General features: G+C 42.8%; 1 protein-coding gene and 1 long non-coding RNA gene across 2 annotated transcripts; both read right to left on the minus strand.

Annotated features, from left to right (window-relative positions):
• Positions 1–8,614: 8,614 nt before the first annotated feature.
• Positions 8,615–157,189, minus strand: LOC126175860 (proton channel OtopLc-like). Its single transcript, XM_049922871.1, has 10 exons — positions 157,111–157,189; positions 146,961–147,092; positions 131,848–131,962; positions 106,738–106,936; positions 90,257–90,417; positions 87,101–87,239; positions 59,588–59,711; positions 35,322–35,547; positions 31,458–31,711; positions 8,615–13,658 (listed from the first exon to the last, which is right to left on the minus strand). The coding sequence occupies exons 2-10, from the start codon at positions 147,041–147,043 to the stop codon at positions 13,172–13,174; spliced, it is 1,788 nt and encodes a 595-aa protein (XP_049778828.1). The 5' UTR covers positions 147,044–147,092; positions 157,111–157,189; the 3' UTR covers positions 8,615–13,171.
• Positions 157,190–181,779: 24,590 nt separating this feature from the next.
• Positions 181,780–182,485, minus strand: LOC126177066 (uncharacterized). Its single transcript, XR_007535741.1, has 3 exons — positions 182,354–182,485; positions 182,090–182,200; positions 181,780–181,930 (listed from the first exon to the last, which is right to left on the minus strand). It is a non-coding gene; the product is annotated as an uncharacterized LOC126177066 (long non-coding RNA).
• Between the last annotated feature and the right edge of the window lie 105,873 nt (positions 182,486–288,358).

Consider the following 288,358-nt stretch of genomic DNA (forward strand, 5'->3'; position numbering starts at 1 on the left):
CTACGTCACAGCACGCGGCGCTGCTCTAGCCAGACTGTGCAGCCCAGAGCTGGTGTCATCGCTACGAGTCAGCGAGGACTCGGGGAGGGTCGTTGATATCACCAAGCCACATTGTACTCGGCAGGAATAAAGGTGTTATGAATTAATAATGTTTCTTTGGCGTTTCTGACGCGTCCACAGTCGTTTCCCAGCATCCTGACAACTGGACAGGTCACCGCTCGGCCATCCAGTCCACCGTAGGTGACCGGGACCACCAGAGCGCCTATAGAACACACAGGGAATCGAACCCGGGACCCCGTGCGCGGGAAGCGAGAACGCTACCGCAAGACCACGAGCTACGGACACTGGAAATTTCCTCAGAATAAATCAGAGCATTAGCCCCCACGGGCATGGTTATGATTTAGAAAAATACTGTACATCGTGAATCTTTCTGTTCATCTTGTAATCTGGACGATTTTGATTCATTTAGTTAATGTTGACTGTGCATCCTGTAATTTCATTCCTAAGTTTAGCATTTCAAGCATGTAGCAGTGTAGTGTGGATGACTGTGGTGTATGTCTATGGTTGGAAACGAAAAGTGATAGGTGTGGGAAGATCCAGTTTTAGTTGAATGGCACCACAGAGGTTATCGAAAAGAAGGATAACAATCAACAGTCTTGCACGCTAACATCTAAGAGTACGGCGCATACGTTACATTAGCTTTTATACAGTTCTTGGGGGAAGGTACTTCGCAATAATTATGCTCGCATACTACTGTATACCAACGTACAGAAAAAAGAGAAAATGGTTATGTGTATGCTTCCGTGAGTGCCCTAGTCTCCATTGCGTACAGCCGCCTTAGGGTGGGTGGTGCCACTATCATTTTACTCATTTCCTGCTCCATTTGCAAAAGATCCGCGTGAAGAATGGCTGTTCCTAGTCCTCGTCGTGTCTTCTTCTTTTGGTCCCTATGCGATATTAATAATGGAAACAGTAGAATTATTGCACAGTCGACATGGAAGGCTGGTGTAGTAAATTTACTCTACTTCGTTCCGCCAGAAATAGGTCGCTTTTAATCCTAAAAGTCTCATTCAAATTTCATGAATATCTCTGTTCACTTTTACAACGGTTATGACGATTTCATTCGATTTTAGCAGCGTTCTTCTTTTGTTATGCAGGCGATACTTCGTGATTTCAAATATTCAAGCAGAACTATAGAGTAGATGGTAGTAGCATAATGTATGTGGTTTCTTTTGCAAATCAATTGTAGTTTTCCAGAATGCTTCCGATAAATGTACACTCCTGGAAATGGAAAAAAGAACACATTGACACCGGTGTGTCAGACCCACCATACTTGCTCCGGACACTGCGAGAGGGCTGTACAAGCAATGATCACACGCACGGCACAGCGGACACACCAGGAACCGCGGTGTTGGCCGTCGAATGGCGCTAGCTGCGCAGCATTTGTGCACCGCCGCCGTCAGTGTCAGCCAGTTTGCCGTGGCATACGGAGCTCCATCGCAGTCTTTAACACTGGTAGCATGCCGTGACAGCGTGGACGTGAACCGTATGTGCAGTTGACGGACTTTGAGCGAGGGCGTACAGTGGGCATGCGGGAGGCCGGGTGGACGTACCGCCGAATTGCTCAACACGTGGGGCGTGAGGTCTCCACAGTACATCGGTGTTGTCGCCAGTGGTCGGCGGAAGGTGCACGTGCCCGTCGACCTGGGACCGGACCGCAGCGACGCACGGATGCACGCCAAGACCGTAGGATCCTACGCAGTGCCGTAGGGGACCGCACCGCCACTTCCCAGAAAATTAGGGACACTGTTGCTCCTGGGGTATCGGCGAGGACCATTCGCAACCGTCTCGATGAAGTTGGGCTACGGTCCCGCACACCGTTAGGCCGTCTTCCGCTCACGCCCCAACATCGTGCAGCCCGCCTCCGGTGGTGTCGCGACAGGCGTGAATGGAGGGGCGAATGGAGACGTGTCGTCTTCAGCGATGAGAGTCGCTTCTGCCTTGGTGCCAATGATGGTCGTATGCGTGTTTGGCGCCGTGCAGGTGAGCGCCACAATCAGGACTGCATACGACCGAGGCACACAGGGCCAACACCCGGCATCGTGGTGCGGGGAGCGATCTCCTACACTGGCCGTACACCACTGGTGATCGTCGAGGGGACACTGAATAGTGCACGGTACATCCAAACCGTCATCGAACCCATCGCTCTACCATTCCTAGACCGCAAGGGAACTTGCTGTTCCAACAGGACAATGCACGTCCGCATGTATCCCGTGCCACCCAACGTGCTCTGGAAGGTGTAAGTCAACTACCCTGGCCAGCAAGATCTCCGGATCTGTCCCCCATTGAGCATGTTTGGGACTGGATGAAGCGTCGTCTCACGCGGTCTGCACGTCCAGCACGAACGCTGGTCCAACTGAGGCGCCAGGTGGAAATGGCATGGCAAGCCGTTCCACAGGACTACATCCAGCATCTCTACGATCGTCTCCATGGGAGAATAGCAGCCTGCATTGCTGGAAAGGTGGATATACACTGTACTAGTTCCGACATTGTGCATGCTCTGTTGCCTGTGTCTATGTGCCTGTGGTTCTGTCAGTGTGATCATGTGATGTATCTGACCCCAGGAATGTGTCAATAAAGTTTCCCCTTCCTGGGACAATGAATTCACGGTGTTCTTATTTCAATTTCCAGGAGTGTATGTCGTCGCTGCACTCTTCAGTCCAATGACTGGTTTGATGCAGTTGCAGTGACTACTGTCCCTCTGGTAAATCGTTACACATTTATTCTCTTTTAAATACGAACGTGTGTATTTACAGTGTCATAAACTGATCTGACTATAAAGGGTGAATTTAAAAACTTGTTTACTGATGCTTCTGTTAGGCGCAGTGCTCAATTGTCACGTCACATAGTAATCTGAATATCATTCAATTACAGTCGAACTACACTAAACATCACAATTAAAGGCTCACTTTTTCAGAACCCCGTAATTGAATTCCATTTCGCCATTTACGTTTGAAATTCGGCTCAAAGGTGACCGCAACTATCCTCCGCAATGGCGAGAAACGTGGCGCCCTGCAGCAACCTCGGGCTCGGCAACACTTTAAACAAAAAACTAGAGACACATGCGAAGAAAGGGCAGAGGCCAGAAGATAATCTCATGCCTTCGTCTACATCTCCATCCACATATATACTCCGCTAGCAACCAAGCGGTGTGTGGCGGAGGGCACAATTCGCCCCAAAGTCGTATTTCCCCCCCTCTGTTCCACTCGCGGATCGCGAGAGGCAAAAACGACTGTTTGAACGCCTCAGTACGAGCTCTAATTTCCTTTATAATTGAATGGTGATCATTGTGCGATTTGAAAGTTGGTGTTAATAATATATGTTCTACATCCTCGATGAAGATCGGATTTAGGAATTTAGTGAGCAGCCTCTTCCGTATAGCACGCCGCCTATCTGCAAGTGCGTCCCACTTCAAACTTTCAATTAGATCTGTAACGCTCTCGCGACGGCTAAATGTACCAGTCATGAATCTTGCCGCTCTTCTTTGGACCTTCTCAATCTCTTGAATCAGACCCAACTGGTGAGTGTCTCATACAGACGAACAATACTCTTAAGACTGGACGATCTAACGTATTGTAAGCTATTTCCTTTATTGAAGGACTGCATCGCTTCAGGATTCTACCAATGAACCGCAACAGTGTTCAAATGTGTGTGAAATCTTATGGGACTTCTACATCTACATCTACATACATATTCCGCAATCCACTATACGGTGCGTGGCGGAGGGTACCTCGTACCACAACTAGCATCTTCTTTCCCTGTTCCACTCCCAAACAGAACGAGGGAAAAATGACTGCCTATATGCCTCTGTACGACCCCTAATCTCTCTTATCTTTGTGGTTTTTCCGCGAAATATAAGTTGGCGGCAGTAAAACTGTACTGCAATCAGCCTCAAATGCTGGTTCTCTAAATTTCCTCAGTAGCGATTCACGAAAAGAACGCCTCCTTTCCTCCAGAGACTCCCACCCAAGTTCCTGAAGCATTTCCGTAACACTCGCGTGATGATCAAACCTACCAGTAACAAAGCTAGCAGCCCGCCTCTGAGCTGCTTCTATGTCCTCCCTCAATATGACCTGATAGGGATCATAATATTGTCATAATATTGTCTTTTTATATTGATGAGTCATCTGGTTAGTCGTCATGTTCAAGTGCCATCTACAACGCAAATTTAATATTACGATCCTAGGAACTAACCTGCAATATGTTTTGTATTTCATAGTCAGAACTATCTACATTAACCACCATCAGAGCAATGTCAGGGAACAGAACGCAGCAGTGCCTTGGTAACTACTTGGGGACCTGCTTGAGTCGTGTTCTAAGAAAAGGGTAGTTGCTGGTTCACATTATATTACACTAGCGAGAAGTACCGATTTTTCCTTTTTCTCTGCAAACATCCAGAACTAAATTCAGTAACAAAATGCTAAGAAGATATTTGCATTGTGCCAGCTCAACGATCAGCCTATTTTTATAGATTTTTATTTTCACAGCTATTCTCGTTCTCCATTGCAATAAACTTCATTCATTACCTGCTTGTTCTTGTTACGATAATTATTGTCATTCTCTCACTCCCAAGAGTTTTCACATCCCTATTTGGTATCGATGCACATGAAGAGTGGCTATGGAAGAAGGGAATAATGAATGTTACATCATGCAGAATACATTCATTTACTTCGGCACCTCGTGATCAACGCTTCAGGAGGAGTGAGGTACATGAAGATGTCAATAGAAGGACAGATACGCTGGCACAACTCTGCAACTACTCCTGTTGATTTAACAGTGTTACCAGATAAACTGCTGCTGCGGAATGATAAATGTAGTACAGATTATGCCACAGTAGCAGAGAGCTGCTAATTTCGAACCATGACCGTGAATTACTCTTGGGTCAGCTGCTGGTTAGAGTGTTGCATCTGTAAATGGAAGGCTTTGTTTGATGTCTTGTGCAACTCAAAACGGGTTCGAACTACTACTTTCATGTAGAGACATGCATTTGGAATCTGTTCATCGTTTAGGGGCCAAACAAGAGGATAACATCATGGAAACAATGATCAGGCTACTTAGTATATAATAGAGCATACACATTTCCAGGAGGAAACATGTGAAGACACAGACTTCCTCGTTATCCATATGTGCGGCATATCTTTAGTATTAACGAAAGTAATATACCGCTTTACCTCTTCTTAAATCTCAAATGAAATGAATGCCATGTGGAACAGAATATTTGTTGACTGCGTCTCTTCTTGCTTCCATCCCTACTAACATATCTCTTCATTCTCGTGGTAATCATGACATTCTATATGTATGCTGCAAAAGATTGCACGTGGGCACATTCGACATCGAGGTGCAAACTGTTTGATATTTTACATTATATTCAATTACAATAAGCTTTCGATGAATTTTTACTTCGTCTGTATTTTGAGATGATTATGAACGTCACGGAAAATTATCTCACATGCTTTATGCTGAATGAGAAACACTGAATCATCCGTTTTGCTTTCCCTGCCTTGTAATGATATAATGTCGGCGTCAACAGCCTTCTTCCACGCCGGAAGCTGAAACTTAATTCATTCTGGATTAATGATAATTGAATGCCTCAAATGTATACATAGCCCACAAGGCGACGTCAGGGAAAAACGCCGCATAAAAACCAAACGTGCGCGCGCGTCTGTTCTCTGAAGAACCGTATCGGACAATCACGACAAGCATTTCGTTAAAGAGCTGTCTCATAAGAGAGCTGAGAATTGGCGGCGTCGTAGCAAGTATTTGTCAACACTGTGAGAGTGCATTTACTTCCGCGTGTAGCCCGGAACTACGTCGCTAAAAAATGGTTCAAATGGCTCTGAGCACTATGCGACTTAGCTTCTGAAGGTCATCAGACGCCTAGAACTTAGAGCTAATTAAACCTAATTAACCTAAGGACTCCATACACATCCATGCCCGAGGCAGGATTCGAACCTGCGACCGTAGCGGTCGCTCGGCTCCAGACTCTAGCGCCTAGAACCGCACGGCCACTCCGGCCGGCTTACGTCGCTAAACTCACTTGGAATTCGTTTTTCACATCGAAGACTCATACGATATAATCCACTGTAAGATGAGACACTTAGAAAGAATATTTAATTTCTGGACTTCAAGAACGGCATTCTTCACATACGTAACACCTGTTTGTGTGTTTAATGTTGCGTTTTGAGGCTCAGGCAATATCGCAATGACTATAGTCCGCCTATTGCCGCCAGTGTGTCGTTAGCTCAGCGATTCGCTTATGCGTTGCGATGCTGGTGCTATATGAAATGGCAGCTCCAATCTCGGTGGAGGCTGCTGAACACAACGTTTTATTTTCGAATTTAACTAATGGATTTGCAAACTGCTAAATCTGAAGAATGCCTTTACACATAAATCTTCTTGCAATTTCGACTTAGTAAATTATGTTAATATCATGAATGTCTGTTTTGCAAATGCCAAGGTGCTTTACTGTAAAATAGTTTCTGAAAAGATTCAAACCTACTGTCGACGATTCGAATTTGAGCTTTGTTTGTCATATAGGTCTAACATGTCAGGAGGTTGTTTATGAAGTGAACATGTAGATAAATATAGTTCCTCTCTTCTAAATTTTGCAATAGCATTTAACTGTAGACGATTGCTGACACCGGCGTTAGCAATTTCTTTCCATTCTATGAAACCTCAAAATCGATAACTTTTTCTGGTTTGAATCTGATGACCTTAACTATCACTTCCGATCAATGTTAAATACTTCATGAATCCATACATGGAACTCCAAATATGCAGTGTTCTTGATCTGCTACATAGCATGCATTGCAAGGTATTCACACAGTTTATCTCATAGACTTACCATAAGGAATGAAACAAAAACTATAATACACTTTACACCACAGTCGCTCACTCTGGCGTGACGAAAACATCCGAATATTGGCCAAAAGTTGCACAAATAATGGACTTCGGAAGGAAAAGAAAGAGGTATGAAGCATTTATAAATTCATCGAATGTAGTGAGGTGATTTAATTTCGTCTAAGGCTGTCAAATTAATTTCGGACCATACGCAGCTCTTGCCGATTAATGTAATACAGTCATGGGCTGTGCGGCTGGTCCCGGCGGAGGTTCGAGTCCTTCCTCGGGCATGGGTGTGTGTGTTTGTCCTTAGGATAATTTAGATTACGTAGTGTGTAAGCTTAGGGACTGATGACCTAAGCAGCTAAGTCCTATAAGATTTCACACACGTATGAACATTTTTGAACGTAATACAGTACCAATCTACTAATCAGGGCGTCAGTCAACGTTGCTTTCGAGCGTGAATGGAAATTGTAGAAATCTTCTATGGAGCAACATTTAATAACAATAAAGCGTTTTAAATTATCAAAAGCGATGAGCGGTAGCAGGCGCTTTCGATAAAGAACAGGGGAGTGCTGCGGCGCTGCTGTCGCCACGGCCGCTGCCAGTAGCCAGCAAATGGATCCAGGAGCTTTGCCACATGCGACGTCCAGAGGAGAAATCTGCCGCAAAATGGTTACCGGATAAAAGTTTGTTATCGGTGTGATATAAAGTGAAATAGACTGAATCTGCATTACTATTACATCCATGTATTCAGCATTAAGTTGGAAGAGGCTATAAATTTTTTTTGCGCCAGCTAGTTTCGATCCACAGACATTGTAGACAGCAACAACGCACGGTACCGCTATACCACGGGCGTAAACAGCGTATGCTTTCTCTTATATGGGACGAGACTTCCTCCAGGAATGCCGCAGTCTACAGTGTTCCCAGATTGTGCAGATTGCTGGACTTAGAGAATTAGCGAGTTGGCCAGTTTATTTGTTCCATGTCGCGATCGGCGCGGACTTAGTCTCTGCAGTGGCCGGCCGCCGGTCGAGTTTTATGTCAAAGAGGGTACATTATCTCTCCACGTAGTGACCTTACATAGATTGCCTGAATTTCACAGATGAACAATTTCAAACGACGTGAACAGTAAAACTATATGTAATCAATAAGAGCGAAGATTGGGCTTGATCGACATGTACGGATCTTACGTGATAGTCGGATTTGTGGCAGATAGGTTCACTTGATATAACAAACTTTGCTAGCTGTGGTACGTACATTAACATCCATTCTTCAATAGTTAAATATAGTTAATTTATGAGACTCTGTGAGGACATTCTCTGCAGAGGATACGCCAAAAACATGGAAACTTGTGCTAGGTGTCACATTAAAATTTACCAACTCCATACTGTTTAAAAGCTGCACATCCATGGTTTAACATCCTTAAATACAGCAGATGAATTATCTCTTACCTCTTTCCAGTTTTCTTAGCTTCAGGAGGTAACTGGTTGGATTTATATTTCCGTTTCAGGTGTGTGATATGCATACATTGGAAATTTGAAAACAAACAACACGGACTTTACGGTATCCATATATAAATGCCCCATTTGTTGTACTTACGTCAATGCTAAGTAGTAATAAACTGTGGAGAATGACAGGTACGTAGTATAACAAATCAGGCTTACATCCATTTACAAAAACATCTGTATACACACGGAATGTTTCTGTACACAATAATTTATTCACTGAGTTAAATAAGAAATATTTACAAATTAGACATTTTATACATATTCATGATTGATGATTGTAGAAGCAACGGCTACCACTTTGACACGACAGTGTAGAAAAGATCTGGAACAACGTCGGGTAGTTAAATACACACAACAGTTCCATCGACACTAAAACAACCAATACCATGAACTCGTTTGCTGTTATGGAAATATACTCTCGAAATAAAACAGAAACCTGATTGCTTCAAGTGTTCAGGAATTTGTGTCTGCATTACTAGCCGAGTGAAAACGAGTACAAAAAATAAATTGCTGCGATGTCTCCAACAGGTACAGTAAAATGAGAGTTCATAGACTCAGCACATCATGTGCATTGTAATGCAATGGTTGGTGTAATACTGTGCGCTGCTCGCGACGTAATAGCATACTACTTTCCTTTCCTATCGAAATATCAAGAGTTAAAGATATAATTTAACCACTGAGTCAATGAACTGCTCTGCAAGTCAGCGATAATGAGAGCGGCGTAGCATTATCATCTGTATTTTGTTCTATATAAGTATGCGCACTCGTCTTTTCTTTCTCTTCTTTAGTCGCGTGCCTTTCCGACAGCATCTTACTCTGTCAGACTCTTATTTCCTTCCATTTTGTTCAAATGAACTGAAATTATATTCCTGTTAGGAATTCGTTTAATTGTGCCATTATTATCGTCAATTGCGCTTTCTGATATGACTTTGCTATGAAAATTTTTTTCTTTCGCTCCAGAGTCGAGCTAAGATTATTATGATTTTTACGTATTTCGCCGAAATACGCAAAAATTCTTTGTTATGTGCAAAACTGAGAGATTAATCAACGAGATGCCAGATGTCTGTATAAAAAGCTTCTTTCGTTAAATAATAATTGTTTAGTTTGGCATTTCTGATTTCAATTCATAGTAACAATCATCACTCCCCAATTTATAAATGTTACAGATTTTGCTCTACTACATTTTTTCTCACGATGCCAACGCGATACCCACAAAATTAAATTAAGCTATTCTGAATTTTCTCGCGAGCGAGACGACAGTAATTTCCCTGAGATTATATAAACCCAAACTAAACGTTTTTCAGCATGCCACGTGTCTACCGACCCACACTTCAAACAATAAAAAAGGTAAAAAAGATTAGAATTAACTAAGGAGTGAATTTTTTTTACGTAGTCGATAATATCGTGCGCATTTTCGGACAAAAAATAATTTTTATTATTGAGACTAAGAAATGGCGTGTGCGCGCGTGTGAAATGTTTAGGATCATTTTACTTTTCATTTAGTAGATTTCCTTTTAATCAATTATTTATTTTATTATTAACAATTATTATTATTATACTAATCTTCTACAATTATTGCATTTTGAAGTTATCTGCCGAAATAGACTCACTATCCCACACATTTAACAAAATATGCTGTATCCTTAACAGTTCATTGAATTAACTGTGCTCATCATATATTACATTTAGCGTCGCCATTAGTGTGATAACAGTGGTCCTGCAAATGACCTTTCATCCTCGATCAGCTGGTCTGATTTGATTTCCTCGTAGATGTCTTGAACTAATTCTCATGAATAGTGTAATAGATACCTCACGGCCGATTCATTATCCCAATCCTTTACAATTGACTTACTACTCCGTCTCTAATAACAGAGACGTTAAAATCAAACAATCCTGTTGTCCTTTCCAACATTGTCACGGCACAACAGAGAGCAACAGTAGGAAATTCATTCTTCTTACTGTTATCACTCGAAACTTGGACACGTGCCACAAAGTTGGTGCGTTCATTTTGGAATTATGATGGACTTTATTTTCTGTTAATCTGTACAACAAAAGAAAGGTCGAAAACTAACGGTAATCGCCGCTGGACGTTAAGAAATGTAGTAAAACTTACTCCTTTGACAGTATCGCATTATAGGCTATAGGTTTATTTGTGTACAAAAGGAGGAGAGATTATCAACTACATAATGGAATTAGTTTGCAGTTACGTGGGTGGGAATGTTGCACTTTTTCTTCTGCAAGCAGTTGTATTTGTTATAGTCAACAGCAAAATATCCGCCCGCACAGATTTGAAACAAATGTAATGTAAATTAGTGTCACATTTGAAACATAAGAGAATTAAGGATGATGTCTGATATGACAAGTAGATACGTACAATGTCATATGTACTGAGAAAGTGTCAAAACCTATAGTAGTATAGAATCTGTGATAATACAGAGCCACAATGACAGTTTCATTTTGCACTTACGATTGATCTATGTCTTTAGCTTCCATTGACGATTAATACTTACAACTAAATGAATCCAAAGTAACAAAATTGTTTTTACGTTTTTCTGAAAGGAAGTATTCCATTTCACAAGGAGGTATCATCCTTAGAACTATCAGGAAAATCCCTTAAAACTATTTGTATGATATGACAGTATGAGAAAATTTCGCCTAACAACTAATAAGTGTGCTGATAATTTTGTTATAATGAATTAATATGTATATGAGTTGTAGGCATGGATGTCATGCAAACATTTGTCTTGCTAACGTAAAATTCAGCATCTATAAACACTATATCGTACCGCACTCCATAAGAACTGTAGCTAAACTATGAAACATTCGTACTGAAACTAAAGTAGAAATGTGCCGATTAAAAAATAATTTTACGTAACTATTCTTTCAGTGAAATTAGAATACACTCCTCTCTTAGAACATTCTTTTCGTTGTACGTCGCGTCTTTGTATTATCTCTCATGGAATACCACACAGCCATCTTTTACAAACAAGTGGATGCTTTTTGAATATTCTGCTTCATCATACAAATACATTCGAAGCATGGGACCAAAATTTTAACTCAACTTTGCATCTTGTTTAATAACGACACCACGCTGGATTGATAATTCAAATTCCACCATTGCGAAAGAGTAGCAATATGTACCATTAGAATACTTCGTAAACATTATTTCGAAGAAGTTACAACGATTTTTGCATGGCAAACGTCGGCTTGTAGCAAGCGGAAGGCGAGACAGTTCATATGTGCGAATCCTCATTTCTATCACGCGAATTTTGTTTAGTGTACAATGGAAGCTAACTCGTACACGTGTGAATCCATCCATGGACGTCGCACGACTACGAATCTGTTTTTAACTCAAGCAGATATTTACGATTTCTTAATTAAAGGCGATGTCTTCCTTGTACAATAGTGTGTAAGAGTTAGTAAGATGATACAATCATCCACCAATAAAAATGTACGGAGTTTTCAAATTAGCCGTTAACGTTACAAAACGTTTCTTATAGCACCTGGCATAAGGCGACTGAAATCTGTTGTGTATCTGGTTACGTTTCGTCCGCGCCAACTTCCTTCATTGTCCATGTCTTCCATAAAAGATTTCACTAGTCTAAGTTAGTTTATACGATGATACCAAACATCAAATCCGTATACGAAGCTGGACTGGGTGCTCCTTTATAAATGACCTGACCGTTCTGATAATCCTTTCAGTGTTCTAGAGACTAATGTGTTCCCAAATTCACATAGTAGTTCCTTTTCTGCTTAGCTGTGTAGGCGCTTGCTAGGTAGCTGAATGACGTATTTTCCTTTCACCATTGAAGGATAGTGTATGAATGTGGTACATCTCATTTTCATATATGTTTGTTTAGAGATTACACTGAGTTTTCCTAGTTTTCAAAAATTTTTTTTCGAGGTGGCGTATCTGAAGAAGAGCATTTTTGTCCCGAACCGTATCAGATATATACTGATATTGTATGCGGAGTCAGATATGATCATTATTAACAGAATCAGCCGCATCAAGAAGGGATTAGTTTTCTTAAGTAATGTTAGTGATTTGACAAGTTTGTTCGTCGTGGTCTTCTACTCCTGACGTCAGGTTTTATTGGACATTTTGTGGATCTCATACTGTGAATTTGAGATTATGTTCGAACTAATATTTCATCGTTAATGTATTATCGTAAATGGATACTTAACGACTATAAATTTAGACTGAACGCCTACAATATGAGCAACCTACACTGCACATCAAATTTAGAATTTTTTTATCGTTCAGAACCATTAATGCTGAATTCGGAATACTTCTCACTCGTAAACTGAGGCGATATGTCTGATCAGGCACAGAACTGAGATGTGCTGCAAGAAAATTTAGGGTGTAAGAAGTTTATTAAAAGAAGGCACAGTCTGAGATATTAAGGACATGATAATTTGGCACTGGAAGAAAGTGTGGACGGTAAAAATTATAGAGTTAGACCAAGAGTTGAATGCAGTAAGCAGGTGAAAATCGATGTAGGTTATAATAGTTATGTAGAGATGAAGAGGTTATCACAGGGTAGACTAGCGTGGAAACTGCACCCCAGCAGTCTTCAGACTCAGGATCACAAAACAATAATGGCAGATATGAACATTCAAAAACGTAATTCAAGGCTTCGTTCGTTTAGGACCATTAGATCCGGTTTCCTCTTCGTTGCACCATGGTGTACCACCTGCAGGACCAAATACCCGAGGCGGATCAAACGATGACGAGGACCGAGCCGAGCCCGGCGCTGCCATTACTTTCTGACCGGCAGCCTCATCTTGTAGGCGCTCTTCCAGATCTCGCAGAGGCAGACGGTAGAATGGAAGCGGTAGAAGACGGCCAGTGGCATGGCGACGTGCGTGATGATGGTCCACACCCAGAAGCCGTAGAAGCGCAGCTCGACGGGGTGGAAGTCCGCTCGCGAGTTCTGGAGGCGCGACACTGCCCAGAGCGCCATGTTGGTCACCAGCAGGAAGGTGACGAGCTGGCGGCCGGGCTTGGCGCGCGCCTGCGCGGGGTTGCCGCACCGCCGCCACCACGCGTCCAGGATGAACACCGTCTGCAGCGTGGTCTGCAGCAGCGCGCTCACCGACATCACCACCACGCCGGGCGCCGCGTCAGCGCCCGTGCCGGCCGAGAAGTAGCCCGCGATGATGGAGAAGAGCGTGTACACGTACAGGCCCGTCTGCGCCGTCACCAGCAGCATGTTGTCCAGCTCGAAGCGCCGGCACGTGTCGTATCTGGTGACAAGCAAACAGTCCCGTCACATCCTAATGGGAGACTCATTTATTCACAAATGCTGTTGCAAACTGCATGTACAGCATGTATGCAGACTGAAGTGGCGAATGAAAATGTGTAGCATATATATATATATATATATATATATATATATACTGGGTGATCAATGAGTCAGTATAAATTTGAAAACTTAATAAACCATGGAAAAATGTAGATAGAGAGGTAAAAATTGACACACATGCTTGGAATGACACGGGGTTTTATTAGAACCACCCCATATTGCTAGACACATGAAAGATCTCTTGTGCGCATCATTTGGTGATGATCATGTGCTCAACTGCCCCTTTCGTCATGCTTGGCCTCCCAGGTCCCCAGACCTCAGTCCATGCGATTATTGGCTTTTGGGTTACCTGAAGTCGCAAGTGTATCATGATCGACTGACATCTCTAGGGATGCTGAAAGACAACAAAATGGCTCAAATGGCTCTGAGCACTATGGGATTTAACATGTATGGTCATCAGTCCCCCAGAACTTAGAACTACTTAAATCTAACTAACCTAAGGACAGCACACAACACCCAGCCATCACGAGGCAGAGAAAATCCCTGACCCCGCCGGGAATCGAACCCGGGAACCCGGGCGTGGGAAGCGAGAACGCTACCGCACGACCACGAGATGCGAGCGCTGAAAGACAACATCCGACACCAATGCCTCACCATAACTCTGGACACGTTTTGCAGTGCTGTTCACAACATTCTTCCTCAAAATGACTCTGAGCACTATGGGACTTAACTTCTGAGGTCATCAGTCCCCGAGAACTTAGAACTACTTAAACCTAACTAACCCAAGGACATCACACATATCCATGCCCGAGGCAGGAATCGAACCTGCGACTGTAGCGCCTAGGACCGCTCGGCCACCCCAGCCGGCCATTATTCCTCGACTACAGCTATTGTTGAGGAATGATGGTGGACATATTGAGCATTTCCTGTAAAGAACGTCATCTTTACTTTGTCTTACTTTGTTATGCTAATTATTGCTCTTCTGATCAGATGAAGCTCCATTTGCCGCACATTTATTGAACTTTTGTGTTTTTTTTTTGGTTCTAATAAAACCCCTTGTCATTCCAAGCATGTGTGTCAATTTGTACCTCTCTGTCTACATTATTCCGTGATTTATTCAGTTTTCAAATTTATACTGACTTTTTGATCACCCAATATATATATATATATATATATATATATATATATATATATATATATATATATATATATATATAGAGAGAGAGAGAGAGAGAGAGAGAGAGAGAGAGAGAGAGAGAGCAGAGATGTTTGAGAGTCGAAAAGGTCTCTCGAACCACATAGTTTTGTTTGATAAATGTGCAGTGTGTTGATCTATCCAGGTTATACACTGCGTGACCAAAACTCATGAAAAGGCACTGGATATGACATTAGCCAGTAGCTGCTCAAAGCTGTGCAGTAATTTTGTCTTCATACAGCCATGGTGGATGTGAGGTCCTGATGACACTTGTTAATGTTGGCAGTGATCTGACTCAAACAAGACTGTCAATAGCTATGTATTGATTTGTGGAGACAACTTGATGTATCTTTGTCCAATACTGCTGATCGTTCTCTGCAGCTGTTTACACGTTTGGAAATGTGTCGTGATTGGCTTCTTACCATTTAATTTGTGCTGTGATAAGCAGGGCACTATTTGGTTTGAATTTTATGGCGGCGCTGCCTGGCAAGCCAAGTGGGTGATATAGAGGGCACTGTTGTCCTCGTCTCGACCCAGGTGGATGGCGATGAATCTTCTACACGACAACAGCCAGCAGGCTGGCAGACTCCATCAACTGTGACTGCGTTGTGTGCAGGGCACTGACTGACTTCATGATGCAGACTTCCATGTGTCAGTGATGCAAGCATAGAAAACTGTTGGGTTGCTTCTGTGGCAGTTATGTGTATTTAATATCCTATTGGTAGAATCTTGTTCATGCCTTCTCTGGCATTTCCTTTGTAACGTATGTAATTAAGGTATTCCCCTAGCTGTCCTAGTGCTTGGGGGTTATTTTGTCTTAATTTATGGCTCAACTTGACTAACAGAAAGGATAAATTGGTAGAGCACAACATGAGGTGCGGAAGAAGATGAGATGTATTCAGCAACAAAACTCTTCGTCTTCTTCGATTCCTCGACTACTCTTCAACATATACAACGATTGTACCCAGATTAAGAAAATCTAGGATGTACGTCTATGCCTTCAATGGCTGGGGCACTCTGCTGGATGCTAGAATACATGGGAATTCAGAGAATCTAATTAGCAGATGTAGCAGCTAAGTAGGCATGTACTGATAACCTAGTCGTTCAATTTATGGTCCCCTCATATGCTATCACCTCTTTGGCGAGGTACTGAGTCATGTGTAGAAGCAAACAAGAGTTGCTGTAAGTAATTGATGTTGAAATGTAGATAATAAAATCAGCAAATCATCTGTGGCGTACCCTCTTCTGGTCTCACAGGCGAGATGCAGTCATCTTCACTCGACTACATACACTGTCAGAGTACATGTATTTAGATAGCTATTAGTGAATATTAACAGGAGATATGTCGACTCTTCGCCTTATTACGGCGCGAACTCTGCTGTGAACACTTTCAATGATGCATCTAAATATCTGTGGAGGAATGGCAGCCCATTCTTCCTCAAGAGCAGGAACGATAGAAGGTAAGGTCATTCGACGTTGGGAAAAGTTCGGAATCGACGTCCTCACACATCCCAGAGGTACTCCATTGGGTTCACGTCCGGAGACTGGGTAGGCAAGTCCATTTCAGGAGTGTTATTGTCCACAAAACCATCGCCTCGCAGATGATGCTTTATGACAAGTTGCACTGATAGGCTGATACAAAGAATTGTAACCTTTGAGCTGCTCCTCTACTGTACACAGTACACAGTTCTGCAAAATGTGTTCAGACTTTTCCATATTTAGCTATCTGTTAAGCGCAGTTGGCAGACCGAGTCCTAACAACGAAGAACATTCCAATACGATAACACAATTTCTTCCATACACTACTGTTTGCACTACACCTAATGGCAAATAACTTTCTCCATGCCCTCAGATCCTTCCATCGAATTATCACAGGCTATATAGTGACTCATCTCTGGAATCCACTCGTTGCCAGTCAATCCACTGTTCTGTGGCGCTGATCTGTACACCACTCCAAGTGTCACTTATCACTGGCTACAAAGATCCGTGGCTTATGAGGAGCTGTTTGGTCATTGTTCCCTATCCTCTTTAACTCTCCATGCACAGTCATTGTTCTAACTTGTCCGCCAATACATGAGGTCTGAGTGGTCTTAGTGTAGCTATGGTTGTTTGTCCGCGTTTCCAATTCACCATGTCATCACCAACGGCTGACTTGGGCAGCTTTACAAAGGTTGAAATCTCCATGTTGTGTCTGTTACTCAGGTAACATTCAATGACTAGCCCAGTGTAGGAAGTCACTAAGCTCTTCTGGTCCACCTAGTCTCCTGTTATTACTTCTCTATTGACAACACAGTACTCACCGCCTCCTTGTATAGAGGGGAATGCGCCTCTCGTGACATCTAGTGGTCAATTCCGTATTACATTAAGGTCTTTTGGTCACTTTTGATCAGACACTGTGTAGAACACAGTCTGATGATTGACGTTATGTTATATTTAGACAAGAGAGAAAAGGCTAAAACACCTGCTGAACTTTCCTCTATTTCATCAGATATCAAGGGATTCAGGGTTCTGTGAAATGTTCGACTTGGTATATCTAATATTGGAAAGGAGTTTATAATGTGTTGACAGGGTAGCTGACTCATCCAGCTTTTCTTCTAGTGATCAGTCAGCCACATGTCACTACGTCCTTATTTTAAGTTTCTTATCTTCTCGTTTTCCAACAGTTTTAAATCGTATCATAATAAAACTACCGACTTTCACAGTTTGAGTAATAGTGTGAATTTGAGCGAGAATGGAAGTGAGGGCATGGGATTTAATTTTTTCCAGCAGTAGGAGTTTTAACCACTTTCGTCTGTATTTTAGAAAGAGAGCTAATAATTCAACAGTTGAGCACACTCGCCCATCCACGTACACATACACATATTCTAGTCTGCGAGACGACTAGATACAACCAGGTACCATTCTGCATCCAAATTCTATGGTTTGGATTCTTCATGAGACGACAGTGGTGAGTAACTGCGTAATAACTGTTCTTCGAGAACGGATAAAGGATGTTATTCCGTATATGTACACAGTGACATAACTGAGGGAAATGAGAGGGTGAAATAATGTATCAAAACGTAGTTTCACTTTCAGAATCACTACAATGGTTCCCTGACTTGAAATTACAATCGAATAAGCGACATAATGTTTAATTTTTCATTCATTTATCTATTGCTGACGTATATAGTGTTGCCTGTTGCCCAACTGTCACTTCTCGAAGCGCCAGACGGGGATATGATTCCCAGGTACGGACGATGCTTGTGGGATGAATACCCAGGATGGATAAAAACAAGCGGCACTGCTTTTCAGTTTTAGTACTGAAATACGAAAGGCTAAAGGAACATAATCTTAAGTAAACATTACTATAGACGCATGCTCAAAATAAAATGTATCGACTAGGTCACAAACGAAGTGGTTCTGGAAAGAGCAGAGAAGCTTCTGGAGTTTCATTGTTAAAAGAAGAGTGCAATTTATAGGCCATCTATTAAGACATAAAGGACTCCTGAACACAATCATAGAGGGATATGTCGAGGGAAAAAGACCAAGAGGAAGACCACGACTGAGGTACATTGATCAAATCGTGAAAGACGTGGGATGTAACACCTATAAAGAAATGAAGAGAAAAGCTGAAAGACGCACAGAATGGAGACAAGCTGCCATTGTAGCTGTTGCAAACCAATCCTTGGATTGACCACTACAGAAGAAGAAGCAGCTCCTTGTTTCTCTCGGTTAAAGCTTGATAGCATTGCAAGTAGACGATTACAATTTGTTATTGTGGCTGGGGGCTAAATTGTATCAGCTTTATGAAACAGAAACATATGAAATCGTGTCACAGACAGCACAGACTTACATGGTGTAGAGCCAGAGACCACAGGGAAGTTGGGTGGTATTCTGTGCTCTTCAGCGGTGAGTTTCTTTCATGTTTGTGGCCGTCAGGTCGCCACCAAAGTGACTGTAGACAACCTTGTAAAAGGTCACAAGAAGCAGCGATTCTCGAGACGCATACCACTACAATTTCTTGAGTCACGATGCGGAGAGCACGGATATACAAGAGAGAATGTTTCCTGCAGAGTAACACGCGATCGTAAGCCCATGGAAACCGATGAGGTGTATTCCAGCAGAAAAACTCTTCGTGTGATCCGACTCACTGAGAGCCCTCCAATCTATGCTGCTACTCTTGTAACCAGCAATGAAGTAATCCAGAACCCTGGGCGCCCTTCTGTGTCTACAGTGGCTGGGGAAAGATTGCTTATTTGTTACTTGTTGAAGGGATGCTGAATGCACTCCAGTATATGGCAAGAATGGTAAACCCTGTTTCCACACCTTTCATCGCAAGAGAGTGTATTCCAGCAGGGTAATGCGTGATCCCACAGTACCGTTCACACAAAAAACGCCTTGAGGAAGGTACGGATCGTTGACAGGCCCGCCCAGTCCCCTGATTTGTCAGTACGTTCAAAAATGGTTCAAATGGCTCTGAGCACTATGGGACTTAACTTCTAAGGTAATCAGTCCCCTAGAACTTAGAATTACTTAAACCTAACTAACCTAAGGACATCACACAGATCCATGCGCAAGGCAGGATTCGGTCACGCGGTTCCAGACTGTAGCGCCTAGAACCGCTCGGCCACCCCGGCCGGCCTGTCAGAATGTCTAGGATGCGATGAGAAGATGTATATCTTCATACCAGATTCCAGCCATCAATCTGTGAACTGACACAGTATGTTTCCAGAATGAGATTTTCACTCTGCAGCGGAGTGTGCGCTGATATGAAACTTCCTGGCAGATTAAAACTGCCCACCGGGCGTGAGTCGTGCTTCGGTAGCTCAGATGGTAGAGCACTTGCCCGCGAAAGGCAAAGGTCCCGAGTTCGAGTCTCGGTCGGGCACACAGTTTTAATCTGCCAGGAAGTGACACAGTATGTGTTTCAGACACTGTAAGGAAATCCTCAGGAGGGCATTTGCTTTCCTGTCACAAAGCAAACAAGATTTTACTCTCTTTAATCACTGAATACCCGTTATGGGAGGAACATCTTCTCGAAATCTACAAACATCGGACTGGTGCTTCATGCTGTAACACGTACCATTTCCGTCAGTGTGTTTTACCATGAGCATGAAAACAATGATGCCGAGTGCTCTCAATAGTATCATCATCACTATCATCTTCCCTTTTCGAATTCATACCATAGTAGAGGCACTACGAGGTGTACGAGGTAAGTAACGAGACTGACAACGCAGCGAGCAATCTGGCATCGCTGCATGGCTCTACTTATATAGACCATCCCCTCTAGATGCTCAGTACGAGTTTCAGCTTCGTACAGCCATCACGTGATTTTTGAGAGCGCCATCAGTGAAGTTGTGTTTTTGTTATGTGTTAAGAAAATATAACAGTGGAATTTAGAGCAACGTTATGCCACCAATTTTTGTGTGAAACATGGCGAGTCCAGGAGTGTGAGCAAGATCAAACAGACCTGTCGGGAACATTTCTCATCAAGGGCACAGGCTTTTCGCTGGCACAAATAATTTTGGGAAGGTCGAGAATACTTTGGAGGTGAACCTCGCTGAGGGAGTCCTTCAACTTGAAAAACCGTCGAAATAGTCGAACGCGTGAGTACTTTTGTGAGATCAGGCACACATTTAAAAATAAGGAAATGGGCGACCTATGTGGATGCTGCATCATGACAACGCTCGATGTTACACGGCCACTTCCATCACTGAATTTTTGACCTCTAAAGGCATTCCTCTTGTTTCACAGCCCCTCTATTCACCTTATCTGAGTCCTTGAGACTGTTTTCGTTTCCCTAAATTGAAAAATGTCTTAAAAAGATGTCATTTTGGGACTCTACAGAACGTTCAAAAGTATGTGAGCGACATGTTAAAGGTCCTATCAGATGACACCTTTCAGCGCTGCTACCAAGACAGGGACTGACGAGTCCACCGGTGCATAACTGCCGAAGGGAACTACTTTGAAGAAGACAATATTGTTGTCCGAAAAAAATAAAAACTTTCGTGGATAAAAAATCAATCTCGTTACTTCTTTAACACACCTCGCATTTGGCCTAACATGCCAATAAAGAAATTTTTTGTTGCTCAAGAATTTTTTTTAATTTGGCTATTTGATGGTCTCGACCGTAAACGGCCAATCGGAAAAAATTGTTTTCTTCACTTTAACTTCGTTTCACTTAACTAGTAATATCGTAGACGAATTACGGAAAACATAATGGACCGCCGTTAAACAGCTTCATAGTGCTATTTTCACATAAAGTATTAAATATGGGAACAATCAATTTACAGAACGGAAAGGTGTGAAAATGAATTTGTTTTGCCACTGTACAGTAGTTGTGAATTGTAGTTCAGTTCGGAGAATCGGCGTCGATTGTAATTACTGCATTGCGGGAACGCGAACACTTGGCGGGAAAGCGTGTGAGTAAATTCCATACGTGAACGGAATTCTGTAGCGACGCCAAGTGGGAATGGCTGCCGAGTTATTGCCGAGGTGTTTGTAGTGGCGGTGTTTGCTTCATTTCCAATCTTGCTGCCGTTGGCGTTAATTACGATCGGACAATATTGGGATTTGGCAAAACTACGCGTTGCTATGAACTCGAAGTATGCGGTTAACAACATTACAGCCTGTTAGTGCTATCTCGAGTCACGTACTCGGAGCACTCAATGTTTCTGTGCTATATTCAGACACAATAGTAGACATTACGCAAATGTGTCACCGTGATAAAAGCATTCGGTTTCTAGCAAGTTTTTATCGCAAAGTTTCTGTATTATTTGCGATCCGAGACTGCTAAATAAAAAACTTGTTACTGACACAGATACATAGTACAGTAGTTTACTAAGTCCAAGATGTTACTACTGTTGATAGGAGAGGAAAAATTAGTTTGAAGTTGTCTCACTCTTATTGCATTGACAGTTTTTTGGCTGCACAGTCAAACCATTTCCTTCTACTCCTATATCTTTATTTATTCAGGGCAGGAATATTTAAATCTGGTCAAATATTTAACTAGCTCTTTCACCATGCAGTAAATACCAAAGTTTCCTTTCTTACTTGCTTGTTCAGTATTTGATGAAGCACGTAAAGCAAGTGATCAGTTTTATTGATATCATACATGTGAACTGTGGTCTGCCTGAGAAATACAACAAAAGATTGTTTCACTTAGAAAGAAATATTTCTCAAGTTCGCCGCACGGGGGGGGGGGACGTAATCACTAACGCATAATTCGTTAGGAGCGGAGTTATAGTCCCCATCCTTCCAAATTATTTATGCCTCTTGTAGTTATCGTAAAGACGAAGTTTCTCTATACTTTTCCGACTAATCTGACATTGCGTGTTTAATGATCTCGACGTAGGCGGTACGTTAAAGCAGACCTGTATTCCCATCTGCTCGTGCGAACTGGTTTGCGGTCATGACTCTGCTGTGAGGAATCGGCAAGCTCACGGCGAGGAATCGAAGGGGACGAGAAGGGGAGGTGAGGACGAGTAGGAACAAAGCTCGACACGAGAGATTTTTGTCCACGAATGTATTTTGCAGAGGCTAATACACTAAGTGATCAAAAGTATCCGGACACCTGGCTGAAAATGACTTACAAATTCATGTCGCCTTCCATCGGTAATGCTGGAATTCAGTATGGTGTTGATCCACCCTTAGCCTTGATGACAGCTTCCACTCTCGCGCGCATACCTTCAATGACGTGCTGGAAGGTTTCTTGGGGAATGGCAGCCAATTCTTCACGGAGTGCTGCATTCAAGAGAGGCATCGATGTCGGTCGGTGAGGCCTGGCACGAAGTCTGCGTTCCAAAACATCCCACAGGTGTTCTATAAGATCCAGGTTAGGACTCTGTATAGGCCAGTCCATCACAGTGATGTTATTGTGAACCACTCCGCCACAGGCTGTGCATTATGAACAGGTGCTCGATTGTGTTGAACGAAGCAATCGTCGTCGCCGAATTGCTCTTCAGCAGTGTGAAGCAGGAATGCGCTTAAAACATGAATGTACGTCTGTGCTGCGATAGTGCCACGCAAAACAACGAGGGTCCGAACCCCGTCAATGAAAAACATGACCACACCATAACGCCACCGCCTCCGAATTTTGCTATTGGCACCAGACACGCCGGCAGATGACATTCACCGGGCATTCGCCATAACCACACCCTTCCACCGGATCGCCACATTATGTACTGTGATTCGTTACTCCACACAACGTTTTTCCACTCTTGAATCGCCCAATGTTTACGCTGTGTACAACAAGCGAGGCGTCGTTTGGCATTTACCGGCGTGATGTGTGGCTTATGAGCAGCCGCTCGACCATGAAATCCAAGTTTTCTCACCTCCCGCCTAACGGTCATAGTACTTGCAGTAGATCCTGATGTAGTTTGGAATTCCTGTGTGATTGTCTGGATAGATGTCTGCCTATTACACATTTCGATCCTCTTCAGCGGTCGTCAGTTTCTGTCAGTCAACAGACGAGATCGGGCTGTACGCTTTTGTGCTGTACGTGCCCTGCACGCTTCCACTTCACTATCACATCGGAAACAATGGACCTAGGGATGTTTAGGAGTGTGAAAACTTCCGAAAGATAGCGTAGCTGCAGGATCGTTTCAAAGTGGCGTTTGTGGGTGATGTACGGTACAAGCAAAGTGCAGTCATTGAACTTCACTGCAGAGAAAGAAACTGTGGGGAATATTGACCAACGCTTGTGCAAAGTCTATGGAGCATCTGCTGTCGACAGAAGTACAGTTAGTCGCTGGGTACGGAGGGTGAGGTCATCAGAAGGTGGTTCGGCGGAGCTCCGCGATTTATAGCGGTCGGGAGGCCATCCACAGCTGTCACACCTGACATGCTGCAGCGAGTTGATGTCATTTGCGAGGACAGACGCATAACGACTCGGCAGTTAGCACTGCGTCTGTCAATCACAAGCCGGCCGTTGTGGCCGAGCGGTTCTGGGCGCTTCAGTCTGGAACCGCAGGACCGCTACGGTCGCAGGTTCGTATCATGCCTCGGGCGTGGATGTGTGTGATGTCCTTAGGTTAGTTAGGTTTAAGTAGTTCTAAGTTCTAGGGGACTGATGACCTCAGATGTTAAGTCCCATAGTGCTCAGAGCCATTTTTTTTGTCAATCACACAAGCTCCCAAACAGGGCTTGAAATGTTGTGTGATGTTGTTGGTGTCTATGAGGGTACTTGTTTTCGTATAGCTGTGCTGCCTCTTGTGTGTTTCCATCTGCTTGGCCGTATACAAACATCATCTCGACATGAATACCGGACCATTCTGCTGCTTATAGTAGCTGCGTCAATGACACAGCCTGCAACACGCTGGGAAAATACGGCACGTGATCGGAGTAACTTTCATTCATCAGCGCCATCTACTGTGGAAACGATGCATTTCCGGACACAGTTCAGAGGACCTTTTCTCCTCCAATCCCAGTCAGCATGCGTCCCAGCAGTTTGTAGATGTTCACCCAGCATATTGCTTCCTACTGCGTACGTACACGACCTGACAAAAACCGTGAAGCAAACAGAAGGGGAGGTCGAAACCAAATGACTCTTCAGGGGTTGAGGGGGTATGCGAAGTTACTTCGTGGTTAAAAACTTGAGTAAAATGGACAAAGGACTTGGCAGTAAGAGCCCACTAATGATTGTGACGGCGCACGTCCTCTAGTCTGTGTACATGCACTGATTCTGTTGGGTTGTGCCAACACCTGAGGTAAGCTGGCCAACAACTATTGTAACTGATCCTTGATATCTGGATAGTGGCATTAGGACGGAGGTGACATCGCAACTCGTATCACAGATGCTGTATCAGAGAAAAAAAAAAAAAAATGGTTCAAATGGCTCTGAGCACTATGGAACTTAACATCTGAGATCATCAGTACCCTAGAACTTGGAACTACTTTAACCTAACTAAGGACATCACACACATCCATGCCCGAGGCAGGATTCAAACCTTCGACCGTAGCGGTCGCGCGGTTCCAGACTGTAGCGTCTAGAACCGCTCGGACACACCGGACGGCCAATCAGAGACAGATCTGGGGATCTTTCTGGCCACGGGAATACTTCAACATCATGCAGACAGTGCATGAAGTAGCATGTTTCGACAAATACTAACCTGAAACTTCCTGGCAGATTAGAACTGTGTGCCGGACCGAGACTCGATCGGGACCTTTGCCTTTCGCGGGCAAGTGCTCTGCCAACTGAGCTACCCAAGCACACGCCCCGTCCTCACAGCTTCACTTCTGCCAGTATCTCGTCTCCTACCTTCCAAATTTACAGAAGCTCTCCTGCGAACCCTGCAGAACTAGCACTCCTGAAAGAAAGGATACTGCGGAGACATGGCTTAGCCATAGCCTGGGGGATGTTTCCAGAATGAGATTTCTCTGCTGCGGAGTGTGCGCTGATATGAAACTTCCTTGCAGATTAAAACTGGTAGGTAGGAGACGAGATACTGGCAGAAGTGAAGCTGTGAGGAAGAGGCATGAGTCGTGCTTGGGTAGCTCAGTTGGTAGAGCACTTGCCCGCGAAAGGCAAAGGTCCCAAGTTCGAGTCTCGGTCCGGCACACAGTTTTAATCTGCCAGGAAGTTTCATATCAGCGCACACTCCGCTGCAGAGTGAAAATCTCATTCTGGAAACATACTGTGTCAGTTCACAGATTGATGGCTGGAATCTGGTATGAAGATATACATCTTCCCATCGCATCCTAGACATTCTGACACGCCGGCCGGGGTGGCCGAGCGGTTCTAGGTGCTACAGTCTGGAATCTCATTCTTCTAAATACTATCCTGTTGGAAAATGACACCGAAATTGTGTCGCATGAGAGATAACACATAGTGATGCATGATGTCTGGGACATACCGTTGTGCCGTCAGAGTTTCCTAAGTCAGTATACCAGTCTCAAGTGATATCCTACGGTCCCCTGCAGCATGGCTCCAGAGGAAACACAGCTGTGCTTATCCAAAACAGTGGAATAATGGGACCTCTCTCGAGATCACTGGCATACTCACTGACTATTGTTATTAGGGTAGAGCAGAAATGCAATTCACTGCTGAACACAACGGAACGCCATCGATCATCGTGTCTCCCGGTCACGGTATCACGATAAACGCAGTCGATTTTGTTGTGGTGTTAAGGACAGTCTATGTAGCGACGGTTAACTGTCTATTCCAGCTACTCCTAGTTTCCAACCAATGGTGTGTGATGGCTTAGAATCTAATGGGGAGTCCATTACCTGTTCTCGGACGTCGGCTGCAGGTTGGAAGGGATTATAATGGGCGCGCTGTACAACATGCGATCCTTTTCTCGTGGTGATGAAACAGAGTCTACTGGAACCTTAACGTGTATGCCTGCCCTCACATCCCCGTGCAGACCAAAATCGGACAAATATGGATATCGCACTATTCGACCAGCCGGCCAAAACGAGGCCGCGATAAGGCCCCTCTTTTCATTGTTTCAGGTGCTGATAACATGGTCTCGCACGAAGATACTGCATAATCGTGTCCTACACAATGTCACTCAACATCTGACGTCATTCAAATCTCTTACATACCCCACCAGGACCGACAACTAGACTAAATAAGAAAAACATAACATAGTATGGTATGTAAGTTTAACAGTTGACATATCCACCGACAGTGTGCACATGTACGAAGCTACGAGGGGCTTTCAATAAGTAATGCAATATTTTTTTCTGAAAGCAGGTTTGTTTCATTCCGGATTCTAATATTCCATATTACGAGGCGTGTGTTTTAAGTAAGGTCCGTTTTGTTGTAGACACTAGTAGTTCGCGCATACAGCAACGAGGGCGTGCGTCGTGTACCGGCATGCCTCGGGAAAATTGTGCTCAGTTTCAGCTCTGTAGGTAACCGGTACGGTTCTGGTCCGTGTTTTCAAAATGTTTGAGACTATAAACTCGCCCGACGCGTGTGAGGTTCGCTAGTGATACGGTTTTCGTCAGCAAGGAACCTGACTGCTGCAGAAATTCATCGGCAGATTTGCGAAGTGTACGGTGGTACTGTTATGGGTGAAAGCAAAGTGCATAAGTGGGTACGAAAATTCAAAGATGGCAGTGACAACGTCCATGATGTCCGCTCTGGTCGTCCTTCTTTGATTACAGACGATTTGGTGGCTTCTGTTGGAGCGAGGATTCGTGAGAACAGGAGCTTCACAATAACAGGTCTCTCAAACGAATTTCCTGACGTGTTGAGATCAGTGCTTTACAACATTGTTTCTGAACACCTAAAGTTTAGGAAACTGTGCTCCCGTTGGGTCCCGAAACTCCTAACAGAGGACCGAGCAAGGTGGCGCAGTGGTTAGCACACTGGACTCGCATTCGGAAGGACGACGGTTCAATCCCGTCTCCGGCCATCCTGATTTAGGTTTTCCGTGATTTCCCTAATTCGCTTCAGGCAAATGCCGGGATGGTTCCTTTGAAAGGGCACGGCCGATTTCTTTCCCCATCCTTCCCCCACCCGAGCTTGCGCTCCGTCTCTAATGACCTCGTTGTCGACGGGACGTTAAACACTAATCTCCTCCTCCTCCTAACAGAGGACCAAAAAAACCAAAGATTTGAAGTTCCTGACTCGTTATCACGAAGAAGGTGACGGCTTCTTGGGTCATGGACTGTGCGGCTGGTCCCGGCGGAGGTTCGAGTCCTCCCTCGGGCATGGGTGTGTGTGTTTGTCCTTAGGATAATTTAGGTTAAGTAGTGTGTAAGCTTAAGGACTGATGACCTTAGCAGTTAAGTCCCATAGGATTTCACACACATTTGAACATTTGAACTTCTTGAGTCAGATCGTAACTAGAGACGAAACATGGGTTTCGCATATCACTCCCGAATCGAAGCAACAGAGCATGGAATGGAGAGACACACACACACTCGCCTGTAAAGGTGAAGGCCAAACAGACTCTGACCCAGCTCAAAGTAATGGCATCGGTGTTTTGGGATAGGCATGCAACGAGGAACCACTATCAATGCAGAAGCATACTGCCAAACCCTGAGACAGCTACGCAGAGCGATTCAAAAAAGAGAATTGTCCTTCTCCATGACAATGCAAGCCCTCACACTGCAGGTAAGACCCGCGATTTATTGGACACGTTTGGCTGGGAAGTTTTAGACCACCCACCCTACAGTCCTGATCTTGCGCCGAGCGATTACCATCTGTTTCTTCACCTCGAATAACACCTCAGTGACAACCGTTACAATGACGATGACGACGTGAAAACGGCAGTGAACTCTTGGTTATCGGAGCAGGCGAAAGATCTTTATGAAGAGGGTATTTTAAAATTGGTTCAGAGGTATATAAGTCTTTCAACACACTTGGCAACTATGTCGAAAAACAGCATGAAGTATGTACTTTCTGAAAATAAATGTACTTGTTTGAAATATCCTTTCCTTGTGTACTTATGTTCAGACGAACCTTATTTAAAAACAGAGCTGGTATTTCCCACTCTTTTGGCTACAAAACCCTATTTTGTATATTATTACCGTTCAATGCTGCAGCCTTACGCCACCTTTTTGAGAGGGCCTGTATGCCCACATGGTACCACTCGACTAGCCGCTGTTCGGAGCCAGCTTCTTGCTGTGTCAATAACTTCCTCATCATCCACGTACTATATCTTTCATTGGGCCAAACAGATGGAAGTAAGAAGGTGCAAATGCGGACTGTAGGGTGGATGAGGGAGAAGAGTCCAATGAAGTTTTAATAGGTCCTCTCGGCTGAGTAGGCTCGTGTGAGGCCTTGCGTTGTCATGAAGAAGAAGTTCATTTCCATTTTCATGGCGACAAACATGCTGAAGTCGAATCTTCAATTTCTTGATGGTAGTACAATACACTTCAGAGTTGGTCGTTGCACTGTGATGGACGACATCAAACAGAAGGACCCCTCCAGAGTTCCAGAAGACCGTCGCCATGACTTTACCGGCTAAGGGTGCGCCTTTGAACCTACTTTCGGAGGAGAGTTTGTGTGGCACCACTCCATGGATTGTCGTTTTGTTTCCAGTTGTAAGTTATGAAGTGTTTCATCGCTTGAGACGATGTTCCATAAAAATTTGTCACTTTCATCCTTGTAACGTGCAGGTAATTCAGCACAGATGGCACTTCATTTTTCTTTATGGTCTTCTGTTAGGCGGTGAGGAACTCAACAAGCTCACAGCTTTGAGTACCCAAGCTGGTGTACGAGTGTGTCAGCTTTACCAACACAGACGTTCAGTTGCGCAGTGAAGTTTTGATTGTGATCCGAAGGAGAGTGTCCGCACGTTCCAACACTCCAGGGATCACAGCTATGTGCGGCCAGCCGTCACGCGGGGGTTCTGCCCAATCTTGTTGCAATGCTGACAGACGCCTCGAACAACAAGTCATCGTGCTTTTGTTCACAGCCAGGTGCCTGTAAACATTCTGCAAGCTCATATAAATGTCAGCGATGCTCTGGTTTTCCGCCAGGAGAAACTCAATGACAGTCCTCTGGTTTGAACGCACCCGCGTTGCGGACTCCACTTTGAAGGTTACGTACAGCGCCGCCAAGTATCGAAACACCATAAAATAAGGCTGAAGCGAGAATGTTCCACGATATCCCACGACAAAAGAATTTTTTCAAACAAAATTGTCCGAGAAAAAGTGTTGTATTACTTATTGAACGTCCCTTGTTCATTAACATCTGATCATGTCTCCTGGGTGCTTAACTTTTTTGTCAGGCACTGTATCTCACGATATGAGCATGGAGCCAATATTAGTGATTCGAGATTTTACTTTAGGGTTACCAGTAATTAGTGTTCTCGTGCGAAATTCGTGACGGGATAGAAAAGCGGGAAACTGAGAGTGGTACACAAAGTGCTCTGGGGCACGTACTATAGTGTGGCTTGTGGAATATACACTCATTCTCATAAACTGAGGATAATTGCAGAATGTGGTGGCACACAACGTGGCACTACACAAAACTGGCGCTAATAGCATAGGCATATAGGGAACACACACGACACAGATCTGTAAGTCCACGGTATTGGTGATAAGTTGAGAAAACCGTCCCCAAACACATGTGCTGCAAAACGCCACTGTTTCCTGCGCATGTACCCCGACATCAATATGGGATATGAATATCATGCACACGTACACAGGCCGCACAACGGGTTGGCATACTCTGGATCAGGTGGTCGAGCAGCTGCTGAGGTGTAGCCTCCCATTCTTGCACCAGTGCCTGTCGGAGCTCCTGAAGTGTCGAAGGGGTTTGAAGACGTGCAGCAATACATCGACCGAGGGCATCCCGGACTTGCTCGATGGGGTTTAGGTCTGGAGAACAGGCAGGCCACTCCATTCGCCTGATATCCTTTGTCTCAAGGTACTCCTGCACGATGACAGCTGGGTGGAGCCGTGCGTTATCATCCATCAGGATGAACGTGGGACCCACTGCACCCCTGCCGGCCGCGGTGGTCTAGCGGTTCTGGCGCTGCAGTCCGGAACCGCGGGACTGCTACGGTCGCAGGTTCGAATCCTGCCTCGGGCATGGGTGTGTGTGATGTCCTTAGGTTAGTTAGGTTTAAGTAGTTCTAAGTTCTAGGGGACTTATGACCTAAGATGTTGAGTCCCATAGTGCTCAGAGCCATTTGAACCATTTTTTTGCACCCCTGAAAATGCGGACATACTGGTGCAAAATAACGTCCCGATAGACCTGACCTGTTACAGTTCCTCTGTCAGACATGCAAGGGTGTACGTGCACCAATCATAATCTCACCCCACCCCACACCATCAAACCACGACCTCCATATAAGGACATTAAGCGGTTGGTATCTGGTTCCTGGTTCACACCAGATGAAAACCCGGCGAGACTCACTATTCAGACTATACCTAAACTCGTCTGTGAATATGACCTGGGGCCACTGTTCCAATGACCACGTACTTCATTCTAACACAGGTTTTACGGGCTCTTCTATGACCAGGGGTCAGTGGAATGCACTTTGCACGTCTCCAGGCGAATAAACCATGTCTGTTCAGTCGTCTGTAGACTGTGTGTCTGGAGACAGGTGTTCCGGTGGCTGCGGTAACGTCCCGAGCAAGGCTAGCGGCAGTACTCCGTGGCCATCTACAGGCACTGATGGTGAGATATCGGTCTTCTTGTGGTGTTGTGCACTGTGGACGTCCCGTACTGTAGCTCCTAGACACGTTTCCTGTCTGCTGGAAACGTTGCCATAATCTTGAGATCACACTTCGTGGCACACGGAGGGCCCATGCTACGACCTGCTGTGTTTGACCAGCCTCCAGTCGCCCTAGTATTCTACCCCTCATCACGTCATCAATATGTGTTCTTTGAGCCATTATCAACACACAGTCACCATTAGCACGCCTGTAAACGTCTGCACACTTATTTGCTGCACCGTACTCTGACATGCACCAACACACCTCTGCGTATGTGGACTACTGCCAGCGCCACCGTGCGACGACCGCAGGTCAAAAGCACCGCATGGTCATACCCCTGGGCGATTTAAACCCGCAAACCGCCCACCAGAACGTTGTTTTACCATGTACCAGCACTGTCCTTATGAGCGTGAGTGTAGATTAGGTGTAACAAGTGCTACTAACTCTAGGTGGCGCATGCGCCACATGCTGAGCAGCGTGGCGATGACGGCGGCCGAGTAGAGCGTGAGCTCGCAGGCGTTGATCTGGAGCAGCGCGCGGTCGCGGCTGAGCACGCAGAACAGGATGAGCGACAGGATGGTGAGCACGAGCACCAGCACGCCGGCGAACAGGCCCTTGTGCGCGCTCGCGCAGTCCACCGAGATCTGCTGGCCCGACTGCCCGCCGGGGTACAGCGCCGGCTGCAGCGCCGACGGCGCCTGCCGCACAAACACACAGATTCACTTGTTGTGCCGACTACACAGGAAGGTGCAGAGATACACTGAAATAATGTTGCAACAGGAGAACATACAGATAAACAGATGAGAACACTAGAGAACTTGGTTCTAGGTCCCAGTGTTATTGCGCCTCTTGGTTCATACATAGCGTATATTACCCGTCTTTCCCTATACTTCACCTTTTATTATTTATAGGATTTCGAACATCTTTCGCCACTTTACACTATCGAACGCTTTATCGAGATCAGAAAATCCTATGAACATGCACTGATATGAAACTTCCTGGCAGATTAAAACTGTGTGCCCGACCGAGACTCGAACTCGGGACCTTTGCATTTCGCGGGCAAGTGCTCTACCATCTGAGGAAGATTTGCCAGGAAGTTTCATATCAGTGCACACTCCGCTGCAGAGTGAAAATTTCATTCTGGAAACATCCCTCAGGCTGTGGCTAAGCCATGTCTCCGCAGTATCCTTTCTTTGAGGAGTGCTGGTTCTGCAAGGTTCGCAGGAGAGCTTCTGTAAAGTTGGGAAGGTAGGAGACGAGATACTGGCAGAAGTAAAGCTGTGAGTATACCGGGCGTGAGTTGTGCTTCGGTAGCTCAGATGGTAGAGCACTTGCCCGCGAAAGGCAAAGGTCCCGAGTTCGAGTCTCGGTCGGGCACACAGTTTTAATCTGCCAGGAAGTTTCATATCAGCGCACACTCCGCTGCAGAGTGAAAATTTCATTCTGGAAACATGCACTGATATTTCGACATTCTTGCCTCCATTATCAGTCGCAACGTCGGAACTGCCTCTCAGGTGCCCCTACCTTTCCTTAAACCAATCTGATTGTTGTCTAACACATTCTCAATGTTCTTTTTCGATTCTTCTGCGTATTATTCTTGTCAGCAACGTGGATGGATCAGCTGCATGGCAATGCAAGAAAACATTTTAGAAAGGTCCACACTAATATTAAAGTACTTTACACATTGGCATGCGCTCTGGTCATCTTTGTAATGCGAAATGGCTGTCTTCTTGTGGTGTATTCAGTTACCTCTATAGCAGTAGCTCCTTAGAGCTTGTTAACGGCTGTACTTGCAGAGGACAGTTAAAACACGACACAACGACCAACTCTAGTGAGCAGCTGAAAGGAAATGGTGTTTAAAACAAAGCTGGTTTCGATTTTTAACTATTGATGTGTCGACCACGGTGTTATTTGTCACAAGTAGTGACTTCTACACATCTTGTTGTCGCATTTGGGAAGTTGGTCGACGAAATATATTATAATAAGAGGGACTGTGAGAATTTGATAATAAAAACGACAGTATAAAAGTTGTTTTGATGAATTACAAATTAAAATCGATAATTAAATTGAAAAAAAAGCTTTGTTTTGACCGCCGTCTTGTTTCATCTTCACAGTAGGGTTGTTTATAGGGGCGTTGACTATGATGGCGTGTTGTAACTGTCCTTTACAAGTTCGTCGACGATGGTTAATAAGGTGCAAGTAGCTGTAGCAATGGAGATGGCTGAGAACATCACAAGAAGAGTACCATTTCATATGAAGAAACATAACCACATCACATGCCAAACTGAAAGAACTTTCATCTATATGTGTCCTTTTGTAATATGTTTTTTGCATTGTGATTGTAGCTTGAAGATAATGTTTGTAGCTCGAAATGTGTTGCTTCATCTTGTGACTGGCAATGGTCTCTGAAAAATCTTTTGACATTTTTGAACGTAGTTCACTACCTTTTATGGATTCTTCTATTCTCTTCAACAATCATCTTTATCGCTAATTCTGCATCTCACATCTCCTCAAATACCTAGTTCGCTGAAAATCCCTTATTTACATCCACCTAAAAAAGCAAAAATGCACATATTTCTATCATCACCGTACCAGAAGATACGGCTTGTCTGTACCAAACCCTACCTCATTCACCTCAAGGAACTCAGTATCCCATACCAAAATACAGTCAGCCGACTACCGGAATCTTAATAGAAACTTACATCTTCCACCATAAACAGTTTCCTCCTATCGTTCGCTGTCCATTAATCGCGGATCTATCAATCAAATTTCGTGAAATCAACCACTGGAAAAGAACTCTGGTAGCCGAAACCGCACGTTGTGCTCGGAAATAAAAGCGCTGCTCGTGCTGTTATTTAATTCCTCCTAACAGTCACCCTGTAGCTCCAGTTACAATGACCCCTTTGAACGAAATGGCGCAGTTCACTGAGTACGTATAGGTAGTATTACGTCTCAAACTGCCATGCGGTCAAACAAAAACAGAATGGTCGCATTTTTCCTCATCATTTGTTCAAATGGCTCTGAGAACTATGGGTCTTAAGGGGAGTAGGACGTCAAACGGGCCGACCTGGAGCAGGAGAGGCACCACAGGACATTTTAGTTTCCAGTGTCTATACTTTTACAAATAAATTCATAAAACTTTGTCAGCATCAACAGGAAGGATTCAGGATTCACACTCATTGCAATGGAAGTTCGAAAATATAACAAAATAATTTTTTTTACGTGTGAAATTTCATAATTTTTTCACTTACTAATGACAACATTTGTTGCTATAGGTACACTTTTCTTCATAAGTTAAAGAGATTCTTCGATACATTTTGCACAGTATACATACCATACTTACAGGTGTATGAAACTCTAGAATTTATTTAAATTATGAACAAACGAATGGGCTGTTATATTTTAAACTTCATGTTTAGAAAAAACACAAATTTTATAGTTCATTACCTCAATTTTTACCACAGTTTTTAATAGATTTGGAAAATTCTAGAGTTTCATAGAGCTTTAAGTATGGTTTCTATGCTGTGCAAAATTCATCGAAGAACCTCTCTTACTTATGAAGAAAAATGTACCTATAGCAACAAATGCTGTCACTAGTAAGTGAAAAAAATGATGAAATTTCACATGTAAAAGAAATTACTTCGTTATGTTTTCGAACTTCCAGTGCTATGAGTGTGAATTCTGAATCTTTCCTGGTCATCCTGACAAAGTTTTATGAATTTATTTGTAAAAGTGTAGACAGTGGAAATTAAAATGTCCTGTGGTGCCTCTCCTGCTCCAAGTCGGCCTATTTGACGTCCTACCCCCCTTAACATCTGAGGTCATCAGTCTCCTAGAACTTAGAACTACTTAAACCTAACTAACGTAAGGGCATCACACACATCCACATTCTTACCAAGTCCCGTAAGTCTTCCATGAGTAATGAGTGTGTTGGGGTGGGACACTACGAATGTAGTGTGTGGACATACAAGGTTGTGGGTCTCGCGGGAGACGTACGTCCGTGCAGTCGCGCTATCCTCTGTGCCCTTGGTAGCTCAGATGGAATAAGCGTCTGCCATGCAAGCAGGAGATCTAGGGCTCCAGTCCAGGTCGGGGCACACATTTTCACCTGTCCCCGTTGATATATATCAACGCCCGTCAGCAGCTGAAGGTATTAATATAATTCTAATTTCGTTCTAGACGGCTGCAGGTCATCAATGGTGTCTGTTCTTTCGGACGTGTCCTAACGAACAGACATCATATCCATATAAGAAGAAGTATGTCGTCATTACGAAGTGTAGTTAGTAGATGGATGGGACAGCAGTATACCTTGGTAGTGCTGATCTTGTTGCCGTAGGCACCAGAGTAGCTCTGTCGGCCCCTGGAGTAGGCGTTGACGTCCTTCCACATGGCGTAGAGGATGACGGCGCAGATGAGGGAGTACTCGATGGTGCAGGGGAACAGAAAGGGCGACGCGTTCTGCACCAGCGAGCCCATGATGTTGGAACGCCGGCACTCGCGCAGGTCTTGAAGACCCTTCAGTCGCCCGAATTCGCTGCAACACATTGTGGCCACCGTACATAAGACGGTATCATATAAAATCATCTGACTGGCACTGTAGATCACGGCTGTAACAAGAATGAGAAGTCCAAAGCATGACTGTACGAGATTACGCATCAAGTTTCAATTATGAATTCGATAAAATAAACTTCATAAACAAAATGGCTCAGCCCTCTAATAAAGTGGAGTATCGTGCGACAAATCATTTTCTTCATTTGAAGGAGTACAATGTTGCTATAATTGATGATGAGTTTGCGTATTGTTATCGTGCATTTCCAATACCGTATTGCACGGTGTTTATGTGACGCACAGTTCCAGTGTGACCAGATAATTCTGAATGACGAAGAATGAAGTGGCAGACCATCTCTTTGTGAATAATAAAAGAACAAGAAAACTGGAAGCCCTGACGATCGAATACCGGTGAGTCACAGTTGACGCTCGTACTTCCAGGACAGTCACACTTACTGCTGTGGTTGCTTCCGACATCCCCCCCCCGTGTAGTCTCATGACATTGCAACCATGAAACCATTGACTTATGTTACAACGGAAAAAAGGGAAAAGTTCGCAAAAGTTCCCAGTTTCTTGTATCCAATAATTCTTTTACTGTTGTGAGAAGCCCCTGGACGAACGATTACTCGGAGAATGTATTTATTTATTATCAAATAATACTTATTTAGTCCACCTTCCATTCTGTAAGCTCTCCTGAGTGGTTGAATTGATGAATCAGACTGTTTCGGAGGTTCCGTGGGCAACGAGGGAATAAACGCCAGTGTGCATAAGCTATACCAGCCTTACAATATGCTGGTGGTTCTGGGGCTAATGGTAAACGCAGAGTGTGTCAGCAACGTTTCGTTTCTTTTGAAACTCGGAGTCCCGCAGTAAACAGTCGCTAGCGGAACTACAGGGCTATTACAAATGATTGAAGCGATTTCATAAATTCACTGTAGCTCCATTCATTGACATATGGTCACGACACACTACAGATACGTAGAAAAACTCATAAAGTTTTGTTCGACTGAAGCCGCACTTCAGGTTTCTGCCGCCAGAGCGCTCGAGAGCGCAGTGAGACAAAATGGCGACAGGAGCCGAGAAAGCGTATGTCGTGCTTGAAATGCACTCACATCAGTCAGTCATAACAGTGCAACGACACTTCAGGACGAAGTTCAACAAAGATCCACCAACTGCTAACTCCATTCGGCGATGGTATGCGCAGTTTAAAGCTTCTGGATGCCTCTGTAAGGGGAAATCAACGGGGCGACCTGCAGTGAGCGAAGAAACGGTTGAACGCGTGCGGGCAAGTTTCACGCATAGTGATGTGAAAGATTCAGTGTTTAAACCTCCTCTACCAAGAAACGTGCCAGAACTGCGAGCTCGCATCAACAATGCTTCCGAACTCATTGATGGGGACATGCTGCGCCGAGTGTGAGAGGAACTTGAAAATCGGCTTGATGTCTGCCGAATCACTAAAGGGGCACATATCGAACATTTGTGAATGCCTAAAAAAACTTTTTGAGTTTTTCTATGTGTGTGCAAAGCATTGTGAAAATATCTCAAATAATAAAGTTATTGTAGAACTGTGAAATCGCTTCAATCATTTGTAATAACCCTGTAGTTCGCGCCACCACTTTAGCTTTGGTTGGTAACTCGTAAGTAAAGTTCGGTATCTTCCTTCAGTTTGCTGACGTAAGTTGGAATTAGGCACTGAGTTGTTTGATCGTGTAGCAGCTTTCGGTAGATGTCCATTCAGAGCTGAAATTAATTGTTGTACAGTCACATTTACAGTTGTCTTTAAACAATTTGCACTCGTAGAATGCTGATGGTGGAGGGAGGAAGAGGGGGAGCTTTCGTCCGTGAGAAGATGCACCCACGTGTGCGTATAGATCAGTGAAAAAGGAAAAAGGAGGAAGATTGAAGTCCCATAGAAGCGTCGTCATTAGAGACGGATCGCAAGGTCTTCATCTACATCTATACCCGCAGGTCTCCTTGCTGTGTTTGGTGCAAAGATACTTTGTATACTACTGTCATCTCAACCCTGTCCTATTACAGTCGTGAACAGTTAGTGAGAAGAAAAGTTGCCGGTAAGCTTCTGTTCTGCATAGAAACTCTTTATCTTCAACACCTTTCTGCGAGATGTACATAGCAGGAAGTAATATATTAGTTCACCCTTCTAGGAACGTATGCTCTTGGAATTTCAACTTGCAGCGTCTGCCACGGGAGTTGGTTGATCATCTGTATGACGCTTTCGCGCATCCTGCTTTTCTCTGTTTTGTCTACCAGTCTTATCTGGTACGGATTCCATACTGATCAGCAATATTCAAGTATTGGTCGAATGAGTGTTTTGTAGGCTACTTCCTTTGTTGATGGTCTACATTTCCTGAAGAATTTTCCAATGAGTCTCAGTCTGACATTTTCAAATGAACCATCCCGGCATTTGCCTGTAGATATTTAGGGAAATCACGGGAAACATAAATCTGGATGAACGAACGGTGGTATGAACTGTCGTTCTTCCGAAAGCAAGTCCAGTGTGCTAACCATTCCGCCACACCGTGTGGCACATGAATCAGCCAGTTTATTATTTCGTGCACTGGCTTAGTCCTAAATTAAATTCGTGTTTCTTCCTGAAATTTTTGAAGTGCTTTCCTTCGGAATTTGCGTCTTCTTACGTGTTCATTCATGCTTTAGTCTAGATTCTTTGTTAGTAGTCATGCCAAGTGGTGCATTTCTAAGTCGAAGCTCGCCCTGAATTGCGTAAATGAAAATACACACATCTTCAGAAAAAACGGAACATCTTGAACGACTAGAGACCGGATGTTAATATTGACAGGACATGTATGTTCTGCAGAAATTATTATTATTTGAAACATGTTGGGCAGCGGGTACAAGGACTTAGATATCGCAGCACAACACAACTTACCGGTAAAATGTCTTTGCGGCTCTCTTTGTCTCTGTAAATCGAAGGTAATGGATCAGTGTGACTTGGGTAGGCATGGAGGATGCCTCGCAGACGTATGCGCGAACCGTACCATCAAATCAGTGAGTTTGAGAAAGGGTACATTATTGGACTATCCATCCGGGAAATTGCTGCTCGTGTGAGACGTAGTGTTATGACAGTGCAATGGGTTTGTGCATAATGGTTCACGGAATATGAAGAACATGAAGAGATGAATCAGGTCGCACCACCCGGACCACCACAGGAGGAGATCGACACCTCATCTGAATGGCATCGCAGGATAAATCTGCGTCCTCCTCGGCTCTGGCGCAACAGTACGATACTGTAACATATCGCACACTATCAGGGCTGGCAGTCCGTCGCCGTTCATTACTGCACGGGTTACGTGCGCGTCGTCCACTTCTCCGCCGACCTTTGACGAATGTGCAGAAACATGCTAGACGGCAATAGTGTGCGGAACGACGTCGCTGGAGTCAGGAATGGCTTCAGATGGCTTTTTCACACAAATACAGGTTCTCTTTGTTTGAAAATGATGGCCAGGCAGGGTGAGAGGCGTTACGGTAACTTAAATTCGCACAAGACGTATATTGTCAACTGAAGGCCTTATGGCGTGGGGTGCTATTGGACACAACCACAAATCACAGCCAATGCTTGTCCAGGGGACTGTCACAGCTGTGACCTACGCGAATGACGTCTTGCAACCCATAGCCATACCCTTTCTGCACAACAACCCAAACGGCATTTTTCAGCAAGACAATGCACGGGCACGTGTTGCTGTACGAACACGTGCCTTCTTTGTGTCACAGGATGTCAACATTTTTCTCTGTCCCGCCAGATCCCCAGTCTTGCTACCAACACAAAATGTGTGGCATATGGCGAAACAATGGGTGCAGCACTGTGACCCAGTGACAACCACCGTAGATGAACTGTGAAACCGGGTGAATGTACCATGGATGGCTATACCACAGGACGGCATTCGCGCCTTATACGCGTCGGTGCCATCACGTATGTAACAAGTTATCAAAGCCAATGGTGGGCCCTGTGCTAAACATTTCTGTGCTAAACATTTCTGCAAAACACACTAATGTACATGTCCTGCGAATATGAATGTCCTATCTTCAGTCGTTCAAAGTGTTCTGTTTTTTTATGAACATGAGTGTACTACCACCTTCAGCTACCGCATTTAGTTACATCGCACTCGCCTCTTTGGAAATATTTTATCTATTTCCACTCAAAGGTGAACATACTCGTAATAAGCGGAACCTGTCACGAATACGTCTTGCATTCAGTGAGCAATATTATGCTTCATAGTGTCGTGCATAAAATTATAGGCCGAACGAGTACCGACATGTGTATCAGATTTCTCCTCACATACAGGGTGAGTCACCTAACGTTACCGCTAGATATATTTCGTAAACCACATCAAATACTGACGAATCGATTCCACAGACCGAATGTGAGGAGAGGGGCTAGTGTAATTGGTTAATATAAACCATAAGAAAATGCACGGAAGTATATTTTTTAACACAAACCTACGTTTTTTTAAATGGAACCCCGTTAGTTTTGTTAGCACATCTGAACACATAAACAAATACGTAATCAGTGCCGTTTGTTGCATTGTAAAATGTTAATTACATCCGGAGATATTGTAACCTAAAGTTGACGCTTCAGTACCACTCCTCCGCTGTTCGATCGTGTGTACCGGAGAGCACCGAATTACGTAGGGATCCAAAGGGAACGGTGATGGACCTTAGGTACAGAAGAGACTGGAACAGCACATTACGTCCACATGCTAACACCTTTTAATTGGTCTTTTTCACTGACGCAAAAAAATGGCTCAAATGGCTCTGAGCACTATGGGACTCAACATCTTAGGTCATAAGTCCCCTAGAACTTAGAACTACTTAAACCTAACTAACCTAAGGACATCACACACACCCATGCCCGAGGCAGGATTCGAACCTGCGACCGTAGCAGTCTCACTGACGCACATGTACATTACCATGAGGGGTGAGGTACACGTACACACGTGGTTTCCGTTTTCAATTACGGAGTGGAATAGAGTGTGTCCCGACATATCAGGCCAATAGATGTTCAATGTGGTGGCCATCATTTGCTGCACACAATTGTAATCTCTGGCGTAATGAATGTCGTACACGCCGCAGTACATCTGGTGTAATGTCGCCGCAGGCTGCCACAACACGTTGTTTCATATCCTCTGGGGTTGTAGGCACATCACGGTACACATTCTCCTTTAACGTACCCCACAGAAAGAAGTCCAGAGGTGTAAGATCAGGAGAACGGGCTGGCCAATTTATGCGTCCTCCACGTCTTATGAAACGCCCGTCGAACGTGTACCTCACCCCTCATAGTAATGTACATGTGCGTCAGTGAAAAAGACCAATAAAAAGGTGTTAGCATGTGGACGTAATGTGCTATTCCAGTCTCTTCTGTACCTAAGGTCCATCACCGTTCCCTTTGGATCCCTACGTAATTCGGTGCTCTCCGATACACACGATCGAACAGCGGACGATTGGTACTCAAGCGTCAACTCCGGATGTAATTAACATTTTACAATGCAACAAACGGCACGGATTACGTATTTGTTTATATGTTCAGATGCGCTAACAAAACTAACGGGGTTCCATTTAAAAAAACGTAGGTTTGTGTTAAAAAACATACTTCCGTGAATTTTTTTATGGTTTGTATTAACCAATTATACTAGCCCCTCTCCTCACGTTCGGTCTGTGGAATCGATTCGTTAGTATTTGATGTGGTTTACGAAATATATCCAGCGGTAATGTTAGGTGACTCACCCTGTATATAGGATTTAAGGTGTTTTTCATCAGGTCAGTGTCTAACATGCTTATGCTCCCCCTGCCTTTACTCAGGGTGGTCTGATTACAATAGTTCAACACCCACAGATTCCTAGTATATCTACCACACGCTAATTTTAGCGAGTCTTGAGTGCATTATTTTCGTTGCTTTTTTCACATACCACCCTTTCTACCCCCCGTGGAGCCAAGCCAAATTACTTCTGTCGCAGCGCCTCCCATGCTCACAAATTTCTGTTTCTACATTTTTACCGTTATCTGTGTTTCATTTGCATAACTAGTTCTTATTTGACTTTTTGTGAAGATCTATGGTAACCATATGTCTTAAGAACAAATATTTGACCATCCTTTGCGATCATTGACCTTCCAGTTTTTATTAACATCTCATATACATTCAATATTACTCCCTCTCGTAATTTAAGATTTTCCACCGATGTAACTAGTATTTAGAACAGAACATGAAATTAATAACTGCAATGCGTGTTAGGTCACATGTACTCTCACATATCTTTGAGTCCTTCTGCTTACGAAAGTTATCTGTTGCACATAGAATAGATATTAATGGCATTACTGGGTTAATTTAATTAAAAAGATACGTATCTGTTCTAAATTCACATACTTCACATTTGCTCAGCGACACAATGGAGAGAGTTTGCCAGAATGGGCCAGTCTGACAAAACGGGATGACCTCTCTTATCTCTTCAGTAGGTGCTGCCATCCACCGGTTTTTCTACGCTATCACTTCCCCCTTAGACTATGTCAGATTCCAGTGAGCAGATGTTTGTTGTGCTTAGTTTAATGAATTGTTCGCTTCAAAATTAATACATAGAAACTATTCTAAACTATTTTTCTCCAGTTTAAATAATATTTTTACCTAATTGTAACAATCAATACTTAATGGTAATAAAAAAAAAGTGTGTGAACTCCTAAGGGACCAAACTGCTGAGGTCATCGGTTCCTAGACTTACACACTACTTAAACTGACTTATGCTAAGAACAACACACACACCCATGCCCGAGGGAGGATTCGAACCTCTGGCGGGAGGTGGTAATGGCAAGCTGATGTAATACACTATTAATAGCATTTACGAATGCGAAATAAAAGTTGTATTACTGTGAAACAGTCGCTTTTGGGGCGAATATTTACTTTATAGCACAGAGTTTGCCAAAATGCTGCGTGGTTGGAAAAAACTGGATAGTGACCAGTTATAAACGACTAAACTCCATAATTTGCATAACTTACAAATAAAGTATTTCCTTATTTTTTATTCCCTTTGGAGTACGAAAATGAAAAAAATCAATGTAACTGTTATTTACAGTATATAAACGGTAGTTGTTATTTTATTTATATTTATTTCTATTGGAAGGTATAGAAATAGCAAAAGTTCATTACTACATATGTCAAGAAAATTATTGTGTTTTCTTATTTTGTACTGGTTCGTAAAGAAAGGAAAGGTATCATTATTTGAATAGAACTAAAAATTAATTTCTTGTACTAAAAATTTAGATTCCAGGGGAAAATGTGAAAGCGCGTACAACGTTTACTTTATAGGCCACGAATGGAATGTTTTATTTTCTATTGAGATTGATCCATGAAGAAACAGAAAAATACAGTAGCTTGTCACTAACATAACCAACTAAAATGTTTTTTTTTATTCATCTTAACTGAGATTAGTCCTAAACAAGGAAAATAATTTTTTTATTAATTTTTTTCAGATTAATTGATAAAATAGAAAAATATACGAGGACCACAGAATGACAATGATGGAGTATGGAAAGTATGAATCACGTCCTTAAGGATGTTTTAGATGGCATGATGTGTTACCTTAAGGCATCCATGGAATATGTAGTTTCACATAGTACTCTACAACCAAGAATATCTGTGAGAAGATGTGCAAGTGATGGTTTGTGTCGATATAAGGCAACACGCTGTCTTCTACAAGAGGAAGAACTAATTAACCATGTCATTCCTATGAAAAGTAGATTGTTTGGCCTAAGCTTAAGCCTGAAATGAACTCCGCGGGATAGACTATGAACAGCTGAGGGAAATGGCCTTGCACACATTTTAAGCAAACAGAAATAGATGCCTGGCAAATGGTGGCTTTAAGCATTTCTAAAGAGGTATTCACGTTTGAGTTCGCTTGCGCCAGAACCCACGCCTATAGATCGTGCCATGGGTTTCAATCAGTTTGCTGGGCTCAAGTCATTTTCGCTATTAAAGCAGATTGATGATAAGAACTACCTATCTCCAGGTAGAATCTACAACGTAAATGAAACGGGCATTACAACTATTCCCAAGAAAACATTCGAATATTTGGCATTTAGAGGAGAGACAAGTTGGATGTCTCTCCTCGGCTGAACGGAAATTTTCGTTAGATAGTTCCAGTCATTTATTCATTTTGCCTGACCATCAAGAGACGGTCATGCAAGCCACACAAAGAGAGTGGAAGTAACTGATTTGACTCTGAAGAGTAATGTCGTACTGGCGAAGTTTTCGCCCCATACAGCACATGGCTCAGCCATTGGATGTCAGTTTCATGATCCCTGCAAGCATATTCTATTCTGTTGAAGTTTAAATTGGAGTCTCAAGCATCCAAGACGTGGTGTTACTATCAGAAAAGGAGGGAAACTGTATGGCGCAGTATTAATCAAAGCCGCCACCTTTCAAACTATCATAAATAGATTCTGAGGCACAAAAATTTTCTCTTTCAACCCAAATGTCTTCCTTGATAGGATGTACGCTCCAGCCTATACTATAGACGGACCAATTAAGCAAAAGAGCAGCAACCAACACAAATGGCTCTTGTCATACCCGATACTACCAATTTGCTGCCGACAGAATAAAGCGCTGTGAGCTTGATCACAGACGTCAATTGAGTAGACCGAGTACCTCAAAATTAAAATCCATTGCATGTTCAAAGAATATTTAAAAGATTTCCTAATCGCGGAGAAAGCAGCAGTGCCGACCTCTTCTCCTTACACGCAACAACTGACTGATGCAGTAGCAGCTACGGCTTGTCATCTAAAAATAGGAAACACTAAGAATTTCTTATGAAAATAGCAAAAAAGACAAAGGCATCCAAATCAAGAAATTCTGATCGACAGTAATTCAGAGGAGGAGGAGAACAACTGAGAAGCATCCTTTATCTACTGCATTGATTTGTCCTCTGACTGAAAATCTCTGGGAGGGTGGATTAAGTGCTCTAAATGTGAAAGCTGAGCTCATGAAACTTGCAGTGATGGTGAACCAGATGACTGAAGAGTTTGAATGTGTTTTTGTAAATAACTTACTGTTATTAAATTGTGTACTCTACACCTACATGTAAATCCACGTCGTACATACTCTGCTAGCCACTGTATGGTGCATGGCGGAGGGTAACCTGTATTACTACTCTCGTATTGTTTCATATACCGCAATTTCAATGCTGCATTACATGTCTATGATGCAGTAAGGCTACACTCTGTTATTTTTGATGAAATAAGTTACTTAGAAAGATGAAACACAAGAAAGGTTCCATGTGTCCTGTCTTATCTGACTCGTCTAACAAAATGGGACACTTAACTACGTACTTTACAGGACATTAATATCGGATTCATAACCACATAACTTACTGAAAATTATTTTGATGGGAACTGTAGTTGAGTCCAGATTTAAGCTATATGTAACATATAGACTTTTATTTAACATTAACTTAAACAAAATATGAAATTTTATGTTAAGTATCTCATTTTATCCAACTCTCCCCTAGATGATCAGATGTGAAATATGTTAATCAAAATATCCTTTTCTATCCGATTAATATCCTTGGTCCCACTTTTCTAATCATGAAGTAATATTCTTTTATTAGAAATCCCTCCTTTTAGCCTCTAACTTTTATTCTCTAATCCTTCATGATGAATGTGTACTGTTATTTTCAAATATCCTTTATTGACATTGACTATAATAATATACATATATAAATGTAACAATTATAATGAATGTGTTCATTATTCTTATGCGGATTGTAGCTGTTTTATTTGTCTCAATATATGAATCTATTCGGTATTTGTGACATAGATTTTGAAAAAATAGCACATGATTTTAGAATATTTAACAGGTGTATGATTTAACTAGGATTTTTCGTGTTGAAGAATGTTTTACTAACAACTAATTTAATACTTGAATACACAAATAAATTTTCCCTTATTTAAAAGTATTTCTCCGTGTGAAACTTTGATCAAGAATTATCTAAAAGACTGTTCCCTTGCTAAAGTTTATTTAGGCTTTGTTTTTCTGTGATGAGTGAAATGCTTGTCAAAATCTGGTGCAACGTTAAACTGAGTAACTCTTGTTTTAATAGTGATTACATTATGAAGAGTATATCTCAATAGAGCCCTGACAAAACATAAAGTTTTATATTTTTATAAGTTGCAACCTTAGCAAAATTTTCATATAGCCATTTAGTACACTATAATTTCATAATCACTGGATGTTGACAATCAGAAAGACAGCACTCAATCACCTTTAGAGTATGTTATGTTCTAAGCAGCTCGGGATTACACCGACAAATATGTAAATCTGTAGGCATCTGCCGAAGTTTTTGTATTTCTTTTCCCACTATTTATTATTGTAGGTACAAATGCGCATGAACGCATTTTAAGCGTTGTTGTTAATGTATTCATTGTTTCCTCCACTAGTAATTACTTCATTACTTGGTGACATGGTGATCTGTAAAATCTCTCCAACTTCTTTATAGTAACATCGATTTTGTGCCCAAATTTTTTAAGCTCAACACGGCCCCCTAAATCAGCTCTAGAGGATGGTTGATACCCATAGAGCTGGAACATCAGTAGACTTTAATTGCAAGTGAGAGGAAGATTCAAGAGTTCACTTTTCAAATTCCTTTCATAAACCGAATCAGAAAAGTGTACTGTGCATAGACAGGCATCTGTATCTACGCCCACACTCTGCAAACCACTGTTAAGTGTGTGGAAAAAGTACCTCCGATTGTACCAATTGCTAGCGTTTCTTCCATTCACTTATGGAGCGTGAGATGAATGAATCTTTAAATGCCTCTGTGCGTACTGTAATTAATCTACTCTTGTCCTCACTTTCCCTACAGGAGTTATATTAGGGGCTTGTAGTATATTCGTAGAGTCATCGCATAAAGCTGGTTCTTGGAACTTTTTTAGTAGGCTTCACTGGATATTTAGCGTTTGTATTCAGGTGTCTATCAATTCAGTTTCTGAGACAGACTTTCAAAGTTCAGATACGCCCATGTTGAACATTAGTAACTGAAAATGAATTGGCACATTTAGTATTTTTTGTCTTATTATTTTTAGGAAATAAATGAACCTTAATTATGAACCTTTTTTCGTTATCTGTAGCTGTTGTTAGAATTCGCAGTTGCACAACAAATTATTATTTTTCGCTGACAACAATTCAAGACACTCTCTCAAGACCCTCAATAAAATGCTACTAATAACGTATCCCCGCACTTAATAGTCACCAACCAAAAACGATCGGACTCAAGTAAACAACCTTGCATCCAGTGTAAGACACAACGCAAAGGATTATGGCAGTGCCTGGCTACTGAATGGTGATAACGTCGGCTGTGGCGTCAGCGTCGCGGCTTGGCCTTTCGCACAGTCCCCACGATAACCACCGTGTAGTTTAGTAACCGCGGATGAACTTTATGTGAGGGAAGGATCACATTATAAACGAGAGACGATAATATTGGAAAATCTTGAAATTGCGCAATTGCCACAGCAATTTCACTGCTAGCGCAGTATTCTCGGAAAGCTCAGAATGTTGGTATACTACTGTAGTCTTTACAACCTGAGGCATATGGTAGTCAAACCCCCTGGGGAATGGGTGTGATGGATGGTAACTGCTCTGTCGTCAAAATATTTGACCCTTGTTAAGACATTACTGGCCAATTCATACGCGATACTGGTAGTGGTTTTTAGTTTCCGCCTAGCTTCAACTTTTCTGTCTCCCTTATGGTGTAGTTTTCTGTACTGTTTTTCATGGCATTGTCTGGATTTTGTGGTGGTTCTAGGTTGAAATAAATAACTTGTGAAACATAGCCCTTGTTGAAATAATTATGTACAGCTTACAGGGACAATGGACGCTCCATACAGTTCCATTCCCACTGTTAGTGACCCGTAGTACTATTCATATATGTGAGCCAATAGACAACTGATTTCAAAACTGATATGTAAACCTATATGGAGAAAATACGATGTACCTGGTTAGTCCTCTGCGCAGTTAGCGTTGCATGAGTGGCAGTAAATGATACTGAGTATGTCAGGACACATAAGGTCAAATACAGATGAGATCCTTCTAGAGGTAACTCAAATTTTGGGTGCCCTGCGCTTTACCTTGTACTGAAACCAAGCATGGAGAAGACGTGATGAGTGGACAGACTTGAAGTCCTTTCTTGACATTCAGGCTGTCTATCTGTGTGTATGTGACGTACATAAAAGAAATCGTTCAAGGTCTTGGTGCAAAAAATATTCGTCCAAATCAAGAAAAGTGAGTTTTGAAATATGTTTCTCCCGAAGACGATCCAATCACCTATCCGTTGCACCACCTTCCTTGCGCTGCTGTTGAAAAGCATGCCATCAGTGTGCCAGGCATCATTTCATGGGACGGTGTCGAAAACTGGACTCCCTGTTCCAAACCAGGTCGCATTTACGATGATGTGGTATGCGAGAAATCTACTTCATATCCTGGAGAGCTGTTCAGTAGAGCAGCATGATAATGCACACCTCTGACCCTCACAGAGTTTTGTGGACGGTCTCTCAATTGTTGTTTCCACCACAGCCCGTCAGGTTTCAGACTTAGAGCATGATAACATGTTTGTGACGGTAGCTTGTTAGATGCGAAATGAAAGAAATGTGGGGCAGGAATTGAGATCATCACAAGTACAACACTAATTTGCCCTTGAGCGTATCAGATCTCTCTCAGATCTGTTTACATCATATGTTGGTAGGTATATTGTCCTTAATTTGTTGTAAGTAAACTGGTAATTCAATCCTGAAGAATTATACATATGTAAATCAAACGTTTTATTAGTACACACATCAAAAATGTTTTGCATCATCCTGGATCCTAGAACTCCTGAATACAGACGTTGACTGTGAATATTGTATCACAGACAGAGTCCCTTTGACTATTCAGAGGTGTCACTAAAACCGCCCAAAGATATAAACAACCATGCATGACCAGCATCTATTAGACGGAGGGGGTCCGACAGCCAATCACTTCCGGTCATTCCCCCAGGATGGAGGTACACGGTTCGTGTTGTCTGTATTTCAACCATGCCTAGACGGTCAATACCGCGGTTCGATCGCGTCCGCGTTGTTACTTTGTGGCAAGAAGGGCTCTCAACAAGGGAAGTGGCCAGGCGTTTCGGAGTGAATCAAAGCGATGTTGTTCGGACATGGAGGAGATACAGAGAGATACTGTCGATGACATGCCTCGCTTAGGCCGCCCAAGGGTTACTACTGCAATGGATGACCGCTACCTACGTATTAGGGCTCGGAGGAACCCTGACAGCAACGCCATCGTGTTGAACAATGTTTTTCGTGCAGCCACAGGACGTCATGTTACGATTCAAACTATGCGCATGATGCGTAACTTCACTACCGACGTCCATGGCGAGGTCCATCTTTGCAACCACTACACCATGCAGAGCGGTACAGGTGGGCCCAAGAACATGCCGAATGGACCGCTCAGGATTGGCATCACGTTTTCTTCACCGATGAGTGTCGCACATGCCTTCAACGAGACAATCGTCGGTGAGGTGTTTGGCGGCAGCCCCGTCAGGCTGAACGCCTTAGGCACACTGTCCAGCAAGTGCAGCAAGGTGCAGATTCCCTACAGTTTTTGGGTGGCATTATGTGGGGCCCACGTACGACGCTGGTGGTCATGGTAAGCGCCGTAACGGCTGTACAATATGTGAATGCCATCCTCCGACCGATAGTGCAATCATGTCGGGAGCAAATTGGGGAGGCATTCGTCTTCATGGACGAAAATTCGCGACCCCATCGTGCAAATCTTATGAATTACTTCCTTCAGGATAACGACATCGCTCGACTAGAGTGGCCAGCCTATCGAATATGTGTGGGATAGATAGAAAAGGGCTGTTTATGGACGACGTGACCCTCCAACCACTCTGAGGGAACTACGCCAAATCGACGTTGAGGAGTGCGACAATATTGACCAACAGTGCCTTGATGAACTAGTGGATATTATGCCACGACGAATACAGGCATGCATCAGTGCAAGAGGACGTGCTACTGGGTATTAGATGTACCGGTGTTCACAACAATCTGGACCTCCACCTCTAAAAGTCTCGCTGTATGGTGGTACAACATGCAATGTGTGGTTTTCATGAGCAATAAAAACGGACGGAAATGAACTTTATGTTGATCTCTATTCCAATTTTCAGTACAGTTTCCGGATCTTTCGAAACCGAGGTGATGCAAAACTTGATGTGTGAAATAGGCTAGAAACGTCGCAAAAACTCTTTAACGTACGACGAATATACTCGTACGGCAACGTAGCCCCTGAGGGCAAACTGTGATGGGAAGGTTTAGGTCCTTCAAAGATCAAGGAAAAGCCACCCTACCAATTTGATATCCTTTAGAGATACATTGTAAAATTGTATGTATTTGTCCTCTTTCTTCTTTCTTTCAAATTTTATATATTTTTATTATGGGTTTATGTGTGTGAACATGTAATGAGCAATTTTTATGTAGGTCAGTAAAAATATTATTTCCATTGACATTCGATGTATGCCTCCGCCCATTAGGGAATATATTATCTGGGTATCAAAAAATTGTAAGTGAGGAAGTGATGGCTGAGAAGTGAATTGTCTATCAGCGGGACTTGGAGGTAGGAAGACGTTCGGGCACAAAAGTGGGGTAGATTTTCCAAAATTTAATTAGTTTGTGCAAAACAATCAGTTTCATTTTTAGTGGAAAGAGGAGAATTTTGCAAGTTATCAGGGACAGTGTTATGAGATGTAGATCACTGTAAATTTACAGGCGAGGCGAGTAGAAATCAAAACATTATGAAAGAGATTGCTGCACATTTGTTGCTGTAATTACTAATACATTGAGAATATGATTGGTTCTGAAAGTAAACGCATGAGAGGAAGTGCAAGAATCGCTACCCTGCACAAGAACCCAAGACGTAAGTATTTCAAGATATTCGCAGAGGACTGCAGGAAGAAGAAGCCGAAATACGCCAGACACTCAATAATCCGAAACAACCACATCAGAAGAGTGCTGTTACATCGGGCTTTATTCGAGCAGCAAACCGAACAGTTTTCTGTGATAGATAAGACAAGAGAGACGCCGTGAATATCACTGTACTGCGGAACTACGAGTGGAAATCGACTGAATTTGTTCTGCCGGCCGGTGTGGCCGTGCGGTTCTAGGCGCTACAGTCTGCTACCAAGCGACCGCTACGGTCGCAGCTTCGAATCCTGCCTCGGGCATGGATGTGTGTGATGTCCTTAGGTTTTCTTTTTTGGTCATCAGTCTACTGACTGGTTTGATGCGGCCCGCCACAAATTAATTTCCTATGCTAACCTCTTCATCTCAGAGTAGCAATTAAACCTACGTCCTCAATTATTTGCTTGACGTATTCCAATCTCTGTCTTCCTCTACAGTTTTTGCCCTCTACAGCTCCCTCTAGTACCATGGAAATCATTCCCTCATGTCTTAGCAGATGTCCTATCATCCTGTCCCTTCTCCTTATCAGTGTTTTCCACATATTCCATTCCTCTCCGATTCTGCGTAGAACCTCCTCATTCCTTACCTTATCAGTCCACCAAATTTTCAACATTCGTCTATAGCACCACATCCCAAATGCTTCGATTCTCTTCTGTTCCGGTTTTCCCACAGTTCATGTTTCACTACCATACAATGCTGTACTCCAGACGTACATCCTCAGAAATTTCTTCCTCAAATTAGGGCCGGTATTTGATATTAGTAGACTTCTCTTGGCCAGAAATGCCTTTTTTGCCATAGCGAGTCTGCTTTTGATGTCCTCCTTGCTCCGTCCGTCATTGGTTATTTTACTGCCTAGGTAGCAGAACTCCTTAACTTCATTGACTTCGTGACCATCAATCCTGATGTTAAGTTTCTCGCTGTTCTCATTTCTACTACTTCTCATTACCTTCGTCTTTCTCCGATTTACTCCCAAACCATACTGTGTACTCGTTAGACTGTTCATTCCGTTCAGCAGATCATTTAACTCTTTTTCACTTTCACTCAGGATAGCAGTGTCATCAGCGAATCGTATCATTGATATCCTTTCACCTTGTATTTTAATTCCACTCCTGATCCTTTCTTTTATTTCCATCATTGCTTCCTCGATGTACAGATTGAAGAGTAGGGCCGAAAGGCTACAGCCTTGTCCGACACCCTCCTTAATACGAGTACTTCGTTCTTGAACGTCCACTCTTATTATTCCCTCTTGGTTGTTGTGCATATTGTATATGACCCGTCTCTCCCTATAGCTTACCCCTACTTTTTTCAGAATCTCGAACAGCTTGCACCATTTTATATTGTCGAACGCTTTTTCCAGGTCGACAAATCCTATGAAAGTGTCTTGATTTTTCTTTAGCCTTGCTTCCATTATTAGCCGTAACGTCAGAATTGCCTCTCTCGTCCCTTTACTTTTCCTAAAGCCAAACTGATCGTCACCTAGCGCATTCTCAATTTTCTTTTCTATTCTTCTGTATATTATTCTTGTAAGCAGTTTCGATGCATGAGCTGTTAAGCTGATTGTGCGATAATTCTCGCACTTGTCAGCTCTTGCCGTCTTCGGAATTGTGTGGATGATGCTTTTCCGAAAGTCAGATGGCATATCGCCAGACTCATATATTCTACACACCAACGTGAATAGTTCTGTTGACACTTCCCCCAATGATTTTAGAAATTCTGATGGAATGTTATCTATCCCTTCTGCCTTATTTGACCGTAAGTCCTCCAAAGATCTTTTAAATTCCGATTCTAATACTGAATCCCCTATCTCTTCTGAATCGACTCCTGTTTCTTCTTCTATCACATCAGACAAATCTTCACCCTCATAGAGGCTTTCAATGTATTCTTTCCACCTATCTGCTCTCTCCTCTGCATTTAACAGCGGAATTCCCGTTGCACTCTTAATGTTACCACCGTTGCTTTTAATGTCACCAAAGGTTGTTTTGACTTTCCTGTATGCTGAGTCTGTCCTTCCGACAATCATATCTTTTTCGATGTCTTCACATTTTTCCTGCAGCCATTTCGTCTTAGCTTCCCTGCACTTCCTATTTATTTCATTCCTCAGCGACTTGTATTTCTGTATTCCTGATTTTCCCGGAACGTGTTTGTACTTCCTCCTTTCATCAATAAACTGAAGTATTTCTTCTGTTACCCATGGTTTCTTCGCGGCTACCTTCTTTGTACCTATGTATTCCTTCCCAAATTCTGTGATGGCCCTTTTTAGAGATGTCCATTCCTCTTCAACTGTACTGCCTACTGCGCTATTCCTTATTGCTGTATCTATAGCGTTAGAGAACTTCAAACGTATCTCGTCATTCCTTAGTACTTCCGTATCCCACTTCTTTGCGTATTGATTGTTCCTGACTAATGTCTTGAACTTCAGCCTACTCTTCATCACTACTATATTGTGATCTGAGTCTATATCTGCTCCTGGGTACGCCTTACAATCCAGTATCTGATTTCGGAATCTCTGTCCATGATGTAATCTAATTGAAATCTTCCCGTATCTCCCGGCCTTTTCGAAGTATACCTCCTCCTCTTGTGATTCTTGAACAGGGTATTCGCCATTACTAGCTGAAACTTGTTACAGAACTCAATTAGTCTTTCTCCTCTTTCATTCCTTGTCCCAAGCCCATATTCTCCTGTAACCTTTTCTTCTGGTCCTTCCCCAACAACTGCATTCCAGTCGCCCATGACTATTAGATTTTCGTCCCCCTTTACATACTGCATTACCCGTTCAATATCCTCTTTTCTATCTGTTCATCTTCAGATTGCGACGTCGGCATGTATACCTGAACTATCGTTGTCGGTGTTGGTCTGCTGTCGATTCTGATTAGAACAAGCCGGTCATTGAACTGTTCACAGTAACACACCCTCTGCCCTACCTTCCTATCCATAACGAATCCTACACCTGTTATACCATTTTCTGCTGCTGTTGATATTACCCGATACTCATCTGACCAGAAATCCTTCTTCCTTCCACTTCACTTCACTGACCCCTACTATATCTAGATTGAGCCTTTGCATTTCCCTTTTCAGATTTTCTAGTTTCCCTACCACGTTCAAGCTTCTGACATTCCACGCCCCAACTCGTAGAACGTTATCCTTTCGTTGATTATTCAATCTTTTTCTCATGGTAACCTCCCCCTTGGCAGTCCCCTCCCGGAGATCCGAATGGGGGACTATTCCGGAATCTTTTGCCAATGGAGAGATCATCATGACACTTCTTCAATTACAAGCCACATGTCCTGTGGATACACGTTACGTGTCTTTAATGCAGTGGTTTCCATTGCCTTCTGCATCCTCATGTCGTTGATCATTGCTGATTCTTCCGCCTTTAGGGGCAATTTACCACCCCTAGGACAAGAGAGTGCTCTGAACCTCTATCCGCTCCTCCGCCCTCTTTGACAAGGCCGTTGGCAGAATGAGGCTGACTTCTTATGCCGGAAGTCTTTGGCCGCCAATGCTGATTATTTATCAAAATTTAGGCAGTGGCGGGGATCGAACCCGGGACCGAAGACGTTTTGATTATGAATCAAAGACGCTAACCCTAGACCACGAGTACTTAGGTAAGTTAGGTTAAATTAGGGGACTGATGACCTCAGAAGTTAAGTCGCATAGTGCTCAGAGCCATTTGAACCATTTGTTCTGAACATCGCACTGTGGACTGTTTTCAAAAGTTTAAATAAACAGGATGAGGGCCTATGCTTCCAGTTCTTTGGTTTAAGTGAATTAATAAACAGTCTACCAGTTATACTCAGTTACGCAGACGTCATCGTTGTGTGGGCAAAACCTGTATCTCCAGAATTTACTAACCCGACATACCCTATCTACAACCTACTTGCAAACAGTTAAAGAATTTATTTACGATGCACTTTGCTATTAAACTGTATCCTGGAGTAGCCACGAAGTGTTATTTGAAGTTGAGCTGTGTTAACATTAGAGTTTGTGCGAAGAGTATTATCTTTTTCCACAATTTTACAACAACTTCCCATTACTGTAATAAATTTGTTAAATACCTTCGAGGAAGTGATAAATGAAGTTAAAGCAACGTTAACTTTTGCCTATAAGTATGAAATTAAATCTCGTGAAATATAAAGGAAACTTACATGCAGCTGACAGAAATGTCGAATTCAGAATTCCTACAGAAGTGACAATGTCATTCACTAAATTTAAGTATTAATCTCTGTCACAAAGATTAACTCTGACTAGAATTCACGCTGTCATGTGCGACCGGCATTTAAAATAATCAACTTCATCGATTTGCTAACACACCAAGATAGCATTTCTGTTCACTTACTCTTTGCATAACAGCCACATAAAAACGTAATTGAGATACTTGTCCACTTATTCACACAGAATAACAAAACGTTAGCTTCTCAGTAATCGTTATTACAGTAGATTTTTCTACCATTTTTGTATTTATCTCTCTGTATGTATTTAGTGGTATAAATCGTTTTGTAAGTATAAATGCGAATGTATGAATGTATTATGTTGTTCATTTTAGTCAGGTATAATAGGAAATGCAACCATAAGGCGATTTCAGAGACTTACCTAGTTGGATCCGAAGCATTATTTTGTGTTAATCCGAATCCGCCAAAGGGGCATTGAAGTTCGAATTGATTTTGGTCAACAACTAAGATATCTAGCGTAGGTGACATTATACTGAACCCTTTTCATCAGAGCGTTATATACAGCGTGGGCAGAATACTGATTACGATCATACTTGTTGATTCAAACCGAAGACAGCGTAGAGCACATCAACGATTTACAAACTTCACAAAGCTCTGTAAAAACTGTCTTAAACAAATCAGTAGCAGTCATGACAGTTAGTCGAGCACATATGTAAAGTACTAGTTATGACCGTTTTAAAACGACAAACACAGTGACACTGAAATAATCATTATGAAGTTGGGTTGCATTACATTACAATAATATCAGGTACGGGAGCAATGAAACAATAACTAAGTAAACGAGTCTCATCGAATATCAAGCACGAGAACCTAAATACTAAATAAAGCAAGAGAATATTTATACTATTTTACATTAACGAACTTTATGTGTAATTTGGAGATATTTCTAATTAGATAAAAATTATTATTTTAAGATAGAGGATAGGGACGTGAAATATAGTTTACATTCCTAAAAGCCCTTTCATTTAAAGTATTCGTTATTATAAATGTAAAAGTTTGTAGAGACGATATTTATAAGAAATTTCTAGTGTTGCGCGTAATTTTAAGATACAACATGATTAGAACAATAGCAGAAGGAGCTTTTGAGGGAAAGAAATGCAGCAACGACCAAAGTACAGCAGATTGTGCATGATGTACTACATACATGGAAATGGAATGAAAGGCAGTCAGATTAGGGAAATGGCGTACTGCTAAAAAGAAACCTCAGAGCTGAAGATGAAAGAGAGAGACGCGTAAGGGGGTGGGATTTAGAATTTTCTCATTTTTCATGACGTGTGATAAGTTCTGTGGCTTATGCTACATATGCGAATAATTATAAAGAGTTTCTGACAACTAAGAGTGTTTAGTACCAGAAGAAAATGCCTGGAGTACATGATCTTCAACAACTACTAACAACTACAACAACTACTAACAAAGTAAAAAAAGGGCGATAGGGCGTGTGAAGGACACTGCCGTAATCTTAATACAAGGAAAATTATGTGAGAAACTCTTGCATATTTCAGTATTTTTTCCTTTTATTTGACCGTTATATGTACCTATTCAATACGGAATAAAGGTTCTGGAATAGTCGTACGTTTTAAAGATACTTAAATATTTATGATGGACATTTAATCGATACAACACCTATGAGTTGCTTAGTGTTGTTTATAGACTTTATATTCAATAACTTATTGATGTACTGAGTAAACGGCTAAAATACACCATGTTGATTGTACTGTATAAGGTGGATGATCAGCGACAATTTTATAGCTCCGTAAGAGAGGCGAAGTGCATATAGTAGTGGAAGGAATGAGATCGATTTGGGTACACAGAATTATTCTTTTAACCGATGCTTCTCCCATCTGCGTCTGGAGCCTAGCAATTTTCTGATCTGCAAGTATGATAGGCACGGCGAAAACGTCGTTTATGTGAGCTAGCTTAGGGAAAGGTGGCTCTGTCATGAGAGAACACATGAATTCGATGTTTTGACTCAGTCCTGGAATCTAATTTCTACCGCACTGCGTCCTACAATTTGAACACAGAGAGGTACTGAACAACCACGTAAGTATTAGTTTCGACGAGATGTCACTTTTTACGGGAGTGCGTTCAGAGGACTGGTTGGATCACCCGTACCGTGATGAATACTGTCATGAGATCCGCAATGTCGACGGAAAGGTTGTTCACAGGGAATTTTGAGGAACAAGCTCTCAACGTACGGCATCACGTAGAAACAGCATTGCAGCAGTTTGTGAATCACATAAAGCAGTATAGTCTCTAAATATACTGTTCAGATGGAGAGATGTGGAAGCTACGTTTATTGGATGTACTAGCCGGACGGGAGAGAACTGTATGTGTGTATGTTCAGTCAATGTACAAGGCTTTCTGTTCTATCAGCTCGTCCGAAAGGGAGCTACCTCGAACACGTTAACAAGAGGGCTACGGCCACGGCCATCTTCTGCCCGAACTAATACGTTTAAGATGCACTAGCCAATCAAAAGTTTTCGGACACGCCTCTGTAACGTGAAATGTTGAGAGAAGTCGACGGTCATTATAATAGGTGGTGAAGAGGGTTGTGTTGCTGGTACAGAAACTGCAACAACAAATGGGTCGGTCAGCTGACCAAGTTGGTGATATGATTGCGAAGTGGAAACGAGGAGGAACAACCATAGCTGAACCAGGACCAACGAGGCCCCATACACTCATTGTCAAGAACCATCCAGCATTAAGGAGAGTGGCAGTAAAAATCGCATGATATCAGTGGAAGAAACCAGGAACCACTCGTCAGTTCTCAAGTGATAAAAGCAGGACGCTGTCCCTATGACTGTGGGTAGGGGGTTAAAAAGAGTTGGGTGCATTGGTCGTGGCGTTCCTCAGAGACCACAAATTTCTGTAGCCAATACTAAGAAGCGTTTGAGGTGGTGAAAAATGCGACGCCACTGCACAGTGGATGGATGGAAACGACTGATTTGGTGCGAAGGATCATTCTGCATCCGATGGATGGGTTTGGATATAGGAAATCCCTGGAGAACGTTACCGGCCAGCATGTGTAGTGCCGACTGTGCAGAAGGTAAGATGATTTCTACCCGTTCGATTCGCCCATCACAAGTGGAAACTGTGATTGTTTACCAGGTGTAGAAGTATGAAAGCGGAATTTGGTCCAATCTGTTGTTTGAAACTGATAAACAATGTTTTATTCAAAATAACTTCCATTGCTATTTATAGATTTCTCCCACCTGTCCGGCAGACTATGAATGCCACGCAAAAAAAAAAAAAAGTAACAGTTCTTCTCTTGAAGCGAGCCGTTTTCGTACATTTTCATACCAACTGAAGCGTTGTTCAGCCAGAGCGTGTCCCACTGGTGTAAACAGATGATAATCGGACGGAGCCAAGTCTGGAAAATAAGCCGCATGCCCTAGTATTTCCCAACGGAAGGCCTCAATCGTATCCCTGACCCGTTTTGCTGTGTGTGATGGGGCATATGAGCAATATGACTTTGTGTTTTTCCATATTCTGATCGTTTTCCACGTAATGTTCGGTTTAAATTGATCATTTGCTGTTGGTAGCGATCAGTGTTGACAGTTTCACCAGATTTTAGCGGCTCGTAATAGATGACACCCTTCTGATCCCACCAAACACAGAGCATTGTCTTCTTTTCAAAGCGATTTGGTCTTGCAGTGGATCTCGATGGCTTACGACGCTTAGGATTCTCAAAATATATCCATTGTTCATCACCTGTCACTATTCGATGGAGAAACGACTTTCTATTGTGTCTCGCGAGCAGCATTTTACGAGTGGTCTTTCGATTTGCTTGTTGTCTTTCATTCAGTTCATGCCGAACCCATTTTCCCACATTCTGCAGCTTTCCCATAGCTTTAAACCGAACAGAAACGGCTTTCTCCGTCACATTCAATTGGTCCACGAGTTCCTATTGAGTTTAAGTATCATCTTCATCCAATAAGATCTGCAGTTCTTTGTCTTCGAACTTTTTCGGTGGTTTCCGCTGTTCGTAGTTTCTCACGTCAAAATCACCACTTTCGAATTTTTTGAACCACTCGGAACACTGTGTTTTCCCAAGAGCATCTTCGCCGAAAGTTTCGACAAGCAGTCAACGCGATTCTGCAGCAGTTTCCTTCAAATGACGACTAAAAACCTATGGTGTCAGCAAATCGTATTTCGTAAGCACAAAACTCGGCATGTTTACGGGATTGAAACGGATACCGATGTATGGAATTTCGTTTACTATTTGTTAACATTCGTCGTCGGCCGTTACAGGAAGCAGATGGCGCTGGAGATGCGATCCCAAGGGCCGATTACTGATGGTCAGCACCATCTATAGGAAAATTACGGTTCCATACTATACCTGGTAAAAGCGCCTCTTAACTGGTGTAATCTTGGTTTCGGGTCCCTACGGGAACGATACGTAGGGGTTCGTATTGCATTCCTACATTCCTGGCTTAATGACAGTTCCTCAGGCTTTTTAAGTTTTTTTTTATGCTGGATATTTAGCGTCTATCTTCCAGCGCAAAGAAAAAGCTTAGGGCATAACAGATATTCACAATAAGGCGGTGCTTTCAGCTCTAAATATCAAACAGGTGGAGAAAGATGATCTGCAGGACCGTGAACCCTTACGTTCTAATAATGTAAGAATGGAAACTGGTATGGCATTAGGGGCGAGCATAGCATTTATGTTAGCAGTGGGAAACGGTCAAGACACACGGGCATAGGCAAAGGCATCGATGCACTTGCAAACAGGAAATGTGCTAAAACTAGAGAGTAGGATAATAGTAAAGACTGTTACCTTCTCCATGTACTAACCTCCCGACATTCGAGTGTGTCGCATTCAGTAGGGTTGTATTTTGTGTCGTGGTGTTCAGCGCAGCTGGAGACGCCTCCGTCGTTGTGATTGTGGCGTTGATCTCTCCTCCAACTGAGTTCAACTCTGGAAGTAAATCAAGCATTCTCGATTCAGAACATGTTCATAATGTTTAATAAGGGAGTACGAGCGTACATTCAAAGGACACTTGTCATATTCACTGCGTGCACTTGAAAACAGGAATATTCTCGTCAAAATTTGTACTTCTGCTGTTTCGCAGATTTCTTCGAGCTTGTAATTATTTGCTCTGAGGGAGATTGATTAAGCAGAAAAACCTATTCAGTTTGCCGCACGAGCTCTTTTCCTTCGTGACTCGAAATGCATGACACGTAGACCTACGATCTGCTGCGCACGAGATGGTTCGGCATGACGAACTGAAGCGGTGTTCAGCAGGAAGAGAGGGGACCGAAAATGTTAGCACAGCGAAGTTCTATGACCACAGATTCCCTCGTGCCCTGTCTGATAACACCAGGAAGAATGAAGAAAAATTTAAAGTTGTCTCGATCATGAACCAGGTACGTGAGAATAAATTGTACACTACATAAATAGTATAGTAACGGGTGTTCTGCACACTTTTCGAGCCGTATATGCGTACGTAAGTTTAGCATCGTCCCATATATACGTACCTATGACGTCACACCCCAGTCTCACAGCCTTCCAGTAGCTTGGTAGCAGCCCAACGGGACTATGCACGTGCGATGCGCTCACATACACACACACACACACACACACACACACACACACACACGCGCGCGCGCACACACATATGTACACTCCTGGAAATGGAAAAAAGAACACATTGACACCGGTGTGTCAGACCCACCATACTTGCTCCGGATACTGCGAGAGGGCTGTACAAGCAATGATCACACGCACGGCACAACGGACACACGAGGAACCGCGGTGTTGGCCGTCGAATGGCGCTAGCTGCGCAGCATTTGTGCACCGCCGCCGTCAGTGTCAGCCAGTTTGCCGTGGCATACGGAGCTCCATCGCAGTCTTTAACACTGGTAGCATGCCGCGACAGCGTGGACGTGAACCGTATGTGCAGTTGACGGACTTTGAGCGAGGGCGTATAGTGGGCATGCGGGAGGCCGGATGGACGTACCGCCGAATTGCTCAACACGTGGGGCGTGAGGTCTCCACAGTACATCGATGTTGTCGCCAGTGGTCGGCGGAAGGTGCACGTGCCCGTCGACCTGGAACCGGACCGCAGCGACGCACGGATGCACGCCAAGACCGTAGGATCCTACGCAGTGCCGTAGGGGACCGCACCGCCACTTCCCAGCAAATTAGGGACACTGTTGCTCCTGGGGTATCGGCGAGGACCATTCGCAACCGTCTCCATGAAGCTGGGCTACGGTCCCGCACACCGTTAGGCCGTCTTCCGCTCACGCCCCAACATCGTGCAGCCCGCCTCCAGTGGTGTCGCGACAGGCGTGAATGGAGGGACGAATGGAGTCGCTTCTGCCTTGGTGCCAATGATGGTCGTATGCGTGTTTTGCGCCGTGCAGGTGAGCGTCACAATCAGGACTGCATACGACCGAGGTACACAGGGCCAACACCCGGCATCATGCTGTGGGGAGCGATCTCCTACACTGGCCGTACACCACTGGTGATCGTCGAGCGGACACTGAATAGTGCACGGTACATCCAAACCGTCATCGAACCCATCGTTCTACCATTCCTAGACCGACAAGGGAACTTGCTGTTCCAACAGGACAATGCTCGTCCGCATGTATCCCGTGCCACCCAACGTACTCTAGAAGGTGTAAGTCAACTACCCTGGCCAGCAAGATCTCCGGATCTGTCCCCCATTGAGCATGTTTGTGACTGGATGAAGCGTCGTCTCACGCGGTCTGCACGTCCAGCACGAACGCTGGTCCAACTGAGGCGCCAGGTGGAAATGGCATGGCAAGCCGTTCCACAGGACTACATCCAGCATCTCTACGATCGTCTCGATGGGAGAATAGCAGCCTGCATTGCTGCGAAAGGTGGATATACACTGTACTAGTGCCGACATTGTGCATGCTCTGTTGCCTGTGTCTATGTGCCTGTGGTTCTGTCAGTGTGATCATGTGATGTATCTGACCCCAGGAATGTGTCAATAAAGTTTCCCCTTCCTGGGACAATGATTTCACGGTGTTCTTATTTCAATTTCCAGAAGTGTATATTAGCGCGCGCCAGATTTGCAGTAGTTTTAAGCAAGGAACTTTAAAGCGAGAAAATTTTTATCGAAGAAGTAGCGTACATACAAATTTCTACAAGACATACATGAAATGAAGAGCTGGTAGATTACTTATTTTCATATATTAACAAATAATAGCAGCTTCTCGAAGTTCTTCCTCTATTGTAATAATTTCATTCTCATGCGAGTTGTTGACGGCTGTTATTGAAGCAAGCAGGAAAATTAAACGTTCGACAATTTCATTTGGGTTATTCCATTGAATGTAGTCAAAAAGTGATTTATTGGAGTAGCTCTTCCAGTCTTTAGCGCCAACTTTTTTCTCGTCCTTCCTTATTTTCCTCTTTTCCAGGTACATAGTACATTCTTTTTCCCGCACGTATTTCACTTTCGATTTCCGCTGCTTTTTCACTTTTGTATTTGTCATCTTCGTCATTGTCTCTAGTGTCTTCTTCTTCTTCGTTGTCACCGTCGTCGTCGTCGTCGTCGTCGTCGTCGTCGTTTGCTGCGGAAGATGCCAGGGAGGTGTCATGTTTTGTAGACTGCAATCAACGGGTATATGATGCGTGTATCGTACTCACTGTCTGCACTTACAGGTTTGAAGGGCAGGTAATGCTGCCTCGTTGATTGCTTTGAGAATTCTGGCTTAATTTTAGGAGATCACGGGAAGTGTAATACATAGGCCTGATTTTGAACAGTCAATTGTTTAATCCCCTAGTTCCCGGATATCTTTAAATTCATTTAAATCATTTCCGCCGCCTTCCACTGGCGAGTTTTCAGTCATCCATCCACCTTCTGACGGATCGAATCTGATGCCACACACAGTGTAAGGGGCTCTATCTATTGGTTTATTAAAATATGAATCTAGCAGTCGACCTGCTGCAATCTCTGCTACGGGTGTGTTTCGTGTCTTTTCACTTTTTTATCCTTTACCTTCGCACATATTGATGTTGCCGTCCCATGCAGCAGCATCAACAGCAGCCGCAGGAGCGGTAGTGCTAATGTTTTCTTTTTTCGGAAATCGTCCTTTATTAAGAGAAATCAGTTCTCTTTGTGGCTGTGAAACGGGTCTAAATGTCTTCCCTAGAAAAGACTTGATTTGAGCTTCTCTTTTATGAAGATCTAATAGTTTTCTTCGAATGTTCTGTCAAGTTATGATGACCTATTTTTAAATGTTAATGTTTCTTTCCACAGGAGAATTCCGAAGCATGTTGTCATTGTCAACTGGTCAGTCACCGCCTGAACTGAACTTATGTAACTGCCTCAATTTATATAATCCGGTAGTCTAATTCTGAAGTGAACTACTTCCAATTACGCGATCCATTCATCTGAACTTGAATCTGACTCCCTTGCGCACAACAATCTCAGTGTTCATCGAAAGTTAGTGTGTGCTCCCATTCAGTTCAAAGACAATTGTTTCAATAACTGGGCTAATAGAGCGCAAAATGACTTCACCAACGTAGGGTAATATATACATGTATTGACCATTGTGTAAAACGTAAGCCAGTTTCTTGGGATTTCCGGGAGGAATGCTGTCAGTTCTAAGAATGAAACAAAACCTCAAGTTTACCTGCTTTTCAAAATATCCTTTCGTTTTCACATCTGAGTCTAAAATCGACTCACGTGATAGGTTTGCTCTGAGCGTCTAAAACTCGTTCTGTTACATTAAGCAGGTCAAAAAACTCTTCTACCTTTACAGCCATAGAGACACGTATATTGCTTTTTAGCTCACTGAAGCTGCTAAGTTTAGTTTGCAGTTTTTGGAACAAAGATCAACATAATTTTTTATTGCTGTGTCACTCCATTTCGGCTTTGCCAACTCAGAATCGACTTTTTCTCTTACACGCTGCTCAGAATTTTCAATTCTTCTTCGAGTGTCATCCACATATTTTTTCGAAGCTGCATAGTGATTATTTGCGGGATCTGATAATTTACCGATATTTTTACGTTTCTTGACCTTAAGTGAAGCTTCAGTTACATCTAATGTGTTTCTTTTTACACTGCTTTGTCTACATAAGCTTTTGTGCAAGTGTCATGCTTCTCAGTAGGATCATGAAAAACACTTAAACGTTTATTATTGAAATATACTTCTGTATCAGTGGTATACGTGGTTCAAAAGAAAGAAGCCATCTGCGGCAATAATTTTGCCTAGAGAGTATCAGTATAAGATTTTGTTTCAGAATTATGATATACTTTTCCTCTAGGCGGCAGGCCTTCACCATTAGTGTCCATTATTTCTGACATAACCGATGTACTTTATCGACAAGACCTGTAATAACGTGGGAGTATGAGTGTAATTTTCAATCCACATACTTTTTATTAGCAATGTCATTGCTGTAATGAGGATCTAGCACCAGCAACAGAGTGTTGCTGTTGCTGTTGCTGCTGCCGCTGATGTTCGATGATATTGCATTTGCAGAAGCTATAGCGATAACACTCTGTACTGGTTAAACCTACCGAGTTAAATACAAATATAATTGTCAAAATTAACGACCATTGTTTAAATCATCATCTTTGCTAGTAATGAGAAGTCATAGGTGTTCCAACTCCATGCTCGCCTACACATTTCAAGGAATTAATTGAATGTTATATCGGGATTAACATGATCACTGAATACATGCTTTAAATTACGCTCATCTTGCTTGAAGAGGGAAGTAACATTAGTATTATCTCTGATTAACTGCTTCGGAATTTTACTGTTTTTTTTTTAACTATATATAAACTGTCTACACCATAATGAGGACCCACGGAAAAGTATGATTTCGTGTGATCTTGTTTGTCTGTCACAAGCAATTTCATCAACGATAAAAACTGAAAGCGGGCATGCTTGATATGGCGCAATTACATCTTCCTAACTGGAAACAGTAAAATACACAATATCACTTAGGGTCTTCAAGACTTCTTCGAGAAATTTTTACTCGTATTGTTGTTTTTAAGTTTGAGACCGTTTTCTTAAATTAGAAGATTAACAACTTCATTCGTTTTTCCGCAGTTGGAAGGGCCTGCTAGTATACATCTAATCGTATCAGGAAATAGATCACCATGTCTACGATCTTGCTCTTGCAGTCAATCTCTGCGTTCAGTAATAGGACTAATAGGAAGTCGAAGCGCATGCTTCCTGAAGTCCATTTCAGTCATTCTAAAAAGTCTTCCCATCTTACAATTGCTAATATAAGAGAGCTTTCTAATTTAAAAGACGAGTCTTTAGTTAGCAACGAAGAAGTGTCACAACAACAACAACAACAACAACAACAACAACAACAAGAAAAAGAAAAAGAAGAGGAAGAAGAAGTAGCATGGTAGCTTCTTCTTAAGCCCATTATTAAGAAGTTACCTGTCGAATTTCATTTGCCTGGTTACTCGTACAGCGGTCCAGGGACAAAGTTAGAGGAACGGCTCAAAAGAGGTGACATTGGTATGAATCCATCAAATTAAGCGTGTAGAGAACATGACATAGCGTACGCAGTTCACCCAGACAGTTTTCCTGACAGACATCAAACAGACCGAATTCTGGCTACAAAAGGATGGGGAAGAGTAAAAGCAAAAGATACCTCTTTGAAGGAGTAGTTAGCTGCTTCAGCCGTGACAGGTGCAATGAAAGCCAAATTTAAAATGAGGATGGTCATTAAAAAAAGGTTTAAAACAGCTGGTGGTGTACTGAATAATATAATTAAAGAAGTTCGAAGTGGTCTTAAGTATGCGAAGCCAGGCAGTAATCTGATGGCAGTTTTGAAAGCCGCTCGTGAAACTGTTTCACAAATTGCACCGACGAAAGCCATGGAGAAATTACTCGATAGAGAGCAAATAATACCCAATCCCAAAAAAAGGTGGAATAATACCTCTAATTCTAATATTTGTCGACTTATCGGCACTCACAGGACTAACGGGAGGTGTTGTTGGAATTGCTAAGGCTGTTAATGATGTGAAAAGTGATGGAAAGCAGTTAGCTGAAGTGTTGAGGCTTCGTAGTGTACTTGAGGCATTTGCTTTGCGTGAAGGGAAAGGTCTGTACTTAGATCCATACTGGAAAAATTGTTTCGGTCTGCACTTAACAGGTAGAAATGGAACGAGAAAAGAAATTCTCCATAAACAATATTTCTACAAGACCACTTACCAACATCAACTTACACCATTACGCTAAAAAGCTTTCGAGGTGTTTTTATGAGAGATACTTCACCTTAAAGGCCTAAAACCTGTGAGAGTGCAGTTATTAATCTCAATACCAATGAGGAACCCGAATCACACTTGGTAACTTACAAAAAAAAAGGTTAATATTGTCTACAATTTCGATAGCATTGAAACTTTGCCATCTCCTCCACAAATAGTAATATATCTGAAAAACTGTGTGATAAAATGTAACTACAATACGTTTCAGTCACTTAATAGCCAGAAAGGTGGTCATTTATGTTTAAAGTTTCTGAATTCTAAATAGAACAGCCAGTCTTGTTGGACACTGTTGTAATCTAAAAATGAACATTGAACATGGTGGAATGTTAAGTCTGATGGGTAAAATTTCGCTTCCAACTGCTATCTTCAATCCTGTGTTAAATTTATCCCTACATGTTTACGAAATTGCTCTTCTGAACCTTTTCATATATAATTACATCCACAATGTTACATTTGTAAATATAATATCTACCTCGACAACTATACAGGGTGAGTCACCTAACGTTACCGCTGGATATATTTCATAAACCACATCAAATACTGACGAACCGATTCCACAGGCCGAACGTGAGGAGAAGGGCTAGTGTAATTGGTTAATACAAACCATACAAAAATGCACGGAAGTATGTTTTTTAACACAAACCCACGTTTTTTAAAATGGAACCTCGTTAGTTTTGTTAGCACATCTGAACATATAAACCAATACGTAATCAGTGCCGTTTGTTGCATTGTAAAATGTTAATTACATCCGGAGATATTGTAACCTAAAGTTGACGCTTGAAACCTCCGACGTTCAGTTGCGTGTTGTAACAAACACGGGCCACGGTCGGCGAGCAGCATCTGCAGGGACATGTTTACGATGACGACCGCGTTTACGAGTGTGGCTGTAGTGCACTGTTGTGGTTTGGTCTAGCTGCCGCAGTGTCCGCATGTAGCGCATGCTGCTATTGTTATTCTGCATTCGTCTCCGCACGCAGACCAACTGTAGTACGCCGTGTTACCAGACGTCTGTGATAGTGTAGTGTTGTAGGAACTGTGACCATGGTGTATTCGAACTCTGAAAAGGCGGAGATGATACTCATCTATGGCGAGTGTCGACGAAATGCAGCTGAAGCCTGCAGGGTGTATGCAGAACGGTACCCGGACAAAGAGCATCCAACGTGCCGCACACTGCAAAACATCTACCGCCAACTGTATGCAACAGGTATGGTCGTAGCACGCAAACGGGTCCGTAACAGGCCAGTCACAAGAGAAGCGGGTGCAGTTGGTGTGTTAGCTGCTGTTGCCATGAACCCACACATGAGTACACGGGACATTGCGAGAGCCGGTGGACTGAGTCAAAGTAATGTCATGCGCATACTGAATCGTCGCCGCTTTCACCCGTTTCATGTGTCGATACATCAGCAATTACATGGTGATGACTTTAATCATCGAGTGCAATTCCGTCAATGGGCATTAACAGAGAATGCGTTGCAGTTGTACCTGTTTACCGATGAAGCGGGTTTCACAAACCACGGGGCAGTGAATCTACGGAATATGCATTACTGGTCCGTGGACAATCCTCGCTGGCACAGACAGGTAGAGCGACAGCGACCGTGGACTGTAAATGTATGGTACGGAATCATCGGCGACCACCTCATTGGTCCTCACTTCATTGCAGGGGCCCAAACAGCTGCAACATACATCGCGTTTCTACAGAATGATCTGCCAACGTTGCTCGAAAATGTCCCATTGGAAACGCGTCGACGTATGTGGTATCAGCATGATGGTGCACCTGCACATTCCGCAATTAACACTAGGCTGACCCTTGACAGGATGTTCGACGGGCGTTTCATAGGACGTGGAGGACGCATAAATTGGCCAGCCCGTTCTCCTGATCTTACACCTCTGGACTTCTTTCTGTGGGGTACGTTAAAGGAGAATGTGTACCGTGATGTGCCTACAACCCCAGAGGATATGAAACAACGTATTGTGGCAGCCTGCAGGGACATTACACCAGATGTACTGCGGCGTGTACGACATTCATTACGCCAGAGATTGCAATTGTGTGCAGCAAATGATGGCCACCACATTGAACATCTATTGTCCTGACATGTCGGGACATAATCTATTCCACTCCGTAATTGAAACGGAAACCACGTGTGTACGTGTACCTTACCCCTCATGGTAATGTACATGTGCGTCAGTGAAAAAGACCAATAAAAGGGTGTTAGCATGTGGACTTAATGTGCTGTTCCAGTCTCTTCTGTACCTAAGGTCCATCACCGTTCCCTTTGGATCCCTGCGTAATTCGGTGCTCTCCGATACACACGATCGAACAGCGGAGGAATGGTATTCAAACGTCAACTTTAGGTTACAATATCTCCGGATGTAATTAACATTTTACAATGCAACAAACGGCACTTATTACGTATTTGTTTATATGTTCAGATGTGCTAACAAAACTAACGGGGTTCCATTTAAAAAAACGTAGGTTTGTGTTAAAAAACGTACTTCCGTGCATTTTTGTATGGTTTGTATTAACCAATTACACTAGCCCCTCTCCTCACGTTCGGTCTGTGGAATCGATTCGTCAGTATTTGATGTGGTTTACGAAATATATCCAGCGGTAATGTTAGGTGACTCACCCTGTATAGGTGATCCAGAAATTTTGGATAAAGACATCCTGAAACATGGAACATACAAATTGCATGATATTTTTTCAACGTTATTAAGAAAAATTGATGCATACAACTTGAAAGTTGACAGTGATAGCTCGACGGGTAAGACACCGAGTCGATGCCAGATTAGGAGTAATGTGACTATAGATTTTCATCTCCCTGAGAACATAGGCTCAGTTTTAGATTTCGCAGATACCGTAGTTGATAAAAATGTCTTGAAGTCGGCTGCACATCCAGTTAACATTCAAAGTGTTAATGTCTTCCTTGTTGACTGTAACATCTCCAGTGGCTCATTTCATAATGGGGAAACTATATGCACATTACATCAGTTTGCACCGGCTGTTCCACCATGATATAAGATTGTGGAAACGCCAAATTTGTCCATTTACGTGCCAATACTTGCAATATGTGTTTTAGAATTCAGTGTAGCAATTAGAGATCAAGACGGAAATCCTGTCGATTTTGACGGAGAAGAAATAACTTTTCGCTTGCATTTGAGGAGAATATGCTAAAAAAAGAAAAGGAATGGGTATCGCATACAAACAGGGTGCCTGCATAAACAAAGACACCAGATACCTTGACAGTGTTAGCAGTAACAACAATAAAAGCAAAGAAGAGGAAACTCTAGGCAATAGATAAATACTGTCATGACTGGGATATAGAGTAAAATAAAAATAAATCTGCAAGCTCTCAATCGAGTCTTTCGACTTTAATTGATCAAACAGGAGGAAACTAAAAAGAAGAGAGAGAAAAAATTATGAATGTAAGAGAAAAATTCTCGTCGAAAACTCTGTTCCTCGTCTTCAGTATCATAAGCATAAAGCTTTTGGTCAACCGGCTTTTGCTCAGAACGATTTCATATCAATTGTTATACAAAATGAAAGCACTTACCTGCTGCCCTCTGAGAGTCAACTGTATATAGTAGGACGATTTTTCAACACAGAAGGGAAGGGGAAAGATACTGATAATGAGTTAACAAAACACTCTACACTTTATCTATTTTCGGATATTCAATACCGTCTCAATAACTAAATTATCAACCATGTACTTAATCCAGAAATTGCAACGTTAATGAAAGGATATGTATCTTTTACACCAAGTGAAGCAAACGCATCACAAAATGCCGGATGTGGGACAAGAAGCGAAATGAAAGAGTTAGTCGATGACGATGGACGTTTTAATTTTTGCGTTCCGCTTAAAATGAACTGAAGCTTTGCAAGGTTAGCAACAAGATTATTTTAGACGCTTGTCTTGAACTGGTACTGATTCGTAGTAGACAATATATTAATTGTATTGTCTCAGATAAAGCAGATACCAAATAAATAACGTAATTGGAGAAAATACTCTGGAAAATGCCACATGTAGAAGTTTATAAAAAGCAAAAAATATCACTGTGGAACAGCTTAAAAGGTGATACCTCACTGTGGGCTAATTGAAAGAATTGGGCCAGAAACCAGCTCATGGACATGGCAAATTAAATTTAATACAACTCTTGAAACAGCAAGTTATATGATATTGGCTTTTCATTCACACCGAAATTCGATTACTACTAACTCCACTTTATTCGACAAAATAAACATATCAGACTTGAACGTGTATTTAAATTCATCTAAATTCCCAGAGAAGAATTTTCCTGTCGATTTTGACACGAAGACTACTGCACAAGCATTTGAAATGTATGCATATTTTCAGTCATTGTATTATGGAGAGAGTGGTTTAAGAAGACGAGGAAACCGACTCATGAACTGTATCGAGTTCCAGAACTGTCCCATATTTTTCATTGACTGTTCAAACCAAGACGAAACTCTGAAATTTTCCATCGTTAGCAAGGAGATCGAAACAGAAACAAAAAAAAGGCATTTGCAAAAAATACAGTAGCTTACTGCTTGGTCATTCATGTTTCATTAATAACTCCATCAACCAATCAGGCTGCAAAGTGTACACAGACATAAAAGGAAGTGCTACAATCATTTCATCATTACTGTTCTTTATCGCCAAAGGAGAGGGGAAAAACAGAAAGTTATGAACGAAGTTATGATAATTAATGCCAATTCAGACGATCAGTCAGAGTGTAAGTCATAAATTTAAGTGCTGGAAGTGAATGTCTACTACAAGTTCTGGACACAGAAGCCTCTTTCAGTGCACTGAACTCTTTGTTACAATCACTACTAAAAGAGAACAGTGACTGTAAAGCGCTACTGTTTTCACAAAACTTACTGTGCCCATTCGTCCTAAGTATCCTGCAACAAATTATTCCTGAAGATGTCAAAAAGCTCCTACTGGATAACTATGGATTCGACTGTTGTGCTAGAAAGAAAGATGGAGTTATTACTGTTGTGGCTGATTCTGACGCTAACTTCTTATTCGTACGGATTAAATCGAAAAATGTTTGTAAACTACTTTTAGAAATTTATAAGAAACTTTTCGAGTGTCAGCATGTGAATGCGGTGGACTGTTATTTGTTTCCTACACACTGTTACCCTCTATGTGTGACATTTTACATAACTTTCGCAGATGGACACAAGTTCTTAAGAACGATGTTCTTATTTCTAAATATCAGCATTGTTATAAGCATTATAACGTAAATGCACGTTGTCAGATTGATGGTCCACCTCCTACTAAAATGAACTGTAGAGGTGACAGAAACGAACTTTCTGATGAAACAAAACAAAATTAATGTAATACGTATTTTTATTTTCTCACAATAAATTAGTTCCAAATCACATCCTATGTTTATTTTGTTTCCTTTCCCACTTAGTTACAAAGAATATACATAAATCAGTTACAATACATATTTTTTTGTTGTCACACATTAATTCAGTCAAAATCATAATAAATCAGTTACAAAGCACGTTTAATGTTTTCCAACAGTAAGAAATCAGACATTATCATCATCATTATCCTTTTTTAGGCGGTAGTGGCTTCAAAAAATTACTAGTTTTAACTGCAAGTGCAAATCGTGTATCATGCTGAACTGGCAAGTCAGTGTTGTTCAATAGTGTGTACTACATGGCTTTTCGATTGCATAACATACTATGTGGCAGATTTAACATCTGAATTTAGTACACAGTTTCTGTAATCGTCAATGGTCAACTTTTTAATGGAAGACTCCTTGACACCCTTTCGCCCTACGCATTACACGTTGTGACTCAGGCTCGAGAGCGTACAGCTTAGCTCACAGACTGATAAATTCAGTTATGGGATCTCCATTTAATTCATCGTTCAATAATCCTGCCATCTTCTTATTAAGAAGTGGAATATTATATCTGTTGTCTACAAGGTAGCCTGAAGTGTCAAACCATTTATGAACATCATTCTTGATATCTTCATAATTATTGGAAATTTTAATATGATAAACTGAGCTGTCGGTTTTAGTGCAACACAGTTTCAGATGATTTGCTGGAAACTTGTTCAGTATGTATTTATAATGAAACTCTATGAGAAGAGTCTTTCGTATGTCTAAAACGGCCATTTCTACTGCTATTGGTTTATAAAACACAAAATTAACTTTATTTAGTTCAATACAACTAAATTTTCGTTAAATATTACACTCCTTTTAAACTTAGGTTTAGCAATCAGTGCAGCCGCTCCAAATTTATCGCTCCAGCATTTTGCTAGTTTTGTATCTACCAGCTTTCTTGCATTTTGCTTTCTTTAGCCGAAAACACGGTTATTCATAAGTTTGAAGAATTTTTTTTTTAAATCATTGCTCGTACTTATACTTCCCGTGCGTTAGTGACAAGGTATGGTTTCATCCATGGCGCTTGCTTTAGTGATAGTATTCTGTGAATACTTGTGTTGAAGGCAATGTTTTAAACTCCTGTAATGTATTACATAATTTTTCTTATCACACAAAGCATAAATTAATTTGTTTGGAGCACTAGAGCAGGACACAATGGTAGATCGGAATGTAGATCACGGATATATTCGGGATGTCAAACATCTACTTCTAATGTATCCCACATCGGAATCATCTCGTACTTTCGTCACATCAAAAGTACCAAATGTTTTCGAGGCAACCCTAGCAAAGTCTGAGATAGGAAGGTGTTGCATCATTGCGCAACTGTAGAGGCTATTGACATAGAGATAATTATATAAAGGAAGATTCATTGTAATTAGATATAAACCTATTGTTTGCAACAGCATGCCGACAAGAGCAATGAACAATTTCACCTCTAATACCTCGCTCTACAAACTTAAGTTGTTCAATGTTAGTGATGAGCTGCAGTTATGTTTCGCTAGTTTTAAGTCAAGCGACCCATTCCAAGCCAGGAGAAGTAACGTGATGAGCTGGGTCTCACTCACGTGTTTTAATGCACAAGTAGTGAAAGTTATTAAAGAGACGTCAGATAACTGCAGCACTTCAATTTTCAAATACAAATCAGAGTACTCCCATAGAGTCTTGGGTTTGAATAAATGCCATACATCGCATGCGCTTTGGTAATCAGATTCTCTGACAATTCTACCACATGTTAACAAACTTTTAAAGTTTTCAATCAGAGGTAAGTGGTCCTCCACGAAAACAGATTCGTTGCTCACTTACTCATACGGGAATATACCTTTTTGATTGATTAAATTAAACTCGTTATCACCAGAAAAGTATTTCGTAATTATCTTGAGTTCCTTCGATTTCAAGTATGAGGCACGCTTTTTGAGCGAAGATGTCAAAAAGTTTAACGTGTCTATTAACTGGAAATTCATACTACATCACATTACTGTGCATTACTGGAATACTTCTCGTTAATGTGTTGTACGTCTCCATAATGAATAGAAACAGGGCCTGGATTTAACATAATTTCTTCATCATCATTGTCATCAACTAGCACCGTTTTTTTACAAAATGCTTCTTATCAAAAAATGGTAGTTCTAATTTGTCAGATTGTGGAACACTACAGGTACTGTAAAACGGGGTCTATATTTTATGCTGCAGCCAGCATGTGCCGCGCCTCTGTACACACCTGGGAAATAACAATGGTCTCGGTGCTTCCCGACACCTTTCTGAAAGAGTTATTATGCAAATATTTGTATGTTATCTCACTAACAATGTCCATTACAATTCGTAAAGTCTCACTGCAGTGAAATCTTGAGGAAACTGATCTGCGCTCTCTAAAAGAACGTAAATGTGGCACAGAATTTGTCTCGCGAGATACGTTAGTGTTTACAGCAAAAGTATCAGGTATTGTTGAAGATGCGAATGCAATTTCTGAAGTGAATGCAAAAATAGTGCAGCTACTTAAGAAGGACTGCTTTAAGGAAGGGGAACATTTTACTGTCTTTGAAGTATATGATAAATAAGAGTGCATCTACTACTACACAGAATTATTTGTGAGCAAGTTTAATAATGTAGCTGACTACTATATCAAAGACATTCTATTTGTACTCTACAGAGTACCCTGTCATAATGCATTTTAGTGTCAGTTTGATTTTGTTTACGGCGCTACTTGTTTCAAAACGTGGCTAGAGGATGGAGACGTTTCATTTATTTATTCGAATTGTAACAATTTGTTGTCTGCAATAGACGACACTTCGGCAAGCGCTGGAAGAGAACAATGAGTGCACGGTCTCCAAAGCGTATTAAATTAAATTTGGATCAGCGGGAAAACAGTGATCTGGAATGGGTTTCTGTAGAATTTGTTTTCAAGAATCGAATATATACGAGTGAAATAACAAATCCGGTTGGTTTCAAGGCTCCCAGATACTTCTTGCATGCCTGTTTCCCCGTCATTGACAACAGACTGCGAAATATCAAAAGGGCTCTTGGAATTAATTTTTTACTTGTCTGCAACTTTGACCTGCCTAAGTCAGATGAAGTAAAAGAAATGGGCATGAACGCAAAGAATGTTGATTTATTATCCTCCGAAATTGACAATGGTTGGTACTCAACTAGTGTTAAAGACAGTAAAGAAACTGGAGGCTTTCCAAATGAGAGATTCCGGCTGGGCACTACGAGACATAGTAAAATAGCGAGTTAATGTTAATGAAAATCGAGGGTTTCATGCACGGCAATACAGAAAACAGTCAAAAGTGATAGCAAATAAACATGTAGTAATTAACGTTCGCTCAAAAGACGATGCCTCTTTTAAGTGGGCAGCTTCAGCTGGTTTGTACCCTGTAAATACGAATGCAAAGTGTGCTTTTGTATATGTGTCACATGCAAATAAATTAAACTTTGACAACATACCTTTTCCTACAAAGTTGAAACATACGCACATATTCGAAAAACAGACTAAAACATCTCTATTAACGTTTATGGTATCTAGTATTCTGATTATGAGTGAATGGTCGTCAGTGACGGAGATGAAGACGGTGAAGAGAAGAGGAAAATACGAGGAAAAAAAAATCAAAGTTGTTCCCCTGCATGTTACGAAGTACCACCATGAGAAACACGCAAAACTGTTACCGTTACTGGTCGAAAACACAGATATTTGCCATTTCTATTATATAAAAAACTTGTCGAGGCTAGCAGATTATAGCATTACTGCTCGTACTAAGTCTATAGCTATATGTCATCGCTGCCTGTGTTACTTTAGTTCCAAATAAAAGTTAGAGGCACATTTGACTGAGTGCGTAGGGATTAAGCCAGTCAGCAGTATGATGCCTCAGCAGTATCATGCCTAGTGGCAAGAAACAGTACCTAAAATTTAGCAACTTCAGCAACAAGCTAAGGGTGCCTTTTATAATTTATGCTGACACGGAACGCATGCTAGAACCAGTCGCTACTTGTAGTCGTAGCAGTAATTCACACCAAGTACATTTACATACTCCATTCAGTATAGCCCATAGCTGTAGCTACAACGATGAATATTCAGCGTTTAAACTGTACAGAGGTCGTGATTGCATGGAATGATTTACTCAACAGCTCTATGCAGTGGATGACATTGTCAGTGGCCCTTTAGCGCAAAATAAAGATATTATTTTAAGCCTTGAGGAAGAATCAGCTTTTCTCTCTGCGAAGCAGAAACGTTAGTGTTTGTGAAACTGTTTCAAAGTCAACGATGTCCATGCTGTTCAGTCTACCGCGATATATCGTAAGGACTTGCCCTGAGTTCAAAAATTGGAATTCGTCTCCGGTGAGGGCAGAGAACCACGCTGGCATACTTTGCAGTCCTTTTAAGTAGACGACAACTGCTGCTCCTAACTTGATGGTTGTACGCCTAGAGCTGAAAATCGAGTACTTTTCTTCTTGTTCTAGCGTAGACAGCCGCCAAGCGCGGCTTGTATTGCCTCCCTCACCTAGGCATTTCAAGTTCTGTAAAACAGAATCAGAAGCATCCCTGTTCTCTTTAGTTACACAACAAGCAGTCACTATACATGAAAAAATGTTTGACAATTAGCAGTAAATAATACATGTTGAACTTACATTTTTTGAAGAGTTGCGTGTGTGTTGCTTTCCCATAGAAAAGACGGTGTCAGACGACGACGATGATGATGACAATGGCGACAATGACAGACACCACCCGCAAAAAAGGCGATGTTGATCCTGACAGAAAATCTCTGTCGCTTGCAATAAAAGCAGAATATCCTTTTCCAGAACATTCTCGGAGAGAGAGAGAGAGAGAGAGAGAGAGAGAGAGAGAGAAAGAAAATGGGAGAGGTCCAACCTAACACCACTTCCTACTGCTATTGTTTTTGTTGTTCTTGCTGTAAAAGAAACATACGTTGCAGACTCTCGGGTCGATGAACCAAAACAGAAACAGTCAGCTGCTGAGGAGAACACCTCAGTGCACGTTTTTCCCTCTGCTGTGCGTCTTGCAACTCCTCATATGTCGCTCAGCACACGCTTGGTGTTTAAAGGAGGGACACTGGCAACTATCCCGCACGCACTGCAGGTTGCTTTTTTCGGCATACACTAAATAGCAAAAAGATAAAAAAAAATGCTACCACACTTTTGCACGCATAGAAATGCTTACGTTATGTTTTCCTTTGTCCTCCTCGTCTTCCAGAATGATGCTTGCAGTAGAAATACTGATGTGATAGTCATGTGGTGTGGTAGAGGGAGAGAACATTGACCGTGACACTCACCACCTTCCGCGTATACACAAAACACAGCTGGCACGCGTACAAGTGTTGTTACATCAGCTGTCCTGCTGGCGTTGTCATTGCTATTACTGATAATATCTGCTGGCTTCCTCCACATACATCACGTGCTTACACACAGTTTAGCTTCTGGAGAAGTTCGAGAGGAAGAAGAATACTGTTTTCTGCATTGCAGTCGCTCTTCCAAAAAAATTTTCTTCTTCTTCTTCTTCCCTGTTTCGATGTTACTAGTTAGCACTTCTGCTACAGCAGGAAGGCTATGATGTAACGAGGAAAAAAAATACACTAATACACAACACGTAAAACAAGATGCTTTTTAGAGAACTGCTATCAGTCGACATTACGGCGCTGAGAAGCTTTTCGCTATTGTCGTCGCTGTAGAAGCAATCTTCTTGTCACCCATCAGGAACAGGAGTTTCTTGTCACGTACACATACAATATCAAGCGTCTTATTTAGAACTGTACAATGATACCAGCCACGGTAGCAGTAAATAAGAAGATTACATGATTTCACCGCTGACTTTTCTTTTTCTTCCTTCCCATGAATGAAGACAGCATTCGTAGATCTGCAAGGATTGAAGGATGATGCAAATAATTTTGTGCCTAAACAAGCATTTGCTTTCCTCGTAGATGGAAGGCATATTATTGCAGAGGAATACGTCACTGTCGCCCAAGTTGTAGCCTTTAGCAGTCTATTAGAAATTACTCAGAAGATAAATCCCTGGCTCACACGTAATCATCACCACGAGCAGTGGGGAATGGATGGTGTGTCGTTACTGCGAGGAACACTTTGTGGGAGTTATGCAAATGTAGCGATTTTATTATGGTGATGGGTCAAGGGATCACCAATTTAGTACTGGATTGCAGCATGGAGGGTAAAAATAGTAGAGGGAGACCAAGAGATGAGTACACTAAGCACATTCAGAAGGATGTAGGGTGCAGTATTTATTCGGAGATGAAGAGGCTTGCACAGGATAGAGTAGCACGGAGAGCTGCATCAATCCAGTCTCTGGACCGCAAAAACAACATGAGTCAAGAAAAAGTAGAATGGACATCTGCTTTACTGGGTGTGCTTTGTGGTAGATTAGTCTATATGCAATCTTTCGACTGTCCCTCACTGAAAACTCCGAAAAAATCTTTCGGTATTCCTGAAGATCGACGTATGCCAGAGACTAACGTATTATGAGGTGGTACTTTGAGAGTAAATAAAAGCCGCGCGGGATTAGCCGAGCGGGCTATGGCGCTGCAGTCGTGGACTGTGCGGCTGATCCCGGCGGAGGTTCGAGTCCTCCCTCGGACATGGGTGTGTGTGTTTGTCCTTAGGATAATTTAGGTTAAGTAGTGTGTAAGCTTAGAGACTGATGACCTTAGCAGTTAAGTCCCATAAGATTTCACATACATTTGAACAATAAATAAAAATTCCTGTTAGAATATATGTACGTTCTTTCATTTTCTTCCTTCCTTCTTTTTCCCCGCATTCCACTCCATACAAGCAAACATTTTATAAAAATTCTGATATTTCAAAGGTATATTGTTTTCCATAAGGAACGGGTTAAGAAAGGAGCGTGATGCAAGCTGCCATGGCTGAAAAGGTTCATTGTGCTACCAAATGTGTCCTAGGAGGGCAGTTACCACAAAAGGACTTGATGATCTTCAACAGACATACTCAGTTGACATGACTGCATATTGAGAATGGAATTATGGAGGTAAATATTTATTAACAGTAATTGACTTTTATTAAAAATGAGCATGGGTTGCCGCTCTGAAGACTAAAACTGGTGTTGCAATTGCAGACGCCCTGAAAAATATATAAACAAAATGCAAGCGGATTCCAGTGGATTTACAAACTGATCGCGGAAAAGAATTCTGCAGTTATATGAAGTTACTACAGCATCTCAGAATTAACCATTACTCCATTTTTTGAAATTTGACAGCTTCCGTAGTCGAACGCTTTAACAGAACTCTCAAGAGTCTTAAGTTCAGGAAATCTGCTGCTCAGGGCTCATACAAATGGATTAACACTATGCAAGATATGGTCACACAGTATAATCATATGAAACACAGAACGATTAAAATGTGGCCAGTGGACGTAACAGATAATATTGAACTATATGAAATAAAACCGTCATAATTTCTGAACGGTTTGCTTTAAGACGTTGAAACTACACAGTTGACCGCAGGGAATGATGCGAATTAGTACGAGCATTGTTGTTTGGTTTAGCGATGGAGCCATCTTTCATTTGGATGGGCTCGTCAATAAGCAAAACTGGCGCATTTGAGGGACTGAGAATCCGTATTTCGCGATCGATAAGTCTCTGCACCCTCAACAGGTGACTGTGTCCAATGTCCAGTCACGGAATAATCGGTGCGATATTCCTCGATGGCACGATGACTACCGAACGATACCAGAATATTCTGGAAGATGATTTCATTCCCATTATCCAAAGTGACACTGATTTCGACAAGATGTTGTTCATGCAAGACGCAGCTCGATCCTATCGAATTAGGAGAGTGTTTGATGTCCTGGAGGAGCACTTTGGGGGCCGTATTCTGGCTCTGGGGTACCCAGAGGGAACTGGCATCGGTCTCGATTGGTCGCCATTTCTCCAGATCTGAACGCACGCGACTCCTTTATGTGGAGCTGTATTAAAGACAAAATGTACAGCAATAACCCGAAAACCATTTCTGAGCTGAAAACAGCCATTCAGGAGGTTATTGACAACATCGATATTCCGACATTTCAGCGGGTCACGCAGAATTTCGCTATTCATGTGCCTCACATCATCGCCAATGATGGCAGGCATATTGAACATGTCGTAACCGAAATCCGAATATATGTAGTGACGTTTACATCTTGAATAAAGTGTGTGCACGCCGTAGTTTGTAATTAATTTACGTTTCTTTTCATGGAGTTCAATAATTGTCACACTGTATCTACCATGTATAACAAAATCAAAATGGTTGATCCACGTCGGTCGAAATTCAAAACTGGTGATTACGTCAGAATTAGTAAACAGACTACAGTCTTTGACAAAGAATACACTGCAAAATGCTCCACGAAATTTTCAAAATATGTAAAGTGCAAGAAAGCGATCTGAGAACATATCTCTTAGAAGAGTACAATTCTTAGCCTATAGCGGGAGCTTTCTATGCTGAACAGCTACAAAAACTAAATGTTCGTCAACATATAGTGTTGAGAAAATCTTACGTAAGAAAGGTAGTAAAGCTCTGGTAAAGTGTCTTGGATTCAGCAATACACACACACACACACACACACACACACACACACACACAAAACTGGATTAATTTTCAAAAATATTCGCAATACACGTTTACATCTTACATATGCTGATTTAGATGTATGTGTATGAGTATGTGTGTGTGTGAGTGTGTTTGTGGGTGCATAGCAGCGCCAGGCCGCTGCCAAGCAGCTGCAAGGCTGCCAGACTGAAGTGTGACGTCATAGTGACGTATATACGGGACGGTGCTACGAGTGGAGCAAGATTCATATATCACCCTCAAAGCAGAACAATGAAAATGCACGCAATAAATATTTCATTGATGATGCAGATAATTACGTAACTGGAAAGCTATTTCTGCGCGATTGTGAACAATACAAAGAAAACCACCTTCTTAACAAATATTTCACAGCCTTTGGCGCTCAACACTTCCATGCTAGCAGAGATACTGTGAGAGAAACTGTTCCATATATTGGATTCGATTTTAAGAGACGCACTGTATACGAGTCATCATGTGCAACATATCTGAGAAAAGAGCATATTGCATTACATTTTTTACGAAAAAATGAACAGTCAGAATGAAAGCGGAAAGTGGTTTATTTATACTAACCGTGTTTTTTCACATATTGCTTAGTGAATGATTAGTGTCAATAAGTGGCAGTGTTCGAAGAGTATTATCAGACAACAGTGACGGTGTTCATTGTTGTGCATGCAGACAATGAGTCGTATTGCGTTTAGTGTAAACTTATCGCTTATGACTATAACAAAAAAAGTTTGGACTACCGTACAGAAACGGATAGAATAAATAAAAGGTACATGGGGACAAGGGAAGCCGAACTTTTGGCATTAATTAAGGGGCACCAACCATCTCTGGTCTATTCAACTCACAACAATTTGCAAGAAAATAATTCCCCTTCTACTCTTGTCATACCATCTATACTTAAATCCAATGGACGTGGTCTCGAATCTTGCAAACAGTAAGTTACGCCTTCGTAATACGTCAAGCATCTCGCTCTCTAACTTAGAGAAATAGCTACCTATGATTTTGCTGCTGTAAAGTAAACGTCGTGTGTCATCGAGCATAGTGTAATTCTGCCACTACTTTTCAGTGCTACGGAGTAAATCAGCAGCGCTGCCAAGGCTGTTGCGAAAGGGCTGTGGAAGTGGGCGCTCACGTCGCATATAGCACCACCACCAGCCTCCTTCCACACTGCCGTCCTGGAGCAAGTGCCCGAAATACCGACGACACAGCAGAAAGTCAGGACGCCCACGGCAATGGCAGGCCAAATGCTATACTTCCGGTCACCGCTTTGTTTTTGTGCACGTTGCAGGACGTGATGCCTCGACGCCGAAGGTAGGCGGCGAAAATGTGTAAATACCCATCAAGTTTGGCAAAGGCGTCTCAGTCTTGCAGCGCCATTTATGAGTGGAGGACTACACCAGGCGATGGGGCGACACGCCTCTGCAAGCGGTCACTACAAAACTTTGGCTCCACCACTGACGAGCCTATTGATGGTTCTAAGTCCAATGCCGTGGACACGGCGACATCCAGCCTGTGGGCCACCTTCGGGCTCACTTCGACTGCATTTAGCCTTCTGCGCTGGAGGACAGCTATTCGTGACTGGGGCTGTGTAGGCATTCCATCTTATGCGCTTGTGCAAAAAAACTAACGGTGTACGACTCGCTTCGCAAGGGAGGGCATCATCACTGGAGACTGTCTTCGTCCACAACAGCACCGGTAGTCAACTCTTTTTACCTGTGGCCCACTTTTGTATCTCTGTTAGTACTAAAATTTTGTAAGTGGTCACCTGTTTCACACTAACGGTTCTTTATAAAGTGAGAAAGTAACGTTAAAGCGTATCATAATACACTCATGTTCAGAGAAAAAACAGAGCACCTTGAACGACTAGACATAGGACGTTCATATTCACACGACATGTACATTAGTACGTTCTGCAGAAATGATTAACATTTCAGTCACCTGGGTTTAATAGGTGTCCCATTGCCTAGTAGGCACAAGGTCCACCATGGGCCTTAATAACTTGCTCCACGCGTGACAGAATCGACGCGTATAAGACGTGAATGGCGCCGATGCTGCATTGACCTTGTTCCAAAGTTCATCTGTGGTGATTGGCACTGCGTCACAGCGCTGCACCTGTCGGTTCACCATGTCCCCACCTTTTCGATTGGCGACAGATCTGGTGATCTTGCGGGAGAGAACAAAAGGCTGACATCCTATTACTCCAAAATGGAATACTTGCTTACAGTAACATGCGGGCGTGCATTGTCTTGCTGAAGCATGGCGTCTGAGGTGTTGTGCAGAAAGGATATGGCTATGGGTCGCGGGATGACGTTCACGTAGGTCACACAGGTCACAGTGCCCTGGACACGCTCCAGCTGTGATTTGTGGTGGTACGACATAGCACACCACACCATATGGCCTTCAGTTGGCGCTGTATGACTTGTGCGAATGCAGTCAGGGTCATGCCGCTCCCCTTGTCTGCGGAGAACCAAAATGCGGCTTTCATTTTCAAACAAACAGAACCTGGATTCTTCCGAAAACACTATATTATGCTATTTCTGTCCCCAGTGACGTCGTTTCGTATACCATTGTCGTCTAGCACGTTTTTGCACATCTGCTAAAGGTAGGAGGAGAAGTGGACGACATGCACATAAACCACGCCGTAATAAATGGAAATGCCGTGTGGCTAGGGCCTCCCGTCGGGTAGACCGTTCGCCTGGTGGAAGTATTTCGGGTTGACAGCACTTTGGCGAATTGCGTGTCGATGAGGATGAAATGATAATGATAAGGACAACACAACAGCCAGTCCCTGAGCGGAGAAAATCTCCGACGCAGGCGGGAATCAAATCACGCCGTAATAAAAGGCGTCGGACTGTCACCCCTGCTAGTGTACGATGTGTTCTACTGTTGCGCCAGAGCTGAAGAGGAGCAGATCTGTCCTGCAGTGCCATATGGATGAGGTGTAGACCTTCTCGGGGGATGATCTGGGTGCTGTGACCTCATCCATCTCGTCGTGTTCTACGGCCTACCGTGGACCATTTTGCATACACCCGTTGCAGTGCCGAATCATCTTTGTCCCACAAGATCAGTAGTTTTCCGGATAGATGCATCACATTCTCTCACTCCAATTATGCGTCCTCTTTCAAAATCACTATTAGGTCTGCGAAGCAGTCTGCACGTCTTCTCAAGTCAGCCGAGCGGTTCTGGGCGCTTCAGTCCGGAACCGCGCTGCTGCTACGGTCGCAGGTTCGAATCCTGCCTCTGGCATGGATGTGTTTGATGTTCTTAGGTTGGTTAGGTATAAGTAGTTCTAAGTCTACGGGACTGACGACCTCAGATGTTAAGCCCCATAATGCTTAGAACAACTTTTTTTGTTCAATTCACACGGATCCATTACTTTCGGTTTATAGCGACAACGAGACCCGCAGGCACATTTTACCGATAAGTGTTGTTGCGTCACGATATCGATGTTGACCTTGAAACCATGGGCCCACGTGGTTCAAATACTAATAATTTCCTCAGAACATACTGTTTTAAACTTCCTGTGAATATGAACGTCCTATTACTAGTCGTTCACGGCATTCTGTTTTTCCTGAAAATTTCTTGTCAAATTTTTATGGAAACATAATTAAAATTTTCTTGAAATCCCTACCGCCAGCCGTTAGCCTTGAAGCTGAAACGCCCACTAGTTGGTTGTACGGAGCACGTTGACTACCACTGGTGTACAAGAAACACGGCGGGCTTTCGCGTTTGCCGACACGCCCTGCCCTGAGTTGCAGAGTCGTGCTAAGAGGGTGCACGCGCTGGAGTATTCCTGCCCCACCATTAACGAAAGCCTCGCCGCTGTCATCACACGCCAAGGGGGCATTACCATACGGAACGACGCTATGAGTGCTGTTGCTTGTTTTATAACAACATGTGTGACTGTTATGATGCTTTCTTGAGCCACAGCAAGTCAACTTGCCGAGGACAAGACACCATCTCAACTCAAACCTACCACTACAGAGTCCAAACACCCTGCTCTCTACAATAGTGTAAACCTTTCGATGTGTCATCACTTCGGCGACTTCGGAATCATTTCCGTTGCTTTCATTTTGAAGTATCATTTCAATTGGCCTGTTGAATTTGAGAGGACGTCCTTCCAGACTTTTCCACCAGAGAAATGTTTGAAGCAGTCACTGGGAATCAAAAGAGGGACTTCCACAGCGCTAGCTAGAAATGCTATCCACTAAACCACACAGTTAACTCGCTTTTGCTGCAGTGACATTAGAAGACTAGAAGGGCCCCGCCAAAAAAAGTCAAGACATTTGCGCCCATTACTAAGATCAGGATAACAGTCTCTTCTGCACTCAGGTATCTGATTATCTCCTTGACATGGAACGTTCTCCACCGTAAGAGCTAGGAACAGCTGCTTTCAGGCTAAACGTCACCGCAACAGCTTCATTTACCGACTTGGCTATGAAATAGTCCATTTAGTTTCAACTTTAAACACGAGCTGAACACCATAATAATGAAAGTTAGACGAGGTGCTTAACAACGAAACTGAATTGTTAAAACTACTTCTCTAGCATCCCTGTTCCTAACATCTACTGATCTAGTTCTATGCCCAGACCCAGAAAATATTAGATACAGGCTCCCAGGTAGATGCTATTTTTCTTGATTTCCGGAAGGCGTTCGATACAGTTCCGCACTGTCGCCTGATAAACAAAGCAAGAGCCTACGGAATATCAGACCAGCTGTGTGGCTGGATTGAAGAGTTTTTAGCAAACAGAACACAACATGTTGTTATCAACGGAGAGACGTCTACAGACATTAAAGTAACCTCTGGCGTGCCACAGGGGAGTGTTATGGGACCATTGCTTTTCACAATATATATAAATGACCTAGTAGATAGTGTCGGAAGTTCCATGCGGCTTTTCGCGGATGATGCTGTAGTATACAGAGAAGTTGCAGCATTAGAAAATTGTAGCGAAATGCAGGAAGATCTGCAGCGGATAGGCACTTGGTGCAGGGAGTGGCAACTGACCCTTAACATAGACAAATGTAATGTATTGCGAATACATAGAAAGAAGGATCCTTTATTGTATGATTATATGATAGCGGAACAAACACTGGTAGCAGTTACTTCTGTAAAATATCTGGGAGTATGCGTGCGGAACGATTTGAAGTGGAATGATCATATAAAATTAATTGTTGGTAAGGCGGGTACCAGGTTGAGATTCATTGGGAGAGTCCTTAGAAAATGTAGTCCATCAACAAAGGAGGTGGCTTACAAAACACTCGTTCGACCTATACTTGAGTATTGCTCATCAGTGTGGGATCCGTACCAGATCGGGTTGACGGAGGAGATAGAGAAGATCCAAAGGAGAGCGGCGCGTTTCGTCACAGGGTTATTTGGTAACCTTGATAGCGTTACGGAGATGTTTAACAAACTCAATTGGCAGACTCTGCAAGAGAGGCGCTCTGCATCGCGGTGTAGCTTGCTCGCCAGGTTTCGAGAGGGTGCGTTTCTGGATGAGGTATCGAATATATTGCTTCCCCCTACTTATACCTCCCGAGGAGATCACGAATGTAAAATTAGAGAGATTAGAGCGCGCACAGAGGCTTTCAGACAGTCGTTCTTCCCGCGAACCATACGCGACTGGAACAGGAAAGGGAGATAATGACAGTGGCACGTAAAGTGCCCTCCGCCACACACCGTTGGGTGGCTTGCGGAGTATAAATGTAGATGTAGATGTATGCATTAGACATCATTGTTCATCTATTCACCTAATGTTGTTTACATTATACAGTGCCATACTAGTGCTATGTGTATTAACGTTGAAGCGCCAAAGAAACTGGTATAGGCATGCTTATTCAAATACAGAGATATGCAAATAGGCAGAATACGGCGCTGAGGTCGGCAACGCCTACATTAAGACAAGTGTCTGGAGAAGGTGTTAGATCGGTTGCTGCTGCAGATTTCAGTGCTGGGCCATCAACAATGGTCAGCGTGCCGAATGTCGGACGAGTCCCGTTTCAAATAGTATCGAGCTGATGGACGTGTACGGGTATGGGAACAACCTCAAGAATCCATGGACCCTGCATGTCAGCAGGAGACTATTCACGCTGGTGGAAGCTCTGTAATGGTGTGGGGCGTGTGCACTTGCAGTGATATGAAACCCATGATGCGTCTAGATACGACTCTGACAGGTGACACGTACGTAAGGATTCTGTCTGATCACTTGCATCCATTCATGTCCATTGTGCATTCCGACGGACTTGGGCAATTCCAGCAGCACAATACGACATCCCACAGTCCAGAATTGCTACAAAGTGGCTCCAGGAACACTCTTCTGAGTTTAAACACTTCCGCTGGCCGCCAGACTCCCCAGACATGAACATTATTCGGCACATTTCGGATGCCTTGCAACCTTCTGTTCAGAAGATATCTGCAACCCCTCCTAATCTCTTTCGGATTTATCGACATCCCTGCAGGATTCATGGTATCAGTTCCCTCCAGCACTACTTCAGCTATTAGTCGACTTTATGCCACGTCGTGTTGCGGCACTCCTGTGTGCTCGCGGGGGCCTACACCATATTACGTAGGTGAAACAGATTCTTTGGCTCTTCAGTGTATTTCATATTGTGAAGACTGTTTTAAATTTCCATGGAATGCATAAAGTAACAGCGCACCAGTGGTAAATCTTGAACGCAGCAGACAGCTCGCGACCTCTGAACGATCCGTTTGATTCACACAAGTCGATCAAAGCGCCCATAACATTATTTTAAATCCTTCAGAATACTAACCAAATCAAATACACGCAGTTATCTGGGGGTCGATCTATATATGAGTTCTCTATATGTCCATCTTTTAGAGGCGGTTCGGGACTCTGCTGTTCGATAGACATCAAATAAACATCTTTTAGGCGTCAAATTTCAACCTTACTTGTTTGGCAACCAGTTTCAGCGTTGAAATTTGACGGCTCAGAGGTTTTTAATTTGTCATGCTATGTATGAATTAACTTTTACGCATTTAAATTTGTAAACTAAATATTGCTGATATTTGCAGTTTGAAGTTTTGGTATTGAAACAATTCGTTTCAAAATTGATGGTAGACATAATTATGGCTTTTATCTACTAAAGATGGGAGTAGAAGAACGTACCTGAACTCGTCGAGTAGAGTGCGATGATCTCGTGCTTGGTCTCCTGAATGAGGACATTGAGCCAGACGCAGACGTTGCATGCAATCATGTGCATCAGGCCGAACCTCATGGGGACGTGGTAGGTGCGAACTTTAAGTTGCTGAAACACAGACGAACCAACAGCTTCGCATTACCACTAAATGGTCATCGCGTACTGGGTTGATAAAATACAATAAACAGTTGTAGGAGATAGTATGTTCGCAAGTGTACTCCAGAAATTAAAGGGGAATGTAGCAGACGGCAGGAAAGCTACTTAGAGGAACCCCTATCTCTTCTGTATGAATACAGATTATTCCAAAAATATCGCCCCGGGTGATCAGCAGACTCTCAGCATCAAGAGACACAATATTTCAACATATAACCACCTTGTCATCATTAGCTGCACTGAGGAAATGATTGCCTAGGACCTGGAGCGCTACATTCACCTCCTCCACCCCCTCCACTTTTCACTGACCAGCCGCCCCATCTGGTATTGACGTGCTGGGATGTGGGCGCAGGCGCTCGGCTAGTTCTTATACCTGAATAATGTGAATAGTCCAGTTGGGACTATGTGCATATGCAAATGGTTTTAATGTTTTAACTTATATTTACTGTACTGAAGATGACCACACAATGACCGAAATATAAGTGTGGAATAAACAGCATTTGCGACCGATTGCTGTACCCTTTACTACTTGAAAGTAATACAGTTACTGACTACAACTGTTTCCCCATGGAAACAAAGCTAACAAAACAGAAGAAATAACTGAGGAGGATACGACCACAGCATTTATTCCGTTTCGTGGTGCATTACCTGCAAAGTTAGGACCAACTCTCAAAAATACGAAGGAGACTAATTTCTGCCCACCAGATAAAAAGCGGGCAAACCCTACTAAGGTCAAGGACGGCTTCTGACTGCTGATGGCAGGTCTATCCAAAGTCCTTCCAAAGTGGCTTGATATGCATAGATAAGACAGTGCATACTGTCGAAGATGGTTGCTCTGACCACCAACGACACACCAAGCTGCAGAAACCTAACAAGTCGGCAGTGGTGGAATCTGCATCTTCAGAATTACGTGCGCTGGATTTAGACCATACTCAGGCTCTGACACAGCTGGTTAACTTCTGGGACTACGTCGTTAGATAGCCCATAGAGATTCGAGTAAGGAAACATCTGACCAATCGAGACAATAACAACATAGCTGGTAAGACCTGGGGAGATACTCGTAGCTTGATTTACAATAGGAGCGAGATATCCTACAGCAAACTGACTTTGGGGTTAGGCAGAGCAGCACAGAGACGCTGCCAATATGTGTTCGTTGGCACGGACATCACACAGAGCGACAAGTTGGCGGAAGGGGAGAAGGAGATACTTGCCACGTCCCCACCCCTGGGCACGAAGTGACGAACGAACGGCAGGATGGAGGGAGGGAGAAGAGATAAAAACACCGTTCCAGCTCCTGTGCAACCAGTTCACCATCGTATTTGATGATGGCAACGTGATCGCTTGCCAAAATATTATACACATTGGACACTGACATCCGGCTGTTTACCCGTGAACTACATTCTAACTCGCCCAATGACTCACCAAACTTTTGTTCACTTCCAAGACTCTCTAACATTAGCCGAGCGGTGTCAGGCGCTGCAGTCATGAACTGTGCGGCTGATCCCGGCGGAGGTTCGAGTCCTCCTTCTGGCATGGGTGTGTGTGTTTGTCCTTAGGATAATTTAGGTAAAGTAGTGTGTAAGCTTAGGAACTGGTTCTCCGTCAAAACAAAATTCGGTTCCAGCTCCCTGCTTGGAACACACCTCCGTTACAGAGGCCATTTTGAAGGCAACGTACAGCGCCACTACCTAACGAAACTGAAACTGTAAGAGCTAAAGGGGGAATATTCCACGATGTCCCGGAGTAAATTCCGCATTTTTTCAACCGAAATTGGCGTATAAAAGAAATGTGTTGTATTACTTATTGAAAGCTCCCCTTTATACAGGATTTCTACATGAAACACTTGAGAATACACACTAGTGTCGTTCTGTAGGAAGAGTGTGTATGAACACATGGCGAAAACATCCTGCGCCTGTTAGATACACCGATCTGTGAGCTGTTGGCAGATGGTTGAATGCAGAGCAGATCATAAAGCCAAACAGAGACAGTAATGTGGAGAAGGTATTTATGTTTGTGACTGAGGACAGTGTCCTGAATAACATTACATCACTATTTACTTCATTTGCAGGCTAATAATTATAGCTTTACCAGTAGTATGTTTTTAGTTTGGTTAGTACCTCCAAGTACATGTAGCAAGAGCAAGCTATTAATGCTTATTTTCCCCTTGGTTGAAAGTTCTTAAGTGTGAACGCATGGTCACAAAACGGTTAGTCTATACTGCAAGTTAGTGGTGTCGTTACGACAGAGCAAGAAAACATCAGGTAGTAAAAATTGTGACGCGTTTATGGGAAAACAGTTAGCCACAGAGAAAGCTACCGACACATTGATGTGTGTACATATTAAGTTACCGCATGTAAAAATATCTGCATTCATAACCGTTACACCCTGTTTATGAAATCTATAAATGATAGTTTCTCACAATTGTTCTATGTAAATGATAAAAATGGCTGTAGGACGATTCAGACAGTTCGTATGAACAACTACGTAATTTCCACAGTGAATAGAATTGTAAATTTGAACGTACAGATTGCTAACAGGTTGTCTCGTTTTTTATTGTTTTTATTTTATATTTTGAGCCTAATGACATGGTTCTTGTCTATAGGTATTGATCCGCAAATGGATACTGTGTTCAGAACTAGTTACTAATAAATCTGAGTGTGAACGCAACTACGACGGAAAACAAAAACAGCGAAAAACATAACTACAGCTGAATATATCACAACAGAGTTTAAAATACAGTTTTTTAATATAAACGCAAGTACACTTAATTGTTAATGAATAACGAAATTAATGACAGAAGATGGTCTGTTCCCAATTTTTGTTAGCTACAACATAAAATCATTTTTTTTATTTTACCTGAATGTGGCTCGAAATTAAGCGACAGTATTGAGTTTGATCTACTTTTACACGAAACGGAGACAATTTAATCAATGGATGAAACTCACTAGAGTAGCTAATGTCTGGTGGTGTACCTTGTTGCTGAGGAATATGAACTGCATCTGCATGATGATGAAGATCATCCGGGCGATGGGCGTTACAGACAGCATCACATTGTAGCATTTGGGGTTCTTCTCCAACTCGAAGAACTGTCCAAACTCCAGCCCAGAATATATCATGCTACCGATGCCGAAAGCTGCGGTAAAAACACAGAAGATAGTAAGAATATTTTTTACCATATTAGAGAAATAATTAAACAGCTAAAATTCATTCTAGTGACGTTAGTATTCGGCATGTATTGCAAAATAAAAACCTTGTGGGATATGAATATGAGGCACTCATGCCTAGCTTAGAGGCTATTCATTTAACTGCCATATATCTTCGTGCAGCTTTTCTATATAAATTTGAATCGTTTATTACAAATACACTTTAATGCGTATGTGCAGAAATAAATAATCGTAGGATTGGTCTAAGGCATATTTCATTCAAGAATTTCATTCCTGACAAAAAACTTTCTCTTGATGATTGAGCAACTGGAAACAATTACACACATTCTCGTACACAAATTATTGACGAAGAAGCCTAAGATTTTGGAAAAAAGGAGGATAATGAGGAACTCGCACTTTCTACAAAATCGGAAACTACAGTATGTAGATCAAATGTGTAGATATCTGAAAACCTAATACGGTGTACACATTTAGTCTTATATCAACATTATGATATTAGACAGCATTATCGTGAAATATTGTTAAAACAATATGAAATACGTTACAATATATTGTTTTGAATATAATTAATATACAGGGTGATTCAAAAAGGATACCACAACTTTAGGAATTTAAAACTCTGCAACGACAAAAGGCAGAGCTAAGCACTGTCTGTCGGCGAATTAAGGGAGCTATAAAGTTTCATTTAGTTGTACATTTGTTCGCTTGAGGCGCTGTTGACTAGGCGTCAGCGTCAGTTGATGCTAAGATGGCGACCGCTCAACAGAAAGCTTTTTGTGTTATTGAGTACGGCAGAAGTGAATCGACGACAGTTGTTCAGCGTGCATTTCAAACGAAGTATGGTGTTAAACCTCCTGATAGGTGGTGTATTAAACGTTGGTATAAACAGTTTACAGAGAATGGGTGTTTGTGCAAAGGGAAAAGATATGGACGGCCGAGAACGAGTGATGAAAATGTAGCACGCATCCAGCAAGCATTTGTTCGCAGACCAGGAAAATCGACTCGCAGAGCTAGCAGAGAGCCGCAAATTCCACAATCAACTGTATGGAGAGTCCGTAACTACCTGAACGTCAACTACCCGAGGCGATGGATCGGCCGCCAGGCAGCCCGTGACAGAGCACTTCATCACTGGCCTCCAAGAAGCCCTGATCTTACCCCCTGCGATTTTTTCTTATGGGGGTATGTTAAGGATATGGTGTTTCGGCCACCTCTCCCAGCCACCATTGATGATTTTAAACGAGAAATAACAGCAGCTATCCAAACTGTTACGCCTGATATGCTACAGAGAGTGTGGAACGAGTTGGAGTATCGGGTTGATATTGCTCGAGTGTCTGGAGGGGGCCATATTGAACATTTCTGAACTTTTTTTTGAGTGAAAAAAAACCTTTTTAAATACTCTTTGTAATGATGTATAACAGAAGGTTATATTATGTTTCTTTCATTAAATACACATTTTTAAAGTTTGTGGTAATCTTTTTGAATCACCCTGTATTTTAATCCACACAATTTTAGGGTAAAGTCTTATAAATTGTACCGCCTTTGAAATTGTACCACCAACATATCTAGCAAACTATATCCACGGTTATGCTGCCTGTTCGACAGAACGTGCATTAGGTTGTATCTAGTTGTTGTAACGTAATCACTTCGACAGACCGTTAAGAATTCTGGCGTGAAATGGTTCAAGTTTATTTTGTGGTCTGAAGAAGCGTGTATTTGCTTGTCAAGCTAAGCATCTACTATTTTGAAGTACGTTAAGTCAATTTATAATTTATGTAGTATACAACTATACTTATTCAGTGGAAATATAGCGTAGAAACATTTAAAATTCTCCTAGCATCAATGCAGTAAAACATAATTTTAAAGAGTATGGCGTCGTCTTATTTACTATACTATACCAAACATTTAAAACTCTTCTAGCGTTCTCTGCAATAAAACATAATTTTAAAAAGTATAGCGTCCTGTTATTAACTATACCACCACGGTTCTCATGAATTATACCGGTACATTTTTAAATAATTTTCTTTTTACATGTTTCAACAATTGATTTGATCTAATAATTACATTGGTGTATGTATTTCAAGTTGTAAAAACGTGAACACAGGAGGCTTACTTATGAGTAATGTTTGGGAGACTAGTTTTTGCATATTTTATTGTTTTAGCTGTAAGTTAGGTAGTTCCAGGTTACATGGATGATTTGTACGATGAATTATAATGATGTAAAACGAGTAATTTTACATTCAAACAGAAAATTAATTTGTAAATATGGCTACATGTTGAACATTGACAAGTATTTTAATTTTTTTTATTATTAAGTATACAGACGTAATTCCTACCCACCACCTTTTAACATGACAATAAAAGAATTTCCTCTTCGGAATGGAAATGGTTTTCTATTGATTTCCAAATTTTACTTGCTATCTGGCAGACATTTTATATCACTGGGTAAATATATCAAAAATTATAGTTACGCACTGCACCACTTTTTGCGCCTAAGGGAGCCTTAATATGAAATATTGAATGTCATTTTTCCTTCCAATATTGTAATTAAGTACATTGTAATGGACTATTTACAACAAACTTCATGAAAGAATAAATATACCATGAACCAGAAGTTAGAAAGCCCAACTCTATAACAGATATCTACAAGGTGGCCTGTGGTGAGCACCACATATTATTCTTACAGCACATTTTTTTCTTAAAGAATATTATTCTGTATGACATTATTGAATAAAAACATGCAAAACATGTCAACATGCTGATTTATGTGTCCCCAAGATTTGCCGTTATTCTAAGACCAACTGTGACTGAACCAAGATGTTTTAGCAGCTACGAAGTGTGTTTTCCTAGTTTAAATTCTCATCAATATGTAAACCAAAAACTGAAGTTTCCTCCCTATTTATTATTTCCTTGACGTGTGTTGCACTTATCATTCGTATACTAGGGTAGATGTGCAGAAATGACTGTGCTCTACATTTTTAAAATTGAGCACGTGACCATTTGTAGAAAACCAGCCAATGACACTGATGAGAATATACTTACCCTTTATTCTGTTGCTGTATGTATACTTGGATTGATTACAATACTAGCACCATCCGCAAAGAACTAATTCTACTTCCTGCATATTAGACATATTAACATAAGATCACTTACATACACTACTGCCCATTAAAATTGCTACACCACCAAAGGAAGAAGATGCTGTGATATGCAAATGATTAGCTTTTCAGAGCATTCACACAAGGTTGGCGCCGGTGGCGACACCTACAACGTGCTGACATAAGGAAAGTTACCAACCAATTCCTCATACACAAACAGCAGTTGACCGGCGTTGCCTGGTGTAACGTTGTTGTGATGCTTCCTGTAAGGAGGAGAAATGCGTACCATCACGTTTCAGACTTTGATAAAGGTCTGATTGTAGCCTATCGCGATTGCGGTTTATCGTATCGCGACATTGCTGTCGCGTTAATCGACATCCAATGACTGTTAGCAGAATATGGAATCGGTGGGTTCAGTAGGTTAATACGGAACGCCGTGCTAGATCCCAACGGCCTCGAATCACTAGCAGTCGAGATGACAGACATCTTATCCGCATGGCTGTAACGGATTCTGCAGCCACGTCTCGAGTCAACAGATGTGGACGTTTGCAAGACAACAACCATCTGCACGAACAGTTCGACGACGTTTGCAGCAGCATGGACTATCAGATCGGAGACCATGGCCGCGGTTACCCTTGACGCTGCATCACAGAGAGGAGCGCCTGCGATGGTGTACTCAACGACGAACGGGGGTGCACGAATGGCAAAACGTCATTTTTTCGGATGAATCCAGGTTCTGTTTACAGCATCATGATGGTCGCATCCGTGTTCGGTGACATCTCGGTGAACGCACATTGGAAGCGTGTATTCGTCATCGCCATACTGGCGTATCACCCGGCGTGATGGTATGGGGTGCCATTGGTTACACATCTCGGTCACCTCTTGTTCGCATTGATGGCACTTTGAACAGTGGACGTTACATTTGAGTTGTGTTACGACCCGTGCCTGTACCCTTTATTCGATCCCTGCGAAACCCTAAATTTCAGCAGGATAATGCACGACCGCATGTTGCAGGTCCTGTACAGGTCTTTCTGGATACATAAAATGTTCGACTGCTGCCCTGGCCAGCACATTCTCCAGATCTCTCACCAATTTGAATCGTCTGCTCGATGGTGGCCTAGCAACTGGCTCGTCACAATACGCCAGTCACTACTCTTCATGCACTGTGGTAACGTGTTGAAGCTGCATGGGGAGCTGTACCTGTACACGCCTTCCAAGCTCTGTTTGACTCAATGCCCCGGCGTATCAAGGCCGTCCTGGGTACTGATTTCTCAGTAGCTATGCAGCCAAATTGCGTGAAAATGTAATCACATGTCAGTTGCAGTATAATATATTTGTTCAATGAATACCCGTTTGTCATCTGCATTTCTTCTAGGTGTAGCAATTTTAATGGCCTGTAGTGTATATGAGGAACAATGGTGGACCTATGGTTGAGCCTTGGGGAATTCCATATTTGATCTCTCCCCAGTCGGAAGAATTTCCACTGATTGTAGTGGCTGAGTGGTGTAGTACAACTTTCTGAATACTTTTTCTTAAATGTGACGTTATCATTTTATCTCAGAACGAAACAGATTATTTTAAATCTATAACTACAGCTTTCAAATATTCTCTTACTTCACTTCGTGTGCTACATCATTGCACTGAAACACGTAACCATAAGGCATGTTATCTGGTAGCCATTAACTAAACAAAGACTGGTTGGAACACATATAGCGTTTTTAGTGGGAATAAAAGCATGTTCCTTTACTTGCTAGAGACCCAAGTGGATCACATTCTGCAACTTGAATCCCGCATGTTGGAAGCTAGTCGGAGCCGGCTTACAAAGGCTTGTCTTTGATTTGGTAGAAGAAAACTGGAACACACATTGATTTAAAAATGTGATAGCAGTTAAAGGCTGGTATAATATCTTCATATTTCGGTATCCTGAATCATCTCTGTGGCAGTCAGAAGCTGCTAGAACGTTTGGCTTCAGCAGATAGGCTTTCATGAAAGTTTTTCAAGATTTTTTTTTCTGTTTAGTCTCCAGACATGGTTTTCAGACTATGCAGACATTCAATATGGACAACACTAGCCTATCCGCAGTACAGAAACATCAAAAGATCATTATGTCAAGAGGGAAGCACGAAGTGGGGACTATAGCTAGTGCAGAAAAGGGGGACAAATACCACATTTTTTTGTTGTTTAGTAGGAAACGATTTCTGTTTATTTAAATGATGGAGCACCATCTGGCGCCAAATTTGCTATTTCATATAGTGGTGGGATATCAAGTGAATTGTTTTTTCAATAAATGCAGCACTTCCTCGTCATTGTAAGTTCCCGTTCTAACAGAAAGGTGTCAATAACGTTAGGCGTACATACATTAGATACAAAAGTCTTTTAGTTACAATTTTAATAATGGTTTAATGCTGCTTTGCCACCTCCACACACCATTCATAGGTTACAGTCGCTAGATGCTGCATTTTTTATGCCACTTGCACCTTATCACAGCCAAGCCGCTGAAAAATAGCTTTGTGAAAGCCTGACATCAATATTAGTCACACGAGTCATAAGGCAGTGCTACGATCGTACAAAATGCTATCAGCAGCTTGTCTGAAACCGGAATGTGGATCAATATATTTTTGAGGATTCGAATTTCGTGGCGACTAGATCCAAACCAGAATCCGAAGCTGGAAATGAGGAAAAAGAAGTTTATAGACTTACAAGGTAAGGAATAACGGGAACATCACGACGAACTATTGGAACTTACCCACCTCTGACATCTTCAACCGCTACAAAAGAGACCTGTAGTAGGCCCAAAAGATATCTGCCATGTCCTAGCTCTACAGAGCAATATCATCTGCTATTGAGATCACAGGTAGTCCTTACAAGGAGTTTTTCCCTGTTAAAGAATTTGAGAACAGTAAAAGTAAGAGGAACAAAATTAAAACTGACAAAACCAGAAGTCGAAGAGCATCTTCAAGCTTAATTTGCAAGGTCTGCGAAGAAAGAAATGAATTACTCCTTCAAATCTTGTGTATGATTCTTCACCTAGTACACGAAAGTATGTGTGAAGAAAAACGTGTTCCATTGTTATAGTAGCAAATCTGAACAGGTAGCTAATGTTGAAACTGTTCAGTGCAAGTGTACAAGTAGCCTAGTATTTTAGATAACGAAATGTATTACGAGTTCAGTTGGAAATTAAAATAAGTTTTGCTTATGTTCAACAAATTTGTGTATTTCTTGCAATAGCTAAGAGAAATCTTTAGTGGTAGGGTTTGTAATATAAGTGGTAGAATTTAGAACACCTAATTATAAATTGTACCACTTTGTACCTCTCCAAGTATTGTGTTATATCCCTTAAACTGGAGAAAATTTGCCTTCAAAACTTTCGGCACATGTGTCTGAGAGAATGGGCAACACATTATCAATGGTACATTCATATAACGTATATTAGATTTTGCCAACGGCCTTGCCGCAGTGGCAACACCGACTCCTGTCAGATATTCGAAAATAAGTGCTGCTGGGCTTGGGTAACACTTGGATGAGCGACTGTCCGGGTCTGCCGAGAGCTGTTCGCAAGCGGGCTTCACAAGCCCTTATAAGGAGTCTGTAAGTAGGCTATTTAGGTTTTTATGTTGGTAACACCACGTAGTGCTCTGTATGAAAATCGCTGACTGCGCTGTGTGCAGCCTGTGGCTGGTTGGAGTCATTGTTGGAATATTCGCTTGTGTAGTGTTGGGCAGTTGGATGTGAACAGCGCGTAGCGTTGGGCAGTTTGAGGTGAGCCGCCAGCAGTGGTAGATGTGGCGAGAGAGATGCCAGAGTTTTGAGCGAACGATCTGGAAGTGTGTCCGTCAGAAAAAGGAAATTTGTTTAAATTGATGTCACAAAATTGTATACATATATTATGACTTTTGAACGCTATTAAGATAAATACATTGTTTGTTCTCTATCAAAATCTTTCATTTGCTAACTATGCCTATCAGTAGTTACTGCCTTCAGTAGTCAGAACCTTTTATTTATCTGGCAGTATTGGCACTCGCTGTATTGCAGTAGTTCGAGTAACGAAGATTTTTTATGAGGTAAGCGATTCATGAAAGGTATAGGTTATTGTTAGTCAGGGCCATTCTTTTGTAGAAATTATTGAAAGTCAGATTGCGTTGCGCTAATATATTGTGTGTCAGTTTAGTGATGATCAGAATAAGTAAAGATAAAACTGTCTGAGTACGTTCAGTTTTACTCAGCTGTCTCTGTATCAAATAACGTTAGGAGTTTGTACAGCATTGTCATTCCTTAATTTTCAAAGGGGACGTTTCAAGTTATTCGATTGAGAAATAGCGGTTCCGGTCACGAAAACTGACAACGGCCAAGAGAGACGTGTGGTGACCGTACGGCTTCCCATATTCACGTCCTGTTACACCTGCAAATTGAGGATGACACGGCGGCCGGTCAGTACCGTTGGGCCTTCTTAGGCCTTTTCGGACGAAGTGTGTATAGATTTCATTAAAAAATCACCAAAGTGCTTAATGCTTCTTATTCGTTATATTTAGTTCCGTCCATCACGTATCTTGTATAGAAGCTAAATCTTCATAGTCTAATGAGACGTTTTACAAAAATAAAGAAATAAATTGATGGAATGGACCACAAATGTATTACACCATATTAAAAATGCATTTGATCTTTATGGTCTATAGTTATGTAACGTACCAAAGACATACCGAGGGAGGTGACGCAACGGTTGAACATCTATTGTAAACAAGAGAATTTAAAATATTATTGATGGACTTTCTGACAGCAATGCAAAAGTCGTTGTTAAAAGTAGTTGTTAACTAAGCGATACGTACGTGGGAAGTGTGTGCTGTTCGTTTGTTGGGATCTGAGACGTAATGAATGCATGGTTCTAAATTTGCTCTGAATACTCACAAAAAGAAAGAATGATTTTCATAACTTCAACAACCACTTTTAGAAAGAAATATCATGTTGTTGCAGCTGACAAACTATTCAGGTTTCTGAAACCACTGATCTTCCACTAATGGAGCTGGAAGATCACAATAGATCAAAAATATTTTAGCCTAACATTCAGTTATAAACATTGTAACTAAATATCTTACAAAACAATAGGTAATGTATGACGGCACAAATCTGCTAAAACTTTTTTTTGGAAAAGTAATCTAAGAAGAATCTCTGTATCACAGAAACAGACCGAACCAATGTCACAGTTTGTCATACAAACCTGGCTGCTGTCGAACCATAAAAGAAACCAAAGAATGGTTAATGTTGCGTAGGGTGTAAGTTGTTTATGCGAATAAAATGCAAATATTTATCACTGATAATTAGTCCGTCACTACAAAATACTGTGTGTTGGCTCATCTACCATTTGCATAATTCAGGCCTACATCTACATCTACATCTACATCTATGTGAATACTCTGCTATTCGCAATAAAGTGCCTGGCAGAGGGTTCAATGAACCACCTTCAAGCTGTCTCTCTACCGTTCCACTCTCGAACGGCACGCAAGAAAAACGAACACTTAAATTTTTCTGTGCGAGCCCTGATTTCTCTTATTTTATCGTGATGATCATTTCTCCCTATGTAGATGGGTGCCAACAGAATGTTTTCGCAATCGGAGGAGAAAACTGGTGATTGAAATTTCATGAAAAGATCCTGCCGCAACGATAAACGCCTTTGTTTTAATAATTGCCACTCCAATTCACGTATCATGTCTGTAACACAATCTCCCCTATTTCACGATGATACAACACGAGCTGTCCTTCTTTGTACATTTTCAATGTCATCCGTCAGTCCCACCTGATGCGGATCCAACACCGCATAGCAACACTCCAGGATAGGACGGACAAGCGTGGTGCAAGCAGTCTCTTTAGTAGACCTGTTGCACCTTCTAAGTGTTCTGCCAATGAATTGCAGTCTTTGGTTTGCTCTACCCACAATATTATCTATATGATCGTTCCAATTTAGGTTATTTGTAATTGTAATCCCTAAGCATTCAGTTAAATTTACAGCCTTCTGATTTGTGTGACTTATCGCGTAATCGAAATTTAGCCGATATCTTTCAGTAGCTACTCATGTGAATAACTTCACACTTTTCCTTATTCAAGGTCAACTGCCACTTTTCGCAGCATACAGACGGCAAATGACAGCATCATCTGCAAATAATCTAAGACGGCTACTCAGTTTGTATCCTATGTCATTAATATAGATTAGGAACAATAGAGGGCCTATAAAACGTCCTTGGGGAACGCCGGATATTACTTCTGTTTTACTCGATGACTTTCCGTCTATTACTACGAACTGTGACCTTTCTGACGAGACAACACGAATCCAGTCGCACAGCTGAGGCGATATTCCGTAGGCACGCAGTATGGTTATGAAACGGTTGTGAGGAACGGTGTCGAAAGCCTTCTGGAAATCTAAAAATATGGAATCAATTTGACATCCCTTGTCAATAGCACTTATTACTTAACGAGACACGAAAGTTGTACGACAGCAATACATGTCAAAGGTTCATTCAAAATTACTTCCAATCTGTTGGCAGCAGGAGCCTTTGGAGAGGTTAGGTTACTGCCCAATGACATTCATGCACAGGGAGGCAGCTAGAGCCGTAGAGTGTGTGGGCTAGTGACAGATGGTGTCCATGTGCAGGTTAGTTAGTTAGTTACTTAGTTAGTTAGATGTTCGATTGATCAATAGCACGGAAAAACCGCTATGATGTGGAACGTATCAAATGCGCAAGAAATGCGCACAGGAAACAAGTTTTTTTTTTTTTGCATTATAGGCTTATACCTAAATATTTCTGTTATCTATACCATTCCCTTACATGGAACAAAATGCATATATTATATCTCCAGATAGACTCAGGGTACCCTCCGCCACACACCGTCAGGTGGCTTGCGGAGTATGGATGTAGATGTAGATGTAGATTTATTTACTCATATTCAAGAATTCATCTATGGTATAGAAGGGGTTGTCAAGGAGGTATGATTTCAATTTGTTTTGAAACTATTACTGCTGTCTGTCAGACATTTTATTTCATCTGGTAATTTATCAAAAAGTTTTGTAGCAGCATATTTTACCCATTTCTGTGCCAAAGATAGGTTAAGTAAAGGATAGTGTAGGTCTTTCCTTTTTCTGGTTTTGTAATCATGAATGTCGCTGTTGATTTTAAACTGGTGCATGTTGTTGAGAACAATTTCGTTACTGAGTAAATGTACTGTGAAGTAGTTGTAAGAATTCCTGACCTTTTAAACAGATGCCTACAAGATGTCCGACTATGAACCCCACACATTATTGTAACTACTTTCTTTTGAGCAGTGAATACTTTTTACCTAAGTGTTGAGTTGCCCCAGAATATTATTCCGTATGACATCGGAGGAGGAGCAGATAGAGATTCAGGGCACTCTCTTGGCCTAGGGGTGGGTAACTGCCCTTAAGGCGGAAGAATCAGCAATGATCAACGATATGAAGATGCAGAAGGCAATGGAAACCACTGCATTAAGCAGATGCGCAAAACTATAGACCTATCTCTCTGACGTCGATCTGTTGTAGAATTTTAGAACATGTCTTTTGCTCGAGTATCATGTCGTTTTTGGAAACTCAGAATCTACTATGTAGGAATCAACATGGATTCCGGAAACAGCGATCGTGTGAGACCCAACTCGCTTTATTTGTTCATGAGACCCAGAAAATATTAGATACAGGCTCCCAGGTAGATGCTATTTTTCTTGACTTCCGGAAGGCGTTCGATACAGTTCCGCACTGTCGCCTGATAAACAAAGTAAGAGCCTACGGAATATCAGACCAGCTGTGTGGCTGGATTGAAGAGTTTTTAGCAAACAGAACGCAGCATGTTGTTATCAACGGAGAGACGTCTACAGATGTTAAAGTAACCTCTGGTGTGCCACAGGGGAGTGTTATGGGACCATTGCTTTTCACAATATATATAAATGACCTAGTAGATAGTGTCGGAAGTTCCATGCGGCTTTTCGCGGATGATGCTGTAGTATACAGAGAAGTTGCAGCATTAGAAAATTGTAGCGAAATGCAGGAAGATCTGCAGCGGATAGGCACTTGGTGCAAGGAGTGGCAACTGACCCTTAACATAGACAAATGTAATGTATTGCGAATACATAGAAAGAGGGATCCTTTATTGTATGATTATATGATAGCGGAACAAACACTGGTAGCAGTTACTTCTGTAAAATATCTGGGAGTATGCGTGCGGAACGACTTGAAGTGGAATGATCATATAAAATTAATTGTTGGTAAGGCGGGTACCAGGTTGAGATTCATTGGGAGAGTCCTTAGAAAATGTAGTCCATCAACAAAGGAGGTGGCTTACAAAACACTCGTTCGACCTATACTTGAGTATTGCTCATCAGTGTGGGATCCGTACCAGATCGGGTTGACGGAGGAGATAGAGAAGATTCAAAGAAGAGCGGCGCGTTTCGTCACAGGGTTATTTGGTAACCGTGATAGCGTTACGGAGATGTTTAAGAAACTCAAGTGGCGGACTCTGCAAGAGAGGCGCTCTGCTTCGCGGTGTAGCTTGCTCGCCAGGTTTCGAGAGGGTGCGTTTCTGGATGAGGTATCGAATATATTGCTTCCCCCTACTTATACCTCCCGAGGAGATCACGAATGTAAAATTAGAGAGATTAGAGCGCGCACAGAGGCTTTCAGACAGTCGTTCTTCCCGCGAACCATACGCGACTGGAACAGGAAAGGGAGGTAATGACAGTGGCACGTCAAGTGCCCTCCGCCACACACCGTTGGGTGGCTTGCGGAGTATAAATGTAGATGTAGATGTAGACACGTAACGTGTATCCACAGGACATGTGACCTGTATTTGAAGAAGTGTCATGATGATCTCTCCATTGGCAAAAGATTCCGGAATAGTCCCCCATTCGGATCTCCAGGAGGGTACTGCCAAGGGGGAGGTTACCATGAGAAAAAGATTGAATAATCAACGAAAGGATAACGTTCTACGAGTCGGGGCGTGGAATGTCAGAAGCTTGAACGTGGTAGGGAAACTAGAAAATCTGAAAAGGGAAATGCAAAGGCTCAATCTACATATAGTAGAGGTCAGTGAAGTGAAGTGGAAGGAAGACAAGGATTTCTGGTCAGATGAGTATCGGGTAATATCAATAGCAGCAGAAAATCATATAAGAGGTGTAGGATTCGTTATGAATAGGAAGGTAGCGCAGAGGGTGTGTTACTGTGAACAGTTCAGTGATCGGGTTGTTCTAATCAGAATCGACAGCAGACCAACAACGACAACGATAGTTCAGCTATACATGCCGACGTTGCAAGCTGAAGATGAACAGATAAAAAAATGGCTCTGAGCACTATGGGACTCAACATCTTAGGTCATAAGTCCCCTAGAACGTAGAACTACTTAAACCTAACCAACCTAAGGACATCACACACACCCATGCCCGAGGCAGGATTCGAACCTGCGACCGTAGCAGTCCCGCAGTTCCGGACTGCAGCGCCAGAACCGCTAGACCACCGCGGCCGGCAGATGAACAGATAGAGAAAGTGTATGAGGATATTGAAAGGGTAATGCAGTATGTAAAGGGGGACGAAAATCTAATAGTCATGGGCGACTGGAATGCAGTTGTAGGGGAAGGAGTAGAAGAAAAGGTTACAGGAGAATATGGGCTTGGGACAAGGAATGAAAGAGGAGAAAGACTAATTGAGTTCTGTAACAAGTTTCAGCTAGTAATAGCGAATACCCTGTTCAAGAATCACAAGAGGAGGAGGTATACTTCGAAAAGGCCGGGAGATACGGGAAGATTTCAATTAGATTACATCATGCTCAGACAGAGATTCCAAAATCAGATACTGGATTGTAAGGCGTACCCAGGAGCAGATATAGACTCAGATCACAATATAGTAGTGATGAAGAGTAGGCTGAAGTTCAAGACATTAGTCAGGAAGAATCAATACGCAAAGAAGTGGGATACGGAAGTAATAAGGAATGACGAGATACGTTTGAAGTTCTCTAACGCTATAGATACAGCAATAAGGAATAGCGCAGTAGGCAGTACAGTTGAAGAGGAATGGACATCTCTAAAAAGGGCCATCACAGAAGTTGGGAAGGAAAACATAGGTACAAAGTTGGTAGCTGCGAAGAAATCATGGGTAATAGAAGAAATACTTCAGGTGATTGATGAAAGGAGGAACTACAAACATGTTCCGGGAAAATCAGGAATACAGAAATACAAGTCGCTGAGGAGTGAAATAAATAGGAAGTTATTGATTGGCAACTCCAAGTTGTCTTGTGCACTACGACCAGGTAACAGGTATACTTGAAAAAAGAGACAGCATTGGTCGTATATTTTTCTATTGCAAAATCGATTTTCTGTCACTGAGTGACCATCTTCAGTGCTATATTGTATAACAAATTGGGATGCACTGTTGTTACTAAGCTTACGGCAATCACATAGACTCTGCAGGAAAAATGTGAAGACATCGAAAAAGATATGATTGTCGGAAGGACAGACTCAGCATACAGGAAAGTCAAAACAACCTTTGGTGACATTAAAAGCAACGGTGGTAACATTAAGAGTGCAACGGGAATTCCACTGTTAAATGCAGAGGAGGTAGCAGATAGGTGGAAAGAATACACTGAAAGCCTCTATGAGGGTGAAGATTTATCTGATGTGATAGAAGAATAAACAGGAGTCGATTTAGAAGAGATAGGGAATCCAGTATTAGAATCGGAATTTAAAAGAGCTTTGGAGGACTTACGGTTAAATAAGGCAGAAGGGATATATAACATTCCATCAGAATTTCTAAAATCATTGGGGGAAGTGACAACAAAACGACTATTCACGTTGGTGTGTAGAATATATGAGTCTGGCGATATACCATCTGACTTTCGGAAAAGCATCATCCACACAATTCCGAAGACGGCAAGAGCTGACAAGTGCGAAAATTATCGCACAATCAGCTTAACAGCTCATGCATCGAAGCTGCTTACAAGAATAATATACAGAAGAATGGAAAAGAAAATTGAGAATGCGCTAGGTGACGATCAGTTTGGCTTTAGGAAAAGTAAAGGGGCGAGAGAGGCAATTCTGACGTTACGGCTAATAATGGAAGCACGGCTAAAGAAAAATCAAGACACTTTCATAGGATTTGTCGACTTGGGAAAAGCGTTCGACAATATAAAATGGTGCAAGCTGTTCGAGATTCTGAAAAAAGCAGGGGTAAGCTATAGGGAGAGACGGATCATATACAATATGTACAACAACCAAGAGGGAATAATAAGAGTGGACGATCAAGAACGATGTGCTCGTATTAAGAAGGGTGTAAGACAAGGCTGTAACCTTTCGCCCCTACTCTTCAATCTGTACATCGAGGAAGCAATGATGGAAATAAAAGAAAGGTTCAGGAGTGGAATTAAAATACAAGGTGAAAGGATATCAATGATACGATTCGCTGATGACATTGCTATCCTGAGTGAAAGTGAAGAAGAATTAAATGATCTACTGAACGGAATGAACAGTCTAATGAGTACACAGCATGGTTTGAGAGTAAATCGGAGAAAGACGAAGGTAATGAGAAGTAGTAGAAATGAGAACAGCGAGAAACTTAACATCAGGACTGATGGTCACGAAGTCAATGAAGGTAAGGAATTCTGCTACCTAGGCAGTAAAATAACCAATGATGGACCGAGCAAGGAGGACATCAAAAGCAGACTCGCTATGGCGAAAAAAGCATTTCTGGCTAAGAGAAGTCTACTAGTATCAAATACTGGCCTTAAATTGAGGAAGAAATTTCTGAGGATGTACGTCTGGAGTACAGCATTGTATGGTAGTGAAACATGGACTGTGGGAAAACCGAAACAGAAGAGAATCGAAGCATTTGAGATGTGGTGCTATAGACGAATGTTGAAAATTAGGTGGACTGATAAGGTAAGGAATGAGGAGGTTCTACGCCGAATCGGAGAGGAAAGGAATATGTGGAAAACATTGATAAGGAGAAGGGACAGGATGATAGGACATCTACTAAGACATGAGGGAATGACTTCTATGGTACTAGAGGGAGCTGTAGAGGGCAAAAACTGTAGAGGAAGACAGAGATTGGAATACGTCAAGCAAATAATTGAGGACGTAGGTTGCAAGTGCTACTCTGAGATGAAGAGGTTAGCACAGGAAAGGAATTCCTGGCGGGCCGCATCAAACCAGTCAGTAGACTGATGACAAAAAAAAATGACATCAGAGAGTGGAAGTATGCAAAGTACGTTAGCTTACTAATTTCTACATCCTCAGAATTGGCAGTTATTCTGATTGAAAAAGTTGCTGAACCTAGTCGTTTTAGGAGATCCAAAATATTACTTTTCCAATTAAGATTCTGATCTATATGTACACTCAAAAACCTAGTATGCTCTACCCTGGCTACTGACATCTTTTGATGTGTTATGTTTATTGAAGGAATTATACTTTTTGCAGCAGAAAATTGGATGTACTGTGTTTTTTGAAAGGTCAGAGCAAGCCCATTCTCAGAAAACCAATTAATGATTTTTCCAAAGACCTTATTTGTATCATTTTCTATCGGACTTTCTTTTACTGGATTAATAATTATGCTTGTATCATCAGCGTCAGTTACGCCTGTATCATCAGTGTCAGTTCAACATCTTGTTTCACATAAGAAGGGAGGTCATTCACATATTTCAAGAACAGGAGGGGACCCATGATCGAACCTTGTGCAGCACCTAATGTAATTTCACCCCAGTTAGATGAAGTGGCAAACTCCTTTCAATCACTTGAAGCATATAAAGAGACTTTTTGCTTCCTGTTCTGTAGATATGTCTTGAACCACTCATATGCTGTTCCCTGACTAAGAGCTTTTGAGAGCTTAAGCTACAGACAAACAGCTCCCATTCACAGGCACTAAGAAGTGGAGAGAGGCTAGGTGCCGATCCGCTTGTAAGCAGTAAGACCAAAAGAGAGATTAACTGCTTATTGACGGTGCCCATGTCGAGGGAGGCAGTAAGAGCTGTAGGGACGTTAGGTTGCTGACCACGGTATCCTTGCGCAGCTAGGCACTAAGAACCATGGAGAGGCTACGCTACTAAACAATGGTGCCCATGTACAGCTAGACGGTAAGAGCCATACAGAGATTAGGATACTGATTGATGGTGCTAGTGTGCAGGCAGGCAGTAAGAGCTGCAGAGAGGTTAGGCTACTGACCGACGGCGCCCATGCGCAGGTAGAAGCTGCCGTAGCGGGAGCGCGGCGCCGACGCGGTGGCGGAGATCTTGCGGCGGCGGCCGCCGCTCTCGGCCTGGTGGCTCTGGACCACCGAGTCGAGGGCCCGCTCCTTGAGCAGGCAGCAGTACAGCAGCAGCAGGAACAGCATGCTGCCCGCGTACAGGAACACGTAGAAGCCCTGCCGACACACCGACACGCAACATCTTCAGCCAGCAGTCTGTAGGAGTAATGCGTGATACTGATTCAATCTTCAGTGGAGCGTCATGTGACCACCAGCTGCCCCATCAACTGTATGCAAAAGTCCTCTGAAGGCTGGCATCTCGCTGTTGAATTAGACATCCATGCAGTTGCGAGATGAGTGGCTGCCAGTGAAGATCGAAAAACTGTTGCTGGTGAAGCCAGCTACCGTTCACTTCACCATGGTGAAGGTAACCCTGACCCGCCTCCAAATTGGACACAGACCCTAATGCAACGCTTCGTAGGCTGCCCAACCCATCCAAGTCTGTGATACCTGCGACTGACAAATCGTTATACACCGCATATTTATGTTTTGGTGAGAGGTCAGAATCTCATTTAAGTTGGTACATGTTATCTATTTTTGTTGATAATGGAATGAGTGAGGTATAAGTTTACAATTTCGGACAGTGTCTAGACTCCAGCTTAAGGTAGTGCTCTTCTTGGCATCTTTGGTCGACAGTCACTTATTGCCGTTTCTGGGGTTACAGCAGCAGATATGGTCACTAATGTTAAGGATTCAGCCTCCATGACAGGTATTACCAATGATTTTCACTCGTGCTGTCGAAACGTTGGCAAAACGACTATGAACGACTGTGAGTCGAAAATACCGAGACGAGCAACAACGGGGAACACCCTATGATGAGCCCACGAAAGCCTAATCAGTTTTATACTAAGGTGATTGTTTATTATAGTGTATTCATTCTTCTACAGTCTGGGGATTGGCGATTTATCTGCTGTGTTATTTTACACCATTCTAGTGAATTTATCTTTTTTATAGAATATTTTAATACAGCAAACGCGAGTTTAGTGTGTGTGTGTGTGTGTGTGTGTGTGTGTGTGGGTGGGTGTGTAGTTTTTAGGGAATTTATATTTTAGCCCTTGTTGAACTTTATCATTCTTCCACTTTTAACCACAAACGTGTCGTAAAAACTCTATGGGCTCTAAAGTTATGTCATGGGTCCAACCAATATACCATATACCATTTCGATTTAGGTTCCATTTTAGAAATAATGCTCAACATTACGAATATTTACTGGAAGTCAGAACTATCTCTTATTCTCAGTGACGTACCAGGTTGTGTGTGTGTGTGGGGGGGGGGGGGGTTTATTCTGCGAACCTACCCCACCAAACCTTATACGACATTAATAACTTATTTCTTGAATACTTTAAAAATAATTTCGAAGTATCTGAGGTATCGTAGTCGAAATACGATGTCAAAAAATCTAGATACATGTAACTTGTTTCATCTAAATGAGAATGTTTTAGTTAGTAGTAAGTAATTAGAACATGCATCGATTTATTTGAAGACAATTTGCCTGTCAAAATCCGATTAAAAAAAAAATGGTTCAAATGGCTCTGAGCCCTATGGGACTTAACATCTGAGGTCATCGGTCCCCTAGAACGTAGAACTACTTAAACCTAACTAACCTAAGGACATCACACACATCCATGCCCGAGGCAGGATTCGAACCTGTGACCGTAACAGTCACGCGGTTCCGAACTGTAGCGCCTAGAACCGCTCAGCCACCGCGGCAGGCAAATGACGTACACTTTCTGATTGTTATTCACTATTTTAAAGTCATGTCATACACAATATGGAGCCTTGTTTCTGCAACCTTGGGCAAAACTTATTGGGTGAGGTAAGTATATTCACAGGAGTTGAGAATATGAGAAACTGCTGATTGGTGATCACACTGTATGCCAAAAAGGAATCATATGGAAATATCTCTGGGGAGTAGAGACGGTTAGATGACGCTGACCGTCCTCAGGAATATGGTAGGCTTTCGCATAGTCCTAACACTTACGTATATCTCAGCGGGACTGGTTCTGCTTTTTATGTAGGTTAAAAGAGGGGGGTGGAGGGCACTCTTCTGGAAAAGGTAATGTAGAGTTTGACTATGCTATGGAGTTACCAAGTAGGTAGTGTAGTAAAATGTAACCAAAGGATAAAATTATCATCTAGAGATCACACCGACTTTATTAATACAATGCCGCTGTAACTTTTCATTCAGGACGAAAACTGAACTCTGTCGTACAGCGACAAGAACTGTCGCCCCTAGATGGATGCCACAGTATGCTTCCGGTGACGGGCAGCCTCACACAACCAGCATCGAGTTGTGAAACTGTTCACAAGAACACTGAGATCTTCTGCAGGTACATTGTCTCTACATTTTTGCAATGTTAGATGCATTTCTCGAATGTGTTGAAGTGGCGACATCGTCTAAATTTCCGAACTGTCAACGTTGGTTCTCGAGCGCTCCGGCTAATAAACAGGCATATTTCTCGTTATCCCCCTCCACCCCCCCTCACCCTAGCTTCAGCAGAATAGTTTTATGAGGATCGTCGTTATCATCTATGAAATTGGTGACTAGGGCCAATGTGCAACGGTAACTCCGGACATATCGTTTCACTATATCGAAGAAATATCTCCAAGCGACCTTTTTACAACGATTTGTTTTCGCAATGAGCACTAGAGAATCTGCCTCTCCAGGCACCCTGACCACAACGTATGTGACACTTGAATATGTGTTCTCAGCAAGCCAATATGACCAAATAAGAATGGACACCCAAGAAAAAAATTATCAGATTAAAAATGTCTTAAAGTAAGGATGCACTGTTCCTCTGCTAGTTCAAAATGGTTCAAATGGCTCTGAGCACTACGGGACTTAACATCTGAGGTCATCAATCCCCTAGAAATTAGAACAACTTAAACCTAAGGACATCACACACATCCAAGCCCGAGGCAGTATTCGAACCAGCGACCGTAGCGGTCGCGCGGCTCCGGGCTGAGGCGTCTAGAACCGCTAGGCCACACCGGCCGGCCGCTCTCCTAGGATTTGAACTGTCCATGATGAAGTAATGTTGCAGGTGGAGAATTAACATTCATGGTGGAAGGATATTGATTATAAGATTTTCTAATGGCATTGCTATCATCAGTGAAAGTGAGGAAGACTTATAGGATCAGTATGTGAGATGAGTAGTATAATCACACAAAATGTGGACTGAGAGAAAACCTCAGAAAAACGAAAGTAATGAAGATTACCAGAGATGAGATTAGTGATAAATTAAATTGGGGACGAAGTAATAGAAAAGGTGAAGGAATTTTGTTACCGTGGGAGCAAAGTAATGCGTAGAAGAAAGAGCCTGGAAATATCCAACAAATAATTGACGATATTTGGTGTTATGTGCTAGGTACTTTGAATCTCTCTGAACCGATTTTCGCCCAAAAGATTGGAATCGTGATACTAAGGAAGTCAATGTAATCTAGTTCGGTGGATATTGTGACTGAGCGCCTAGAATATCTACGAGCTTTGTGACCTCAAAAATCTTCTATGGGAAACTGAGCTCTCTTTTGAAGCAAGACTTACAGGTGTGACAATCCTACCCGCATTCCCCATTTGGCCACTGCACCGACCTTGTTGGATTATTGTACAGCTTCCGGATCCTGCAAGGTAATAGGAACAGCTTTTCCTGTGATGACAGCTGGTTTTTCAGACCTGAATAAATGTGTTTCAGTTCCTTTTCGCAGCAAATACTAGCGTAACACTAAAATTTACTGCTTTACCAGAGCGTCTAACTTACAGAAATAAATCGAGACCCATCAAGGTGACAAATGTCTATGGAAACAGAAAGCGAAATACGTAGTGTTTTGAATAATGCGAAGTTGAACACCTCTCCTCCTGCAGAAAACTAAATTTCCCCATCAACTATAACCTACTGTAGTGTAATAAATATGTAATGTACTGAATCGACTGTGAGAAAGCTAAGTGGAAAAGACATTATCTGAGAGACTCTATGTTAATTATATCGTTGACTCGGAATATTACTCTCTCTGTGGTTTACTCGTAACTAAGGGTAACTAGAGTTTTCTGTTCGCTTCTTTTGATGTTATGTGGAGGATTGTACAAGAGACACAATAAACCGTTATTATTTCATGAGAACAAAGGTGAGCGTCACGTCCTTTATTAGTATTTTTGGAGGTATTGAAATAGCAGAATTGTTTCAGATTGAATGCGACGTGTACGGGAAGAGACGTGGACAACAGCACTCGCACCTGCAATCTCATGTATGAATAGTTGCTAAAAATATCCAGCCCTCGCTCCCAAGACTCTTCATCCGCTCAACAAACAGTAATTCTTTTAACAGCACTATCAGAGACAATTTTATCACGTTGTTACGACCTTTTACTGCGAGCATAATACATCGACAACAGACAAACAAAAAACAAACACATAAAAGAATCTACCACACTACAACGTGCTTTATGTTCCGAGATCCTGGTTTTAATAGCTTTTCCTACAACAAAAACTTTCCACAGGTACATGTTACACGGCATATTCCCAAAGTCCTGGACAGTGCAAATGGTCCTCACTGGTCTGAGGTAGTCCCTGAGCATCTTCATCGATTCATGTAATATCTTTACGCCGTTCTTATCTAATATTCTGTCATTCAACCTACAGATTTACGACGGTACAAGTTTTCACGACTCTCTTTTCTAATCGTCTATGACTTTGCTCGATGTTAGTTTGGATAGCAATATTATTATTGTTGTTCCTTAGATCGGGTCGAGATTCTGGGAGCCACTCTTTGCGATGGACTATCGATCATGCCTCTGGTCTGACTCATACAAAGATTAGAGAGTTTGAGTTAAGATTGATTCAGCTATCTCAGCTTTTTTCTCATGTAATGGTTCAGGTTACTCTAAGGTGTAATGTCTTTGACAAATAATCAAAACTTTCTGGCCCTTGTGTTCGAACCAAATCGCTGCTTAATTTTAGTAATATCAGTAATGGCTGCCGAAGACTTCCGCCTTAATGGAGTCACCCTCATTCTGCCAGTGGCTTTGTCAAAGGGAGCACAGGAAAGGACATACATTTAGAACACCCTCTCGCGTGTGTGGTGGGAAATTTCTCCTAAAAACGGAAGAAACAGATATTATCAGCGGTTGAGAATGCATGAGGCAATGGGAGTCACTGCACTGAAGATACACGATTAGTATCAGGAAAGGAGGAAGTTTAGGTTTCAACGCCCGTCGATATTGGGGCCATTAGAGGCGGTGCACTGTGTGTCCATAGGACATGTGACCCGTAATTGGAATATTGTTATGATGATCACTCAATTGCTAAAAAAATCCTGATTAGTTTACCATTCTGTTGCGAGGGAGCATACCTTCAAAAAGGAGATAACCGTGAGAGAAGGACTGAGTAACCAACGAAAGGGTGACATTTCATGAGTGGTCGTGGAATGTCAGAAGTTTGAACATGTTAGAAACGCTAGACAATCTGAAAATGGAGATGCAAAGGCTCAGTCTAGATTCTGTGAGTGTCAATTATGTGAAATGGAAAGAAGATGGAGAATTCTAGTCAGATTAATATACCATAATATCAACAGCAACAGAAAATGGTATAACTGAAATAGGATTTGTTATGAGTAGGAAGGTAAGGCATAGAGAGAGTTACTGTGAGCAGTTCAGTGATAGGATTGTTCTCAATAGAATCGACAGCAAACTAACGTTAACAACAATCGTTCACATACACATGCTGACGTCACAAAAAGAAGACGTAGAGGAAGTATAGGAAGTATAGGAGAATACTGAGCGGGTAATGCAGTGTGTAAACGGAGATCATAACCTAATATCATGGTGGTCTGGAACATTTTAGTACGGAAAGGAACAGAAGAAAGTATTAAAGGACTGTAGGTGCCCCGTAACAGGAATAACGGAGAATGACAGACGAGAAAGATTACCACAGTTCTTCAAATAATTCCAGCAAGTAATCCGCAATATTAAAAAATCACAAGAATAGGAGTCATAATTGGAAATGACCTGGAGACTTAGCAAAATTCCAACTGTATGGAATCATGGTGAGACAGAGATTCCGAAATCGGGCAGTCGATTATAAAGCATACCCAGGAGCAAAAGTAGACTCGGATCACAATTTAGTAACGACGAAAATTAGACGAAAATTTTAGGGAATCGCCGGGAAGAATTAGTGTGGAAGGAAGTGGGATACTGAAGAACTGAGAAATAATGAAAGACCTGTGAAGTTCTTTAAGGAGGTAGTTGTTGTTGTTGTGGTCTTCAGTCCTGAGACTGGTTTGAAGCAGCTCTCCATGCTACCCTGTCCTGTACAAGTTTCTTCATCTCCCAGTACCTACTGCAACCTACATCCTTCTGAATCTGCTTATTGTATTCATCTCTTGGTCTCCCTCTACGATTTTTACCCTCCACGCTGCCCTCCAATGCTAAATTTGTGATCCCTTGATGCCTCCGAACATGTCCTACCAACCGGTCACTTATTCTCGTCAAGTTGTGCCACAAACTCCTCTTCTACCCAATTCTATTCAGTACCTCCTCATTAGTTATGTGATACACCCATCTAATCTTCAGCATTCTCCCGTAGCACCACATTTCGAAAGCTTCTATTCTCTTCATGTCCAAACTATTTATTGTCCATGTTTCACTTCCATACATGGCCACACTCCACACAAATACTTTCAGAAACGACTTCCTGACACTTAAATCTATGCTCGATGTTAACAAATTTCTCTTCTTCAGAAACGCTTTCCTTGCCATTGCCAGTCTACATTTTATATCTTCTCTACTTCGACCATCATCAGTTATTTTGCTCCCCAAATAGCAAAACTCCTTTACTACTTTAAGTGTCTCATTTCCTAATCTAATTCCCTCAGCATCACCCGACTTAATTCGACTACATTCCATTATCCTCGTTTTGCTTTTGTTGATGCTCATCTTGTATCCTCCTTTAAAGACACTGTCCATTCCGTTCAACTGCTCTTCCAAGTCCTTTGCTGTCTCTGACAGAATTACAATGTCATCGGCGAACCTGGAAGTTTTTATTTCTTCTCTATGGATTTTAATACCTACTCTGAATTTTTCTTTTGTTTCCTTTACTGCTTGCTCAATATACAGATTGAATAACATTGGGGAGAGGCTACAACCCTGTCTCACTCCCTTCCCAACCACTGCTTCCCTTTCATTCCCCTTGACTCTTATAACTGCCATCTGGTTTCTGTACAAATTGTAAACAGTCTTTCGCTCCTTGTAGTTTACCCCTGCCACCTTTAGAATTTGAAAGAGCGTATTCCAGTCAACATTGTCAAAAGCTTTCTCTAAGTCTACAAAGCTAGAAACGTAGGTTTACCTTTCCTTAATCTTTCTTCTAAGGTAAGTCGTAAGGTCAGTATTGCCTCACGTGTTCCAATAGTTCCGTAGAATCGAAACTGATCTTCGCCGAGGTCGGCTTCTACCAGTTTTTCCATTCGTCTGTAAAGAATTCGCGTTAGTATTTTGCAGCTGTGACTTATTAAACTGATTGTTCGGTAATTTTCACATCTGTCAACACCTGCTTTCTTTGGGATTGGAATTATTATATTCTTCTTGAAATCTGAGGGTACTTCGCCTGTCTGATACATCTTGCTCACCAGATGGTAGAGTTTTGTCAGGACTGGCTCTCCCAAGGCCGTCAGTAGTTCTAATGGAATGTTGTCTACTCCCGGGGGTCTTGTTTCGGCTCAGGTCTTTCAGTGCTCTGTCAAACTCTTCACGCAGTATCGTATCTCCTATTTCATCTTCATCTACATTCTCTTCCATTTCTATAATATTGTCCTCAAGTACATCGCCCCTGTATAGACCCTCTATATAGTCCTTCAACCTTTCTGCTTTCCCTTCTTTAGTTAGGACTGGGTTTCCATCTGAGTCCTTGATATTCATACAAGTGGTTCTCTTTTCTCCAAAGGTCTCTTTAATTTTCCTGTAGGCAGTATCTATCTTACCGCTAGCGAGATAAGCCTCTACGTCCTTACATTTGTCCTCTAGCCATCCCTGCTTAGCCATTTTGCACTTCCTGTCGATCTCATTTTTGAGACGTTTGTATTCCTTTTTGCCTGCTTCATTTACTGCGTTTTTATGTTTTCTCCTTTCATCAATTAAATTCCATAGTTCTTCTGTTACCCAAGGATTTCTACTAGCCCTCGTCTTTTTACCTACTTGATCCTCTGCTTTCTTCACTACTTCATCCCTCAGAGCTACCCATTCTTCTTCTGCTGTACTTCTTTCCCCAACTGCTGTCAATTGTTCCCTTATGCTCTCCCTGAATCTCTTTACAACCTCTGGTTTAGTCAGTTTATCCAGGTCCCATCTCCTTAAATTCCCACCTTTTTGCAGTTTCTTCAATTTTAATCTGCAGTTCAGCATGTGGTCAGAGTCCACATCTGCCCCTGGAAATGTCTTACAATTTAAAACCTGGTTCCTAAATCTCTGTCTTACCATTATATAATCTATGTGTATCTCCGGGATTCTTCCATATATACAACCTTCTTTTATGATTCTTGAAACAAGTGTTAGCTGTGATTAAGTTATGCTCTGTGCAAAATTCTAACAGACGGCTTCCTCTTTCATTTCTTACCCCCAATCCATATTCACCTACTATGTTTCCTTCTCTGCCTTTTCCTACACTCGAATTCCAGTCACCCATGACTATTAAATTTTCGTCTCCCTTCACTATCTGAATAATTTCTTTTATCTCATCATACATTTCATCAATTTCTTCATCATCTGCAGAGCTAGTTGACATATAAACTTGTACTACTGTAGTAGGCGTGGGCTTCGTGTCTATCTTGGCCACAATAATGCGTTCACTATGCTGTTTGTAGTAGCTTACCTGCACTCCTATTTTTTTATTCATTATTAAACCTACTCCTGCATTACCCCTACTTGATTTTGTATTTATAACCCTGCATTCACCTGACCACAAGTCTTGTTCCTCCTGCCACCGAACTTCACTAATTCCCACTATATCTAACTTTAAGCTATCCATTTCCCGTTTTAAATTTTCTAACCTACCTGCTCGATTAAGGGATCTGACATTCCACGCTCCGATCCGTAGAACGCCAGTTTTCTTTCTCCTGATAACAACGTTCTCTTGTGTAGTTCCCGCCCGGAGATCCGAATGGGGGACTATTTTACCTCCGGAATATTTTACCCAAGAGGACGCCATCATCATTTAACTATACAGTAAAGCTGCATGCCCTCGGGAAAAATTACGGCTGTAGTTTCCCCTTGCTTTCAGCTGTTCGCGGTACCAGCACAGCAAGGCCGTTTTGGTTATTGTTACAAGGCCAGATCAAGTAGATACTGCGATAATGAACTCTACTATAGGTAGTTCAGTAGAAGAGACGAGGGTGATGAAGACTAGAAGAAACATGTTTAGCGATAAACTCAAGATTTAAATTGAGGAGCACGAAGCAGACAAAGTTTGGGGATTCTGCTACCTTGGAAACAAAACAACATATAACGGACAAAGCAAGGAGGACATAAAAAGTAGCCTAACACAGACAAAGAGGGCATTCCTGAGCAAGAGAAGCCTATCAGCATAAAAAATAGGGCTTAATTTGAAGAACAAACTTCTATAATGTATATTGGGAGCACCATATTCTATGGAAGTTTAACGTGGACTATGGGAAAATTGGAAAATTAGAGAATCGAAGCTTTAGACATGTGATTCTATAGAAGGATTGTGAAAATTAGGTGCACTAGTGAGATAGGAAATGTAGAGGTTCTCTTCAGAATCGGCGAAGAACAGGAACATATGGGAAACAGTGACAAGAGGAAGAGACAAGATGATAGAACATGGGTTAAGACATTAGGGAATAAGTTGCATGCTACTAGAGACAGCTATGAGGGATGGAAACGCTAGGTGAAGACAGAGGCTGGAATACATCCAAAAATAATAGAGGACAGAGTGTGACGTAAGTGCTACTCTGAGACGATGTGGTTGGCACAAGGAAGGAATTTGTGGCGGGCTGGGCCGAATCAAACCAGTCGGAAGGCTGAGGATTAGAAAAAATTGGGAATAACATGTCCCCGACGTGGATCTGTTGGTGACTCTCTTCTCCTTTGAGATTAAATGTTGTGGTCAAGGATGTTCAGGTGTTTGAGGTAGGCCTCACTACGATTCCACACACCAGAGATGTCGACCGCGTATCTGTACCGCACTGTAGCTTGGAAGTTTTCTACTCCAGAGCTTTTCCAATTTGAAAGGCAATATTCAGGGTGACTTATCCATGCGTATTGAAACGTCGGCTGCGGCAAATACACATAATCTGCTGTCCTGTTTCACTTTTCTCGCTTCTTTTGCCAACACTTTACGTCAGAGATTCCCGTTCATAGAAATGATTCTCGGTAGTCTCCTATTACCGGAACGGGCAACAGCGAATGCATGTTGAAACAAACAGCCATGCAGGAGACCTCCTGGTTCATTTAGTAATACGCGGCCGAAAGGCAAGAGTCAAAATATGCCACATTTCCTCCATGAGATGAAGAGACCGTATATTACTATCGCCGGGAGACCCAGTCACGGGTCATTCAGTCAGTTACTTAAGTCTTTCTATTTGACACCAGTTCGATGTTGTAATATGATTATTTCGTGTATGAATTAGTTCTTTTTATATTCTTCCGGCTTGTCATGTGTGTGCTACAGAAAAACTGTAGCAGCTCCGTAAATACTGATTTCTGTGAAAAGTGGTACATAACTTTTCGAATCCATTCGCTGTTATCTGCTTGTCGTTTGATTTTCGGTACACTTCGAATAGGCACACTACTAAGTTGTGTATACACTTTTTTGTGCCATAGTTGCTTACAAGTGAGTAATGGAAACAATACTTCATGATGCAGCTTTTCCGCAGCCTAACCAGACAGGTAGATAAACTTGCAGATATTCTTACTCGTGAAGGGCTTCGTGTTAACGATAATCATGAATGTCAGCATTTTGTGTGAGAGTAAGTAGTGCACATCACGCAACGATGCTGATGTGGCAGCAATTTTCATGCTGACAGCGTTAGATGAGGTATAGCAGTGGCTATGTGGAGCATTCTTATCTGTGAAGAATTTAGTTAGGTGCATCTATCTGAAATACTAATGTTACTACACGTCTCAGTTGTTGATAACTAGTACTTGTCAGAAGTGAGGATACTCACAGATGGCTGCTTACTGCGATAAGACTGGCACGCCAACAGTATGAATTTCTCTCCCATTCGTGTGACGCGGGTGGAGACAAACTGCTTCATCCTGTTCCAAGATAGCCGCCGAGTAAGTGACGCCAAAAACCATTTCCAGAAAGTTAAGGATTTAGACAGGAATATAATTTAGTTTAACGCCGACAACAAATTAAATACATGCATTAGTGTATCATTTAGTCTTGCCGTTAAAGGTTTGACTTTTCTTTGCGTATTTTTTCAGAAAACACGAAAAGATCGTAACTTCGCGAAGTCGCGCTTAGGCTTAAATTTTGTAAACGTGTTTGTTTCTTGTTTCACGGTAATTTAACTAATTTCTCGGTAACAAATAAGTAAACTACCGTGAATAGCGTATAACTTCATTGTTTTAATACAGATTTCAGAAAAACAGCGTAACTTTATATCAGAAACTTGCTTATATACATTTGTTTATAGGCCTAATTCTCGTAACGTTTTTGGAGAATCAAAGTTAAAGTATCTCGTTTAATTGTCCTTTTTTTCATTCCATCGAGTGAAATATAAAATAAATAGCGTATACCTTCATTGTTTTAATACAGATCTCAGAAAAACAGCGGAATTTTAAATCAGAAACTTGCTTATATACATTTGTGAATAGGCTTAATTCTTGTAACGTCTTTTTTGATTTTCGGTAATTTAATTGATTTATTCTAGCTAAAGTATTATTTTTGCCATGAGTGCGAAGTGCCTGATTTGCCGTAGAATTGTTAGTTCCGGGATTTGGTGTGAATGATGCAGTAGTTTTTTTCACTGGGGAGACTGCAGTGGCGTGGGTGTCGGGAAAGTGGATCAGGCTCATCAGTGGTTATGTAGGATTTGCAGCAGAGATAGGAAGATAGTGGAACAGGAGGGGAAAATTGCTGCCCTTCAGGCTGAGCTAGATCAGGCTAGGGAAGATCTGGACAGGTTAAGGAGGGAGAAGGGCAAAGAGAGGTGGGAAGTGGCAACAGGTAGCAGAAGGAACAAGCCTAGAACTAAGTCTGACAGTTTTGTGGTGAATGTCAAAAATAAGTTTGACCTGTTGCTTCAGTTGGAAACTGATGAGCCTCAAGCAGAGGTAGGTGTAGACAGGACACAACAAACTTTCAATAGGAAATTGAAAAAGAATGTAGGAAAGCCATCGAAAAGGAAGAAAGTTTTGTTGTTAGGCAGTTCTCATGCCAGAGGTGTAGGCCAACTTCTGCAGGAGGAATTAGGACCAGAATACCAGGTCACAATTTTTTTCAAACCAAGTGCTAGTCTGGATCAGGTGACAGAGGCTTTAGGTTCACTCTGTAAAGGATTTACCAGGGAAGACACCGTGGTTATTGTGGGAGGGCCAGGGAACAGCATCGACAGAGTTCCTGGGTACAGTATAGAGTGTAACCTGGTAAAGATTGCGTCGGCATCGAGACACACCAATGTTGAATTTGTATCTGTCCTGAGACGCCATGACCGGCCTCATTTGAACTCTTCTGTTGGGAGAGTTAATTTGGAGTTGGAACAGCTGCTTGGATCGGGTGTGGGGGCTCATATTGGTGTGGTTCCTGTTGATTCTCTCAGTAGGTGGGACTATACCAGGCACGGCCTACATCTCAACAGGAAAGGGAAGGGGAAACCGGCTGGGGTAATAGCAGGAAATTTAAGGGGGGGAGGCACTGCCATGAATGGTAAAATACCAGTGGTTACAGGTGTTGGAGCAGCACCTTTTTTAGGATAGGTAAGACAGAAAGATGTCAAGTTCTACGAGAGGTCAGGATTGAAACAAATCTTCAGTTTAGGAAAGAAATTAAACAGCACAATTCTAGCAGATTGGATCACCAATCACAGCTGTCAATTATAAATTTTCACCAATCACCAGAAATTTTATCTCCACCAAGTTGTATCTCAGTCCTAGGTAATTGCATTGCTGAATTAAAGTCACCCAACCCAGTTGACATAATCTACCTCTCTGAACACCATGTGACCACTGGTATAGCAACTAGGCCTAAGCACAATGAGAAACTCAGACAGGAGAGTACTGCAAATGTTAGAATAAGGAAAGGTTCTCATAAAAGTATAATTAAAAATAATGTAAGTATATTTCATCAAAATATTGGGAGTTTAAAGAATAAAATAGATGAGCTTCTGGTTTGTTTAGAAGATTTAGAAGCTGAGGATGAAATAGATATACTATGCCTGTCTGAGCATCACATTGTTACTGATATGGATAAGGTAAATGTAAGTGGATATAAGCTCTCTGCACATGTAATGAGAGAAAATATGGAGAAAGGAGGAGTTGCCATATATGTCAAAAGTTATCATTGTGCACAAAGTATAGAAACAAAAAAGTTTTGTGTAGAGAAACATATAGAAGCATGTGCCTGTGAGCTTAAATTAAATAAAGGCACATTTATAATTGTACCTGTATATAGGTCCCCATCAGGAAATTTTCATCTATTTCTGAGAAATTTGGACTCCTTGTTGTGCTATCTGTCAGACAGGGGGAAGCAAATTATTATTTGTGGGGACTTCAATGTAGATTCTCTGAAAGAGGGTAATAGGAAAAATGACCTTGAAGTATTACTCGGTTCTTTCAATTTGACACCCGTTATTGATTTTCCTACTCGGGTGGTAAAGGATAGCAGCTCACTGATAGATAACTTCTTTATAGACCAAGATAAGTTTAACCAGATAAATGCTCAGCCTGTTGAGAATGGTATTTCTGATCATGGTGCACAGCTAGTTGCAATATATGACATAGCTCCATTCAGCAATACTAAACAGTCCTCCAAAGTAGTACGTTCAGTCAACGATTTAACAATTACAAATTTCAGTGAAAGCCTACAGCAGTTAGACTGGGATGAGGTGTACTGTGAACCTGATGCCAATTTAAAATACAATTTATTTCATGACATTTTTGTAAATGCATTTGAAAACTGCTTCCCCAAGAAAATAGTTAAATATACTCGTAAGAAACCTTGTAACAAACCATGGCTTACTAAGGGTATAAAAATATCTTGTAACTGGAAAAGGGAAATGTATCTGACAACAAGAAAGAGTAGTCACCCAGAAACTATCAAACATTATAAAAACTATTGTGTTATATTAAGAAAAGTTATTAAAAAATCAAGAAGTTTGTGTATCATGTCTGAAATCAGCAACTCTGATAATAAAATTAAAACAATTTGGAATATTATTAAAAGAGAAACAGGTCAACCAAGAGCACAGGAAGACAGTATTACCATCAAATTAAATGAAAACTTTACGAACAAAAAGTCAGAAGTTGAAAATATTTTTAATAATCATTTTCTAAATGTTGTGGATATAGTAGGATCCAGGTGTTCATTAGAAGATGCTAGGCTGTTAATGGAAGAGACCATACCTATGCAATTTGATACAATTGAAATCTCACCCACTTCTCCCTCTGAAATTAGGAAAACAATAAACTTGCTTAAAAGCAAAAACTCACATGGAATTGATGGCATTTCCAGCAAAATACTAAAAGCTTGTTCTCAACAGATAAGTAAGATTCTCAGCCACCTGTGTAATAGCTCTCTGGAACACGGCATTTTCCCTGATAGACTGAAATATGCTATTGGTATACCTTTGCAGAAAAAGGAGGATAGATCTGAAGTCAACAATTACTGTCCAATCTCCCTTCTAACAGCTTTATCCAAAATTTTTGAGAAAGTAATGTATTCAAGAGTAGCTTCACATATCTGTAACAATGAAGTACTAACAAAATGTCAGTTTGGTTTCCAGAAAGGTTTTTCAACAGAAAATGCCATATATGCTTTCACCAATCAAATTTTGAATGATCTGAATAACCGAACACCACCCATTGGGATTTTTTGTGATCTCTCAAGGCTTTTGATTGTGTAAATCATGAAATTCTCCTAGACAAGCTCAAGTATTGTGGCATGAGTGGGACAGTGCACAAATGGTTTAATTCGTACCTAACTGGAAGAGTGCAAAAAGTTGAAATAAGTAGTTCTCATAATATGCAAAGATCAGCACATTCCTCAAACTGGGGAACTATCAAGAATGGGGTTCCACAAGGGTCAGTCTTGGGTCCTTTGTTGTTCTTAATATATATTAATGACTTGCCATTCTATATTCATGAAGAGGCAAAGTTAGTTCTCTTTGCTGATGATACAAGTATAGTAATCACACCTGACAAACAAGAATTAACTCATGAAATTGTCAATACTGTATTTCAGAAAATTACTAAGTGGTTCCTTGTAAACGGACTCTCACTGAATTTTGATAAGACACAGTACATACAGTTCCATACAGTGAATGGTATGACGCCATTAATAAATATAGACCTTAATCAGAAGCATATAGCTAAGGTAGAATATTCCATTGATGAGAGATTAAATTGGAAGAAACACATTGAAGATCTGCTGAAACGTTTGAGTTCAGCTACTTATGCAATAAGGGTCATTGCAAATTTTGGTGATAAACATCTTAGTAAATTAGCTTACTACGCCTATTTTCACTCGTTGCTTTCATATGGCATCATATTTTGGGGTAATTCATCACTGAGGAATAAAGTATTTATTGCACAAAAGCGTGTAATCAGAATAATAGCTGGAGTCCACCCAAGATCATCCTGCAGACATTTATTTAAGGACCTAGGGATATTCACAGTAGCTTCTCAGTATATATACTCTCTTATGAAATTTGTTATTAATAACCAAACCCAATTCAAAAGTATAGCAGTGTGCATAACTACAATACTAGGAGAAAGGATGATCTTAACTATTCAAGATTAAATCTAACTTTGGCACAGAAAGGGGTGAATTATACTGGCACTAAAGTCTTTGGTCACTTACCAAATAGTATCAAAAGTCTGACAGATAACCAACAAGTATTTAAGAAGAAATTAAAAGAATTTCTGAATGACAATTCCTTCTACTCCATAGAGGAATTTTTAGATATAAATTTAAAAAAATATATTAAAAAATAAAAAATAAAAAAATAAAAATAAAAAAAACACAAAAAATGAAAAAGTTGTTATATTAACTTAATTATATTGTTAAATTAACTTAATTATGTCATGTATTGGAAAATTTGACTCGTCCCACATCATTACGAAATATCGTATTCATGATCCATGGAACTAGTATTAATCTAATCTAATCTAATCTACTGTTGCAACGGAATAGCTACATGAGCCAGGTGAGTCGTTTTCATATGGGAAGAATAGCTTTTGCTGCTAAAATAGCGGGTGATCAAAAAGTCAGTATAAATTTGAAAACTGAATAAATCACGTAATAATGTAGATAGAGAGCTACAAATTGACACACATGCTTGGAATGACATGGGGTTTAGTTAGAACCAAAAAAAATAGAAAAGTTCAAAAAATTTCCGACAGTTGGCGCTTCATCTGATCAGAATAGCAATAATTAGCATAACAAAGTAAGACAAAGTCCAGATGATGTTCTTTACAGGAAATGCTCACTATGTCCACCATCATCCCTCAACAATAGCTGTAGTCGAGGAATAATGTTGTGAACAGCACTGCAAAGCATGTCCGGAGTTATGGCGAGGCATTGGCGTCGGATGTTGTCTTTCAGCATCCTTAGAAATGTCGGTCGATCACGATACACTTGAGACTTCAGGTAGCCCCAAAGCCAATAATCGCACGGAATCAGGTCTGGGGACCTGTGAGGCCAAGCATGACGAAAGTGGCGGCTGAGCACACGATCATCACCAAACGACGCGCGCAAGAGATCTTTCACGCGTCTAGTAATACTTTTTTTTGTTCTAATGAAACCCCATGTCATTCCAAGCATGTGTGCCAATTTTTATCTCTCTATCTACATTATTCCGTGGTTTATTAAGTTTTCAAATGTATACTGACTTTTTGATCACCCGGTGTATGTTTGTCACACAAAAACTGTCCTATTGCTTCGCTGAAGCGCTATAAATAATACAAAGTGTTTCATAAATCCTGTACAGGCTTCAGTGGGGTTTAGAGAGGACGTAGTGGGTAGAGTTTTGGTAAGTAATCCATGTCCGGAAATGTTCCGTTTGGATGTAAAATGAGGTAGAATATCGGGTCACCCTCAAATCTCCACGGTTCGCACTCTACAGGAGCTACTCCACGTGGGGACCCTCCTGATCGTTGCACAAGGTGGATCTGCGACGCGTGATTTCATACACGTCGATAAACCCTGGTGCGCAATAGTGGAGCACCACAGTTAACACTCCTAGTTGCCTACCTACCAGTCTCTCGCAGCCGTTGTTGTGGACGGATTAAAATGCTGTGCGATGGAATTGAGGCAATCAGGAAAATATCGTGTGATATCGACCAAAGTTGACGAAGTTGGTGCCTCTCGACGGAACCACAAGTCGCTGCCATACGCAGTGATGAAGGACAGACGTAGGAGTTTCGATACGCCGCCGCTGCTGGAGACTTAGAGCGGAGTGTCACTCAGCTCTCTGTAGTCATCGCCGAAGACGACAGCATCGTCTCACTACAGAGCTAGCCGAGCGAGAATTACATCAGGCGGAACCATGTAGCAAAGCTTATACCGAGGTGACGATTCGTCGTGGAACACCTCCTAAGCCGGCCGCGGTGGTCTAGCGGTTCTAGGCGCGCAGTCCGGAACCGCGCGACTGCTGCGGTCGACGGTTCGAATCCTGCCTCGGGCATGGATGTGTGTGATGTCCTTAGGTTAGTTAGGTTTAAGTAGTTCTAAGTTCTAGCGGACTGATGACCACAGTAGTTAAGTCCCATGGTGCTCAGAGCCATTTGAGCCAACACCTCCTAATGGCTCTGAGCACTATGGGACTTAACACCTGAGGTCATCATTCTCATAGGTTAAACCTAACTAACCTAAGGACATCACACATATCCATGGCCGAGGCAGTATTCAAAATTGCGACCGTAGCAGCAGCGCGGTTCTGGACTGAAGCGCCTAGAACCGCTCGTCCACAGCGGCCGGCCCACCTCCTAATATCGTGTCGGACCTCCTTTAGTCGTGCCGATAATAGTGCAGCAAATCTACGTGGCATGCACTCATCAAGTCTTTGGAACTCCACTGCAGAAATATTCATCCATGCTCCCTATACAGCCGTACATAATTGCTGAAGTGTTTCCCGAGCAGGATTTTGTGAACGAACTGACCTCTCGCTTGTGTCCTACAAATGTTGGATGGGACTCATGTCGGGTAATATGGGTAGCGAAATCATTCACTCGATTTGTCCACAATGTTCTTGAAACCAACCACGAACAATTGTGGCCCGGTGACGTGCCGCATTGTCATCCACAAAAAATACATCATTGTTTGGCAACTTGAAGTCCATGAATGGCTGCAAATTGTCTCCAAGTAGCCCTACATAACCATCGGTTCAGCTGGACCAGAAATAACCCACACTACTGTGGAGACACCACCAACTTGCACACTGCCCTGTTGACAACTTGGTCCTCGCTTCGTGGGGTCTGCGCCACAGTCGAGCCATACAATCAGCTCTTACCAACTGAAATCTGAACTCACCTGACCAGGCCACGGTTTTCCATCCGTCTAAGATCCAACCGATACAGTCACGAACCCAAAAGAGGCGCTGCAGCACTCGCGTCGGTGGTCTGCCGGCATAGCCCATTAACGTCAAATTACGCCGCACTGTCGTAACGGATACGTTCGTCGCAGGCTCATATTGATTTCAGCGGTTATTTCACGCACCGTTGCTTGCGTCTTAGAACTCGCAAACGCCGTTGCTCTAGGTGATTAAGTGAAGTCCGTCGGCGACTGCGTTGTCCGTGTTGATAAATAAATTACCTGAAATTTGGTCATCTCGGCACACACTTGACACTGTGCATCTCGAAATATTGAATTTCGTAACAATTTCCGAAATGGAATGCCAATGCGTCTAGCTTCAACTACCAATCCGCATTCAAAGTCTCTTAAGTCTCGTCGTGCGACCATAATCACATCGGAAACATTTTCACATGAATCATCCGAGTACACATGACAGCTCTTCCAATGTAGTCCTTTTATACCATCTGTACGCTGTACTACCGCCATCTGCATACGTGCATAACGTTATCCCACAATCTCTGTGACTTCAGTGTATAGTCATTTGTACATTGAAAGAAGAAACTGCTAATCTGTACCGTTTCAAGTGATCAGTCAGTGTTCACGGACAGCAACAAATATACTGTGAATTGTTTCAAAGTTAAGTATTTCACCTTCTTTAAGTTATAATTATATAACATTTTTATCTGTTGCAGCATCCACTTGGTCTCTTCTAGACGAAAATATAAGAACCCACCACAATGCCAACGAATGTTTTTTCGTCCGGCGCAACACATTCTCGATAGTATACGAAGATGGTATCTGGTCTTTCAGACATGTCCGAAAGAATAGATACCATTATTGATTTTGCAGCTCTCTAAGAATGAAATTGCAATGAAATCCAGACCTTTAGCTGCTTACAGGCGTTGATAAATATCAACGGGTACAGTTGAAAATTTGTGCATCGACGGGAATTTGAACCCGGGATCTCCTGCTTACAGGGCAGACGCCCTATCCGTCTGAGCCACCGAGGACACAGAGGACGGTAAGAAAGAACAGATACCACCTTGATATAGATAAGGCTTACTGCCCAATGATCTTCTTCAGTGCGGATGCACTTACATTGCCCGAACTCTTACGGGAATCGGTAGATTGACTGCCGCGAATAAAGAGTATAGTGGGCAGGGCACTACAAATGCAGTGTGTCGACAGTAAGTAGGAAATGTGGGTCTCACAGGGAGCGTGCCACAGCTAAGTCCCTGCAGTCGCGGTGTCCTCTGTGTCCTCGACGGTTCAGACGGATAGGGGAGATTTGAAATGATCCGATCTGTGAACGGTAATTCAAATCATACATTTTTCGTCTGTGGTTTTTTGATATGGATTTATCACGTTCCTCCTACAACCCGAAGAAGCTTGCAATAGAAATTGTGAAACACCGTGGTCTGTGAGGTACTAAGAAAAAAACGTGACAGTGTTACAGGCAACACATCGTCCACATCTACGTTATGCAAACAAAATTACGGTTACATTGAGCACAGTCAAATGTCCTCCCTTTTCGACTTCTTTCGCCAAATGTAAGGTAACGCGGAATGAACGACTGTCGTGTGTGTCAGAATTCCTATAATTTTTCCGTTATGGTCATTTTGGAAAACGTTCAGGGAATGAAATAATTTGATGTTTAACTTCTCTTGGAGTTCGTGTCCACGGACCTGTATCAGATGACCTCTCTGTCATTCATAATGCTAATCATCGAGTGTCTTTGGAGTAGAAACGCTTAACTGGATATTCTCAATCTACTCAACTATTGCTTCATGGTAAAGGAAAGAGAAATACGCTTTAAAGGCACGAAAGGTTTTTAAGTTGCCTTCTTCTTCTCGATTGTTAATGAGACGCCTTCAGTCGTGCACAAAGGGACGATCACTTCCGGATCTACCAGCATTTCATTACTGTTTACTAGAGTTGTAACTTTCGTCTATAAAACGACACCCTCCGCTAAGAGACACGCTGAGCGTACAACATTATCCAAGAGAAAAATAATACATGTAAGTAATGAAAACAGAACAGCCGTATAAAATTACGCTACGCCTGAAGCTACGTTCAAATGTGTGAGATTAGGACGTATATCCAATTTCGATACATAGTTAACAATTGCAAAGCATTCTCGTGTTCGCTAGTAGTGAATAATACTGCTGTATGGCTACAACGCTTATCAGCGATGGAACTGGGACAGTCGGCTGGTAGAGGACGGTTCCAACTAGATCCGTCATTACATCTGATACAGGTGGCGGCTGTCTCACAACCGATTACACAGACGTCAATTAAAATTAACTACATCTTAAAATATTTCTTTCTCTGAAGTATTTTTGGTTGTTACTGTGCAGGAAACATACACTTTGAAGAAGCGTTTAAAATTAGGTGATGTTTTTGAATTCCGTTGTTAGTTGCAACACTCATATTATTATAAAATACGGCTGAGGACGGCGAACGCACAAATTTCTGATACGGGCCGCATGCGAGCGGAAGGCCGCATATTGACCGTCACTGCTCCTGATAAACTAAGTCTCGGTTCTCCCTTGTAGTGAACTGCCGTTCTAGGCAGCGAGTAAGAAACTACGCCAAGAACGAACGCAGAGAATAGCGTATACGGTCCCGCTGTGGGTGGACATATTCTACAGCATTGCGCACGACTTAAGTCCTCCACGAATAATGAACGTTGAATCTTTGGTTATTCCTAGTACATCTGTTTGCGAAACGCCATAAAAATGAACAACGCTTAGCAGCACATCCAGCTTTTCCTTACAGAAGGTCACTACCATCATTATTTGCTACAAACCGCTATCTCCTCACCTCATATCCATAATGACATCGTCTACTTTATGCGCGTTTTCAGTCTGTGCCCATCAATTTACGCCGTAACGTCCAGTGTTGCTGTTGTTGTTGTGGTCCGTACTCTATTATTCTGAAGCAGCTTTCTACGCGAATCTATTTTGAGTAGGCCTCTTTATATCTGCATAACTGCAACTACATCCATCTGGACCTGCGATGTGTATTCAAGCCTTGCGCCCCCTTTACAGTTTCAATCCAATCTAATATAACTGCCATCTTCCATCTACATACACACAGTTTTCATTTTATTTTCTGATTTATGCACTTCATACTTTTGAATCGAAAAACAGATGCACATGAAAGTGAATGGATACACTGTCTATCAGTCACTGATCAAAATGGAAAAGAAACTGAATGTGGAACTCCTGCCATCTTGTATTTAGTTGTAACAGTAATATCTTGATAAAAGAATTGCAAAGTTTGTTTTATATGCATCACGTATTAAAATAGATGTGTTAAATATTCACATCAAAAAGTTGTTCATCACCGCGGTTCCCAGAACTCCTGAAGATAGACGTTGACTGTGGATATTGTATAACAGACACAGTCCCTTTGACTGTTCAGAAAGGTCACTAAACCCGCCCAAAGGTGTAGACGACCATGTATGAGCAGCGCCTATTAGACGGAGGGTATCCGACAGCCGAAGTGTTCAAGTCATTCTACCAGTAAGGACGTACACGGCTCATGGTGTCTGTAGTTCAACCATGCCTAGACGGTCAATACTGCGGTTCGATCGCGTCCGCATTGTTACTTTGTGCCAGGAAAGGCTCTCAACGAAGGAAGTGTCCAGGCGTCTCGGAATGGACCAAAGCGATGTTACTCGGACATGGAGGAGATACAGAGAGACAGGAACTGCCGATGACATGCCTCACTCACGCCGCCAAAGGGCTACTACTGCAGTGGATGACCACTACCTATGGATTACGGCTCGGAGGAACCCTGACAGCAACGCCACCATGTTGAATAACGCTTTTTGTGCAGCCACACGACGTCGTGTTGCGACTCAAACTGTGCTGCATGATGCGTAACTTCACTCCCGACGTCCATGGCGAGGTCCATATTTGCAACCTCGACACCGTGGGCGCGGTACAGATGGGCCCAACAACATGCCGAATGGACCACTCAGGATTGGCATCAGGTTCTCTTAACCGATTAGTATCGCATATGCCTTCTACCAGACAATCGTCGGAGACGTGTTTGGAGGCAACGCGGTCAGCCTGAGCGAGTGCAGGAAGGTGGATTGGAGCCACCTGTACGTTAATGCCATCCTCCGACCGATAGTGCAACCATATCGGCAGCATATTGGCGAGGCATTCGTGTTCATGGACCACAATTCACGCCCCCATCGCGCACATCTTGTGAATGACTTCCTTCAGGATAACCACATCGCTCGACAAGAGTGGCCAGCTATTCTTCAGACATGAAGCCTATCGAATATTCCTGGGATATATTGAAAAGAGCTGTTTATGGACGACATGACCCACCAACCACTCTGAGGGATCTACGGCGTGACATTCGTGACCAACGGTGCCTTGATGAACTAGTGGATAGTATGCCACGACGAATACAGGCATGCATCAATGCAAGTGGACGTGATACTGGGTATTAGAGGTACCGATGTGTACAGCAATCTGGACCACCACCTTTGACAGTCTCGCTGTATGGTAGTACAACATGCGATGTGTGGTTTTCGTGAGAAATAAAAAGGACGGAAATGATGTTTATGTTGACCTATATTACAATTTTCTTTACAGGTTCAAGAAACTCTCGGAACCGAGATGATGCTAAACTTTTTTTGATGTGTGTATAATAAGAATCAGTCACAACTAGGGTGTTACGTTAAGTGTATATGTGAACGCCATATTTTCTAACTTTGTGATGACTTACTTAGCAATCATGAAAGTTAACAGCCTTAAAGAAAGGGAGATAGATAAATGGAAGAGGGGGGGGGAGGGAGGGGGTGACCAAACAGTAGCAGGAGGAAAATTACCACGAAGAATGTTGAAATACAAGTTCACGTACGTAAAAGTGAGTTACACAACTGTAACAATCAAGTAAAATGAATTAAAGTTGAAAAGGAACAGTGAGCTTGTGCATAAGCTGAAATAAGAAATAAAGATTTAGATATGCCTCTGTTTTACTGTTGCACTATCACGGCCACTATGGGTGAATGTTTGGATGGGACGATCAACATGGAAATATTTCGCCTAAGGGCAGGTACGAGTAGCCGCTACCAAAAGCAAGAAACACGTATGTTCGACAGTCCGTCGTATAAAACACTGCTGCGATCCTGTACACGTGTTCTGACCTTCGTCAACGTTTTCGATGGCACACTAGTCGTCACCTTTCAATAGAATTCCTTAACTGAAGAGTAACACTTAATTGATTTGTTGTCTATTCCAGGATTCTACACTAACTAAATTATTAATGCTGTATTATAAATGTATGCAGATACGTACTCCAGTCATCAGAAATAGTCTAAGTATTTGTTATTTGATTTGGCTTACAGTGTTTACAAAGTGTCTTTTTATTATAAAAAATGATTACATGTGAAACCCGTCATCTAAAAACTTCTGAGGATAGGGCGCATAATACACCAAACACATATCCTTAAGAACGATGCTCAACAGCATCACTACTAACCATTCAGCCCCCTGAACCATTCTTCAGGATTTATGTAATTTTTACTCACTATAACTGTCATCTCTTCAGGCTGCAGTCGCCATCACTACCTTGGTAAATCATTTACATCCTCATAGAAGACTGAAATCCTCACAAGCGACTACTAGAACATCGTCACTAACTGTTCCTGATTTATTCTCTTCGGGTATTTTGTAATTCTGTAAATAAAACACATTCTTCTCTTTCGATTATAGGAAACGGAACAATATTAAAGGAGAGCAGGTTTAATGAGGAGGCAGAATTATGTTTTAAGGTTGGTAGATGAAAAGGCTTGTATTAAATTTAGCCTACATTTACTTTGCGCTAATTACAGTGTATTTTGCGGACGGTAAATAAAAAAGTTTGATTTTATGTGTCTGTGTATGTGTGTGTGTGTGTGTGTGTGTGTGTGTGTGTGTGTGTGCGTGCGTGTGTGTGTGTGTGTGTGTGGAAGGAGGCTCATTTTGAACACATCAATGGGAGAGAATGACATATGAAAATATTTCAAATAAAGTCGAGAGTCACTTTCATATTTCCAGAACATTCTGTCAGCAGCTTCCCTGCTCTAGGTGTATACAATGACCAGCTCGTAAGCACTACTTCAGATTAACCGTGACTGTATGTTCTAAACGTGCCTCAATGAGTGTAGCACTTACTTTTGGAAACTAAGTGGCGGTTTAAATAAAAATCAGTGAAGATGGAAAATTTTTTAAGCAGTACTACTACCAGAGGCATGCATTGTTTATCCATGGCGACCGCAGCTCACCTCATAGAAGGAAGCAGGAACATGCGCCGATATAGTCTCGGCCATAGGAAATGCGACGCCCAGCACCACGAGCAGCTTGGCGTACAGACCGGACAGAATGGTCGTCAACGCGTCCCTGAAAAGTAACATGGTATTGTAATAGTCATGTTACAGTTACACACGTAAGTCACTGAAATACTGTACCATGCAAAGCTGTCGAAATTGCACTGTTATTGCCGTTTAAGCTGCGCAGCGCCTTTGCCACCTGATTATTATAAACTTAATCAAATGGTGACGCCATAAATATGTAGCAAGTTTGTGATACTGGGAATGATAGCATCTGGAACTCTGCATGTGTGACGGACCAGTTTCTCTCATCCATTTTGCCGGCCGCAGTGGCCGTGCGGTTAAAGGCGCTGCAGTCTGTAACCACAAGACCGCTACGGTCGCAGGTTCGAATCCTGCCTCGGGCATGGATGTTTGTGACGTCCTTAGGTTAGTTAGGTTTAACTAGTTCTAAGTTCTAGGGGACTAACGACCTCAGCAGTTGAGTCCCATAGTGCTCAGAGCCATTTGAACCATTTCTCATCCATTAGACAAACATGAGAATGCGATTTTATGTTAAAATGTAAGTTAATCTATGACATTTGATGTACAGACCGCCGGCCGGTGTGGCCGAGCGCTTCTAGGCCCTTCAGTCTGGAACCGCACTACCGCTACGGTCGGAGGTTCGAATCCTGCCTCGAGCATGGATGTGTGTGATATCCTTAGGTTAGGTTTAAGTAGTTCTAAGTTCTAGGGGACTGATGACCTCAGATGTTAAGTCCCATAGTGCTCAGAGCCATTTGATTTGAATGTACAGACCCGATAAAATATAGTACGGTGTCAAAAGTCATGGGATAGCGATATGTATACATACACATGGAGGTGGTACCGCGTACATAATGTAGAAATGGGCAGTGCAGTGGAGGAACTGTGATTTATATTCAGATGATTTATATAAAAGGGTGTCCGACGTGATTGTGGCAGCACGACAGTATTAAAGGACGTTGAACGCGAAATAGTAGTTGGAGATAGTCGCATGGGAGCTTCCACTTCGGAAATAGTTTGGGAATTCATTATTCCAAAATCTACCGTGTCAAGAGTGTGCTGAGAATACGAAATTTCAGACATTACCTCTCACCATGGAAAACGCACTGGCCGACGGCCTTCACTTAACGACCGAGAGCAGCAGCGCTTGCGTAGAGTTGTCAGTGGTAACAGACAAGTAACAGTGCATTAAGTAACCGCAGAAATCAATGTGGGAGTACGATGAACGTCTTCGCTAGGACAGTGCGGTGAAATCTGGCGTTAATCGGCTATGGCAGCAGACGACCGACGAGAGTGCCACTGCTAACAGTACGACAGCGCCTGCAGCGCCTCTCCTGGGCTCGTGATGGATCCCACATCCCTGTAAAACCGTGGCCTGGTCGGATGAGTCCCGATCTTAGTTGGTAAGAGCTGATGGTAAGGGTTCGAGTGTGGCACCGGCCTCACGAAGCCATGAACCCAAGTTGTCAACAAGGCTCTGTGCAAGCTGGTTGTGGGTCCATAATGGCGTGGGCTGTGTTTACCTGGAATGGGATGGGTTTTCTGGTCAAACTGAACCGACCATTGACTGGAAATGTTTATGTTCGGCTACTTGGAGATCATTTGCAGCCATTCTTGGACTTCACGTTCCGAAACAAAGACGGAATTGTTACCGCCCCATATTGTTCGCGACTGCTTTGAAGAACATCTGGACAATTCCAATGAAGTATTTCTCCACGCGTATCACCCTACATGAATCCAAACGAACATCAATGGAACGTATTCGAGAGCTCACTACGTCCACAAAGTCCTGCATGTACAACACTTTCATAATTATGGACAGCTATAGAGGCAGCATGGCTCAATATTTCTGAAGGTGACTTTGAACGACTTCTTGAGTCCATGCAACATCGAGTTGCTGCACTACGTCAGGCAAAAGGAGATCCGATACGAATCCCGTCTTTTTTAAACTCAGTATACATCTCTCTCTCTCTCTCTCTCTTCCTGTCCTTCCTTCGCATTTGTTATTACCACGCATCTACATGAACTGTGTACTAAAAGTTCAAAGAAAATGTTCAGATGTGTTTGAAATCTTATGGGACTTAACTGCTAAGATCATCAGTCCCTAAGCTTACACACTACTTAACCTAAATTATCCTAAGGACAAACACACACACCCATGCCCGGGGGAGGACTCGAACCTCCGCCGGGACCAGCCGCACAGTCCATGACTGCAGTGCCTTAGACCGCTCGGCGTACTAAAAGTCTCTAAACAGAGTATTCCCATACTCTTAAAATGAGCGCAGGCGATCACCCCACCGCACCTTTGTAGACAATGGCCCAGTAGAGATGGTTTGCTGTTACCTTCCTCCGATTTGTCAAATGTGTAATGTTACGTGTGAATGACTGTGATGTGTGTATACAGTGTACTCTATAGTGTTACGTTTGTGTTGTTATAGAAGAAGGGGAAGGAGAGAGTGGTCGACCACCACCCAAGGGCGTTCATAAGCGTCGTCAGCTATGGAAGTCGGGACGAAAAGTACACTTGTGTCCATGTTACGTTAGGACTCTGGCTGTTAAAAGTATACTGAAGAGCCAAAGAAACTGTTACACCTTCCTAATATCGTATATAGGGCCCCCTCGAGCACGCAGAAGTACCCAAACACCATGAACTGACACCATGAATCCTACTGACTTTAAACACTTCCGCGGGCCACCAAACTCCCCAGACGTGAAAATTATCAAGCATATCTTTGATCCCTTGCAATGTGCAGTTCAGAAAGGATCTCCAACCCCTCTTACTCCTACGGATTTGTGGGCATATATATGATGCATCATATATATGATAAATAAAATTTTAATTCCATTTTGTGATTGTGTAGGCATTTGGATGAAATAGTTCTCTATATGATCACATCACTGTACTTTGATTTTATAGCTGAGTATTGTCTTCCTTTATTAATTTTTATCTGTCTGCTAAATGGTCTTCCTTCATTTTGTCTTATGGCTGTGCAGTAACGCTGATGAAATATTTTTTAACCAATGTGTTAAAATGTAGGTTCGTACTGTGCGTTGTTATTAATTTTTATCCGTATGGTAAATCAAATTTTAATTTCATTTTTTGATTTTGTAGTCATTCCGATGAACTATTTCTCTAACCAATCTATCAATTTTTAGATGCATACCATTTTTCTTCATAAACATTTTTGATCACATTTTTCATGAATGAAATTTTAGATGTATATTGTCTACATATTCGATATTCCTTTCATATTTTCTTTCACTCCTAAAATTATATTTTACTTGTATTGATTTAATTTAATATTTATTTTCGTCTGATATACTGTATATTGACTGATTTTCGTTTCATGTATTGATCTGCTGCTTGTAATTCACATGTTTGCATTTTTTTGAATGGATTGTAAACTATTTTATTTTCTTACATGCATTAATATTGCTTATTTGTTACTTTATATTTTATTTTATTGGCGTTTTTATGTAATGAAAATATTGAAATGGGTGTGAAATCTTATGGGACTTAACTGCTAAGGTCATCAGTCCCTAAGCTTACTCAGTACTTAACCTAAACTATCCTAAGGACAAACATACACACCCATGCCCAAGGGAGGACTCGAACCTCCGCCGGGAGCAGCCGCACAGTCCATGACTGCAGCGCCTAAGACCGCTCGGCTAATCCCGCGCGGCTTTTATGTAATCTCAATCAAGTGTAGAACTATTTATGATGCAGTGTTGTAGTCTGATTATCACATGATTATTCAATAGCAACTTCTTAGGATTCGGTCAAGACTGTCATCTTTGACCTTGAAGTTCTGTGATTTGTATTGCTGTACATCATTTGTTGTCCTTGTGTCATTAAGCTATCAAGTTTTTACTCCGTCACAATTTTTGATTTTACATTATCTTGTCAATAATATGGTTTCCTGTGGTAACGTATGTTACAACATCTAATACATGTCATACATCTGTTATAGTTTTGTGGGTATTTTGATCGATTTTACGTTTTTTCTGTTTTTCTGATTTCGTTTGGCGTTGTCACATAACCCCCTTATGTATGTTGTACAGTTCCCGTTCATGATGGTTCAGAACCGAAACCGGTAGCACAATAAAATAACATTATTACAGGCAGCACAGGGTTATGCTTTCGCAAAATCACTGTAGTTATTCAAAATAGACTCCTACACAATCAATACAGAGCGAAATCGTTTTAAAAGTGATTTGAGACACTCTCTGTAGTCCTTTTTTAAAATTTCATTTAGTACTGCGGTACAGTCTTCTTGCAAGATCTTAACTTCGTCATAACTGCGTTCTTTCATTGCCAACGTCGATTTGGGAACAACCAGAAATGGGCAGGGGCGAAATCCAGCGAATACAGTAGCTGATCGAGGACTGTGACCCGCTTGCTGGCCAAAAACTTAGGCATGATCTTTGCTTTGAGGGCTAGGGCGTTGCCGAGGAGGAGCGAGTAGGAACCTGTTTCTCGGTGTGCGGCTCTAATTCGACGTATTCTCGCCTCAAACGATAGAGGACTCAAAAAACGTGATGTTGCCTCGCTGCTCGACCGTCATTTTCCTACGAGTGTCACATTCTGTTACATTCGCGGCCAGGACGCCTGTTACAGCGATGTTAGAGCTTTGACCTTCTGTGGGGCTGTTGTTGAAACTTGAAGGATCGTAAAGCCGTATTCCGCCACGACATAGCATTTCAATTTGGGACTCACACAAGTGGTACTAACGGAACAGGAACACACTGTCTATAGTGTTCCTTAAAACAATCGTCTCCCCTCACCTCAGGTAATTCATGGACTTTACTCGCTATTGGTATGAACAAATATACTTTCACATTCGCTTGGCCTTGCAGTTATTAACTGAGACATATCATCCCAGAAATAAATTAAAAATGGTTTATGTCCTCTACTACTGACGAAAGTTTTCTGGTGGTTTTCCTTGGATACAAGGAAAACACTGGAACTGGAAATACCGTCCCAAATGTTCGCAACTGCGATGCCCTCTGCCCCAGTACCAGCTAGTCTGATTGTTTGCAGAAAATTCCCTGAATTTGTAAGGGGTCATTACTCGAATGGCCTGCTCTATGCTTAGGGGATAGGGGATAGGGCGCTGAAAGTAAAATGAAAATGAATGCTTAAGTCGACTGGTGTGAAAAAATTAAGGGTGAGTAACTTTCTGATGATGTGTTACTGCCAGTGAACATAGAACGAAGAAACTTGGATCAAACGTGGGAAGAACTGCTACACCATAGCCCAGAAGGTAACTGAAAGAAATACACAATGAAACGAACGGAATGGACAATTTTATTCACCACGAGTGGTCATTGTCAGACCTCTGGTCATCTACAATCACTCCAGGTTGGGGACCAGTCCTACAAGAGTGCATGAATTCTACCTAGGGGCACTTTCCACTGAGAACTCGTCATGTGAAGCAGAGATCAATGCCAGAATACAAGCAGCAAGCCGATTTTACCACAGCCTAGCACAACTGCTTCGGTCCAGATATCTCTCCAGACAGTTCAAGTTTCGACTGTACAAATCCCTGATCCAGCCAGTTGTTCTATATTGCTGTGAGACATGGAATATCCGGAAACAGGACTTCCATAAGCTCGTTTTTGAGAGAAAAGTGCTTCGGAAGATCTTCGATCCAGTTCTGGATGCAGATAAAGCTGAATGGAGGATCAGATACAACCAAGAGCTTGAGGAACTATACCAGCAGTCCAACATAGCAGGAAATGTCAAAGCCAAACGAATGCAGTGGGCCGGCCATGTGGCCCAGATGGAGGATGACAGATGGCCTCGGACGCTACAGGATTTCACATCTGCAGGAAAGAGACCCCCCAGGGAGACGCAAGAAGCGTTGGAGGGATGGACTCCATGAAGATTTAAACCAAGTGTCAACAGATGTGGACGGATGGCAGATGGCAGCAATGGACAGAATACAGTGGAGGAGGAAACTTATAAAAGCGTGCAGTCCACGGGGGCTGATCACGTAGTAGTAGTAGAAGTAGTAGTAGTCGTAGTAGCGAGTTATAATGTTCTCCTGGAGACTACAAAAGGCAGCACATGGTATTTAATAGGCTGTGTGATCACCATCAACAGCAGTGTACGCTCTGCAACGTGCTCCCGTTGTGGTCACATGCTTGGTGAGGAGTTCCTGTTGCATTCCTCCACCAGCGAAGTTAAGAACTGTTGGACGGACGTTGTTGCATATGAACATGCTGTATTCCACTCGTTCTTGATGTCTCAAGTCAGGGGGATGGTCAGGCCAACCCAAATTTACTCTCATTCCAAGAACTTCTCCATCTATGCTCTTCGACGTGGTCACGCATTATCATTAATAAAAATGAAGCTAGCGCCGAATGTATCCCTGAGAAGCTGCGTATGGCGAAGGAATACTATGTCACCACAACGTTGACCTGTGAGCGTTCTTTATTCAAAGAAGTGGAGGTATGTGTGTTCTTGAATATTATGGTCTCTCACACTATAACACCTGGGCCACCAAAACTCTCTTCTTTGTCTCTGGGTGCATTACGTGTTCTGACCTCTTGTCATATGAGAATACGACCAGCACTATCGAACATGATCGTTTTAATGGTTCAAGTGTTATAGTGACAATGCGTCAGAACATCAAACAACGCAAGTGAAGGAGCTCTTGGAATGAAAGAACACACGGCAAAAGACCGGAGTGGCCGAGCGGTTCTAGGCGCTACAGGCGTTACGGTCGCAGGTTCATCTACATCTACATCTACATCCATACTCCGCAAGCCACCTGACGGTGTGTGGCGGAGGGTACCTTCAGTACCTCTATCGATTCTCCCTTCTATTCCAGTCTCGTATTGTTCGTGGAAAGAAGGATTGTCGGTATGCCTCTGTGTGGGCTCTAATCTCTCTGATTTTATCCTCATGGTCTCTTCGCGAGATATACGTAGGAGGGAGCAATATACTGCTTGACTCCTCGGTGAAGGTATGTTCTCGAAACTTTGACAAAAGCCCGTACCGAGCTACTGAGCGTCTCTCCTGCAGAGTCTTCCACTGGAGTTTATCTATCATCTCCGTAACGCTTTCGCGATTACTAAATGATCCTGTAACGAAGCGCGCTGCTCTCCGTTGGATCTTCTCTATGTCTTGTATCAACCCTATCTGGTACGGATCCCACACTGCTGAGCAGTATTCAAGCAGTGGGCGAACAAGCGTACTGTAACCTACTTCCTTTGTTTTCGGATTGCATTTCCTTAGGATTCTTCCAATGAATCTCAGTCTGGCATCTGCTTTACCGACAATCAACATCATATGATCATTCCATTTTAAATCACTCCTAATGCGTACTCCCAGATAATTTATGGTATTAACTGCTTCCAGTTGCTGACCTGCTATTTTGTAGCTAAATGATAAAGGATCTATCTTTCTGTGTATTCGCAGCACATTACACTTGTCTACATTGAGATTCAGTTGCCATTCCCTGCACCATGCGTCAATTCGCTGCAGATCCTCCTGCATTTCAGTACAATTTTCCATTGTTACAACCTCTCGATACACCACAGCATCATCTGGAAAAAGCCTCAGTGAACTTCCGATGTCATCCACCAGGTCATTTATGTATATTGTGAATAGCCACGGTCCTATGACACTCCCCTGCGGCACACCTGAAATTACTCTTACTTCGGAAGACTTCTCTCCATTGAGAATAACATGCTGCGTCCTGTTATCTAGGAACTCCTCAATCCAATCACACAATTGGTCTGATAGTCCATATGCTCTTACTTTGTTCATTAAACGACTGTGGGGAACTGTATCGAACGCCTTGCGGAAGTCAAGAAACACGGCATCTACCTGTGAACCCGTGTCTATGGCCCTCTGAGTCTCGTGGACGAATAGCGCGAGCTGGGTTTCACATGACCGTCTTTTTCGAAACCCATGCTGATTCCTACAGAGTAGATTTCTAGTCTCCAGAAAAGTCATTATACTCGAACACAATACGTGTTCCAAAATTCTACAACTGATCGACGTTAGAGATATAGGTCTATAGTTCTGCACATTTGTTCGACGTCCCTTCTTGAAAACGGGGATGACCTGTGCCCTTTTCCAATCCTTTGGAACGCTACGCTCTTCTAGAGACCTACGGTACACCGCTGCAAGAAGGGGGGCAAGTTCCTTCGCGTACTCTGTGTAAAATTGAACTGGTATCCCATCAGGTCCAGAGGCCTTTCCTCTTTTGAGCGATTTTAATTGTTTCTCTATCCCTCTGTCGTCTATTTCGATATCTACCATTTTGTCATCTGTGCGACAATCTAGAGAAGGAACTACAGTGCAATCTTCCTCTGTGAAACAACTTTGGAAAAAGACATTTAGTATTTCGGCCTTTAGTCTGTCATCCTCTGTTTCAGTACCATTTTGGTCACAGAGTGTCTGGACATTTTGTTTTGATCCACCTACCGCTTTGACATAAGACCAAAATTTCTTAGGATTTTCTGCCAAGTCAGTACATATAACTTTACTTTCGAATTCATTGAACGCCTCTCGCATAGCTCTCTTCACACTACATTTCGCTTCGCGTAATTTTTGTTTGTCTGCAAGGCTTTGGCTATGTTTATGTTTGCTGTGAAGTTCCCTTCGCTTCCGCAGCAGTTTTCTAACTCGGCTGTTGTACCACGGTGGCTCTTTTCCATCTCTTACGATCTTGCTTGGCACATACTCATCTAACGCATATTGTACGATGGTTTTGAACTTTGTCCACTGATCCTCAACACTATCAGTACTTGAGACAAAACTTTTGTGTTGAGCCAACAGGTACTCTGAAATCTGCTTTTTGTCACTTTTTCTAAACAGAAAAATCTTCCTACCCTTTTTAATATTCCTATTTACGGCTGAAATCATCGATGCCGTAACCGCTTTATGATCGCTGATTCCCTGTTCTGCGTTAACTTTTCCAAATAGTTCGGGTCTGTTTGTCACCAGAAGGTCTAATATGTTATCGCCACGAGTCGAATCCTGCCTCGGGCATGGATGTGTGTGATGTCCTTAGGTTAGTTAGGTTTAAGTAGTTCTAAGTTCTAGGGGACTGATGACCTCAGCAGTTAAGTCCCATAGTGCTCAGAGCCATTTGAACCATTTGAACATACGGCAAAAATTCTGGCCTACCCGTTGCTCCGCTTTAAATGCTGTGGCGCCCGTGTGGGTTGTGTTGGGTTGACGCATTGCAGCATGTCCACATGGACCACTCACCATACAGCATTTGTCACCTCAGATGGCGGCAGAATGGAACGCCCTACCGCAAGATCTCCTTACCAACAATGTGACATGCTTGGGCGCCCGTTGCAGAGCATGCGTTGCCGTCTGTTGTCCCCGCACTCTCTATTAAGAACATCGGCCCGTCATTTATTATGTACAGGGACCAATATAAATCTCAGATTCTTCCACGTGATTATTATCTTTGAATAAAAGTGTCATTTCTTTTTTCTCATTCCTTATTTCTTTCACTTATCTTTTGTACTGTGATGTAGCAGCTTTTTCTATACACGGTCCAAGTTTCATCGAGATATATTACTTAGCAGGACAAAGGTGTGTAAAGGTTCCGTGCATTTTTTCTTTTTCATTTAAGAGCAGAGAGGACCATTAATTTTGTAGCGTCGTCTTTGAAGGGACTATAAAGACTGGGAGAAACAGCACCTGCTAAGTGTCATAAAAATTTGGAAAAATGTGTGTGCCGTTTTCTATTATTAATGTTCACTCATTTCTAGTGGTACTGCAATCCCCATATCATGTGCGCCAGGACAGTAAACTGTTCATCGACTGAAGTTAGGGTTGAAGAATAATTTTGAGCGAAAGCAGTGTAGGAAGATAGCTCAGCTCTTGCGTACTCCCTCGCTTGCTCCCATGTAGGTAGCAGTCTATGACCACATTGAGGAGATCCGAAATTAGCTCCGTATACTCCCTTTAGACGCGCCAGCGAGTCGAAGCCTCGTAGGAAGACAGACTGAGGCGCGTACGTCCCGAAGGTAGGCCTGCGCTCGCTCGCCCGCTCAACTCAGCTAACTACGTTTCTACACCTGTTAACTTGTAGCAAGGTGTGTGCGTACAAACGAGAATTGCCTCTTCTACTGGAACCCGCTATAATGGAGTCTTACTGCTATTAGTCCTACAATGATCGGAAGTCTATAGGCTTACTTGTAATTTTTTACGATTGCACTGAGATACAATAAATTAAAATTATGCCAAAATGATTATCAGTTGCATAAGGAACCACTTCTTGTATGAAATGAGGACTGTTAAGCAAAAGAGACTAAATGCTGTAAACAAAGGGTTATGTCATTTATATCGAGTATTGACGTTAAATTTTGTTGTAGTACTGTTAATCTGTAAGACTTCATAGTAGCAGATTCCAATAGAAGATGCAATTCTCGTTAGTACGCACACACCCAGATGCAAGTTAACAGGCTTAGAACCGCATTTTGTCTCCTGAGCTGAGCGAGCGAGCGAGTTCAGGCCTCGCTCAGAAAGGAGAGCGAGTATACGGTTTCGCAAATATAACTGGGAACTCGCGCATTCTAGTTTTGAGAGAAATTTGCTCCATTACTCTTTGAATTACTACTCGTTTATTTCACACAATCATGAGTGATTTAAAATGGAATGATCGTATAAAGTTGATCGTCGGTAAAGCATATGCCAGACTGCGATTCATTGGAAGAATCCTAAGGAAATGCAATCCGAAAACAGAGGAAATAGGTTACAGTACACTTGTGATGTTTACGTGAAAGAAGAGCGAGGCTGCTGAGCTCGTTGATATTCTTATTAAGTTGCAGAGACAAGGGCATTATTCCAACGTTTGCCAAAATTGTGCATTTCATAAATACCACTGCTGCAAACAACATGAAACGTAAAGCAAGCATGGCTTTGGTTAGAGAAAGGATTCGTTTTACTCGGCGTGAATTGGATTCTGTGTCAACGGACATGTTCCACATACATTTGGAATTGGCAGCAAGACTATCTTCTCTGTCGTGGGACTGGGTGGATGGTGTGACATGGGCTAAAGCAAACTGGAGCCATGATAAAGCTGTGACGAGGCAAACTGCCAAGATTGACAGACTTTCTAAACAGATGCAGCAGGAAGTTCCAACTCGACGTTCTGTTGTTAATTTGACAGAGAAAACTTTAGATGACGCGACTGTGTCTGTGCTAGCAAAAGGACTGAATTTTGCTCCCACACCTGTTTCACCGCCACTAGTGGATTTCGTCAGTGCCGTCGAAGAAGCTGTACGCCGTCTTGATACAGATGAAGCGGAGGAAGTTCGTCGAGAGTCTTGCCGCGTATTGACCAGGGGTGCACCAATGAAGAGTAACATCTCGCCCATGGAGAGGATAGCCCTCCGTAACTTACGAGCAGATGTGGATACAGTAGTCTTAAAATCTGACAAAGGAAACGCTACTGTCCTCATACCAAGGGATGACTATATTAATAAGATCAATGTTTTATTATGTGATTCAACATATCGCAAAATCGATAAGGATCCCACGAGTAGAGTAGCGCGAAAAACAGCAGAACTTTTATCAAATAGTTCTCTACCGAAGGAGGTCATCAAGAGACTGAAACCAAACAGTTCAGTTCCACCTAGGCTATATGGACTGCCTAAGATCCACAAGGAAAATGTGCCATTACGTCCAATTGTGAGTAACATTGGAGCAGCCACCTACGACCTAGCAAAATTCTTGGCATCTCTGCTCAAACCAGTGATAGGCAAGTGTGCACATCACATAAAGAATTCTGGTGATTTTATCAATCGACTTCGATCACTACAACTGCAAAGTAGTGATTTATTGATCAGTTTTGATGTTTTTTCACTGTTTACAAAGGTGCCTCTGGTGGACTCACTACACCTCATTGGCAATATGTTTGGTGCAGACATTACAGCGTTGTTTGAGCACACTCTCTCCTCTACATATTTTATATTTAACAACGAATTTTACGAACAATCTGATGGTGTCGCCATAGGGAGTCCTTTGTCTCCCCTGGTGGCCAATCTTTTTATGGAGGATTTTGAGGAGAGAGCACTCGACTCTGCCACTTTTAAACCGACGGTATTTTGGCGGTACGTTGACGACACTTTTATAGTGTGGCCTCATGGTCTGGACCGTCTCCAAGAATTTTTACGTCACATGAACTCCGTACATGAAAACATAAAATTTACCATGGAGATAGAGAGAGATGGTTGTCTGCCATTTTTAGACGTCTTGGTGCGACGGAAGAGTGATGGCACACTTGGTCACTCGGTGTACAGAAAGCCCACTCATACAGACCTGTATCTACAAGCCACTAGTTGCCACCATCCAGCACAAACAATGGGCGTTCTCAAAACCTTGGTCCACCGTGCCCACACTATCTCTGACGCCGACAGTCTTCAAGCGGAACTGGAACACCTGCAAAAAGTATTTTTGAAGAATGGCTTTTCACCTAGGCAAGTGAACAGAGTGATGAAGACCTACAAACGACGGAACAAGGAAGAGGAAGAGGCCTTCAGGTCGACTGTTTATTTACCATTTATTGGGAATATTTCTTCACAGATAGGCAGAATATTGAGAAAGTATCAAGTGAGAGTCATCTTTCGCCCTCCTTCCAAAATTTCATCACTGGTGGGATCCGTTAAAGACGACCTGGGCCTGCGTAAACCAGGTGTTTACAAAATTCCGTGTGAATGCGGCAAATCATATATAGGGCAAACAACACGAACTGTGCAGGAACGCATTGTGGAACACCAACGGCATACTCGCCTTCTCCAACCCACAAAGTCCGCAATCGCCGAACATTGTATTTCCACAGACCATTCCATGAATTACAACGACACAAAAATTTTGGCCCATACATCAAACTTTTGGAGCTCGATTATCAATGAATCTGTAGAAATAAGATTGTCTGACAATGAGACTCTCATCAATCGAGATAGCGGTTATCAGCTGAACTCTGCTTGGAATCCTGTTATAGAGAAACTTCGTAATCGACGTAGTTATCTGCATAAAGATGGAAATCGACCTGACACCGATACGCCAGGCTTTCGCAGTGGAGGGCGCGAGGCGCAGCGCACGGAGCCGTTATGAACGCGCACGCTGAGCAGCGCATGCGCAATGTCACCTCAGAAGGCTTTAAATAGCGGAGCTCAGCGCGTACTCGCCAGTACTACTACAGTGGCATTCACCTGAAGATGGCCAGAAGACTCTGCGCCGAAATATCGTGGCAGGAAGTTACTGATATCCGGCAGTTCTCCCGTGTTTTTATGGAACAATACAGTACACTTGTTCGCCCACCGACTGAGTATTGCTCACCAGTGTGGGATCCGTACCAGATAGGGTTGATAAAAGAGATAGAGAAGATCCAACGGAGAGCAGCGCCCTTCGTTACGGGAACATTTAGTAATCGCGAAAGCGTTACGGAGATGATAGATAAACTCCAGTGGAAGACTCTGCAGGAGAGACGCTCACTAGCTCGGTACGGTCTTTTGTTGAATTTCCGAGAACATACCTTCACCGAGGAATCAAGCAGTATATTGCTCCCTCCTACGTATACCTCGCGAAGAGACCATGAGGATAATATCAGAGAGATTAGAGCCCACACAGGGGCATATCGACAATCTTTCTTTCCACGAACAATACGAGACTGGAATAGAAGGGAGAACCTTTAGAGGTACTCAAAGTACCCTCCGCCACACACCGTCAGGTGGCTTGCGGAGTATGGATGGAGATGTAGATGTACCTTCGTGACGTGCGTACCGCGGCCTGCCTTTCTCGTGGGCCTCGCCAGAGAGTCCTATGACATCTGTGAGCTCGCCGTACCCTACTGCCCGCAGACTCGACCCGTGAGTCTTCTGCGCAGCCCACTCGTCACCTGAGTCTGTTGTCGGGCACAAATGCAATCGACTCGCTCAGAAAGGAGAGCGAGTATACGGTTTCGCAAATATAACTGGGAACTCGCGCATTCCCGTTTTGAGAGAAATTTGCTCCATTACTCTGTGAATTACTACTCATTTATTTCACACAATCATGACTTCACTTTAGGGGTACTGTGAACTGTAGTTTGAATGTCACAAGATGTTCGACCTGCCTAAATGACAGAAGCAAGTTGTATACCAAAACAGCGACTGACTGGTTAGCAGTGAATGTTGTTCTGTTTACACATGTATTTACAGAAGAAAACGTTTTTCGAAGACTGCTGTGAATTAGTTTTGATACTTTATTCAGACAATGTCCAACAACTTCTTCGAAATTTATACACTTACAAGGCGTTATCGAATCTGTAACGACAGTACCAGAAAACATGAGATGAAGATGAAGTGTAATCTCTAAATGGGATTATTAAAATAAATTACATAAATTAATGATAAGCTACGCAACTCGCTCTTAGCCCATAAAGCTTTTTTATCGTAGGGGTACATCAGTGACGCTGCGCAGTGCCCAGTTTTGTTCGACGCAGCACGTATGTTTTTTGGTGGTGGAGATGGAATAAACAAGAACGCAATTGGTTTTTTTCTTAGGATTGGATGAAATGTGTATGTTTTTCATCTGAAGCGCAGACTATAGCGTGGTTCTTAAACCAGATATCATTCCTCGTCTAAAGGAAGACGTTTGCAGTTCTGTACCTTGCTCCAATTACTTTTGTCTCACACGATACACAGTAAAAAAAAAAAAAAATAAACGCCACCGCCTTAAGACTACCTGATACCGACAATTGGACACTTCGCCTTGTAAAGTGTTACTTTACAGCAGCAGGATTGTGTACTCATTTTCCGCACTAACAGTGAGTCACGACTGGTTTTGAATTGCTGCACGCTTCAACAAGAGAGAAAGAGTCTACGAGTATAACGCGACAGCAGCGCCACAGCTATCAAACTTTTCATACTCGCGGAACTACATCGGGAACGAAGGAAGCCAGTTAGCACTGATGTAAAAGCCGCGCCTTGATTTGTTAAGTATGCAACACGTGACACTAGACTCGCTCCGTGTTCGATCTCTATCTGGCGGTGTTCCTTGCTGAGGCTTGGCGCAGTACACTCACACGCGCAGGCGGTTGATCTCCTTGTTGGCGGCGCGCTGGGCGGGTCTCTGTATGAAGGGCAGAGACTGCGACCGTCCGTGCATGGACTGGTAGAGAGCCGCCTTCACCAGCGACGACGTCGACCCGGAGCGCCTGCAACACAGCCGCCCGACAGTGTGTACCTATACGTCATCCAGTTTGTGCACTGTACGAGAATGATCGTGACAACAGACATGTTCTGTAAAAAATTAGTGACTGTTAAGGTGAAAACAAATGCTTTTTGTTATGGGTATAGACATTACAGAGCTTCACTTATTTTATTTGTTGATCTTCCATTCTTTGCCAGTAATTTTAAGGTACAGCCCCACTCCCGAGCGGTCTTTACCGCCATCGGCCGAGTTATCAAGATGGAATCCATCACCACCATTGGTCACACTGAAAGTCCAAGCTTCACCAGTGGTGATGCTAGCCTCACAGCTTGGCCAATGGCTAGAATGATTGCTTGAGAATGGGTCTGTATCCCAAAAGTAGAAGCATCAATAAATCAAATAATAATTATTTAACAGAAATAAATTTTTAGTATTCTACGTTTTTAAATACCCCTAAAACTTTTTAAGCATTTTCTCTTAGCCTGATTCAGCTTCCCAGTCCCGTACAGATAGTCATCAATTGTTAATCCTTAATAGCTTAAAAATACTTCTAATGTTTAAAATTCTTGTGGAGTGTTTGTAATAGATAATAATAACGAGGTGAACTATTAGTTGGTAAGTAGTGTGATAGACATACATATACATATACATATACATTCTCTATTATGTATTGCACGCAGACCACGTTTTCCTTTCAAATCTTATAACTATTTTCATAGCGATTAAAAATTCACAATCACAGATTTTCAGGACTAGGAGTTCAGAAATCTGTTTGCGACGAGACGAACATATTTTATACTACTTAACCTGAATCAGAAACGTCAAATATTAAAAATTAATTTCTATGTAAATAATGAGGAGGTTCTACGCAGAATCGGAGAGGAAAGGAATATGTGGAAAACCCTGGTAAGGAGAAGGGACAGGATGATAGGACATCTGCTAAGACATGAGGGAATGACTTCCATGGTACTAGAGGGGGCTGTAGAGGGCAAAAACTGTAGAGGAAGACAGAGATTGGAATACGGCAAGCAAATAATTGAGGACGTAGGTTGCAAGTGCTACTCTGAGATGAAGAGGTTAGCACAGGAAAGGAATTCGTGGCGGGCCGCATCAAACCAGTCAGTAGACTGATGATCAAGAAAAAAAAATGTAAATAATTATTTTCTGCATTTGCGTCTTACTTGTGTGAAGTTATTCAATCGATTTCAAATATTTTGATGAGGTTACAACAGAGAAATGCGAAAAATTTCAGGTTTTTGTTTGGTAGCACTACGGTATAGCAGTACACATCGTTTAGTGTTGATGATTCATATTTCATGGTCATCGGAGATCAGATGGCGCACAGGAGGCTTATCTGCGCATCCTCTGTTTTGGATCTGCAGGCAGTAACTGTGCTGAGTTGCAGGTGAACAGTGTTCGCAATATTCAGTCTAAAGTACAACCGTGCCTCACCGACAAGTACACACAATAGTTGAACAGCTTCAGTCATTAGAATGGGTTCACACTGTGGGCCTGGGGGCAGCTCGATGGGCGTATCGACGGATTGCTGTACATCTTGGGCAGAATTTATCAGTGACGTATCACTCCTTTCAACAGTCCTCTGCGGAACATTCCCACACACGTAGACCAGATTCTAGACGTCTGTGTAGTACAGGCGTACGTCAAGACCGACGCCAACTTCTGGCAGTGTTGGCCGACCAGACAGCATCCAGCCACCTACTGTTTCATCAAGGACCATAGGGAACCGTTACTACTGACACGCCGACGCCGCCATGTATGGCTGGTGTCGTGCAAGGCTGTGGAATACCGCTCTGTTGTTTCTAGTTATCTTAGTCATGCTGGCCACTCACATACTAGCTAGAAAAAATTCTATACTGTAAATATGGTTCTCGGACGAGACGTCAGATGTCATTGTGAACTTTCCACAATGTTTCGTCGGCAATCCGATCGAATGTTCAGGTGCGACGAACATGCTGCTCATACTGTGACCGAAGCCTCCTGTTTATAACAATCAGAAAAGAAAATGCACAGACGTGAACACGACAAATTTCGGTGATCAATAGAGCAGATATGCAGATCGGTAGCTAGAAAAACAGCTAAGCCACCTGTCGGACAGTGAAGGCTCGCGCATAGGCTATCAATCATACTGTGCGCTGCCGTCGCCGCCCCAGCGCCCTCTGTCGGGAGCTACCTGCCGAAATATGTGTCCGAGCTGGCGTGCGCCCGTCCTCGCCGTTGTCAATCATACACTCCTGGAAATTGAAATAAGAACACCGTGAATTCATTGTCCCAGGAAGGGGAAACTTTATTGACACATTCCTGGGGTCAGATACATCACATGATCACACTGACAGAACCACAGGCACATAGACACAGGCAACAGAGCATGCACAATGTCGGCACTAGTACAGTGTATATCCACCTTTCGCAGCAATGCAGGCTGCTATTCTCCCATGGAGACGATCGTAGAGATGCTGGATGTAGTCCTGTGGAACGGCTTGCCATGCCATTTCCACCTGGCGCCTCAGTTGGACCAGCGTTCGTGCTGGACGTGCAGACCGCGTGAGACGACGCTTCATCCAGTCCCAAACATGCTCAATGGGGGACAGATCCGGAGATCTTGCTGGCCAGGGTAGTTGACTTACACCTTCTAGAGCACGTTGGGTGGCACGGGATACATGCGGACGTGCATTGTCCTGTTGGAACAGCAAGTTCCCTTGCCGGTCTGGGAATGGTAGAACGATGGGTTCGATGACGGTTTGGATGTACCGTGCACTATTCAGTGTCCCCTCGACGATCACCAGTGGTGTACGGCCAGTGTAGGAGATCGCTCCCCACACCATGATGCCGGGTGTTGGCCCTGTGTGCCTCGGTCGTATGCAGTCCTGATTGTGGCGCTCACCTGCACGGTGCCAAACACGCATACGACCATCATTGGCACCAAGGCAGAAGCGACTCTCATCGCTGAAGACGACACGTCTCCATTCGTCCCTCCATTCACGCCTGTCGCGACACCACTGGAGGCGGGCTGCACGATGTTGGGGCGTGAGCGGAAGACGGCCTAACGGTGTGCGCGACCGTAGCCCAGCTTCATGGAGACGGTTGCGAATGGTCCTCGCCGATACCCCAGGAGCAACAGTGTCCATAATTTGCTGGGAAGTGGCGGTGCGGTCCCCTACGGCACTGCGTAGGATCCTACGGTCTTGGCGTGCATCCGTGCATCGCTGCGGTCCGGTCCCAGGTCGACGGGCACGTGCACCTTCCGCCGACCACTGGTGACAACATCGATGTACTGTGGAGACCTCACGCCCCACGTGTTGAGCAATTCGGCGGTACGTCCACCCGGCCTCCCGCATGCCCACTATACGCCCTCGCTCAAAGTCCGTCAACTGCACATACGGTTCACGTCCACGCTGTCGCGGCGTGCTACCAGTGTTGAAGACTGCGATGGAGCTCCGTGTGCCACGGCAAACTGGCTGACACTGACGGAGGCGGTGCACAAATGCCGCGCAGCTAGCGCCATTCGACGGCCAACACCGCGGTACCTGGTGTGTCCGCTGTGCCGTGCATGTGATCATTGCTTGTACAGCCCTCTCGCAGTGCCCGGAGCAAGTATGGTGGGTCTGACACACCGGTGTCAATGTGTTCTTTTCTCCATTTCCAGGAGTGTATATCTGTGTCGCCACTGCAGCGTCATCTCTCGTACGACCAACAGTTTTTTTTTGTGTTCACTGTGATTTTAACATGCCCACCGCTGGATCCTATGCCGTGCTGAGTTGGCATTCTGTGTCCCTGTTAAGTAAATTAGTCAGCTGCGAATTTCCACTGCTTCTTTGGTAATGCTGTCCCACTACAAAGACGTGGACGACAGAATTTCGATGTTTTTGTATTCCATACAATGGACTGCATGGAGGCAATGCTCGGCCACTGCAGATTTCTCCGCCTGGTCCTCGATGGTCGGCATATGTGTCCTGCACAGTGCGACAAAAATGGTTCAAATGGCACTATGGGACTTAACATCTGTGGTAATCAGTGCCCTAGAACTTAGAACTACTTAAACCTAACTAACCTAAGGACATCACACACATCCATGCCCGAGGCAGGATTCGAACCTGCGACCGTAGCAGCCGCGCGGCTCCGGACTGAGCGCCTAGAACAGCTAGACTACCGCGGCCGGCACAGTGCGACAAGTCTGTTCATTGTATGAAGTACGCCAGGTACAGAGAATCTTATAAACACCAGGTCTTCTTAACAAAGATCATCCTCGACCAATCCTAAAAGAGCTCTGACCTTCGTGGGCGGACGAAAGACGCGTTTAACTTTATGTTTCTCCAATAATCTTCCTATTTTCGAAGAAACAACGCCGACGTATGACAAAACGACCCTTCCTCTTTGTTCATCACTTTCTTCCAGCTCCTCACTTTCACTCGTTCAGAATATCCATTCTCCAAAAATACGGTACGCATATGGCATAGCTCTTTAGACAAGCCGTCAGAATCTGATATGGATCGAGCTCTGTGGACCAACGTCCTAAGCACGCCAATTCGTTGTGCAGGATTGTGACGGTTGGTGGCCTGTAAGTATATGTCCGTGTGTGTAGGTTTACGGTACACAGTGTGTCTCAAGCTGCCATCCTCTTTTCTCCACACCAACACATCCAGGAACGGTAGCTCGCCGTTTTTGTCCATCTCCATCGTGAACGTGATGCTTGAATAAAGATAATTTAGGTGCTCCAAAAATGAATCCAGTGACGCAGCTCCATGGGGCCAAAATCACGTAGGTTTCAACTCCGCTGAATTGATAAATTCATCGCTTCAGAGACCGTTTACTGCAAGAATAAAAGTTAAACCTTACGGACAAATCTCTGTCGCGGCAGTTTCGGTCTTGAAGTTTTTGTCCGTATTTTGGAATGATTCGGTAATACTCATTACACTAGACAGCACTTGCCTTCTGTGAAATTGAAATTCTTACATTGTTCTTCAAGTTCCAGGATGTTTCACCTGTCTCATATATTATGCACACGAAGTGGCATAGTTTTGACGTTGCTGGCTCCCCAAATGGCCTCAATGTTTCTGAGGGAATGTCGTCTATTTCAGGGGTTTCATTTTGACTTACATGGTTCAGTGCTCTCTCAAACTCTTCTCGCAGTGTCATGTCTCCCACCTCATTTTTTCGTTTACTTCCTGTTCGGTTTCTTTTGTATAGCCCTCCTCGATATTCCTTCTGTCTTTCAGATTTCCCTTCTTTGCTTTGTACTGGCTGGCTATCTGACTTCTAGATATTCATACAGCTACTTGACTTTCCTCCAAAGATGTCTTTAATTTTCCCATAGGGAGCATCGATTTTTCCCCTATTCGTGAGTACACTTGTCCTCTAGGCTAACTGCTTAACCATCTTGCACTTCCTGTCCATACTATGCTTCAGATGTCTCCATTACATTTCACCTGCTTCATTTGCTGCATGTCTATACTTTCTCCTTATGTCAGTTAAATTAGATACACCGTGTGTTACTTCAGTTATTGTACAGTGTCTTTTCCTCTTACCTGTTTGATCTTCTGCTATGTTCACTATTCCATATCTCAAGTATACCTATCATTCTTCTATCTTACTCCTTTACCCTGTTCCACTCTATCGTTGCTTAATGCTCTCTATTAGACTCTGAAGAACCTCTGCTTTTTTCTGTTTCAATTCATTCAGGGCCCATTTCTTAATTTTCTACCTTTCTGCAATTTACTCAGCTTTCCTCTCCACTTTGTAACCAATAAATTACGGTCAAAATGCAAAATATGGCCAAACGGCGATTGTGGAACTGGCTCCTCGTACCTGCTGCCTTGTCTACGATCCTGCGCTGTCATTGCCGCCTGTTAGGTGTTTAGTAACACTCGCGACCACCATCACCCTACTGTCCGAGCCTCATTCAATAATTAATGTCACATTCCTTTTCTGAAAACTGGTTGGTTTTATTCGGGATTAGTACACTATATTACTCTCACTCTTTTGGCTACAAAGCCTATGTTTCCACACAGTCTCCGTTGAATGCGACGGCCTTACGCCACCTTACTGGAAGTACCTGCATACCCACATGGTACCACTCTAATGGTTGACGTCGGTGCCAATGTCTCGCTGCATCAATAACCTCCCCATCATGCACGCACTGCTACCTGCGGAGTGCAGCCTTCAGATGGAAGTCGGTAGATGCGAGATCCGGACTGCAGGGTAGTTTTATGAGCTCTTCTCAGGTGCTCAGACTCGTGTGAGGCCCTGCATTGTCATGGTTAAGGAGAAGTTCGTTTGCACTTTTATGGCGATGAAAACGCTCAATCGTTTCTTCAATTTCCTGAGGCTAGCACATTACACTTCAGAGTTGATCTTTCCATCATGAGGGACGACATCAAACGGAATAACCCCTTCAGAGTCCCGAAGACCGTCGCCGTTAGCTTACCAGCTGAGCATGCGCCTTCGAACTTTTGCTTCGGAGGGGAAGTGGAGCCACCCTATGGATTGCTGTTTTGTTTCCGGTTCGAAGTGATGAACACATGTTTAATCCCCTGTGACGATGTCCGACAAAAAATCTCAGCGATCAGCTTCGCAAGGCGTAAGAAATTCTGCGCAGATGGTTTTAGTTGCTCTTTACGGTCCTCTGTTAAGTGTCGAGGAACGCAGCGGGCACACATCTTTGAGTGTCCCGAATGGTGGTCGATAGACACGTCCAGCTCAGCATTTTTAATTTATTTATTTATTCTTCACGATTACAGCCCTTTATCTATGGCTCTGAGCACTACGCGACTCAACTTCTGAGGTCATCAGTCGCCTAGAACTTAGAACTAATTAAACCTAACTAAGCTAAGGACATCACACACATCCATGCCCGAGGCAGGATTCGAACCTGCGACCGTAGCGGTCACGCGGTTCCAGACTGAAGCGCCTTTAACCGCACGGCCACACCGGCCGGCAGCCCGTTATCTGAAAAGCTAAAATAGGCCATACAGATCACATTTCGTTGGATAAAAAAATAAATTTATACATTAACTATTTATTTCTGATTTTTTAATATAACAACAACAACTACTACTACTACTACTGCAAAATCTCAATAAAGCCGTTAACTAGACATCCAGCTACCAGTACTACTGTGAGTACTATAGAATCTGATCGGTGTTCTTTTATTTATTTTGGTGTATTTAACCTGTATCTGGTTGTTCCCCGCTACTGGATCTGTCCTCATACTACCCTGGTTAACAGCCGTTGTCTACTAGATTCCTTGGACGCTGGACAGCACGTCAGCAACTTTTCCATTATTAGAAGCAATTCCACCAATCACAGTTACATCTGAGTGTCCACCCTTCCATGATCACTAGCATCAACGCAATGTAGATTATTGAGAAGCTATTTCATTCCGTGGTCGCCGACCTCTCTTTATGCATGTGGGTAGTATTCGTCTAGCCGGGATGGCAGCATGCTGATGTGCGGTCGAGTGCCTCTTGAATTCTTCCTCGGCCGTCCTGGATACTGCAGCTGCAGTAACGTACAAGATGCGGCAGACCGTCTCGGTCCTTATTTCTGTTTTGGGATCCAACAACTTTAATGCCCGACAGCCATTACCTGCCGAATCTTCGTTCAGCGCGCAGTTCCACAGTGTGTGTTCTGGTGTGCCCACACTGTCGCTGGCGCAATTATCATTCATCTGCCTTCTCATTTTGCACAGATACGTAGCGTAAGGGCCATGGCCAGTCAGGAAATGTATCGATCCCCTCTACGGGTTAAGAAATACCACTTTTTGTCTCTCCCTGATGTTTAGGGATAAATTCCAGTTGAGCAGTGAGATGTTTGATCTTTATCCTTCGATCACCTCGAATGAGAGTGTCAGCACGTTCCAACATTGCGGGAGTCACGATTGTGTGCTGCCAGCCGGTGCGCGGAAGGTCGGACAGGTTTTGCGTGATCTCGTTGCGATGATGACAGACCTCTCGCCCAACGGCTCAACGAGCGTTTGTTCATTACCAGTTCTCTGTAGACGTTCTCCAAGCGCGTATGGATATTTGCCATGATATGATTTTTCGGCAAAAGAAACTCATTGACAGTTCTCTGCTATTTTGAAGGCTACGTATAGCTCTGCCACCAATCGGATCTTCATGAAACCGTAGAGGTTGGAGCGCACTGCTCGACATTGAAATTGCTACAGACGCGAAATTTAACCGACAGGAAGAAGATGCTGTGATATGCAAATGATTAGCTTTTCAGAGCATTCACACAAGCTTGGCGCCGTTGGCGACACGTACAACGTGCTGACATGAGGAAAGTTTCCATCAGAATTCTCATACACAAGCAGCATTTGCCTGGTGAAACGTTGTTGTGATGCCTCGTGTAAGGAGGAGAAATGCGTACCATCACGTTTCAGACTTTGATAAAGGTCGGATTGTAGCCTACCGCGATTGCGGTTTATCGTATTGCGACATTGCTGCTCGCGTTGGTCGAGATCCAATGACTGTTAGCAGAATATGGAATCGGTGGGTTCAGGAGGGTAATACGGAACGCCGTGCTGGATCCCAACGGCCTCGTATCACTAGCAGTCGAGATGACAGGCATCTTATTGCCATGGCTGTAACGGATCGTGCATCCACGTCTCGATCCCTGAGTCAACAGATGGGGACGTCTGCAAAGCAACAACTATCTGCACGAACAGTTCGACGACGTTTGCAGCAGCACGGGCTATCAGCTCGGAGACCATGGCTGCGGTTACCCTTGAGGCTGCATCACAGACAGGAGCGCCTGCGGTGGTGTACTCAACGACGAACCTGGGTGCACGAATGGCAAAACGTCATTTTTTCGGATGAATCCAGGTTCTGTTCACAGCAACATGATGGTCGCATCCGTGTCACCGCCAGACACCACACTTGCTAGGTGGTAGCCTTTAAATCGGCCGCGGTCCGTTAGTATACGCCGGACCCGCGTGTCGCCACTATCAGTGATTGCAGACCGAGCGCCGCCACACGGCAGGTCTAGAGAGACTTCCTAGCACTCGCCCCAGTTGTACGACCGACTTTGCTAGCGATGGTTCACTCACAAAATACGCTCTCATTTGCCGAGACGATAGTTAGCATAGCCTTCAGCTACGTCATTTACTACGACCTAGCAAGGCGCCATTACCAGTTACTATTGATACTGTGAATCATGTACCGTCAAGAGCGACGTTCACGATTATTGGATTAAAGTGAAGTATTCCACCAGCTACGTCCGTTTTTTCTAAATTCTAATTTCCTTGTCCTGTTCCAGACCTCACGCCAGCCTGCGTGAGCTAAAACGCGTGCCTTTCGGCTTCCTCTGGTAACCCGGTGTTGGCTCTCCTGCCAACCACAACAGTTACATTTCAGATGTGTTACGACCCGTGGCTCCACCCTTCATTCGATCCCTGCGAAACCGTACATTTCAGCAGGATAATGCACGACCGCATGTTGAGGTCCTGTACGGGCCTTACTTGATACAGAAAATGTTCGACTGCTGCCCTGGCCAGCACATTCTCCAGATCTGTCAGCAATTGAAAACGTCTGGTCAATGGTGGCCAAGCAACTGGCTCGTCACAATATGCCAGTCACTACTCTTGATGAACTGTGATATCGTGTTGAAGCTGCATGGGCAGCTGTACCTGTACACGCCACCCAAGCTCTGTTTTACGCAATGCCCAGGCGTACCAAGACCGTTATTGCGGCCCGAAGTGGTTGTTATGGGTACTGATTTCTCAGGACCTATGCACCCAAAGATGTCAGTTGTAGTATAATTTGTTTGTCCAATGAATACCCGTTTATCATCTGCATTTCTTCTTGGTGTAGCAATTTTAATGGCCAGTAGTGTATTACACGATGAGCGATAACAAAGTCAGCTTGATTTCAAGCGAAACTGGCTGAGAAGAAAGTGTGTTGCATTACATATTTAACGTTGCTGGTAGTTTAGGTGAGACTATAGGTGGTCAGCAGGCTGCCAGTGAGAGGCGAGGTGTTCCGTAGTGTGGACGCGTTGTCACTCACTGCGGTCCTATGGCGAAGTGCGCCCTGCGGCGGCTGGGGCTGCGCGGTGAGGCGGTGAGGCGCTTGTCGGACGGCACGAGCGCCATCTCGGACAGGCGCGCGCCGCTGCCGCCCGCCGAGCCGCTGCCGCTGCCGCTGCGGCCGCGCAGCCGGGACGCCGCCTCCGCGGCCGCCGCCGCCTCCATCCCCTCTTCCTCCTCTTCCTCCTCCTCCTCCTCCTCCTCCTCCTCGTCCTCCTCTTCCTCGCGGAAGCTGTGCTGCTGGTCGCCGCATATCGGGCAACCGGGCCTCAGACACCGCCTGCAACAAACAGCGCCGCCCGATAAATCAACCGCCAGCAGGCAGCCCTTTCGCTGCTACGGCGTAGCGACCATTTTTAGCGTTAGGCTCTTTTGTAGAAAGCTGCATCTCGGGCCCAACGTCTTTCGCAGTTTTAGATCTCTATCATTAAGAAAGTTTGCGAAGCACCATTTTTAGTGAAAGTACGGACTAGTCTGGAGCTATGGAAAATCCTGTTGAAGCATTTAGTTTATCATTTACCAACTAAACTTTGACTATATACGAGGGTTGCCCAGTAAATAATGCCCCATATTTTTTTTCTCCGAAATAAAAAATATTAGAAATGTGACACTTTAGGTGCGAGTTATTTGAAGTTTCCCGCGTGTGTACGCAAAGTTTCAATTTCCTCCGACAGAGAGCGGTGGTGTAGGAATGTTCTAAAATGGCGTCTGCAGGTGACATCCGTCATAAACAACGTGCAGTGATTGAATTTCTCGTAGCAGAGGAAGAAACCGTGGACAATATTCATAAACGCTTGTGCAAAGTCTACGGAACATCTGCAGTCGATAGGAGTACTGTTGGTCGCTGGGCACAGAGGGTGAAAGCATCAGAGGGCGGTGCTGCGGAGCTCCGAGATTTGCCGCGGTCGGGAAGGCCTCCCACGGCTGTCACGCCTGACATGTTGCAGCGGGCTGATGTTCTCATTCGACGGGATCGACGCATTACGACTCGACAATTGGCACTGGAGTTGTCAGTAAGCAAAGGAAGTGTGGATGTGATTATCAATCAGCTTGGATACTCAAAAGTGTGTGCACGATGGGTTCCTCGGTGTCTTACTGTCGATCACAAATCCCAAAGAAAAGACATTTCTTTCGATTTGTTGCGACGCTTTCACGTTGACGGGGAGGCCTTTTTGTCACGGATTGTGACAGGTGATGAAACTTGGGTTCATCATTTTGAGCCCGAAACAAAAAGACAATCGATGGAATGGCGTCATGCTTATTCTCCACATAAGAAAAAATTCAAAACAGTTCCTTCAGCCGGAAAAGTCATGATGACTGTGTTTTGGGATTGCGAGGGCGTAATTCTCATTGATGTGATGCCAAAAGGCAGTACCATTAATTCAGAGGCTTATGTCAAAACATTAGACAAACTTAAGCAGCGCTTCCGGCGCCTTGGGCGTCATGTTAACCCACAGGATGTTTTGATTCAGCATGATAACGCTCGTCCTCACACAAGTTTGAGGACTTGTGAACACATCGCGAAACTGGGTTGGATAGTGTTACCCCATCCACCCTACAGCCCCGATTTGGCTCCTTCAGACTTTCACTTGTTTGGGCCAATGAAGAATTTCATTCGTGGAAGACGTTTTGCCGATGACGAAGAAGTGATTCACGAAGTGACAACCTGGCTCCGTAGGCAGAGTACAGATTTTTACCGGCAGGGAATACACGCTCTTGTGTCTCGCTGGAAAAAGGCCGTCGAACTTGAAGGAGATTATGTGGAAAAATAAAGCAAGTAGACAAAACATCAGTCTTTCACATATGCAAATTTGATTGTTGTGGAATAAATACTTCTGGAGAAAAAAAATATGGGGCATTATTTACTGGGCAACCCTCGTAAGATGTTATACAGGGTGTACACGACCCGGGACATCCGGGAAAAACCCGGGAATTTTTTCGTCCGGGAGAAAACCGGGAAAAACCCGGGAATTTTTTAGAATTCCGGGAACTTTGTTTTAGTTACCAGTTAAATTTTTGTGATTTTGACTGGTAATAACCAATACTCTAACGAAGGCTGTTACTGTATCCCGCTTCTGCAGAATAACGCTGCAGCAAAAAAACATGAACAACAGAAAAAAACGAAAACAAAACTTAAGTCGCAAAGGAAATGCGCCATATACAACAACAAAACACAGTGCTCATACAAGCGTCTGCCAACCAAAGTGTGTCAAAGGCTTTAGAATCTGCAGTGCTTCCTAGCAGCAAATTGCCTCCGATGAGCGTGACATGACAGCTTTTTCCATTTTATTCATTTGAGCAGTTGCGGGCGGGCTCTTGCGCATGCGCAGTTGAGTCGCCTATGAGTAAGTACCTTCTCCCGCTTCTGGCTACAGATGTGTGGCTGCGCGCCACTATCTAAATTGCTCCGGTTCGGAAATATCGTGTAGATCCAGGGCTGATGCACAGAGCAGTCTGGAGTTGTAGTGGGGAGGTGGGTAGCCTCCACGTGACCTGTGTTTACGTTTAGTTATTTTGCTGTCCCCTCTTCGTTTATTGCTCTCACATTAAACGACAACAAAACGGATTTCTGTGGCCGGGAGCTACCAAATGAATTAAAATACGTTCGCATAATTACGGAAGGCTAAAATATGTCGTTAGTTTCAGGTTTTATTTCCACCTTTCTCATAGTCCAGCATTAATCACCTTGCAGAACAATGAAGTTATTTTTGTCGGTTCGCTAAAGAGATTTGGCTTTTATTAGTATTTTGAGTTGAGGCAGTCAATTTATTTGAAACGAAGTGTTTAATTTCACACTGTTGGCTAGTTTCAACTGTTCGCTGCATTTCAAGTGCACGTTTCCCATCTTCTAGCTCGTATGGCATTATGCCATAATAAAGAACCACACATGAGATAATACAGTACTGGTACTCAAGAAAATTTACATCCAAATCTGGACATACGATTGTGCACTTTAAGCCTAATTATATATTTTAGTATATTTCACGAAATTCCGATGCTCCTGAGGTATCCTTTGATGTCTTGTTTCTTTTATGACATAATGAATGTTCTTTTAATATTTTACACGTACGAACATGCGGGCTTCCTGCGTCATCGTAGCTGTGCAGGCGCAATGACGCCTGTTATCTAGCGCTCTCTGGCAACTGCTGAAACGAACCAATTTCTAACAGGTCACGGGAAAATATTACGAATGGTAGTTTGAAAAGTGTTACTTTCAAAGTAAATTTCCTTTTACGCAAGATGAACAATGTGCGAGAATGTACGATGAATTTCTTAAATCACAGAGCGTTTGACTCTCATTTAAAAACTCTTTGAGGACGACCATCTAGAAGAATTTCGAGCCCAGAAGATCAGACATTTACGTCATTATTAAAAATTTTACTGGCACATTTGTGTGAGGTATCTTAAAATGAAACACGCGCAAAATGATCAGCATCATATGTGGAAGCTTAGCTTCTCTTACAGCTGATTTATCTTCGAGACCAATATTATTTTTGAAAGCTTTGCTTTTCTTCTAGCAAAACTATGTATATTAATTTAAACCATTAACTTTTCTTTCTGTGTGTTCGCGCTACATAAGAGTGATCTTGCTATTGGTTGACTACAATACGTGTCCTGTGCTGTCATCATCTGCCGAGATCACGTGACATGAGCTATGACTGGCTTACAAAAGCGCGTCGCAATAACGATTTAATTGCTTCGGAAAGTAGCATGCAGTGTTTGAAGGAATTCGAATTTGTACCTCCGTAAAACGAAGAAATGCTGCGTACTTGTTGCTGCACATCAAAGGTCTTTCCAAAACGTGTTTTTGTTCACCCTGGGTTTCGTTTTCTAAAGTGCCAGCAAATTCTACGTCTGTGTAGAAAACCATAAACATTCTAAGGATTGATAAGTTTTACAGTTCCGAGGGGAAGTATAGTGTCATTTAACACGGAAAAAGTGTATTTTCACCCGGGAGAAAGCGTATTTTCAACCGGGAAATCCGGGAAAAATTCGGGAATTTTTTTTCCTTGTCCGCATATACACCCTGTTATAACACGGAAACTAATTACGAGTACCAAACTTGATAGCACTAATGTCCAGAGTATGAGATGTATGATTTACATGCATCACAGCGCCAACAGCCTCGCGGGATTAGCCGAGTGGTCTTAGGCGTTGCAGTCACGGACTGTACGGCTGGTCCCGGCGGAGGTTCGAGTCCTCCCTCGGGCATGGGGGTGTGTGTTTGTCCTTAGGATGATTTAAGTTAAGTAGTGTGTAAGCTTAGGGACTGATGACCTTAGCAGGTAAGTCCTGATCCATAGTCTCGCACATCTGTTCAGTCACAGTGCACTTACAGAATAATATTTTCACTCTGCAGCGGAGTGTGCGCTGATATGAAACTTCCTAGCTGATTAAAATTGTGTGCCGGACCGAGACTCGAAGTCGGGACCTTTGCCTTCCGCGGGCAAGTGCTCTACCATCTGAGCTACCCAAGCACGACTCACGACCCCTCCTCACAGCTTTACTTCTGCCAGTACCTCGTCTCCCAAACTTTACAGAAGCTCTCCTGCGAACCTTGCAGAAGTAGCACTCCTGAAAGAAAGCATACTGCGGAGACATGGCTTAGCCACAGCCTAGGGGATGTTTCCAGAATGAGATTTTCCCTCTGCTGTGGAGTGTGCGCTGATATGAAACTTCCTGGCAGATTAAAACTGTGTCCCGGACCGCGACTCGAACTCGGGACCTTTGCCTTTCGCGGGCAAGTGCTCTACCAACTGAGCTACCCAAGCAGGACTCACGATCCGTCCTCACAGCTTTACTTCTGTCAGTACTTCGTCGTTCCATATCAGCGCACACTCCGCTGCAGAGTGAAAATCTCATTCTGGAAACATCCCCAACATCCTTTCTTTCAGGAGTGCTAGTTCTGCAAGGTTCGCAGGAGAGCTCCTGTAAAATTTGGAAGGTAGGAGACGAGGTACAGGCAGAAGTGAAGCTGTGAGGACGGGTCGTGAGTCGTGCTTGGGTAGCTCATATGGTAGAACACTTGCCCTCGAAAGGCAAAGGTTCCGAGTTCGAGTCTCGATCCGGCACAAAGTTTTAATCAGCCAGGTAGTTTCATACAGTGCACTTGTTGAAGTGTCAACATGAGATTGGGCAGAAGGAGCAGGGCATTGTTGGTGGAGCTCTTTTATCAAAACAACAGCTACACTTCCAGAATATCGCCGGCTGAAAGGATTATGGAAGGATCCTCTTTCTCGACCAATTTGTTCGAACCATTCTTCAAATGGTATTCGTACAAGATCCATATTGTACACCAGGTTGTACCACAGGACGCACAACGACATGTGGACTTCTCTCTACACTTTCTCGCAAGAATTGGCCCTGGACCATCCTATGGAGAGACGAATTCATTTTTCTCTGTCGGGTGAGTTGAACACCCAGAATTGCCGAGCGTGGGGATCTTCACCTTTGGTCACTGTGTATGAAGTTCCTCGGTATGGTGAACGTGTCACTGTATGGTGTGGCTTCACGACTACGTTCATCATTGGCCCATTCCTTTTTGAACAGGTTGGTGCTCAAGGACCAAAGATGTGCCGTGTGATCGGCCAGCGTTAATGCGATATCATTCGTAAGCAATCATACCCACCCTACATGAGAGAGACGCATTGAACTCAACAGTTTCCATGCAAGATGGATCCTCACCGCACATCGCACGTGAAGTTCACCTACTTCTCCGAAATACATTTGTAAACTATCGAATTGTCAGTCGATCGTTTCCAAACGCTTGGCCGATACGACTAGCTGAAGGACAGGATTTACCATGGGAACAGCCACAACTGTGCTGATTTGAAGCGCAGCACATCAAGAGAGGTTGCCAGAATGCCTACGGATGTTTTTTACTCCAGTCTTTGATCACAATATCAATTCTTTTGACGATGACCGGTTTCAGTCCGTAATGACCATCCTCAGATCTTCTTTACACAAAAAAAAAAGATCCGAGGATGGTCATTACGGACTGGAACCGGTCATCGTCAAAAGAATTGATATTGTGATCAAAGACTGGAATAAAGAAAACATTTGACAGTATTGGATCACTGTTCGTATACGCGACTATGTCGCAGTTGGTGAATACCTACGGACATGCTTCGTTGTGCTATGCAGAAAGAAATCCTGCGCTTTCAGATACTTCTGGACACTGATGGCCTTCTGTAGCAGTAATGGTACCGGTATGGAATGTTATGATGTACCGCATTATCACATTAAAAGCGTTTCAATGGAATTGATTCTGCATTATTTCTCTTCCCCGTGTCCGTGACATTAGTGCTACCAAGTCTGGTATTCGTACGGTGACTAATTTCCGTGTAATGTAATGTAATGTATTGCGAATACATAGAAAGAAGGATCCTTTATTGTATGATTATATGATAGCGGAACAAACGCTGGTAGCAGTTACTCCTGTAAAATATCTCGGAGTATGCGTACGGAACGATTTGAAGTGGAATGATCATATAAAATTAATTGTTGGTAAGGCGGGTACCAGGTTGAGATTCATTGGGAGAGTCCTTAGAAAATGTAGTCCATCAACAAAGGAGGTGGCTTACAAAACACTCGTTCGACCTATACTTGAGTATTGCTCATCAGTGTGGGATCCGTACCAGATCGGGTTGACGGAGGAGATAGAAAAGATTCAAAGAAGAGCGGCGCGTTTCGTCACAGGGTTATTTGGTAACCGTGATAGCGTTACGGAGATGTTTAACAAACTCAAGTGGCGGACTCTGCAAGAGAGGCGCTCTGCATCGCGGTGTAGCTTGCTCGCCAGGTTTCGAGAGGGTGCGTTTCTGGATGAGGTATCGAATATATTGCTTCCCCCTACTTATACCTCCCGAGGAGATCACGAATGTAAAATTAGAGAGATTAGAGCGCGCACAGAGGCTTTCAGACAGTCGTTCTTCCCGCGAACCATACGCGACTGGAACAGGAAAGGGAGGTAATGACAGTAGCACGTAAAGTGCCCTCCGCCACACACCGTTGGGTGGCTTGCGGAGTATAAATGTAGATGTAGATGTAGATGTAGATGTTGTAACTTGTTAAAAAGGGAAAGTGTAATTATAGCCACCCGGTAGTTTTCGATGTGCCTGACCTGGCACAAGACACTGGATTTCATCTAACCAGGCATTCTACACTGGTGTGCAAAGCGTAACGATAAAATTAACTTTCGCATGATATGTCACTCCCACATATCACAGGCCGATGAAACTTGGACCTTACATAGAAAGGACAACTACAATACAGTATAGAAGGTATTTGAAAGAAATACGCAATGAGACGAACAGAAATGACATTTTTATTCAAAGATAATAATTATATTGAAGTCACCGCAGTTCGTGATAGTCCCCTGAAGATAAAAATGTGGCAATGGTTATTAATAGTAAATGTGCCAGTATCTCGTCTCCTACTGTCCAAACTTTACAGAAGCTCTCCTGCGAACCTTGGACGAGACGAGATACTGGCACAAGTAAAGCTGTGAGACCGGGCGTGAGTCGTGCTTCGGTAGATCAGATGGAAGAGCACTTGCCCGCGAAAGGCAAAGGTCCCGAGTTCGAGTCTCGGTCGGGCACACAGTTTTAATCTGCCAGTAAGTTTCATATCAGCGCACACTCCGCTGCAGAGTGAAAATCTCATTCTGGAAACATCCCCCAGGCTGTGGCTAAGCCGTGTCTCCGCAATATCCTTTCTTTCAGGAGTGCTAGTTCTGCAAGGTTCGCAGGAGAGCTTCTGTAAAGTTTGGAAGGTAGGAGACGAGATACTGGCACAAGTAAAGCTGTGAGACCGGGCGTGAGTCGTGCTTCGGTAGATCAGATGGTAGAGCACTTGCCCGCGAAAGGCAAAGGTCCCGAGTTCGAGTCTCGGTCGGGCACACAGTTTTAATCTGCCAGGAAGTTTCATATCAGCGCACACTCCGCTGCAGAGCGAAAATCTCATTCTGAATAGTAAATATGAAAACCACGGATGGAATTGCACGCTCTACAACATTATCCCATGCTGGCCGCACCATTCGTACGTCTCGTGGTTGGGCGAACCATTCCTCAACTAATGCTGGTGGCAGCTGCCGGGCGGTCTTTGGGGCATGTGGAAGTGCTCCAGTACATATCACCAACGCATACGCACGTTCTCAGTGAGATTTAAGTCGGGGAAACGGACAGGCCAATCCATTCGCCAAACGTCCTCTCGTTCGCCGAAATCCAAAACAGTGAAGTCACGGTCGAACGCACCCCTGGAAAGAGGCACACTTGGAGGAGTAGGTGTCGCAATAACTTTGACCGGTGGGCACCTCGTTCAAAGGTCAGTACCCCCTTGTAATATTATGCATTATCACACCATAACACGTAAAGCACCAAAACGATCGTGTTGGGCAACCTTCCTGGATGCATTACTTGTTCCCACCTTCGCCATAAAAGGATGATCGTTTTGCACGTCCAGGTGTTAATGGTGTAGAGAGGCATAATGATGCATTCGCGTACTGACATCCAAGTACTCGAACACGGTACACTCACCGGCGTACTGAACTCAAAATCTTTGAACACAGTACACTCACCGGTCAACGTTATTGTCACATCGTCTTTTTAGGTGTTAATGCGTGACAGCATCGAGAACGCAGACGGACAAGCTCTTGGAACGAGAGTGTATTCGGCAAATGGACTGGCCTACTCATTCCCCCAACTTAAATCCCATCGAGCACGTGTGGGATGAGATGGGGAAATGTATTGCATTACGCCATTATGCGCTAAAGGCCATCCAACGGTTGTAAGCCACTGCTAGAAGAATTAAATGCCCTAGTGTACGCCCTACGCTGTGGGCAGCACGGGAACAAGTTTCAGAGCATGTACTACCGTACATGGTAAACACACTCCATTAAGAAACATTTCCCGCTGCTTGTAATGTCCAGAGGCACACTTTGAATCATTGTGACTTCAATGTAATTACGTCTCAGAATAAAAGTGTCTTTCATTTCATGTCATTGCGTATTCTTTCAGTTACCTTCTGTGCAGTAGTATAACAGAGCTTTCTCTGTAGGCTCCAAGTTCCATTGAGCTAATTTACTTGTCAATGACGCATCATGCGAATGTTACTTTCGTCCTAAGTTCTGCACACCAGTCTATTTCAAAATTCATTTCAAGTACATGATCTATATATAACTTACATCTTCATGTGGAATCAAATATTTACGAGGGTAATACCAAAAGTAAGGTCTACTATTTTTTCTATAAGTACATAGACCTGTTTATTTCTAGAATGGTGCACATCAGTTTACAGCTTGAAAATTTAGCTATTTTTTGACATAATCACCATTTCTGTCGATGCATTTTTGTAGACGCTGTGGCACTTTTTGTATGCCCATGTCATACCGGCTCGCCACCATGCTGTTCAGAAAGTTATGAACCTCTTCTTTCACCTCGTCGTCGGAGCTGAATCGCTGCGACCACAATTAACGCTGACAGGTACTGTGAGACTCTGAAAAAACTCAAACGGGCAATTGAGAACCGGTGAAGAGGAATGTTGAACAACGGCGTACACATTCTCCATGGCAACGCTGGCCCACACATCGCTCGGCAAACTGTTGCTCTCCGTCAACAGTTTCTGTGGAACATAATCACCCAGTCACCCTATAGTCCTGACTTGGCACCCAGTGACTATCACCTGTTCCCTAGGTTAAAAGAACATTTCGCCGGAAAGTGATTCAGCTCCGACGACGAGGTGAAAGAAGAGGAACTTTCTGCCCAGCATGGCGGCGAGCTGGTATGACATGGGCATACAAAATCTGCCACAGCGTCTACAAAAATGCATCGAAAGAAATGGTGATTATGTCGAAAAATAGCTAAATGTTCAAGCTGTAAACTGATGTAAACCATTATAGAAATAAACAGGTCTATGTACTTATAAAAAAATAGGAGACCTTACTTTTGGGATTACCCTCGTAGAAATGAATATGACATAAATAGTGCAGAAGAGAACATAGTTTACACACCCCCATGACAAATGAAACAATTATGACTAATTACAGGCATGAAATCAGTGACACTTGTAGTCCTCCAAAATTATTAACTTTCAGACACAAGTAAATAACCTTTCAAGATTATCAAGTATTCTTACGATTCTAGTCTGCTGAAACTCGTCGAAATCGTTGTGCCACAGGATATGGTTTCTCAAACAGGCTACTAAATCCCGGCTATACGAAAATGTCTGTAGGTTTGATGTACTGCATCTATTATCATAGAACAGACAATCGCAGTTTATCTGCGCTGTTACACGCATGCATTCATATGTATTTTTAGCGACACTAACTAGAAATTACAGAATGTTAGAGTTTGTAGCCTCATCGACTTGAACGTTGTTAGAGAGGGTGCTCAAGCTTGGAATGGGAAACAATATATGCTTTTCAAAGAACTAACCAGGAGTTTCCTTCAAGAGATTTAGGGAAGTAACATATAACCAGATTCTCGTTGGTTTAACGGAACTGGAACACCATGCGTCCCATATGTGTGTCTAATGTCTACTACTTTGCCATGACAAATCAGGAAACAGTGTGACAGTACTAATTAGTGGGGTTATGAAATTGAATAACTGGATAAATCTCGTAAGAGGATTTATATTTACTGTTTCTGATTGAATTTTTTCTGCCGAAACAAAGTTGCCTAGAATGAAATATTGGGTGATAGTAATTTTGTTTGGTATTATGTTCAGCGAGCAAATACTTCAGACGTGTCGCTTCAGTGTGACATTTCGATGCAGGCACTTCGTGCTATCTTTCCGTCGCGCACTTGGCTTGAGCCGCAGCGCCATCTCCTTGCGCTCTTGTTCAGCTGGGCGGAGTGGCTCTGGATCGCAAGAAGTGGAGGGAGGAGGATATTAGTGTTTAACGTCGCGTCGACAACGAGGTCATTAGAGACGGAGCGCAAGCTCGGGTGAGGGAAGGATGGGGAAGGAAATCGGCCGTGCCCTTTCAAAGGAACCATCCCGGCATTTGTCTGAAGCGATTTAGGGAAATCACGGAAAACCTAAATCAGGATGGCCGGAGACGGGATTGAACCGTCGTCCACCCGAATGCGAGTCCAGTGTGCTAACCACTGCGCCACCTCGCTCGGTCTCGCAAGAAGTGAGGAGCGGACATCGGTGGGCAGCGGACACTTCCTTCTTCCAGACGGCGCCTGTTGTTGATTCTGCATGAGATGGCTACACGGACCACTAGAGCCGGAGTGGGCCTGCCGCGTACCTGAGTTGCTTGGGCTGTGCCGTGGACATCCAGCACGAACCATCCGAGTGTTGCCTGGGCAGTGGCTAGTGTGATCTGCTCATGTCGTTCCATTGGGACTTTCGGCCAGTGAATTGCTGAGCTTCGCTGTGACGTGTATCTCGTGTAGAAGTGAAGGCCTTGGTGTGCTTTTTGGCAGGGTAATAGCTTGTATTTACATTCACCAGTTGTAATTTGCCGCGTTTAACTGGTCTGCTGTTTCATTTCTTAACTATTTAAGAACTGATTTGCATAAGCTTTTGTCATTATTACCCTGTGTAAAATTATTAATTATTTGAGCCCCTGCTGCTTAAGTGCAACTTTGTTGTATTGTTCTGAGGTGATTTTTTTTTTTTTACCGAATTTAAATTGAATGTTCTGCATAATGACTGTCATTTATGTTGTGGGACAGAATTACTAATTGCTTACTGTGGAGATAACCTTTGGCTGTTTAAAAGGGCTGATTGCCTGAGTACCTAGTTATTCTGCAAGGTTCACAGGAGAGCTTCTGTAAAGTTTGGAAGGTAGGAGACGAGATAGTGGCAGAAGTAAGGCTGTGAGGACGGGGCGTGAGTCGTGCTTGGGTAGCTCAGATGATGCGGGCACGGTAGCTCAGCGTGTTCGGTCTGAGAGCTGCTTACTCTCTGCAATAAAAAAAAACTGAGTTAATGGATCAACGATGAACTGAAACGGGTGTCTTGCGACGCCCTCCACGAGCAGATGAAACGAACGAAAACGAACAAAATGAGATTTACACAATTTTAATCTGCCAGGAAGTTTTATATAAGCGCACACTCCGCTGCAGAGTGAAAATCTCATTCTGGATACCTAGTAATTAAATATTTTGAGGTTGTATACCTGTAGTCGAAATTTCATTGTCTTGGAGATGAAAAAGACGTTTTTACTGTTTACAGTAGCTTTCTAATCAACTGGAAAGGTTGTTTGTTAATTGTAATCTGATTTAAATAAAGTCAGTGTATGGAACTATGAAAGCTGCTGCCCTTGCATGTTTTTCTGGTCCAGCCTTCCACTTCATAGCGACTTGTGCTGCACCTTGCGTCGTTTTAACCCAAAGAGACGCGTCTTTCTGGTAGCAGAGCATGGTTTTGTTCTGGCTTCCAATGGTAGTTGTAGCAGCAACATTAACAGTTTTGCTTTATCTAGTTTAAGGTTTATTAATTTTTTGTCAAGAGACATTTTGCTCACTTATGTTACAGAAGGATACAACCAGCCCCTTCAAACCCAGGGAGTGTCTTGGGTCGATCCACCTTAGGAGAATTAAATACTAAATATTAGAGGGGCGATAAATGATGATAACGTGGTGGTTAGTAAGCACTTGCCGGGTGTCTTGTACTGGCCACTGTTCCCCATTGCCACAAAGGCACTAGGTGCTGTAGGTGCTGCACTAGCTTTGTGTGGTGGGTGTCTTTCTGGTGTCTGAATTTATTCGCAATAGTAATCCCTCCCATACGCAAATCCGTAGAGTTCAAACTCACAGTAACCAATGGGTTTATAGACTAAGTGATTTATGACAGATAGAGGTCTCTTCCGACCAAAATACGACCATTGACAGTTGCTTCAGCAAGCGATAGATTTACGAATAGGTCTTCATGGAGCTGGATGCCAAGTGGAAGATTGTGTAGTAGGTGGAGGCATTTTAGCACCAGAACAGGGAAATGGCTCAGTCTGTTGGAAGGGAGGTCGGTAGTAAGTCACCTCATTGCAGAATCTTTTGCTGAGCTCACAAACTAAGTATCTGCCTTGGTATGAGTCCAGTCAGGAGCCGGAGGCCCTGTTGAGAGTTCTTAATCAGTTTCCAGGTGTTTTGACTAATAAATAAGGTGTTACCATTAGAATCCATTATCAAATATTGTTTACTGGTGGTGCCTGGCAACCTCCCTATTAGCTTTAACCCCCCAAGATGGAGGCGCTATAGTGAATAGTGGACATAATGCTGAAGGAGGGAGTCATCAGACCGTCTTTTTCTCTCTATGCCCCTTCCATGATTATAATCCCTTAAGGGGAATTGTGATTTCGCCTGGTCGTGGACTATAGCCAGTAAAACCAGAAGGTGATTTTGGAATCTGTTACATTGATGGACTTACATCGTTGTTTTAGCTGATTTATTGGTGGCTAAAATTTCACGGTCCACGATCTCCACGTCCATTATCGAGCACCTCTCACTGAAGATTCCAAGCCAGTGAATGCTTTTTGCACCGATGGGAATCTATATGAATTTAACCGAGTCCATTTGGCCTGTCCATGGGAGCAGCCGTTGTTTCCTAGTTGCTGGATAATGGCTAGGGCGATCTAAAATATAAATCGGTTTATAATTGCCTTGGCGATATGGTAGTTTATAGCGCCATGTTAGAAGAACACCTTCAGAATGTTAACCAGGAGTTTCTACTTTTTTGTGGTACGAGACTCACTGTTAAGCCATCCAAAAGTCTGGCATAAAAGGAATTTTCCTTTCTGGGCCATTTGTTGTGGGCAGATGGTGTAAAGATCGATCAAGTAAGGACAAAAGATCTACATAAGTTTCCCCCATCTAAGAACAAGAAGTGAGTCACTTCATTCGTTGCCATAGCCAATTTTTTTAGGAAATTCGTACCTCATTTCGCTCAACAGATGGCTCCATTGAACCAGCCTCAACAGTCAGCCTTCGATGCCATTAAGCGACTTTGGTTACCTACCGGTTCTGGATGTCCCTGATTTTCAAAAAATTTTATTGTGCAGACAGATGCTTCTAGTTCGGGCATGGCTGCCATGTTGCTTCAGGAAGATGAAGGAGAGCAGCGCCCTATAGCTTACGCGTTTAGAACACCCTCTCCAGTTTAATTAAGATATTCCATGTAAGATTCGGAGGCCTTGGCCATAATGTTTGTCCTGGAGCGGTTCATGGATCAAAATTCTATGTTGCAAATGGATTCCATGGACTTCATGAAACTATTGGAACAATTTTCCTAACAACATGTTTAATTCGACATTCAATAAATCAGTTCTCACCAAGACATTACTTTGGTTTTGAAGCAGCAGCATGATACTTCTTATATTTAGCATTAGCATTTTGCTCTGGAAACCGAAAACCAAGCTTTCAGTTGGGTCCTGGTCCGTCTCAGGGAGACCACACATATTGCCCATTGGACAGCCCACATATCGGCCTTTAATTTCACCTTGAAACATATAAGGGGCACCGGTAATTGGGTAGCTGATGCTTTAAGTCGGATGTTTAATGAGGGTAAGCAGAATGATCAGGACAGCTTCCACACAGGGAATTTCAGATGGGTGATGAGGGTTCTCTGGGAGATACCTGAGCTGCTTAGTAATTTGAATGAAAAGCAGAACCAGGACCGCTCCTTGAAAATGATTAAACAGCACCTTCTGGACGGTAAACTGGTGCTGGATGACAGTATGAAGAAAAGCATCATTTACGGGGTGATAATTATTGAACTGTGTCAAATAAAAGAGTCATAACTTCTGAACGATTTGCTATAGGACGTAAAAACTGCATGGTTGGCCACGGGGCCTGATGGGAATTAGTATGGTTTGTTTTAGCGACGAAGCCCACTTTTATTTGGATGGGTTTGTCAATAAGCAGAACTGGCGCATTTGGCGGACTGAGAATCCGCATTTCGCGATCGAGAAGTTTCACCCTCGACAGGTGACTGTTTGTGTGTGCAATGTCCACTCACTGAATAATCGGTGCGATATTTCTTGATGGCACGGTGACTACCGAACGGCACATGAAGGTTTTGGAAGATAATTTCATCCCCATTTTCCAAAGTGACTCCTGTTTCGACAAGACGGAGCTCGACCCCATCGAAGCAGGAGAGTGTTTGATGTTCTGGAGGAGCACATTGGGCACTGCATTCTGGATTTAGGATACCCAGAGGCCACTGGTATGGGCATCGATTGGCCAAATCTGAACACGTACGACTCCTTTTTGTGGGGCTGTATCAAAGACAAGGTGTACAGCAATAACCCCAAAACCACTACTGAGCTGAAAACAGCTCAGGAGATCATCGACAGCATTGATGGTCCGACACTATTCGTCTGCGCCATATCATTGTCGATGAAGGCAGGCATATCGTTCACGAATCCGAATATCTGTAGTGACGTTTACATCTTGAATAAAGTGTGTCACGACGTAGTTTGTAACTAATTTACTTTTTTTCATATTCATCCTGTACTACGAAGCTAGCAGCGATAAACACTTCAGCGCTCGAGCTCCAAGTGAGCTAATTTAGGATGTTTTGCATTACTTTCACAATTCTGTAGTAGGCGGTCATTTGGGAGACGCTAAAATTATTTCTCAGGTTAGAGAGAACCTCACCTAGCCCACCTTGTACAAGATCGTTCGGAAGTCAGGGGATGAATGCCACGGCTGTAACACAGCCAACCCTAATCCTAACTCTTGAAAAGGGTTGTTTCAATCCACAACGGAGAATGGTCTAATGGACAAATTCATCACTTACATTGGTCTGCCAGCTAGGATGCCGTATGGAAACCGTTACATCTTGGTTATTGTGGATGACTTCTTGCGTGTCATGTGGCTTGTTCCAAGTAGCAGGGTCACGGCTGGTTTAACTATATGATGCCTAACTGACATATATGGAAATGGTAATGAGCGTTTGCCGTCATTGGCCGGGAGGCCTCTTATGGTGCAGGTCCGGCCGCCATGGTGCAGGTCTTATGGACGGCAATCCGTCACGTTGACCACTCAGCTATTGGGGCGGACACTGACATATATGCCATTCTGGGTAAAAAATAAAAAAATACTACGTCAACTTATGCTAAGAAGAACACAGACACGCCTGACCGAGGGAGGACTTGAACTCGCCGCGCAGTCCGTGACATGGCGCCTCTAACCGTGCGGCCACCCCTTGCGGTCATCTTGGGTCTTCCGAGGGAACTGGGTAGTGGTAATGCCCAGGCGTTCGTGTCGCGGCAAGTTATCAGGTTCTGTTTGAGGATGCTGTTCATCATTCTACCACCATACCCTATTACTATTTGCAAAAAAGGTTACTCGCAACCTCAAGTCCGCTCTCATTGTGTATCATTTTCTCAGAGAAAATGGGGCACTTCACTCCCTTCTTTAAACTTAGCTTTCAATTCCGCTCACCGTGAGGCCAGTAAGACTATTATTTGATGTTGAGATAGCCCCTTAACTGGATAATTTGTAGTCTATTAATTTCTTCCTGATCAGGTAACGTCGCAGGTCATAAAGAAAAATTGGGAACGTGCCCACATCCAGTCATTCTGTTGGTTCAGAATATATGGACTCAGAAAACTCTAGCTCTTGGTCTAGTGGCTAGCGTTGCTGCCTCTGGATCACGGGGTCCCGGGTTCGATTCCCGGTCGGGTTGGAGATTTTCTCTGGTTGGGGAGCGGGTATTTGTGTTGTCCTCATCGTTTAATCATCATACGTGACAGTGGCTAGATGGGACTGTGTAAAAATTAGGACTTCGTACGGGCGCTGATGACGGCGCAGTTGCGAGAAACCTCTAGATGCCATGTATCTCATGTCAAGAAAGGGGGGGGGGGGACAAGTTTCCTTCTTGCAGGGAGAAAAAAGTGGGAGGGAGTGATCTTTCGGTTTTCTGTGGCGGAGGATCAGCAGTGTGCATCGCTTGCGACATCTCGATGTGGGTACTTTATGCTATCTTTCCGTTGCGCACGTGGCTTGGGCCGCAGCGCCGTCTGCTGGCCTTTTTACGCAGCTGAGAGCAGTGGCTCCAGGTCGCAATGTGTGAGGAACGGAAGTGAACAGCGTGGGTTGGCTGCCAGAGTGGGGTCGCTAGCTCGGTCGAGTCGCCTTGGCCGTACCGTGGATGTCCAGTGCGCCCTGTCCGAGTGTTTCTTGGGAAGCGGCTGGTGTGTTCCGCTGATGTGGTTCGATTGGAATTTCCGGTCAGTATCTTCTTTAGTGGCACTGTATCCCGTCTCCAGGCGAGGGCCTTGGTGTTCCTTTTGGCCAAACTGTAGACTGTATTTACATTCACGTGTTCTAATATACCACAATCAGCTGGTCTACTGTTTCAGTTTTTATTTAAGATCTCGTTTGCTTAATATTTTACCATTATTGTGCGGGGTAAGATTATTAATTGTTTCAGTCCTGCTGCTTAAGTGCAGCTTTGTTATTATTATCGTTCTGGGATAATTTTGTTGTTTTTTTTGTTGGGGGGGGGGGAGGAGCTTAGTGTTTAACGTCCCGTCGACAACGAGGTCATTAGAGACGGAGCGGAAGCTCGGGTTAGGGAAGGACGGGGAAGGAAATCGGCCGTGCCCTTTCAAAGGAACCATCCCGGCATTTGCCTGAAAGGATTTAGGGAAACCACGGAAAACCTAAATCAGGATGGCCGGAGACGGGATTGAACCGTCGTCCTCCCGAATGCGAGTCCAGTGTGCTAACCACTGCGCCACCCCGCTCGGTGTTTTTTTTTTTTTTTATTTAATAGTTGATTTGCCTAAGCTTTCGTCATCGTTATTGTATGGGGTAAAATTATCAATTGGTTGAACTCCACTGCTCAAGTGCATTATTATTGTTCTGAGAGTAAATTTTTTAATTATTTTAAATCTAATGTTGTTAATAAGGTTTGTTATTTGTTGCTGTGGGATAAATTACTAGCTACTTACTGTGGAGATAAACTTTGGCCTTTTAAAAGGGCTGACTGCCTGAGTACCCTGCTATTAATTATTTTGAGCCTCTATACCTGCAGACGAGATGTCATCGTCTTGGAGGCGGAAAAAGACTTTTTGCTGTTTACAGCTCCTTTCTAATAAACTGGAAAGGTTGTGTTAATTGTAGTCCGATTTAAATGAAGTCAGTGTATGTAACTATGAATGCTGCTGCCACTGCATGGTTTCGTAGTTCAGCCTTCCACTCCACACCTACCTGTGATGCACCTTGCATCGTTCTAACCTAAAGCGGCACTTCAGTACTGTGATACAGATGTTTTAGCATGGAAAGAAGTCAAAGGAAGGAGGGCTATTGTGTACTTTCCATCGATGACGAGGTTATCATAGACGCAGCTCAAGGTCGAGCCTGACAAAGTTGGGGAAGGAAACTTTGGTAGACAGATGGGGAACAGAGCATGCTGCTTTCGAATGCTACTTCAGAGCCATAGAAACCTCGCTCATTAGGTTAAGACAGTTTAGGAATGTTTATATTCACAGGTGCTTAAGCAGATTCAGAAGGATGTAGGCTGCAGTAAGTACTGGGAGATGAAGAAGCTTGCACAGGATAGAGTAGCATGGAGAGCTGCATCAAACCCGTCTCGGGACTGAAGACCACAGCAACAACAAATTTATGTTGGCAAACAAAGAAGCTACATCTTGGAAAAGGAGACGATTGTATATTTTTTACGGAACGCTCAGGTTACTGAAACAGTAATTCAAGAAACACTATAAGTGGAACAGAGTGAAGGACTGTTACGTGAAACACACCGTGAACAACATAAATCTTTGCGATTTGTATTCAGCGTTTGCCTCGGCCGTATTGTGATTTAAGCACCTGAAATCGCCAAACTGATTTTTATTATTATTTTTAGATGTAATTACGTTTCCTTACGGCATTCACGTCCTTATATTCAGAGAAAAACGTAGTTTGTGCCTTATGGCTGTGAGGCGTCTGAACATTGTTTAGTGGGTTTTCGTATTGTAACTGTTTGTGTCACTCCTTTTCTTCGGCAGAGGAAGATACCATACGTTTCGGTGAATATGGGAAAATGCCAGAAAATCACATCAAGATGTCTTTAGCCCACCTAGACGCTTCTAGAGGTATGTTTGTCGCTGGACATGATTGTTTGTACGAGGGCTATTCGGAGAGTAAGCTTCGATCGATCGTGATATGGAAACCACAATGAAAATCGGACGAAGCTTTCCACAAAATTGTTGAAGAGTGTCACAAATATGCCCAACGATCGCATGGCATCGCTCTTGTCAGTTCTGAACGCACAGAGTACACGTAAAAAATGACTACAAAGTAATATCTCACACCAACTACGAGTGCCTGGTGATACATTTCGCGCGAATTCATGCAGCCCACACAGCGTAATTTTCATGCATTTCTTTCTTCATGACAATTCTTGGCCGCACACTGCAGGGCCAATGTAGACTGCTGGAGCGTTTTCAATGGAAAGTGTACCCCCACCGTACAGCCCGGAATTGACTCCCTCTGAGTTTCATCTCTGCTCACATGAACCGTTGTTTATGAAAACAATAATCCGGCACAGTCAACGAGCTGCAGACTGTAGTAGTGAATTGTCAGTAAGAATTGGCCGCTGCCTACTATGACGAATTGATACGGAGCTTTGATAAATGGGCAAGTCGGAGTTGTGACTATATAGAGAAGTAGTTGGAAAGCATAGCTCAGTGTTACAAACAAAAAAAGAAAATTGATTTTCACTCTGTTTTCCATTTTGCGACCGGTCGGAGCTTGAAAAACAAATAACCCTCGTACATTGATGCTTATACGGAGTATGGATCTTGCGTAATATTATGTTGAGTTCCAAACAGGAGCACTGTGTCCCTTTTCTTCATAATGGAGGAAACGACAGCGACTAGTCGTGCTTAAATATCCGGTATGCACTGCCAGTTGCTTGTACTATTGGCCATCAGAATAAATCATTCATTGTAATACTAATATGAGTGGAAATAATTGGAGAAAAACAGGTTCCCCGTCGCATTGTACCCTCAGCTCTAATTGGAAAGTCACAGGAACGAAAGTGGTACAATTATATGCTATTCAAATTTGTTGTTTAGTGGGATCGATGATGGAGAGTCGAGCACGTGGACTCCATCTTAGTCTGGTTTATCTCGTTATCTCACAAGACAAAAATCACGTTGAACCGTAGGAACAGGTCAATGAAAACTATTAACCGGCAGCCTGCTACGAGAAATATTCCTTTTGAATAACATCGCCCATTACTACTATCCTAGAAATTCTTCACCAGCAATTCAAATACATATCAAGACACTGTACAGTACATGTCAGAGAATTCATCGTTCAGTTGAGCTTAGAATCCATGTGGCTCAGTACACTACCATGGCCATTCCAAAGTATTTACGAGAAAGGCAGTAAAAACTGTTTGTCCTTCTACGACATAGTTTCTTTATACTTGCTCAATTCAATTTATGGTAAAACGAGCGCTTTTCTATATCTGTAACTTCCTTGAGTATATCTTAAACTCCAAATACGGCGTGTGTTTTGTTACGCTTTCCTTTTGCGAAATTGAAAATAGTTACGGAGATCCTGAGCTCATTTGGTACAGTGATGTATATAAAAAAATCTTACTTTGATCTTTAGCGAGTTAGTTTATTCGTTAGCTGGATGATTTTAAATAGAATGGCAACAAAAAATGACGGAAAGGAAGAAAACTTATAACAGATGTTTAAGTCCAATATCACATACAGTGTTTCTTAAAGCAGAGTTGCATGTATTGAAATTACTGAAGGAAATATGTAATATTAGTAGTAAGAATGAAGTGGACATTCTGGAACAAATTTTCACTTTGAACGTAGGGTTATCTAGATGCAGGTGCAGGGGAAATCACATAACATCATCATCTCCCTCCCTCCCCAGCGATGTCCCCTTCCATAGCCACGATCCACATTCCGTCATCCCATTTCCACCCATTTTCTAAGCCTCATCTTTCTCTTCCTCCCTTCATCTTCCTCCCTCCCTCTTCCTCCCTCCCTCCTTTTTTAGAAACAGGCCTATCAAAGAACTTCTAACTGAATACACATAATTATCTCTCTAACAACTTCTGTAATGTACTCTTCAATTATACTTCTCAACTCATTCCTAAGCCAAGCCTCTTTCTTGAAGATCGCCCTTTAGAAAGCTTCTTACGGCAAGGAAAGGGAGCTACAACATCATTCTCGTCAAGTCCTGTTTGCAAGTGCAAAATGTATGTAGGGTACCAGACATATTTGTGCCATTGCTAAAGTTAATTTGTTTACTGTTTCCCAGGGATCTAAAATAGTGCAACATCGTACTATGAGCAGTTTAAAAACGTATTATTACTTCTATTTTGTCGAAAGTCGACATGTTGAGAAACGTGGCTGTTGTACTAAGGTTTATAATTTATAAAAAACAGCTACCAGCCACATGTATGGTTTAAAAAGGTTTATTATCTTCAGACCATGACCGGTTTCGGATTTTTCTTTACAAATCCATCTTCAGATGGCCGTTACAAGCATTCTAAGTTGGACCTAGTTTTGTTTTTGTTATTCGTTTGCTGCAGAGCTATGCAGTTCTGCCTGACAAAATATTCGTGCGTTTATGTTTTCGAGCGCAAGCTTAATACACTTTTCAATATGCACTATGTGAGTGCTATTACAGTCAATGGATGTCACTTTCAACATCATCTTAATTACACACGCAGCACACGCGAATATGTAATTAAGATGATGAGGTTGAAAGTGACATCCATTGACTGGAATAGCACTCACATAGTGCATGTTGAAAAGTGTATTAAGCTTACGCTCGAAAACATAAACGCACGAATATTTCGTCAGGCAGAACTACATAGCTCTGAAGCAAACGAATAACAAAAACAAAACTAGGTCCAACTTAGAATGCTTGTAACTGCCATCTGAAGATGGATTTGTAAAGAAAAATCCGAAACCGGTCATGGTCTGAAGATAATAAACCTTTTTAAACCATACATGTGGCTGGTAGCTGTTTTTTTATAAATTATAAACCGTATTATTACTTGATTTTGCTAGAGTTTGCGTTTTAGATATAGCTATTGTGAGAAATATGTACCTCACCATATGTTTGTTGAACTAGTGGGTGTCGCAAACAGACGCGAGCATAATCCGCTAGGTGGCTTTATTTCGTGTTTTAATATTTCGCAAAAAAAGATTTGAAGTTACTGCCATTACCACAGTGAAATCGTTAGCTTTGTTTTGTTTTGCTATATTTGAAAGACAGTCTTGGTATTTGTGAGTAATATTTGGAACGGTTTGTTTACTTACTATAAAAGTGTTGTTAATAAAAATTCTCTATTTAAACTAGACTGAACTGCATGTGACTGCTTTAGTCTTTAATAAAACTTGCTTCTGACTGCGTATTTAACTGAACTGAACTTTATCTGACTGGATGAAAATATTGTTGGAAAATTAATACTCAAAATACACATCTGACTGCATGAAAGTTTAGTGGTAAAAATAAATGAAAGTCACCAACCTGCATCTGTGGCCTTAGCTCGTGCACTCCTTCCCGTTTAGCCGATAATAAAACATATATTCAACTCAGCCGTAGTGTAATGGCATAAAATTGTCATTCTAGATAACTTTACTCATTTTGGCCCTGTTTGTTATTTTATAAAAATTCTGTCCTGATCTGAATAATTTGCCAACTGTGCAACGTCATATAGATTATTTTACTCTGATAAATGAAATTATTAGCTTTACCCATGGGAACTTTACTTTAATGTACCTTTTGGTTCAATGCAAGCACAGGATGGGGAGAACGACATAAGGTGTGAGATGGAACTCTAATTTTATCTAAACAATATTTATTGTTCAAACTTTTAAGGCACATGTGATAAACTAAAAAACACTTCTATAGCATGGATTTATGAAAAAGTTTCACAAAACGCTTATTGCATCAACAATGGGATTTCTATCTAGCTTTTAGACATTATTTAACAAAAGAAAACCTATTTTATTAATTATTCTTTCTAGTTTCCCCAGGTATGTGCCGCGTTTCGCTCAATATATAGCTTATGTGCGTAGCGCCAATTCTTACTTTGATGCTGTCACGACCCGGCTGCCTCCTGCAGGCATCTAGCTCCGACTCGAAACACGTCTGCTGTCTCTGTGCATCTCCTCACCACTACTCAAACTAGTGGTGGGCAGGAAATCGCGTATCTGTTAGAAATCACAGTGACTGAGAAGTCACAGATATCACAGTAGCAACTTTACAGAATCTAACTGCGATTTCAGTCACAGTTAGCAGTCGCAAGTAGTATTTCATATTCAAAGACGTGAGCCATCTATTGGTCGAATTTAGCACTGCTTTCTGCGATTTCAGTGACAAGTCGCAACTAAGAGTCGCAAGTAGCAACTAAAAAGCGCGGTTAACAGTGGCATCTGTTGGCCAAAGTTCGTACTACGTCCATCTCTGCGATGCGGTATCAAGTCTAACTGCGATTTCCGTGACAAGTCGCAACTAAGAGTCGCAAGTAGCAACTAAAAAGCGCAGTTAGCACTGCCATCTGTTGAGCAAAGTTCATACTACGCTATTCGCTACCGAGTCAAACTGCGATTTCTGTGACAAATCGCAACTAAGAGTCGCAAGTAAGAACTAAAAAGCGCAGTTAACGTACTTTTCCTAGTGTCATCTGTTGACCGACGTACGTACTTCGTTATGAGAGCCTTGTGCATCACGAGTTCGATGTGCTGTGTGTGCATAATTGCATATGAAGGGCTTATTTCAATAGTGGTACAAGTCCATTTTTGTTCATTTTGAGATACAGAGTCGTAAAGTTAAATGAGCGCTGACAAATCTGCATTTGAGATACCAGAAATATTCAAGCATATGGCTTCTTGCTAGAGATGAACCTTTATTTATGTTTGTTTGGATCACTAATTTCAGAAGCATTATAGACAGAAAAGTGGAGCTAATGGACTTGTACCACTATTGAAATAAGCCCTTCATATTATATGACGACATGCACATTCAGCATCAGTTATGATTGGTCAAATACTGCTGTGACTCTGAATGTATTATATTAATAAGAAGCAACATTGCCTTTTTCTCCTGAAAATATCAAGTAACGTAACAAATGTGTTTGATTCTGCTTCCAATATGACAGTTTTGGTTAATACTCCACATGCCTACAGGACTTTGCAATGTTAACACAGCACAACTCAGACATCTGTATAAGTGTAGAGAAATGAAAACAGTCATATGAATGCCTCACTTTTGTTCGGATACAGTTCAAGACTCAGGAGAAAAGTTTTACACCTGGTGTTCTACATGGCAACTTCACACACAAGAACTTTTTGCCGACACTACTACCACCTACATAAGTAAGCTTTTCCTATGTTACTTTCAAGTAATGCACTTAAGCTATTCCCGATTTAACTGGAAGATCTGTACTTCCCACTTTCATATCAACAGCCTCAAAATGCATATTGTAGACTTCGGGATAAGTTACAGGTCAGTGTCACACCAAGATTGTGGAGAAAGGGGGCGGGGGGGGGGGGGGGGCGGCATGTCACTCTCCAACAAGTGTTTACCAATAAGTAAGTGGCGGAAAATTATGGGTATAGGACGGCTTAAACATGTGGAAAATGAGATTTTTATAATTCACTCACTGTATTTGACATTTATTATTCCTTTAAAATCGCACAACAACTTCAATAAAACACAGTTTAATCATTCACACACTTATTTCACTTTTAAACTGCAAATCGTCTAAGAGCTGTCTTGAATCTTCAAGAGTCTCTCTCAAAAACAGCCTTGATGTGGATAGATACGTACAGCAACCAGTAATCAGAGTCAGAACTGTGTCTGCAAAAACACAAGGATTATTAAACAATTTTTGCTGTCATTAATTACTAGCAATATAATTGACAGAGTAGATTGCTAATATTTACTATAATGAATATCACATTTGCAAGAACGATCTCATTGAAGTAATTAAGTCCATCGAAACGCTTAGAAACTAACCTCTCGTCTGACGAAAACGGTCTAAAGACGCTGTGGCAATTTCTTCAGATCTGTTGACAATGATATTTTGAGTTATCACTTTACTGAGTGACTGAAATGTAGTTCAGGTACCTGTGAACATAACAATATGTTAGAATTAATTTTCTAAATTCGAACTATTACGGTACTGTACGCTACTTACATATTAATTACACTATTAATATTTTCACAGTTGTTTCTTTAATACAAAATTAAAGCCAACGGAAGAAAAATCGTAAAACATACTTGCCAATGACAGGTTTGTTGAGATGCAATTTTCTGTGTTGACAGATGTAACTTTTTCATACGGTGGTAAGTCGCAGGAATCACAGAAATCGCAGAAGTAGCAGAAGTCACAGAAATCGCAGAAGTAGCAGAAATCGCAGAAGTCACAGAAATTGCAGAAGTAGCAGAAATCGCGGAAGTAGCAGAAATCGCAGAAATAGCAGTGGCGGAGGGATACACGAACTATGTTCCTTAACTGCGACTCTTAACTGCGACAAATCACAGTTAAGAATAACAGATACTGAAAAGTAGCATTCACAGAAATCACTGATATCGGAAAATCGCAGTTTAGCCCATCACTAACTCAAACTTTTACCGCGTGCACCTAGCTCTGTTAGCTGTCAAAGACCTTACTACTCGAAGATGTACTACTCGTCCAACCTTGCAGTTGGGAACTATCGACCTTTATCACTGGCTCTATCCTGATCGAATCTCAGTACATACCTTTCAACTATGTAGTTTTGCAGTATTTCAAGTAAAACGAATTAAAGTTTGACGATAGTGTTTTCTGCAACTTGGGGGCAGCATCTGTTGTTGTCAATAATGTTCAAGGAGCGGTGCAGAGGACGAAATATCATCACCTAAGGTTTTTAGAAAGTTTTCAGGAATTTGGTCACTTCTCCAAACACCAGGTTAGGTGGGGAGATGATAACGCATAATGTTCTCTACTAGGAAAATATAATTGACGTCATTGGCTGGCTAACGTAAGTTTTTATTATTTTTTATTTTGATTTTAGGCCTAGTTGAGATAGATGTTGCGCTGTGGCGGTGGGAGGGGACGAAGAAGAGGAGTTGATGAACGTAATGAAGCGGCAATTGAGGAAGAATGGCTGCCGATATTAACAATATTATTACTGACATTCAAGCATTTCCATTGCAAACTTACAATGCCTACAAGAAGACCCTCATGTACCTGCACTTATTTGAAATTCAACAAAAAGTGTAATTATCATCGGTTGATTTCAAATTTATTTATGTAAAATAGTGACTCTCAAGTAGCACGTAGCACTAAACTAGGAGATTGGTTAAATGAAATTAGGCAACAGCATGGACAAAAGCTTGAACCAGCAAGCAAGCGATACGATTTGCAAGTCCAGATAGCGACTTTCCTGAACAATCCTTACGGCACGTGATAGATGAACCAGAACAGATAGCTAAGAAAAAATCAACAGAACAGAAGATAATAGAAAAGAAAACTTAAATGCGCTCATGAGAAAAAAACTGCAGCAGAATTCACACATGCACTCTCTCACACACACACACACACACATACACACACACACACACACACACACCATCACATCCACTCAACTACCTGATGTACAACATAATTGTTACAGAAAGAGATATCTTAGGTATAAAGTTGTCATGAACAAATAAAAAGGGATATTGTAATAAAAAAACATCTAATAGTACAAGAATGGAGAAACCAAAATGTTGATGTAATAGGGGACTAATCAGGGAATTGATAGTAAAATAATTAAATAGCATCCTCAGACACAAGAAACCTTTGTAAATAAAACAGGAAGATAACAAAGAAGGACTAACAATTAAGTCAAACCACATGAAAAGGGGTAATAGCTAGAAGAGAAGACAAAAGTAAATCGGTAGTACTCATGGATACATAGGAATATATGAATAAATCGGAGCTAGTATAAAAAATAATGTTGAGGAACTAAAGTCTGACCCTACTATTAGATTACAAATAAAACCGAAAACCACATTAAAAACACCAAAATCTTATAACGAAAAAAGACGAAACTTAGTACCAAAAAATCAGCAGCACAATTGCTCAGAAGCCATTCCAAAACACAACATGATCGCGTACTATAATTGGCAGACTAAAACTCCACACACAATTGCACTCGAATCATGCTTACATAATGCACTCGTATCATGTTTTTTCTTTGTTCACTAATCTTCCACCAAGTACTTCTATCCCTACAACAACGAATGGTGTTTCTTGGTAAAGGAACAATGATCCTTGTGGTACATTCGTGACGAGGTATACTCAAAATATAATAAGGGATCGTGATGAAATGAGCATTCATTTACTGATAGACTCCTGTGTATACCACAAATAAATGTATGTTATTTCAAGCAGTTACGTCCCGCGATGTCTTTACTGTGATACGCCGTCGGAGGTTTGAGTCTTCAAAAAAAATGGCTCTGAGCACTATGGGACTCAACAGCTGAGGTCATAAGTCCCCTAGAACTTAGAACTACTTAAACCTAACTAACCTAAGGACATCACACACATCCATGCCCGAGGCAGGATTCGAACCTGAGACAGTAGCGGTCGCGCGGTTCCAGACTGTAGCGCCCAGAACCGCTCGGCCACTCCGGCCGGCGTTTGAGTCTTCCTTAGGGCATGGGTGTGTGTGTGTTGTCCTTAGCGTAAGTTAGATTAAGTAGTGTGTAAGTCAAGGGACTGATGACCTCAGCAGTTTGGTCCCAAAGGACATTTCCAAAACTGTGATTCGTACATGAATTTATTGATAAATAAAGGTTTATTTCATAAAGTTATCTTATTGTACCTCGTTTTTACCTCAGCACGAATGTATCTCAACGATTGTTGTTTCTTTCCCTAGATACATGAATCGTTGTAGCTATGCAGGTGTTTGGTGGAAGATTAGAAAAAAAAAGAAAAAACAAAATTCTGATGTAGTAGGTGCAGACTTGTAAAGTGCCATCTTAAATGGTTACGTTAACGCCTCTCGTTAATGGCAGATGGTCTCCTATGATACTCAACACATTCGTAAAATCTAGAACCCTGATTTCTCGACAATGCCAGAGAAAGTAGTCAGCTATAACATCATATGTTACATCTAAGTACCTACTACAATTGTGACAAAGAATCAAAATGACTCTCTGGGTGTATGTCACTTTGTCGTAAGATGGCGGCGATGTTTTTTGTATGAAGTTAGTTTCGCTTTTGGCAGTCGCAGGCCCAATGGTCGCGGCGAACAGGTCACGTGGGGATAGACATTAATTCCCTGGAAATAAACACACGACATGGCACATCTATCAGAATGTGTACCGCACATACTGCAAGGGCCTAGGGGACATGCAGCCATTGAAAGAATGATTTAGAGCACAGGCGACCATGATTTCAGCTCATGGACCGTTCGCTGGCACGAGTGCCATTGCACTCAGCCTCGTGGACGCATTTCCACTACGGCCATGCCGTACTACCTGAGCGCGAGAGGGGGGAGAGGGGGAAGTTGCTAACGTCCCGCGTTTAAATGTTTCTTGATATCACAAACAAAAGAAATATACAGAATTATTTAACATTTCTTGACGCACTGAAGGTAGAATAAAGGGTGTATCAAAAAGAATCATCCAATTTGGCACGTCTTAATTTCTGAAACTAAGAAACATTAACAATGAGTTTTGTTTTTTGATGAACGGGAAACTCAAAAATCTTTTTCATACCTTTTGATAGGTGTTTAATACGCACCCCTTGAGATGCACGGCATATGTCAATGCGGTATTCAACTGCAGCGAACATGTCTTGAGTTACAGCTTCCACAGTTGCTGTTATTTGATGTCTGTGTTCATTCATTGTTGTTGGTAACGGAGTCTTTTATAAAATTCCACAAGAAATAATCGCATAGTCGTGTCCGGTTATCTTGGAGGCCACTAATGTAAGGCTGAATCATTTGGACCAGTGCAACCGATCCATCGTTCAGAAATCCTTCGATTTAAAAATTCCCGCCCCATCCTGTTGGTAAATGAAGCAGTTCAAATCAGTGTGGGAAAAGGAAGTTCTCAAGCATATCGAGATATGTGCTTCCTGTGAGAGTGAAACTGCAAAAAACACATTAAATTTTTGAGAGTCCCTCTCATGTTGTACAACTTCGTGTGGTTGTGCGGTACCCATATTCTCACATTATGGCGGTTCGACTTTCCATTTAAATGAAATGTTGCGTCGTCACTAAACACTAAGTGTGGAAGAAAACTGAAATCCTCCATCTTCCAAGAACAAAATTACAGAACTCCACACTTTGTTGTTTGTCATCTTCACGAAGAGCTTGCAGCAGCTGAATTTTTTATGGTTTCATGTCTAAATGTCGACGCAACACACGGCACACGGCATCGGGTGCATGTTGAGCTGTCGAGCTTCACAGCGAACGGGTTTCTGCGTACTCCTTGTGAAACTATGGCGGATATGTTGGACGTCTGTGTCAGACACTCGGGGACGGCCCGGCGATATGTCTTTACACAAACAACCTGTTTCTTGGCATTGTTCACGCCATCGTCTAATGCTGTGTGCTGTAGGAGTATCCACACCCTACCTAGTACGAAAGTCACATTGAACAGTTATTACTGACGCGCACTGCGCAAAACGCAAAACGCTTTCTGTTGTCCCGACACCATTTTTACTAGAACTGAAGAGAGCGCACACACCTTCTACCTAGCAGGAACCATGTAAAACTCGAGAGTTTGTTCTTCCCAACAGTAGGCTGTTCAGGCACATATATCAAATAACATCAAATTATAATTTTTCTAAATCGGGTGATTTGATACACCCTGTATAACTTTTATCTGTACAAACTGTCTGCACACAGAGAGATGCCGACAACACAGATTTTCGCACTCAAGTCGCCACGTAATCATGACTTGTTTAGTTTCATAAATATTTTAAATTAGGTAAACTGATAAGATAAGGAATGATGAGGTTCTGCGCAGAATCGGGGAGGAAAGGAATATGTGGAAAACACTTACAAGAAGAAGGGCCAGGGTGATAGAACATCTGTTAAGACATCAGAGAATGACTTGCATATTACTAGAGGGAGCTGTAGAGGGCAAAAACTTGTAGAGGAGGACGGAGATTGGAATATATCCAGCTACAGAGGTTGACACAGGAAAGGAATTCGTGGTGGGTCGCATCAAACCAGATAGAAGACTGATGACTCAAAAATGTCGATCGAAATATTGTAGCACTTCTTCAATTTCATTATGTAGCCATGAAAGCTCTACCTAAAGAAAGTAGTTTTAACGTAAAGGGCTGTGTTATTAAAACGAGAAACCGCTTGAAGTTCAATCAATTACATCTGCACAGTTACAGGCGCTCTTTCAGTTGAAATGGTAAATGATCTCGAAAAATGCTCGAAAACAGATTGACAGTGACTTCAAAATGGTTAGGAAACTCTCCTGGTAATTCTTTTATGGCCACAATGAATTCTTCAAATATCGCGCTGTCTTTAATGGCACTGAGCTAGGGAATTGTACTGTGTTTGTCAAATTGAGTCCCTCCTAGAATACGACTTTTGCAATGCGTCCCCATCAAATCAGAAAGAATTTGTTTCTCACCCTGCATTGTCTTACTGTGGGCAGTGTACAGTCAGTCTCACTTAAAATACAAAGTCTTCAATCCATTCTCGATATTCTAATTTTCCTCCACAAATTCAACATCAGCTAATTTGAAATCGAAAATTCGTTCCAGGCATGGTGCCTGACTTAACTAAAGTACTTTGCCGTAATACATAAAGCCTCCATACTCTTCGCTCCACTCCATCCAGAGCTGTTACAACTGACAGTGGAATTATGTGTGCGACTTCAGAAATTTTACTACTCATACACCAGTTTCTCCATGTTCTGCATGCCTGCAAATTCTTGATCTTCTGAAAAATGAATCCAGTCTGTCGACTGTCGTAATATTTTGCTCTTTCAGTATCAACTAATTCATTATATTCTATCTGCATGGTATCGTAATATAGATTCATAGCAAATTTGTATTACACAACGCTTATGCGACTGCATAATATATTCCTGAGGTGTCTCATCCCTCTCTTCTGTCATTCCTGCTACCTTTTAAACGTTTGTGACGATAGATCGCTAGACTGCCTCTTTTCTGTGCAAACATCCACTGGACATGTGAACGTCCTTCATACTCCGAACAAATAGCTACGGCTAAACAGCGCTGATCCCACGATTATTCCGAACTCAAGCGAGTTGTGCTGACCAAAAATAGTTACACCGTAATACGAAGTGAAACGTCGCTCTGTGCCGAATACTTCCGGAAAGGACCGAGCAAAGCCAACACCTTCTAACATACAGGCCTCCCAGCCAAGACGAGTAGGCCATGTGACGTCACTTCCACTAGGCCAGTGGTGGAAAGACAGATTTTGTTACAACTAGCGCTGCTGGTGGCCAAAACTGGATCTAATAGCCATACCAACCATGTAACAAAAGGAACAGGTAGAATAAATTGTTCGTTTAATTGAAAATGAGTATATGAAGCACTGCAAGAAAAAGTAGCGCCGTTTACAAAGCAATATGCGATAAGAAATCTGCACCGTGAGATGCTGTGCTTAATTTGTGTGGATTTACCTTTATAACCAATTCGAAATTCTGTGTTTATGTTGGCTAACCTACCAGGGAAACAAAATTGTGTTCTGTTTACTTTCAAAGTATAGTGGTTGATTCGTCGAAACAACGTCTCCGTTTAACTCGGAGATTTGATTTAATCGTTCGAAATGGTGTATAAGTATTGTGTTCCACGTTGCAGAGGAAATTACGAAAATGGGCCACGAGTAGCGGTGTTTTCTTTTCCTAAAAGCACTGAACTGCAGCAGAAATGGATATCTGCAATACATCGTGAAAATTTCCAGGTTACACAGAATTCGAAGGTAAGCTCAGGTTCTTTACAATCCAGTTAGATTGTCTAATTGTGTGTGTTCTTTAATTTAGAGAGCGGGAGCTACTAATCACATATTTAAGTAGCACGCTCTTTAGATGTTCATTAACAACGTGAATTCGATTGATTTGATGCCCTTCTCTAGAAGATCAACTACATTACATACATTACTGAGTCACTGGAAAACTGTGATTTACTTATGCAAGAATAGCTTTAGCCTTTTAACCTGAAATACCGAGTGAACAATAATCGATTTGATCTAAAGATAACTGACACTAATCCCATGTGTTGGCATTAGTTCTGTTGTGTCGGCCGATTAGCCAACACAACGCACTAATTTAGAGAGGAGGCCGAAGTGCACGCGTCAACTCACGCAGGCTTGCTTTAAGTCTGAAACAGGATACGTAATGAATGCTATAAAGAAAAGTACGTAGCTCCTGGAATACTTAACTTTAATCCATCATTTGTATACAGCATTCTTGATGATACAAGTGAGACTCTCTCTAGAAATGGTTAATGGCGCCTTGCTAGGTCGTAGCCATGGACTTAGCTATCTCTTGGCAAATGAGAGAAAGGCTTCGTCAGTGTAGTCGCTAGCAAAGTCGTCCGTACAACTGGGGCGAGTGCTAGTACGTCTCTCAAGACCTGCCGTGTGGTGGCGCTCGGTCTGCGATCACTGACGGTTCCCCTCGGGATTATTACATGTAGCTGATAAAAGATTTTCTCATTATTTCAAGGTCTGCGAGCTCCACTTCACTGAAGACCTCATTCTGAAACATAGTGAATATTTTGACAGCTCCACAGGGAAGAAATATTCTGTGCCACTTCCAAAACCTCGCCTTAAAAGAGGAGCCATACCATCCATTCTGCCTATCTTTCGTCAGCTTCTTGTTGGAGGGAAAGTGGAGATGAGAGACGAGAGCGTCTAGAAAATAGAGACTTATAAATAGCTATTGCAGCGAGTGTAGCAACTCATGCTCAGTATGAACAGGAAAGACATTTTCTGGACTTTAATGGTTTTGTTAAGTGTTTAGTGGGTATCAAGCTGCCTAATGACTGGCATCTGATAAACTCAGAAAGTTCCATAACTTTTGTTCTAATCGACGTCAAAGATATTCCTACACTTTTGTGTTCTGTTGTGGTGGCTACTGACCTGAGTATTTTATATGAAGGTAAAAGTGTAATCTCAAAACTTGGTACAACAAGGTTCCCTTTAACTATAAACCATTTAAATGGCTTAATTAACACTGTTGATAACTTGGAGAACTTTACTAGGAAAAACAATGGTAGCACTGGAAAAGACCACTTGCTATTCCTTACTGATTATTTGAAAGATATGGCAAAACATTTTGATGAGAGTGAAAGTAACAAAGTAAATTTTTTATGTGAGCAATTGAATCTAATGGGGGTCCACAAGAGCCATTACAGATACTCAACAGACTGTATTATATTTTGTAGTATTCTATTTTCAACATCACCACATGCTTATAAGTTTATAAGAAGTACGCAGTATCTTGTGCTACCTCATCCTAATACCCTGCATAAAATCTGTTCACATTTTCAAACAAACCCAGCAGCTCAGCAGCTAGGTGGTAATTTTCTGATGTATATAAAACAGAAATTCCAGTTTGTTTGTGAATCAGATCATGTTGTTTCACTAATGTTAGATGAAATACACTTGAAACCTTATTTAGACTTCGTAGGAGGTAACATTTTGGGTGCTGCATTCAATTCTAAAAATGTGGCAACTAGTGCTCAGGTTTTTATGATACAGAGTTTGTTGTCTTCATATAAAGATGTAGTCTACATTCTTCCAGTAAAAAATATAAATGGTGAAGGACTTTTCACTGTAATAAAGAAAACAATTTCCGGACTGCATGCAATAGGTTTTAAGGTAGTCTGTGTTGTTAGTGACAACAATTCAGTTAACAGAAGGGCAATGTCATTCTTTGCTTCCCCTCCTCAACTGTCAATTGTGTACAAACACCCCTGTGATGGCACTGATCCTCTTTTTTATGTTTTAATTCTGTTCACATTTTAAAATGTGTCAGAAACAACTGGATTAATAAAAAAGATCCTGATCAGACAATTATGTACGCCCAGTTTGAAACAGATTCAGAAAATACACAGATGTGTATGGCCAGATTCTCTTCAGTTAAAAAAATTCATGACATAGAGTGTAGACAGATAGTAAAATTTGTCAATAAGCTTAATTTAAAGTCTCTTTTTCCAAGTAACCTGGAGTGACAAAATGTGAAACTTGTACTTAATATTTTCAGTGAGATGACTGTCCAAGGTTTGCTAGCCTTGAGGGAACATCATCATATTGAAAGTTTTGAGAGCACTGCTAAATTCATTAAATTAATTTGTACAAGGTGGAACATTGTTAATGTTAGCTCACCTGGTAAAGATATCCGTTTCAAGGATGCAAAGCTGAAACCACTGTCGAGCACAAATAATGAAAATATCAGATATTTAGAAAGATTTCTGTCATGGCTGGATAAATGGAAACATATTTCTGATAGTACATTTGGATTGTCCAGTGATACACATTTGGCCATATCACATACCACTCATGCCCTTCTAGAACTGACCAAGTATTGCACTGAGGAGCTGAATTTTAAATATCTATTGGTTGGAAGTAGAGACATATTGTTTGCAACAAATTGCATTAAGGAAATATACTGAGAAGCAGTGGTTAGAATACCCAGTTCTTTCAGTAGGTTTATACATTATGTTCTTGAATTTACACCACAAATGAGTCTTATTTCACGCTTTTGCATTGGTTAAATGAGCGTTTGTAATTAAACTTTTCATTGTGACAATATCTCCAATATCTATGCGATCATTGATGAACCAATCATGCCGCATTTTTGTCCCAGTAATAAACTTACGATCACTACAATAATTTCGTCATCCTGTCTGTTAACTGTTACGAAGTATCTCCGTTAGTATCACTTACTGACTAATGGATCTAAGTTTCTGTAGCGACGTTTTCCTTAACAAGTAAGTCAGATTTTGCATACGATTTTAAACACAACAGAAGGAGATCACACTGTGTTGTAATCAGTGTGCCACATTGCGCGAGATATCATACAAGGGCAGCACAATTTCTCTGCAAAGGATAATCTAACGATCGGTGAATTTATTTTGGTTTCACGAAAGAAATACACGTTCATCGGCTGTAGCGCACAGGGTGCCTTGCCGCGGCAGGTGTTAGCCTAGCGCTGATGACGTCATAGTTCCGCCGTGAGGCGTGTGTATCAGAAGGTGTTGGCAAAGCCGAGATAGGTAGAGCCATAGAACGCACACGGCTCGCTCAGTTGGCCCAGGTGAAGTTCGGCACGCTGTGACCTGCCCTGACTTACAGCGATGGTGCGGCGTTTTTGCGACCACTGCACATGGGCTACCAAAGGAAACATCCACGCGTTGGGCCACAGTCTACACTGGCGGTGCGGAAATGGATGGCTGGACCTCCTGCAGCATTACCAAGACGCAGATTGTGGGAGTGAGTACTTCACAACATAGTGCTCGAACCTCAGCGAGCGGTCAGAACAGTCCATTGGAAACGGCCTACTTTCTGTCGTATGTACCTATCCCACTCTTCGATTATACGTGCGAAGTATGGAGAGTAGCCGCGAAGACACATATTCAGTGCGTGCAGTCGTTCCACAATAAACTTCTACGTCGGGTATACCATGTCCACTGCGAGTTCGCGCATGAATACCTCCATGCCGCGGCTGAAGAACTGGAAGTGTAGCTTGCTCGCTAGGTTTCGAGAGGGTGCGTTTCTGGATGAGGTATCGAATATATTGCTTCCCCCTACTTATACCTCCCGAGGAGATCACGAATGTAAAATTAGAGAGATTAGAGCGCGCACGGAGGCTTTCAGACAGTCGTTCTTCCCGCGAACCATACGCGACTGGAACAGGTTCAAAATAGTTCAAATGGCTCTGAGCACTATGGGACTCAACTTCCGAGGTCATTAGTCCCCTAGAACTTAGAACTAGTTAAACCTAACTAACCTAAGGACATCACAAACATCCATGCCCGAGGCAGGATTCGAACCTGCGACCGTAGCGGTCTTGCGGTTCCAGACTGCAGCGCCCTTAACCGCACGGCCACTTCGGCCGGCTACTGGAACAGGAAAGGGAGGTAATGACAGTGGCACGTAAAGTGCCCTCCGCCACACACCGTTGGCTGGCTTGCGGAGTATAAATGTAGATGTAGATGTAGAAGTTCTACAACGACACCAGAAGATAGCACGACGCATCTACAAGAAGTCACCCGTGGCCACCAACCCCCTCATGCGGAACATGGGAGCACCACATCGCCCTCGAGAACGTCCCCAACGACCCGCTGCGCTGCTTGACCGTTAAAGCACGCAACCTTAAGAAGACAATGCACTGAGGAAACAAGAAACCCAAATAAATTAAGTCCCTAAAAACGTCCCACACACTGCCCTGTATCACACACAAAAATAAAGAATAACAAATTTCCCCCCAATATTAAGAGGAAGGAAATGCCTAACGTCAACCCTTCACCCAATAGCTGTCCTCTGCCTGAAGAAGTGGAAGTAGCAGGTGAACTGCGTAGGCGCTCTTTTATTCATCCGCGCCCACGTTAGAAAACGTTCGGTTGTTCAATGCGCTGCGCTTACAAGACAATGGAACATGTCCGATGAAAATCGAGGAAGCAAACCAAAAACCCAAGTCAACCACAAGCACCTACAACAACATCGAACCTGTCAGTGGTAGGTAAAGCCCAAGTGCTGATACTACGGACAAATCAGTCGTTACAAAAGCCAGCAGAAACGGTGAGTGAGATCAGCTTTTCGTATTTCATTACAGAAATGATACTCAGGCAGATTCCGGAAAACAACTGTTACCTCACTTTCTGGTACTGAACATTGATCTGGAGCTCTGTTGGAATATGTTGTTCTGTGTAGGACTATTGTGACGTTGGTTCATCATTAATGATTTTAGGGCACGTTATTTATTAACAAAAAGTTCGCGCATTATTGTATTTTCAGCTACTAATTTATCACCGATTTCGGTTTCCCACAAACTCTGTGATCCGCGGCAGCGACTTGCCTATGTTAGTGTCTTTCAAGACATTTAAGGACTCTTGTCAACCTTTTGAACATTTACCATACTTTTATTGGTTTTTATAACACAGATATATGAAATTATAAGAAATGGAATCATCAAAGAAGTTGATAAATAAAGATTTAAGCAGTTGCATCATACAGGGTGAATATTAATAAAACCAACAAAATGCAGGACCGGATTCTTTATTGGAGGAAAAAAGGTCCTATCAACGTGAGTCCCGAAATGCACCGTTGCCACGGTAGATGGCGCTCACGAATGGAAGTTCCTCTGACCACATGCCGTGTGTTCCTTGGGTGTTTCACGCTGTGATTGACGCAGCATACTGCAAGCAAGGGAATGGTCCGGTATTCATATCGTTAACAAGCCGAGATGATGTTTGTGTACGGCTAATCATATGGAAATAGTTGGGAGGCAGGACGGCTGTACCACACACAACATTTCAAGCCCTTTTTGGGCGTTTATCTGATCATTGCATCTCATGGAGGTGACTCTGAAAATCTGTTGTGACGTGGATGCAATGCAACGACGTACTGTGTTCCGCGACGATCTGTCTTTGCAACTGCGCCGTACATTGCCGGACTCATGTTCATAAGACTTTTCTTTTCCTCCATTCCCAGTCACGATCCGTCCCTGCAGTTTGTCGGTTTTATTAATGATGACCCTGCATACCCAATTTATCCTTTACAACTACTGTATAAACGTGCAAAAACTAACTAAATACAAGTTGACAGCTCATTTGGATTAATGTATCACTTGAAACTTCTTTATTTAAATGAGTGTGGCTGTACTTAAATTGCTGAATGACTAGACCCACAATATCCTAGCGCAACGCAATCTGACTGCTCAAAAAAAAAAAGATAACCTGACTTCAAATAATTAATTCAAAAGAATGTCTCTGATCAAAAGGAAATCCTAATAATAACCTATACATTTCATTAAGCCCTTACCTCACAAAAACCTTCATTATGTGAAGTACTGCAATAAAGCCAGCGTCAATACTGCCACCTAAATAAAAGATTCTAACTACTAAAGCCACTAACTGCTAATAGGCATATGGTTAGCAAAGGAAAGATTTGTTGCAAACCACATAATGCATTTTTTTACCTTAATAATGTGACATCCAGTTCAGACGCGAATATAAATCTTCATTGACATCTAGTACAAAGGTATATAATCGTGAATAATATTCAATCTCCAAGTCGAACATGTACGGATCGTTAGCCTACGCTAACACTTCAGACCTCTACCCTCCATCAATACTAACTTCTAACAGAAGAAAGCCACTTAGACGCTAATTCGAAGTTTTATGTTCTTCCTGCTTTAACAAGTGCACAAATATCCACAATGTGAGTGATTAAATTTTTGACTATAGACTACTACCTTTGATGAACTCCACAAGCAAAACACTAATGGGTAAAGGTCAGCTTTTATTTCTTCACGAGAATTAAATGACTAACTTTTTTATCGCTGATGCGGCACCACACGTCACTCTGAAATTTAGTGCCCACAGCCTTGTCTATTAGTGATAGTAGGCACGAAATTTCTTTTGTGGGAGAACGTCGATTAATCAGTAAACAGAAACTCTGACATCAATATGATAACGGAAGTTATCATGTCATAACATTCCTGCTATCTGATATTATGTACTTCCTTGAAACACTGCACACTCTCGTAATGATTAGGCTATAACTGGGGTTACGAAAGTTTTACTAGGTGAAAATGTGACAATTTACTTGTAAATGTTTAATCAAAAATTTATGAAACTTGTCATTTTTATTGTTCTCGAGCATTTAAGAGCAATCGTATCCCAATATTGATTTTATAGTTTACAGTAAATGACAGTCATTACTTTTTACAGGTTGTAGCAAAACATATTGACATTAGTTGGTAAAAATGTTAGGATAATTACGACTATCGGTCACTGTAATATGTTAAACCTAGTGATACATGACTCATCTGTTGCTGTCGTAAAATTATATGCCAGATCTGAAAGTTCAAGGTCACAATATTGCATTTATAGAACAGGATCATTTACCCACTTTGGATGTACCTTCATTTACTATTTGCGACGATAGTAAAATAAAAGTCCATTCATATTCGACGAAACGTTGAAAGATAACCATCGTCTTATGAGGTGCGAGAATAAAGTAATGAGACTGATATTCTTTGCAAGATGTGGCAACCCTGCAGGCTTGTGTAGGCACAATATTTTTGACCTTGGTCTATAAGCTGCTTCTAGTCCAAGCGGCACATTGATGCAACTGCTCAGTCGTGAGTTGTGCTGTAATAAGTTAACACATATTTGTGTCTCTCGTCACAGAAATGGAACTGCATAATATTGCGCAACGGTATAGCATTTCTTTTTGTGTTAAATTGGGTGAAAAGGCAACGACAACTAACGGTAAGCTTCAGAAGGCTTTTGGAGAGGGGGTTATGTCAAGAGCTCAAGTTTTTCCTTGGCATAAACTGTTTAGTGAAGGCAGAACGAAAAGTTGAAGATGAAGATCGCAGTGGACGACCATCAGCCTTACAGTTGGATGTCAACTTTGCCAGGGTGCGTGAACTCGTACGATCTGATCTAAGACTATCCATGGAAATGATTGCAGAAGAACTGAACATCAACAGAGAAACGGTTCGTCTAATAATAACTGAAGATCTTGGTATGAGAAAGATTTTTGCAAAAATGCTCCCCAAAAATCTCACACCACAACAGCGAGATACACGGGAAAAAGTGGCAGCCGATCTGTTAGAACAAACGCAAATCAATCCAGAATTGTTAAGCCGTGTTATCACTGGTGATGAAAGTTGGTTTTTTCAGTACGATCCAGAGACAAAACGCCAAAGTTCGCAATGGTGCTCAAACTGATCACCCAGACCTAAAATAGCTCGCATGTCAAAGTCAAAAGTGAAATGCATGCTTGTGTGCTTCTTTGATTCCAAGGGAATTGTTCATAAAGAGTGGATGCCCCTGGACAAACAGTTAACCAATATTTATAACTACAAAGAAATTTTAGGAAGACTTCGTAAAAGAGCTCTTCATGTCCGTGCCAACATTGCTGATAATTGGATTCTGCATCATGATAATGCGCCATCCCATACTGCGTTGTCAGTACAGCAATTTTTAACCTCAAAACAAATTTCATTACTACTACAGCCACCTTATTCACCAGATATCACTCCGTGCTAATTTTTTCTATTTCCAAGAATCAAAACGGCGGTCAAGAGACACCATTTTCAAACAACACAAGATGTCCACAAAGGTGTGACGAGGGTCTTGGAGGATATTACAGAAGATGAGTTCCAGAAATGTTACCATCAATTGCAGAAGCGCTGGAAAAATTGTGTGCAATCAGAAGGGAACTAATACGAAATCACAGAAGGGAACTACTGTGAAGGAGACAACACTAAACTTGACTAAAACGGTAAGCAACATTTTTTGTCACATCAGTCTCATTACTTTATTGTCGCACCTCATATAAATTTACTTAAATGACTAACTGAAATATTGAAACAACAAATAACCAGTTCGAGCCTCAAGCCTGTGATAGGGCTATCTGACGCGACACAATTTAGCCACAAAAAGTTAAATTTTCCTAAAGCACAATACAGGTTTCATATATGTGTTTCTGAAGGAAAGTGATTTATTAGACATAGCATGGAAATCTATAAGACCAATGGCTCCTTCGTGTAATGAATTCCATCATAGAAAAAAACACTCGTGCAGTGCAAATGTCTTTGCAGCTTGTACTATCTGTATCTAAATGTACAAGAAAATGAAATATTCAACCCTAAAAATTATCGACGAAATTATGTAGAGTACTGATGTGAGTTGTTGGTGGCGGAGCTGTATTCAGCGTGAAACCGCAACAGTTCATACTACGGAGCTGAAACGTTACGTAAGATGAAGCATAATGCGTAACTCTACAAAGCGAGTGCATTACTTGTAGCAAAAGAGCCCTTAAGTGGGACTAGTCGTGAATTATCAAAGTCACGTGGTTTCATGTTCACGCAAAGGGAAATTCTAATATAGTGCGTAGACGAATGCTGATACTTTTTGCAACGACCATCTAATATAAAAATAATTTGGTTACTCAAGAGGCAGCGGTAAATGAACGACTGCACTCCGTCTCGAATTCTACACAAAAGCCTTTAAATTTCTTATTTTACTACACAATTAAAGAAATAAGATCATCAACACAATCTTCCTGCTAACAAATGAGAGAGAGAGGGAGTCCTCTGCACGAGGGGTCACATATGAAAGAAGAGTAACTGTATATGTTTATCCACTTGCACCAATATTTCCGAACCTTACACGAAGGAATAATGTGTTCCATAACATACTAAATAAACATACTGTGAGACAAATTACAATGCGAGAAACACGAACCTGAAATAACACGCGCAGCTGGAAACCTTAAGTGAAACAAGTGTGAAAACGCGCTTCAGCCAAGAGCATAAAGAGATCTCACCCGTTTATGTGCTGCAGCATGATGAAACGGCAGGTCAGTGACTGTACCGTACCACAACGTAGCCCAGAGTGATGTCAGTTCCAACGCACCGTGCTCTCGCTAAATTAAATTCGCGCCAAGGCTCTGATTGGCTCTTACAAGTCCTTGAGCTCTGCGAGACATATCAGTGCACGGCTACACCGAGATAAATGCGACAGTGCAGAATTTTGGAAAAGCTATATTTTACGGAAACCAAGAGATTGGGGAACGACGCAATTGCGCACTTGTTAGACAAGTCGGCCAGGACAGTCGAAGTCTTTCAACATCTACGTTTTCCCCGACAGGTTTGGCATGATTGTTACAAACATAGATCTTCAGTCTATGACAAATGCTCTTACTTATCCATTCATAGTGTCACATGTCCGCGCTGACTCTTACCGCACTCCGCATTCTATTAGCAAATCTGCGTGGCGAGTTCGCGGTATCGTGTTTACGCTAAAATGGGATACATTGTTCAGATAAGAGCTGCTAGGGTGCAAACATTTTTCATTTTTCTTGAAATATTTAGTTTTAATGTAAATTTGTGTTTTTTTATTCACCATACTATGAAGCTTAATAAGGTGGGCATAATTATTAAATTAAGCTGTCAGAAACAGGCAGCAATTCGCCTCTTTAGTGTACCATGAAGACTTATTGTCGTTGCACGCGCAGCATCCATTTTCGGACACATGTTCATAGGGCGCTTTCCCTCCATTTCCAGTCAGGGATCCGTCCCTCCAGTTTGTCTGTTTCATTAATGTAATATTCACTTTATATGTATGAGGGGGTGGTGCTTTGTGGTGGGGAGAAGGAGGCAATGGAGCGATGTGGGAGACGGACGGGCTGCTGACCACATATACCGTTTCCGGATTTGGCCTTGGTTTCACGTTTGGTAATACCCTGAGGTACACGGGACTTGTATATAAAAAGATATACTGTTGTGTAAATTATTTCTTGGGTGTTCACCAACGTTTTCATCAAGTTCTATTGAAAAACACAAATCTTTCAGAGTCTTCGTTGAAGGCATGGATTGTCTTACACGACACTGAATCTCAAAAATGGTTCAAATGGCTCTGAGCACTATGCGACTTATCTTCTGAGGTCATCAGTCGCCTAGAAATTAGAACTAATTAAACCTAACTAAGCTAAGGACATCACACACATCTAAGCCCGAGGCAGGATTCGAACCTGCGATCGTAGCGGTCGCTCGGCTCCACACTGTAGCGCCTAGAACCGCACGGCCACTCCGGCCGGCTACACTGAAGCGCCAAAGATACTGGTATAGGCACGCATATTCAAGTACGGAGATATACAACACTTCAGAATACCGTGCTGCGGTCGGCAACGCCTACATAAGACAACAAGTGTCTGGGGCATTTGTCAGATCGGTTACAGCCGCTGTAATGGCAGGTTATCAAGATTCAAGTGAGTTTGAACGTGTTGCTACGGTCGGCACACGAGCGGTGGGACGCAGCATCTCCGAGGCAGCGATGAAGTGGGGATTTTCCCATACGACCATTTCACAACTGTACCGTGAATATCAGAAATCCGGTAAAACATCAAATCTCCGCTGCGGCCGGAAAAAGATCCTGCAAGAACGGACCAACGACGACTGAAGAGAATCGTTCAACGTGACAGAAGTGGAAACTTTCCGCAAATTGTTGCAGATTTCAGTGCTGGGCCATCAAGAAGTGTCAGCGCACGGACCATTCAACGGACCATCATCGGATGACAGCACGACACAAAGCTTTACGCCTCACCTGAGCCCGTCAGCACCGACATTGAACAGTTGACGATTGGAAATATGTTGCGTGGTCGGACGAGTCTCATTTCAAATTGGATCGAGCGGATAGACATGTACGGATAGGGAGACAACCTCATGAATGCATGGACACTGCATGTCAGAAGTGGAATGCTCAAATGGTGGAGGCTCTGCAATGGTGTGGGCCATGTGCAGTTGGAATGATATGGGACCCTTGATACGTCTAGATACGACTCTGATACGTGACACGTACGTAAGCATCCTGTCTGATCACCTGCATCCACCCCACACGTCCAGAATTGCTTTGGAGTGACTCCAGAACACTCTTCTGAGTTTAAACAGTTTCGCTGGCCACCAAACACTCCAAACATGACCATTATTGAGCATATCTGGGATGCCTTGCAACGTGCTTTTCAGAAGTAGTCACCACCCTCTCGTACTTTTACCGATTTATGGACAGCCCTGCAGGATTCATGGTGTCAGTATACTCCAGCAATGCTTAGTCGAGTCCATGTCACATCTTGTTGTGGTGCTTGTTCGTGGCGGTCCTCCACAATATTAGGCAAGTGTACCAGTTTCTTTGGCTCTTCAGTGTATCTCACAAAGTGAGTCGCTTCATCCGTCCACCCAGGGGCAGGCCCCCGCGCTGCAGTTTGCGCACGCTATTTGCGCGGGCTTGCGGTGACAATGGCGTGGCCGCTCGTGCCCGCCTCATTCATTAGAGCGCTTACCCGGAGGCCGCTAACACACGGCAATTGGCGCCACAGCCAAACAGCAGCTCGTCTTCGCAGTGCCGTAGCCTTCGGCTGGGTCGCTGCTAACCGAGGAGCACTCTGCTCGGAAATACCGACCGACGGTATATGCAGCAGATGGCCGAAGGCTACGTTCGGAACGCTAGGGAACACTCGCATTCGGCGTTCCCGACGCTGACATAGCAGAAACCGCGTCGCCGTGTTTGAATTGGAACCTGAATCTTGTGCCACATAGAGTCTTGAGCCTGTTCTATATAACCAAATGGTTCAAATGGCTCTGAGCACTATGCGACTCAACTTCTGAGGTCGTCAGTCGCCTAGAACTTAGAACTAATTAAACCTAACTAACCTAAGGACATCACACACATCCATGCACGAGGCAGGATTCGAACCTGCGACCGTAGCGGTCGTTCGGCTCCAGACTGTAGCGCCTAGAACCGCACGGCCACTCCGACCGGCTCTACATAACCAAGTTTGTGGCGAAAATCGACTACTTGTTATGAGTGCGTAACATTTGCTTGCAAGTAAATCACCCGGCGATCACATCGCGAGTGGGGCAGTGACGTCAGTGATTACCTGACTATGACGAGTCTGTAGTTCTAAAATAATAGTGAGCTGCAGACCGCGCGGTTCGCGGCGTTGTCTGCTAGAAAGACAACGAATTCTCGCCGAGCTCTCTTACATTATCGTGATGGATTTACTGTAATCTTCATTTTGTTGTTCGTTTTGTGTTCATGGCATATTGAAAAGGTTGCACGAGGGCCCGGTATTTTTCCTACTAGTGTCCCCTCACGAGAGAGCCAAAGTAATGGAAAGTAAAAATTTATTTACGTTTAATAACAACTGGACAAAACAACATAGTCTACAATACGAATATAGGAGAACGTAAATGGATATATCTTTCTAGTGAAAATAGTTTCAACAGGAAAACTCAGACCTATTTAACAAGAAAAAGCCGGCCGATGTGGACGAGCGGTTCTAGGCGCTTCGGTCCGGAACCGTGCTGCTGCTACGGTCGCAAGTTGAAACCTGCCTCGGGCATGGATGTGTGTGTGATGTCTTTAGGTTAGGTTTAAGTAGTTCTAAGTCTAGAGGACTGATGACCTCAAATGTTAAGTCCCATAGCGCTTGAGCCATTTTTTTCAACAAGAAAAATCATTATCTATGTTATTTTGACACTTAGAAAGAAACCAACATGACCGTTATTGTGGTCTTAAGTCCGAAGACTGGGCTGTTACATCTCTCCATGCTACTCTATCCCGTACGAGCCTCTTCATCTCCGAATAACTAACCTACATCTTTCTGAATCTGCTTACTGTATTCAACTCTCGGTCTCACTCTACGATTTTTATTCCCCACACTTCCCTCTAATACTAAGCTGGTGAGCCCTTCATGTCTCAGAAAGTGTCCTATCAACCGATTCCTTCTCTCGGTCAAGTTGTGCCACAAATTTCTTGTCTTCCCAATTCCATGCAGTAACCTTCTCACTACTTACGTGATCGACCTACCTAATCTTTAGCATTCTTCCGTAGCACCACATTTCGAAAGCTTCTGTTCTCTTTTTATCGAAACTGTTTGTCGTACCATGTCTCACTTCCATACGGTGCTACATTTCAGACAAATTCCATCAGGAAAGACTTCCTAACACATAAATCTATATTTGATCTTAACCAATTTTTCTTCTTCAGAAATCCTTTTCTTCTTCAGAAATCCTTTTCTCTGATTGGCTCTTACAAGTCCTTGAGCTCTGCGAGACATATCAGTGCACGGCTACACCGAGATAAATGCGACAGTGCAGAATTTTGGAAAAGCTATATTTTACGGAAACCAAGAGATTGGGGAACGACGCAATTGCGCACTTGTTAGACAAGTCGGCCAGGACAGTCGAAGTCTTTCAACATCTACGTTTTCCCCGACAGGTTTGGCATGATTGTTACAAACATAGATCTTCAGTCTATGACAAATGCTCTTACTTATCCATTCATAGTGTCACATGTCCGCGCTGACTCTTACCGCACTCCGCATTCTATTAGCAAATCTGCGTGGCGAGTTCGCGGTATCGTGTTTACGCTAAAATGGGATACATTGTTCAGATAAGAGCTGCTAGGGTGCAAACATTTTTCATTTTTCTTGAAATATTTAGTTTTAATGTAAATTTGTGTTTTTTTATTCACCATACTATGAAGCTTAATAAGGTGGGCATAATTATTAAATTAAGCTGTCAGAAACAGGCAGCAATTCGCCTCTTTAGTGTACCATGAAGACTTATTGTCGTTGCACGCGCAGCATCCATTTTCGGACACATGTTCATAGGGCGCTTTCCCTCCATTTCCAGTCAGGGATCCGTCCCTCCAGTTTGTCTGTTTCATTAATGTAATATTCACTTTATATGTATGAGGGGGTGGTGCTTTGTGGTGGGGAGAAGGAGGCAATGGAGCGATGTGGGAGACGGACGGGCTGCTGACCACATATACCGTTTCCGGATTTGGCCTTGGTTTCACGTTTGGTAATACCCTGAGGTACACGGGACTTGTATATAAAAAGATATACTGTTGTGTAAATTATTTCTTGGGTGTTCACCAACGTTTTCATCAAGTTCTATTGAAAAACACAAATCTTTCAGAGTCTTCGTTGAAGGCATGGATTGTCTTACACGACACTGAATCTCAAAAATGGTTCAAATGGCTCTGAGCACTATGCGACTTATCTTCTGAGGTCATCAGTCGCCTAGAAATTAGAACTAATTAAACCTAACTAAGCTAAGGACATCACACACATCTAAGCCCGAGGCAGGATTCGAACCTGCGATCGTAGCGGTCGCTCGGCTCCACACTGTAGCGCCTAGAACCGCACGGCCACTCCGGCCGGCTACACTGAAGCGCCAAAGATACTGGTATAGGCACGCATATTCAAGTACGGAGATATACAACACTTCAGAATACCGTGCTGCGGTCGGCAACGCCTACATAAGACAACAAGTGTCTGGGGCATTTGTCAGATCGGTTACAGCCGCTGTAATGGCAGGTTATCAAGATTCAAGTGAGTTTGAACGTGTTGCTACGGTCGGCACACGAGCGGTGGGACGCAGCATCTCCGAGGCAGCGATGAAGTGGGGATTTTCCCATACGACCATTTCACAACTGTACCGTGAATATCAGAAATCCGGTAAAACATCAAATCTCCGCTGCGGCCGGAAAAAGATCCTGCAAGAACGGACCAACGACGACTGAAGAGAATCGTTCAACGTGACAGAAGTGGAAACTTTCCGCAAATTGTTGCAGATTTCAGTGCTGGGCCATCAAGAAGTGTCAGCGCACGGACCATTCAACGGACCATCATCGGATGACAGCACGACACAAAGCTTTACGCCTCACCTGAGCCCGTCAGCACCGACATTGAACAGTTGACGATTGGAAATATGTTGCGTGGTCGGACGAGTCTCATTTCAAATTGGATCGAGCGGATAGACATGTACGGATAGGGAGACAACCTCATGAATGCATGGACACTGCATGTCAGAAGTGGAATGCTCAAATGGTGGAGGCTCTGCAATGGTGTGGGCCATGTGCAGTTGGAATGATATGGGACCCTTGATACGTCTAGATACGACTCTGATACGTGACACGTACGTAAGCATCCTGTCTGATCACCTGCATCCACCCCACACGTCCAGAATTGCTTTGGAGTGACTCCAGAACACTCTTCTGAGTTTAAACAGTTTCGCTGGCCACCAAACACTCCAAACATGACCATTATTGAGCATATCTGGGATGCCTTGCAACGTGCTTTTCAGAAGTAGTCACCACCCTCTCGTACTTTTACCGATTTATGGACAGCCCTGCAGGATTCATGGTGTCAGTATACTCCAGCAATGCTTAGTCGAGTCCATGTCACATCTTGTTGTGGTGCTTGTTCGTGGCGGTCCTCCACAATATTAGGCAAGTGTACCAGTTTCTTTGGCTCTTCAGTGTATCTCACAAAGTGAGTCGCTTCATCCGTCCACCCAGGGGCAGGCCCCCGCGCTGCAGTTTGCGCACGCTATTTGCGCGGGCTTGCGGTGACAATGGCGTGGCCGCTCGTGCCCGCCTCATTCATTAGAGCGCTTACCCGGAGGCCGCTAACACACGGCAATTGGCGCCACAGCCAAACAGCAGCTCGTCTTCGCAGTGCCGTAGCCTTCGGCTGGGTCGCTGCTAACCGAGGAGCACTCTGCTCGGAAATACCGACCGACGGTATATGCAGCAGATGGCCGAAGGCTACGTTCGGAACGCTAGGGAACACTCGCATTCGGCGTTCCCGACGCTGACATAGCAGAAACCGCGTCGCCGTGTTTGAATTGGAACCTGAATCTTGTGCCACATAGAGTCTTGAGCCTGTTCTATATAACCAAATGGTTCAAATGGCTCTGAGCACTATGCGACTCAACTTCTGAGGTCGTCAGTCGCCTAGAACTTAGAACTAATTAAACCTAACTAACCTAAGGACATCACACACATCCATGCACGAGGCAGGATTCGAACCTGCGACCGTAGCGGTCGTTCGGCTCCAGACTGTAGCGCCTAGAACCGCACGGCCACTCCGACCGGCTCTACATAACCAAGTTTGTGGCGAAAATCGACTACTTGTTATGAGTGCGTAACATTTGCTTGCAAGTAAATCACCCGGCGATCACATCGCGAGTGGGGCAGTGACGTCAGTGATTACCTGACTATGACGAGTCTGTAGTTCTAAAATAATAGTGAGCTGCAGACCGCGCGGTTCGCGGCGTTGTCTGCTAGAAAGACAACGAATTCTCGCCGAGCTCTCTTACATTATCGTGATGGATTTACTGTAATCTTCATTTTGTTGTTCGTTTTGTGTTCATGGCATATTGAAAAGGTTGCACGAGGGCCCGGTATTTTTCCTACTAGTGTCCCCTCACGAGAGAGCCAAAGTAATGGAAAGTAAAAATTTATTTACGTTTAATAACAACTGGACAAAACAACATAGTCTACAATACGAATATAGGAGAACGTAAATGGATATATCTTTCTAGTGAAAATAGTTTCAACAGGAAAACTCAGACCTATTTAACAAGAAAAAGCCGGCCGATGTGGACGAGCGGTTCTAGGCGCTTCGGTCCGGAACCGTGCTGCTGCTACGGTCGCAAGTTGAAACCTGCCTCGGGCATGGATGTGTGTGTGATGTCTTTAGGTTAGGTTTAAGTAGTTCTAAGTCTAGAGGACTGATGACCTCAAATGTTAAGTCCCATAGCGCTTGAGCCATTTTTTTCAACAAGAAAAATCATTATCTATGTTATTTTGACACTTAGAAAGAAACCAACATGACCGTTATTGTGGTCTTAAGTCCGAAGACTGGGCTGTTACATCTCTCCATGCTACTCTATCCCGTACGAGCCTCTTCATCTCCGAATAACTAACCTACATCTTTCTGAATCTGCTTACTGTATTCAACTCTCGGTCTCACTCTACGATTTTTATTCCCCACACTTCCCTCTAATACTAAGCTGGTGAGCCCTTCATGTCTCAGAAAGTGTCCTATCAACCGATTCCTTCTCTCGGTCAAGTTGTGCCACAAATTTCTTGTCTTCCCAATTCCATGCAGTAACCTTCTCACTACTTACGTGATCGACCTACCTAATCTTTAGCATTCTTCCGTAGCACCACATTTCGAAAGCTTCTGTTCTCTTTTTATCGAAACTGTTTGTCGTACCATGTCTCACTTCCATACGGTGCTACATTTCAGACAAATTCCATCAGGAAAGACTTCCTAACACATAAATCTATATTTGATCTTAACCAATTTTTCTTCTTCAGAAATCCTTTTCTGGTCTTTCAGGGCAATGGCGCAGGACTGCTGACGTCCAAAATTTACCAGTTTAAATTTACAGTCAGTTAATTATTGAAAGGTTATAAATGAGCCCCAATTTTATTGAGAGATTAGTCACATTGTATTATTGGTAGATCACGGAATTAGTTATTGGGAGGTTACGCTGAATGTGAATGATATAAATAACTATATTTTTACTGTTGGGTGGTTTCGGAATTTTTCTGTTGGGAGGTTACAAGTATTTGCTTCATGATACATTACCCGTGTTAAAATGGACCGTTTACCAATTGCGGAAAAGGTCGATATCGTGTTGATGTATGGCTATTGTGATCAAAATGCCCAACGGGCGTGTGCTATGTATGCTGCTCGGTATCCTGGACGACATCATCCAAGTGTCCGGACCGTTCGCCGGATAGTTACGGTATTTAAGGAACAGGAAGTGTTCAGCAACATGTGAAACGTCAACCACGACCTGCAACAAATGATGATGCCCAAGTAGGTGTTTTAGCTGCTGTCGCGGTTAATCCACACATCAGTAGCAGACAGATGCGCGAGAATCTGGAATCTCAAGAATGTCGGTTTTGAGAATGCTACATCAACATCGATTGCACCCGTACCATATTTATGTGCACCAGGAATTGCATGGCGACGACTTTGAACGTCGTGTACAGTTTTGGGCACAAAAGAAGTTACGGGACGATGACAAATTTTGCACGCGTTCTATTTAGCGACGAAGCGTCATTCACCAACAGCGGTAACGTAAACCGGCATAATATGCACTATTGGGCAACGGAAAATCCAGGACGGCTGCGACAAGTGAAACATCAGCGACATTGCCGAGTTAATGTATGGAGCGGCATTATGGGAGGAAGGATAATTGGCCCCCATTTTATCGATGGCAATCAAAATGGTGCAATGTATGCTGATTTCCTATGTAATGTTCTACCGATGTTACTACAAGATGTTTCACTGCATGACAGAATGGCGATGTACTTTCAACATGATGGATGTCCGGCAGACAGCTCGCGTGCCGTTGAAGCGGATCTGACGTCCCCAGATTTCTTTCTGTGGAGAAAGTTGAAGGATATTTGCGATCGTGATCCGCCGACAACGCCTGACTATATGCGTCAGCGCATTGCCAATCCACGTGCAAACATTATGGAAGGCGAACTACTCGGTGTTGAGAGGGATGTCGTTACACGTATTGCCAAATGCATTGAGGTTGACGGACATCATTTTGAGCACTTATTGCATTAATGTGGTATTTACAGGTAATCACGCTGTAACAGCATGCGTTCTCAGAAATGATAAGTTCACATAGGCACATGTATCACATTGGATAAAATGTTCAAACTTACCTACGTTCTGTTACAAATTGTTCGTCTAAAATTGTGAGCCATATATTTGTGACTATGACAGCGCCATCTATCACAAAGCGGAAAAAATGGTCCAACTAAAACTTTCATATTTCTTTACGTACTACACGAATATGTAATAAAAAATGGGGGTTCCTATCTAAAAAAAAACGCAGTTGATATCCGTTTATCCGTTTTACCCATGGCAGCGCCATCTAGCGGGCCGACCATAGCGCCATCTGGTTTTCCCCTTCAAGCTAGACAAGTTTCGTTCTTTGTAGTTTTTTCGTTTGACCCTTATTTCGTGAGATATTTGGCCGGGCCACCATCAATGGACCACCCTGTATAGTATCCTACTGTGTAGCCCGGCAAACCGTCACTTGTCGTCTGTTCGTGAAGCCATTGAAGTTGTGCAAGGACCTGGCCTGTTTATCTTGGGCTACGCATCCTGAATAGTCTCTTGGTACTACGGACATGACCGACGATGTATTTGCCTTGTTTCTAGTTTTTGGTTGTTCTACCGATCTACATGTTGTTTGGACTACTTCCAGCTACAGCACCTCGTGCTACCACGGTTTTACCTCCGCACTCCTGCAGCAATGCTGCTCTACCCAAATCACTCGCAAGACGTTTTATCGTGACCAATAAAAAATTGGTGACCAGTTACCTTCTCACTATGCAATATGTTACAGGGTGGCCAGAAAGCCCCTTTACACTTGCAAATACTTCATCGTAACTTTAATAACACAGCCCTTCGTGCAAAACATCCTTATGAGCGCCGCATTTATCCCTGTACAGCTTGATACAACTCCACGTCCTCTTAATCATCCAGTTTAGCAGCTGCAGCGACACATGCTGGAAAGCTTCATGCACACCTGCTGACAGAGCGGCATCGTCAACATAGCGCTTTTTCCTGAGATACGATACGATGATTCTCCGCAGGACATTGTCTGTGGTCGTAAAGTCCGGAAGTCGAGATGGGCAAGGATAAAGCGCTGGTAAATTTGGAGACTCACGTCGTGTCCACCGGCGAGAGAACATTACATGCAGGCGCTCACGGGCAGCAAGTGCGAAATGAGCGGACGCTCCATCTTATTGCTAAACAACTGTTTCCTTGATGCCCAGATTCTGCTGATTTGGAAGAAGCCAATCCTTCGACCTCCACAGATAAGTAACATGGGCCACGGATCCCAGTCTGGGTTGTGTTTCTCAGATTGCTAGCGGGAATAGGTGACTTTGGGCCTGCAGGTGCCTACACAGTCGTTAAATACGATTAGCATCTGCAGCTATGTCTGGAGTACAGTGTAAACTCGATTAACCGTCATCTTCGGGACCGTGGTCGTGACGGTTGAGCGAATAGACGGTTAACAGAAACACTGTATTCCTCCAAAACATAACCTCAATCAATTATTTTGTGTCTAGACGCATATCACTCTCACCGTAATATAATAATATTTCGGAGCGAAAACAGATTAAACACGATTGTAATAGCAAATAAAACTATTTATTACATGATAAAAACATCCGTACAGTAGCTACAAAAGTTGCAAAATACGTAATGTACAGTACTGTACTGTACTATAAACTTACAGGTGAAATAGTTTATCTAGCTTGGAAATAGTCAGTCAATTTCTTCTTGACTTTCAAGTCCCACCGCCACACCTGCACCTGTCCGTGTTAGGCAATAAATTCTGCCTGACTCATGTAGTACTATCACCGTCAGAGGGTGGTACGGGACTACAAGTCCCACCGCCACACCTCCAAAGTGAATTGCAGTGACGCAGTCACTGCACAGTGGAAATTTACTGGCTCACCAACACAGTTAGACCGCAACAGACCGGTGATGCTGTATTGTAACCTATCACCTCGGACTACAAGTCCATTAAAAAAAAAAAAAAAAAAAAAAAAAAAATTCTTGACTTTCAAACCATTCTATACATTTGGACAGCATTGTTTCGGTCTCTGAATGGCTAATAGTTCGTTTTTCTTCGTGGTTTGAACACTCGTCTTCATCAGCCCCTTCTTCTTCTTCTTTGGTGGCACTTACGCTGGCAACAATTTCGTCATCACTCAAAATTTGAAAACCTCCGTCCACTTTGTCACACTCTAACCACTCTGATACTTCTTCTGACGTCAAATTTGTGCTGATTTGTAAATTATTGCACAAATTGATCATCTCGTCAACTGTCACACACTCAGGTTCCTCCGATTCTTCACCTCTAGGTTGAGGCCAATGTTTATTCCAGCCGTTCTTGAGATTTGACACTGACAAATCACTCCATGCACTAGCAACATTGAAAATGGCGTCTTTAATACTGTAAGACCTCCAAAACTGTTTTACAGATGTTGATTCATCAGATGAGAGCAAACTTTCGATAAATATTTTTCTATGACGACGTTTCATGTTTTCGATGATTCCCGGATCCATGGGCTGTATAAGTGAAGTTGTGTTTGCTGGAAGGAAGAGACATGTTATGTTGCAGTCATCACTTTTCAATTCACAAGTAGGGTGCGTTGGGGCATTATCTAATAGCAATAGCGCTTTCTGTGGCAACTTTTTTTCAGCCAAATGTGCTCTAACTTGAGGTACAAATTGTTTGTGAAACCAGTCAGAAAAAATTGATTGATCCATCCAAGCACTCTTCTGGGGGTAGTATTGTGCAGGGAGAGCATTCAAATTCAAATTCTTGAATGCACGAGGTTTTCTTGATTTCCCAATCACAAGTAGGGGTAGCCTATGATTGCCGGTCGCATTTTCGCAAACCATAGCAGTGACGCTATCTTTGTGTACTTTGAAACCTGGAGCAGCTTTTTCAGAGAGTGATGCTAATGTCTTTTGTGGTAAAGCCTTCCAATGAACCCCAGTTTCATCACAATTGTAAACTTGCTCCCTAACAAGATTCAATTCAGCCATTTTTTCTTTAAATTATCCCCGGAACTCAGCAATTACAGAGCTATCCGCGCTGAGTTTTTCTCCACTGATATCAAGTTGGCGAATGCCATGACGAAATTTTTGGCGAATGCCGTGACGAAATTTAAACTTGTCGAGCCATCCGATACTTGATTTAAAAGACGTGTCACCATCAAGTTTGTTGTTCATTTCAACAGCCTTGGCCATTATTATAGTCCCTGAAAGTGGAATTCCCTGACTTCTTGCTTGTATAAACCATATGTACATTGCAGTGTCCAATTCATCATATTTTGCAGGTTTCATTGTCTTTCTCGTTCGCACATCTCCATCCATGTTCTGCATTGTTGACACATGTTGTTTTATTTTATCAGCATCACGTTCTATATCGGTAACTGTTGTTCGTCCAATACCATAAATCAGCGCTACACTTGTCGCAGTTTCGCCCTTTCTTAAGCGTTTTATAATTTCAAGTTTTTGATTAAGTCCTAAAACAACACGTTTACGTTTTTCAGATATTTTATCAAGTCACTGTATCACACACACCTGCACTAAATACGGTAGTGTAAAATATTAGTCAATAAAATTAGTGGAAAACACGTAACACGGCACAGCCCGCTAGATACACTGCGACAGTTACAGTCTTCTCGCCACAACTGGAAACCGATCCAGTGGTGATTGTTGACTCACAAGCGCGAAAAAAAACAAGAAAAGGGGGAGATGTGTTAGCACGTCAACTAAGGTCATATTTTATGTACCATTCTACGGCGCGCGGGTACATTCACTTCCCACTAAAATAGAGTAAATAAACAAAGCGAACACGTCACTGCACCTTAGAGCATTCTGTTATTACAGTATTATTATGCTGTTACAGCAGTGACGGTTAACAGAAACTGACGGTTTAAAGAATGACGGTTAATCGAGTTTTTACTGTACTTTGTTTCTGTCTATGTGTTTTCTTCACAAGAGATGGTTGTCTGTGTAAAACTGATTATCTTAACACCTGTAAGTAAAAGATGTCCTGGTGTATATGGTTGCAATTTGTTATGTGATGTAATGGGAGGTACAATGATTAATGACGAAAATCATTAATAAAGAGAGAACAAAGTGCTCTTATATTGAATATTTTAAACATGATTTCTTTCTGTTGTTACCTCAGGAATCAGGCGAATATTGGTAGAATATTATGATTCTGTGTAAGAATGTGCCATTATTATGACTTTGGATACTATCAGGATACCATTTAAAGATGTGAAAATTAGTTTCTGGCTCCTTTCTGGGCGACACGTCTTTCTGAGGGAATCTGACGCCCTTTTGTAAACATTTTGAGCCACTGGATTGAGATTTTCACTCTGCAGCGGTGTGTGCGCTGATATGAAACTTCCTAGCAGATTAAAACTGTGTGCCGGACCGAGACTCGAACTCGAGACCTTTGCATTTCGCGGGCAAGTGCTCTACCAACTGAGCTAGCCAAGCACGACTCACGCCCCGTCCTCACAGCTTTACTTCTGCCAGTATCTCGTCTCCTACCTTCCAAACTTTACAGAAGCTCTCCTGCGAACCTTGCAGAACTAGCACTCCTGAAAGGATATTGTGGAGACATGGCTTAGCCACAGCCTGGGGGATCTTTCCAGAATGTGATTTTCACTCTGCAGCGAAGTGGTATAGCACTTGCCCGCGAAAGGCAAAAAGGTCCCGAGTTCGAGTCTCGGTCCGGCACACAGTTTTAATCTGCTAGGAAGTTTCATTTTGAGCCACTACTTTTTTTGCAAGAGGGAAGGATGTACACTACGACCAGCCAGTTAAGAACTATCTCACAGTTCATAACAAAATTCTATTCTGAAAATTGTTTTCGAAGTGTGAGTTCTTGCAGTGCCTACATACCTGTTCATCCTGCCCATCAGGGCAGAAGCAGTTCATTGCAGTAAACCCTGCTGAGAGGAGATGCCTTTAGCCTCTGCTGAATAAAATTGTTTACCCACACAACCGTGTTAAGCAATGGGGAATGTGGGAAGTGAGTGACGTGTGTGGTTGCTGGAAGGTCTTCAGGTGCTGTGCACAGCTGCGTGTCTCTCTTTGTGATCCATACTTCAGCCCAAGTGGATGGCGCCCACCGTGCGTGCCGGCCGTTGCTAACCAGGACCAGCCATTACCCACACGAATGTGAACCATCACCTCCGCTGACTCATTCATCTCTTTGTACAGACTCCAAGTCTGGCAGTTAGCGTTTACCTCTGACCCCAGGGGAGCCCTTTCTGTATTCCGAGCACAAAGAACATAGACCAGGTTTTCTTTATTTAACGCTTTTATTTCGCCATCTCTCTTCAACTTCCACATATCCTGCACCACATTCTGTACAATTGGTCACACAAGCTCAGTCAAGCCAGCTACGAATCACATATACGTTTTTTGCGGTTTTCAGGCAATAGTGACCTCAAGCTAACTTATTTACATGAGTTACGATTCACAAGTTACATTTTCACACATACGCTAAAATCAGTTATAAATGAAGTTCAATGTTTTTCCACTTTTTCCACACATTAACATTAAAATCAGTTACATTTTTTCAGGCATTAGCGATTCAAGGCAGGGTATTCACATCAATTGTAAATTACATTAAATGTGTTTATATTTTCTGGTTGTGGTGACCCCAAGATAAGATATTTACATCAGTTACAACTCAAATCATTGTACAAATCACATTTAGTGTTTTTTTTTTTAATTTCAGGCAGCAGTGATTCCCAAGCTAAGGTATTAACATCAGTTGCAAATCACAGTTCCCCTTTTCCCATTTTTACACATGCACTACAATCAGTTACAAATCACATTTACTGTTTTTGCATTTTAACACATCCGCTATACTCAATGGCCGCCTATGTTGCTCAGTGGACAACATGACAGACGCTCAGTTGGGGGACCCGGGTTCGATTCGCAGTACTGCCTGGATTTTTCCTTGGTGCAATGACTGGACTGGGCTGCATTCAGCTGAGGAGATACCTGATTGAGACTGCTTTGAAAATTTCGTTTTGCACTTAATGCAAACATGGTTAATTTCACATGCTCATTCTTGCCATTAGGCATGGTACTGCCGTTTGGCTTAAGCTGTGTGCAGTCAACCAGATGAGCATCTAATATTTCTTTGGAATAGAAAGTACATAAACAACGCTCACATACCATAAAATAACAATAAGGACGGGTCCAGTATGTTCCAAACCGTACATAAAAACGAGATTTTTTCAGGGCTCGTACCTCGGGTTCCAATGGTGATAGAAAGATAGGGCCCTTGGGCTGCTGTGCGGATCATTTGTGTACCCAACAGAACAATCGTCTTACCGCAACTATCCAACAGTAAAGGTCAGCTAAGGCAGATGGAGCAAATCGGTTGGTTCTCTTTGCATTAGATGTGGTCTACGGTGCTCCTTAAGGGGTGTACGGAGACACTATGTACATCATGGACGGTTCCTGAGAAAACTGAAAAAAAAAGCGTTTTCATGTTTTTTTCTCCATCAGCGGCGGATCCCAAAATAACCAATAGCAGAAAACTGCTCATATTTTAACGGTGTGTACTCTACGCTTTTACCTAGTAGTGCCACCTTTCCAGTTCGAAAAATTTTTTGTTCTTTGTCGACAAACACAAGAAAAACATGGTTGTTGGGTACCAAAACGGAGCCGCAGATTCTAAAACGGGCGTGCACAGAAAATTGCTGGAATTTTTACCATATATTTCTAAGTTTCCGATCTCGAAAAATCTTGAAAATTTTCTTGGTATAGCAGCGGTTCGAAGACACCCTATTTGTAAATGTAAAATAAGCCGTAAAGTACAGTGTAAGGCGAATACGTATTTTGTAAAGTGACGTAGCACAGAGAAATATGCTGTAAAGTGTCTCCATTACCATCAGAAGTATACTGGAAGCCCCATGTCGTAGTACTGAATACAAGCAAAATGTTTGTGCAATTGAGATCCGGTCTGAGGTTTACAATTAGTTTTGCGTTATTTCAGTTTCATATAAGTAAACCATCAAAATTTTACTGATCCATAAAATCCTTTTCATATGAGTGGCGTACCCTGCCGTGGAGAGAAAAGAAGGGAACCAGCAGAAAAAATGCTCCTATCTGAGCACGAAAAAGGTGACTGACTATGCTTCTCTCTCAGCACCTTTAAAAGCTTTTGGCACGCGAATATATTGGCGCTTTTTTATGCTGAGAGAGAAGGAGACAGTGGCTGCTGTAAACAGACGGAAAAGTGATGAATACTGGAAGACAGTGGCTGTGGTATAGAAAGAGCCAAGGAGACAATGGCAATGTGAGAGAAACCGAGGGGTTCAGTGGCAGCAGAACATAGTCGACAGTGGCAGAACAGTGGTAGGAAAAGAGTGCCGGTGAGAGAGGAATAAAGAGAGGTAGAAAGTGGAAGTGGATGAGAGCCAGTGATAACAAGAGAAGACAGTCTGTGACAACGACAACGAGGAAAATAGTGAGAATGAGCTGAGCTGAAAGAGAGTGAGAATGGGTAAGTGGGAGTGGATAGGTGTGAGCGACTTACAGCGATGGACTAGTGGGTGTGAGCGAGTTACATTTACGATAGGTTGTAGGAGTGAGAGGTAAGTTGCACGTTAAGAAGATTGTAAATATGTTTGTATGCCAAAATTTTTGGAGTAATTTTTAAAGGCGCGGAGGAAAGCAGAATTAGACAGGTGGTAGGTACCCCACTTTCTAGTCAGATCTTTTATTAAAGAGGTGCATATTCGACATTTTTGCTATCTCATGGGAACCTTTTCTCGCTATTGCTATTATGTGCCCGTATCAAAAGATTTTTATGTAACAAAAATGGCAGGAATGTGCATTAGCAACCTGCAGCGTTAACAGATTTACATGTTTCTTACAAAGTTGCCTCGTAATACATAATGGTAAAACTCGACATCTTTCCTATCTTCTGCGGTCATCCACTCATAATCAGAATACTGATTGCCATAGGTGTCAACAAAGGTGCTTGTTCTGGTTTTCAAACATTTGAAAATGCTTCTGCTCGCTCGTAAATGCAAAGATTAAATTGATTTCATATATAATACTTGGAGATATTGTGCCTATCGAGGTCGAAATTGACTTTGACTGTGAAGTTATCTGGACGCGTGTTACAAGTCTAGATGAACTCAAATTAATTACAGGATGTTTTCATCAGCCTACCGATTCCCGGCCAACGTCTACGCTCAGAAGCGCAGAAATACCAAGCTCATGCAGTATTAGTTGGAGGCGAATTTGACATACCAGGTATAGACTGGGACTGCGATGGATTCATTGCAATTGGTTGAACAGGCAATCTTGTGAAACAGTTTTGAACACGTTTTACGAAAACTGTCTTGACCGGCTAGTTCAAGAATGGAAATATTTTAGAATTTGTAGTTGGAAACAGGAATGATCTTACCGACACTGGCAGTCTGAGACACATTTTAGTGATCATGATGTCATCACAACGACTCTCGTTACCAAAGATAACAAATCCATCAAGGAGGCTAGGATATTATTTTTGCTAGAAAGAGCAGATAAGTACCTGCGAGCATCCCACTTAGACAATGAAGCGACATCATTTAGTTCCAAGGTGATGGACGTAGAGAAATTATGGGAGAACTTTAAACTTATTGTAAATTATGTTCTGAAGAAGTATGTGCCGAGATAATGGATTAGGATAGTTCAGAAAATGCTGAGGAAAAAGAGATTGTTGTACTCTCGGCTCAAAGAAGAAGGTGCCATTGGCAACAGGCAAAAATCTGTATAAATTAGAGTGTCAGTAAAAAGATTGATGAGAAAAACATACAACTTCCACTGTCATACCTCAGCGAAAGATCTTGGCGAGAATCCAAGAAAATTATGGTCCTACGTAAAACTGCAAAGCAGCTTGAAGGCTTCTGTGCACTCACCTGCTCTGATAATAGAAGAAGCAAAACGAAAGCTGTATTTGAAATTTCGCATTTAAGAAATCATTCACACAAGAGTGTAATATAAGTATACCGTCATTTGACCATCGCGCAGAATGTAATACGGAGGACACAGAAACAGCTATCCGTAGTGCAGAAAGCAACTGAAACACTTGAAAACTAGCAAGACCTCAGGTCTTAAAGTTTCACAATTCGGTTTTACAGGAACTACTCTACGGCATTGTCACTTTACTATGCTTGCATTTATCGTGAATCTCTTGCCCAGCAAAAAGTCTCAAGCGACATGAAGAAAGCCTGTGACGTATATAGCAAGGATAAAAAGCTTCAAAATTGCAGACCAGTATCCTTAACATAAGTTTTCTACGCAACTGATGAACATATTCTCAATTCAAGTATAATACGTATCATGAGTTTCTGTCCACAAATCGGCACGGATTTAGAAACCATTGCTACTGATATACTAAAAATCATGGATAAAGGACAAAAGGGAGAATCCACATTCCTAGATTTCCGGAAAGTGATTAGCACGGTGCCGCTCTGCAGAGTGCTTCGTGAGCACGAGCATGTGGTATAGGTTCCAAGATATGCGAGTGGCTCGAAGACGTCTTTAGAATCAAGTACGGTGTCCTAGACGACACGTGTTCGTCAGAAACAAGGGTTTCATCAGGGGTGCCCCACTGTAGTGTGGTAGGACTGCTCTTATTCCATACATAAAGAAACTGCCTGACAAGTAGGGCGAGCAGAAATCTGCAGCTGTTTACTGATGATGCTGTGGTGTGTGGGAAGATACCATTGTTGAGTGATTGTAGAAGGATACGAGAGGATTTAGACAAAATCAATCCTTGGTGCGATGAATGGTAGCTTGCTTTAAACGAAGAAAACTTAAGGCAGATGAGTATGAAAGACAAACCTGTAATGTTCAAACACAGCATTAGTAGTGTGCCGCTTGAGAGTCACGGCGATTAAATGTCTATGTGTAACGTTTCCAAGGGATATGAAATACAACGAGCACGTAAGGATGGTTGTAGGGAAAGTGAATGGGCGTTTTTGGTTTATTGGGAAAATTTTTCTATAAGCGTAGCTCATATACAGAGGAGAGCATGTGCTGAACACTAGTGCGATCCATTCTTGAGTACTGCTGGAGTCCCCGTCAGGTTCCGTTAAAGGAAGATACCGAAGCAGTTCAGAGGCGGGCTGCTAGATTTGTTACCGGTAGCTCGGCCAACACGCAAGTACTACAGAAATGCTTCGTTATCTCTAATGGGAATCCCTGGAGCGAAGACACTATTGCGAAAATTTAGAGAACCGACATTTGAAGCTTATTGTACATCATTTCTGCTGCTTCCAACATACATTTCACGTAAGGACCATGAAGATAATAGAAAAAGGGATCGCAGGGAGTTATATAGGCAATCGTTTTTTACTCGCACTGTCCCCAAGTGGAAAAGGTAAAGAAATATCTACTATTGGTAAAGAAACCTCCCGCCATTCACCATATAGTGGCCTGCAGAGTGTGTATATAGATGTAGATGTTTATGTTTAGATACACAGTCCTCGTTTCCATTTAGAGGGTATATACATGCCAGAACTGACCACTAACAATGGGCATTACCCTTTAAGTGAACTTTTATAATTCCATGTTCATTTGCTATCACTTTCAGCAGATTTGTGAGTTTAAATCTACATGTGTCTGCGCCTATACCCCACAAGCCACCTGATGGTACGTAATAGAACCTGCACAATACCGTTTATTTTCAGTGTCATTAACATAATACCACTATTACTTCCATAGCCCAACCGAAATCTCTCTCTCGAAAAGCCTCACATTTCTTTAACATATGATTAACAATATTAGATGAGTACAACTAATGACTGATTGTGAATTATGTGAATCAAAGAGGACTTCAATCGGAGCGCATGCTGAGTGATAAACTGTGGGAGAAAAAAAGGATTGGAAAAGGCTTAGTAAATGGCCTACATAAGCGGAGACGTTTCAGGGAGAAAAAGAAGAAGAAAAATAAGAAGAAGAAGAGGAGGAGGCGTAGGAGGAGGAGTGAGTAAGCGAAAGATGTAAGACTGTGCATCGTACTACGTGTGTCAGACTTACTCTTTTTTTATTATTTGCGCTCATGTACCGGTCTTCGTTACGATGGGGATATTTTTCCGTGAGACGACAGCTGTTTCTCTCCATTTTCAGTTGTTTGCAGATACTGCAACAGTGAATGAGAAAGAAGGATACCTGAGTAACAGGACGTATTTGATATGTGAAAGATGTAAGACTGTTATTAGTAACGTATGTATACATACATTTTTTGTTGCACGTATGTCTGAAGAGAACTGTTGAAAGATGGTTCAAATGGCTCTGAGCACTATGGGACTTAACTTATGAGGTCATCAGTCCCCTAGAACTTAGAACTACTTAAACCTAACTAACCTAAGGACATCACACACATCCATGCCCGAGGCAGGATTCGAACCTGCGACCGTAGCAGTCGCGCGGTTCCGGACTGAGCGCCGTAACCGCGAGACCACCGCGGCCGGCGAAATGTTGAAAGACAATAACGGCTATGGTGGCACTAAATCAGTACCTAGCTTTATTTCTTCAAATGGCAGCCTTGATTTTCTAACTCATTTTCCTGCTGAGTTAGAAAGTTTCGAATAATTCTTACCCCTTGGATAACGCAACATCAAAAGCATCTGCTTCACCTATCCACCTTTAGGCTGCATGGTTACATTGACTGGTGTATAACAATAACTACACGTTTGCAGTGAAAATTGCCGCCTGGCAGCCTATGACAACACCGGTGATAACCAGGCCTTAGAAACCCTGACAAGAAACTGGTATCGCATCCCATTCGTCGGTCACTGGCCCAGTCATCTGCTTCCAGCAGAAGAGCGCTCATTGCTTTCAGGGGACTGGCGCTGTGTCACTCAATTTCATATCATGAAAATGGCTTTAATTTCAAATAAAAAGTTAAAGCAATTTGTAGAGCTTGTGCTAATGCTCGCCAAAGTGTATAACTTTTAAAGGCGGGTGTTTTGAGAAACAATAAAGTACTTTCTATTTGTAAAACCATAAATGGCGGTCGAGATGAAAAGAATGACACAGCAGACGGAATCATGGCGCACCAGTTTCACCTTATCCATTGGGTTATTTTCATTGTAAGTGCCAAATAACGTCAGAAATAACAGTGCTTTTTTCATGCAAGGGAACTGAAGTTTCTATCAATTTATCTTCTTATTTGTAGCCTCTTCTTTGTCCAGGTACTGTAAAACTAAAACCATTTTTCACATTTGGATATTTGAGCTCTTTTGTTGAAGAAAATACGTAAGAGAAATATGCTAGTCCTCGCGGATGGGTTGCAGTGTGCAAAAATAATAAAGCAGCCACAGAATGCTTTCTTTACTACAGCACTAGTGAATGCAACAAGCCGTTCCAATACATTCTGTTCCGTTCCGTTTAAACGGTCTATGTGTGAATGCCACTATCTGAAAAACGTCGTGGAATTTTTTGTCACTACTGTCTGTTACATTCCAGCCCATTAGAAGCTGACCACCATTACCCAAGATACTGTATGATGGGGCAATGATGATCAGTTTACACGATGATCACCATTACCGCCGGACATCACTGGGATGTGGCAATTATGGTCAGTTTGCAGGGAGATGGCCATTACCCTTGGGGTAATGGTTGTCAGTTTAGAAGGTGTCCTCTTCCGATGGCGTGGTTCTAAACATTACAACTCTCATATCACAATTAATCGAAGCTCTCAGATGAACTGGTTTGAAATTAAATGTCAACAGAACAAAATATTATGTAAATTGCAGTAGCTTGCAAGAAAATCCCGTTTTGCATGCTCACACAATTTTTTTTTCTATTTTACACTACTGGTCATTAAAACTGCTACACCAAGAACAAATGCAGATGATAAACGGGTATTCATTTGACAAATATATTATACTAGAACTGACATGTGATTACATTTTCACGCAATTTGGGTGCATAGATCCTGAGAAATCAGTACCCAGTAACAACCCCGTCTGGCCGTAATAACGTAATAACAGAGCTTGGATGGCGTGTTCAGGTACAGCTGCCCATGCAGCTTCATCATGATACCACAGTTCACCAAGAGTAGTGACTGGCGTAATGTGACGAGCCAGTTGCTCGCCCACCATTGACCAGACGTTTTCAATTGGTGAGAAATCTAGAGAATGTGCTGGCAGCAGTCGAACATTTTCTGTATCCAGAAAGGCCCGTACAGGACCTGCAACATGTGGTCGTGCATTATCATGCTGAAATGTGGGGTTTCGCAGGGATCGAATGACAGGTAGAGCCACAGGTCGTAGCACATATGAAATGTAACGTCCACTGTTCAAAGTGCCGTCAATGCGAACAAGAGGTGACCGAGACGGGTAACCAATGGCACCCCATACCATAACGCCGGGTGATACGCCAGTATAGCGATAATGAATACACGCTTCCAATGTGTGTTCACCGCGATGTCGCCAAACACAGATGTGAGCATCATGATTCTGTAAACAGAACCTGGATTAATCCGAAAAAAATGACATTTTGCCATTCGTGCACCCAGGTTCGTCGTTGAGTACGCCATTGCAGGCGCTCCTGTTTGTGATGGAGCGTCCAGGGTAACCGCAGCCATGGTCTCCTAGCTGATAGTCCATGCTGCTGCAAACGTCGTCGAACTGTTCGTGCAGATGGTTGTTGTCTTGCAAACGTCCCCATCTGTTGACTCAGGGATCGAGACCTGGCTGCACGATCCGTTACAGCCATGCGGATAAGATGCCTGTCATCTCAACTGCTGGTGACACGAGGCCGCTGGGATCCAGCACGGCGTTCCGTATTACCCTCCTGAACCCACCGATTCCTTATTCTGCTAACAGTCATTGGATCTCGACCAACGCGAGCAGTAATGTCGCTATACGATAAACCGCAAACGCGATAGGCTACAATCCTACCTTTATCAAAGTCGGAAACGTAATGGTACGCATTTCTCCTCCTTACACGAGGCATCACAACAACGTTTCACCAGGCAACGCCGGTCAAACTGCTGTTTGTGTATGAGAAATCGGTTGGAAACTTTCCTCATGTCAGCACGTTGTAGGTGTCGCCATCCTTGTGTGAATGCTCTGAAAAGCTAATCATTTGCATATCAGATCATCCTCTTCCTGTCGGTTAAATGTCGCGTCTGTAGCATGTCATCTTCGTGGTGTATCAATTATAATGGCCAGTAGTGTATTTGTGCATTCAGACTCTCTTCACTTTTTTAAAAGGCATTTTCAGTGCGTTGCCTGGAATATTGCACATTTCTCCATTTTTTGATTTACATCATTTCAAGGAAACATTTAATAATAAAATAAAGAGGGGCCTGCAGTAAAACGTCTAATTCGTCTCTTGAAGATCATGCTGTTTTCATTGATGTGAAAAACTAGTTGAATGTTTCTACTTTTTCGTGGAGCCTCTATAATTTCTCTACATCTAAGAAACGTAACAAAATTTTTGTGTTATTTCATACGTTTTTGTAAGAAACCTATGCATTCCAGTAGCCTTTTGCATTTCATTTGATTTCTTGCATTGAAAATATCTGCAAATGAGGAAGATATGTACTGTGTAACGTATGCGTTGCGTCACTCTTTACCTTTAAGTTTGTTTTTATCCCGACGTGTTACACGTACATTAACAGTGATACAAAGCAACATGAACAAGCTTACTAATGAAGAGCTGGCCGATATGGATCTCGTGTATGGGTTCACTGAATGACGAGGGAGACCTGTACAACAACACTATGGCTATCTTTTCCTGCATTGATGGCTTGATCCGTAATTATGATGTAAGCAGCTTTTACCTATGTCATTATTTTCTCAAACAAGACGAATGGGGGTTGAGGCATGTATCTAACGATCGTATTAACCCTGAAATGACTTGTAATGTGTTCCCAAAATTCATAAGCGAACATGGAGTGAAAATGCCCACATTTTTGTATTGGAAATGGAAATGCCGTGTGGCTAAGGCCTCCCGTCGGGTAAACCGTTCGCCTGGTGCAATTCTTCCAAGTAGACGCTACTTCGGCGACTTGCGTGTCGATGGGAATGAAAGGATGATGATAAGGACAACACAACACCCAGTCCCTGAGAGGAGAAAATATAAGTCCCAGCCGGAAATCGAACCCGGGCCGTTAGGTATGACAATTCGTCGTGCTGACCACTTTTTTTTTAATCTCATTTTGTTCGTTTTCGTTCGTTGTATCTGCTCTGGGCGGATGTCGAAATACACCCGTTTCAGTTCGTTGTTGATCCATTACCTCAGTTTTTTAATTACAGAGGGCAGCTAGCCCTCTGACCGAACACGCTGAGCTACCGTGCCGGCTGCCACACAGCTACCAGGGGCAGACATTTTTGTAGTTATAAAGGAAGATGATGAAGAAAGACTTAAATTTCAAAGTGATGGCGTTATTCAAACATCAAACACTAACAATCAAGTTCTATCAATTATTTAAAGTCTCAACACGATGTATTTCAAAGTTAAAGCTTATTAACACAAAACTCAAAAAGTATACACTATTACACTAACTCAATGAATATAATGTATAGTTAAATACTCGTAACTTTAATGGTATATTGGACCTCAACTTAGTTTTAAACATCAATGAAATTCTAATAACTCCTAATTATTGCTTGCAAGAACATAGAATTTTGGCTTTTTGGATATTTTTAAATTGTCGACACGAATAACTAGTGAAAAATCGTGCTGATTTCTCTCTCTGTAAAGGTGCAGCAGTCTCTCCAGTGAGAGGCACGACTTATCACGCGCAGCCAGCAGCTAGGCCACGAAACCAAAAACTCCACCGCTGAGTTGATGAGGTTTTTCACAATAACCAAGGTATTGCACAAGAGCTACTTATATCTCTCTATCTCTCTCTCTCTCTCTTTCCAGCATTCCAACTGCATTTAAGAGTATTATACACTGTGTTTCATTCAAAGCAAAAAAGGCTAGTCAACATGGGCTCTCAAACGCATCCCTTAAGAGCTATGGGCAATTCTTGATCTTTTCATATTGTGAAGCTGATCTCTTCTACTGCGAACTCTATCCTTTCCGTATTTTAGAAAGTGGTAATATGGACCAAAACAAGAAAAAATGACCAGTAAAGATGTGCTCTAAAATGCATACCTTAAGACCTATGAGCACTTGTTCATCTTCGCTAGTTTGAAACACAACTCTTCTAATGAACAAGCGCTCATAACTTTTAGGGTTCAAATGGCTCTGAGCACTATGCGACTTAACTTCTGAGGTCATCAGTCGCCTAGAACTTAGAACTAATTAAACCTAACTAACCTAAGGACATCACACACATCCATGCCCGAGGCAGGATTCGAACCTGCGACCATAGCGGTCGCTCGGTTCCAGACTGTAGAGCCTAGAACCGCACGGCCACTTCGGCCGGAACTTTTAGGGTATATGCATATTAGACCACATGTACATTGGACACTTTTTCTTGTTTTTATCCATACTACCACTTACCAAAATTTGGAAAGCGAAGAGCTTGCAGTAGAAGAGATTTGTTTCACAGTATCAAAGATAAAGAATTGCTCATAGCTCTTAAGGTAAACGTTTTAGACCCCTTGTTTGCTTGACTTTTTTGTTTCGAATGATCATTCCTGTCGTAACCCATTGACCATCTGCGAATTTAGATATTTCAGAAGCAGCTTGCGTACTTTTTCAGTTGAAATACTGTAGTATTTTTAACGTGACACAGTTTTATATAATTCACGTTAAGGTTACATATTTTTTTAGAAACCAATGCTAACTGGTGGGATTGAACGTGGCAGATATACGAGGGTGGCTTGAAAAGTTCTCGGCATCACTACGAGAGGTCAGCGCTAGCGCAACAAGTTGTTCACGTGATATTCATAGACTATTGTCTGTAAACACGTGCCACGTCAGTGTTCTTGGAAGAGAGCTGTGACGGTGACGTGGCTCTGATGTTGTTCCCACGTAGTGATTTGCGAAGATGGAAAAAATCGAGATTCGAGCAGTGATTAAGTACTTTGTAAAGAAAGGTATGAAAGCAAAGGACATTTATGCCGATTTCCAGAGTACACTGGGGGACTCTGCTCCTTCATATTCAACTGTTGCCAAATGAATGAATTTAAATTTGGTCGGGAGAGCTTAGATGACGATCCGCGCAGTGGTCGGCCAAGATGTGTCACTACTCCAGAAATCATTGCAAAAGTGCACAAAATGGCCATGCAGGATCGTCGATTGAAAGTACGTGAAATTGCTTACGCTTGCCAAAAGCCATCTGAAAGGATAAATCACATTTTAACAGAAGAATTAGAAATGAAAAAAATATTTCTGCAAATGGGTGCCGCGGCTCTTGACTTTGGATCAAAAACACATGAGAATGGACATATCGGAACAATGTTTGGCCCGTTTTAGGCGAAACGAACATGATTTTTTGCGCTGTTTTGTGACCACATATGAAACTTGGCTGCACACTCATACCCCAGAGACAAAACAACAGTCAAAGCAGTGGAAACATGCTGATTCTCGGCACCAAAAAAAGCAAAGACAATTCCATCGGCGGGAAAGGTCATGGCATCAGTGTTCAGGGATGCGAACTGGATTCTGTTTGTAGATTATCTCCCCACTGGGGAAACAATTACTGGAAAATACTATGATAATCTTCTGGACAAATTGCCACAAAAGATGCGCGAAAAAGGGTCATGTTTAGCAAGGAAGATAGTCATCTGCCATCAAGGCAATGCGCGTCCGCACACATTTACCGTCGCCATGGCAAAATTACACGAACTAAGGTATGAATTGTGACCTCACCCGCCTTATTCACTTGATATGGCTCCGTCAGACTTACATCTCTTCTCAGAACTCAAAATTTTTCTTGGTGGGCGAAGATTCACTTCAAATGACGATCGATAGCCGGAGCTGACAACTATTTTGCAGGCATGGAGGAAACTCATTTTAGAGATGGGATCAAGACACTGGAACATCGTTGGAACAGATGCATTAATCTACAAGGAGACTAAATTGAAAAAAAAGAAACTTTCCGTTCCGAGCACTGTTCAAACCACCATTGTATACCAATTGTTGGTTCGCTGTTATTATTTGAATTTCCCGCCAACGTGACGCATAGAAAATGGGACGTGGCTTGTGATGTTGGCGACTATGACTTCATTGAGAGGTCGTTGTTTGTAATGTCATGTGTTCACGATTGTTTAAACTGCAAAGTGGTTGTGAATGGGGGCTGTCCCTTTTACCCTCATGAATTTAAGGAAGCTCTGGCCATAAATGTGACTGAAGTTGCGAACTTGATATAGATACTCAACCTCTGTAATATTATGTACGTTGGTCAGAGATGTTACTTCTTTTGAAGAGAGTGGTAGTATGTACTGGACAGTCGCTACGTACTTGGTTACCTGCCATTTAATTACAATAACTGTTCTGATACAGTGATTGTTTGCAAGGCTAAAGATAAGGATCAGCGATATTCAGAGAGAAAATTTTTATCTGAGTTATTTGTTTTGCAGTCAGATAACATTTGTAAATTTCATTGAAAACGAATTGCTTTCTCGCAGGCGATTTGTTTGATATACCGGCTAGTTGGCTGTCGTATCGAGTACCGCGGGCTCCACGTATTTCCGCTGAAAATTAAATTTTCTCATATTTCTATTGCCTGCACCGAAATTTACACATTTCGGATCAAAATAAGAGTTCTATTGCCATGAATCGAAATTTATACATTTCGGATCAAAATAAATTTCACACATTACTTCCAGTTGTTCTCTTGGATTGTGACGTCATTAATATCACAATGTTCAATACCACGTTTAACCGCAAAGTGAGCCAGGCAGTGTGTAACTATGTACTCATAACCCTTAGAATCCATAGAAACCTATTTCCAAAATTGCGAGAAATGATTTTCGAGGTGGAATTTGTAACTATTCTTCAGTCGCCTTCACAGTGCGAAGATCAAATTAGTGTATTGACAACATACACAAAGGCAATATAAGCAGTCATGAACAGAATGGAAAGACACCCTAAAATATACGAGCAACAGATAGCCCCTGATATTGAGTGCATAGTAAAGTGCACATTACAAATGTAGATACAGTTTTTTCCACAAATAAAATGAACATGGATATTTATTTAGTATTTGGACAAACAGAGTTTTTCACTAGAATCGTTTACTTTTAGATTTATGTCCTCATATCAACTGAAAAAAATCTCCTGTCGGAGAACAGAAAAGGCGAATATGCTCATCTTAAAAAAGAATGATAGAAAAGTGAGGAGCCAGCTACCTCAGTCCTTTCGCCTTCCTCACCGAAAAGTTTTGCATGCGAACATATTCACGCTCTTTTAACACAGATTATTCTAAATCGTTTTAGCGTTTGTAGCGAAGCCTTCGTAGTGACCATCCCCCTCTCACTGCCACTATATAAAATGATGGAAGAAATTGCAGCAGCAAAAAATAATTAGTGTAGGATAATGGAATTACGGAACTACATTTTTGTCAAGGTAACGTATTTAAGTCATTAACACTGCAGGATCACACGTTAATGTAACCAAGAGATAAGGCACTGCAAATGTGATATGCCGATGGATTAATAACCGGCGTAACCGCCAGAATGTTGAATGCAAGCATGCAAACGAGCATGCATCATGTTGTACAGATGCCGGATGTCAGTTCGTGGGTTGGAGTTCCACGCCTGTTGCATTTGGTCGGTCAGTACTGAGACGGTTAACGCTGTTTGTGGGTGACGTAGGGACTATAAGCCGATGATGCTCCATACGTGCTGGACTGCACCCAAATCTGATGATCAAGCAGGCCAAGGAAACACGTCATCACTCTGTAGAGCACGTTGGGCTACAAAAGCATTATCCTGTTGGAAAACACCCCCTGAAATACTAGTCATGCGTGACAGGACAACTGGTCAGATCACCAGACTGACGCACAAATTTGCAGTCAGGGTGCGTGGGATAACAATGATAGTGCTCCTTGTGTCATACGAAGTCGCACACCAGACCACAGCTCCAGGAGTAGGTCCAGTGTGTCTAACACGCAGACAGATCGATTGCAGGGCCTCAACTGGTCTCTTTCTATCCAACACAAGATCACCACTGACATCGATGCAGAACCAGTTTTCGTTAGGAAACACAACAGACCACCGTTCTGCCCTCTAATGAGCTCTCGCTTGACGCCACTGAAGTCGCAAATGGCGATGATTTAGGGTTAGTGGAATACGCGCTACGGGGCGACTGGCTCGGAGCTGTCCTTACAGTAACCGATTTGCAACAGTTCGTCGTGTCACTGTGGCGTCAGTTTCTGCTAAAATTCCTGCTGTATATGCAGTACGATACGCCAGAGACGTGCTCCGAACCCGATGGTCGTCCCTCTCGGTAGTGCCACCTGGACCTGCAGATCCCGATGCTCTTGCGACCGTTCATTCTCGTTTCCACCGCTGCCAGCAATCATGTACATTGGCCAAACCCCTGCCAAGTCTTTCTGAAATATCACAGAGTGAACATCCAGTTTCTCGTACCTCTATTAGACGACCTCTTTCAAACTCAGTGAGATGTTGATGATGGCGCCGTTTTTGCTCTGAAAGCATTCTTGAGTAACATCAACCCAATACTTCCAATCTCAAAAGTAACAAACGCTCGTGACTGTTACAGAGTCTATTTAAAGCAAAATTGTTTTACATCCTCATAGCGCGAAATTTGAAGAGACATAATCTTACAGGTACAGAAACACGCCTACCAACTTTCTTTTATGTCGTGCAAATGCTTATTGGTGTGGGTTTTTTTTGTGATTGTACGTCTCTCTCCCTCTGTCTCCTTCTCCTCCCAATGTCAATTGCTCCTGCGTATCTCGTCTACGTATTTCTTTTCAACCACCACTGTCTCCTCTCCACAAATTACCTCGGTGGTGGTTCGCACGGAGTTATGACACCTATACTGAGGAATTTTAATACCATTGTGTAGGGTATGGGGGAAGTTGTAAATATTTGGTGTGTAGGTTGATTGGTTGATTTTGTGTCACCGCCAGACACCACACTTGCTAGGTGGTAGCCTTTAAATCGGCCACGATTCGCTAGTATACGACGGACCCGCGTGTCGCCACTGTCAGTGATTGCAGACCGAGCGCCACCACACGGCAGGTCTAGAGACACGTCCTAGCACTCGCCCCAGTTGTACAGCCGACTTTGATACCAATGGTTCACTGACAAATTACGCTTTCATTTGCCGAGACGATAGTTAGCGTAGCCTTCAGCTACGTCATTTGCTACGACCTAGCAAGGCGCCACTATCAATTGATATTTATCTTGTGGATTAAAGTTAAGTATTCTACCAGTTACCTCCTTTTTTTACTAGACTCAACTCCTATAACTGTTCCAGACCTCACGCCAGCCTGCGTGAGCTTAAACGCGTGCCTTTCGGCTACCAGTCATAGTGGATTGGCTGTCGGGTCAGTCTACTACAGATTTGGTGGAAGAGACCAAACAGCGAGGTAATCGGACTAGGGAAGGAAGTCGGCCGTGCCCTTTCAAAGGATCCATCCCGGCATTTGCCTGAAGCGATTTAGGGAAATCACAGAAAACGTAAGCCAGGATGGCTCGACGCGGAATTGAACCGTCGTCCTTCCGAATGCAAGTCCAGTACGCTAACCACTGCGCCACCTCGCTCGGTCTGGTGTGTTGGGGAGTTGGGGTGGGTGTCATATATACCCCCAAAGACTACGTATGGTGTTCACTTATCTCTCTATTTCCACTGTTTTCTCTCTCTTTCGCTCCCACTGTTACTACCTCCATCCGCTTTCCTTCTCTTTTACTGCCACTATCTCTGACCGCCACATCTTCTCTCTTTTTGGATCCAACTGCTGTTTTCTTCATCCATACCTCTACCTACTTTGCTGGCGCTTACTCTCGCCCACCATCATCCCTTTCTCTTTTTCTCCCACTCACACTGTCTCCTCTCTCTTCCATCGGCAGTGATCTGTCTGCGACTCTCTTTCACTTCAAGGTAGCGAGTGTATATTCTGACGCCAATATTTTTCGTGAGTAATACGGAATCAGGATTGAAACAACTGGTTCCCCACTTGCCTGTCAGAGTCTTTTAAAGAGGAACATATTCGCCTTCTCTGTGTTTCCACAGGAGCCTTTTTTAGCTAAGTCTCTTTTTTTCCCCGTTATTGCAGGGCGTACAATGTATAAAAAATGAATATTGTATGTCAGTAAAGTTTTGACCGTTTATTTATATACTTCGAGACATTTACTTACTTGACACTCATAGATAAAAAGTAAGTACGCATAATATAAGGTTAACACAAAAACGTCTCCCATACAACGCACCTTAACCCACTTTACACAAAAGTGCACAACATTTTTAGACTACACCCGCAAAAGAAAAAAATGAGGTATTTGATTAGCAAGTCCAGAGATTTAGTAAGACAAAATAATATTCTGTAAGGTCCTTACGCCAGTACATGGCATCAAGGAATAACTTACAGGTCAAGATAACATGTACAGACATGAAATGCCCATCATACAGAGATAGCTCGTTATAAAATTTTGTTGGTGAAAAATTTCAATTAAAACATAGTTTGGTGGTCTCATACCCCTTGCTGACATCCTGGAACCATTGCCATATGTTCACTGCTTTAGTTAAAACTACATTTACCCCTCAGACCGAATATTACGTGCATTTTTTACGTACATGCGTACGCTAACTTCGACTCTCTGGATTTCGTCAACGGATGATGACAATGAAAAAATAAATAAATCAATCAAATGCCTCTGAGCACTATGGGACTTAACTTCTGAGGTCATCAGTCCCCTAGAACTTAGAACTACTTAAACCTGACTAACCTAAGGACATCACACACATCCATGCCCGAGACAGGATTCGAACCTGCGACCGTAGCTGTCGCGCGGCTCCAGACTGTAGCGCCTAGAACCGCTCGGCCACCCCGGCCGACACAATGAAAAAAGTTCAGGCTTCCCCATGAACATCGACTATTTACCTTGAACTGAAATTATAGAAGTGGCCATTCCCACAATTGGTACTTTTGGTAGCCAAAAACCGTCGTTTTTCAGGCGTATCTTGATCGATAGCGATAAAGATTTTCGGACAACGGAAAACGGCGTTTCTAGATAAATGTGTAAGGAACGTACAGTTAAAATTTGAGCCACATGCTGTGGTTTTTAAATAATTGCGGGCCACGGCACAAAAACAACTAAAAACTTTTTTTGCCGTTCCCTGCGTAATTACAGTAATTTTAAGCCCCTGGATCCTCGTAACTGACTATGATATCGAAGAAAGTTCCGATGTTCCCCCGGGAACATCATCTTTACAACATATGCCAAGAATTTCAACGACTTGTTATGAATAGAAATCATAGAAGAGGCCATTCCCACAGCTGTTACTTTTGGTATTAAAAAAATCGTGGTTTTTCAAGTTTTCTCAGGGATCCTCGAGGAACAAATGGTGCTTTTATAAGCTGCCTAATGCAGAAGAACCAACCGATTTACTCAATTTTCCTGTGGTGGAGGAAGCGTGTGAATTTTAAATTTTGACCCTGTGCTGTGGATAGCTACAATATTCCCGTTCTTCCTATAGGTATGCGAATGGTTGCTAGGTCAATAGCTATCCGAAACACTTGACCCCTTATCTTTGACCGATAGAACCCAAGGTATGACGGCCTGGAAAGTCTTATTTCCGGGTGCGACGTTTTGGAACATATTGCTACCGTGCATGACGACCGATGTACCAGTCATTGTCCTTCTGGGATGGAGGAGGGGGGTTATCAGTTAGCGACAAGGTACGTAGTGACGTAAACTGCTAAATACGTTTACGCATGAGGTAGTAGACGTAGTAGCTCGACTTCACGAAGTCTAAGTGGGGAGAAGAGTCAATATATTCTGTGACGACGAAGCAGACGTGAAGAGAAGGCTATAAGAAACTTCACGTAGCTTAATATTCGGTAAACGCGGCAGAAAAAGATTATCGCCATTGCATTATTGTAACAGAAACACCATAATAATCTTAACTTCTTTGCCTCCGTTCTACAGTTACCAAGAAACACTTCTAAAGGTAGGGGGCAGGGGGAGGGGCAGCGGTTTAAACTGATCATCTAGAAGACTGATATGTTCAAATGGTTCAAATGGCTCTAAGCACTATGGGACTTAACATCTGAGGTTATCAGTCACCTAGATTTAGAAACTACTTAACCCTAACTAACCTAAGGAGACATCACACACATCCACGCCCGAGGGAGGATTCGAACCTACGACCCTAGCAGCAGCGCGGTTCCGGACTGAAGCGCCTAGAACCACTCGGTCACAGCGGCCGGCGACTGAAATGTACGAATGGAAAACGACAGATGATGCAAATACGAGATGTAACAACTCTTTAATGACATGTGACACGGGAAGAGGACAGAAAGACAACGATTCAGACCAGTGTGCAGTGAAAAGAATAGTTGTTACGTATTGAACATGAAATCGCTGAGCCAGTAGCAATCGTGTTTCGTGTATTGTATGGGAGAAGTAAACATTGTAAATATGATGATACGGCATCGACTAGCACATTTCGTAGAATTATCTGAATTACATTGGGGCGCACTGTGGACCCGCACAGAGCTGTAAAGCCCTCCTGAAGACATCTATAGAGATGGAAAGTGAAATGATCTGTGTACTTATTGTAGTGCAGTGCCGGTGGTCGCAAGGGAGGCGTACACGTTTGTCGTCATGAGCGTCCATTGCTAATAGCACGGCGAGCGCAGCAAAAATCAAGACAAATGTTGCTCCCAGAGTACTATCTAGGACCATCTTGAACGTTTTATCTATAGACAGGTTCAAGAAACGTTGCTACTCATCATATTTCCTGTCACATGACATTCGTATGTAGCTCACCTCGTACGGAGTAGAATTCGACCTATTCTCCAGACCTGCCAACCAATGACTTCCATCTGTTTCAACACGTGAAGGAATTTCTGGCTGGAAAATATTTTGTGTGTGATGAAGAAGTTACGCCTACTGTAGATGGATATTACGGCAAGCCTTTGGAAATGAACTGTACGTATGGAATATTTGTGAATAGCCATTTGTTAAAGGGGAATGAGGAAGGGACTTACAGTATTTATTATCATATACCATGAGTTTTCTCCGAGTTTTTCATTCCAGAACACAGCTCTACCATTCTTAACGAGGATGATCTGAAATCTCTTACATTAAGAAGAATGATAATGTTATTACACTTCAAAAACGCCGAAATTGTGCCCTTTCAATAAAGGTTGAACAACTAAGAAGCATATATGGTAAATTAAAGAAATTAACTATTTAACTGGATTTTTAATACTTGTACATGATCCCCCTTTTTACTATGCTTGGAAATGAAATTAAAAAGGAAAACCGTGGTATAAGTTCATATCAGTCCTTTAACTGGGTATTTTCTTCCGCCAAAGGGCCCACAAAAAATTCACTGCAGCTGTTTTCCAAGTAACGAATGATTTCGAGAAGGTTCTCCAGCTTTTGCTTTTTTATCGGTATTTTACCAATAGGACAGCATACATTTCTAGGGTTTCATAATCAGCGAAAAAGTGAACGCCATAAAAAATGTGATATTTGCGCTTTTGACTAACGATTGTTCATAGAGGATAGGTAGAAATCACCTCAGATATACGATGGATTTACGGTGTATATGGTTGCTCGAATAACTGATTAAAATCGTTGTGGACAGAAAATAAGTCACCCTCTAGAGATACCAAACTGCAGGAATGTAGATTGCTACAAATAGTCTCAAACATATTCTTTGGACTTAGGATTGGTTGATTTAGCAGACTCATCATGATCCCATAACAGGCCTGAGTCTACGTCATACCAGGAAGCTGCGAACACAGCCGAGTCTTGTTGGAGGGCAGGAGTGTCGATAAAGATGTGAAGGAAGATGTAACATTTGACCACCGAAAACGTGGAAATAAATATACCGATTCATTTTCACGGCGCCCTGAGCGTGTGTTTCCAAATCGTGGTACGAGAACGACCACACAGAACTGCCTGTGACCTGAATTACTTACACGCTACACACAATCCTGGTTAAACGCCTCGTTGGACCGCCGGTGTTCTCGAGGCATTGGATCATTTGAACAAAGGCAAAATTTCGAATTCTTGGACCACACTTCAAGCTCACAGTCAGTTACTGCCCATATTCTGAGTTATTTGAGTCACTGAAGAGAAAGATTGTCTCATATTATTTCATCATCATTCATCATCATCATCATTTAAGACTGATTATGCCTTTCAGCGTTCAGTCTGGAGCATAGCCCCCCTTATACAGTTCCTCCATGATCCCCTATTCAGTGATAACATTGGTGCCTCTTCTGATGTTAATCCTATTACTTCAAAATCATTCTTAACCGAATCCAGGTACCTTCTCCTCGGTCTGCCCCGACTCCTCCTACCCTCTACTGCTGAATCCATGAGTCTCTTGGGTAACCTTGCTTCGCCCATGCGTGTAACATGACCCCACCATCTAAGCCTGTTTGCCCTGACTGCTACATCTATAGAGTTCATTCCCAGTTTTTCTTTGATTTCCTCATTGTGGACACCCTCCTGCCGTTGTTCCCATCTACTAGTACCTGCAATCATCCTAGATACTTTCATATCCGTAACCTCAACCTTGTTGATAAGGTAACCTGAATCCACCCAGCTTTCGCTCCCATACAACAAAGTTGGTCGAAAGATTGAACGGTGCACAGATAACTTAGTCTTGGTACTGACTTCCTTCTTGCAGAAGACAGTAGATCGTAGCTGAGCGCTCACTGCATTAGCTTTGCTACACCTCGCTTCCAGTTCTTTCACTATGTTGCCATCCTGTGAGAATATGCATCCTAAGTACTTGAAACCGTCCACCTGTTCTAACTTTGTTCCTCCTATTTGGCACTCAATCCGTTTATATTTCTTTCCCACTGACATTACTTTCGTTTTGGAGATGCTAATCTTCATACCATAGTCCTTACATTTCTGATCTAGCTCTGAAATATTACTTTGCAAACTTTCAATCGAATCTGCCATCACAACTAAGTCATCCGCATATACGAGACTGCTTATTTTGTGTTCACATATCTTAATCTCACCCAGCCAGTCTATTGTTTTCAACATATGATCCATAAATAATATGAACAACAGTGGAGACAGGTTGCAGCCTTGTCTTACCCCTGAAACTACTCTGAACCATGAACTCAATTTACCGTCAACTCTAACTGCTGCCTGACTATCCATGTAAAGACCTTTAATTGCTTGCAAAGGTTTGCCTCCTATTCCATAATCTTGTAGAACAGACAATAACTTCCTCCTAGGAACCCGGTCATATGCCTTTTCTAGATCTATAAAGCATAGATACAATTCTCTGTTCCACTCATAACACTTCTCCATTATTTGCCGTAAGCTAAAGATCTGGTCCTGACAACCTCTAAGAGGCCTAAACCCACACTGATTTTCATCCAATTGGTCCTCAACTAAAACTCGCACTTTCCTTTCAACAATACCTGAGAAGATTTTACCCACAACGCTGATTAAAGAGATACCTCTGTAGTTGTTACAATCTTTTCTGTTTCCATGTTTAAAGATTGGTGTGATTACTGCTTTTGTCCAGTCTGATGGAACCTGTCCCGACTCCCAGGCCATTTCAATTATCCTGTGTAGCCATTTAAGACCTGACATTCCACTGTACTTGATGAGTTCCGACTTAATTTCATCCACCCCAGCTGCTTTATTGCACTGCAATCTATTGACCATTTTTTCCACTTCCTCAAATGTGATCCTATTTCCATCATCATTCCTATCCCATTCTACCTCGAAATCTGAAACATTACTGATCGCATTTTCACCTACATTGAGCAACTCTTCAAAATATTCCCTCCATCTGCCCAAGGCATCCACAGGATTCACCAGCAGTTTTCCTGACCTGTCCAAAATACTTGTCATTTCCTTCTTACCTCCCTTTCGAAGACTGCTAATTACACTCCAGAATGGTTTTCCAGCAGCTTGACCCATAGTCTCCAACCTGTTTCCAAAGTCTTCCCACGATTTCTTCTTGGATGCTGCAATTATCTGTTTGGCTTTGTTTCTTTCTTCAACATAACTTTCTCTGTCTACCTGGGTTCTGGTATGTCGCCATTTTTGATACGCCTTCTTTTTCCATTTACAGGCTTCCTTGACTGTATCATTCCACCAATCTGTTTGCTTCATCCTACTTTTACACACTACTGTTCCAAGACATTCTTTAGCCACTTCTAGTAGTGTGTCCCTGTACCTTGTCCATTCCTTTTCCAGTGACTGTAATTGACTACATTCAACTAACTGGTACCTTTCTGAGATCGCTGTTATGTACTTGTGCCTGATTTCCTTATCCTGAAGTTTCTCCACTCTTATCCTCCTACATATGGACCTGACCTTCTGCACTTTCGGCCTCACAATCCCAATTTCACTGCAGATTAAATAATGATCAGTGTCATCAAAGAATCCCCTGAATACACGTGTGTCCCTCACAGCCTTCCTGAATTCCTGATCTGTTATTATATAGTCAATGACAGATCTGGTTCCCCTGCCTTCCCAAGTATACCGGTGAATGTTCTTATGTTTAAAAAAGGAGTTTGTGATTACTAAGTCCATACTGGCACAGAAATCCAAGAGTTGTTTCCCGTTCCTGTTGGCCTCCATATCCTCTCAAAATTTACCCATAACCTTTTCATACCCTTCTGTTCGATTTCCAATCCTGGCGTTAAAATCACCCATGAGCAGAACACTGTCCTTGTCCTTTACTCTAACAACTACCTCACTGAGTGCCTCATAAAAACTATCCATCTTATCTTGATCTGTCCCTTCACAATGCGAATATACTGACACAATCCTAATTTTCTTGCTAGACACTGTCAAATCTATCCACATCAGTCGTTCGTTTACATACCTTATTGCAACTACGCTGGGTTCCATTTCTTTCCTGATGTAAAGCCCTACACCCCATTGTGGTATTCCTGCTTTGACTCCTGACAGGTAGACCTTGTATTCTCCCACTTCCTCTTCTTTCTCACCCCTTACCCGAATGTCACTAACAGCTAAAACGTCCAGCCCCATCTTACTTGCAGCCTCTGCCAGCTCTACCTTCTTCCCAGAGTAGCCCCCATTGATATTAATAGCTCCCCATCTCATTACCATTTGTTTGCCAAGTCGTATCTTAGGAGTCCCTGGTTTGTCAGTTAGAGGTGGGACTCCGTCACCTCCAAAGGTCCGAGGCATTTTGCTCTGATTGTTGCCAGCATCATATTTAAAGTACCAGGGAAGCAGGTTGCTAGCCCTACTTGCCCCGAGTCCCATTGGGTTTTACCCATAACGGCTGAGGGACTAGCCGGTGGATTTGGTAGTCTTTGCCGTATGAGCACAAAGGTGACCACGACTCAGAATATGTCCGAGATGCCCAGCCTTATTCCAAAGTAACTGGTATCCCGACTGTCGGGACCACTTACTTGGCCACTCATACGTTGCCCGTGGTTCATGAACTAGGACATGACTACAGGAACCCACACCATGAACCACCTCATATTATTTATGTGATCTTTTTTAACCAGGCAAAATTTTGGTACCACCTAACTGTGTTAGCTGCAAAATTAGCGGAGCACATCTAAAGTCAACTGTCTATCTCCAGCGTCAGCGTCCGAGTGCCTAACGTGGTAGCACCAGAGACTGTTCCCGCTTCCAGTAAGTGACGGAGCGATGGCCTTTCTGTCAACTATGATCTGCCACTCCTGCAGAACCGTACACATCTTTGGCCCCTCATCGCTGCTTTGCTATCCTTGGAAGAAAATCGAGGTTGGCAACAGCATGGTACTGCACAGGTAGTATCTATGAAAGCTTCCTCTGACATTTAAACAGACGACGCACTTCATGCCACTCATCACGCAAACCAGTCCCCATAAGGCAAAAAAAAAAAAAATTAGTAAATGTAGTCATTGTGTCAATGAGGACACTTGAGTATTAGCGAGGGACATGGATTGAAAAATAAAGTGACACTGTTTGTCCATCGCTTCTCCATAGCTATCTGGTACCACTGCTCCGAAATACAATGAAATTATGTGCACAAATCACAAATCTCTGCCCTATCTGCAGGGGATGAAAGTGAAAGGGGAAAGTGGCACCCTTTCAAGCTTTATGTGCCTCTGTGAGACATAACCTTGCACAAGGTACCGGACTGGAAATCTCCATTGCGTGCAGTTCCCTTCACATCGTTTGCTCCAAAACTGCATGAGACGGGCCTGATTCAACGCAGCAAGAATTTCTGTCTGGTTTGGAACCAATTGTAATTTACAAGCCATTACACCTCGTCTACAGCTCCTGTCGGTTAGGATGTTTTTACGGGGAGTGTTCTTACCGCACATTACACGGCTGGGAGCTGTACAGCATTCACTGTAGATACGTTGGACAGCTCGCACTGATACACAAACAAGTCAGGTAACTTCTGTCGCGGTATGTTCACTAGCACAACCAACAAGATACTTCCTTCCTTCCATTCTGTCACAACTTCACGTTGATCTATCTTACTGCACAGATTTCATGAAGCCAAATAGTACATACACCATTCCTCGCCATCAGACTGAAACCTTCAATCAGGTGTCTCAATGTCTGTGGCTGAATGGTAGCCTATTCCGCCTCAGGAACCGAAGAAGTTTGTGATGTTAAACACTCTGGTCTGTAGCAAAATTGACGTTCTGGCTCATACAAAACGTGTTCTATTGAGTTGAGTCGGGAGCTCTGTACAGGCCAGCACATTTTAGGACTGCTGCTCTCCACATACATAGCTTTAAAGATACTGCTTTATGACACAGTGAACTGTCATCCTGATACAATCATAGATTCCAGACTGTTCCTCTATTGTATGCAATACACAATGCTGTATAATGTCTTGATACGTTCTCCATGGGTTCACCAAACCGAAACCATTCCCTAATATTACCACAAGGTATGGTAAATAGTGGTTCAACAACACCACTCGTTTCCGGTCATCCACTGTCCATTGGATTCGCTCTTTACATCATGTCAAATGCAACTTAGCACTGACTGCGGTAACGTGTAGCTTATGAGGAGCAGTTTACCACTGTATCCCATTTTCTTTCAAATTTTCTTGCGCACAGTCATCGGGCTGTCTGGGCCGCCAGGATCACTTTAGAACTCGTGATTGATTCCTTCCGATGATTTCAAGCGTTGTTCACAACCCCCTTCGTAATGCTCGACGGTCCCTGTACATAAACAAATAGAGGCCGCCTGTTCTTAGTTTAGCTGTGACTGTACTTCGCGTTTCCACACCATGTAACTGTGTATGTTAGATAAGAAATTAACAACTCTGGAAATAAAATCAAATCAATATGGTATGTTGTTAGAAGGGAGACAGTGAAAGTAACCACTGGGGTAGGTAGTATTACGATTAAAGATAACGAGACCATCCTAACAACAGTACACAAGTAGCTAATGTGCTTAACAACCATTTCTTAAGTGTAGGAGAAAAAATTGGTGAGAACAGTTCAAAAGAAAAACCCAGACGTTACATCGAAGAGTCTGTTTTGAAAAAATGTAGTCAGATTACGTTTCACATAACAACCTCTTGTGAAATAAGCAAAATTATTAAATCTTTGAAAAATAAATGTTCTGTTGGAGTAGGTGACATCTCTAATAAGATATTAAAACAATGTGGAGCAATTACAGCTGATGTTCTGAGTCACATATGTAATGTATCACTAACTCAAGGTATTTTCCCAGACAGGTTAAAATGCGCCATTGTCAGGCCTATCTACAAAAAGGGGGACACCACAGATGTCAATAATTATTCGCCAGTATCCTTGCTTACAGCATTTTCAAAAATCTTCAAGAAAGTAATGTACTCAAGAGTGGCTAGCAATCTCAACAGTAATGGGATACTTAGTAAATCACAGTTCAGATTTCAAAAATGCTGTGCCACTGAGACAGCATACACAATTTCACTGTCCACGTAATAGAGCCTTTAAATAGTAAAATGTCGCAAATAGGAATTTTCTGCGACTCGTTCAAAGCATTTGACTGTGTGAACCATGACATTATGTTACATAAATTACAATTCTATAGTATAAATGGAATAGCATGTGAGTGGTTTAAGTCATATCTACAGAACAGGAAGCAAAACGTTTCCTTATATGGGTCAAGTGATTTAAATAAGTGTGACACTTCATTTATCTGGGGTGAAATTACATTAGGTGTTCCACAGGGTTCAATCATGGGTCCCTATCTATTCTTGATATATGTGAACGTCCTCCCTTCCTGTCTAAAACAGGAAGTTGACTGACACTTTCTGCTGATGATACAAGCATCATTATTCATCCAGTAAAAGAAACTTCAATTGAAAATGATACAAATAAGGTCTTTGGAAAATTCATTAATTGGTTTTCTGCAAATGGGCTTGCTCTAAACTTTGAAAAAACACAGTACATCCAATTTTCTGCAGCAAAAAGTACAGTTCCTTCAATAAATATAACACACCGACAGAAGTCAGTAGACTAAGTTTGTGGGTATACATATAGATGAGAAACTTAATTGGAAAATTCATATTATGGATCTTCTAAAGCGAATAGGTTCAGCAACTTTTGCAATCAGTATAATTACCAATTTTGAGGATATAAAAATTAGTAGGCTAACATTATTTGCATACTTTCACTCTCTGATGTCATATGGAATAATATTTTGGGGTAAATCAACATTTGGGCAAAAAGTATTCACTGCTCAAAAGAAAATGGTTAGAATAATGTGTGGGGTTCATAACCACACATCATGACAAAACTCTACTATCTGGTGAGCACGATGTATGAGACAGGCGAAATACCCTCAGACTTCAAGAAGAATATAATAATTCCAATCCCAAAGAAAGCAGGTGTTGACAGATGTGAAAATTACCGAACTATCAGTTTAATAAGTCACAGCTGCAAAATACTAACGCGAATTCTTTACAGACGAATGGAAAAACTGGTAGAAGCTGACCTCGGGGAAGATCAGTTTGGATTCCGTAGAAATGTTGGAACACGGGAGGCAATATTGACCTTACGACTTATCTTAGAAGAAAGATTAAGAAAAGGCAAACCTACGTTTCTAGCATTTGTAGACTTAGAGAAAGCTTTTGGCAATGTTGACTGGAATACTCTCTTTCAAATTATAAAGGTGGCAGGGGTAAAATACAGGGAGCGAAAGGCTATTTACAGTTTATACAGAAACCAGATGGCAGTTATAAGAGTCGAGGGGCATGAAAGGGAAGCAGTGGTTGGGAAAGGAGTAAGACAGGGTTGTAGCCTCTCCCCGATGTTATTCAATCTGTATATTGAGCAAGCAGTAAAGGAAACAAAAGAAAAATTTGGAGTAGGTATTAAAATTCATGGAGAAGTAGTAAAAACTTTGAGGTTCGCCGTTGATATTGTAATTCTGTCGGAGACAGCAAAGGCATGGAAGAGCAGTTGAACGGAATGGACAGTGTCTTGAAAGGAGGATATAAGATGAACATCAACAAAAGCAAAACGAGGATAATGGAATGTAGTCGTATTAAGTTGGGTGATGCTGAGGGAATTAGATTAGGAAATGAAACACTAAAAGTAAAATGTAGACTGGCAATGGCAAGGAAAGCGTTTCTCAAGAAGAGAAATTTGTTAACATCGAGTATAGATTTAAGTGTCAGGAAGTCATTTCTGAAAGTATTTGTATGGAGTGTTGCCTTGTATGGAAGTGAAACATGGACGATAACTAGTTTGGACAAGAAGAGAATAGAAGCTTTAGAAATGTGGTGCTACAGAAGAATGCTGAAGATAAGGTGGGTAGATCACGTAACTAATGAGGAGGTATTGAATAGGATTGGGGAGAAGAGAAGTTTGTGGCACAACTTGACTAGAAGAAGGGATCGGTTGGTAGGACATGTTTTGAGGCATCAAGGGATCACAAATTTAGCATTGGAGGGCAGTGTGGAGGGTAAAAGTCGTAGAGGGAGACCAAGAGATGAATACACTAAGCAGATTCAGAAGGATGTAGGTTGCAGTAGATACTGTGAGATGAAGAAGCTTGCACAGGATAGAGTAGCATGGAGAGCTGCATCAAACCAGTCTCAGGACTGAAGACCACAACAACAACAACAACAATGTCATATGGAATAATATTTTGGGGTAAATCAACATTTGGGCAAAAAGTATTCACTGCTCAAAAGAAAATGGTTAGAATAATGTGTGGGGTTCATAATCACACATCTTGTAGGCATCTTTTTATAAGATCGGGAATTCTTACAACAGCCTCACAGTACATTTACTCACTAATGGAATTTCTTCTCAACAATATAGATCAGTTTAAAAAATACTGTGACATTCACGATTATAATAGCGTAAAAAAGAAAGACTTACACTATTCTTTACTCAACCTATCTTTGGCACAGAAAGGGGCAAAATATGCTACTATAAAAATTTTCGACAAATTACCAGATGAAATAAACCGTTCGACAGTCAGCGGTAATAGCTTCAAAAATAAATTGAAATCATATCTCCTTGACAACTCCTTCTATACCATAGATGAATTCTTGAATAGGAATAAATGAATCTATAAATATAGTATATGCATTCTGTGACATTTAAGGGAATGGGGTAAATAATAGAAATATTAATCTTTAACTCTCTATTGTAATATATATATATTTAAAAATGTTGTTTCATATGTGCATATATTGTGCACTTGACACATTCCACATCATAACAGCTACCGTACCTGTAAGGTGTCAGGCAAATCCAACACCTTCCATGAAAACCCTGACATGATAGCAAATCCGGCAGTATGTCACATAGCTCCGAATAAATCCTGACATTAAATTAACCAAAGTAATACGATCAACGAGTGAGCAAATGCAATATCACAGACTAACACAAGAACACCTAAATGCATGTCATACCTTACCACCGTGAAACAGACGCAGTTCCGAGGGGAGAAACGAGAACAGAAGCCAAGAGCAGAGTCGTGTATGCTAGAAGGCCCTACGATAAGACGCACCCACATCTCCCGCCGACCGCCAAGACCGCCCCCAGCCCATGTTAAAAGAACAGTACAGATCTTACGTTAACACTAAAAGGGCCACAACAGCTGCGAGTTTTAGTGTGAGACTATATACGTCTCTGTTACATATCAAACATTAAAAACATTGCCCCATCACGAAAAGTATAACGTTTCTCATTGGATAGACAGAATTTTTGTAGGCGTTTCTTAAGGTTAACATTGAGACCCTCATTGGTCAGCTGAAAACACAGCCAGATAGCTTTTCTTAAACCAACTTCGGTAAATTGTGGTAAAAAGAAGTTAGAGAGAGGGTTGCTTCCGAGACGGCGAGGTGTGTGGAGCTGCGCCGCCCGCCGCCTTCTGATGCTGACTAACCACCGACAAGGTAATGAACGCACATGATGCCGCATAAGAGTGCATAAGGCTTCACTCAGAACTGCAGAAGTCTCATCTGTTACATCCCCTTTTTTCGTAATACTAGTGTCGATTGTCAATTAAAGCCCATGCTATTCACATTTGCTACTTGAAGTTAAAATCTGAAACGCGATGATATTTCTATTATATAATTATTGAGAAGCCACATCAGCCACTGTAATTTACGACAAGTTAAATAATTATCTTTAATAATTATCTTAAATAATTACCTTTAATTAATTGAGGGTCACTGTAGACCATTTTTGATAGTTTTCTCTTTTATGAAACTTAATTTAAACCTAGATTATAGATGTGATATGGCATAGGTCATCCTTCGATCCATTAGAGAACTTGGAAACCCATTCAGGGAATATTCGTTCACATATTTGTTGAACGCAGTCAGTTTTTTTTATCCTGTATTAAAATATTTCCTTTTATCAATAGTGCAATTTATAAACAATGTTTTGTGAGTAGAATAAAAATTCAAATGGTAAACTTAACTACTTTTTCGATGTTATTTTACCAGCTAACTAAAAATAGGAAAGCCTTGAACCCCTTACACGAAATTTAATTAGTATTAAGATTCTTTTACAGGGAGTGCAGTGGAGCTGACGCTGAAATCATTAAGTATTTGATTATATCATCGCTAGTCTCACTGAACTCTTCTGAACTCTACATGTCATGTGGGGTCTGGCGTCTCCTTACCAGCAACAGGTCCCAGGTTGAAACTAGTAATTCCCTATGAAAACACGCTCAGAGCGTCGTTGCGCGAAAGTGGTAGGGAGACACGACTCAGAACAAACAGAAACCACGCAGAATGTTAGATACCATGCGATTGATCAATGGAACACGCAACCAACTAACTAACTAACTTACATCACCAACAGTAGTCTGGGACTGCTTTGGAAAGGGTGAAATGTCCCTCATGGATAAGTTACTCATGTGACATCGAATGCAAGATCACGTCACTGACAACTCAACACTGCCTGCCTCCTTTTATACTGTCGGATTCACCTGTTGTGATATGTTGTTTGTTGTTGTGGTCTTCAGTCCTGAGACTGGTTTGATGCAGCTTTCCATGCTACTCTATCCTGTGCAAGCTTCTTCATCTCCCAGTACCTACTGCAACCTACATCCTTCTGAATCTGCTTAGTGTATTCATCTCTTGGTCTCCCCCTACGATTTTTACCCTCCACGCTGCCCTCCAATACTAAATTGGCGATCCCTTGATGCCTCAGAACACGTCCTACCAATCGATCCCTTCTTCTGGTCAAGTTGTGCCACAAACTTCTCTTCTCCCCAATCCTATTCAATACTTCTTCATTAGTTATGTGATCTACCCATCTAATCTTCAGCATTCTTCTGTAGCACCACATTTCGAAAGCTTCTATTCTCTTCTTGTCCAAACTATTTACCGTCCATGTTTCACTTCCATACAAGGCAACACTCCATACAAATACTTTCAGAAATGACTTCCTGACACTTAAATCTATACTCGAGGTTAACAAATTTCTCTTCTTCAGAAACGCTTTCCTTGCCATTGCCAGTCTACATTTTATATCCTCTCTACTTCGACCATCATCAGTTATTTTGCTCCCCAAATAGCAAAATTCCTTTGCTACTATAAGTATCTCATTTCCTAATCTAATACCCTCAACATCACCCGACATAATTCGACTACATTCCATTATCCTCGTTTTGCTTTTGTTGATGTTCATCTTATATCCTCCCTTCAAGACACCATCCATTCCGTTCAACTGCTCTTCCAAGTCCTTTGCTGTCTCTGACAGAATTACAATGTCATCGGCGAACCTCAAAGTTTTTATTTCTTCTCCAGGGATTTTAATACCTACTCCGAATTTTTCTTTTGTTTCCTTTACTGCCTGTTCAATATACAGATTGAACAACATCGGGGAGAGGCTACAACCCTGTCTCACTCCCTTCCCAACCACTGCTTCCCTTTCATGCCCCTCCAGTCTTATAACTGCCATCTGCTTTCTGTACAAATTGTAAATAGCCTTTCGCTCCCTGTATTTTACCCCTGCCACCTTTAGAATTTGAAAGAGAGTATTCTAGTCAACATTTTCAAAAGCTTTCTCTAAGTCTACAAATGCTAGAAACGTAGGTTTGCCTTTCCTTAATCTTTCTTCTAAGATAAGTGGTAAGGTCAGTATTGCCTCACGTGTTCCAGTATTTCTACGGAATCCAAACTGATCTTCCCCGAGGTCGGCTTCTACTAGTTTTTCCATTCGTCTTTAAAGAATTCGTGTTAGTGTTTTGCAGCCGTGACTTATTAAACTGATTGTTCGGTAATTTTCACATCTGTCAACACCTGCTTTCTTTGGGATTGGAATTATTATATTCTTCTTGAAGTCTGAGGGTATTTCGCCTGTTTCATACATCTTGCTCACCAGATGGTAGAGTTTTGTCAGGACTGGCTCTCCCAAGGCCGTCAGTAGTTCCAATGGAATGTTGTCTACTCCGGGGGCCTTGTTTCGACTCAGGTCTTTCAGTGCTCTGTCAAACTCTTCACGCAGTATCGTATCTCCCATTTCATCTTCATCTACATCCTCTTCCATTTCCATAATATTGTCCTCAAGTGCAACGCCCTTGTAATAGACCCTCTATATGTTGTGATATCTAATGATTAATTCCTCATTATGGAGAGGTGTCCGGATACTTCTGATCAGGTCGTGTATTCAGCGCTTCAGTGCTATGATTCATGTCAGCAGTAAAATGACACAGTGAATGAGGCGGTCGGTGACGGTGCTGCAATGAGCGATCACGCAGCGCGGCGATTATCACGGGTGGGAGGCCGTGTTTACCGGCGCCCCCGCGCCCCGCGGACAGCGTGGGTTCGCTACTTGGCCGCCGTTCAATTGTCTCTATCCTGTGCCGCGCTGCGCGCCTTTCCTAGCCGCCCAATTGGCCCGCGTTGCCTAATGGACGGCCCACGGTGACCCCCTTACCTACGTGACAGCCACCTCGCCCCACACCACCGTACCAACTCTCCGCCTGGGACCCGGATAACTGATGAATCTACATCCTACGGTGACATCATCTTTATTGGGGCGCGCTCTTGATGGGTTCAGGTTCTTAAAAAATTCAGTTAACTGAATGTCTTTCCTGCAAGTGGATTTTCAGTTCACTTGATACAAATACTGCTGATTCGTAAAGTCAGTTTCCAGCCATATGGGAGCACATACTGCTTCTACAGTTGATCGCATTTCAGCTGCGTACACTGACGAAAACGGGAAGTGTTAAAGCATGAATCATTATCCTGATATTTATCAAATTTTGAGGAGATGTTTCTCACACAACGAGTATTAAATAATCAAACTTCCATCATCACCAGCAGTTTGACGTGTGGCGCGTGGAAACAAACACACTTTATATCAGTTCTGGTATCGAAGCAAACAGGATCAATATACCACTCTAAGAAACTTATTTCTCACATGAAACATAAGGAGTGTCAGTTCATGAAAATTGCTAGCTGAATGCTTATAAGAAGAATACACCTTCCCATTGCATCCCAGACATGTTCCCTCGGGTGACAAACCAGGAGACCGGGCAGGTGAGTCAAATGTCCATAGATTCATTCCTAAGTTTATTTGTGGTGTGAACTCATGCGTAGGACATTGCGTTATCCTGTTGTAACATGCCTTACCTAGCCTGGTGATGACAAGAGGTTTTATCGTTCTTGCCACATATCGAGGATGAGCCACCCTTCAGCTGTTACCGAATTAGTCCTGTTGACATTTCCAATAGGTCCTCGTAGCATGATTTCCAGAATCGGAGAGGTATGGTTCTTGTGAAACGAAGCTTCCTATGAACTTTCTCGGGGTCGTCCATAGACACATTGGAGTATTTGACCTCATGAATCGGAGACACGTCGCTGAACACCAAGGAATGTCACTCAGTGTCTCATCTGACTCTATGCTATGCGTGTCTGTGTTCTGTGCGAAATGGTGTCAGTGGTAAACGAGGTCTAAACCTAACTTTCAGTTAGCTGTCTCCGACATTTTGTAGTGGAACTTTGCATGTAACCTCTACTCTAATGTCAGCTATTGTCTGCAGTCTATTCGTCAAGAGTCTTGTGATGCAGTCTTTTTGAAATTACCTTTTCCTGATCTTTCCATACTGTTGTTCCGACTCCATCTCGTCACTCGTCGTTTTAAAGTCATCGTATCATAGCAACTCCCTGTGCGAGCTGTCGGTATGACACTCCCCTGTGTCTCATGCCAATGATTCGACTTTCTCAAAGTCAGAAAAATGGCAATGAGCTGCTCCTGCACGTCTTCCAAGCGGAAAGTGTTGCGATATTCTCATGAAAAGTTCCTCTAAGGTAGACACACGTAATATCAATAATATTTTCGTACCGGTCTCCATATGTAGGATTTTATTTGTGTACCTAAAATACTGCAGATAAGTAAGAATGTCGATATAATTTTAATCAGCGTATTCCAAATGTATGAGTTTGTATTCTATATTACGAATAAACAACGACTGAAACGATTTTAATATCTATATGGTTAACGAATAATTATCCTAAAATTGAAAGATACGCCAACCACAAAGAAACACATGGAAATATTACACAGAAGGTGAATAATAAAATGAGATAATAGAATAAACGAATTGGATCATCGGAAAAAAACTCGCAGTGTCTCACGAACAGTTAATATCCAAAACTACTAAGCAAATTTTCGTGCGGTTTTCGAAGGTAACTTGAGCGTTGCTTGGGCCAACGTATGACCTTTATTCCAAAAATCGGATCACGAAGAAAAAGATATTGTGGTTTAGACTTTTATCTAAAACTGTCATGTCTGTCTGTTCGTCTGTTTGAACACACTAATCTTCAAAACTTCTAGACGATTTTTTACGGGTTTTCACAGGTAACTGGCAACATACAGGCTTCATTCATCAAAATCAGATCATAGAAAAAAAGTGTAATTATTTAAAGTTCTAGGAGTCTGCTGTGTTTAGTAGCACGAATGTTTACGTTAGTGGCGGCCTAGTATACCAAATAAAAGTATATGGCGCTCTCGGTTTCGTACTTCGCCAAAGAAACAGTAGATGGCGCTGTACGTCTTTTTCCTTGGTGACAAGTATTCCCAGAAGTTTATGTTAGTGACAGAATTAAGCTCTGAAATCTTATTTTCACGAAAACAAACTAACACTGAATTTACTTAGCTAGGATATACCTATTTACTGATTTCGCTTTTTGTATTAGAAATTAAACGAAATTGCTCAGTTCTTTTTACAAGTTTCATTTACATTTGATCTTTGGCTAGGAAAAACCAATTTATTGACGGAGTTATCCTATACGTTTTCCGTTTTTACTTGCTGACGGTATGCAAAGACCGTTCTTTAACTTCCGTTGTGAAGCAAGGGCATATAGCTAGTTTATAATATATGTACGTTGAGAAAAGCAGGTTTCTGAAACCAGCGAAGCAGAAAATCGTTCTTTATGTTATTTGTTTTATAATTTGTTTTATGCAGTACATTGTAAGATCAGATAGCCTGTTGTGAAGTATCGGTGAGGCCTAAATGAGCCTCATTACCCCAGAGACAGAGCCAAGATTCTCAAAACAAGCTGTTGAGGAGAACAGAAAGAAAGAGGGAATAAGATGTAAGTAATAAATAGTGAAGGAAATATAGCTGAGGGAGGCAAAGCTGGAGAGAGGAAAGAACTGAAAGGGGAGAATGGAGGCCATTAAAGAAATAAAATAAAATAAAATTAAGACAGATAATTTTTGAAGTGTCATAATTGGTTGCGCCCTTCCTGTGGAAGGAGAAGAATCAGGTTCGATTGGCCATCATATGTCATGAACGTTTCGGTCATCAAATGTCGCCCATGACCAATAGCATCTAATGTTGACCATAGTAGGCCGTCAACCGGTTATGACTGTGTCGTGAAATGTGATGATGGTCTCTGAAAGAAAAGCGAGTTCAGGAAAGAATAAAATTCCTCACGCTTGATACGTCGCTCGAAAATACTGTTACACTTGTTGGGGCAATCACTGAACGCTTTTGGTCCAGGAAGCTTTTAAAGGGTTAGTTTACAGATAACCGTAAATGTGTAACAAAAATCGAAAAGTGGCTCCAGTAACTTGTAACTTGGTAAGCATATTTCTAATAGTGTGCCAGATGTTCATGAGGAGGTAATATAGGGCAGCAGCACAAACACCGGCACAACAATAAATAGATGACTTCCCCAGTAGTCGCACGCATCAGGCACAAACGGTGTTCTGTTATCCGGTATCCGCTCAGTGACCACTTGAAACATGTTGAAATGTCCGCCTCCGTAGTGCAACGGTAGTGTTACCGCCTACCACGCAATTGGGCCCGGGTTCGATTCCCGGCAGGGGACTGGGTGTTGTCTGTTCTTCATCATCATTTTCATCATCATTGACACGCAAGTCGCCGAAGTGGCATCATCTAAAAAGCCTTGCAATGCGGCGGTCGAACCCCGAACGGGATATCCCGGCCAATAAATGCCATACCATCCACTTCACTTCACTTGCTGAAATTTCATCGTATAACGAAGCGCCATTATGATTCAACATGACTGTCCCAGTAGCAAGTCTAGGAATGAAATCCAGTCTTTGCAGGTAATTTGACGTCCATGGCCACTGCTCTTCTTACCGCTGGGTTATGCATATCGCATTGACACTCCAGAAACTACTAAAGCCGTTGAAGCCGAAAACATCGAAAATCTCATCAAAATGGCGATGCCTTCCTTGCAAGAAAAGTGTCTGATACGTTAATCTGGATCCACTACCATGAACCATAAACAAAGAAAGTGAGTAACGAAACGAACCAATATTCTTACCTTGACCAAAAGAGAACTCAAAATACAGCGACAGTCAAGGAAGGGTATACTGACATATTTTCATATGAAACAGGCTCAACGTGTAGCTCTATTCGTCGCATAAGATATTTATTACTAGTGCACACAGATATCGTCATCGGCCTGTTATAAAATTTGGATGATTTGGATCATTTTCTGGAGTGTTCTGTTACAACATGATAACAGAGGGTCCCATATGGCCCGTGCAAAAATTGCATAACTGGTTTCGCATCTACCATACTTCTGTGAGAGAAATCTACATAGACGGTCCAGTCACATTAAAGTGCCGGAACCACTCACAGACGGTAGGTGGCAGCACTGGCAGTGGAAGTTAAATAAAATTTGTCGAGGGGACACGGAGAAAAGGGCAGTCGTTATCGTATTGCGGAAACGGAGAGATTTATCTGATGTTCGAAAGGGCATAATCATTGGCTTTAGGGCTAAGGGTGGAAACATTTCCGAAACGGCTGAGTTTGTAAATGCTCGCCTGCCGCCTTGCTTAAAGATTACCTTGCACGGCAATATGGCGCTATCCACAAACGGCGTCGAGGCAACTGTTGTACACCACAGGCCACAGATGACAGGGGTGCACGATGGCTGCGCAGATGCGTACGGCCGAATAGACGTGCAATTTTGTGCAACTGACCGCCCAGATGAACAAAAGGGCTCCCAACGTTTTCTCTTAACCCTGTGGTGCATGAATTTCACTGCAATGGACACATTTTAATGGTCAATTCTCTGGCGGTTTCAATGAGTCATGAGGCTGCAAGTGCATACAGGACACAAAACCAGTAGCGAGTGCCCACTGCAGTGAACTGTGTGCATTTTCAGCCTCAGTATTGATTGAAAATGCCAAAGAAGCGACCATTAACAGTTGTCCACTGTAGTGGACTCTATGCGCCACAGGGTTAAGCGGGGAAACCACGTTAGGAGGTTCAAAAACTCCGATTTTTTTATTGCATAAATCGTTAGCTTAACTACCAACATTACTCTGTCAAAATTTCAAATTGAAATTCGCATTCGTTTAGATTTTATGAGCATAGAAACGAGTGCACATCGGGTACACGCTCGAGCGCAGGTAGGGCGGATCACTCACTAAGGTAGACTTGACCGGTTCCACTTGCAGTCCGAAACATCCGAAAACTATAAAGCTTGGTGGAAAAGGCAAACTCACAGAGTCATTTGTGAAAAAGCTCAGCAGTTATTGTGGACTAGCGATTCGAAGATATACAGGGTTATTACAAATGATTGAAGCGAGTTCACAGGTCTACAATAACTTTATTATTTGAGATATTTTTAAAATGCTTTGCACACACATACAAAAACTCAAAAAGTTTTTTTAGGCATTCACAAATGTTCGATATGTGCCCCTTTAGTGATTCGGCAGACATCAAGCCGATAATCAAGTTCCTCCCACACTCGGCGCGGCATGTCCCCATCAATGCGTTCGAAAGCATCGTTGATGCGAGCTCGCTGTTTTGGCACGTTTCTTGGTAGAGGAGGTTTAAACACTGAATCTTTCACATAACCCCACAGAAAGAAATCGCATGGGGTTAAGTCGGGAGAGCGTGGAGGCCATCACATGAATTGCTGATCATGATCTCCACCACGACCGATCCATCGGTTTTCCAATCTCCTGTTTAAGAAATGCCGAATATCATGATGGAAGAGCGGTGGAGCACCATCCTGTTGAAAGATGAAGTCGGTGCTGTCGGTCTCCAGTTGTGGCACGAGCCAATTTTCCGCGGGCTACGCGTGAAACTTGCCCGCACGCGTTCAACCGTTTCTTCGCTCACTGCAGGCCGACCCGTTGATTTCCCCTTACAGAGGCATCCAGAAGCTTTAAACTGCGCATACCATCGCCGAATGGAGTTAGCAATTGATGGATCTTTGTTGAACTTCGTCCTGAAGTGTCGTTGCACTGTTATGACTGACTGATGTGAGTGCATTTCAAGCACGATATACGCTTTCTCGGCTCCTGTCGCCGTTTTGTCTCACTGCGCTCTCGAGCGCTCTGACGGCAGAAACCTGAAGTGCGGCTTCAGCCGAACAAAACTTTATGAGTTTTTCTACGTATCTGTAGTGTGTCGTGACCATATGTCAATGAATGGAGCTACAGTGAATTTCTGAAATCGCTTCAATCATTTGTAATAGCCCTGTATAGGTAGTGTGCAAGATATGAAAAAAGTAACTATGACAACATACTTTCGTATGATTTCAACGAATGAAAATCGTCAACACGAGTGTTGCCTAGAGGGAGAAGGCAACTGGTGCGAGTGGCAAAAATGAACCGCAACCTACTCCATTGCTCCCCGACGTACAGAAGGAAATTCTTCCAATATACGAAGATTTATCAAGGGATGAATTACTGGAGACATGTTTAGGTGGCCACATACAAAATGCGAATGAAAGTTTTAATTCCACTATTTGGCGATTAGCTCGTAAACGCTTGCACTCCGGACTAAAAAGTCTTTGAACTGGCATCGTACTTAGCAGAGGGCTTATTCAATGAAGGAAATTCATCCTTTCTGATGGTCATCAACGAGGCAGGAATTGTAGTAGGCACGCAAAGCTTCAATGATGCCGAACAAATGGATAACCAGAGCGTGAGCCGGCAGAATGGACGTAGTTCATTGGAATCGAAGGAAGGTCGGAAAGCTCGGAAAGCATTGCTGCAAGCGCAAAACGAAGCCTGTGAGGAAGAAGAAGGATTAGTACATGGTGCTGGAATCGCAGATTAATGGGCAGGTATTTTACGTTATTGTTAACTTCCTTGAATTTCTAGTTTCGGAGAGTTTATTTTTCAAACGCGTTTACCTCGAAATGACTTTTTCACGTTTGCGTACAGTCTAACTCAAAAAGTATGGAACCGATCATTATGAAAACTGACAGTATGATTCTTTATAAAATTACGAATTGTATGAACCAAATTGTGAGATGATATCACGATTTTAAGAGTATTTTTCTTCGCATACTTAGAGAAAAAATTCGTGAAAATGGAAGTAAATTGTTCCAAGGGCTGCAAAAGTTTTAACTTTCATTATTTTCACCTGCATTGAAGTTCATATTCTTAGAAACTAATTTATTAATGTAGAATCAATATCTTTTTGATTTCAGATGAAAATCGGAATGGCCACATTGCACGCAATCGGAGGACTACGCTCGCAACCTTCAGCGGACATCACAGCGTAGCTTTGTTATTTTTGGCTGAAATTATTCCAAAAAATTACAAAAACTGTTCGTCATATGCTTGAATGATGTCAAAATTTGATTAAATTCTAATTAATTCTCCTCCCCCCAAAAAAAACCAAAAAATCAGTTTCAAACAACCTCCTAATGTGGTATCCGCGAGGCCTAGGGCGCATTTTTACGGTTTGCGCGGCTATCCCCGTCGGAGGTTCGGATCCTCCTTCGGGAATGAGTGTGTGTGTTGTCCTTAGCATAAGTTTAAGTTAGATTAAGTAGTGCGTAAGCCTAGAGACCGATGACCTCAGCATTTTGGTCCCATAGGAACTTACCACAAATTTCCAAATTGTCTTAAAAGTCCGTTCAACGAATGTTGGTGTGTATGGGCCCCCACATCAGGCGCCTGGTTCATGAACCCATGCTGAATGCTGTTCTTAAGCGACTAACGCTGGAATTCGCACGCCATTACCATAACCAGATGTCCACTGAGTGGTGACATTTGAGCTAAATCAGGTTTCATGCTTTATCGAGCAATTGGCAGTTGGCGTATACTGTGTGAAACGTCTGAAAAGATACGCCCTGCAACCGGGAGGGAGCGTTATGGTCTAGATGAGGTTTTGAGGCATTCATTGGGTAAGCTCGTCATTCTGGAAAGCACAGTGGATCACCACAGCTATACATCCATCGCTGGGGACCATGTTGAACCGTGCAGGTAGTTTGTTTTTCCTCGGCACATGGCATCTACTAGTAGGGCAAATCAACGTGTCACACAGATCGCGATGTATATGTGTGGCTCGAACAGCAGTTTCCGTACTAGTTCTAATGGTTCAAATGGCTCTGAGCACTGTGCGACTTAACTTCTGAGGTCATCAGTCGCCTAGAACTTAGAACTAATTAAACCTAACTAACCTAAGGACATCACACACATCCATGCCCGAGGCAGCATTCGAACCTGCGACCGTGGCGGTCGCTCGGCTCCAGACTGTAGCGCCTAGAACCGCTCGGCCACTCCGGCCAGTTTCCGTACTCCCCTGGCCACTAGACGCTCCGGATTTCAGCGTAATCGAGACTCTGCGGGACCATCTCGACCGCGCCCTTCGCGCCAACGAATTCTTAGCCGAGAAACGTAGTGCAGCTGACCACGGCAGTGGAGTCGCCGTAGCACCACGTTCCTGTCAGTATCTTCCATAAACTCATTGATTCTCATCCTGCACGTCTCACAGCGGTCCGCAATGCAAAAGGTGGTCACATTCATATGACTGGACAAAGTACACTCCTGGAAATGGAAAAAAGAACACATTGACACCGGTGTGTCAGACCCACCATACTTGCTCCGGACACTGCGAGAGGGCTGTACAAGCAATGATCACACGCACGGCACAGCGGACACACCAGGAACCGCGGTGTTGGCCGTCGAATGGCGCTAGCTGCGCAGCATTTGTGCACCGCCGCCGTCAGTGTCAGCCAGTTTGCCGTGGCATACGGAGCTCCATCGCAGTCTTTAACACTGGTAGCATGCCGCGACAGCGTGGACGTGAACCGTATGTGCAGTTGACGGACTTTGAATGAGGGCGTATAGTGGGCATGCGGGAGGCCGGGTGGACGTACCGCCGAATTGCTCAACACGTGGGGCGTGAGGTCTCCACAGTACATCGATGTTGTCGCCAGTGGTCGGCGGAAGGTGCACGTGCCCGTCGACCTGGGACCGGACCGCAGCGACGCACGGATGCACGCCAAGACCGTAGGATCCTACGCAGTGCCGTAGGGGACCGCACCGCCACTTCCCAGCAAATTAGGGACACTGTTGCTCCTGGGGTATCGGCGAGGACCATTCGCAACCGTCTCCATGAAGCTGGGCTACGGTCCCGCACACCGTTAGGCCGTCTTCCGCTCACGCCCCAACATCGTGCAGCCCGCCTCCAGTGGTGTCGCGACAGGCGTGAATGGAGGGACGAATGGAGACGTGTCGTCTTCAGCGATGAGAGTGCTTCTGCCTTGGTGCCAATGATGGTCGTATGCGTGTTTGGCGCCGTGCAGGTGAGCGCCACAATCAGGACTGCATACGACCGAGGCACACAGGGCCAACATCCGGCATCATGGTGTGGGGAGCGATCTCCTACACTGGCCGTACACCACTGGTGATCGTCGAGGGGACACTGAATAGTGCACGGTACATCCAAACCGTCATCGAACCCATCGTTCTACCATTCCTAGACCGGCAAGGGAACTTGCTGTTCCAACAGGACAATGCACGTCCGCATGTATCCCGTGCCACCCAACGTGCTCTAGAAGGTGTAAGTCAACTACCCTGGCCAGCAAGATCCCCGGATCTGTCCCCCATTGAGCATGTTTGGGACTGGATGAAGCGTCGTCTCACGCGGTCTGCACGTCCAGCACGAACGCTGGTCCAACTGAGGCGCCAGGTGGAAGTGGCATGGCAAGCCGTTCCACAGGACTACATCCATCATCTCTACGATCGTCTCCATGGGAGAATAGCAGCCTGCATTGCTGCGCAAGGTGGATATACACTGTACTAGTGCCGACATTGAGCATGCTCTGTTGCCTGTGTCTATGTGCCTGTGGTTCTGTCAGTGTGATCATGTGATGTATCTGACCCCAGGAATGTGTCAATAAAGTTTCCCCTTCCTGGGATAATGAATTCACTGTGTTCTTATTTCAATTTCCAGGAGTGTATTTGGACGACTCAATAAAACATGGAAACAGCACGGGGTAGCCTTATGGTGTGGGGCGTCTTGTCACGGTTCGCGCTGTCGGAGCTTCGAGTCCTCCCTGGGGCATGGGTGTGTGTGTTTTCCTTAACGTAAGTTAGTTTAATTTAGATTAAGTAGTGCGTTAAGCCTAGGGACCGATGACCTCAGCAGTTTGGTCCCACAGTCCTTACCACAAAACACAGAACGGCAAGGAGGTCAGTTCTGATGAAGAGGTACCTCCGCGGTACACGAAGAGCGGCGCTGACTCCCAAAGGGATTCTTTTCTACGTGAATCCGGGCACAGTGTAATGCCTGTAAAGCTTATATCGAGAGTAAGAGAGGTTATATGTAGGAAAGTCATATAATGTCGTATCACGTGCTAACATTAACTAACACATTTAAAAAAATGGGTGTTTTACTTTGAGTCACTCTCGGGTAAGACACACGATGCAGCCGATATTCACATGTAAACGGGAATGGCACACTCAATGTCCAGAGCTTATTATCCCTTTCACAGTTTACTGTCGCTCGCCCACTGTACTCCGTCAACTCTACGATCACGTGAGAGCAGGGAACCCTTGATTCAAACTTTGCTCCATATGTCGAAGCGATACAATTTCATTAATAAATTTAACTGGTAGACACAGGCAATTCGGACGTAAATTCCTTGGAGACTGAGCTGTTTGACACATTAGAAACTCTAACAGACTAATTGACTTCTGAGCCCGTTCGAGGATAATTTCACTATCACGCAAGCCATAGGTTGCACCGACACAAATTGCTTGTTAGAAAAATTGATACACGTTCGTCAGTGTCCTCCTAGCATGAACACCACCAACACTGACATGATAAAAGTCATGGGAAATCGTGTCAGACATCCTTTTGCCCAGCATAGTGTAGCAAGTCCTCGAAACTTGCCGGTGCAGGATTTTGTGCACGAACTGACATCTCGAGTGTCTCCCATAAATGTTCGATGGGATTAATGTTGGACGATCTGGTAGCCACATCATTCGCTCGAATTGTCCTAAATGTTCTTCAAACCAGTCGGGCAGAATTGTGCCCCGATGATATAGTGCATTGCCATGAAGTCCATGAATGGCTGCAAATGATTTCCAAGTAGCCCAAGAAAAGCATTAAGTGTCAATGATCGGTTTACTTTGACCAGTGGACTAGTCCATTTCTTGTAAACACTGCCCACACCACTATGGAGCGACCACCAGCTTTCACAGTGCCTCTCTGATAACTTGGGTCCATGACTTCGTGGGGTCTACGCCATACTCGAACCCTACCATCAAGTCTTACCAAATGAACTCGGGACTCACCAGGCCAAGCCAATGTTTTCCTCTCGTCTAGGGTCCAATTGATACCGTCACGATCCCAGTAGATGCGCTGAAAGCTATACCGTACTGTCAGCAAAGGCATTCGCGTCGATCGTCTGCTGCCGTATCCCATTAACGCTATATTTTGCCGTACTGTCCTAACGGATACGTTTCTCGTACATCTCACATTGATTTCTGCACAGCGTAGCTTGCTGTTAGCACTGACAAGTCTAGGCAAACGCCTCTGCTCTTGGTCATTGAGTGTAGATTGTCTGCCACTGCGTTGTCCGTGGTGAGAGGTAATGCCAGTAATGTTATATACTGTCGGCACACTCTTGACACAACGGATCTCGGAATAATGAATTCCATCACGATCTCCGAAATGGAATGTCCCATGCGTATAGCTCCAACTACAATTCCGCATTCAAAGTCCATTAATTCCCGTCGTGCGACCGCAATCACTTTGGAAACTTTTTCGCGTGAATCAACTGAGTACAGATAAAAGCTCCGCCAGTACACTGCCCTTTGATACTGTACCTTGCGTACGCGATACTATCGCTAGCAGTGTATGTGCATAGCGCTATGCTATGAGTTTTGTCACCTAAGTGTCTCTCATTTTATCGTAGCTCAAAAAGTAAACCTTAGAGCTAGTTGCAATATTTTTCGTCATTCCTCAGCTAATTCTTTCGAAAATTTCAAAAAGTGTCAATACCAAACGTACTTCTGCAACAGTCCACTTAATTGTCTAGCTGTCTTACACATTCATGTCTAAACCTGACTATGCAGTTCTTTCCTTCCCCTACCCTTCACGTAAGTTTAACAAACGGTGCATGCCATATTATGCACCTAACCATTCACATGAGTTAGGCATTTTTTCCTCATTGATTCATTACAGAATGTCTTTTTTCATCATTCCATCATCCAGCAAACCCATCTGCTGCACACGTCGTTACATTTGTTTTCTTCACAACTATGGAAGTTCCTCAGCGTGGGAAAAATAACACGCCCAGAAAATATTTCAAGCACCTCAGGAAACGCAAGCCAACGGCCTTGCCACGACGGTGACACCGGTTTCCGTCAGATCGCCGAAGTTGAACGCTGCTGGGTTTGGCTAACACTTGGAGAGTTAACAGTCTGTGTCTGCCGAGCGCTTTTCGTAGGCGAAGTGCATTCAGGCCAATTAAGGAGCTTCTTGGTTGAGAAGTGGCTCCGGTCACGAAAACTGACAAGACCGGGAGAGAGGTGGTCCACCACCTATCCCCGCATATCTGCATCCAGTGATGCTTTCGGCTAAGGATGAAACGGCAGTCGACCGGTACCGTTGTCCTTCCCAGGTCTGTTTGTACGGAAGAGAGGCAACCTAGCTAGCATCATGTGCACCTTATGCAGATGAGGTAGTTTGGGTTTCCTATGTTAAGGTGCATCAAATACTTCCTGGGCGTGGTATTTAGCACATCCTGTATTAACTATTACAGTAACTACTGAAATAGGAAACCAAATCGTCTGAATTATGGTATGGCTTTAGTCATAATATAAATCTCCAAACGTTTAGCTAGGTAACAAGCTATCCAAAAATGACATTTTCTGCAGAACATCGACGAAAAATTATCCATTGTACATTTCTACACTCCAGGATTTATTTTGAGATTAATGCTCTATTCTGCTGTACCTGGCTTTATCTTCGAGGACTACTGCAGCCAATTTTTGCTGGCTAAATTCCGTTAGCATTATTAGTGACTTTTCTTATTGTGTATTTGGAAAGTATTCAGAAGTACACCTGCCAAATGGAGTGTTAACTTCATTGTCGTAAGTTGGCTCTCCCTGAAACAGAGAGGAGAATGTCAGCTGTCCAAATCACAAACGTATTCGCCGACCAAAATGTTATCAGGGGGCAGCTGCAAATTTCCGGGAATGTCTTGGGTAGTGGCTCCATAAGTATTGGTTGAGCTGAAGGTGAAAGGCTTCAATGCGAGGAATGTTACTCAACAACCGTTTGAGCTTCACTTCGCAGCTGCCACTCAAATGCAACATCCGCGACTTAGTTTTTGTAGTATTTTACGTTAAGCAATTGAAACAGACACGAGTAAACATTAAATCGTACAGAGTAATTCTCAATAAAGAAAATATTTCATCAACAGTACTATTCTACATCTGACGTTCTGGACGAAGGCGAATACAAAATATCGACGCAGGAAATGTTGAATTTGATGTTCTGAATGTATGAAATCCAATAACATAACGTGAAAAAAATCATTAGGCACCTGCACGGGCGGAAAAATGGCTTCATTGTGGCCTAAAAGCAGATAGTCGGCCTAGGGTAGAACTGGGTAGCCCGAATGAAGATTACTTTACCACCCATCCAGCAAAAATACACTACCGGGAAAATAAGTACACCATTGTATTGTTTCCAGTTGATTCAATATTTATTGTTGCCACAGCACATATGGAGTAGGCGAAATGATTATATTTACACTACTGGCCATTAAAATTGCTACACCACAAAAATGACATGCTACAGACTCGAAATTTAACCGACAGGAAGAAGATGATGTCATATGCAAATGATTAGCTTTTCAGAGCATTCACATAAGGTTGGCGCCGGTGGCTACACCTACAGCGTGCTGACATGAGGAAAGTTTCCAAGCGATTTCTCATACACAAACAGCAGTTGACCGGCGTTGCCTGGTGAAACGTTGTTGTGATGCGTCGTGTAAGAGGGACAAATGCGTACCATCACGTTTCCAACTTTGACAAAGGGCGGATTGTAGCCTATCGTGATTGCGGTTTATCGTATCAGGACATTGCTGCTCGCGTTGGTCGAGATCTAATGACTGTTAGCAGAATATGGAGTCGGTGGGTTCAGGAGGGTAATACGGAACGCCGTGCTGGATCCCAACGGCCTCGTATCACTAGCAGTCGAGATGACAGGCATCTTATCCACTTGGCTCTAACGGATCGTGTAGCCACGTCTCGATCCCTGAGTCAACAGATGGGGACGTTTGCAAGACAATAACCATCTGCACGAACAGTTAGACGACGTTTGCAGCAGCATGGACTATCAACTCGGAGATCATGGCTGAGGTTACACTTGACGCTGCATCACAGACTGGAGCGCCTGCAATGGTGTACTCAACGACGAACCTGGGTGCACGAATGGCAAAACGTAATTTTTTTCGGATGAATCCAGGTTCTGTTTACAGAATCATGATGGGCACATCGGTGTTTGGCGACATCGCGTTGAACGCACATTGGAGGCGTGTATTCGTCATCGCCATACTGGCGTATCACCCGGCGTGATGGTATGGGGTGCCATTTACACGTCTCTATCACCTCTTGTTCGCATTGACGGCACTTTGAACAGTGGACGTTACATTTCAGATGTGTTACGACCCGTGGCTCTACCCTTCATTCGATCCCTGCGAAACCGTACATTTCAGCAGAATAATGCACGACCGCATGTTGCAGGTCCTGTACGGGCCTTTCTGGATACAGAAAATGTTCGACTGCTGCCCTGGCCAGCACATTCTCCAAAACTCTCACCAATTGAAAAGATGTGGTCATTGGTGGCCGAGCAACTGGCTCGTCACAATACGCCACTCACTACTCTTGATGAACTGTGGTATCGTGTTGAAGCTGCATGGGCAGCTGTCTCTGTACACGCCATCCAAGCTCTGTTTGACTCAATGCCCAGACGTATCAAGGCCGTTATTACGGCCAGATGTGGTTGTTCCGGGTACTGATTTCTCTGGATCTATGAACCGAAACTGCGTGAAAATGTAATCACATGTCAGTTCTAGTATAATATATTTGTCCAATGAATACCCGTTTATCATCTGCATTTCTTCTTGGTGTAGCAATTTTAATGGCCAGTAGTGTACAAATAACAGGCATTCTGACAATAAGTGATGTATCTAATTTTACGAAAAAGATTATCCCGCATTCTATACGTAAGATAAACACAGAACCACATCTCTCGTGCACAAACAAATTACTTTAGGACCATGACATTGGCAGCGCTATGTTCCCTAACTTAACAAGCCTGTTCTGGCTTGATTTTCTTCACTGGACGCTATGGTAAGGGTCCTTGAAACTGTATCCTCAAGACGTGTTGTACGTAGGTGTATTTCCTTATCCTTAAAGCTGCGCATCTTGTGAACTGGCTATTATTAAGCCTTGATGCAATTAAATGGCATGCTTAACTACTCTAGCACCATTGATACGCACGCATAAATCGAATGTATGAGAAAGTATTCATGCAGAACATTTCAGAGCCACTGCAGATGACGCAATGCTGATGTGGTACATAATTACTTTTAATCGTCGTACTTTTCAATATTTGTGTTTCAGATGTTGTAGTCTTAGTGAGTTTTACAGTTAGAGTGTTCAGTTGATTGAGAGTGCATGGATAGAGTACTCTTGCATGTTTTCATTGTAACACACTCCCTGACGCTAACAGTACTTAGCAGCAGGCTCAGTGAACGAAGGGCCAGTGCCCGAGAGACGTCGGAGAGTCATTGACGACTTTGGACGCTAGACCGTTTCGAGTTTTTACAGAATTACTTTACGGCAAAAAGTGTTTGTATCAAGTATGTATTTCTAACTTTTTGTACGAGAGAGAGTTGATATATAGCAATAAATAGTGTTTCGTTCTCACCTAAACTATATGTTAGTTCATCTGTTGGAGTCCTTGGAGCATAAATGGACATTTTATGACCAGCACGGCTCACCAAACAAGGAAAAGAATAAAAGCGCGGTTCACCATACAAGGAAAGGAGTAAAATCACTGTAGTCGTCGACGGAAGATTGTTACATGTGGAATCACTTGACAATAAGCAGTCTATAACGGAATCGAGTAGATGTTTTTAGATTTTTATAATCAAATATTCTAAGTGTTGTTACTTTTAAATCAGATACATTAGCCATTGTTTTGTTTTAATACACATTCAGATCATCAATTGTAGTGAACGAACTATTCACTATTTTTAAAAATTCTAAACGGCCAGTCATTGTATCTTCTAATCGCAGTTTACTGTCAGAGAACATGAGAGAATTACCATATAAAAGCAAACGTAGACCATTGAAAAGATTTCTATTGCTAGTCGGGATGTGAACAGCAAGAGTGGATTTGAAATCACTGTACGGAAAAATGGTGAAGATTTTTGTATTTTCAGTTAATCGCATAAGACGAACATTGAATCGGTTTTACCATCGTTACTTTTATTCTTACTCGAAACAGAGTAGGTGATAAATTGTTAACTTCCGTTCCTGGTATAATGTTTGGCCGTAATAAAAAAAAAAAAAATTGAGATGGTCTTTGGAGCAGATTTTTAATGATGGAGAGACCTCAGTCTACACGATGTGCACTGCCCATAGCTTAACAGTATGGTACAGCTGTATGCAGACGGTACAGTCGGTATTATCACCATCAAATTCAGTGAAACTCTAGTGAACTCTAGTAAAACTTAGCATGTCATTACCGACATGATTTGCAACAAAACGGACATCGTGTTACGTTAATGTCATCAGAAATACAACACGTTATTCGATAATAATGAGAATTTCACATCTCCACGACGTCACGAAACTTAAACCTTAGTGCAGTGGCGCTAGAGGAAATCTGTTTCTGAAATTCAGTTTTTTGTAGGCCTTCCAGTTAGATCACTTGGCATCCAGCCATGATTTTTGTGGTGTCACCGCCAGACACCACACTTGCTAGGTGGTAGCTTAAATCGGCCGCGGTCCATTAGTACATGTCGGACCCGCGTGTCGCCGCCATCAGTACTTGCAGACCTAGCGCCACCACATGGCAGGTCTAGAAAGACGGACTAGCACTCGCCCCAGTTGTACGACGACATTGCTAGCGACTAGACGTACGAAGCCTTCCTCTCATTTGCCGAGAGACAGTTAGAATAGCCTTCAGCTAAGTTAATGGCTACGACCTAGCAAGGCGCCATTTGTAACATTGCATGTATCTTAATGAGTCTCACTTGTATCATCAAGATTGCTGTATACCAAAGGATGCATAAAAGTTAAGTGTTCTAGTAGCTACGTTCTTTTCTTTATCGCATTCACTAATTATCCCGTTCCAGAACTCACGCCAGCCGGCGTGTGTGTACGCGTGCCTATCGGTAACCTCACCCTGTGTCTAGACTGTCTTGTATAGACACAACAAAACATGGCGACGAGTTAAAAAAGGGTTTTGTTCTTTCTAATTGCTTCCATTTACTTGTGTCATGGCTTCGCCACAATCTCCAGATGTACTGTCCGAATTTTATCGCTTGCAGAATCAGCAGACGCAGGCGTTATTGGATGCCCTGGGACAGCTCGTCCAGGGTCAACGTGCGCTGCAAAACGATGCGGCCGCCGCCGCTTCGCCGCTCCCGCAGCCACAACATGCAGTTGCACCGCCGTTTCGCAACTTTGACGCGGCGCAGGAAACATGGCAGGAGTGGTCCCGACAGTTTGGATTCCATCTCGCCGCCTACAGAATTCAAGGTAACGAGCGGCAGCCTCACTTATTGTCTTGTGTCGGCGTGCAAACGTACCGTGTGATAGTGAAATTGTTTCCCCGACGCGACGTAGCTACTCTGTCCTACGAAGAAATTGTGTCGGCTTTAGATGCCTATTTCAAAGAAACAGTTAATGTGGTTGCAAAACGGTATACGTTCTTTCGTACGAAACGTACGGCCGGTCAAACTAATAGGGAGTGGGTTGCAACTTTGCAAGGCCTTACTAGGGATTGTGAATTTCAGTGTGACTGTGGCCTTCCTTATTCAGATACAATGGTGCGTGATGCAATAGCACAGAACGTTTCTGATGTTCGCATAAGGGAACAGATTTTGAAACTAGTTAATCCCTCCCTTCAACAAGTGATAGACATATTGGATAGGCAAGACACACTTGACTGTGCTCAGGAATCTTTTGAAGCTTCGCCAGCAGTGTGTAACATTAACCGGCCCGCTGGACGCGCTGCGCGGCCCGGTAACCGGCCCTCGCGCACTTCGACGCAGCTGACGCCGCGCTCTAAACCAGGTGTGCCTCGCCAGCCCGCAAATGCAGTGAAATCATGCCCGCGGTGTGCTACTAGACATTCGCGTGAAAATTGCCCGTCACGCCAAGCTATTTGCTTTTACTGTCACAAGAAAGGACATGTTCAAAGTGTTTGCCAGAAAAAGCTCAGATCAGACAATCACAACCGTTCCAGGCCCTTTGCTTCGCGCCGGAATCGAACCACGGACACTCAGGCTCGGGAACCTTCGCCCATGGACATTCACGTAGTTAATGCCACTCCGCCCAGTGTTACTCTTTCTAACAGTGACTGTGTTTGTCCCACAAAAAGTGTGCGTCGACGTCGACGGCAATCCCGTCACGTCGCAAGTGATTCTGTACCAGTGTCTGTTCACGTTGCACAAAACAGTCGCTCTTGTCGTCGGCAGGACAATAAACTCTTTGTAGATTTGGACTTTGCCGGACAAGTGATACCATTCCAGCTCGATACCGGAGCTGCAGTTTCATTGCTCAATCACGCCACGTACAAACAACTGGGCGCACCGCCGTTGCGTGCCGCAAAAGTTCAGCTCACTAGTTATTCAGGACAGCATATCCCTGTGTTAGGACAGTGCAGCCTTCTTGCAACATACAAGGGACAAACAAAACTTGTGTCATTTTACGTTCTTCGTTCTTCTGCTGCAGTGAACTTGTTTGGTTTAGATTTATTTCAATTGTTTAACTTGTCAATAGTGAATCAGGTCCTATCAGTGAACCAGACTGTGCCTTCCGCCAGTGTTTCTCGTCTATGTGAGGAATTTGCAGACATTTTTGCACCGGGCCTTGGTTGCGCTAAGAACTATGAAGCACATTTGGAACTAAAAGTCGACGCGCAACCGAAATTTTTCAGAGCGCGCAATGTTCCCAACGCATTGCGTGATGAGGTCGCACGAACTTTAAACGATTTAGAATCCCAAGGTGTCATTGAACGTGTGCAGGCTTCTCTCTGGGCCTCACCCTTAGTGATTTTGCATAAACCTTCCGGCAAGTTGAGACTTTGCGTGGACTTCAAAGCAACAGTGAATCCACAACTAGTGACTGCTACTTTTCCTTTGCCCCGCCCGGAAGATCTTTTTGACAAACTGTGCCCGGGAAAATATTTTTCAAAGTTGGACCTAGCAGATGCGTACTTGCAAATACCGGTGGACGAAGAATCCCAGCGCGTATTGGTGGTTAACACGCATCTTGGACTATACAGATTCAAAAGACTGCCATTCGGGTGTGCATCCGCCCCTGCATTGTTTCAGCAATATTTACAAACTATTTGTGCGTCGGTCCCTACTGCAGCAAACTATCTGGACGATATAGTGATCTCCGGAAAGACAGAAGCGGAACATTTACAAAATCTCCGAACATTATTTCAGGTCTTGCGACAGAATGGTCTTCGTTTGAGGAAGGACAAATGTGTGTTCTTTGCTCGTGACTTGCCGTATCTGGGACATGTCATCAATGCCCAAGGCATCCATCCGAGTCCAGAGCACCTCCGTGCCATACAGGACTTGCCTTCGCCGAAAAATGTGAAGCAGCTACAGAGTGTGTTGGGAAAAGTTAACTATTATCATAAATTTCTTCTTCATGCCTCTTCAATTTCAGCTCCGCTTCATCGCTTACGCCGTAAAGGTGTTGCGTTCGTCTGGTCGACGGAATGCGAACGCGCCTTTCGCCAATTGAAATCGGCGTTGCTTTCAAATACTTGCCTTACGCCATTCGATCCCCAGAAACCCCTTTTGTTGATGGTAGATGCATCGGATTTCGGGATCGGTGCTGTGCTTGCGCACAAAGATGGTTCGCATGATCGCCCTATTGCCTTTGCGTCCAAATTGCTCTCGTCAGCGCAAAGAAATTATTCCCAGATAGAGAAGGAAGCTTTGGCTCTCGTGTTTGGTGTTACGAAGTTTCACGCTTTCTTGTATGGTCGTCACTTTACCATCATTACAGACCACAAACCTTTGACATCGCTTTTTCATCCGAACAAGCCTGTACCTCCACGTACAGCGCAGAAATTCATTCGCTGGTCTCTTTTCCTCTCGCAGTACCGCTACGATATCTTGTACCGGTCCACTGCTAAGCACGGAAACGCAGATGCGTTGTCCCGTTTGCCTGTTGCCGAGGATAAAGCATTCGATTCTTCCGAACTTGCTTGCATGTTCATTGATGCGGAAACCGATGACGTGGTCGAATCGTTTCCGATTGATTTTCGTCGTGTAGCTACAGCCACAGCTGCTGACCCTGTCCTTGCTACCGTTATGCGTTTTGTTGCTACACAATGGCCCTTGTCGAAGTCACGGATCGAGGATCCGTTGGTTCGCAGATTTTTTGCTCACCAGGAGAGACTTTTTGTACGACGTGGTGTTTTGTTGTTGCGTTCTGATAATGATCAGTCTAGGGTCGTGGTCCCACGTTCGTTAGTCATCTGTCTTAAAGCTTCTCCACCAAGGACATTGGGGTATAGTGCGTACGAAACAACTTGCTCGTCAGCACTGTACTTGGTTCGGAATCGAAGCTGCGATTACGAATATGTGCTCTTCTTGCATGGCGTGTGCCGAACAACAATCCGCACCGCCGCGGAAAGTCTTTGCATGGCCGAAAGCCACTTCCCCTTGGCAACGCTTACACATAGATTTTGCTGGTCCATTCTGGAATGCTCGATGGTTGGTTGTTGTCGATTCCTTCAGTAATTTTCCTTTTGTTGTCCGGATGTCTTCCACGACGTCATCTGCCACCATACACGCGTTGTCCGCTATCTTTTGCATTGAAGGTCTTCCACAGACTATTGTTTCCGACAATGGTCCACAATTCATGTCCGCAGAATTTGTCATTCTGCAAGGCCAATGGTATTCAACATCTGACATCCGCGCCGTTTTCGCCTCAGTCAAACGGTGCCGCTGAACGTTTGGTCCGGACTTTTAAGTCGCAGATGTTGAAATTGAAAGAGTCGCATTCTCGGGAGGACGCGTTGTTGCTCTTTTTGTCTTCGTATCGCTCTCAGCCCCGCGATGGTCGCTCGCCGGCTGAGTTGCTTCACGGTCGTCCTCATCGTACCTTGATGTCTTTGCTGCATCCGCCGCATCAGGTTCATGTGCAGCGGCAGACTCCTGCTTTTGCTCCTGGCGACGTCGTATTCTATCGTAACTATCGCGGTTCACGGCGTTGGCTCGCAGGGCGCATTCTTCGCTGCCTCGGCCGCGCGATGTATTTGGTTATGGGGGCCTCTGGTGAGGTGCGTCGGCATCTCAATCAGCTGCGCCTGTCGTCGCCTGGGTTCTGCCGCTCCCCGTCTGCTTTCAGCGACGGAGCCGTCCGGTCAGCGCCCTGGGGACCCATCTACTGGCTCGCCTCATCCCCAGGTGTTACCGACGATGCCTTCCATTCTGCCCCATGGCGTCGCGCCGCCGCAGCCGCCGCAGCAGCCGCCGCCGGCGCAGCCCGCAGAGGACGCTTCGCTGCAGCCGCCATCCGCCTCCCTGGGTCACGCGCCGCCGATCGCTTCCCGTGACCAGCTGTCCTCCGCCATGGACCTCTTGCCCGCTCCGGACCACATGGCGTCATCGCGCGTCGGATACCCCGACGCAATGGAGGTCGACCCTGTCTCATTACGGGCGCATACGCCGCATGTTGACGTGCACCCTGGAGTAGGTTTCCAGGCGTTTCCTAGCTCCCCTCGGACCGAATGGCCGGGTGCGGGTGGCACAGCCTCGCCTGTTGTTCGGCTCCCCACCTCATCGCATACGTCAACATGGGGCCCTCCCCACGGCGGGCGGAAGCCTTACACCACGACCGTTCGCCGATTTGCGGGGGAGGAGTGTGGTGTCACCGCCAGACACCACACTTGCTAGGTGGTAGCTTAAATCGGCCGCGGTCCATTAGTACATGTCGGACCCGCGTGTCGCCGCCATCAGTACTTGCAGACCTAGCGCCACCACATGGCAGGTCTAGAAAGACGGACTAGCACTCGCCCCAGTTGTACGACGACATTGCTAGCGACTAGACGTACGAAGCCTTCCTCTCATTTGCCGAGAGACAGTTAGAATAGCCTTCAGCTAAGTTAATGGCTACGACCTAGCAAGGCGCCATTTGTAACATTGCATGTATCTTAATGAGTCTCACTTGTATCATCAAGATTGCTGTATACCAAAGGATGCATAAAAGTTAAGTGTTCTAGTAGCTACGTTCTTTTCTTTATCGCATTCACTAATTATCCCGTTCCAGAACTCACGCCAGCCGGCGTGTGTGTACGCGTGCCTATCGGTAACCTCACCCTGTGTCTAGACTGTCTTGTATAGACACAACAATTTTTCTGACAGTCTTCGTGTTCGCTGAAGTGAGTGAAACCAAACTCCACTGCCAGCGTACAGCCTGCACGTAAAAAGCAATATTGGTATGCCTGCGTATGTGATGACAAACGTGAAATGCGTGATGTCTGTAACAGTACCGCAAAACAAAATTTCCACCACTTTGTGTCTATTGGTCATTCTTTTGTTTCTGTTGCATATTTTCGCTTATAGGGGTACATCGTCGAGGAGCACAGATTAGGGAGCGGGATTGCTGAAACTTGTATTTGCCGGATAGTATGCTCATACATCGACATGACCATACAGCGTAGACGAAGCTGGTGGGACAGGGATGTGACCCACACCTGGATCGAGTCCTTGAGCCGAAATGACAGTCTTTGAGCCAGAGTGGAAATGATTTTAGTCCGTTACCTACTGTGCTTACTACGTATCTTTGAATCCTCAAGTTTGCTTCAGAAAAGCTATCACAAAAATATCGAAAGCTTATAGTACACAAGTAACACATTTACCCACATTGCTTCAGTATAGTGTCGTGAAGTCAGGAAAAGCGCCATACCCTGCCAACTAGCATAGCGTCTGAAAAAAGATAAAAGAAAAACGCAGCACTATTCATCATTCTACGTCAAGGTCATAAGAAAATAACCTTTAACCTTATTAAAACTAGCGGACCTTCCTGCTAAGTGCTGCTGCCTCCAGCCATTGCACAACGAACGCTTTAGGCATCTGTACTTCAGTCAGAAATACGACGTTACAAGAAGACAAGTATTACAATTACTTCACCTATGATATATATATATATATATATATATATATATATATATATATATATATTTTTTTTTTTTTATTTTCTAACACTTGTAAATACACACTATGCTGTTGATTATACGAGCAACCAAGCGAGTGACCTCTGTGTGTCGGTGAAAGCGTTTGAAAATTCAAAAACCAAGCGGAGTAATCATCGGAACCGACGTGACACTTACCTGAAACACATAGAAACCATACTTCTTTCAAATGGGACTAGACGAGAGAGCTAAGTACAGTTTTATTGCACAAAACAAAACTGCTACTAAAATTGTGATTTCAAGCAACCGTTATTAATAAAACAGAACAGTTATCTACATGGTTCACAATTAAAGGGAAGCACAACTTCTATACTTTGTGCTGCACATTATACTCTTGACAATGGAGACTAATGTATTTGGCTGACTTCTGGTCACTAGATGATCCTGTAATATTAGTGAAAGACTCGTATTCGTAACCTCGCAGGAGCAGCTACAAGAAATGATCTCTTCTCTAGGATTTCATCACTACACAGACGAAGCATACTGCCTTACGCGTAACACACACACACACACACACACACACACACACACACACACACACACACACACACAAACACACACAGTGACCGTCTTGCAATATTTTTTGTTACATATATATATATCAGCCTCAGTTTATACAAGTGGAAGCATACCGGTTGGACTTATTACCATGTCATTATCACATGATCTGCTTAAAAAGTAAAAAAAAGAGGATACTAGAATACCGGGAAACTAAATTACAAATCAAATTAATTTATATGCACGTATGTATGTTCTGTACATAAGTTAATTTCATTTGTAGTTTAGTTACTAGTATTTAACCGTCTTCCTCCTTTATAAATAGATCACCTGATGATGACTTGGTAACAAGTCGAAATCGTTATTTTTTGTTTTTTTGTTTTGTTTTTTAGTAAAGACAGCCCACTGGTTGCAATGGATTTTATAGTCGAATTGACCATGGTTTCTACTCCTAAACTAAGGCTGCATTAGTTTAGGAGTCGAAACCATGGTCAATTCGACTATAAAATCCATTTCAACCAGAGGGCTGTCTTTACTAAAAAAAAAAATATCATGATTGCTGCACACAGCTATGTTTAAAGTTGTACGTCGAAATCGGTAATAATACCATATGTGTGAGCTTAGAATGAAATACATATAAAATAAAAGGTTCGTTATTAGTATTGTCAAGGCAATTGTGATACAATTCCCTATTCTAGGACACCATCACTCTAGAAAACCATTACCACGTCTCACTTCTGTCAAAAATGAAATGAGGAGGAAACTGTGCACTGTCACCTTAAGATTAAAATTTCGGATTGGAAGCTGTAACGATTGCATTTTGTCAAAGTAATTTCAGTGAGACGTCAATTATGTTTCAGGACAACGAATGTCTCACTATATTAGTTTGTATTCTCCGAGGAGTTGAAGTAATATAAAGTTCACGGATTTCACTTCGCCATGAAATACTGGGATTGACAACGAAACGTCGTACCGTTCTGACGAAAGCACCCAGCAGCCTCGGGAACTCTATTTCTAGAATACTGAACGCTATTGCATATAAAACGACTTTAATCGGTTCACATGAATTAGGACAAAAGCGAACATTTCGAGTCTCTATAAGGAGCCATGTTCAGAACAACCAGATTGCACTGTTTCAACCGAACAGACGCTTATGGCGATGGGACAAGTCGCGCGGCGTGTACCTTTGCGGCGAGCAGGCGACGTCGTGGGCCCTCATGGCGGCCAGGCGCACAGAGCAGAGTGTGTGATGAGCGCCGGGATGCGACTGGCGCGCAGCCCGGCCTCCGCGCGGACAGCGCCGCTAAGTGGCTGTCCAAGGGCGGACGGGATGGACCATCTGTAGGCAGCGGCAGCGGCAGCGGCGCCTATGGCCGTGGCCAGCGTGCCACCAGTACTCGTAAATCATATTACTGGGCAAGCATACACCCGAAGGGTCACCGACATCGCTCGTGGTCACACGATTCCTAGTACGTACACTAGGTGTAATGCAGACCTGACCAGTAGACATCACGAGAGGCGGGCACGACAGTATTTGGCGAGTATTGTGTCGTCAGCAGAACTGGTCGATCAGGTGAACTGAGTAACTTCTAACGTGGATAAATGCATCAGCGACATTTCAACCGTTATAAAGCTGCCCAAATGAACGGTTGGTGGTGTGATTGTGAAGTGGATACGCGAAAGAACGACCCAGACAAAAACAGAGGAGGCAGACCCCACGTCTGACGGACGGGAACCGTCGAACATTGCGAAAGGTGGTTGGAAAAAAATCGCATGAAAGCAGCGTGACCTCAAAAGTGCTTTCAGCAGTCCAACTAGCACACTGAGTTTGCGGAAGGAGTTAACAGGAATAGAGTACAACTGTCGCGGACCTATTGGAAAGCCGTTCATTTCTCCAGTCGACGCTAAGCGTCTGAGGAGGACGCCATTAAACAGTGTATGACTGGCAACGGGTGATTTGGAGTTAAGAATGACGCTATACCATACCCTGTGGTAATCGGATGGAAGGGTCTGCGTTTGGCGCATGCCTCGAGAACGTCATCTGCCGTCATACATAAGCAGTGTCAGTAGTAATGTACGGAAGAGGTGGCGTTATGCTGTGAGGCTGGTTTTCGGGGTTAGGTTGTGGTTCCTTCATCACACTGAAGAAAACGCTAAATGCGAAAGGACGTCAACACTTCAAGGGTACCATTTTTTTACTTTCACTTTCATCCAGGGCACACAGAGCGGTAGATCGTGATTTGTGCCCATAATTTCACTGTATTTCGGAACAGTGGGACCAGTGAACAATGCTTTGAGGGTGAAGAGCAAAGTGGGCACTCATTTGACAACAGCAAGTACCATGAGGGAATGGAACAAGTCTGTCTCAAAAGAAGACAGACAGTGCATACTGACGACATTTCCACTGCAATGCACTATTTTCAATGCAACACAGATACAAATCAAACTGCGATGATTTTGTTACGACCCTCCGGCGTCCGTGGGTCCATCAAACAAAAATACTCGGAAGGTGTGCCTGAACAACCTCTGAAAGTTTATCGGTGGAGTTTTGGTTCACCTTGTATGTAAGTAGTTGTATTGTGGACTATATTTACACTACTGGACATTAAAATTGCTACACCAAGAAGAAATGCAGATGATAAACGGGTATTCATTGGACAAATATACTATACTAGAACTGACTTGTGATTACATTTTCCGCAATTTGGGTGCATAAATCCTGAGAAATCAATACCCAGAACAACCACTTCTGGCCGTAATAACGGCCTTGATACTCCTGGGCATTGAGTCAAACAGAGCTCGGATGACGTGTACAGGCCCATGCAGCTTCAACACGATATTAGTGACTGGCGTATTGTGACGAGCTAGTTGCTCGGAAACCATTGACCACACGTTTTCAATTGGTGAGAGATCTGGAGAATGTGCTGGCCAGGGCAGCAGTCGAACATTTTCTGTATCCCGAAACGCCCGTACAGGACCTGCAACATGCGGTCGTGCATTATCCTGCTGAAATGTAGGGTTTCGCAGGGATCGAATGAAGGGTAGAGATACGGGTCGTAACACATCTGAAATGTAACGTCCACTATTCAAAGTGCCGTTAATACGAACAAGAGGTGACCGAGACGTGTAACCAATGGCACCCTCTACCATCACGCCGGGTGATACGCCAGTATGGCGATGACGAATATACGCTTCCAATGTGCTTTCACCGCGATGTCGCTAAACACGGATGGGACCATCATGATGCTGTAAACAGAAACTAGTTTCATCCGAAAAAATTACGTTTTGTCATTCGTGCACCCAGGTTCGTCGTTGAGTACACCATCGCAGGCTCTCCTGTCTGTGAAGCACCGTCAAGGATAACCGCAGCCATGGCCTCCGAGCTGGTAGTCCATGCTGCTGCAAACGTCGTCGAACTGTTCGTGCAGATGGTTGTTGTCTTGCAAACGTCCCCACCTGTTGACTCTGGGTCGAGACGTGGCAGCACGATCCGTTACAGCCATGCGGATAAGATGCCTGTCATCTCGACTGCCAGTGATACGAGGACGTTGGGATCCAGCACAGTGTACCGTATTACCATCCTGAACCCACCGATACCATATTCTGCTAACAGTCATTGGATCTCGAGCATCGCGAACAGCAATGTCGCGATACGATGAACCGCAATCGCGATAGGCTACAATCCGACCTTTACCAAAATCGGAAACGTGATGGTACGCATTTCTCCTCCTTACTCGAGGCATCACAACAACGTTTCACCAGGCAACGCCATTCAACTGCTATTTGTGTATGAGAAATCGATTGGAAACTTTTCTCTAGTAGGTATCGCCACCGGCGCCAATCTTGTGTGAATGCTCTGATAAGCTAATCATTTGCATATCACAGCATCTTCTTCCTGTCGGTTAAAATTCGCGTCTGTAGCATCGTCATCTTCGTGGTGTAGCAATTTTAATGGCCAGTAATGTATATTTCTACATCCATTATTTTAAGCTGGTTCTTGAAACCTTGGCTGTCTGTAGGTAGTTTGCATCTATCTTCAAGTGTCTGCTTGTTCATCTTCTCCAGGAACACACTGCCATGGGCCAGAAAAACCTGGTACCATTCACGCCGACCTTTTCTGTATACGTTCAGTACCCACTGTTAGTCCTACGCTACGCAACTGAATTAAACGGTCGCTTTTTCTAAACCACGTTATTGCCTTCCATCCGGATTCAGAAGTCAGAAATTTGGCTCAAAGATGCCTACAACTTTTATCCGTTACAGTGAAAAGCATGGCGCCCTGTGCCGTCACCCCCGGATTCGATGACGCTTCAGATTGCACGTCTTAAGTAAGGTAAGAGCTCGGAAGTTGTCTAAGGTTTGTTAATGATATCACACAAACATTATATTTCGTCACAATTCTGACCGACGTCACTGTGGACTTGACACACGATGGAAGGTCGTCAGAGCCTCTCTTACCCACATTTCACCCCTTCTTTGACGCCTCTGCAATGTAGGCAGAACCGCGACGTCCAACGTTGAAATAACACGTTTTTTGTTAGTTGCAAAGGAAAATATTTCAAACACATTGCCTCTTGGAATTGACATGAACAGGCCTCAGCGGAGGCATAAAGGGCGTCAATGAAACAACCCGTTAAAAAAAATGGTTCAAATGGCTCTGAGCACTATGGGACTTAACATCTGACATCATCAGTCCCCTAGAGCTTAGAACTACTTGAACCTAACTAACCTAAGGACATCACACACAGCCATGCCCGAAGCAGGATTCGAACCTGCGACCGTAGTGGTTGTGAGGTTCCAGACTGAAGCGCCAGGAACGGCTCGGCCACACCGGCCGGGTACCCGTTTCCTTGGGGCGTTGATTCCTACCAAGTTCACGATCAAAACGACAGTTCTCAGTGCGACGAGCAACGGGACGACAGACTTTGACACTGCTGAAACCCCGGACGTTCCAGTCATTTCTAAGGACACTGTGGAGCTGCATACCAATTGAAGGGGATTGAACTCTTTTGAATTGCAGCGTGACAGCAGCTTTGCTCTCGTGTACAGTGTGGAACCACTAGGGACCTTTCAAACCCATTCGACAAAATTGAACGTGATTCTAAGTGGAAAAATATGCTTACGCTTTTTCTCAGTCCTCCTGTTTCTCGTCCATTTGTGACGTGATGGCGGGGGCGTGAGATATTGACGACACATGCGTGAATAAAACGGCAAAGGATCCCTCTAAGGTTCCCCAACTTGGAAAAACCTCTGTGGCACCCGCCCACCCTTGTTGAGAATTTTAAAAATGAAGCTGCACAGAGATAACCAGTAAAGGTCTCCTTGTTGCATGCAGGCAGGAAACTCCTTAACAGCCCTCAGATTCCAGTTGTCTGCCTGCAGGTGCCTAGGACTACTTCACAGGTTGTCTCTGTACAGCTTCATTTTTAAAATTCTCAATAAAGGAATCGTAATTGGAGCTAGACACACAGGAAAGTCCATTTCGGAAATCGTTAGCGAATTCAATTTTCCGAGATCCATGCTGACAAAAATGTGCAAGAATACCAAATTTCAGCTGTTACCTCTCACCACAGACAATGCAAAGGCTGAGGGCCTTCGCTTAACGACCAAGAGCAGCGGCGTTTGCATAGAGTTGTCAGTGCTAACAGACAAGCAAAACTGCGTAAAATAATTGCAGAAATCAATGAGAGACGTACGACATACGGAACCGTTAGGACAGTGCGGCGAAATTTGGCGTTAATGGGTTACGGCGGCAGACTACCGACATGAGCGCCTTTGCTAACAATATGAGCCCCTCACCTGGGCTTGTGAGCATACCGGTTGAACCCTAGGCGACTGGAAAACCGTGGCTTGATCGGATGAGTCCCAATTTCAGTTCATAAGAGCTGATGCAAGGTTCGAGTGGGGCGCTGGTCGCACAAAGCCATGGACCCAAGTTGTTAACAAGGCAATGTGGAAGCTGATGGTGGCTCCATAATGGTGTCTGCTGTATTTACATGGAATGGACGTTTCCTCAGGTCCAACTCAACCGATCATTGACTTGAAACGGTTATGGTCGCCCACTTGGACTTCATGTTCCCAAACAACGATGGAATTTTATGGATGACAATGCGCCATGTGACAGGGCCTTAATCGTTCGCGATTGATTTCAAGAACATTCTGGACAATCGGAGTGAATGATTTGGCCACTCAGAGAACGCTTACGGGACATAATTTGAAGGTCAGTTCGTACACAGTATCCTATAGCGACAACACTTTCACAATTATGGATTGCTATTGAGGCAGTAAGGTTCAATATTTTTGTAGGGGACTTCCAGTGACATGATGGGCCCATGCCATGTAGAGCTGCAGCGCTACGCCGGGCTAAAGGAAGTCCGATACGATAGGTCTCCCATGACTTTTATCGCCTCATTGTATTTCCATCGTTAGTAGGCTTCCCAAGAATCTGTTCTAGGTAGTTCTCAAGAAAGGTATTTGTCAATTTCTGCAAGATATTTGGTGACGTCCAACACTTACAAAACTGTCATCTTCCCAAGTGGTTATTGGATGATTGAAGTCTTCGCCAATGATGACATAACGATTCTAGAACTTACATGCTGCTGAACTTAGGTTTTCTCCCAAAATAGCAGTTACTACTGATTGTGTGCCTGGCTGTACAAAGAAGGATCGGATTAAAAGTTTAAGCGCACTCTTAATACTTGCTCAGAAAATCTCAGATGCAGTTTCAATTTCCAGTTTCTCTGGATCTGAGTTTCATGTCTGCTGCAACGAATACACCTCTTCTATATATCATTAGCCTATGACACATGCTTAAATTTTTCCCAAACATCTCACTCTTACTGTAATCAGTTGTGGGTTTTAAGCAGCTTTCTACACCTAGTGTAATGTGAGCTGGACAGCTTTCTAGGAGCACTCCAAACTCTGGTACTTTGTCGTGAATACTTCGGTAGTGTATCACTAGGATTTTAATTCTATCGGGTGTAGGGACGCACGTTTTCGCACCCTATACTGACACTTCTGGGTCACCTACAGCTATTGTGATCTGGAGAATCTCCTCATCTAAAAAATAATCTTGTGTGCACTCCACACACAGTCAGCCACCTTCGTACAGGCCTCTGATGTGTAGTGTACACCTAACTAATTTAGGGCGCCCTGCAGTTCTCAGCCCAATGACGGAAGTCCAGGAAGTGGCACCCTAGTTTTTCACAGAATCTTCAATGTCTCTGGTGCAATATTTCCACTCATCTCAGAACCAGAGCTAAACAAAGAGCTCTTGGAAAAATGCTTCACAGAAACTCTGCAAACAAATCCCTGTACAGGGCGTCTAACCTTATCACTGACATGCCACTCACAGCCAAGTGGACGAGTAGCGACAGATTCCTTACTTCGAGTAGAGTAGGCAGGATCCACAGGAGAACATAGTATTTTATGTAACTTTTGGTATCTCTGCTACATGTATCTCGCGAGTTCTCCCAACACACCCTTTTACAACAAAATAATCCTAAAGAAGACAGAAGAAGAAAATGAAAAAAGCAGAAGTAGGGGTCTCAGAACGAAGGAGAACGCTGATTATGTATTCCTCTGTTCTGCATATGTGATTCAGTCTCTTGTTCCGTTTACTCTATCTTAGATTTTCAATGGCTTTGGTATACGAGGGTCGTTCAATAACTATTACAACACTTTTTTTCTGAAAGCAGGTTGCACTTATTCAGGATTCCAATACTTTATATAATTCCTCACTCTGTTGGCTGCAGAACCTTAGTTTTCAACATAATCTCCGTTACATGCGATGGCCTTACGCCACCTTACTGGGAGGGCCTGTATGGCCTCACGGTTCCACTGTACTGGTCGACGTCGCAGCTGAGGTCTTACGGCATCAATAATCTCCTCATTATCCACGCACTGCTTCCTGGGGAGTGCATCTTCCACTGAGTCAAACAGATGGAAATTAGAAGGTCTGAAATTTGGACCGGCGTTGTAGTGGGGAAGAAGGAGTTCGTTTGCATTTTTGTGGCGACGAGCACACGGACGTCGTTTCTTCGATTTCATGAGGGTAGCACAATACACTTCCGAGTTGATCGTTGCACCACGAGGGAGGACATCAAACAGAACATCTATAACACCCCTCTGCTTCGCGGGATTTGCGAAATCACAAGTTAACAATGACCGTGAATTATTAATTTTGACCCGTGTCGGGATAAGGCATCCGAATCCGATGTATATAATGATTATTCCGCGGGAAACTTGATTGTTACTGAATGAGTAATTTCATTCAATAACTATCGGTAAATGAAATAATGGAAATAATTTGGAAATAAATTTTGCCAATGGAAATTTTGCCGAAAGAAATGCTTAAGTTGTAAAAGAAATTAAAAAATCGGTCGCCAGCTCAACTGATGAGCGACAGTACTGTCAAGGACGTAAATAATCATGTCAAAAATAAAGTTTACCTGTTTGTAGCGCAGCAGGTGGAACGGGAACTTTTACGTACGTTTTGTGTCAGGCTCAGTAGTCATATAAAATAATGTCATAACAATCTAACCACACTTAAACATTAATGGTTAACTTTCAATAAGTATTTTGATAGTTATTTTGTTAATAATTTGTCAGCTAAGTGCAATGATGACTACACAGGTAAGTATCTATACAGATTTTGCATAATGGCATGTCATTCTGTCATTAAAATTACGTACTTTGCACAGTTTAATCTACTGATAATGAAATATATTGCCAATAATTGATTAACTATGTTGTGAATGTTGATAATTCATTAATTGGGCGATTGTTAGGTGGAATAAGCTTTATAGTTTCATGAAACATCCTTGAACTAAGTTCAACTGAATATGCATTGAAATAAATCTTAATAATTAAATTTATTACTTCAGTCTATTATTAAGTTACTACAGTTGGCGTAAGCGTATTAAGTGCAACAATTAACTACGATAACCAATCGTTCAAAACAGTCTGAAATTTACTCTTCACCGTCTATGCAAATAATTTTATAATTAACATATTTTCTCTTGATAATGGTGCGACACACTCCGTTCAATAAGGTAAGGGTCGGAAAAAACCTACTTGGTGTTATTGTCGGATGGAATGTAACTGCAACACTTCGATTATAAAGTGCTTGTTATTAACAGTTCAACTTCAGAGAAAAGCACAGTCACTGGCAAGCCCTCTACAATTTTATCCTACGAAAATTACGTAGATCTTACTTCCCTCGTTGTCGGTGAATCGACGGAAGTCCACGGCGGCAACACAATGTGGCAGCGGGCTTTTACTGTTGCGACTTGGACCCACAGTGCGTTTCACATTTAAGCCTTCGTTTCTTCGGCACTATGCCCATTAATCCATAATAACTTGTCCGGCCATGCTTCCAGATATGCAGACTATTACTTTCCCGTCGTACTTAGATCCACACACTAGCCGTTAGATGTAATACAGCTAGGAACAGGAGCGCTCGACTGTACGTCTTACTCCGAGCACGGCGTCACTGCTACTACTTCCCGCTGGCGCGCTCCCGCGCCCAGCGGCACGACAAAACAATCTCTCTGACTTCAACGTTAACTAAATATGCCCTGACTTGCCAGTGTTAAATATTACATAATTTAAACATAGTATTTACAATACATATTTACACAAGACAATACACCGTATACAAACAGTTTCATGAATTAAGTAAGCGAAAAAATTCATAGCAAGGACTGCGTTGTAGCGCCAGACATCCACTTCAGAATCGTAGAGGATCGTCACCATGACTTCGCGGGATTGGTAGTGTAATACCACTCCATGGATTACCGTTTTGTTTACAGTGCGCAGGTGGTCCTTCGTTGCTCTTTGTGATTTTCTGTTACGCGTCGAGAAACCCAGTGGGCACACACCTTGAGTAGCCCAACTGATGGAGCAGCGTGACATTACCACCGACAGAGACGTCCAGTTCCGCAGGGAAATGTTTGAATGTGATGCGTCAATCACCTCGAATGAGACTGTCCACACGTCCCAACAGTGCAGGAATCACAGTTGTGTGAGGACTGCCGTCACTCGGGAGGTCGGACAGGTTCGTGCGATCTTGTTGCGATGATGACGGACGAAAGCATCATGCTTTTGTTCAATGCCAGGACTCTGTAACATTCTGCCTGCGCCTATGAATATCTGTGATGCTCTGGTTTTCCGCCAATGACGACTCTCTGCTTGGAACGAAAGTAAATGCGTTGAGTATGAATTAAAAATAGTTTTTTAGTGAATGAAAATGAGTTTAGATGAAGAGGAGCCATAGTTATCGGCAACTAGTTCTCTTCTTTCGAGTTTCTGTGATTCTGTTATATGTCGTGAAGAGAAAATCAGTTTCCACTGAAATGAAGCAAAGGCTTTCATGTACGCGATTGAAATACACGGTCTTTATACCGAAATTTCCTCCGCGCTTCACAAAAAGGATAAACTGTTTATAATTTTACAGAGCCTCACTCCTTAAGCCTAGGAAAAAGACACGTTCTCGGAGATCATCATTATATGTATGAAGAAGAAAAAGAGTGATTATCGTAAATTTTATGAAATACCTGATTACCGAAGCTAGTAACATTGTCATCCTTTGGGGTAGCAGTAGTAGTAATGATAGTAGTAGTTTTAATCATCAGTATATACTTTTACAAGGATATTGGACATGCCGTAGTATTACAATCTGAGAACAACAAAAATAAATTAATTGATATACACAAGCAGTTACACACTTACAGGTCTAATTTGACAAGGATGGGACAGGTATTCAGCCGTGGCCTTATAATAGTAACCATCCCAGATTTGCCTGAAGTAATGTAGGGAAACGACGGAAAACCGGTGCCTAAATGAAGACTGAAGCCTCTGCAATCGCTAATGCCGCTAATACAAGACTACTTCCGTTTAAAATAGTGCTACCTTATTTGGTATATCCTTAGTGTACATAATGTTTTACAAAGAAGTTTTTTAATAACGTAAACATAGTCTATTCATATCTTAATCCCAGACACCGCACACTCTCTTTCATGGTGCACCACTACAAACACTATTGGTTATACGAAAACAGTACCAATGCGTTAAATTTCACTGTCAGATTTTACTTACGTGTGTCATTCTCGCTACAAGATAAAACGGTTATTTTATGAGTATAGATAAATTGGTGTCGATAAGCTCCATGTTGACGTCTGAAACACTTATTTGAGCCACGGATGCTGTAAGTAGTTTCATTCATTATTTTGCTATGTTGTTATTGTCAGTACAAAGAGCTACTTATAATATCGTTGTCCATAGAGTCAAGAAATTATTTCAAGAACTACTCGCGAAGAATATGCATATTCAATAACAGTTTTTATTCTTACTGATACATATGTTTTTCCATCTGTTGCTAGTCCGTTTCCCCGATCTCACTAGTAAGCTATCGCTTTGATTCAGAAAGCAAATATATATCCAGATTGAAGGGACGAATGAAAATTTATACCAAGGCCAGGAATCGAAACTTGGTCTCCCGCACATGAGGCAACTGCACTGACCACTACGCCACCGCCCGCATCTCGTGGTCGTGCGGTAGCGTTCTCGCTTCCCACGCCCGGGTTCCCGGGTTCGATTCCCGGCGGGGTCAGGGATTTTCTCTGCCTCGTGATGGCTGGGTGTTGTGTGCTGTCCTTAGGTTAGTTAGGTTTAAGTAGTTCTAAGTTCTAGGGGACTTATGACCACCGCAGTTGAGTCCCATAGTGCTCAGAGCCATTTGAACCATTTGAATTACGCCACCTCCGCACCATGGCTTTGTGCGTCTGCGTTACCTGCCCTAGCACGCCTCCATACTAGATCCATATTCCCATTCACGCCTTAGCCCACCTGGTATTCCCCATAGTAAGACAACATTGCAGAGGCTCTCCAGCTGCATTGGAATATCGCCTCAGTATCGAAGGGTATTAGGGATCCTGCCTTAGACCCAGGCATAGGTGATTTAATCCAGTGAAACTACATTGTTCCACTGACCCTTTCAAGTCTCAAACATCTACGCAGACTGAAGCGATAAATGAACCACTGCGCCACTCTGTCACAGTGTCTTTGCACAGCTGTACAGATTGTTCTAGCATGCCTCCCTCCACGCTCCATACTCCCATTCATGCCTCATCCCATTTGTTACACTACTGGCCATAAAAATTGCTACACCACGAAGATGAGGCGCGAAATTTAACCGACAGGAAGAAGATGATGTCATATGCAAATGATTAGCTTTTCAGAGCATTCACACAAGGCTGGCGCCGGTGACGACACCTACAACGTGCTGACACGAGGAAAATTTGCAACCGATTTCTCATACACAAACAGCAATTGACCGACGTTGCCTGGTGAAACGTTGTTGTGATGCCTCGTGTAAGGAGGAGAAAAGCGTACCATCACGTTTCCGACTTTGATAAAGGTCGGATTGTAGCCTACCGCGATTGCGGTTTATCGTATCGCGACATTGCTGTTCGCGTTGGTGGAGATCCAATGACTGTTAGCAGAATAAGGAATCGGTGGGTTCAGGAGGGTAATACGGAACGCCGTACTGGATCCCAACGGCCTCGTTTCACTAGCAGTCGAGATAGCAGACATCTTATCCGCATGGCTGTAACGGGTCGTGCAGCCACGTCTCGATCCCTGAGTCAACAGATGGGGACGTTTGCAAGACAACAACCATCTGCACGAACAGTTCGACGACGTTTCCAGCAGCATGTACTATCAGCTCGGAGGCCATGGCTGCGGTTATCCTTGACGCTGTATGACAGGCAGGAGCGCCTGCGATGATGTACTCAACGACGAACCTGGATGCACGAATGGCAAAACGTCATTTTTTCGGATGAATCCAGGTTCTGTTTACAGCATCATGATGGTCTCATCCTTGTTTGGTGACATCGCGGTGAACGCACATTGGAAGAGTGTATTCGTCATCGCCATACTGGTGTATCACCCTTCCTGATGGTATGAGGTGCCATTGGTTACACGTCTCGGTCACCTCTTGTTCGCATTGACGGCACTTTGAACAGTGGACGTTACATTTCAGATATGTTACGACTCGTGGTTTTACCCTTCATTCGATCCCTGCGAAATCCTACATTTCAGCAGGATAGTGCACGACCGCATGTTCCAGTCATATACGGGCCTTTCTGGATACAGAAAATATTCTCCAGATCTGCCACCAATTGCAAACGTCTGGTGAATGATGGCCGAGCAACTGGCTCGTCACAATACGCCAGTCACTACTCTTGATGAACTGTGGTATTGTGTTGAAGCTGCGTGGGCAGCTGTACCTGTACACGCCATCCAAGCTCTGTTTGACGCAGTGCCCAGGCGTGTCAAGGCGGTTATTACGGCCAGAGGTGGTTGTTCTGCATGAGAAGGATCTATGCACCCAAATTGCGTGAAAATGTAATCACATGTCAGTTCTAGTATAATATATTTGTCCAATGAATACCCGTTTATCATCTGCATTTATTCTTGGTGCAGAAATTTTAATGGCCAGTAGTGTATTACTCGTAAAAACGAACAACGTATAGTTCCATCTGATTAAAGCACCCCTCCCCGCCCTCCCCCTGTTTTGTTTTTATTGAGTTGGTATTCCAATACAATTGGAGAACCAATACAGTGTTGTTCAAGATTAGAGGTTATTCGGCATACTAAGGACTCAGGCATAAATGAGAATGTGGGACGAGGAGGGAGACATGCTAGGGTAGTACGTGCAGCTGTGCAAAGCCACTGTGGCAGGGTGGTTACCGCATCTACTTAGTGTGCAGTGGACATGGGTTTTGAATCCCGACATTGGTACAAATTTTCATTCATTGGTTTAGACTGCATATATACATCGATGACTCTAGAGACTTGAAAAAGTCCCTTAAACCATGTACGAGGGTTGAAAGAAAAGTAATGTTTCCAGCTTCGTTAACTGGGTTTGGATGGTAATACTTTAATAAATCAAACGCTGAAGTAATCCTTAGACTGTGATCTTTAATTAACAATATTCACATTTCCACATAATCACCAGCCAATTGGATACATTTCTGCCAACGATGAACAAGTAATTCAGAAGACGTCAAGGAAGATGTCGAACTCTGTTTCTGCAGCCACAGTCTCGCAGTTCTCTCAACGTCTCCTGTCACAGTTGCATGCGGAAAGGCGTCATCATCATTCTCGTAACGCGAGAGGAGTTCCTGGCTAATTTCAAAGCTATGCGCTTTCATTTCAGGAGTCAGCATCGTGCGCAGATCTTCCGATAGCGAAGCAAAGCAATAATGTGATCCCCACGCTCTTGTGAAGTGCCGATTGTGCATGCAATTTCTCTCTGAGTGGTACAACGATAATCCTGATCAATCTGTCAACATTTTACTTGTGAAACTCGGTGGTTGCTGTCACAGGACGTCCAACCCTCTGTTTGTTCCCGCTTCAATATCTTTAAACTTACTCGTCCAACGACGCACAGTACTCTCATCAACACAGTCACCATAAACTGATTTCATTCTCTGATGAATCTTCTTTGGGGTGACACCTTCTGCTGTCAAGAATTCAATGACTGCACGTTGGTTAAATGGCATTCACCTACTGTCTGCGCAAGGTTCCATACTTTACACTGTATCAACACAACCGTTCAATGCTAAGGTTCCCCGCCAACTGGAGCTGTAGAGTAGAGGCTGTGGAACGAGCCAGTACCTGCCACATACCAATGCTACCAGCTGTTGAAGAGTTACGAAGGTGGAGGCATTACTTTCCAGTCAATCCTCGTAGTTTCATTAAAATAAACGAATGTTAGCGGGAAAGAGCGAGACGTAGAGGCACTACTTGCGCGTCTCTCTGGCAGCGAGAGTGTAGGTTGCACTGCGTCTGGTATATCTGCTCAAGGAAGGCATCACACCGCGGCAGTGATCACAACGTTAACTTGCGGAAATTGTGGAAATGAAACAGAGAAAGGCAGATTTTAAATAATCAAAATCGTACTTTCTGATGCTTGATATCTGTTTGCACGTATAAAATTACATTCTTATCGTTGCATACCACCTTTTATTTTCATGAGTGAACAGTCAGCCACATTTGCCTGCTTTATTGTTCAGTATTGCTTCCGTCTACGCGTCTCTGTTGTAACAGCATATTTTAAAACTCTGATTATAACATTACTTTTCTTTTCTCTAAACGTGAGAGAGAATGAGTAAAGATTTAACAGCTCTTTCGCCATCATAGAAATGTGTTTTATAACAGTGACATTATATTATGCTATACGTCGATAATGAGCTGTTTTATGCGAACACGGAACTGTAATTTACAGCCCTTAACATTAAGTAGTTCTAACAGATCAAATCAACAAACTAAAATAATGCCAATACATTTATCTTTATTATTTGTTCTCTAAATTTACCTTCAGTTTTGGAGTTCCTTACGTAATTTAGCGTTACTTTACTCGTCTGAAAATTTTTCGGAATTCCCGACTTCATCGATCACTTCACCGGCTATACCACGACTATTACTCAGTCGCAGCTTTCTGTTCGGAGACAGTCTTTAAGTGGGTTCCTACATCTCGACGCGAATACTTGCCCCAAGTCTGTGTTGTCCCTAACTGTAGACGGGAAGACACCTGGCGCTCTTGAAATAAAAGCGTCACGCTTGCTGGAGAACCACGTAAAACCGTATTAATGAACAGTGAATGCAGGGTAAATAGCGGTCTCAAGTAAGTTAAATGATGCAATTCACAGGTATCCAGCAACAAAAGTGCCAGGACAAAGAAATCAAGGAATTAAAATTTCGCCCTTAACGGAGCGCCTCTGCAGGAAATACACCTCTTCTTTCTGCACTTGCGTTCCACTGTGTATGCCAGTACATTAAAATAATAATCGCAACTGCCGAGTTGTGTTATTATTTGGGCTACTGGACACTATCATCAAAGTTTCTGGTGAACTGCATTTTTCACAATTTGCTTCAGGGAAGTTATTGTTCGAGATATCTCTTTGGACCCTCAGCACGCTCAAACAAGAGTTGTTCTCACAACTGCTAAATGTTTCCAACAATTATCTTTTATCTGAGCACATTTTTTTTGTATTCATTCCATTATAGTCTATTTTGAAGCTCATCACCCTTATTAATTACTCGTAGCGCCCGAAAACCTCAAACCACACACTATTAATTACTCCATATTAAAGGACTTTATATTTTTCATAAAATCTGTTGTGACAGAATTGTGCAACTACAATAAATACGCATCTCACGCACGTATTCCCAGAGAATTATTGATTTCTAGTTGGGATACCAGTTTCAGTTAATTTTTTCTGAATCGCTGTACTATAATGTCTTTATTCATTTTTTCAGTTGTTTCCCATTACTTTGAAAAGGATCGCGCTACAGGTAATCTCTAACGTAGTTCGGAATGTTACCTATGAATCTCCACCGACGATTCCTTACAGAATCGAACTGCCACATATAAAACAGCTTACAACATCTGCTTACAAATGAATTAAGATAAGAAATATTTCAGACTAAACCTGTAGGAAAGAAAAATATTAAAGAGGATTTGAGTAAGATTTAATTTACTAGAAGTCTCTAAGAGCTGTCATTATCAAACACTCGATGAGTATAATCCTTGTAACTTTATCCCCATTTTAAGCAAAACCTATCTTTTACGTATCTCAGTGCTAGTGACGTTATATCATGTGAAATATACGTCGTACAGAGATATATTTTGCAGATACATTCGGTGATATTTGTGGATACTGTCCACAAAGTGTGTTGCGAATAGATTAAGTAATAATGAAGTAGTAAATTAAAACACAACGTCTGGGGTAGAAGTTTTATTGCATGAACAGCAAAAATGTAGGATTAAGTAATAATGAAGTAGTAAATTAAAACACAATGTCTGATGTAGAAGTTTTCTTGCATGAACAGCGAAAATGTAGAAAATGATTTAATTCTTTCCACTAGTCATTTTGTTAGAAATGTCACCGAGACAAAGTTTCTTTGAAGTTTGAAATTAAGTCTGAAATTCATTGAATTCGGTAAGTGCTCTCATTCTCAAATACTGGCCGAAAAGAGTGTGGTTACTTTATAGGCAGTGAGTTACGTTCTGACAAGACATACACACAGTTTCTAACTGTTGTACTTGCCTTACTGTGTTAAACCGTTAACAAATTGTTATTATTCTTAATGAGTGGATTAAAACAGCATTCAAAAGTTTAAAATTCATTTTATATGAAACAGTGACCATAACATTTTTTGCCACTTGTGATAAATGTTGTTTTGGTTTAGTCATAAAGCATATATCATTTCATAAGTATCGAACTGTGTTGGAAAAAGATGCAATGTCAACATACCTGTGCAAAAAAGAGATGTGTACGAAAATAAAGATGAACAGATATCTGTATCCTAATGTTTCCTTAAGCCAATATCAAATTTATAACTCTTCAACCATCTGTCACTTCCCGTCCATTGCTTTGGGTGGTCGCATTGTGTGTATTCCTGACACAATACAGATCTGTGTAAAAGTTTTTACAGTAATTTAGACTGTTATAGTGTTAATCGTAGCGAGAGACTGTGAAGGTGTAAACTTAGACATGTGAATTGCTGCTGGTGAAAGTATCTGCCAGCTACACACTTAGTAATAATCCACATTTTTCCCGCCTTCTAACAGCGCCACTACTTAAATGCCAGTATAACTGGCGACCATGACAAGGCAGTGCCTGATGTCGATAATTTAAGTAATTGAAACATATAAAATATGTTATATAATTTTTCCAATGTATTAACTATCTTTTGTTTTCTTTGTTGCATGACACGAGTAATATTGGCAAAGAAAGATCACGAAAGGAGGATATGCAGGGATGGAGAACATAATTTCTATGGAAATTAAAAGAAAAATTTGCGAAACCCATCAAGAAGGTAGCAAAATTCTA

Source organism: Schistocerca cancellata, chromosome 3 (assembly GCF_023864275.1).
Source record: "Schistocerca cancellata isolate TAMUIC-IGC-003103 chromosome 3, iqSchCanc2.1, whole genome shotgun sequence".
Classification (NCBI taxonomy): domain Eukaryota; kingdom Metazoa; phylum Arthropoda; class Insecta; order Orthoptera; family Acrididae; genus Schistocerca; species Schistocerca cancellata.

Bases quoted from the DNA above. Each gene is read 5' to 3' on its own strand.
- LOC126175860 (XM_049922871.1), bottom strand. From the start codon at position 147,043: ATGCACGGACGGTCGCAGTCTCTGCCCTTCATACAGAGACCCGCCCAG. The intron at 131,963-146,960 runs GTGAGTGTACTG...GTTACTTTTCAG, and splicing joins GAGATCAACCGCCTGCGCGT to GGACGCGTTGACGACCATTC. The intron at 87,240-90,256 runs GTACACCACCAG...TCTGTGTTTCAG, and splicing joins TCATATTCCTCAGCAACAAG to CAACTTAAAGTTCGCACCTA.